The 288,358-nt window shown below is 44.6% G+C and overlaps 4 protein-coding genes and 1 long non-coding RNA gene across 8 annotated transcripts; 3 read left to right on the top strand and 2 right to left on the bottom strand.

Moving 5' to 3' along the window:
* Positions 1-50,881: 50,881 nt before the first annotated feature.
* Positions 50,882-70,094, top strand: RNF139 (ring finger protein 139). The gene is made up of 2 exons (XM_040431674.1): positions 50,882-51,243; positions 68,049-70,094. Exons 1-2 carry the CDS (start codon positions 51,078-51,080, stop codon positions 69,857-69,859), a joined length of 1,977 nt encoding a protein of 658 aa, XP_040287608.1. The 5' UTR covers positions 50,882-51,077; the 3' UTR covers positions 69,860-70,094.
* A 32,506-nt stretch (positions 70,095-102,600) lies between these two features.
* Positions 102,601-124,427, bottom strand: TATDN1 (TatD DNase domain containing 1). 2 transcript variants are annotated; one of them, XM_040431677.1, is made up of 12 exons: positions 124,211-124,427; positions 121,985-122,050; positions 119,984-120,033; positions 119,160-119,223; positions 118,922-119,065; positions 117,886-117,928; positions 117,247-117,332; positions 115,851-115,891; positions 113,945-114,021; positions 107,845-107,915; positions 104,160-104,286; positions 102,601-103,284 (listed from the first exon to the last, which is right to left on the bottom strand). In XM_040431677.1, exons 1-12 carry the CDS (start codon positions 124,284-124,286, stop codon positions 103,182-103,184), a joined length of 948 nt encoding a protein of 315 aa, XP_040287611.1. In that variant the 5' UTR covers positions 124,287-124,427; the 3' UTR covers positions 102,601-103,181. The 2 variants fall into 2 exon arrangements, with proteins under 2 accessions (XP_040287611.1, XP_040287612.1); XM_040431678.1 differs by lacking the exon at positions 124,211-124,427 and adding an exon at positions 123,819-123,982 and having other exon boundaries at positions 102,634-103,284.
* A 195-nt stretch (positions 124,428-124,622) lies between these two features.
* Positions 124,623-135,683, top strand: NDUFB9 (NADH:ubiquinone oxidoreductase subunit B9). Its single transcript, XM_040431684.1, has 4 exons — positions 124,623-124,770; positions 127,535-127,727; positions 133,627-133,740; positions 135,485-135,683. Exons 1-4 carry the CDS (start codon positions 124,685-124,687, stop codon positions 135,614-135,616), a joined length of 525 nt encoding a protein of 174 aa, XP_040287618.1. The 5' UTR covers positions 124,623-124,684; the 3' UTR covers positions 135,617-135,683.
* A 26,962-nt stretch (positions 135,684-162,645) lies between these two features.
* On the top strand, positions 162,646-165,739 carry LOC121000914. Its single transcript, XR_005778935.1, has 2 exons — positions 162,646-163,548; positions 163,787-165,739. It is a non-coding gene; the product is annotated as an uncharacterized LOC121000914 (long non-coding RNA).
* A 155-nt stretch (positions 165,740-165,894) lies between these two features.
* MTSS1 (MTSS I-BAR domain containing 1) lies at positions 165,895-287,169 on the bottom strand. Of its 3 annotated transcripts, none has more exons than XM_040431670.1 (15): positions 286,738-287,169; positions 264,504-264,565; positions 260,631-260,704; positions 191,281-191,365; positions 186,567-186,658; positions 185,743-185,817; positions 183,229-183,386; positions 182,248-182,355; positions 181,729-181,826; positions 177,216-177,426; positions 176,564-176,683; positions 173,526-173,699; positions 169,464-169,622; positions 169,017-169,179; positions 165,895-168,072 (listed from the first exon to the last, which is right to left on the bottom strand). In XM_040431670.1, exons 1-15 carry the CDS (start codon positions 286,807-286,809, stop codon positions 167,390-167,392), a joined length of 2,334 nt encoding a protein of 777 aa, XP_040287604.1. In that variant the 5' UTR covers positions 286,810-287,169; the 3' UTR covers positions 165,895-167,389. The 3 variants fall into 3 exon arrangements, with proteins under 3 accessions (XP_040287604.1, XP_040287605.1, XP_040287606.1); XM_040431671.1 differs by having other exon boundaries at positions 177,216-177,423; XM_040431672.1 differs by having other exon boundaries at positions 177,216-177,342.
* Between the last annotated feature and the right edge of the window lie 1,189 nt (positions 287,170-288,358).

Genomic DNA, 288,358 nt, shown 5'->3' with positions numbered 1-288,358 from the left:
CAGTCAGTTACGGTTTTGCGTTATTGATCATGTTCCCAAACAAAGAATGTGCCAGTATCAAGTGCCTCTCCCCCCCCCATGTGCCAGTATCATAGTGCCAAACCCCCCCCAATGTGCCAGTATCATAGTGCCATCCCCCCCAATGTGCTAGTATCATAGTGCCATCTCCCCCCCTCCCAATGTGCCATTATCAAGTGCCTCTCTCCGTTCCCACCCACCCCCCCATGTGCCAGTATCAGGTGCCAACCCCCCCATGTGCCAGTATTAAGTGCCTCCCGCTCCCCCCATGTGGCAGTAACAGTCCTGTATTTAAAAAAAAAAAAAAAACGTCTACTAACCTCCATGTCAGCGATGCGATGCAGCCTCTTCCTGTGTTCCGCGCTGTATGTCCATATATGGAGTCAGTGCTTGTGTATTTCAGAAAAGTTTCTGCTGGGACTCGAACCCACAACCTTCTGCATTAGAGGCAAGGCACCTAACCACACAGCTACAAGAGCTGCATAGCCACTGCCTAAAAAAATATGAGACTTCTACTGTAGACTCTGTTATAGCTTTGATAACCAGTGTACATCCATACACATGACATCTGCCCCAGCACACTCAGCCTCTGAAACAGAAGGTCGTGGGTTTGAGTCCCAGCATACACTCATCTCCCTCTCCTGCTGCAGCACAGGCAAGGCATCTGTCCTGAGGACAGTGATATAGATGACTATGCCCGGGATTCGTCTGATTCGAATTTTGAAAATGAGGTCGGGATTCGAGTCCACGAATCCTTCAAATCCAGCAAGATTCGAGGGATTCGTGGATTCGACGGATTCGTCGTCCCACTTCTAATATATATGTTTTTCTGCAAATACTTATTATGCATGCGCTAACTTCCGGCATCTTCTCTGTGGAATGCAAGTGCGTTCCACAAGCTACTCGTCACTTCCATTAAGTGACGAAGCGGCTCAGGTGGGATGCGGACGTCTTCTAGCTTCTCCCCGGAAATGACACATGGGAAGCATAGCGGTGGAACGCATATGCATTCCACTGCACTCTACTACAAGTATCTTGAATGCTTTGCTTTTTCTATTGACACGCCACAACAGCTGCTCATCAGGTATGTCGCTACACTGTATTTACAATATTTGAGTCCTTTTATGTATTTTCAATCTGCAGTACACCATAGTGGAAGAGGTGAACCGGAAGTAATTCCTGGGCACACAGCGTGTTCTGCCGATATTACCTCAAATAGTGTGGGTGATTATTTTTAAGTATATGTACATAACTGGCAGGTGTTGGCATCACAGGTAACCCTACCCTATGGTTTTATGTATTTGTTTATCTATATGCTATTTTTACTAAGATGTTGACATACACACCCCCTGACCCAGGGTTAATTGGTACACACCTTCACTTATGATATCACTATAAGGGTATTTAACCTCTTAAGGACCCATGATGTACCGATACGTCATGTATAGTTCCGATCACTGCCGCCCCGCGGGCGGTGATCGGAACCCAGTGCCTGCTTAAATCATTGAGCAGACACCTTGGCTAAATGCGCGGGGGGGGGGGTCCCGTGACCCCCCCCGTGTCGGCGATCGCCGCAAACCGCAGGTCAATTCAGACCTGCGGTTTGCGGCTTTTACCTGGTGCGGCGGCGGTGGTGGTGCCATCGGGTCCCCATGTGGCTGTAGGGGGGACCCGATGGCATGGAAGGCAGCGCGATGGCATGGAAGGCAGCGCGATGCCTTCCGGTGAGGAGCCTGTGAGATCCAGCCCCCTGGATCTCACAGGCCGGAAGCTGTATGAGTAATACACACAGTATTACTAATACAGCCAATGCATTCCAATACAGAAGTATTGGAATGCATTGTAAAGGATTAGACCCCCAAAAGTTCAAGTCCCAAAGTGGGACAAAAAATAAAGTGAAAAAAAAGTTTAAAAAATAAAGTTTTCCCCCCCAAAAAATTAAAAGTTTCAAGTAAAAATAAACAAAAACGTCATTTTCCCCAAATAAAGTTAAAAAAATTGGTAAAAAAAGGGAAAAAAAAATAAAAAAAGTATACATATTAGATATCGCCGCGTCCGTATCGACCGGCTCTATAAACATATCATATGACCTAACCCCTCAGATGAACACCGTAAAAAACAAAAAAAAACTGTGCTAAATAAACCATTTTTTGTCAACTTACATCACAAAAAGTACAACAGCAAGCGATCAAAAAGGCGTTTGCCCACCAAAATAGTACCAATCTAACCATCACCTCATCCCTGAGACAATCGCCCAAAAAAAAACAACTATGGCTCAGAATATGGAGACACTAAAACATTATTTTGTTTGTTTTAAAAAAGCTGTTATTGTGTAAAACTTACAAAAATAAAAAAAAGTATACATATTTGGTATCGCCGCGTTCGTATCGACCGGCTCTATAAAAATATCACATGACCTAACCCCTCAGATGAACACTGTAAAAAATGTAAAATAAAAACTGTGCTAAATAAACCATTTTTTGTCACCTTACATCACAAAAAGTGTAATAGCAAGCGATCAAAAAGTCATATGCACCCCTAAATAGTGCCCATAAAACCATCATCTCATCCCGCAAAAATCATACCCTACCCAAGGTAATCGCCCAAAAACTGATAAAATTATGGCTCTCAGAGTATGGAAACACTAAAACATGATTTTTTTTGCTTAAAAATAGAAATCATTGTGTAAAACTTACATTAAAAAAAGTATACATATTAGGTATCGCCGCATCCGTGACAACCTGGTCTATAAAAATATCACATGATCTAACCTGTCAGATGAATGTTGTAAATAACAAAAAATAAAAACTGTGCCAAAACAGCTATTTCTTGTTATCTTGCCTCACAAAAAGTGTAATATAGAGCAACCAAAAATCATATGTACCCTAAACTAGTACCAACAATACTGCCACCCTATCCCGTAGTTTCTAAAATGGGGCCACTTTTTTGGAGTTTCTACATCAGGGGGGCTTCAAATGGGACATGGTGTCAAAAAAACCAGTCCAGCAAAATCTGCCTTCCAAAAACCGTATGGCATTCCTTTCCTACTGCGCCCTGCCGTGTGCCCATACAGTAGTTTATGTCCACATATGGGGTGTTTCTGTAAACTACAGAATCAGGGCCATAAATATTGAGTTTTGTTTGGCTGTTAACCCTTGCTTTGTAAAAGTAAAAAAAATATTAAAATGGAAAATATGCCAAAAAAGTGAAATTTTGAAATTGTATCTCTATTTTCCATTAATTCTTGTGGAACACCTAAAGGGTTAATGACGTTTGTAAAATCAGTTTTAAATACCTTGAGGGGTGTAGTTTATAGAATGGGGTCATTTTTGGGTGGTTTCTATTATGTAAGCCTCGCAAAGTGACTTCAGACCTGAACTGGTCCCTAAAAACTGGGTTTTTGAAAATTTCTGAAAAATTTCAAGATTTGCTTCTAAACTTCTAAGCCTTGTAAGATCCCCAAAAAAATAAAATATCATTCCCAAAATGATCCAAACATGAAGTAGACATATGGGGAATGTAAAGTAATAACTATTTTTGGAGGCATTACTATGTATTATAGAAGTAGAGAAATTAAACCTTGGAAATTTGCAATTTTTTTAAAAGAAAATTGTAAATTTGGTATTTTTATAAATAAAAATGATTTTTTTTAACTTCATTTTACCAGTGTCATGAAGTACAATATGTGACGAAAAAACATTCTCAGAATGGCCTGGATAAGTCAAAGCGTTTTAAAGTTATCAGCACTTAAGATGACACTGGTCAGATTTGCAAAAAATGGCCAAGTCCTTAAACCCCCACTCTGGATGTATATGCATGCTTGACAAAGGCTTTACTGGCCAAAACGTTGCATCTGGATTAAAGATTCCACTTTGGACGTGCTATCTCCATCCTTTTTTATTTGTGTTGTGCTTTTTGGACTGCTGTATCTTTTAGGGGAACTTACCAATCTCCTGAAGACGTGCACCCGACTCTATACCTTTAAAGGCAGGGCTCGAGTCGAGGGGGAACGGGTGGGAACTGCGTTCCTGCACTTTTTTCATGGCAGGAACGCCGTTCCCAAAGTTTCAGGGCAAAAGGACTAGGAAGGAAGCGGTGAATGCTTTGTACTCACCGCTTCCTGGTCCTCGGCCGTCGGCTCTGCAGGCTGCGCAGTGCGCACAGGAGTGAGTCGCTCTGTGACGTCACGCTGTGCGCAGCCTTCACAGCACAGCCGACAGCAGGAGAAGAGGAACGTCTGCGTCCAGGAGAGGTAAGTGTTTTTTTTTTTTTTTCATGTATTATGGGCAGTGGGCTGATGAGAGGCACTGGGGGGGGGGGCTGATGGAGAGGCACTAAGGGGGGGCTGATGGAGAGGCACTGGGGGGGGGCTGATGGAGAGGCACTGGGGGGGCTGATGGAGAGGCACTGGGGGGGGCTGATGGAGAGGCACTGGGGGGGGCTGATGGAGAGGCACTGGGGGGGCTGATGGAGAGGCACTGGGGGGGGCTGATGGAGAGGCACTGGGGGGGGGCTGATGGAGAGGCACTGGGGGGGGCTGATGGAGAGGCAAGGGGCTATTATCTGAGGTCTGATTGTTGGTCATTCATATTGAGATCTGATCTGAGGTCTTATTGGGGATCTTATTGGGGCTGTTAGCTGAGGTCTGATTAACATTGGGGGTCTGATTGGTGGTCTGACCTGAGGTGTAATGAAATATATTTTTTTCTTATTGTCCCCCTCTAAAACCTAGGTGCGTCTTATGGGCCGGTGCGTCTAATAGGGCAAAAAATACAGTACTTGCTTGCTCCAGCCGACCTCCCCTGCCCTTTGCGAACGCCGTGACATCACGCGGAGGCACTTGGGTGAGTTCCCACACTTTTTTTCCAGGACTTGACCCCTGTTTAAAGGGGTGCTGTTCATCCACTACTTCTGGTGCCTGAGGAGGTGGTGATGGTGAGTTCACTAAAAGAGTTCAAGAGGGGCCTGGATGTACAGTACAGACCAAAAGTTTGGACACACCTTCTCATTCAAAGAGTTTTCTTTATTTTCATGACTATGAAAATTGTAGATTCACACTGAAGGCATCAAAACTATGAATTAACACATGTGGAATTATATACATAACAATTAAGGGTGAAACAACTGAAAATATGTCATATTCTAGGTTCTTCAAAGTAGCCATCTTTTGCTTTGATTACTGCTTTGCACACTCTTGGCATTCTCTTGATGAGCTTCAAGAGGTAGTCCCCTGAAATGGTTTTCACTTCACAGGTGTGCCCTGTCAGGTTTAACAAGTGGGATTTCTTGCCTTATAAATGGGGTTGGGACCATCAGTTGCGTTGAGGAGAAGTCAGGTGGATACACAGCTGATAGTCCTACTGAATAGACTGTTAGAATTTGTATTATGGCAAGAAAAAAGCAGCTAAGTAAAGAAAAACGAGTGGCCATCAGCCAGCCGAAAAATTGGGAAAACTTTGAAAGTAAGGGCTATTTGACCATGAAGGAGAGTGATGGGGTGCTGCGCCAGATGACCTGGCCTCCACAGTCACCGGACCTGAACCCAATTGAGATGGTTTGGGGTGAGCTGGACCGCAGAGTGACGGCAAAAGGGCCAACAAGTGCTAAGCATCTCTGGGAACTCCTTCAAGACTGTTGGAAGACCATTTCAGGGGACTACCTATTGAAGCTCATCAAGAGAATGCCAAGAGTGTGCAAAGCAGTAATCAAAGCAAAAGGTGGCTACTTTAAAGAACCTAGAATATGACATATTTTCAGCTGTTTCACACTTGTTTGTTATGTATATAATTCCACGTGTGTTAATTCATAGTTTTGATGCTTTCATAGTCATGAAAATAAAGAAAACTCTTTGAATGAGAAGGTGTGTCCAAACTTTTGGTCTGTACTGTATTTCTGGAGTGTAATAATATTATACTAATATTAAATATTAGATTTCTCTAGAGGTCGTTGAGTCAGGAAGGAATTTTTCCCCCTAAAATGAGGAAAATTTGCTTCTACCTCATGAGTTTTTTTTGCCTTCCTCTGGATCAAGTGTGAACACCCTCTTTATAATTGGGGAAGTGGTTGTGTTCAGAATTAGCTGATTACATTTAAACTCCTGTTAAATAGTAGTGATGAGCAGCATAGGCAATATTCGTTTTCACGATATTTTGTGAATTTTTCGCACAATTTTCGCAATAAATTCATGAATTCTAGAATTCGTGATCTCGTCATTTTTTTCGCTGTTGCGCAAATCGGCACTAATGATGCGCATATTTTTTGCGCAATACATGCAACATTTTATCAGGTCTGAGTAGATATTACTGATTGGTGCACTAAATATTGTTGAGACATCACAGCACTATGTCTGTAGCATGTATGTATGGACAGCAGAACCTATCACACTACCTAACACCCTGCACTTGAACCTATCAGCTCCACTATAATCGCTATCTAATCCATACTGACTATCTCCCACTAACTATCTGTATTATACACTCACCTAAAGAATTATTAGGAACACCATACTAATACGGTGTTGGACCCCCTTTTGCCTTCAGAACTGCCTTAATTCTACGTGGCATTGATTCAACAAGGTGCTGATAGCATTCTTTAGAAATGTTGACCCATATTGATAGGATAGCATCTTGCAGTTGATGGAGATTTGAGGGATGCACATCCAGGGCAACAAGCTCCCGTTCCACCACATCCCAAAGATGCTCTATTGGGTTGAGATCTGGTGACTGTGGGGGCCATTTTAGTACAGTGAACTCATTGTCATGTTCAAGAAACCAATTTGAAATGATTCGAGCTTTGTGACATGGTGCATTATCCTCCTGGAAGTAGCCATCAGAGGATGGATACATGTTCTCATTCTGTTTACGCCAAATTCGGACTCTACCATTTGAATGTCTCAACAGAAATCGAGACTCATCAGACCAGGCAACATTTTTCCGGTCTTCAACAGTCCAATTTTGGTGAGCTCGTGCAAATTGTAGCCTCTTTTTCCTATTTGTAGTGGAGATGAGTGGTACCCGGTGGGGTCTTCTGCTGTTGTGGCCCATCCGCCTCAAGGTTGTGCGCGTTGTGGCTTCACAAATGCTTTGCTGCATACCTCGGTTGTAACGAGTGGTTATTTCAGTCAACGTTGCTCTTCTATCAGCTTGAATCAGTCGGCCCATTCTCCTCTGACCTCTAGCATCCACAAGGCATTTTTGCCCACAGGACTGCCGCATACTGGATGTTTTTCCCTTTTCACACCATTCTTTGTAAACCCTAGAAATGGTTGTGCGTGAAAATCCCAGTAACTGAGCAGATTGTGAAATACACATCTGGCATCAACAACCATGCCACGCTCAAAATTGCTTAAATCCCCTTTCGTTCCCATTCTGACATTCAGTTTGGAGTTCAGGAGATTGTCTTGACCAGGACCACCCCCCTAAATGCATTGAAGCAACTGCCATGTGATTGGTTGACTAGATAATTGCATTAATGAGAAATAGAACAGGTGTTCCTAATAATTCTTTAGGTGAGTGTATATATGAGCTAACTACCTAATGTAATAGGATCCAGATGAAAGCACAGAGCACAGCAATGACACTGCTCTCTCTCTCTCTCAGAACTGCTAAAAACAGCAGAAAATGGCTGCTGGGGAGGTTCTTATATGGTAAGGGGTAGGCAACTTTCCTATTGGTTGCTAGGGATGTTGCTAAGCTCTGACAAAGATATTGGTGTCTTCTCATTGGCCCACAAGCAAGAAGGGAGGTTACTGATGGAAAAAAAACCTAGAATACCTAGATCAGGCATAGCCAACCTGAGGCTCTCCAGCTGTTGTAAAACTACAACTCCCACCATGCCCTTCTGTAAGCTAATAGCTGTAGGTAGCCTGGGCATGCTGGGAGTTGTAGTTTTGCAACAGCTGGAGAGCCTCAGGTTGGCCATCCTTGACCTAGAATCTTAAAAGGGGTATTCCCATCTTAGACAATGGGGGCATATCACTAGGATATGTACCCATTGTCTGATAGGTGCGGGTCCCACCGCTGGGACCTGCACCTATATCGAGAACGGAGCGGGAAGCGCTGTGGCTGGAGGACCCCAGATTTCCCGGGGTCCGTCCACCGACAAGCGCTAATCCCCGCCTCTCTCATAAAAGTGAATGGGAGCGTGCAGCGCATGCGCAGCCCATGCTCCCATTCATTTCTATGGGGCAGACGTCAATAGCCAAGCCAGCGCTCTGCTATTTTCGGCGGCCCCATAGAAATGAATGGAGGGCGGCTGCGCATGCGCAGTGCGCTCTCCTTCACTTTTGGGGCTCAGTTCTCGATATGGGTGCGGGTCCCAGCGGTTGGACCCGCACCTATAAGACAATGGGGGCATATCCTAGTGATATGCCCCCATTGTCTGAGATGAGAAAACCCCTTTAATATTGATTGGACCCTGGGCAAGAATTTACTTGGGCCCCATGAATGTGTGTGAGTATCGCAAGCTCTACAGCGATATAAGTCACAGGAATGTGCAGTGTCTGAGTATATCATAGCCAACTCACTGCTTTCCCATAGGGAAGCATTGGGAGGCTATTGCGCATGCGTGGCTTCATAGAGACGCTTTGAATCAATGCATTTCTATGAGGAGTGTTTAGCTTGAATGAATGCCAGTGTTGCACGTTGTACAACGCTAGACTAGGAAGCACCTCTAGTGGCCGTCTGATGAGTGGCCACTAGAGGTGTTCCTTGGCAGTAATGTAAATACTACCTTTTTTTCTGAAAAGGCAGTGTTTACATTAAAAAGCTTGCAGAGACATGCTATAGACACCAGAACTACTACGTTTAGCTGTTGTGGTTCTGGTCACTATAGTGTCCCTTAATATAGAGAAAAAAAATGAATCAGCACAAAAGTATCAAATAAAATGGCTGTATCATTATTTTAAAAATTAAAAAAGCACAACTGACACAAATATATAGTATTTTGCAGATTACTTTTTTTACAATGTGCAGATAGTACTGTACTACTAATCCACCCCCCCCCCCCCTTCTCTAACCACCCAGCACCCTTAGGCTACTTTCACACTTGCGGCAGGACGGATCCGACAGGCTGTTCACCCTGTCGGATCCGTCCTTCCGCTATTTCGCCGTGCCGCCGGACCGCCGCTCCGTCCCCATTGACTATAATGGGGACGGGGGCGGAGCTCCGGCGCAGCACGGCAGTGCACGGCGAGAGCCGCCGGACTAAAAAGTCGGACTTGCAGGACTTTTAGTCCGGCGGCCTTTCGCCGTGCACTGCCGTGCTGCGCCGGAGCTCCGCCCCCGTCCCCATTATAGTCAATGGGGACGGAGCGGCGGTCCGGCGGCACGGCGAAATAGCGGAAGGACGGATCCGACATGGTGAACAGCCTGTCGGATCCGTCCTGCCGCAAGTGTGAAAGTACCCTTACTCACATAAAACAAGTAATATTTATAATATAGCTTACAGTAAATTACTGTAAATACTTACAGTTCTGAAGACTCCAGCGGCTCAAGATCAGTGCACAGGGCTGGAAGTAGGCACCGCTCTGCAGTTCAGAAAGGAGACCAGGGCTCGGCTCACCCTAGCGTTGCAGTGCCTCCGCGTGACGTCACGGACCGCGGCGTACACAAAAGGCAGGGGAGGTCGGGAGGAGGAACAAGCAAGTACCGTATTTTTCACCCTATAAGACGCACCTAGGTTTTAGAGGGGGACAATAAGAAAAAAATGATTTTCATTGCACCTCAGGTCAGTCCACCAATCAGACCCCCAATGTTAATAAGACCCCAATAAGACCTCAGATCAGACCTCAATGTGAATGACCCCCAATCAGACCTCAGCTCAGACCCCAATGTAAATGACCCCCAATCAGACCTCAGATAAGAGCTCCATGCCTCTCATCAGCCCCCATATGCCTCATATTAGCCCCCATATGCCTCTCTTCAGCCCCCATATGCCTCTCTTCAGCCCCCATATGCCTCTCTTCATCCCACATATGCCTCTCTTCAGCCTCCATATGCCTCTCTTCAGCCTCCATATGCCTCATATCAGCCCCCATATGCCTCTCTTCAGCCCCCATATGCCTCTCTTCAGCCCCCATATGCCTCTCTTAAGCCCCCATATGCCTCTATTCAGCCCCCATATGCCTCTCATCAGCCCCCATATGCCTCTCTTCAGCCCCCATATACCTCTCTTCAGCCCCCAGTGCCTCCATCAGCATCATAAGTAAAATAAATAAAAAAACACTTACCTTTCCTGCTCTGGACGCTTCCGCTCCTCACCACCCACGCTCGGTCTTTCTCCTCTTCAGTCTGCTGTGCTGTGAACTGGCGCGCACAGCGTGAGGTCACAGCGCGACCTCACATGTGCACAGCCTTCATAGCGGAGAGCCGAGGACTGGGAAGAGGTGAGTATAGAGCTTCCACCGCTTCCCAGTCCTCCGGATCATAGATGTCATTGAATTTGTAGGCAGTGGCCAGCGGGGCTTAATAGGCAGCTACCTTGGGTCCCCCAGGAGAAACTGGGCCCGGGGAAGCTGCCCCTTTTGCCCCGCGTTAAAGATGGCCGTGCAAATATATAGCACTATATTCTAGATTTTTGCGAATTCTCGAAGTGTCAATATTCGCGATTAGAATATTGTCAATCAACACTATTAAATAGTAGCCAGTACACAGTGATTTTGATGAACCCCATACAAAGTTCACTTCATCTAGTAGGATTCTCCTGACATTTTTTTAGATGCATTTTACAGCAGAAGCCATGGTCCGTAAACAGCTTGGATTAGATTTACACTAACATTTAGAGTTCCTGTTCAAGCAGCAGTTTTATTCTGGCCGATTCTCTGCATATTTGCCGGGTTGCGTCTGGATCTACACTGATCCCCATTATAGTTAATGGGGCCAGTGGGCATCCAGGCAGCGTCCGGCAATGCCGGATCCAGAGACCTTCGGCAGGCTATGCCAGAAAAGCCTGCCAGAACTTTGAACACTAGTGTGAAACTAGCCTTACATCACGTCAAAGGGATCTCGTTGTTGAAAGGAATCAGGAGAAGGGTGCAAAATATTTCCAAAGCATTAGATATACCATGGAACACAGTGAAGATGGTCATCCATGCTCCCTCAAACGTTGCGACATTTGTGGCATTGTGCTGTGTGATCAAACTGCAGATTTCAGAGTGGTCTTATATTGTGGGAAGTCTAAGGCACACCTGTGCAATATTCATGCTGTCTAACCAGCACCTTGATATGCCACACCTGTGAGGTGGGATGGATTATCTCGGCAAAGAAGAAATGCTCACTAACACAGATTTAGACAGATTTGTGAACAATATTTGAGAGTAATGGGTCTTTTGTGTATGTAAAAAATGTTTCAGATCTTTGAGTTCAGCTCATGCAAAATGGGAGCAAAACCGAAAGTGTTGCGATTATATTTTTGTTCAGTGTAATTTGGCACAACAGTGACATTACCAAAAACTGGATGTCCCTCAAAAATTGATGAAAAGACAAGAAGAAAATTGGTCCAGACGGCTGCCATGAGGCCTACAGCAGCATTAAAGAAGCTGTAGGAATTTCTGGCAAGTACTGGTTGTGTACTGCATGTGACAATCTCCCCTATTCTTCACATGTCTCGGCTGTGTTTTGCCAATACCTACATCAAGTCTGCCAAAAACACTCCGGAAAACCTATTATGGTCTGATGAAACCAAGGTTGAACTTTTTCGCCATTATTCCAAAAAGTATATTTGGAGCAAGCCAACACTGTGCGTCACCAAGTGCATTATACCCAAAGTGAAGCATGGTGGAAGCGGCATTATGCTTTGGGGCTGTTATTCTACAGCTGGAACTGGGGCTTTAGTCAAGGTGGAGGGAGTTATGAACAGTTCCAAATATCCGTCTATTTTGGCACAAAAACCTCAGGCCTCTGCTAAAAGACTGAAGATGAAGAGGAAGATGAAGAGGAATTTCACCATTAAGCACAACAACCCCAAGCACATGAACAAAGGAATGGCTTAACCAGAAGAAGATCAAAGTATTGGAATGGCCCAGTCAGAGCCCAGACCTGAAACCAATTGAAAATCTGTGGGTTGACCTGAAGAGGGCTGCGCACAGGAGACGCCCTCGCGCAGGTTTGGAGTACTTTTACAAGAAAGGGCGGGTAAAGATTGCCAAGTCTAGATGTGCCATGCTGATAGACTCCCGAAAAGACTGAATGTTGTCATAAATTCAAAGGGTACTTCAACAAAGTATTAGTTTAAGGGTGTGCATATTTATGCAACCACATTATTTTATTGAATTACAGTGCAGAGTATAAGAAGTGAAATTAAAGGGCATCTGTTAGCATATTTGTACCTATGAAACTGGCTGACATGTTACATGTGCACTTGGTTTGAAGTTTTAATATATGCAAACCAGCCTCTAGCAGCAACGGGGGCATTGTCATTACACCTAGAGTCTCTGCTCTCTCTGCAACTGCTGCACCCTCTGCACTCTGATTGACAGAGCCAGGCAGCGTAAACGTCATCACCTAAAGTCTTGTGCTGCACCTTTTGCTTCAGTATCCGGTACAGGCGCAGTACAGAAGAGAACTGCACGCAAGCCAGAGCCTTGAATACACGTCCATTTGCCTACTGAGGTCAGGGACTCTGGTGCAAGCATCAGAAGCTCAGGGTACATAAAACGCACCAAAAAGACAGGAAAACCGCGGGCATAGTCTTAACAATCACAAAAACTAGAATGCTGTTTTTCTTTTTTTTTATATAGATCCAGACAGTGCACAATTAATGCAGACACAGGTGGAGGGGGGAGTTGTGATGAGGCAAACACCAGGCAGGATGGCTGGGGACTTGAGTACAGACAGGCAAGACAGACTGGGTTAATTTAAACACAAACTGAACTTGGACTTGAAGTGAAGAGGCGCACACTTAAAATACAGCAGAAATACAGGCGGGAGATAACGCAGGATGAACGCAGGTAAATAATACTATACAACATCTTTGCTGGTCACCAGGGAACCTAAAGTTCAGGCATTGTCCTGCTGGAGATGGTGCCTTAAATACCCAGGGACCACAACCATTTGCAAAGGGTGCATCAGACAAGAGCATGGAAAGGACGTTGGAGACCAGGATGCCGGGTGACATGGTACGTGGCACGGCATCCGCGCCGACAGGCAAAAGGAGAGTGGCGGGCATGGAGAGACACAGTAGAGAGCTCCTGAAATTACCGTGTATACAATGCATACTGTCTGCACATACTAGGTTAACCCTTTACTGGCATCTTTGTTATTTCATGACTGGTGCCCTAAAACCCCCCTACTCCAAAAAAATATATATATATATTTACAATTGTAGGATATTTTACGTTCTCGGTTTTGCGCTGATTCTTTTGCCCTTTAGTGACATCTATGAAGACTTCCTAATCCTTCCCTGTTACCTGACAGAGACGAGACATTTATTATTAGTTATGGAAAGGTCAGTCGTCTCGCCGTGTATCGATAATACTGGACGTGCCTCTGTCTATGATGTCCCATTCTACAGCAATTCCTGTCTGTCTCATGTATTACTACTAAGATTACATTTCCACTATTTTGAGCGACCTTCGTTCCTCCTGAAAACCCGGCGGTGACAATACAAGTGTGTACCAGGACCCGGGACATCTCACCTTACCTTGTAAGAGTCTGTCACTAGACTGGCTGCATCCTACGGTAGGTCACATAAGGATAAAGCATCCAGTACTCTCCACAATTCACATGCCTATGAAAAGTAATTACCCCCTTCTTTTATTCTTTTAACATGTTTAAATTGCTTTATTTTCAATGGCGCCATGTAATACTATATTTCCCCTCTAGTGACCACTGAAGGGCAAATGGTTAGCTGGCAGTGGTTTCCTCCAGAAAAATCAACTATTTCAAAAGCCTCAGGAAGTTAACGTGACCTAGTACATCAAGATGAGACTGTCACAGCCAGACAGCTGAGAAGCGCTCACAGGAGCTTCTCAGATCCTCCTCTTTGAATTTCTTTGTTTTGGTTTAGTTTCTCATCTCGTTAGTCTATCTCAGCTGTCATGCAATTGGACTGATTGCTACCCTTTAAGTTCCTCCCCATAATGCAGTAGTGTGCGGCTGATACAACTTCCTGGAGTGTGTGTGCATGCTGTTCCCAGTTCCCAGTCCTCAGTCGTCTGTCATCTGCAAGATAAGTGCTGTTTATGTATTTATGATTTAGTCTTTTCTGGATCCAGGTGACCCTGACTCCCTCCGTGTCAGTGTAGGGAGCCGGTGGTCGTGTCCCTTCACTATTGTAGGGTCTTCAGGTAATAGATAGCCGAGGAACGTGGATATGCGGCCATCCACCTTTGGGGTGTTCGCATAGGCTGAGCAGTGAGGGAGAGCGGCAGGTCTATTGCAGGGGTCTCCCTTTGTTCCTTAGTTGTGGATACAGAGAGACATTGTTTATATGGTATTGTCTTGTTTCCTGTACACCATCCGTGACATTATCAGCCGCCAAAACCGTCTCAAGCATGGATCCGGTTTCACTTTTGGCTAAACGCTTTCAGGGTCTTTCTTTGGAGGTAGCTGATCTCCGTAAGACTTTTTCTCAGTTTCAAGTGACCGGTTCAGCTTGCGTTCATGGAGTTTGTGCTGAGCCTAAGATCTCGCTCCCGGATACGTTCTCCGGGGGTAGTGAGAATTTTGTGCGTTTTAGAGAGGCTTGCAAACTCCATTTTCGCCTTCTTCCCCATTCTTCTGGTGATGAAGAACGGAGGGTGGGGATCATTATATCGCTGCTCAGGGGTAACGCTCAGTCCTGGGCCTTTTCGCTGCCGGAGGGGGCACGGCCCCTTCGTTCAGTGGATGAATTCTTTTTAGCCCTGGGTCAGATATATGATGATCCGGATCGTATTGCTCTGGCTGAGTCTAGACTACGTCTGTTATGCCAGGGTAAACAATCCGCAGAGATATACTGTTCAGAATTTCGGAGATGGGCAGCAGATACGGGTTGGAATGATGCTGCACTCCGAAGTCAATTTTGCTATGGTCTTTCAGAGGGATTGAAAGATGCATTTGCCTTTCATGAAAGACCTACCTCCTTGGATTCTGCTATGTCTCAGGCTGTTCGTATTGACAGGCGTCTTAGAGAGAGAGGAGAGATCTCTCCTTCCTGTCATACTCAGTCCCGGGACAGTGCAGCGGTCTCATTCTGTGCACAGGGGTCTCAGTCGCTGTCAGCCCCTTCTGAGCAGGAGTCCATGCAGCTGGGGTTGATTGCCTCTGACAATAGAAGATTCAGCCTGCACGGGAGGGTTTGTTTTTGTTGTGGAGGTATAAATCATCTGGCAAATGTTTGTCCCTCTAGGAGATTCAGGCAGTTTTCTGGGAGTAATAAAGAGACAAAAAGGAAAAAATCTTTTAAAAATGTTCCGTCTGTTACTATTGGCAGGGTTGAGGCGGAAATTGAAGGTTTTCCGTTTGCTTGTAGTTCCCGTTTTGTCCTGCCTGCTAGGGTGGCGCTAGAGAGCAAGAGCATTTTTTGTGAAATTTTTGTGGATAGTGGAGCAGCTGTCAACCTCATTGATAATCAATTTGCAATAACTCATGGTTTCCAGGTATGCACTTTGGGAAAGGATATTCCTGTTTTTGCTATTGATTCAGCTCCACTTTCTCAGAAATAATTAAAGGGCATAGTTCACAATATCCGTTTAATTGTGAGTGATGCTCATGTTGAGGATGTGTCATGTTTTGTCCTTAGCGGTTTGCCTACTCCTCTAGTGTTGGGGCTACCCTGGCTCACTAAACATAACCCCACCATTGATTGGCAAGCGAGGCAAATAAATGGTTGGAGTAACTTTTGCAGAGAGAATTGCCTCATAACATCTGTTTCTGAGGTTTCTACTAAGACTGTACCACCTTTCCTCTCTGAATTTTTGGATGTCTTCTCTGAGAGTGGAGTTCAGGGTTTACCTCCGCACAGGGAGTAATGATTGCCCTATTAATCTCATCCCAGGCGCCAAACTGCCTAAATCTCGTTTATACAATCTCTCCCAACCTGAGAGGGTCGCTATGCGGGCTTATATCTCTGAGAGTCTGAGAAAAGGACACATACGACCCTCGAAGTCACCTGTTTCCGCTGGTTTTTTCTTTGTTAAGAAAAAAGATGGTTCTTTAAGACCTTGTCTGGATTTCAGGGAGCTGAACAGTATCACTATTCATTATCCTTATCCGCTTCCTCTGATCCCGGACCTGTTTAACCAGGTTGTTGGGGCTAAAGTCTTTTCCAAATTAGACCTAAGAGGGGCATACAACCTGGTTAGGGTCAGAGAAGGAGACGAATGGAAGACGGCTTTCAATACCCCTGAGGGCCATTTTGAGAATTTGGTTATGCCTTTTGGTTTGATGAATGCCCCAGCCGTTTTTCAGCATTTCGTCAACAGCATTTTTTATCATTTAATGGGAAAATTTGTATTAGTGTATTTGGATGACATTTTGATTTTTTCTCCTGATTTCAAGACTCATAAGGAACACTTACGTCAGGTCTTGCTCATCCTGCAGGAGAATAAATTATACGCGAAACTGGAAAAATGTGTGTTTGCGGTTCCAGAAATCCAATTTCTGGGGTTTCTTGTCTCCACTTCTGGTTTTCGCATGGACCCCGAGAAGGTCCGCGCTGTGCTTGAGTGGGAGCTTCCTGAGAATCAGAAGGCGCTGATGCGTTTTTTGGGCTTTGCCAATTATTACAGGAAATTTATTTTGAATTATTCCTCTGTTGTTAAACCACTCACTGATATGACCAGAAAGGGGGTAGATTTTTCTTCCTGGTCGGTAGAGGCGCGTAAGGCCTTTTCTAATATCAAGGAGAGTTTTGCTTCCGCTCCCATCCTAGTACAACCTGATATTTCGTTACCCTTCATAGTTGAGGTTGATGCTTCTGAGGTAGGGGTGGGTGCGGTCTTGTCTCAGGGTTCCTCTCCTGCCAAATGGCAACCGTGTGCCTTTTTCTCAAAGAAACTCTCCTCCGCAGAGAGAAATTATGATGTGGGAGATAGGGAATTGTTGGCCATCAAGTTGGCTTTTGAGGAATGGCGCCATTGGCTAGAGGGAGCCAGACACCCTATTACCGTATTTACTGACCATAAAAATCTGGCGTACTTGGAGTCAGCCAAGCGTCTGAACCCGAGACAGGCCAGATGGTCTTTGTTCTTTTCAAGGTTTAATTTTGTTGTTACGTTCCGCCCTGGGGTTAAGAATGTGAAGGCAGATGCCCTGTCACGTTGTTTTCCGGGAAGTGGGAATTTTGAAGACCCGGGTCCCATTTTGGCTGAAGGTGTGGTGGTCTCTGCTCTTTTTCCTGAATTGGAGGCAGAGGTGCAGGCAGCCCAGTCAGAAGCTCCTGATCTTTGTCCTCCTGGGAGGTTGTTTGTGCCTCTCGCTTTGAGACACAAGATTTTTAAAGAACACCACGACACGGTCCTTGCTGGGCACCCGGGGGCAAGAGCCACACTGGATCTCATCGCTCGGAGATTCTGGTGGCCTGCGCTTCGTAAGTCGGTTGAGGGTTTTGTGGCAGCTTGCGAGACTTGCGCTCGTGCCAAGGTCCCTCATTCACGGCCATCAGGTCCTCTCCTTCCTTTGCCCATTCCTTCCCGTCCTTGGACACATCTGTCCATGGACTTCACAACGGACTTGCCTCGTTCCTCGGGGAAGTCTGTGATTCTGGTGGTGGTGAACCGTTTTAGCAAAATGGTGCATTTTATCCCTTTTCCTGGTTTGCCCAATGCTAAGACGCTGGCGCAGGCATTTATTGACCACATTGTCAAATTGCATGGGATTCCTTCAGACATAGTCTCTGATAGGGGCACGCAGTTTGTTTCCAGATTCTGTAAGGCTTTCTGTTCTCGCTTGGGGGTTCGGTTGTCATTCTCTTCTGCTTTCCATCCACAGTCGAATGGCCAGACAGAGCGCATCAATCAGAATCTGGAGACATATCTGCGCTGTTTTGTGGCGGAGAATCAGGAGGATTGGTGTTCTTTTTTTGTCCCTTGCTGAGTTTGCTTTAAATAACCGTCGTCAGGAGTCCTCTGATAAGTCACCATTTTTTGGTGCATATGGGTTCCATCTGCAGTTTGGGACTTTCTCGGGAGAGGGCTCTTCTGGTTTGCCTGATGAGGACAGATTCTCCTCGTCTTTTTCATCTATTTGGCAAAAGATTCAGGATAATCTAAAGAGCATGAGTGAGAGATATAAGCGTGTGGCGGATAAGAGACGTGTGCCTGGTCCGGACCTGAATGTTGGTGATCTGGTGTGGTTGTCTACCAAGAATATCAAATTGAAGGTTCCCTCCTGGAAGTTGGGTCCTAGGTTTATTGGGCCTTACAAGATCCTGTCTGTCATCAATCCTGTTGCCTACCGTCTTGATCTTCCTCAGACTTGGAAGATCCATAATGTTTTTCATAAGTCCTTATTGAAACCTTATGTTCAACCTATTGTACCCTCGCCTTTGCCTCCTCCTCCGATTATGGTTGATGGAAATCTTGAATTTCAGGTCTCTAGGATTGTGGATTCTCGTCTTGTCCGCGGTTCCCTCCAGTACCTCGTTCATTGGGAGGGTTATGGTCCTGAGGAGAGGATGTGGGTCCCAGTGACGGACATTAAGGCCTCTCGTCTCATCAGGGCTTTCCATAGGTCCCATCCTGAGAAGGTGGGCTCTGAGTGTCCGGAGTCCACTCCTAGAGGGAGGGGTACTGTCACAGCCAGACAGCTGAGAAGCGCTCACAGGAGCTTCTCAGATCCTCCTCCTTGAATTTCTTTGTTTTGGTTTAGTTTCTCATCTCGTTAGTCTATCTCAGCTGTCATGCAATTGGACTGATTGCTACCCTTTAAGTTCCTCCCCATAATGCAGTAGTGTGCGGCTGATACAACTTCCTGGAGTGTGTGTGCATGCTGTTCCCAGTTCCCAGTCCTCAGTCGTCTGTCATCTGCAAGATAAGTGCTGTTTATGTATTTATGATTTAGTCTTTTCTGGATCCAGGTGACCCTGACTCCCTCCGTGTCAGTGTAGGGAGCCGGTGGTCGTGTCTCTTCACTATTGTAGGGTCTTCAGGTAATAGATAGCCGAGGAATGTGGATATGCGGCCATCCACCTTTGGGGTGTTCGCATAGGCTGAGCAGTGAGGGAGAGCGGCAGGTCTATTGCAGGGGTCTCCCTTTGTTCCTTAGTTGTGGATCCAGAGAGACATTGTTTATATGGTATTGTCTTGTTTCCTGTACACCATCCGTGACAGAGACACGGCTGCACTCACGCCACAACTACCAGCATTGGAGAAACCCCCACCGTCACCTGTCCTTGTGCCTGCTGACCTCAGCTTCCATGATCATTGGGCTCAGTGGCATATTAGGTAAACCATATGCCCCAGGCAGTTCTTAAAACTTGCCTGACCCCCTCAACACCACTGTTCTGCAATGCCTTTCTGGGCTGGAATTGTCAACTGTTACCGTTCCCCTTATCAAAAGGCTGCATCCATACATAGTAACGGTGTCCTTGTGGAATGCAAGGATTTACTATATTTAGATACGACAGCTCCTCTATAAAGACATTTGGTCTGATTGTAGACATTCTCTTTCCTTCTCTTCTCCATCTGACCCACAAGGCCATGACATCTTCTCCAGGAGACTGCAGAGTTGACCCTGAGATCGCTTCTGCAGCCTCTATAGCAACATAAATTCATTCCCCAGACCCCAGGATAAATACAAACCACAGAACAGGCCACCTAAATAAATACAAACCAGACCCTCTGAATACAGACCCATACCACAAAAAGACTGTTGATACACATCCAGAGCAGACCCCCTAAATGTACCCCCTGGACCAGACTCCCTAGGCTAATACAGACTCCAGACCAGACTCCATACACTTAGACAGCAGCTCGTCCACTACCTCCATGGTGTTTTTCCCTCTGGCTTCAGGACCTGTACACATGTCCTTCAACAGAAAGAGGACCTACACACATATGCTCTTGTGACCATGTGCAGGTCCTTTCTGACCATTGCACAATGCACTTATATTGTGGTTATGCTTAATTTCACAGTAGAAACTGCATTAAAACCACAATGTGTATTAACTAATAAGCCTTTGGTGCTCAGGCCTCCGAGCGGCTTTATGGGACCCAAACTGAAAAATAATGTTGTATTTTTTGCTTTATAACATGCACTTTTTTCACCCAAAAATGGTGGAAAATGGCAGTGCATCTTATAAAGCAAATACTAATGAGCACTTCCATAATGGAAGCGCTATTTAGTATTAAGGAGGTGTAGGGAGCAGTGAGTGTAGCGCCGCTAGCGCTGGCTGTACTCACTGCTTCCTGGTCTTCTTCCAGGTGATGCACTTCACTGTCCTGACTGTCTATAGCGTCAGGACATATTGTACATAGGGTTGCACTATGACCTGACGCTGTGCAACTTCAGGTCACAGTGCAACGCGGCGCTGGCAGAAGACCAGGAAGCGGTGAGTGCAGGAAGAACGCGCTGTCTGGAGCAGGAGAGGTATGTTGTTTTACTTATTTTACTGTCTAATCTGGGGTCTAATGAAGATTGAGGGTCTGATCTGATGTGTGATAACGATTGGGGGTCCGATTTGAGGTCTGCTAAAAATTGGGAGTCTAATTGGAGGTTCTGATAAAGATTTGGGGGGACTGAACTGAAGTTTGATGAAGATTGCAGGTCTGATGAAGATTGAGGTCTGATCTGATGTCTGATAAAGATTGGAGTCTAATCTGAGGTCTGATGAAGATTGGGGTCTAATCTGAGGTCTGATGAAGATTGGGGTCTAATCTGAGGTCTGATGAAGATTGGGTGTCTGATCTGAGGTCTAATGAAAAATATTTTCCTTATTTCCCTCCTCTAAAACCTAGGTGCGTCTTATAAAGTGAAAAATTCGGTACTAAGTAGGTCTACATATGTAAAAAAAGGAAAAAATTGCAATTGATAATGAGAAAAGTTCATAGAGTCATCTTGGGCTCTATTATAGCATATGGATATCAAAGAGGGAAGTCACCAATCCAGACCCCACTCTATAATCCAGAACTGAGAGCCTCGCTGTTGGAGCAGCTCCTGTTCCGGAGAACTCAAGCCATCCTCTTATTATATGGATGACCGTTCATGTGAAGTGGCCTCCAAAGGGAAACATTACCTGGCTGGACATCACTTCCCTTGGCAAAATAATTTTTTTGCTATGGGTGCCTGCACTGGGACCCGGTCTGATAAGACAACCCCTTTAAGGTCAGTGAACTTTTCAGTAGTCGGCCCTCTGTGTTTTAGTGTGGAAGGTGCAGTTGGCTGATAAAATGATCAGAGGAGTAGGTGTAACCGTGTAGGTGCTGATAATCACTGGGTGTACATGGCACCATAATAACACCATATGCTTCTCTTATCTGAAAAAATAGTTCAAACATACTAGAGCGGTGAGCAACAACAGGTCCGCCTGGTCTGCACAATCACTGCTTCTAATCCTTTCATTATATTGCTGCGGTTTATCAAAGCCTTGACCTGATGGAAACTGGACTGTAAATGTTAGGAGCAATGTCAATATAAATTACCTGTGGCATAGCAAACAAGAGTGGTGGCTTCAACATTAGCATCGGGGTTCCACCATAAATTTTTAGGAGGTCATTTTTGGATTTTGTCCGCCAATTGGAAAATAACTATTGATTGCCCTCCAGCTATGCAGTACAATGGCAGGTTCCATATTGCACATGAAGTACCGTACTATGAAGCTCTGGTCTCATGGTAATACAAACCCACTGATGGAGGGGGATTGGGTGTATATGGGTGTGTCCCAACCCTCCCCCGATGTCGGAGAAAAAAAGGAAATGGCATTTTGGATTTCAGCATGTCCAATACTTTTGTGACTCCAGGAGATAATACAAAGTTGTATGTACCAGCCCGACAGATACCCAAAAGACCCTTTTTTGCCATTTGTTGGGGTCCTTATAGATCTGGACACTGCACACACAGTGTGTGTGAACAGATCCTAACATGTACAAAAATGTCCCATCTCATGGGTGTCCAAGGCATTTCAAGGGATCCTGTCATCTTGATGATGATGTCTGATCTAGGGGTAGCATGTTATAGAGCAGGAGGAACTGAGCAGATTGCTATATACAGGTGAAACTCGAAAAATTAGAATATCGTGCAAAGTTCATTTATTTCAGTAATGCAACTTAAAAAGTGAAACTCATATATGAGAGAGACTCATTACATACAAAGCGAGATATTTCAAGCCTTTATTTGTTCTAATTTGGATGATTATGGCTTACAGCTTATGAAACCCCAAATTCACATTTTTGAGGTCCCCTTTGCTCAGGGGATATGGATTAATTAGCTGACTAGAGGGTGACACTTTGAGCCTAGAATACTGAACCTTTTCACAAAATTCTAATTTTAAGCTGCATTAATGCAATTCCTTTTAATTTGCATTACTGAAATAAATGGACCTTTGCACGATATTCAAATTTTTCGAGTTTCACCTGTAAGTTGTAGTCCATTTATTTACATCCCTGATCTTTCTATGCTTAGGAGTCCAGTGGGCGGTCCTATCAGTGATTAACAGTCTTCCCATTCATCAGTCACATGGCCTATATGTAACTCAATCCTATTCAAGTAAATGGGCCTAGGCTGCAATACCGAGCACAGCCACTATACAATGTAGGGCGCTGTGCTTGGTAAGCTGTGAAGAGGCCGCAGCGCTCACTCAGCAAGTGTTGCTGCTTCTTCAAACAGTTGATCGGCGGGCTTGTCAGCAGTCGGACTATCACTGATGAGTGGATAGGCCATCAATATTTTACTCCCGGAAAACTTCTTTAATGCTTAGAGGACCTGCAATTTTTCATTTTCATTTTTCACTCCCCGCCTTTTCAGAGCCATAACTTTTTTATTTTTTTGTTCACGTAAACGTAAACTTTCTAATGGCATCATTTATTATTTCATATGATGTAGTGGGGAGCTAAAATTCTAAATGGGGTGGAATTGAAAAAAGGCAACAGTTTTAAGTTTTTTTTTACAGCATTCCCTATGCAGTAAAATTGACCTGTTACCTTCATTCTGCAGGCCAGTACGATTACAACAATATCACACTTGTACAGTTTTTCTTGTGTTTTAATACTGAAATTTTTTTATTTAATTTTTTTATTTTTATTGTCATATTCTAACCCCTATCAATGTATGTCTATGGAGCTGTGTGAAGGCTTTTTCGCGGGTACTTTTCAGTGGTCCAATTTTGAAGTGTGTGTGTGACTTTTTGATCACTTTTTGTTCAAATTATTGGGGTAGGTGAAGTGACAAAAAATGGCAAATTGGCCATTTGCCGTATTGGATAAAAATTGTTAGATTTTAATAGTATGGGTGTTTTCGGATGCGGCAATGTAATTTTTGGGAAAGGGGAGTGATTTTAACTTTTATATTTTTCATATTTTTAGAAACTTTTTTTTTATTTTCTTAAGCCACCCTAGGTGACTATAACTAGCAAACATCAGGTTGCCAGTTGTATTCAGTGATGGGTATCCATCACAGAACACACCATTCACTGTATTCCAATACATAGTGCTGCCACCTGCAGGCCTGTATTGGAATATACCAGTGATAAGTATTGAAGCCTGAGTGAGGCTCCAAGCCATCACCAGCACATAACAGCTTCCCTGATCTTCATCACTCAGATGCTGTTGTCACATTTGACCACGCCATCTGAGGGGTTAAATGTGTGCAATCAGCCTTATGGCTGATCGCAGGCATTAGCCTTGGGCCACTGCGGCTATGGGACGCCCACTGCATTTGCGAGTGGACACCATCTTTAAAGTGCCAACTTCTGTCGTATATGTATAGCAGAGGTTGCCAAGGGGTTAAGATCGCAATGGCCCATTGCTAAAATTGCAACTAATGATAATGAATGTGGCTGCAGTGAAACAACACAACTACATTCACTATCATTATTTGTGACGTTGCGATTAGCGTTGAGCGAATCTACAAATACTGTACAGAGATTTGTCTGCGTACAGTATTAGAATGTATGGGCTCCGATGAGCCAAAGTAAGTTATTCACGAAGTCGCGCGTCACTTCGTTGAATAACTTCGGTAGTTGGTTTTTAAAGTGGAAAAACACTTTAAAACTTGAAACCAAACTCGTCTTCGGTTCCGAGGTACCAGTCATACATTCTAATACTGTACGGAGACGGATCTCCGTACAGTATTATTACTCCGAAGTTTTGAACAAAGGAACTTCGGATTAAGCATCCAAAGCTCGCTTCACTCAACTCTAGTTGTGATCTTATGTCGCGCAGCCACAGGTCTCCGTGTAGCCCTCGCCTTATATGTTCAATTTCTCTTCATTTTAGTAAATGGAAAAGAAAAGTTCGGATGGATCTTGGCTCAGTGGCATCATTCAGTCTCGGTACTGGCCCACCGACGCCTCCATATATTATTTATATCTCCTCGCTAGCACTGCCGTATACTGTGCGATCATCCTTATGTTATAAGATCACTCCTACATCCCCTACCCAGCTGGAGTCTGGTAGTCTGCAGTAGTAGTGCACAGGCTCATACCGCCATCTAGTGTTCTTTTAGAAGTCTTACATGTGTATTACACACTGATCATTTTAAAGGGGTATTCATTCGGTTTCAGCCATTTTTAATGTGTAAAAGTCATGCAGTTTTCTGATGTACTTACGCTGAGTTCACTTCTGTGTTAGGAATTCAGTTTTTCTATTCAATCATAGGAGCGGAAAATGAAATTCTGACAGATCCATCACACAACAGACCCGAATAGCGCTTGATGGAGCCCACTGACATTTCAGTACATCTTAAAGGGGTTTTCCATTACTATAGTATTTATCAGATCTGCTCATGTAGTTTTCTTACACAGTATTAAACAGCATGTTAACCCTTTTCTGTCATCAGAAATAACGTTATGTAGCGGACTGACATTAGCGATGTGTTAATGTCAGCAGTACATAACCGTGTGCTTTATAACTCCCTGCCGCCGTTCTCTTAAAATAAAGACTTTTAAAATGTGCTAATGAGCCTCTAGGTGCTACTCGGGGCATTGCTTCAGCACCTAGAGGCTCGGTCTACGCACCCTTTGGCACGCCCAGGTCCAGTTGATTGACTTTCGAGTTCTCCTCAGTGTCCCGTAAATCCCGTGCCTGTGCTGTCTCGTGTAGTATTCGGCGCAGGCACAGTGAGTGAAGGACGCGCTCCTGCTGCCGGCTTCCTCACTGCGCCTGCGCTGAAGGAAGGAAGCTGGCAGCAGGAGCGCGTCCTTCACTCACTGCACCGAACGGGACAGCGAAGGCGCTGGATTTACGGGACACTGAGGAGAACTAGAAAGGGCGTGCCAAAGGTGTGCGTACACTGAGCCTCTAAGTGCTGAAGCAAATGTCAGTCCGCTACATAACGTTATTTCTCATGACAGAAACCCTTTAACCCCTTAAGGACTCAGCCTTATTTCACCTTAAGGACCAGGCCATTTTTTGCAAATCTGACCAGTGTCACTTTAAGTGGTGATAACTTTAAAACGTTTTGACTTATCCAGGCCATTCTGAGATTGTTTTTTCGTCACATATTGTACTTCATGACACTGGTAAAATTAAGTAAAAAAAATAAAATTTTTATTTATAAAAAAAAAAACAAATTTACAAAAAAAAAATTTTAATTGCAAATTTCCAAGTTTCAATTTCTCTACTTCTATAATACATAGTAATACCTACAAAATAGTTATTACTTTACATTCCCCATATGTCTATTTCATGTTTGGATCATTTCGGGAAGGATATTTTAATTTTTGGGGATGTTACAAGGCTCAGAAGTTTAGAAGCAAATCTTGAAATTTTTCCGAAATTTTCAAAAACTCAATTTTTAGGGACCAGTTCAGGTCTGAAGTCACTTTGTGAGGCTTATATAATAGAAACCACCCAAAAAATTTGAAGGCCCCCGATGCACCCCTAGAGTAGAAACTCCATAAAAGTGACCCCCATCTAAGAAACTACACCCCTCAAGGTATTCAAAACTGATTTTACAAACTTTGTTAACCCTTTAGGTGTTGCACAAGAGTTATTGGCAAATGTAGATGGAAAATTTGCCAAAAATTTTTTATTCTCAAATTTCATTTTAATAAATTTTTTCCAGTAACAAAGCAAGAGTTAACTAGCCAAACAAAATGCTATATTTATTGCCCCGATTCTGTAGTTTGCAGAAACACCCCATATGTGGCCGTAAACTACTGTACGGGCACACGGTAGGGTGTAGAGGGAAAGGTGCGCCGTATGGTTTTTGGAAGGCAGATTTTGCTGGACTGGTTTTTTTACACCATGTCCGATTTGAAGCTCCCCTGATGCACCCCTAGAGTAGAAACTCCATAAAAGTGACCCCATTTTGGAAACTACTGGATAAGGTGGCAGTTTTGTTGGGACTATTTTTAGGGTACATATGATTTTTGGTTTATCTATATTACATTTTTGTGAGGCAAGGTTACCAGAAATAGACATTTTTAAATTTCATCTCCATTTGCCAATAACTTATGTGGAACACCTAAAGGGTTAACGATGTTTGTAAAATCAGTTTTGGATACCTTGAGGGGTTAGTTTCTTAGATGGGGTCGCTTTTATGGAGTTTTTACTCTAGGGGTGCATCAGGGGGGCTTCAAATGGGACATGGTGCCAAAAAAAGGGCCATCAAAATCTGCCTTCCAGAAACCATACGGCGTTCCTATCCTTCTGCGCCCTGCCGTTTGGTTATACAGCAGTTTACGACCACATATGGGGTGTTTCTGTAAAATGCAGTATGAGGGTAATAAATATTAAGTTTTGTTTGGCTGTTAACCCTTTCTTTGTTATTGGGAAAAAAACTGATTAAAATGGAAAATTTGCCCAAAAATTGCTTTTTTGGCACCGTTTTTATTTTTTATTTTCTACCGTTTTCTTCTGAGGGGTTAGGGGGGGGTATTTTTATAGAGCAGATTCTTACGGACGCGGCAATACCTAATATGTCTACTTTTTTAAATTTATTTATGTTTTACACTATATTATCTTTTTATAAACAAAAAAAAAAACATTTTACTATCTCTATAGTCTGAGTCATTTTTTTTTTTTTAGCCGATTCTCTTAGGTAGGGGCTCATTTTTTGCGGGATGAGAGGACGGTTTTATTGGCACTATTTTGGGGGGCATATGACTTTTTGATCGCTTGCTATTACAATTTTTGAGATGTAAGGTGACAAAAAAAACACCTTTTTTTTGCACCGTTTTTATTTTATTTTTTTGACCGTGTTTATCTGAGGGGTCGCGGCGATACCTAATATGTCAACTTTTTTTTCGTTTTAGTGTCTCAAGTCTGAGAATTAGTTTATTATCCGATTGTCAGTGGCTAAATTGGGATATAAATTTAGTACTCCATGGAAGTGTGATACTCCCTGAAGCAACCAATAATGCAGAGGCCCGGATGATCGGGGCACGTGTCACATTGAGTAGTGGTGTCCTTCCGTATCCCCCTCCTGTGACACACTCTGCACTTTTTTTGGGTCCGTCCCTTCTTTCCAGTATGGGGGCCCACACCTGGAAAGTGTTGGCCAGGGACGATCCGGGCGCCTACAGTTCCCGAGGTACTCCGGCCTGCTCTTTCCCGGTCCGAAAAGATCAGGGCCTTGAGGACTCATAGAACTGAAGGAATGTCCCTGTGCTGCCAGCGCTCCGGGACAGCACAAAAGAGTTGTACAAGGCAACCTATACCAAGTAGACCGTAACTTTTTTGTACCATGCCTGGGTTTTGTGCATGGCGTTATATGGCTTGAGGACTTGATCAAAGAGATCAACTCCTCCCATATACCGATTGTAGTCGACGATACAATCGGGCTTGAGGACCGTTGCCGCGGTATCTCGCACAGGGACAGGGGTGATGCCGTTACCATGAATTGTGGACAATACAAAGACATCCCTCTTGTCCTTAGATCTGACCAGCAACAGGTTTCCAGTGGTAAGGGCACGGGTCTCACCCCTGGGGATAGGTACCTGGAGGGGGAGGGCAGGGAGGCCGCTTTGATTTTTCTGCACGGTCCCACAAGCGGACGTGGATCTGGCGGCAAGGGACTGGAACAAGGGGATACTAGTATAAAAGTTATACACGTACAGGTGGTAACCCTTATCCAGCAGTGGGTGCATAAGGTCCCACACAAGTTTCCCGCTAACACCGAGAGTGGGGGGACATTCTGGGGATTGAATACGGGAATCTCGCCCCTCGTACACATGAAACTTTTAAGTGTACCCTGAGGTACTCTCACAAAGTTTGTACAGCTTCACACCATACCTCGCACGCTTAGAGGGAACATACTGGCGGAAAAGGAGTCTCCCCTTGAACGCAATGAGAGACTCATCCACCGCAACCTCCCTTCCAGGTACATAGGCCTGTACAAATTTGGCCCCAAAGTGATCGATGACCGGCCTGATTTTGTACAGGCAGTCATAGGCAGGATCACCTTGAGGGGGGGGACATGCTGCATTATCTGAATAATGCAGGCATTTCCGGATGGCCTCAAACCGGGAGCGTGTCATGGCCGTACTGTAAAGTGGGGCCTGGTAGAGGATGTCCCCACTCCAGTAATGCCTGACACTAGGTTTCTTGACTAGGCCCATATGCAGCACGAGGCCCCAAAATGTCCTCATCTCAGCTGCACTGACCGGGGTCCAGCCACCGGGTCTAGCCAAAAAGGAGCTTGGGTGTTGAGCTCGTCTCCGCCGCCTTGGGGGCTCATCATCATTGCTAGATGATGAGGAGGATGCGGAGAACAAAAGGGAAGTGGGGTCATCCTCGTCCTCACTGGGACTCTCGGACTCGGAGGCAAGCTGGGCGTATGCCTCCTCGGCTGAGAACATCCGGCGGGCCGTAGGGGAGTGTGTGTCTGCGTGTGTGTAAATCTTTATTTGGTGTGCGTATGTGTGGGGGTACGGGTGTTCGCGAGCTCACCCTAAACCTAACAGAAAAAAAAAAAAAGACTAACTAAAAAAAAAAGGGGTAAAAATTATATAAAAATAAAAATTCAAAATCCCTGATCAACCATCCGAAGTTGATCAGCGGTGGGGTGTGTGATGCGCTAACAGTGGCCGGACGCTAAGAGTGCCGGCCACAGTCAGCTACGCACACACAAAAAAGAAAAACTGCCTGCACCCCAAAAAAATCGATCGCCTACACGGGGGGGGGGGTCACAGGACCCCCTCGCATTTAGCCAAGGTGCCTGCTCAATGATTTGAGCAGGCACCAGGTTCCGATCACCGCCCGCCGAGTGGCGGTGATCGGAAATACATAGGACGTACCGGTACGTCCTGTGTCCTTAAGTATCAGGAAATCAGGGCGTACCGGAACACCCTATGTCCGGAACAGGTTAAAGGGTTAACATGCTGTTTAATACTGTGTAACTGCATATTATATGTATGTTGTCATATATATCCTGCTCATTTGCACAGCACTGTGGAAAGAGTTAATGAATGCTGGGAGACTTTTGGGACTTTCTAGCTAATAATGAGAAGCTGGTAATTTTCCATAGTTACCATAAGATTTGAAGAAGAATGTGTTTTTAAGGGAAAAAGCCAAACTTGGTTATCACCAAAACCAGACAGACTGACCATTTGCTGCAAATTTCTTTTTATTGAGTTTATATTAGGACATAAGACATGTTTAGACATCACATGTGACAAAGGTCCACTGAATTTTTTGCAGACATAAAACAAACAGAACTAAATATTAAGGTATAGTGACGAATAATGAAAAGAATGCTCAGCCGCAACAGGCCAGAGGCAAACATGACCTCCGGGTGAGATGGCAGAATAACAGAATGACAAAGTCCTTATTCATTCCACATCAATGCAAAATTTAGCTCAAGTTTGACGAAGAGGACCAGAAGCCCAGACGAGCACCAATTGCGATTAAGTCGCCTGTAGTGCTTTTCTAGAGTCCCAGCCTGTGCCGCAGACACTGCAATCCACTATAAACATTTGCGTAAGGTCATGGCGAAAAGTCAACGGTTAGTGCAGACATGAACTCCCTCCAGGCATTCCAAAGTTTGTGAAACTTAGGGTGATTGCGTATTGCTATATAGCTGAGCTCTTCCATGCGGGAGATTTGGGCTACTTTGTGGATCCATTGGGAAAACGAGGGGGGAAGAAGCAGGGCCAGCTCTAGGTTCATGAGGGCCCTTGGGCAATAAATCTCAGTGGGCCCCCTTGTGGCATTTTTTTACATTTACATGTCCCCCTATGGCTCCCACACCATATAATGAACCCCAGTAACCCCCAGAAAGTATAGTGACCCCCAGTGGCTCCCATACAGTATTATGACCAATAGTGGCCATTCACACAGTATAATGACTCCCCCAATGCCCCACCACACAGTATAATGACCCCCTAATGCCCCCACACACAGTATAATGACCCCCCAGTGGTCCCCACACAGTTCAATGACCCCCAGTCGCCCCCTCACTGGGGGTCATACTGTATGGAGAGGGCACTGGGGGTCATTATACTGTATGGGGGCTCTTTGGTCATTATGCTGAATGGAGGGTCATTGGGGATCATTATACTAAATGGGGGGCCCTAGGGGTCATTAAACTGTGTGTGGGGGGGCCACTGGAGTTTATTATACTGTCTAAGGGGCCCTCACACAGTATAATGACCTCCCAGTGGCCCCTCACATACCTACGATTGCTGGAGCACAGGGGAGCTGGCAGTCCATTGATTTACTAACAGCAGCTGATCTCCCTGCGCTCCTTCTCTCCTCCGGCCCACTGCAGCAGTAAAACACACGTCATGACGTCACCGCTGGGCTGGGTCTGGAGGAGAGAAGGAGCTGTGGTTAGTGAATAGAAGGACCGTTGGCTCCCCTGCACTCCAGCAATGAGCGCTTCTATCTGTATTGATGGAAGCGCTCATAGCAGCCTGCCCAGCACCCCCCTAAGAGCTGGCACCCGGGGTGGACTGACCCCCCCTTTGGTACACCACTATGCAGTGGGCCCCGACACTTGCCCGGGTATGCTGGGTGCTGACGCCGGCCCTGGGTAGTAGTGTCTCTCCAGTGAAGTGGGATCAGTGTTTTTGCAGCTACCACCAGAGTGGCCCAGAGCTGTCTATTAAAGTGTGGCGGAAACAGAATTCTTGGGGTCAGGGATGGGGTACCCGGGCAGACTTTAGCTATTATCTCTCCAACCCTTTGCCAAAATGGTTTTATGAGGGCACAATCCCACCAGAGGTGGACATAAGTACCTACACAGGAGAGACAGCGCCGCCGCCAGCATAGATCAGGTATAGAGGCATTGATGCTATGCAAGACAACAGGTGTTTTGTAACAGTGACCAGCGTCAATTTATAGTTAGTCTCCTGTAGTGTAATGCACCGAGACTGGGGCGTAGCTAAAGGCTCATGGGCCCTGATGCAAGAGTTCAGCTTGCCCCCACCCCCCTCACTCAGCGCTGGTGCACCTAGCTTTTCTGCTGCCCAAGGCAAATATTGAAATGCCCCCCCCCCCCCCTTCCCTCCAGTCCTACTGTTAAAGAGGTTGTCCTCTTTTTACTACTGATGACCTATCCTCAGGATAGGTCATCAATATCAGATCAGCCAGGGTCCTCCGTCACCCCCGAAGATCAGCTATTTGAAGAGAGTGCAGCACTCATATGAGAGCTGCTTTCTCTGTTCTGCTCACCTGCTCGCCGTAGCATTTGCAGTTGCATTAGGAATGCCAGAGTGGTGTAATGGCCTATAATGTCTCTATAGCTTGATGTTAGTTGTGTTATGGTGTCTCCTACCTGGGTACGGCCGAACTCCTGGCTCACTTGCAATAAATTTGAGTGTAGTGATAGTAGGAGTAATAGAGGAAATTTGCTGAATAAATTATGTCCAGGCCTTCAGATGAAGGTTAAACGTTGCTTTACTTGAAATAACTTGCATCCAAGCGGTATACAGCTTTGATCTCTTGGTCCCAGCAGGTTTTGGCAATCATTGGCAGGTATGGGTACTTCTGCTATAAATGTGGAGCTTGCAGGATAAAACGTCTGCTTGGTAGCTCTGTAACTGTGGCAGGATTAGCTTCTGTATTTATCTGTTACTTCTGCTTTGTGGGCACAGACTAGCTGAGGAGGAATAGGCTTCTCCTAGGCACTGGACCTATCTCACAGATGGATTCTCAGGGGATGCTTTCTTCCTGGAACTCTGAAGGTGGTCTGTAGTTTCTGCATTTTTCATCCAGCTGAGCTGGCGGTGCTGAGACTGGGTATATGGCCAAGTCTCAGCCAAGACTAGGTCCTTGCTGTCTTTCCTATGCAGGGGAGCTCCACACACACACACACACACACACACACACACTACCACTATCAGGGGGTGGGCTGCACTCTCTCTAACTTCCTTCTCCACCCATGCTGAAGGGTGTGGAACCAGCCCACCTCTCCACAGAGGGGGAGCTAAGCTGGAATAATTCATTCCAGCTTAGATTCACTAAACTGTACTTGCCAATGAGTTGCTGCCACCTGCTGGTAACCAGGCAAATTACATGAACAATTGTTTTTAACATAGATTTTGTATGCACATTTGTGGAAGACATAATGTAAATCATATCTGATGAGAATATAAAGGCTCTTAGAAAATAGTAGCAGGGTAGAGCCGTGTAGTAACACAACTCTGGGGTGTTACACAGTGATGAGCAGGTAAACAGAGCAGAGAAGGCAGCTCTCATACAAAAAAAAACTGACAACCCCTTTAAAGACATACTTGGAAAACATTACATACAGCGCTACAGACATACAGGGTCATACAGCGCCACATATGTACCTCTTACATCCAGTGACTTCTTTTCTCTGATGTAGATATCCTCTTTCTTCTTCTTCTCCTGTTATACCAGATGGTGACTTCTTTGATCCGCGCCTCGTCTCTGCAGAGTTTAACAAACAGACATCTAACTTTCCTACTTTTCCATCCTCCTCCTCCTCACCTTCTCAACACCCTATAATGCCACCCCAATACTGTGCCCACTGTGCTTCCCAATACTTTCCTGCAGAAACAGTCCCCCTGAAAATACTGGTACCACACAGATCAGACCCCCATATAAAACCCTAAATGAGATCCCCCCCATCTCAGACCAAACCCCCTTTAGACCTCTATGTCAGACCCCATATAAGACCCCAGTTTTAGACCTCAGATCAGACCCCCATTAGAACTCCATGTAAGACCCCGACCCAATATCAGACCTCAGATAAGACCTCCAGACCCCCATTAGACCTCAAGACCCCCATATCAGACCTCCAGACCCAAATATCAGACCCCCATTAGACCCCCAGACCACCATATCTGACCATTAGACCTCCAGACCCTCAATCAGACGTCCCTAGACCCCTATTAGACCTCCAGACTCCCACTAGACCTCCAGACCCCCATTAGACCTCCAGACCACCATATCTGACCCCCATTAGACCTCCAGACCCTCAATCAGACGTCCCTAGACCCCTATTAGACCTCCAGACTCCCACTAGACCTCCAGACCCCCATTAGACCTCCAGACCACCATATCTGACCCCCATTAGACCTCCAGACCCTCAATCAGACGTCCCTAGACCCCTACTAGACCTCCAGACCGCCACACCTGACCCCCATAACACCATATCTGACCCCCATTAGACCTCCAGACCCTCAATCAGACGTCCAGACCGAAAATCAGACCCCCATTAGATCTCTAGACCCCCATTAGACCTCTAGACCCCCATTAGACCACCAGACCCCCAGTCAGACCTCTCCAGACCCCCCCCTGTCAGACCTCTCCAGACCCCCCAGTCAGACCTCCAGACTCCCCCATTAGACCTCTGGCTTAGTGGCCCGCTCGCAACCGCTGTGACCCCTATAGTTATGCCAGTGCACCGAGAGGGACCACAGCTTTATTTGTATACCTGGGAGATTTCCAAGGGGGCAAGGGTCTAGCCTAGTTCTTGTTCCCAGGCCCTGATACAATGTAGCCGGGAGTTCAGGGGAAGTATAATCAGTTCCTTATATAAAAGAAGTTTAGGAACAGGGGAACGTCGTGCAAATAGCCATTCCAGCCAAGTAAGTTCTTGTGGCAGTGGGCCTAGTTTCAGGAATGTCCTGAAGCCTAGGGCTATCTGATTATAAGTCAACTGCGTCATGGAGATAGAAGCACTGTGCAATGCCTGGAAATCTGGTAGTGTGCCATCGACAAGGATATCCCCTATTTTCTTGGTGTTTAACCCCTTCAGGACCCTGCCATTTTTCACCTTAAGGACCAGGCCATTTTTAGCAAATCTGAGATGTGGCACTTTATGTGGTGATAACTTTAAAACACTTTTACTTATCCAGGCCATTTTGAGATTGTTTTCTCGTCACATATTGTACTTCATGACTGTCACGATGCGCTCTGTGCGTGGTTCCAGGAGGCGGAGATAGCCGAGGCATGCTCGCGTCATCAGCGCGCCCGGCGTTGCCCATTCCCGTGGTAATCACACTGGGACTGAGTGCCGAGCTGATCACTCGGCGCTCGGCTGTATTGGAACTCAGGAGTCATGTGACGCTGGCCACGTCACATGACTCCACTAGTGCCCTTTTTAAACAGGCAATCTGCTGGCCACAGATTGCCTGTTATTGAGGTCCTTACTGCGATATTACTTACCTGGTTTGTTGGTCCTGCTTGTCTTCTGATTACCTGTCCATCTCATCCCTTGGTCTTGGCGTTTCCTCCTGGTTCTGACTTCGGCTTCTCCTGACGATCCTCTACTTGCTCCTCTGGTACCGTGCTGCTCTCTTGGTTTCTGACTCGGCTTGTTTGACTACTCTGTTGCATGTATTGTCTGTCTTCCCTGCACTTATCCTAGCTGAAGGTTTGTCGACCAGTTGTCCCTTGTCACTATGACTTGCGAGGCAAGTAGGCAGGGACAGGGGCGCGGGTTGAGCTCAGTGGTCACTTCCCCACCCCCTGGGTGTGTGACAGAATAACAGGGCCAAATTACCACTGTTACCATGAATCCTTTGGTTACCCTGATGGAGCATGTTTCTATTTTGACTCAGATGGTTCAGGAATTGGGGGAGAAACTTCATTTACATGAGTCAGGACAGAGTGCCTCCACTCCGCATTCATCTAGTCATCATATGGAGCCCCAGATTAAGCTTCCGGAACCATTTTCTGGTGAGCGTAAAAAGTTTCTTTCTTATCAAAGAAAACTGTAAGCTTTATTTCAGATTACGCCCCTTGTCATCTGGCCCTGAGAGCCAACGAGTGGGCATAGTTATCTCCCGATTACAGGGGGACCCCCAGGATTGGCTTTTTTCCTTGCCTTCCGACGCTAGTTGTCTCAGTTCCGTCAAGGGGTTCTTTCAGGCCCTGGGAACCTTGTATGATGACAGGGCCATAGTAGCTTAAACCGCTCATAAAGCTTTGGTACAGGGAGATCAACCTGCTGAAGAGTATTGCACCCAGTTCAGACGATGGTGTGTTCCCTCTTGCTGGAATGAACCAGCCCTTGAAAGCCAGTTCAGGTCCGGTTTGTCCGAGAATCTTAAAGACCTATTAGTTAACTATCAGCTTCCTGAGACATTGGAAGAGACTATGACACTCGCTGTTCGACTTGACAGACGTGTTAGGGAGAGACGGCAGGAACGTTTGCTTTTTCCCCAGGATGTGGTCCAGCCAGAGATCTGTCGTATGAGCAGAGCCGATTTCTCTTTTGAGGAACCCATGCAGGTCGGGTTGTAGAGATCAGCGTCGCCGACGAGGGGCTTGCTTTTATTGTGGAGACTCAGATCATTGGATCTGAGTGCTCCAAGAAACCTTCCTCCGGTAAATCTACCAAGACGGGAGAGCTTAAGAACCAGGTATTTCCTAACGTGGTCAAGAGTAAGTTATTAGTACCTATTACTGTCTCTATTAGAAATAACAAATGTTCTGGTAATGCTTTTATCGACGCTGGTTCTGCTGCCAACTTTATTGATCAGAAATTTGCATTAGGGTTGGGTATTCCGATTTTGACACTACCCACTCCCATCCACATCATGGCTATCGATTCCACCCCCCTGGTGGGTGGTACCATGAAGTATTCCACCCCTGAGATATCCTTGACTGTGGGGGGGGGGGGGGGGGTGTCACTCTGAAATATGCTCCCTGTTGGTTCTTAAAAACTTACCAGTAGAGGTAGTACTGGGAATGCCTTGGCTCCAGTTACATAATCCCATTATTGTATCAAAGTGAACGGGCACTCTTATATCTGGACCACAAATATAGTACACTGCTCAAAAAAATAAAGGGAACACAAAAATAACACATCCTAGATCTGAATTAATGAAATATTCTTCTGAAATACTTTGTTCTTTACATAGTTGAATGTGCTGACAACAAAATCACACAAAAATAAAAAAATGGAAATCAAATTTTTCAACATATGGAGGTCTGGATTTGGAGTCACACTCAAAATTAAAGTGGAAAAACACACTACAGGCTGATCCTACTTTGATGTAATGTGCTTAAAACAAGTCAAAATGAGGCTCAGTAGTGTGTGTGGCCTCCACGTGCCTGTATGACCTCCCTACAATGCCTGTGCATGCTCCTGATGAGGTGGCGGATGGTCTCCTGAGGTCTCCTCCCAGACCTGGACTAAAGCATCTGCCAACTCCTGGACAGTCTGTGGTGCGACGTGATGTTGGTGAATAGAGCGAGACATGATGTCCCAGATGTGCTCAATTGGATTCAGGTCTGGGGAACGGGCGGGCCAGTCCATAGCAACAATGCCTTCGTCTTGCAGGAACTGCTGACACACTCCAGCCACACGAGGTCTAGCATTGTCTTGCATTAGGAGGAACCCAGGGCCAACCGCACCAGCATATGGTCTCACAAGGGGTCTGAGGATCTTATCTCGGTACCTAATGGCAGTCAGGCTACCTCTGGCGAGCACATGGAGGGCTGTGCGGCCCTCCAAAGAAATGCCACCCCACACCATTACTGACCCAATGCCAAACCGGTCATGCTGGAGGATGTTGCAGGCAGCAGAACGTTCTCCACGGCGTCTCCAGACTCTGTCACATGTGCTCAGTGTGAACCTGCTTTCATCTGTAAAGAGTACAGGGCGCCAGTGGCAAATTTGCCAATCTTGGTGTTCTCTGGCAAATGCCAAACGTCCTGCACAGTGTTGGGCTGTAAGCACAACCCCCACCTGTGGACGTCGGGCCCTCATATCACCCTCATGGAGTCTGTTTCTGACCGTTTGAGCAGACACATGCACATTTGTGGCCTGCTGGAGGTCATTTTGCAGGGCTCTGGCAGTGCTCCTCCTGTTCCTCCTTGCACAAAGGCGGAGGTAGAGGTCCTGTTGCTGGGTTGTTGCCCTCCTACGGCCTCCTCCACGTCTCCTGATGTACTGGCCTGTCTCCTGGTAGCGCCTCCATGCTCTGGACACTACGCTGACAGACACAGCAAACCTTCTTGCCACAGCTCGCATTGATGTGCCATCCTGGATAAGCTGCACTACCTGAGCCACTTGTGTGGGTTGTAGACTCCGTCTCATGCTACCACTAGAGTGAAAGCACCGCCAGCATTCAAAAGTGACCAAAACATCAGCCAGGAAGCATAGGAACTGAGAAGTGGTCTGTGGTCACCACCTGCAGAACCACTCCTTTATTGGGGGTGTCTTGCTAATTGCCTATAATTTCCACCTGTTGTCTATCCCATTTGCACAACAGCATGTGAAATTGATTGTCACTCAGTGTTGCTTCCTAAGTGGACAGTTTGATTTCACAGAAGTGTGATTGACTTGGAGTTACATTGTGTTGTTTAAGTGTTCCCTTTATTTTTTTGAGCAGTGTATAATAACACTGTCTTTAATTATAAATTATAGAATATTAATACACAATAAAAAGGATAGAGTATTGATGCACAATAAAAATAGCATGTAAATCCGAATCAGAATTATATATGGATAGTCATGCTAGTATTTATTATTGACTTTTCAATGAAAAATACCCTAGGGCTCATGCACACGGCCGTGTTTTGCAGTTCGCAAATTGCAAATCCCATGCCGCAATTTTATTTAATTTTTTTATTCCTGCAGAAATGTCCTATCCTTATCTACAAAACAGACAAGAAGAGAACATGTCCTTTTTTTTTTCGGGGGTCGCGGAACGGACTTACTGATGCGGACAGCACACGGTGCGCTGTCCGTGTCTTTTGCAGCCTCATTGACATGTATAGGTCTGCATCCGATCTGTAAAAAAAACACGGATCGGATGCGGAACAAACATACGGTTGTGTGCATGAGCCCTTCTAAAGATGAATTCATTATTTTTTCAATCTTGTGCAGTAATTTGTAGTTTAAACCTCGACTTACGCTTCTGCAGGATATGGCTTTGCACATTAAAAGCATTATAGATACAGTAGGTCAATGCAAAGCAGCAGAGAAAAGATAAAAAAACAAAGATAAAAACATCCTGCACGATATGATAACTGAATATGCGGATGATCATGGCTACATTTATGAAAAAAAAAAAATATAAATCACAGAAAACACAATAGATGCAAGCATTATATATGGACTAAGTCCTCACTCTGATATGATGAAATCTAAAACATACAGCCAATATATTTTGATCAAAACACATCTGTGCCCGCCTACCCGCGCCAAGGTGGTCTCAGTCAGGCAGATCCTACTCTAAACCTACCTGGTAGAGTCGAGCGAACCTGCTATTTGGCAGGTTTCAGTTGGGATTCGGGGTGTAAGTGAATTACGTAATGGATTCAGTTCTCATGGAATCCATCATGTAATTCAATGCCAGCATGCCGCATAATACAAGTATATGGCCAGCTCCGAGGGTTCCGTTCTGCTGGCCATACACTTGTATTATGCGGCATGCCAGCATTGAATTACGTAATTAGCTGTTCCTCTGCCCATAATGGGCAGAGCAGTGCGGGCCAACCGTGGAGCGGCGCACGCGCGAGATCTGAGAGGCAAAGGAGGACGTGATAGTAGGAAAGAAGGGCGGGCTAGAGGGCTGAAAGAGGTATGGTTTTCTGGGCACTTGCGGCAGTAATGCCGCCCCTGGGTACTTGCTGAACCTAATTTGCATAAGTTTATAAAGTGTATTTTTCACAATCTGGACGAGGGGCACAGACAAGAGAGGTACCATTGTAATGGGGGCCAAACAGTCTATTACATGATCTGAGCGGTCTAAAATGCTCAGATTAGGTGACAGACTCCCTTTAAAAGGGGTGTATGACACCGAGGGCGTTGATGACTCTCTCCACCCATTTCTAGCTCTTAAACGCCAAAGATCCAAGAATTGTTAAAGTGAGAGCACCACATATGGCTATGGGTCAACGAATGGAGCCGCTGGTAACAAACAGCCTGTTCAATGACACACTGCACTGGCAGGTTTTTTATGTGTTTTTAATAAAATAAAAAAACTCTGCAATAATTGTCCCTTTTTGGGGTAGATGCATGTTGTGGTGCTTTTTGGGGAGTTGCAAATGCAACAGGTTTGGTGTTATTTCAAAGAAAAATTTGGTAGCGGTGTGCACGATTGTGGTTTAAAAATTAAGAATAAATGGCTTTTATTTTTTAAAACGCTATCCAAAAATGATCCCTTTGGGGCGGGCAGATGCCGGAATGATGTATACACAGAATTTTTTTTATTTTTTTTTATTAAGCCAACATTAGCAGTACAGAATGGATCAGGGCGGAGAAGACCGCAGGAGATGTCTGGAAGTAGCAGTGGAGAGGTGACATCAGTGGCAGTACAGTAAGGGTACATTCACACGTCTGCAAGTGTTTTGCGGTCTGCAAATTGCGAATCCGCAAAACACTGACACCGGCCATGTGCTTTCTGCATTTTGCGGACCGTACATGGCCGGCACTATGATAGAAATGCCTATTTTAGTCTGCGGAAGCGAACAGCACACAGTGTGCTGTCCGCATCTTTTGCGGCCCCACTGAAATGGATGTGTCCGCTACCGTTCCACAAAATTGCGCAATAGATGTGGATCCATTCATGCGGACGTGGGAATGGACCCTAAGGAACATGATGCAGGAAAGGCAGCAGGAGAGGTTGTCTGGCAGTATAATGGGATGGTAGAGGCACTGGTGGTAGTAGAATATGGACCATGACAGACCAGGTGCAGGAGATGATGTCTGGCTGTTTAGGGTTGGCAGCTGCAGCAGACACATGGGACGCGGGCACTGACGGCAGAGATGTTTGCAAACAGAAAACTCTGTGGGAAGAGGAGGAGAGGCAAGAAATCAGGGTGACGTCACTGTCAGGGGTAACGTCGTCCTGCTGGGAGATGAGGTCGTTGATAGCTCAGTCATCCTTTCCATAATTTCATCTGCTTTAGGGCTGCAGCTAACGATTATTTGAATAATCGATTAGTTGTCAATAATTTAATCGATTAATCAGGAAAAAACACCAAAATTACAAAACATTTTTCAGGTTTATATGATTTTACTTTAAAAATTATGTTCAAAGGCCAGATTAAAACAAATTGTGGATGGCACTGTTATGGGGGATCTGTGGATGGCACTGTTATTGGGGGGGGGATCTGTGGATGGCACTGTTATGGGGTGGGGGGGATCTGTGGATGGCACTGTTATTGGGGGGGGGATCTGTGGATGGCACTGTTATTGGGGGGGGGATCTGTGGATGGCACTGTTATTGGGGGGGGGGGATCTGTGGATGGCACTGTAATGGAGGGGATCTGTGGATGGCACTGTTATGGGGGGGGATCTGTGGATGGCACTGTTATGGGGGGGGGATCTGTGGATGGCACTGTTATGGGGGGGATCTGTGGATGGCACTGTTATGGGGGGGGATCTGTGGATGGCACTGTTATGGGGGGGGGATCTGTGGATGGCACTGTAATGAAGGGGATCTGTGGATGACACTGTTATGGAGGGGATCTGTGGATGGCACTGTTATGGAGGGGATCTGTGGATGGCACTGTTATGGAGGGGATCTGTGGATGGCACTGTTATGGGGGGGGGATCTGTGGATGGCACTGTTATGGAGGGGATCTGTGGATGGCACTGTTATGGAGGGGATCTGTGGATGGCACTGTTATGGAGGGGATCTGTGGATGGCACTGTTATGGAGGGGATCTGTGGATGGCACTGTTATGGAGGGGATCTGTGGATGGCACTGTTATGGAGAGGATCTGTGGATGGCACTGTTATGGAGGGGATCTGTGGATGGCACTGTTATGGAGGGGATCTGTGGATGGCACTGTTATGGAGGGGGATCTGTGCACTGTTATGGGTAGGGGGATCTTATGCTATATGTGTCATCCACAGATCCCCCTCCCCATAACAGTGCACAGATCCCCCTCCCCATAACAGTGCACAGATCCCCCTCCCCATAACAGTGCACAGATCCCCCTCCCCATAACAGTGCACAGATCCCCCTCCCCATAACAGTGCACAGATCTCCCTCCCCATAACAGTGCACAGATCCCCCTCCCCATAACAGTGCACAGATCCCCTTCCCGATAACAGTGCACAGATCCCCTTCCCAATAACAGTGCACAGATCCCCTTCCCCATAGCAGTGCCATACACAGATCCCCCTCCCCATAGCAGTGCCATACACAGATCCCCCTCCCCATAGCAGTGCCATACACAGATCCCCCTCCCCATAACAGTGCCATACACAGATCCCCCTCCCCATAACAGCCCCGGCCCCGCTTCCCACAGCAGACTATTCTGGCAGTAACTTTTACTCAGCGCATCTTTATTACCTTACAATAAAGCTCCAGTAACAGGCAGAGCGGGCGGCGGCGTAACGTCACTCACTCATGTGACGCACCTGCTCCGCCCACTTTATGAATGAAGGAGGCGGAGCAGGCGCGTCACGTGAGTGACGTTACGCCGCCGCCCGCTCTGCCCGTTACTGGAACTTCATTGTAAGGTAAAATAAAGATGCGCTGATTTAAAGTAAACCGCCCGCCCGCATAGCAATGAATCTGCGATTATTCGATAACTGGATTCGTCGACAACGAATCCAGTTATCGAATATTATCGATAGTCGATTAATCGTTGCAGCCCTAATCTGCTTCCTCCACAATAACAGCCGCCCTACAGCTACTGGGTAGAGGAAGAAGAGGATCGGCACTCACAGATTGATCTGCGAGTGTTGGTCTTCTTCTTCTATTTGTGGTCGGGACGCCAGCCCCGGACACACGCATCACAGACAGCGGAGTGACGACTGTGTTAGGCCTCTTGCACACGACCGTATGGCTTTTTCTGTATTTTGCGGTCCGCAAAAAATACGGATGACGTCCGTGTGCATTCAGTTTTTTTGCTGAACGGAACAGCTGGCCCCTGATAGAACATAACGAACAAGGATAGGACTGTTCCATCTTTGAACGGAACGGAAAAAACGGAAATGGGAGGCATATGGAGTAGCTGCCAATTTTTTTTTGCAGATCCATTGAAATGAATGGTTCCGCAAAAAAACGGAACGTAAACGGAAAAAAAAAAAAAAACTTTCGTGTTCAATAGGCCTTATAGTGAAACTACAGCTTCTGGAGTCACCAGAAGAACGCCAGCAAATAGTTAACAAAAAAAATATTGATAACTGAATAAAAATATACAGAAAACATTTTTTGTTCAACAATACGATTTTATTGAATTTTTTATGAATTACAAGACAGTAAAACAGGCAGATTTTAATTCTGTACTGTAGAAAATATCAAGGCCTGGATTATAATTTTAACATTTTTATTCAGTAAAAAAGCATAACATTAAGTTACCCCCACATATATAGATAACAGTCTGTAGGTTACAGGGAATATGGCAGCAGGATTAGGCCACGTTCACACAACTGTGGTGCGGCATGCCCATGTTATGGACTGCAAACCGCGGGTCCACAAAAACACGGGCACCAGCCGTGTAAACTCTGCATGGCGGTGCGGACCCACTGACTTCAACGGGTCTGTGATCTGCAAGATGCAGCAAAAGACAGGACAAGGCCTGTCTCTTGTAGAAGAAAGGCACGGACCCGGAAGTCCATGGAAACACAAGGTCGTGTGAATGTAGCCACAGTAAACTAACTACATAGCATTGTAGGGCGCGTCGGGGGGCATACTAAAAGGAATGACAGAGTGGAATGCCCATAGACTTTAACAGGAAAGTGGAACGCCCATAGAGAATAATGGAAATGTAATATTTGAATTGGAGACAAAACCATTTGACATATTTAATTATTTAGCTGACATACTCTCCAAATTCAGTGGGATTATTTAATGTTCAGATTAAGTGGAATTATCACTGTTTTCTGCAGAATGACGAGGGTGAATGACTCAATGGAATGCCCATAGACTATAATGGGAAGTAAACTATTAGTTTATTTGCAGGTAAATCTGTGTTATGTAGGAAATTAACCTTTACCGTAAGTGTTCCCTGGGTAGAGTAGCACATTGTAAAATGAAAATTACCTTGGATTATAACTGTTTCCTATAGAATGCTCATAGAATATAATGGAATGCCCATAGAATATAATGGGAGGCAAAATTTCATTTGGAGTCTGAACCATTTAACATATCAAGTAAATCTTTAGCAGGCTTACTCTTCAAGTTCAGTGGGATTATTTAAAATTGAGATTAAGTGGGATTATCATTGGTTTCTATGAAATGACAAGGGGAGTGACACAATGGAATGCCCATAGACTATAATGGGAAGTAAACTATGAGCTCATTTGCAGGTAAATCTGTGTTATGTAGGAAATTAACCTTTTACCGCAAGTGTTCCCTGGGTAGAGTAGCACATTGTAAATTTAAAACTATCTGGGATTAAAGCTGTTTTCTATAGAATGACTAAACACAACGTCAAATCTACAGCATCAAATATGTGCAGGATACAGTACGCTTGAATACACCCTTAGGGTAGGGTCACACTGAGCGCATACGCAGCATATTTGAGGCTGCGAGAAATGTGCCGGACAGCGGGAAATACACTGCGTATGCGCTAGGAGCAGACACACAGGGCTTTCCCTCCGCGGCCCTGTGTGTGCAGTAAGGTTCGGAGACGGGCCGAGCGCACCAACGTAACTGTGACGCGCGGGGCCACCTCCAAACCTCACTGCAGACACAGCGGAGAAAAGCCCTGTGTGTCTGCTCCTAGCGCATACACAGCGTATTTTCTGCTGCCCGGCACATTTCTTGCAGCGTCAAATATGCTGCGTATGCGCTCAGTGTGACCCTAACTTTAATTTGTAAAAAAAAAGCCTCTGAAAAATTAACGAAGCAATCTGTTTGGTTGCTATGGGCAACTGTCAGCTGTTCCTCTGTACAGACTTTGATAAATCTCCCCCTATGTTTTTAGGTTTATCAATTTGTTGTAACATTGCTCTTGGTTTGTTCACCCTTTTCTCTGACAATGTACGTTGCTACTCTATACACTCCCCTATGGCGCTGCCATTGTTTACCACTGCGTTTTTTTTTTTGTCTCGGAGTGTCAAGTTTTTCCTGCTGGGACAGAAATGTCAATGTTTATTTGCATACTTTTTATTTTGACCCCTCCCCACTTCCCATCCCTTCTTTGTTTTTGCCTCCCTCCTATTTTTGATAGAGCTGCAATACCACACACAACCTGAGAGGACAGGTGTGGTGCTGTTTTTTGGAAGAAAACTGTAGTTTTTCTAATCCTGGATTACCCCTTTAAATACGAAAAGTATTTACAGATTTTTTATAAACTTGTCAGTTTTCATTCTCAAAAATACCAACATGCTATCAGAGTTTCTTCAGTTCCCCCCTACATTTTACGAGTAAAATTCTGCTCAGGAATTACACTTGGAAATTTTGATGCAGCCGAGTCCCATTGCAATCAATGGGATTCCGCTGCACATGCACACTACAGAATTTCAGCGGTGAAACGTTCTACGGAAATTTCTCTGTCGAAAGAATAAACATGTTCATTCTTTCAGCGGAATACTGAGCGGAACGCACTGCCAGCTATTGGGAACGGCAATGACTGCGCTGCTCATGCACCGACTAAATCAGTCGGGGCGGGACGCATTTGGAACATCCGAACTGAATTTCTCCGCTTGGAAATTCCGTAGAGTGCATGGACCCGTAGTTGCCCCCATGTATCCTCCACCCCAAAATCAGAGCCCATTCCTAGTCCTGGGCCTATAGTTGGTGAGGGGGAGGAAAGCTGTTGTGTCTTTAGTTCAAAAATTCAATTTCCATTATTCTCTAGGGTTATTCCACTTCCCATTATACCCTTTGAATCCCCTTTCATCTCCACTTTATTATGTGCCACTGGACTTGGAGATTATGTCTGCTAAAGATTTATTTGATATGTTGAATGGTTCACACTCCAAATCACATTTTACTTCCCATTATACTGTATTGGCATGCCATTCTGTCATTCACATGTTATTCCATAGAAAACAGCTTTAATCCCAGATTGTAAATTTAAAACTATGTGCTACTCTACACAGGGAACACTTGCGGTAAAAGGTTAATTTCCTACATAACACAGATTTACCTGCGAATGAGCTCATAGTTTACTTCCCATTATAGTCTAGGGGCATTCCATTGTGTCACTCCTCTTGTCATTTCATAGAAACCAATGATAATCCCACTTAATCTCAATTTTAATAATCCCACTGAATTTGAAGAGTAAGCCTGCTAAAGATTTACTTGATATGTTAAATAGTTCAGACACCAAGTCACGTTTTACTACCCATTATAGTCTATGGGCATTCCATTATGTCACTCACCTTTGCTTTCATTAGAAAACAGTTATAATCCAAGGTAATTTTCATTTTACAATGTGCTACTCTACACAGGGAACACTTGCGGCAAAGGTTAATGCCCTACATAACACAGATTTACCTGCGAATGAGCTCATAGTTTACTTCCCATTATAGTCTAGGGGCATTCCATTGTGTCATTCCTCTTGTCATTTCATAGAAATTAATGATAATCCCACTTAATCTCAATTTTAAATAATCCCACTGAACTTGAAGGGTACAGTTGCAAGAAAAAGTATGTGAACCCTTTGGAATTATATGGATTTCTGCACAAATTGGTCATAAAATGTGATCTGATCTTCATCTAAGTCACAACAATAGACAATCACAGTCTGCTTAAACTAATAACACACAAAGAATTACATGTTACCATGTTTTTATTGAACACACCATGTAAACATTCACAGTGCAGGTGGAAAAAGTATGTGAACCCTATGATTTAATAACTGGTTGAACCTCCTTTGGCAGCAATAACTTCAACCAAACGTTTCCTGTAGTTGCAGATCAGACGTGCACAACGGTCAGGAGTAATTCTTGACCATTCCTCTTTACAGAACTGTTTCAGTTCAGCAATATTCTTGGGATGTCTGGTGTGAATCGCTTTCTTGAGGTCATGCCACAGCATCCCAATCGGGTTGAGGTCAGGACTCTGACTGGGCCACTCCAGAAGGAGTATTTTCTTATGTTTAAGCCATTCTGTTGTTTTTTTACTTCTATGCTTTGGGTCGTTGTCCTGTTGCAACACCCATCTTCTGTTGAGCTTCAGCTGGTGGACAGATGGCCTTAAGTTCTCCTGCAAAATGTCTTGATAAACTTGGGAATTCATTTTTCCTTCGATGATAGCAATCCGTCCAGGCCCTGACGCAGCAAAGCAGCCCCAAACCATGATGCCCCCACCACCATACTTCACAGTTGGCATGAGGTTTTGATGTTGGTGTGCTGTGCCTCTTTTTCTCCACACATAGTGTTGTGTGTTTCTTCCAAACAACTAGACTTTGGTTTCATCTGTCCACAGAATATTTTGCCAGTACTGCTGTGGAACATCCAGGTGCTCTTGTGCAAACTGTAAACGTGCAGCAATGGTTTTCTTGGACAGCAGTGGCTTCCTCTGTGGTATCCTCCCATGAAATCCATTCTTGTTTAGGGTTTTACGTATCGTAGATTCACTAACATGGATGTTAGCATATGCCAGAGACTTTTGTAAGTCTTTAGCTGACACTCTAGGATTCTTCTTCACCTCATTGAGCAGTCTGCGCTGTGCTCTTGCAGTCATCTTTACAGGACGGCCACTCCTAGGGAGAGCAGCAGCAGTGCTGAACTTTCTCCATTTATAGACAATTTGTCTTACCGTGGACTGATGAACAGCAAGGCTTTTGGAGATACTTTTATAACCCTTTCCAGCTTTATGCAAGTCAACAATTCTTAATCGTAGGTCTTCTGAGAGCTCTTTTGTGCGAGGCATCATTTACATGAGGCAATGCTTCTTGTGAAAAGCAAACACAGAACTGGTGTGTGTTTTTTATAGGGCAGGGCAGCTGTAACCAACACCTCCAATCTCATCTCATTGATTGGACTCCAGTTGGCTGACACCTCACTCCAATTAGCTCTTGGAGATGTCATTAGTATAGGGGTTCACATACTTTTTCCACCTGAACTGTGAATGTTTACATGGTGTGTTCAATAAAAACATGGTAACATTTAATTCTTTGTGTGTTATTAGTTTAAGCAGACCGTGATTGTCTATTGTGACTTAGATGAAGATCAGATCACATTTTATGACCAATTTGTGCAGAAATCCATATCATTCCAAAGGGTTCACATACAGTTGCAAGAAAAAGTATGTCTGCTAAAGATTTATTTGATATATTGAATGGTTCAGACACAAAGTCATGTTTTACTTCCCATTATAGTCTATGGGCATTCTTGGTGTCATTCACACTTGTCATTCCATAGAAAATAATGATAATCCCACCTAATCTTAATTTAGAGCAATGCTACTGTTTTCGGATAGTATGCCTGCTAAAGATTTATTTGATATGTCATATGGTTCTGGACTCCATGGTTCATCTTTCTTCCCATTATACTCTATGGGCATTCCATTGTACTATTCACCGGTCATTCCATAGAAAACAGGAAAAATCCAAAGTTCTTTCAATTGTAAAAGATGTTACTATACACGGGGAAGATCTGTGGTAAAGGATAAGTTGAGTTTTTTTTTTTGATTTGCCTACAAATTATCTGATACTTTGCTTCCCATTATACTCTATGGACATTCCGTTTGCCCATAGACTATAATGAAGCCAAACGGAATGTCCATAGAGTATAATGAAGCCATTCCATTCTGTCATTTCTTTTAGTATGCCCCCGCGTCACACTGATTCAAACTGTACCTTAGTCTGATCCTATGCGCCAATGAAGGCAAAGTCAGCTTTTATTAACATACAAATTAGTCTCAGCAATACACTCCTCCCCCATCAAGCAATCCTAGGATGATGAGGAAGGGGGGGCTGTGTAGGACTGTATGATGAGAAGAGGGGGGGGGGGGCTGTGTAGGACTGTATGATGAGAAGGGGGGGGGGCTGTGTTGGACTGTATGATGAGAAGGGGGGGCTGTGTAGGACTGTATAATGAGGGGGCTGTGTAGGACTATGTTGAGGGTGGGGCTGTGTGGGATTGTATGATGAGAAGAGGGGGCTGTGTAGGACTGTATGATGAGGGGGCTGTGTAGGACTGTATGATGAGGGGGGCTGTGTAGGACTGTATGATGAGGGGGGCTGTGTAGGACTGTATGTTGAGAGTGGGGCTGTGTGGGATTGTATGATGAGAAGAGGGGGCTGTGTAGGACTGTATGATGAGGGGGGCTGTGTAGGACTGTATGATGAGGGGGGCTGTGTAGGACTGTATGATGAGGGGGGCTGTGTAGGACTGTATGATGAGGGGGGCTGTGTAGGACTATGTTGAGAGTGGGGCTGTGTAGGACTGTATGATAAGAGGGGGGGGGCTGTGTAGGACTGTATGATAAGAGGGGGGGCTGTGTAGGACTGTATGATAAGAGGGGGGGCTGTGTAGGACTGTATGATGAGAAGGGGGGGCTGTGTAGGACTGTATAATGAGGGGGCTGTGTAGGACTATGTTGAGGGTGGGGCTGTGTGGGATTGTATGATGAGAAGAGGGGGCTGTGTAGGACTGTATGATGAGGGGGCTGTGTAGGACTGTATGATGAGAGTGGGGCTGTGTGGGATTGTATGATGAGAAGAGGGGGCTGTGTAGGACTGTATGATGAGGGGGGCTGTGTAGGACTGTATGATGAGGGGGGCTGTGTAGGACTGTATGATGAGGGGGGCTGTGTAGGACTGTATGATGAGGGGGGCTGTGTAGGACTGTATGATGAGGGGGGCTGTGTAGGACTGTATGATGAGGGGGGCGGTGTAGGACTGTATGATGAGGGGGGCGGTGTAGGACTGTATGATGAGGGGGGCGGTGTAGGACTATGTTGAGAGTGGGGCTGTGTAGGACTATGTTGAGAGTGGGGCTGTGTAGGACTGTATGATGAGAAGAGGGGGGCTGTGTAGGACTGTATGATGAGAAGAGGGGGGCTGTGTAGGATTGTATGATAGGGGGGGGGGCTGTGTAGGACTGTATGATAGGGGGGGGGCTGTGTAGGATTGTATGATGAGGGGGGCTGTGTAGGACTGTATGATGAGGGGGGCTGTGTAGGACTGTATGATGAGGGGGGCTGTGTAGGACTGTATGATGAGGGGGGCTGTGTAGGACTGTATGATGAGGGGGGCTGTGTAGGACTGTATGATGAGGGGGGCTGTGTAGGACTGTATGATGAGGGGGGCTGTGTAGGACTGTATGATGAGGGGGGCTGTGTAGGACTGTATGATGAGGGGGGCTGTGTAGGACTGTATGATGAGGGGGGCGGTGTAGGACTGTATGATGAGGGGGGCGGTGTAGGACTATGTTGAGAGTGGGGCTGTGTAGGACTATGTTGAGAGTGGGGCTGTGTAGGACTGTATGATGAGAAGAGGGGGGCTGTGTAGGACTGTATGATGAGAAGAGGGGGGCTGTGTAGGATTGTATGATAGGGGGGGGGGCTGTGTAGGACTGTATGATAGGGGGGGGGGTGTGTAGGATTGTATGATGAGGGGGGCTGTGTAGGACTGTATGATGAGGGGGGCTGTGTAGGACTGTATGATGAGGGGGGCTGTGTAGGACTGTATGATGAGGGGGGCTGTGTAGGACTGTATGATGAGGGGGGCTGTGTAGGACTGTATGATGAGGGGGGCTGTGTAGGACTGTATGATGAGGGGGGCTGTGTAGGACTGTATGATGAGGGGGGCTGTGTAGGACTGTATGATGAGGGGGGCGGTGTAGGACTGTATGATGAGGGGGGCGGTGTAGGACTGTATGATGAGGGGGGCGGTGTAGGACTATGTTGAGAGTGGGGCTGTGTAGGACTATGTTGAGAGTGGGGCTGTGTAGGACTGTATGATGAGAAGAGGGGGGATGTGTAGGACTGTATGATGAGAAGAGGGGGGCTGTGTAGGATTGTATGATAAGAGGGGGGGGGCTGTGTAGGACTGTATGATAGGGGGGGGGGGGTGTAGGATTGTATGATGAGAAGAGGGGGGCTGTGTAGGACTGTATGATGAGGGGGGCTGTGTAGGACTGTATGATGAGGGGGGCTGTGTAGGACTGTATGATGAGGGGGGCTGTGTAGGACTGTATGATGAGGGGGGCTGTGTAGGATTGTATGATGAGAAGAGGGGGGGGGGATACAATCCACAGACACCCCTCCCCTCAGCACTTCCATATTATACAAACCTATAGAAACTGCACACGTACCTCCTCTCCTGCACTGACAGACGTTTTCTCACCTTCTCTCTCCGCTCTGACACTGGTGAGTCTCAGTCCGTGACCCGACCTTCCCGCTCTTCTTGCAGTTGCAAACAGCCTTTGTTTACAATAAAGTTTTGTGTGTCTTCTGTACGCAAACGTGTTAATAAAGTTGTGAACGTCTGTCGTGCAGTAAGTACATAATGCGCATGCGTAGTCTTGTGACGCTTCCTCCCTCCCCCTTCGTGTCTGTTGCGTCACCGTGCGTCGCGGGCAGGCTGTGACGCTGCGGCTGCCGTTCGGCAGGTGTGAGGACTGGAGCATGGATTTGGAGCTGGAATACCCCGGCAACGGCGGCAAGTAGCCCCGGGGAAGCGGGGGTTCTTCACCCACCGAGGAGACCCCGCAGTCCCCCGCAACTTGCAGCAGGGGGCGGCAGACGGGTAGCCCATGGCGGCTCCTCAGTTCCTAATGGTGGGTCAACGGGTCAGGGCTGTGCTGGATGTGGCCTTGCGGGTTCCTCCTGTCTTCATCATTGATGCCATTTTGAACTCCTCGCACGATGTCTCCGCGGGCTACGCGTCCGTCCTGGGGCAGTTCATCCTCCGGCTGCTGGGTAAGAGCTCCGCATACTTCCGTGTAGCCTGTGTGTCTGCCTGTGGTGAGAAGCCTCTCTGCTCCTGTCTTAGTGACTACAATATGGCCGCTGTCACTGAGGCAGGTACCCAGCTTCCCCTGTGTCCTGAGAGGGGCACCCATTCCTCTACTTACTGTGGCTTTGATGCGATTATCACTTTCTGTTCTGTCAGTTTCTAAAACGTTAATTTCAAGGTGACAACCAATATGGCTGCACTTCCTGTTGTAACGTTTGCAAAACTGGCCACAACTTCAGCTGTTAGGAGCCATTATTACCCCTATTGCAAGGGCAACAGCTAATGGGGCGAGGGGCGACCTCTCTATGCAGGGGGTCTGCGGCCTTTGGCACTCCAGCTGCTGTAAAACTACAAATCCCAGCATGCACATTTGCTTGGCTGTTCCTGTAACCCCTATAGAACTGAACAGGGCATTCTGGGAGTTGTAGTTTGAGAACAGCTGGAGTGCCGGAGGTTGCTGATCTCTGGTGAGGGTCCAGCCCATGGGACCCCTACAGATCCCGAAAATCTGAATGGAGCAGCAGGTCGAGCATGCATGTTGACGAGCCATTCCTTGTGGATGGGGGAACTTAAACTCTAGGTACAAACCCCTTAAACGGGTTCTCCGACAGGTCACCGGTAAAAAAAAGCTATCATCAGTATCTGATCAGTGGGGGTTTGACACTCGGGACTCCCACCAATCAGTTTGAGAAGACACCGACGCTCACAGTAGCTCTGCAGTCTTCTCTCAGCTTAGGCTACTTTCACACTTGCGGCAGTGTGATCCGGCGGGCAGTTCAGTCTTCGGAACTATCCGCCGATCTGCCGCTGACTGAAAGCATTTGTGAGACGGATCCGGATCCGTCTTGTATTTTTTTTTTTTTACATTTTTACTGGTCTGTGCATGTGCAGGCCTGAAGGACGGATCCGGCACGAATACATTCCTATGGGGAAAAATGCCGGATCCGTCATTCAGGCAAGTCTTCAGTTTTTTTTCGCTGGAGATAAAACTGTAGCATGCTGCAGTTTTCTCTTTTGCCTGATCAGTCAAAACAACTGAACTGAAGACATCCTGATGCATCCTGAACGGATTACTCTCCATTCAGAATGCATGGGGATAAGGGCTCTTTCACACTTGCGTTGTTTTGTTCCGGCATAGAGTTCCGTCGTCGGGGTTCTATGCCGGAAGAATCCTGATCAGTTTTATCCCAATGCATTCTGAATGGAGAAAAATCCGTTCAGGATGTCTTCAGTTCCGGACCGGAACGTTTTTTGGCCGGAGAAAATACCGCAGCATGCTGCGCTTTTTGCTCCGGCCAAAAATCCTGAACACTTGCCGCAAGGCCGGATCCGGAATTAATGCCCATTGAAAGGCATTAACCCGGATCCGGCCTTAAGCTAAACGTCGTTCCGGTGCATTACCGGATCCGACGTTTAGCTTTTTCTGAATAGCGTCCTGGCAGCCATGGTAACCAAAGTCCTGTTTGCCATGGTAAAGTGTATCGGGGAGCAGTATACTTACCGTCCGTGCGGCTCCCCGGGCGCTCCAGAGTGACGTCAGGGCGCCCCACGCGCATGGATGACGTGATCGCGTGGATTCTGGAGCGCCCCGGGAGCCGCACGGACTGTAAGTATACTGCTCCCCCGCTCCCCACTACTACTACGGCAACCAGGACTTTAACCACCTCCGGACCGCTGTACGCACAGACGCGTCCTGGAGGTGGTTGATTCATTCCTCCTGGACGCGCCGGCGCGTCCTCTCGCGAGACGCGAGATTTCCTGTGAACGCGCGCACACAGGCGCGCGCGCTCACAGGAACGGAAGGTAAGAGAGTTGATCTCCAGCCTGCCAGCGGCGATCGTTCGCTGGCAGGCTGGAGATGTGTTTTTTTTAACCCCTAACAGGTATATTAGACGCTGTTTTGATAACAGCGTCTAATATACCTGCTACCTGGTCCTCTGGTGGTCCCATTTGTTTGGATCGACCACCAGAGGACACAGGTAGCTCAGTAAAGTAGCACCAAGCACCACTACACTACACTACACCCCCCCCCCCCGTCACTTATTAACCCCTTATTAGCCCCTGATCACCCCTAATCACCCCTGATCACCCCATATAGACTCCCTGATCACCCCCCTGTCATTGATTACCCCCCTGTCATTGATCAACCCCCTGTAAAGCTCCATTCAGATGTCCGCATGATTTTTACGGATCCACTGATAGATGGATCGGATCCGCAAAACGCATCCGGGTGTCTGAATGAAGCCTTACAGGGGCATGATCAATGACTGTGGTTATCACCCCATATAGACTCCCTGATCACCCCCCTGTCATTGATCACCCCCCTGTCATTGATTACCCCCCTGTAAAGCTCCATTCAGACGTCCGCATGATTTTTACGGATCCACTGATAGATGGATCGGATCCGCAAAACGCATCCGGACGTCTGAATGAAGCCTTACAGGGGCATGATCAATGACTGTGGTGATCACCCCATATAGACTCCCTGATCACCCCCCTGTAAAGCTCCATTCAGATGTCCGCATGATTTTTACGGATCCACTGATAGATGGATCGGATCCGCAAAACGCATCCGGACGTCTGAATGAAGCCTTACAGGGGCATGATCAATGACTGTGGTTATCACCCCATATAGACTCCCTGATCACCCCCCTGTCATTGATTACCCCCCTGTAAAGCTCCATTCAGACGTCCGCATGATTTTTACGGATCCACTGATAGATGGATCGGATCCGCAAAACGCATCCGGACGTCTGAATGAAGCCTTACAGGGGCATGATCAATGACTGTGGTGATCACCCCATATAGACTCCCTGATCACCCCCCTGTCATTGATTACCCCCCTGTCATTGATCACCCCCCTGTAAAGCTCCATTCAGACGTCCGCATGATTTTTACGGATCCACTGATGGATGGATCGGATCCGCAAAACGCATCCGGACGTCTGAATGAAGCCTTACAGGGGCATGATCAATGACTGTGGTGATCACCCCATATAGACTCCCTGATCACCCCCCTGTCATTGATCACCACCCCTGTCATTGATCACCACCCCTGTCATTGATCACCACCCCTGTCATTGATCACCACCCCTGTCATTGATCACCCCCCTGTCATTGATCACCCCCCTGTCATTGATCACCCCCCTGTCATTGATCACCCCCCTGTCATTGATCACCCCCCTGTCATTGATCAACCCCCTGTCATTGATCAACCCCCTGTCATTGATCAACCCCCTGTCATTGATCAACCCCCTGTCATTGATCAACCCCCTGTCATTGATCAACCCCCTGTCATTGATCAACCCCCTGTCATTGATCAACCCCCTGTCATTGATCAACCCCCCTGTCATTGATCACCCCCCTGTAAGGCTCCATTCAGACATTTTTTTGGCCCAAGTTAGCGGAATTATTATTTTTTTTTCTTACAAAGTCTCATATTCCACTAACTTGTGACAAAAAATAAAATCTCACATGAACTCACCATACCCCTCACGGAATCCAAATGCGTAAAATTTTTTAGACATTTATATTCCAGACTTCTTCTCACGCTTTAGGGCCCCTAGAATGCCAGGGCAGTATAAATACCCCACATGTGACCCCATTTCGGAAAGAAGACACCCCCAGGTATTCCGTGAGGGGCATATTGAGTCCATGAAAGATTGAAATTTTTGTCCCAAGTTAGCGGAACGGGAGACTTTGTGAGAAAAAAATAAAAAATATAAATTTCCGCTAACTTGTGCCAAAAAAAAAAAAATTCTATGAACTCGCCATGCCCCTCATTGAATACCTTGGGGTGTCTTCTTTCCAAAATGGGGTCACATGTGGGGTATTTATACTGCCCTGGCATTCTAGGGGCCCCAAAGCGTGAGAAGAAGTCTGGTATCCAAATGTCTAAAAATGCCCTCCTAAAAGGAATTTGGGCCCCTTTGCGCATCTAGGCTGCAAAAAAGTGTCACACATCTGGTATCGCCGTACTCAGGAGAAGTTGAGGAATGTGTTTTGGGGTGTCTTTTTACATATACCCATGCTGGGTGAGATAAATATCTTGGTCAAATGCCAACTTTGTATAAAAAAATGGGAAAAGTTGTCTTTTGCCAAGATATTTCTCTCACCCAGCATGGGTATATGTAAAAAGACACCCCAAAACACATTCCCCAACTTCTCCCGAGTACGGAGATACCAGATGTGTGACACTTTTTTGCAGCCTAGGTGGGCAAAGGGGCCCATATTCCAAAGAGCACCTTTCGGATTTCACTGGTCATTTACCTACTTACCACACATTAGGGCCCCTGGAAAATGCCAGGGCAGTATAACTACCCCACAAGTGACCCCATTTTGGAAAGAAGACACCCCAAGGTATTCCGTGAGGGGCATGGCGAGTTCCTAGAATTTTTTATTTTTTGTCACAAGTTAGTGGAAAATGATGATTTTTTTTTTTTTTTTTTTTTTCATACAAAGTCTCATATTCCACTAACTTGTGACAAAAAATAAAAACTTCCATGAACTTACTATGCCCATCAGCGAATACCTTGGGGTCTATTCTTTCCAAAATGGGGTCACTTGTGGGGTAGGTATAATGCCCTGGTATTTTAGGGGCCCAAATGTGTGGTAAGGAGTTTGAAATCAAATTCTGTAAAAAATGACCAGTGAAATCCGAAAGGTGCTCTTTGGAATATGGGCCCCTTTGCCCACCTAGGCTGCAAAAAAGTGTCACACATCTGGTATCTCCGTACTCAGGAGAAGGTGGGGAATGTGTTTTGGGGTGTCATTTTACATATACCCATGCTGGGTGAGATAAATATCTTGGTCAAATGCCAACTTTGTATAAAAAAATGGGAAAAGTTGTCTTTTGCCAAGATATTTCTCTCACCCAGCATGGGTATATGTAAAAAGACACCCCAAAACACATTCCCCAACTTCTCCTGAGTACGGAGATACCACATGTGTGGCACTTTTTTGCAGCCTAGGTGGGCAAAGGGGCCCATATTCCAAAGAGCACCTTTTGGATTTCACTGGTCATTTACCTACTTACCACACATTAGGGCCCCTGGAAAATGCCAGGGCAGTATAACTACCCCACAAGTGACCCCATTTTGGAAAGAAGACACCCCAAGGTATTCCGTGAGGGGCATGGCGAGTTCCTAGAATTTTTTATTTTTTGTCACAAGTTAGTGGAAAATGATGATTTTTTTTATATATTTTTTTTTTCATACAAAGTCTCATATTCCACTAACTTGTGACAAAAAATAAAAACTTCCATGAACTCACTATGCCCATCAGCGAATACCTTGGGGTCTCTTCTTTCCAAAATGGGGTCACTTGTGGGGTAGTTATACTGCCCTGGCATTCTAGGGGCCCAAATGTGTGGTAAGGAGTTTGAAATCAAATTCTGTAAAAAATGACGAGTGAAATCCGAAAGGTGCTCTTTGGAATATGGGCCCCTTTGCCCACCTAGGCTGCAAAAAAGTGTCACACATCTGGTATCTCCGTATTCAGGAGAAGTTGGGGAATGTGTTTTGGGGTGTCTTTTTACATATACCCATGCTGGGTGAGAGAAATATCTTGGCAAAAGACAACTTTTCCCATTTTTTTATACAAAGTTGGCATTTGACCAAGATATTTATCTCACCCAGCATGGGTATATGTAAAATGACACCCCAAAACACATTCCCCAACTTCTACTGAATACGGAGATACCAGATGTGTGACACTTTTTTGCAGCCTAGGTGGGCAAAGGGGCCCACATTCCAAAGAGCACCTTTCGGATTTCACTGGTCAGTTTTTACAGAATTTGATTTCAAACTCCTTACCACACATTTGGGCCCCTAGAATGCCAGGGCAGTATAACTACCCCACAAGTGACTCCATTTTGGAAAGAAGAGACCCCAAGGTATTTCGTGATGGGCATAGTGAGTTCATGGAAGTTTTTATTTTTTGTCACAAGTTAGTGGAATATGAGACTTTGTAAGAAAAAAAAAAAAAAAAAAAAAATCATCATTTTCCGCTAACTTGTGACAAAAAATAAAAAGTTCTATGAACTCACTATCCCCATCAGCGAATACCTTAGGGTGTGTACTTTCCGAAATGGGGTCATTTGTGGGGTGTTTGTACTGTCCGGCCATTGTAGAACCTCAGGAAACATGACAGGTGCTCAGAAAGTCAGAGCTGCTTCAAAAAGCGGAAATTCACATTTTTGTACCATAGTTTGTAAACGCTATAACTTTTACCCAAACCATTTTTTTTTTTACCCAAACATTTTTTTTTTTATCAAAGACATGTAGAACAATAAATTTAGAGCAAAATTTATATATGGATGTCATTTTTTTTGCAAAATTTTACAACTGAAAGTGAAAAATGTCATTTTTTTGCAAAAAAATCGTTAAATTTCGATTAATAACAAAAAAAGTAAAAATGTCAGCAGCAATGAAATACCACCAAATGAAAGCTCTATTAGTGAGAAGAAAAGGAGGTAAAATTCATTTGGGTGGTAAGTTGCATGACCGAGCAATAAACGGTGAAAGTAGTGTAGGTCAGAAGTGTAAAAAGTGGCCTGGTCTTTCAGGGTGTTTAAGCACTGGGGGCTGAGGTGGTTAATAGCGTCCTGGCTGCCATAGTAACACTGAACGCATTTTGAAGACGGATCCGTCTTAAAATGCTTTCAGTTCACTTGCGGTGTTACGGATCCGGCGGGCACCTCCGGCAAATGGAGTACACGACGGATCCGGACAACTCAAGTGTGAAAGAGGCCTAAAACTGATCAGTTCTTTTCCGGTATTGAGCCCCTAGGACGGAACTCTATGCCGGAAAAGAAAAACGCTAGTGTGAAAGTAGCCTTAGCCTAGGCTGTGTGATGTCACATTCATCAGTCACGTGACCTAGGCGCAGCTCCATCCCAAGTGAATGGGGCTGAGCGCGATACCAAGCATAGCCGCTATACAATGCTGTGCTTGATGAGCAGATAGGCCGCTGCTGCCTTCTCAAACATCTGATCGGTGGGGGTCCTACGTGTCGGAACCCCACCAATCAGATACTGTTGTGGATAGGTCATCAGTTTAAAACACTTGGAAAATCCCTTTAACCCCTTTGCTACATGTACGGCGCTGGAGCAATGTGTAAACATGGCACCCGCTCGCACGTACAGCGGGCACCATGGCCGGCAGGTCTCTGATGTTTCATACAGCAGAGACTTGCAGCTAATTACCATGACTGGCAATAATGCCAATCGCGGTAATTAAAGGCTTTGGATGCCGTGATCAAGCCAATGTGGGCATTGGTAGTTGCGCTGACGAGGCTAATGGTATTCATGCTGCAATTCTTATTTTGGCCACCAGATGGCAGGGATAAGAAATGAGCAACTTCTAGTTAAAGGGTTTCTGTCACCCCACAAAACTCATTTTTTTTTTTTTTGGATAGTTAGATTCCTCATAGCGCGATATAGGAGAATATAATAGTCTTACTTACTTTCATGCGGCCGATTCTTTATAAAACAAAGTTTTATAATATGTAAATGAGGGCTCTACCAGCAAGTAGGGCGTCTACTTGCTGGTAGCCGCAGCAGAAAACCGCCCCCTCGCCGTGTTGATTGACAGGGCCAGCCGTGATCTCCTCCTCCGGCCGGCCCTGTCAGTAATTCAAAAATCGCGCGCCTCTGGTCATTCGGCGCTGGCGCTCTGAGATGAGGAGGCTCGTCTCCTCAGCACTCCCTCAGTGCGCCTGCGCCGATGACATCACCGAAAGAGAAGACGTCATCGGCGCAGGCGCACTGAGGGAGTGCTGAGGAGACGAGCCTCCTCATCTCAGAGCGCCTGCGCCGAATGACCAGAGGCGCGGGATTTTGGAATTACTGACAGGGCCGGCCGGAGGAGGAGATCACGGCTGGCCCTGTCAATCAACACGGCGAGGGGGCGGATTTCTGCTGCGGCTACCAGCAAGTAGACGCCCTACTTGCTGGTAGAGCCCTGATTTGCATATTATAAAAGTTCGTTTTATAAAGAATCGGCCGCATGAAAGTAAGTAAGACTATTATATTCTCCTATATCGCGCTATGAGGAATCTAACTATCCAAAAAAAAAAAAAAGAGTTTTGTGGGGTGACAGAAACCCTTTAAAATGTCATTTTAAAAATCCCTGATAGAACAAAATCAAAAATTTAAAAAACATTATTTATAAGCTCATGAGCTTAAAAATCATCACAAAAAATAGTTAAATATATATAAAAAAAATATATAAAAGTTTAAATCACCCCCCTTTCCGCATAATTAAAAAAATAAATGCCTAAATAACGCTAAATATAAAAATCATGAATATCATCGCAACTGAAAACGGCCATACTATTAAAATATAAAACATTTCCAATATGAAGAATGGCGTAACGGAAAAGTGTCAAAATTACCAATTTGCCATTTTTTTCATTGCTTCTCTTACCCAAAAAAAGTAATAAAATGTGATAAAAAAGTCACGCACACTCCAAAATGGTATAAAAAAAAACCTACAGATTGTTCTGCAAAAAATGAGCCCCTAAACAGCTCTGTAGACAGAAGTATAAAAAAGTTATGGGGGTCAAAATATTGGGATGTAATTTTTTTTTTTTCAGTTTTAAATGTATTTTTACACTATTTAGACATCAAACGTACAGATATGGGGTATTGTTGTAATCATACTGACCCAGAGAATGGGCATGGGTCAGTTTTGCCGTAAACGAAACTCTGTGGGAACAAAACCCGTAAAACGGTGGAGCAATTGCGTTGTTTTTTTTTTCAATTCCTCCCCATTTGGAATTTTTTTTTACCGCTTCCCACTACATTTTAAGCCATAATTAATGGTGGCATTAGAAAGTACAACTTGTCCCGCAAAAAATTAATGCTCATACAGCTATGTGACCGGAAATATAAAAAAGTTATGGCTCAAATAAAATGGGGAAGAAAAATGAAACTGCAAAAATGAAGAAAAAAAAAACTCTGGTAGCCTAAGGGTTAAGTAGACGTATCCTTCGGTGAGGCAGAAAGTGAGCAGTCAGTTCTTGAAGTTGATTTATTGGAAGCAGGATACTGGGCAAGCATAAGGATCTGAGGGATCAGGGGTCATATTGAGGTAGATAGACGACCGGGTCCATACCAAAAGTGGTCCAAGGAAGTGACAACCGGTGGCCCAGCGACCAGGTCATGGGTGCCTTAGGTTCACTGATATGTCTAGGGAGTGAAGGTGAGCCATCAGGGCCGATACCACAGAAGAACTACTGTAGCATAAATTGCTGAAAAAGTTACTGCAGGACGCTCTTCGGAGGTCTTGTGGAGCCCATTAGTGTTGAGCAAAGCGCTCTACAGCAGGGATGCTCCAGCTGTTGTAAAACTACAACTCCCATCATTCCCGGCTGATAGCTGTAGTCTGTCCGGGCATACTGCGAGTTGTAGTTTTGAAACCTCAGGCGGGCCGCAGGTTGGGCATCCCTGCTCTACAGAGATCCATCTCCGTACAGCATTCAAATGTATGGGCTCCGACGAGGTGAACACCTTCAGACTTCGATTTCTAAACTTGAAAAACATTTTAAAACTTGAATCCGAAGTTGACTCGACTGAGTTTAATGGTTGTGCACACCATGGGCTTCACCCAATGTGATGCATCATCTCTAGTAACACAGCAAGTCGTCCTACGAGCCCTCCTGTGTGCTGACAGATATACGCAGACCCCAGCGAGCGTCCGCCCCGGGACAGGTCTTGTGGCCTGTGCAGATCACTAATCTCTGGAGCAGTTGGGACAGGCGCCATGATCCCGGCCTGTCAGGATTTATTATTAGGATGGTGGCTGCATGTTTTTCCTGTGACATCACAGATTATGTACTAAGTAAAGGGGTTGGGGGCAGCACGTTGTGATGTCTGTGTGAATACCCCCATCATAACCACATCACTCCCATCATAGCGACATCTAGTGTGACAACGCTGTGCTTATTATACAAGGGAATTGCCTTTTGAGCTGTTTTCTAATATAATGTCTCCATCTTAGGAGCAGAAGGCATTCAGGAGGGAATCCTGCAGGTTTGTGGTCAGATTCCCTGTGTGCAAAAGGAAAGAAGCGCTGTTGCTCGTAGCAGCCAATCAGATTCCAGCTTTTGCTTTCTGATGTCATTTTGAAAATGAATTGAGCAATCTGATTGGCTGCTAGTACGGGCAACTCCAGTTTGCCGGGCTTGGTTGTGATATTGGGCAGATCATTTGCCTTACATCTGACTACTAAAACAGTCAGTGCTTCTGCCCTCGTCTTCCGTCACCTCTCTATACTGCAGCCTCCATGGGACTGGTGGTGGCTTCCTCCCACAGCTTCTATTGGAAGATAATGCACTTTGTGCTATCATCTGCCCATTCACTGGTACGTGCGATCCATAGCCGTATCTCATCGACCTTTGCACCTTGACATAGGACATAGTAGAAGATTTCATCAGTTATCAGACAGACAAGATAAAACATCTACATGTACCTGAGCTCAGGTCAACCTGTACCCCCTGTACACTACGATCCCCTGTACCTGAGCTCAGGTCAACCTGTACCCCCTGTACACTACGATCCCCTGTACATGAGCTCAGGTCAACCTGTTCCCCCTGTACACTACGATCCCCTGTACCTGAGCTCAGGTCAACCTGTTCCCCCTGTACACTACGATCCCCTGTACCTGAGCTCAGGTCAACCTGTACACTACGATCCCCTGTACCTGAGCTCAGGTCAACCTGTACCCCCTGTACACTACGATCCCCTGTACCTGAGCTCAGGTCAACCTGTACACTACGATCCCCTGTACCTGAGCTCAGGTCAACCTGTACCCCCTGTACACTACGATCCCCTGTACCTGAGCTCAGGTCAACCTGTACCCCCTGTACACTACGATCCCCTGTACCTGAGCTCAGGTCAACCTGTTCCCCCTGTACACTACGATCCCCTGTACCTGAGCTCAGGTCAACCTGTACACTACGATCCCCTGTACCTGAGCTCAGGTCAACCTGTTCCCCCTGTACACTACGATCCCCTGTACCTGAGCTCAGGTCAACCTGTTTCCCCCCCCCCGTACACTACGATGCCCTGTACCTGAGCTCAGGTCAACCTGTACACTACGATCCCCTGTACCTGAGCTCAGGTCAACCTGTTCCCCCTGTACACTACGATCCCCTGTACCTGAGCTCAGGTCAACCTGTTCCCCCCCCCCCCCCCGTACACTACGATCCCCTGTACCTGAGCTCAGGTCAACCTGTACCCCCTGTACACTACGATTCTCTGTACCTAAGCTCAGGTCAACCTGTTTCTCCCCCCCCCCCCCCCCCCCCCGTACACTACGATGCCCTGTACCTGAGCTCAGGTCAACCTGTACACTACGATCCTCTGTACCTGAGCTCAGGTCAACCTGTTCCCCCTGTACACTACGATCCCCTGTAATTGTTGACTTTTCTCCTCATCACTTTTGAAAACCAGATTTATTTTCCATGAAGCCAGAAAATTTTTGCAGTTTGTAGCTTATCTCCGGTCTAGGTTTCACCTTGTTTCTTTAGGGCGGTCTGAAAGGCACGTGCTGCATTTGACTCCGTAGTTTAGTTTAAAGGGGTTGTCTCACCACAGACATTGGGGGCATATCGCTAAGATATGCCCCCAATATATATGCGTGGCTATGACCACCAGAGAGGCTGGGACCATGGGAGTGTTTTCCTATATTGTGCAAGCAAGACCACCGCTGCTGGATTACAGGGTGGTCATAGCCATGGAAACGAGCAGTGTATAATGTGATGGAAAAAATTAATCAATCCAGCAAAGGAAGCAATATGGAGAATTACAATACATTAGTAAGTGTCTCGTATTAACTTCCTCTACATGATAAATGACATTTGCTGAAGTGAGACAACCCCTTTAATGAATCTCCTCGAATCTGCCTAGTAGGGATGAGCGGACCTGTGGATGTTCGGTTTCAGGACCTGCAGCAGTTGGCACCTGTTTCGTCGTCATCATCATCAGAGACGTGCGGCGGTGGTCCTCCCATGTCCACATCCTGAAAGATAAGTGGTTGGTCATCGGTGCACTCAATCTCTTCCACTTCTGTGGCAGGGCTATGTGGATGGCCCACGGAAACCCTGCCAGCAGAGTCATCAAAAAGCAGAAGACTGCTGCATGACTTGGGGCTCAGACTGCTTGGCTGATTTGCAAGGGGGTGAGGTGAAAGACTGATGGACATCGGCTGCAGGTGCCAACTGTGGTCTTTCAGCAGGAGACTGGGTGGTAGACAATGTGAAGGAACTGGAGGCACTGTCAGCAACCCAATCTACTATATCGCCTGTACTTGTTCAGGCCTCACCATTCGTAGAGCAGCATTAGGCCCGACCAAATACTGCTGCAGGTTCTGTCGCCTACTCACACCTGAGGAAGGGGCTTCACTTGAGCGTGTAGATGGCACAGATCGACCACGTCCTCCGAGCAACAGGAGCTCCACCAACAGCACCACGACCTGGGCCACGTCCCTTATTTGACGCTCTCCTCATTCTTTGAAGTCACCCACTGAACTAACACAGATTAAGGCCTCCTGCACACGGCCGTTTTTTTTCCCCGTTTACTGGCCGTTTTTTGCATTCCGTATACGGAACCATTCATTTCAATGGTTCCGCAAAAAAAACTGAATGTACTCCGTATGCATTCCGTTTCCGTATTTCCGTTTTTCCGTTCCGTTCTAACATAGAACTTGTCCTATTATTGCCCGCAAATCACGTTCCGTGGCTCCATTCAAGTCAATGGGTCCGCAAAAAAAACGGAACACATACGGAAATGCATCCGTATGTCTTCCGTTTCCGTTCCGTTTTTTGCTGAACCATCTATTGAAAATGTTATGCCCAGCCCAATTTTATCTATGTAATTACTGTATATGCCATACGGAAAAACGGAACAGAAACGGAAACACAACAGAAACAAAAAAACGGAACAACGGATCCGTGAAAAACGGACCGCAAAACACTGAAAAAGCCATACGGTCGTGTGCAATAGGCCTAACTGTTAATTTTCCTGTCACGTATGCAGTGCAGGTGTACCTCGCACCAAAAATGGGTATATGTCACCCACCGAACTAACAGACGGATTAACTATTATATTTTTGTGTCAGGGGTACAATGATGTGCATTGCACCCACCAAAAAATCGCTATAGGTCACCCACAGAATCAACAGCAAGAATAATTATGACATTTCTGTGTCAGGGGTGCAAAGCTAGTGTATTGCACCCACAAAAAAATCACTATACAGCGCTCCAGATGGCGACCAAAATGATCGCCAATGCGCCTTAAAATTTGCAGATGGCGACAAGACTTTTTAGCCTTGTCGCCATTTGCGACAGGGCTGACGCAGTGTAGCTGAATGTTGCGGCGGGGCATGGGAAACAATAATTCCTTGCCCCGCCGCCCTAGCGCAGGCGTTCGCTCAGCAGCACAGGGGAGAAGGAAGCAGTCTCTGGCTTCTAAGTGCCCACAGCTTAAAAGCTTGTTTGCCTGCCCTGCAGCCTTTCAACAAGCTTTATTAAATGCCCGAACACCGACCTTGAACTTCTGTTGCAAAGTCCGGGTAACCCGAACTCGCAAAGTCAACACTAATGCCTAGCCATAAACTGCTAGTCATTTTCTTATTTCCTGTCTCCTAGACGAGTGAGTTTTCCTGTTCCCTGACCATGTATCACTCACTTCCTTCATGCAAATGTCTAAGTTTTTCTTCCTCTTTAAAGTAATTATGCTGCAGGCCGACCATTTGCATATTGCAGATATAAATTCAGATGCCATTCCTGCCAAGTCACCAGCCCAACCCCCCTGCAGTTACAGATGCAGGATCACTCCTGTTCTGTAATTACTCCTGTGTCTTGTTCATCTGGTTTTACGTTGACTTCTCTGACAGTGGCATTTGTCACCTTTTTAAAAGGGATGTCTGGTTTGAGAGGACAACACTGGGGGAGGGGGGCGGGGCGATAGGCTGTAATAAAAACAAGTACCTACCTTGCGGCAGGGCTGTGGAGTCGGTAGATAAATACTCCGACTCCTACGTTTTTGGTACCCTCGACTCCTCTGTATTTAATATGCGAAAGTATTTCATGCATTCCTTGAACCAAAGAAAGGCAACATACATGTCATTACCACAGAACTACTGGCCAGGAAGCCGACAGTTTACTGTATTGCACAGTTTAAGCGAAAGACAAACACAATGAAAACAACAAAGTTTTATTTTATTAAGTGGCTGGATGGTAGCGGCAGGCTTAAACATCGGGAACTTTACCACTTCAAAAATGGTGCTGCCGCTGCCTTCTCCTTTGTGTGCTGATCTTCTGCTGAAGATGGGGCAGTGGGGGGATCCAGGAAGGGGCAGTAGAATCCCATGGTCATGTTTTAAAGTTTAAGGGTCCATTCAGACGTCTGTAATGTGTTTTGTGGATCTGCAAAACACGGACAGCGGCAATGTGCGTTCCACATTTTGCAGACCGCACATTGTCGGCACTATTAGAATATGCCTATTCTTATCTGCAATTGCGGACAAGAATAGGACATGTTCTATATTTTTGGGGAACGGAATTGCGGACCCGGAAGCGCGGGTCCGCAATTCCGTATCCGAGCAGCACATCGTGCTGCCCCATAGAAATGAATGGGTCCGCAATTCCGTTCCGCAAAATGCAGAACGTAATTGCGGACGTGTGAATGGGGCCTAAGCTAATGATCTGAGTTGACAAGTTTTTATAGCCTTAGGCTACTTTCACACTGGTGTTTCTGGGTCCGCTTGTGAGATCCGTTTCAAGGCTCTCACAAGCGGCCCCAATGCATTCTGAATGGATAAGGATCCGCTCAGAATGCATCAGTTTGCCTCCGTTCAGCCTCCATTCCGCTCTGGTGGCGGACACCAAAATGCTGCTTGCAGCGTTTTGATGTCCGCCTGACGATGCGGAGCCAAACGGATCCGTCCTGACACACAATGTAAGTCAATGGGGAGGACGGATCCGTTTTCACTGACACACAATATGGTGCAATTGAAAACGGATCCGCCTCCCATTGACTTTCAGTGTAAGTCAAAACGGATCCGTTCATGGTAATGCAAATGGATCCGTTCTGAACGAATACCAGCGTTTGCATTTAAAGGTGCGGATCCGTCTGTGCAGATACCAGACGGATCCGCACCTAACGCAGGTGTGAAAGTATCCTTAGCTGAATGACAGCAGTTTTTCAAATGGTTTACAGCTTCAGTCTTGAGCTATTGACTATCCATTCCCTTCACTTATACAAGTGTCTAGTCCTGCAAAAAACATATTTACTTAATCCGTTATCAGTGAGAGGCTCGGTTAACCATGGGCGTTGCGTTCCCTGTAACAGCGGAACACAACACAATGGAAAGTATAGGTATTGCCGCTCCTTAACTGCGTTGCGTGCCATATAGTGAAGCATATGAAAAGCACGCTTCTTCATGGGCACTTAACGTGTTCGTTTTGCAGTAATGTGACGCACTGCATGCATTGGCCTTTATTCTTACAGTAGAGAATGAATTAATTATAACTTTTTGTGAATTGGGACATATAAACGTGCTTTTTTAAAAAAAAAAAAATTTATTTAAATTTAGTAGGAGTCGGTTCATTTTTTCCGACTCCAGGTACTCCGACTACAGCCCTGCCTTGCGCTTCCAGCTCTGCCTCTCCAGTTCTCCCATCTGGGTAACAGTCAGTTAGTAAAAGTAGGTGACGACAGGAGCGGCCACGCTAGAACGCAGGAGATTCCCCACAAGCGAGTGCTTGTGGCCTTGTTGTTTAGCACATATGCCACTGCCAGAATAAAAAAAAAAATTCTTGGCATTCTGGTCAACTACTTTTAAGACTCTGCTCACATCTGCGTAATGGTTTCTGTTTGATCCCATTGATTTGTAAGAGTCCGTCATGGTTTGAGTAGAAGGACATCGCTGCACGTAGCTATGTCTTTTCCGTCTTATGTACCGGAATCTGCTACTGAAGCTCTGGGTAGAGACACTGACGCCCATGTGAGCAGAGCCCTAAGCCAGATGTCATAAATGTGAATGGAGCATGCTAGGAGTTGTAGTTTCACTACAGCAGGAGATTGCTGACTCCTGATTTGATGTGTATAGACGGACAGAAAATGAATAGAGGTATCCGCTCCTGTGTGTGACACCTTTCAGTCTCTTCTGAGAGGTGTGGAAACAGCAGAACAAGCATGTTGTTTCTTCTAGATTTTTTTTTTTTTTTAAAGGCTGTGTACATCTTTTGGGGCAATATTTTAAATTATTGCATTGTATTATTTTGAGCTAAAAAACTTTCAATTGGTCTTAACAACATGGCATCCTTTTTGTGTACAGAGCTGAGATGCTCTAGAAGCACCCTTTTGGATTTTCTGTCTTTTCCGTCAGACCAGGAGCTGAGGGACTCCTCATCTCTGCTCTCTGACATTATAAACACTCATTATAGCTCAGTTCTTATCTTACTGATAAGAATGGGGCTTAAACAAGTGTTTGACTTCTTAGCTTAGAGTTGAGGGTTATTAGATGACCAGCACAAAGTGAAAGTACCATTCACACAGTTAGAAAAATGGTTAACCCTTTGTGGCAGAATGGCTCAATATTTTTAGCCAAAAATGAGTAAAATACAATCACAAACAAAAACTGCCTCCAAAGGTGTACATAGGCTTTAATAAAACTGTAAACCATTGTGTTAATTTGTGACTTTTTGTTTATTGGGGTTTTATATGACTGTTGTGTGCTAACCTTCTGCCATTTGTTTTTCAGGTGTCCTGGCATCCGCCATAGTGCTTGTGTTGTCCCGGAGAGCACTTTTCAAGTTTTACACCATCAGCATGGCCCTTGTAATTGCTGCAACTTCAGTGTTGATCAACTATTATACCACTTTGCACAGTAACTTGAATTCCCCATACAGACTGTTGGACCTCGCCCCCAGCAGATCTTCCCTCTGGGCGCCACTGATTGTCTTGCAGCTTGTCTTCGGCATTGGATTCATCACTTTGCTCGAGATCGATTCAGTGTACGCTCGCCTCATCATCGTGAACATGCTAGTCCCTGTCGTTGGCTTCATTGTTGAACTTCCGATTGAGGTGCAGGAGACGCTGGACATCATTTCTGGCCTCGTGCTTGCCATCTACACTACAGTATGCCTGTCCCTCCGCTTCAAATGGTTCTACTACTCCACAAAGTACACGTTCCTTCTGCTGAAGCACATGTACCAGGTTTACGGACTGCAGGTCATGTTGGAGGATGCCTGGAAAAAAATCCACTTCCCTGACGTATTAAGAGTGTTTTGGTTGACCAGACTAGCCACTCAAGCCGTGTTCTTGGTCTACGCGGTAAAGATTGCCAGTGCAGGCGAAGCCGCCTCCTTTTTGTCGTGGAGCGACTTCTGGGAACTGGTCTGCCACCTCATAATCAGCGGCTGCGACTCCACGTTGACTGTCTTGGGGATGAGCGCTGTTATCTCTTCCATAGCACATTACCTCGGACTTGGTATTCTTGCCTTCATCGGCTCCACCGAAGAAGAAGACAAACGCCTTGGCTTTGTAGCTCCTGTCCTGTTCTTTATTTTGGCCCTACAAACTGGCCTGAGCGGACTGAAGCCCGAAGAGAGACTTGTTCGCCTTTGTCGTAACATGTGCCTTCTGTTGACTGCAATTTTACATTTTATCCATGGAATGACTGACCCAGTGTTAATGTCACTCAGTGCCTCCCACGTGTCCTCATTTCGCAGGCATTTCCCGGTACTCTTGGTTTCAGTATTCCTCTTTGTGCTTCCAATTCTCCTCAGCTGTGTCTTGTGGCAATATTACGCCCTCAACACCTGGTTATTTGCCGTCACGGCTTTCTGTGTTGAACTTTGCCTCAAAGTCGTTGTTTCTCTGACCGTCTACACGTTGTTCATGATCGACGGCCACTACAGTGTAGTGTGGGAAAAACTGGACGACTACGTGTACTATGTCCGCTCCACCGGCAGCATCATAGAGTTTATCTTCGGCGTCGTCATGTTTGGCAACGGCGCCTACACAATGATGTTTGAGTCGGGAAGCAAGATTCGAGCTTGTATGATGTGTCTTCACGCCTACTTCAACATCTACCTGCAAGCCAAGAATGGGTGGAAGACGTTCATGAACCGCAGGACTGCCGTCAAGAAGATCAACTCTCTTCCAGAAGTGAAAGTCACAGAGGACGGTGAAATCGATGACGTATGTGCAATCTGTTATCAAGAGTTCCGCACGTCGGCCCGGGTGACGCCCTGCCATCATTACTTTCACGCGCTTTGCCTTCGGAAGTGGCTGTACATTCAAGATACGTGTCCAATGTGCCATCAGAAAGTCTACATGGAGGACGAGGTGAAAGAAAACACGTCCTTCTCCAACAACAACGGAGTGGCCGTGCCAAACGAAGAAGCGGGACAAGATCTCGTCGATGAGGATCCAGAAAGGGAGCTGGACGGCCATGACCTAAGCGAGGACGAGAGCACGGACGGTGACGAGGAAGAGTGGACGGCTGAGCAGCACCATTCCAACGCTGAAGAGGAGTTAATTCACGAGTTTGATAATCTGAGGGATTAAGCATTATTTATTGGTTTAAATTTTTTTTTCTCTTCTGCTGTTGTGTGTCTCTACTAATAAGACATGAAAAGTTGGACTTCTTTTGTTCTGTCATTCTGAAAGCACAATCAGAATCCTGAAGCAAGGTGTAAATGGATACGTGTCTTCTAAGTGCTACTGTAAATATCTCTTGGTCGCTTTTGTGACCTAATTAAAATGTGTACATTCTTGTACACAAACTAAATAAATGATTTTGCATCCATTGCTTCTTTCACAGCCACATTGAGGGAGATCCTATAGTATTGCACTCATCGAGGTTGTGAAATTCTGCAAGTATATAAGGGATTGTTTACATGGCAGATCCATAATACAGTACGGAGTTGGTACATTTTCCAACGTACATCAAGGGTTTCCTGATGTATAGGCATATACTACCTATAGGCTCCCATGTTAGAAGTACATATAGAGCAGAGTATAGGTATTTTTTACCAGATACCTCTATAGATTGCTGCCATTGACTGCATTAAAAAATACTGAATAAGTGGCTACACCACCTCCTGTTATGGTATAAATGTGCCAAGTGTGCTGACTAAACTCCAGTACCAATGAGTAAAAATCCAAATACTTATAGTTGGGGCTCAAAGCTAAAATTGGATAAGAAAAGAAAATCAGATTTTTCGAATTTTTAAAGTGTCGCTCATATTTTTTTCATTTGCTAGTTTATTAGAGCTAGGCATGTATACCTGAGTTAGTCTGTCAATGATTGCGAAAAGATCTGTAATTACCTTATAATAGCTTTCATGTCCACTGTCCCTTTCCACTGCTCCCTTAAAAGACCATTGCTAGGGCTTTTCTGTCTTCCCTTTAGTATAAACAGAAGACGGAGGGGCGGTCCTTCACACTGCATGCCTGCATTAGGCTTCAGAGTGAGGAGGCGTGTCTCTCAGTAATCCATTTTGATTGGCTGGCAGGAAGCTGCTGGCTACAGAAAGTGTGTATGAAGTGAGGGAAGACAGTTTTGGCCTCAGAGAACTGGCAGAGGAGCCATCTTGAGAAGATCCTCATATTGTAAAAGATTAAACAGCCGTAACTAAGGGAAAAGCTCAAGGAAAACAGTGGTATGTGAAGAAACTAAAGATTGCTTTATGCATAATGCTGCTGCAGCAGTAACATACTGTATGCTAAAATTTATTTTTAATGAAAACACGAGAGTTACTTTAATAAAATAATGGGTAATTTAAAGTAAAACAATCTTACCTTCATTCATAGGTGTATGAAATGGGTACTGTAGTGTCCAATAGATCTTAAGTGAATGGCCAATAACCTCAACTGCTAGTCTTGCCTGTATTAGCATGAACTGCAGCTCATCGGAGCCAATACATTATACAGAGCAGGAACTCTGTACAGTATTACTACAACAGTTTTTAGTGAATCGACTTCGGATGAAGCATCTGAAGTCTATTTGCTCCTCCCGAATTGGCATCTACGTGGTATAGTATATCAGTATGGTTCATATACACTTCATAGATTCCTTGCACTGAGACAAATTGCCCCTACAGTTGCTTATATCGTAATTGAGGCATGTGCTGTATACTGTAATGGAGGATTGTCTACATTACGATATACAGTGACTGCAGGAGCAGTTTTTCTCAGTACAAATATACGAGCTATAATATACTATATATGTTCTGATGTTATTGGCCATTCATTTAAGATCTGTTGGACACTGCAGTGCTTATATTATCTTTTGCCTATAAATGAAGTTTATTGTGCCGTACTATTACGGTGTTTGTCATGTGGAGGTGACCGGTGCTGAACGAGTCAGCACCTGTCTCCTCCTAGGTCAGGCAGGGGACACCAGTGTTTTGGGTCCCCTGCCAGCACTTCTATTGGCTGGAACAATGCTCCAGCCAATGGCAGCGCTATAGCTGCACAGGAAGAGGCTGACCTTTCCCCTTCCATTCTAGCTGGTGACTGCATACAGAGAGGTTCTATGCCTTTTTTGTGCTGCTTGTGGCTTGCTGGGATTTGTGGTGCACACCACTGCGATTTTTTTTTTTTTTTTTTTTTTTTTTTTTTTTTTTTTTTTTTTTTTTTTTTTTTCTCCTTTCTTGCTGAAAAGAACATCTGAAATAGCTGCACAGATTTTATTTTTTTAATTTGCAGCTGTTCCAGATCCCTAAAACACCCCCCATCCCTGTCCCTTCCCGCCTGTCCTTTTTTTTTTTTTTTACGGAAGCCATTTGGTCCGTGACCTTTTTTGGTTGGTTTATTTATTATTGTTACCATTTTCCAGCTTTGCACCACTTGTTCTGTGTGAGAGCTGTGACCGCCAAGTGCTGTTCAGTGTCTACCTGCCTGATCAGCACATGGGGATTATTTTTTGCGTTTATTTTATTTTATTTTTTGATTTATTTATGAATTTTTTCCATATCTTTGAAAAAAAAAATTGCCAATTTTTCATTATTTTGTGGTTAAAAAAAGAACTTGTAGTTAGGGTTTTATATAAATACTAGGCATTAAGCCCGTTACAATAACCGGCGCTAGAATGGTAGTGCATAAACATTAGTAGGAACGGTCTATATTAAATGGCAAGGGAACTTGACCACATTGTGTTTCTTGCCTCCGTCACAGATTTTGGTAAAAAGACTGGACAAAAAAATCCTTACCTGCAGGACTTTTTTGTCTGGTAAAAAGAGGATCCCAAACAGAAACTGAATGGATCCCATTATAGTCATTGGAGTTTGTTCAGCTCTGTTCCTGTCAGGCTGGGTTTACATTATGTTTCGTTTGTTGCATACGTTTAACGTACATGAAAAAACGTATACTATAAAACGGACGCCTTAGACAGATGCCATACTGTGGCATCTGTCACCATAGAGTTCCATTGTTCAAAACGTGTGTATGTATATATTACACATATACTGCTCAAAAAAATAAAGGGAACACTTAAACAACACAATGTAACTCCAAGTCAATCACACTTCTGTGAAATCAAACTGTCCACTTAGGAAGCAACACTGAGTGACAATCAATTTTACATGCTGTTGTGCAAATGGGATAGACAACAGGTGGAAATTATAGGCAATTAGCAAGACACCCCCCCCCCCCCCCCCCCAAATAAAGGAGTGGTTCTGCAGGTGGTGCCCACAGACCACTTCTCAGTTCCTATGCTTCCTGGCTGATGTTTTGGTCACTTTTGAATGCTGGCGGTGCTTTCACTCTAGTGGTAGCATGAGACGGAGTCTACAACCAACACAAGTGGCTCTGGTAGTGCAGCTTATCCTGGATGGCACATCAATGCGAGCTGTGGCAAGAAGGTTTGCTGTGTCTGTCAGCGTAGTGTCCAGAACATGGAGGCGCTACCAGGAGACAGGCCAGTACATCAGGAGACGTGGAGGAGGCCGTAGGAGGGCAACAACCCAGCAGCAGGACCGCTACCTCCGCCTTTGTGCAAGGAGGAACAGGAGGAGCACTGCCAGAGCCCTGCAAAATGACCTCGAGCAGGCCACAAATGTGCATGTGTCTGCTCAAACGGTCAGAAACACTCCATGAGGGTGATATGAGGGCCCGACGTCCACAGGTGGGGGTTGTGCTTACAGCCCAACACCGTGCAGGACGTTTGGCATTTGCTAGAGAACACCAAGATTGGCAAATTTGCCACTGGCGCCCTGTGCTCTTCACAGATGAAAGCAGGTTCACACTGAGCACATGTGACAGAGTCTGGAGACGTCGTGGAGAACGTTCTGCTGCCTGCAACATCCTCCAGCATGACCGGTTTGGCATTGGGTCAGTAATGGTGTGGAGTGGCATTTCTTTGGAGGGACGCACAGCCCTCCATGTGCTCGCCAGAGGTAGCCTGACTGCCATTAGGTACGAGATGAGATCCTCAGACCCCTTGTGAGACCATATGCTGGTGCGGTTGGCCCTGGGTTCCTCCTAATGCAAGACAATGCTAGACCTCATGTGGCTGGAGTGTGTCAGCAGTTCCTGCAAAACTAAGACATTGATGCTATGGACTGGCCCGCCCGTTCCCCAGACCTGAATACAATTGAGCACATCTGGGACATCATGTCTCGCTCTATCCACCAACGTTACGTTGCACCACAGACTGTCCAGGAGTAGGCAGATGCTTTAGTCCAGGTCTGGGAGGAGATCCCTCAGGAGACCGTCCGCCACCTCATCAGGAGCATGCACAGGCGTTGTAGGGAGGTCATACAGGCACGTGGAGGCCACACACACTACTGAGCCTCATTTTGACTTGTTTTAAGGACATTACATCAAAGTTGGATCACCCTGTAGTGTGTTTTTCCACTTTAATTTTGAGTGGGACTCCAAATCCAGACCTTCATGGGTTGAAAAATTTGATTTCCATTTTTTTATTTTTGTGTGATTTTGTTGTCAGCACATTCAACTATGTAAAGAACAAAGTATTTCAGAAGAATATTTAATTCAGATCTAGGATGTTATTTTTGTGTTCCCTTTATTTTTTTGAGCAGTGTGTATATGTATGTATGTATATATATTTTTTAATTTTTTATTTTACAATGGAATGATGATGGATGCCACAGTATGGCATCTGTCTGAGGTGTCCGTTAAAGGGGTTTGTCCGGGTTCAGAGCTGAACCCAGACATACCCTTATTTTCACCCAGACATACCCTTATTTTCACCCAGACAGCCCCCCTGAGGCTAGCATCGGAGCATCTCATGCTCCGATGCGCTCCCTTGCCCTGCGCTAAATCGCGCAGGGCACGGGCTCTTTTGTTTTTAATAACACACTGCCGGGCGGTAACTTCCGCCCGGCAGTGTGTTCAGTGACGTCACCTGCTCTGAGGGGTGGGCTTTAGCCCTAGCCATTTTACTGGCTAGGGCAGAGCTAAATCCCGCCCATCAGTGCTGGTGACGTCACCGGGGTTCCTTGCAGCCCCATGGAGAGCCCCGGTACGTCACCGGATCTCCAAAAAATGCCTTTGCCCTGCGCAATTTAGCGCAGGGCAAAGGAGAGCATTGGAGCATAAACTGCTCCGATGCTCATGTCAGGAGGGCTGCTGGGGTGAAAATGGAGGGATGTCCGGGTTCAGTTCTGAACCCGGACAACCCCTTTAACATACAAGTTTTTTAGTATACATTAAACATATTGCAAAAATCCAACACTTCCATTATTTTCATTGTTCTACTACTTATCTAACTGAGCAGAACAACATAAATAGTGGTGTATGGAGCTTTGCTATTGGTTATTTCAGGCCCAGGCAGCATCGCTGCGCTGCCTATGCCATTCCCTGTGCTACTAAATTAGGGGAAAAGTCTATTGGTCGGCGCGCTGGTGTGGGCGGCCTGTGGAGCGCCGTGTTGCGCATGCACAGTTTAATTATCGGCACGAACACGCAGCACAGGGCTTTTATTATGGATGTGCAGGGAGGACGAGTGTTGTACAGGGGCAGTGATGATGAGGGTCACTGTACATAATATATAGGGGCAGTGATGGTGAGGGTTGTTGTACGTTATATACACGGGCCACTGACAGACTCTTTATACTCTTCAGTCGGTGGAGGGGGTTGTTGATGGGTAACCATCTCCGGCCCCCGCAGATGACTCTCTCGGGCGGGGATTGGTCGGCCGCAGTGGGAGACTCCTGGTGGGAGTGTCTCAGGGACTGTGGCTTTGCCCTGGGGGAGGTTTCAGGCTACAGACCCTCCTTCCTCCGAGCCTCGGGCTCTCTCATCTTGTAACCAGGAGGACGGCGGAGATGAGTCGGTGAGGAGCTGCAGCATCCCAGACTCTGTGTCCTGCACGCTGGAAGCCAGTCTCAGGTGAGGGCTCAGCCCTGGGCACCCGTACAGGGCCTTCTGGGTAATAGAGAACAGATTGGCAGTACACCCGGCACAATGAGGATGGGTCCCCAGTGCCGGTCCTGCCTACACCAGCGGCGGTGATTGGGTGGTAGGTCGCCGCACATTTAACATCGGCACACACGCACGGACACCTCGCAGGCACAGAGGGATTTTATGTCCATGTTGGGGATTTAGCAGTCCGGGGTCTCTTTTATGTTGCTCTGTCGGTGACATCCTGTGACATATTGTGCAGCTATTCGCACCATCGGCTCCTCTTCTCCCAGCACAATGTGGAGTCTCCTCTTCTCTTCCATAGAGGTGAAGTCTGGGATGAGAGTGGAGAGTCTCTGGAAGTGAGTGTCCCTCAGCGCTGAGTACTTGGGGCATTGTAGCAGGAAGTGGCCCTCATCCTCCAGGGCCCCCTTGTCACACTGCTGGCACAGTCTACTCTCCTTGGGCTTGTAGGTCTGTCTGTGTTGCCCAGATTCCATTTCCAGGCTGTGGGTGCTCAGTCTGTACCGGCTCAGGACTTGTCTGTCTTTGGGCTCTTGTAGTATCTCCAGGTATGTGGTCAGTTTGTATTCTCTCTGCAGTGATTGGTAGACAGTGAGTTTCTTGGAGTTTGCTATGTCATTTCTCCATTCTCTGATATGGTTTTCTTTATAATTGTTCGTTACATCCTTTATTTGGTATTTTGTTAGGCCGTGTGTATGAGAGCTTTGGATGGACAGGGTGGAGATCAGTTGTTGCAGCCCACATGGTTTGGAGTGGTCCTTGTTGGCCAGTAGGGCTTTATGGTGGTATGAGTTGGGGCTGCTGTTCTGTAGGTGGTTCCAATATGATAGCGCCCTCTTCTGTACTGCAAGAAGTAAAAGAAATCTGCCCGGCAAGCATTGTTAGAAGTGCTCCGATGAACCTGGAGGAGGTGTTTGCAGAATTCCAGGTGGAATGTTTCTGTTAGGATTCCAGCCCATTTGGTTTGGTCTGGATAGGTGATGGGGCCGCATACTTCACTTCCATAGAGGAGGATTGGGGTGATGACGCTGTCAAAGATTTTAAGCCAGACTCTCACAGGTGGTTTTATTTTGTACAGTCGTCTCCTAATGGCATAGAAGGTTCTACATGCCTTGTCTCTCAGGGCCTCTATGGCTGGCTTGAAGCTTCCTATTTGGTTTATATCTAGGCCGAGGTATGTATAACAGTTGGACTCCTCAAGAGTGCAGCTGTTTAGTGTGAGGGAAGAACTCTTGATTTTAGTTTTTTTCCTTTGGAAAACCATGACCTTTTTGTTTTCTTTGCGTTGATGGGTAGTGCCGATGCTGCACTGTACTTCTCCAGCACTTCCAGGCTGTCTTGTAGGCCTCTCTCTGTTGGTGACAGTAATAGATCATCTGCATACAACAGGAACTTCACCTCTGTGTCATGTAGAGCCAGTCCTGGTGCTGAGGAGGATTCTAGGGCTGCAGCCAGTTCATTGATGTAAATGTTGAACAGAGTTGGACTTAAACTGCAGCCCTGTCTAACTCCACGAGCCTGCTGGAAGTACTGTTCTTTTCCCATTCATCTTTATGCTGCAGATGTTCTCAGTATAGGAGCTCTTGATGACCTCAAGTCTTCCCTCCTATTCCACTCTCCAATAGTTTGAGGAACAGACCTGGGTGCCACACGGAGTCAAAAGCCTTCTTAAAGTCCACAAAGCAGGCAAATATCTTCCTGTGCTTTGTATTGTGGACATGGTTCTTGATGAGACTGTTATGGTATAGATGTGATCAGTAGTTCGATGGTTTGGCATGAACCCGGCTTGGCTTCTGTGGAGGATATTATGCGGTGTCAAGAAGGTGAGGATCCTTCTGTTCAGAATACTATTGAACAGTTTTCCCAGCGTGCTGCTGACAGATTCCTCTGTAGTTGGCTCATACTGGTCTCCACTCTTATGGATGGGTGGTATGAGGCCTTGGTTCCATACGTCAGGGTAGTGCCCAACACTCAGGGCTAGGTTGAAGACCTTCCATATTGCAGCATGTACCTCTGGAGAACTGTGTTTTTATCATCTCTGGAAGGATTCCATCCATCCCACTTGATCTTTTACATCGCAGGTCTTGAATTTTCTCAGCTATTTCTTGGGGTGGCATGGGTGTGTCTAGGGGGTTTTGGTAATCTTTGATTGTTTCCTCCATTTCATTGAGTCTTTGGATGATGTGATTTTTGTTCCACACTCGGCTCCTCCTTTTTTTTTTTTTGTGTACAGGCTCTTGAAGTAGTTGAGCCAGATGTTGCCATTTTTGATGTGGAGATTGGGTTTTCTGGGATCCTGAGATGATTTGATTCCAGGTTTCCCAGAAAGTTTTCCTGAAGAGTGTCTTCCAGTTGTTGCAAGTTTCTGGAGATGAAGTCTTGTTTCTTCTTTCTCAGGATTTGTTTGTAGATTTTCTGTAGGGCCCCATAAGTGCTCCTCAGATCAATATTGTCAGGGTCTCGGGTTTTATTTTATTTTTTAAAGCTGTTCGCAGGGCGTTCCTTAGAGTTCGGCATTCTCTATCAAACCATTTATTGGGCTGTTTATTGGCTGATTTTCGGTGGGTGACTCTTGATGTTAGAGGTTTCTGTGATATGTAATATTCTTTGGAGGTCCTCTGCTGCTCGGTTCACGCCTTGGGGACTTAGTACATAGGTGGTGGTGTGAAAGTTTACAAACCGTTCTTTGATGTCGGGTCTGTTGGCTACCTCTCTGTAGGTTGTGGTAGACTGTCTGGACCATTTAAATTAGGGATCGACCGATATAGATTTTTTAGGGCCGATACCAATACCGATGATTTGTGAACTTTCAGGCCGATAGCCTATAATTTATACCGATATCCTGGGAATTTTCATTTTTGAAAAAAAAAAAAAATTTCCTACACATCTGCTGAAAATTATGTTTATTGTTAACGTTTTTTTTTAAAATCTTTCTTTTTCATTTATACTTAATATTTTTGTGTGTTGTGTTTTTTTTTTTTTTGTTTTTTTTAACTAACTTTTAGCCCCCTTAGGGACTAGAACCCTTGTCCTATTCACCCTGATAGATCTCTATCAGGGTGAATAGGAGCTCACACTGTCCCTGCTGCTCTGTGCATAAAGCACACAGCAGCATGGAGCTGAACATGGCAGCCAGGGCTTCAATAGCGTCCTGGCTGCCATGGTAACCGATCTGAGCCCCAGGATTACACAGCTGGGGCTCTGATCGGAGGAGCAGGGGAGAGGGGATCCTGTGGCCACTGCCACCAATGATTAATACTGGGGGGGGGGCTTGAGTGGGGGGGCACACTGCGCCACCAACGTTTTTAATACTGGGATGGGGGTGGGGGGCGCACTGCGCCACTAATGATTAATACTGGGGGGCTTGAGGGGGGGGGCGCACTGCGCCACCAATGAAGAGATCTCTCATTAATTCATATACAGGAGGCGGGAGCTGGCTGCAGAATCACATAGCCGGCTCCTGACCTCGGAGTGGTAGCTGCGATCCGCGGCACCTAAGGGGTTAACTACCGCAGATCGCAGCTATTGATCATAGAGGCCGGGAGCCGGCTATGTGATTCTGCAGCCAGCTCCCGCCTCCTGTATATGAATTAATGAAAGACTTAACTTCATTGGTGGAGCGGTGGCCACAGCCCCTCCCCTTATTTTGTCCTCTCTCCTCTCATTGGCAGCAGCACAGGGGGAGGAGACACTGCTTCCTTCTCCCCTGTGCTGCTGAGGGAACACCGAGCACTGAGAGCAGTGCGTTCTGTGTTCCCAATACGTTATCGGTATATCGTCAAAATAGATGACGATACCGATAACGGTCAAAATCCTGAATATCGGCCGATTAATATCGGTAAAACCGATAATCGGTCGATCGCTAATTTAAATGATGGTGGGAGGTTGTACAGACCGGTCTGATGGGGTTTTGAGGATGGTTTGTTTGAGTATTTGATATAGAGCAGTAGTTGGCTGTGGTCTGACAGGTGTGTTTGTGGGGCGATTGTGAAGGCGTTGATGTCTGTGATGGAAATAGTCTACCACACTATTCCCTACATGGGACCTTAGTGTGTATCTTCCCAGAGAGTCTCCCTTGGTGCGGCCATTCAGAATGTAGAGCCCTAGACTCCGACACAGATTCAGCAGTTTTCTTCCACTCTTGTTTATTATATTGTCATAGCTGTTTCTGTGTCTGTATTGACTCCTGGCAGTAGCTTTCAGATCCCAATATGTGTTCCCCTCTGCGGTGACATAGTCCTTTTCTCTTCCAGTTCTGGCATTGAGGTCTCCATAGATGAGCACATGTCTTAGAGACTGGAAGTGGTTGATCTCACTTTGTAGAGCCTCATAGATGTCTGGTCTGAAGTATGGGGATTCGGGTTGGGCGATATATGCTGCACACAGGTAGATGTCAGACTGAGAGGTGAGGATAGAGCTACTTATTTTCATCCAGATGTGGCTCTTTCCTTTTTTGATTGCTCTGTCATGTAGTTCTTCTTTATACCAGACTAAAATTCCTCCTGAGTAGCGACCCTGTTTGATGTTTTTATCTTTCTGGGCGGGCACGGAGAATTCTCTATAGCCGACAGGCGCTTGTGATTCATCCTGTCGCTATCCTGCAATCTTTATGAAGTCTGGATCTTTTACTTTGGATCCAAAGGCTGAAGCATTCAGACCTTGAATGTTCCAGCTGCTGATTATAAGTGATGTCATTTTGGGTTGTTATACCTTGTAATGAGTAAATTGTATGGGATAGTCCAGGTTGTAGATGGTCGTCACTGTGTCTGTTACATAATTGGTTCAGTCACATTAATTTGTTACATAACGTGCTGAGGAGGTCCAGTATCTCCTCCATGTCTCTGGTGGTCTTGATATCCATCTGCACGGTCTTGTTCTTGGGTTCATGTGTTGTGCTTGTATTGGTTTGATGATTGAGGTCTTCTTGCTGCTGTTGTGTTAGTTTGTGTTTGGTTTGTACCAGGTTCAGGGGTATGGGTTCTGTTCAGCACAATGTCTTTTAGCTCTCTGGCCAGGTGAATTGCCACTTGTTTGTTTTCATAGAGTTGATGTGTTATGGATGGATGTTGGGCCAGGTGAATGTTGGGCTTTGAGCGAGTTTTATCAGCCAGTTCTGTATTTATCTTATGGATGATCTGGTCCTGTATATCCATCCTTGGAAGTAGACAGGACAGTATGACTTTGAAGGGGGGAATTTTTGCTGTGCAGTCTTAGTTGTGGCAGTCTGTCTGCAATGGCTCCTTGTTGTTTCTGGATGTTTGTTCCTGTGTGTATGATAATGTGTTTGGGGTCGGTGAAATAGGGATCGTTGAGGACTTCTGTTGCATGTTCAATTGTAGCACAGAAGATTTTGGTGACTCTTTCCTGGGAAGAGCTGTTGTGTGTTGAGGTATTTCCCATTTGAGTCCATTATTATTTCAGAAGTGTGATGTCTGGGATTTGCTGGGTGTCTAGTGGTGGCTTCAAGATTATCTGAGTGGTTTTGGCTTTCACTGCTCTTTGTTGATTTTTGGACACTCATTAGTTGTCTTGGTGTCTTGTTCATTGTTGTATACTTTGTCAGCACATATCATCCTCTTTGATCATCTCTCCTGGTTGTTGGGCTGTGTTTGTGTTTTTTTTTGTTATCTCTTCTCTCAGTTGGGTATTTTCCTCTTGTAGATGTCAGATCTTCAATTGCACTTCCTGTAAGGCAGACCTATGTTCAGATTTCAGTTAGTTTATTTCTTCTGAGTTGGTCATTTGTATTGCTTTCAGCTAATTGTCTTTGAAGCTGTTCCTTGAATTGAACGAAGTCTCTTTCTAATGGAGATAAGCATACTCTGAGGACCTCGGGTGAGGGGCACGCTGGGCTGGGACATGATGCAGGCATGTCTCTGGAGGATGTCTCTGTTGGAATTTGTTCCTCACAGGTCTTGTTCGATGGACTTTGTATATCTTTATAGACTTTGGCCTGTTCTTTAATTTGGGGGAAGAGTTGTTCAAATTCTTCCAATTTGGCCTCTGTGCCTTGTGTCATGATTCTGTCTCTGTCTCTCGTTCACTGTAGTGAATTTTTATACTACAGGTTTTTGCACGGACGCAGAGCACCGATTAGGAGTGTGCTCAGTAGCATCTGCACATTTTTGAGGTTTTGTTTACATTTTTATTTGGTGTGAAAAAATACCTGCAGTTAGTCAGGTCCATAAATATTGGGACATCGACACAATTCTAACATTTTCTGGCTCTTCACCACCACAATGGATTTGAAATGAAACTAACAAGATGTGCTTTACCTGCAGACTGTCCGCTTTAATTTGAGGGTATTTACATCCAAATCAGGTGAACGGTGTAGGAATTACAACAGTTTGCATATGTGCCTCCCACTTGTTAAGGAACCAAAAGTAATGGGAAAATTGGCTTCGCAGCTGTTCCATGGCCAGGTGTGTGGTGTTCCCTCATTATCCCAATTACAATAAGCAGATAAAAGGTCGAGTTCATTTCAAGTGTGCTATTTGCATTTGGAATTGGTTGCTGTCAACTCTCAAGATGAGATCCAAAGAGCTGTCACTATCAGTGAAGCAAGCCATCATTAGGCTGAAAAAACAAAACAAACCCATCAGAGATGGCGAAAACATTAGGCGTGGCCAAAACAACTGTTTGGATCATTTTTAAAAAGAAGGAACGCATCGGTGAGCTCAGCAACACCAAAAGACCCGGAAGACCACGGAAAACTAATGTGGTGGATGACCAAAGAATTCTTTCCTTGGTGAAGAAAACACCCTTCACAACAGTTGGCCGGATCAAGAACACTCTCCAGGAGGTAGGTGTATGTGTGTCAAAGTCAACAATCAAGAGAAGACTTCACCAGAGTGAATACAGAGGGTTCACCACAAGATGTAAACCATTGGTTAGCCTCAAAAACATAAAGGCCAGATTAGAATTTGCCAAACGACATCTAAAAAAGCCTTCACAGTTCTGGAACAACATTCTATGGACAGATGAGACCAAGATCAACTTGTACCAGAATGATGGGAAGAGAAGAGTATGGAGAAGGAAAGGAACTGCTCATGATCCGAAGCATGGTGGTGGTAGTCTAATGGTGTGGGCATGTATGGCTGCCAATGGAACTGGTTCTCTTGTATTTATTCTGCTGACAAAAGCAGCAGGATGAATTCTGAAGTGTTTCGGGCAATATTATCTGCTCCTATTCAGCCAAATGCTTCAGAACTCATTGGACGGCGCTTCACAGTGCAGATGGACAATGACCCAAAGCATACTGCAAAAGCAACCAAAGAGGTTTTTAAGGGAAAGAAGTGGAATGTTATGCAATGGCTAAGTCAATCGCCTGACCTGAATCCGATTGAGCATGCATTTCACTTGCTGAAGACGAAACTGAAGGGAAAATGCCCCAAGAACAAGCAGGAACTGAAGACATTTGCAGTAGAGGCCTGGCAGAGCATCACCAGGGATGAAACCCAGCGTCTGGTGATGTCTATGCGTTCCAGACTTCAGCCTGTAATTGACTGCAAAGGATTTGCAACCAAGTATTAAAAAGTGAAAGTTTGATTTATGATTATTATTCTGTCCCATTACTTTTAGTGCCTTAACAAGTGGGAGGCACATATGCAAACTGTTGTAATTCCTACACCATTCACCTGATTTGGATGTAAATACCCTCAAATTAAAGCTGACAGTCTGCAGTTAAAGCACATCTTGTTCGTGCCATTTCAAATCCATTGTGGTGGTGTATAGAGCCAAAAATGTTAGAATTGTATCTGTCCCAATATTTATGGACCTGACTGTATATCTAAATTTCAGTGTCCGTTAAGGTTTTTGCACGAACGCACCATCTGCGTACGTGCATTTTGCAACCACTGAGTACCGATCAGTAGTGTCTGTTACTGATCGCGTCTGCTCAGTTTGCACTGCAAGTTTTTTTTTTGTTGTTGCAGAAAGTACTTTTTATTTATTACAAGCCCCTTCACGTGTGAAAACACTACATACACACCCCTCACACTAAAGGTTTCCACGTTTCACACTCCAATAAAATAAAAATGGCTCGTCCATCCCAATGACTATACTCAGCTGAAGAGGCATACATGCCTCCGATACTGAGACTGCTAGCGAGGGAGAAGAGGATGCCACTTTCCTCTACCCCCTGATCATCATCTGCTGATGAGGGACCCTCTAGAAGGCACCCCAGGGTAACAGCGGAGGAAGCCCCCAGAGTGTTCTCATATGGACCCCACCCCATGATGATTAAAAGCCCCAAATTCCAGAGTTTGTGGGAAAATTGGGAATCCAAATTGACTGCATGGGCTTCACAGAAATTGATCTTTTCAAAATCTTTTTCAGTGAAGCTTTTAGTAAATTTTATCATGGCCCAAACAAATTTATATGCCCAGCAGTTTATTACCCAGAACCCCACATTGCCATTCACAAGACCCCTTGGTTGGACCCCAGTTACAGCAGCAGAAATGAAAATCTGGGGGCTTCTGCTGCATATGGGGCTTGTTAAACCAGAAATGAGACAGTATTGGAGTGCGGATATCTTGTACCACACTCCAATATTCAGTAATTCCATGGTCTGGAATAGATTCAAGTCTATTCTGAAGTTTTTGCTTTACAACGATAATGCACAGTGTCCGCCCCAAAATGACCCACTTGACCAAAATGGCCCGTCCTTGACCACTTCAGCACCAAGTTTGCTGAATTATACACCCCAGAACAAAATATCTGTATAAATGAGTCCTGGTACATTTCAAGGGGAGGGTAAGATTCCGCCTGTACCTGCCCAGCAAATGAGAAAGGTATGGCATAAAAAATGTATAAACTCTGTGAGGATAACTCTGGGTACACCTATAGGTTTTGGGTTTATGAAGGGAAAGATTCCCGGATAGAACACCCAGAATCCCCCCCCCCCCCCCGTCCTAGGAGTTGGTGGGAAACTAGTGTGGGACTTACTGCACCAACTGCTGGATAAGGGTTACCACCTCCTATGTGGATAACTATTATACCAGCATACCCCTATTCATGTCCCTAGAAGCCAGAGGTACTGTGGCTTGTGGCACAGTGCGCAAAAATCAGAGAGGCCTCTAGATCCCTGGTAGGGCAACCACTGAGAATGGGTAAAAGCAGGGCTCTCCCCCATGATAACAATGCTGGCGGTTAAGGACAAGAGGGATGTCCTTGTACTGACCACCATTCACAGTAACACCAGCTCCCCTGCCCCTGTATGTGGTACCACTACCACTTGCCCCAAATCAGACTGCAGTCTAGACTACAACAAACACATGGGAGGGGTGGATCTTTCAGATCGAGTGCTGAAGCCCTACAGTGCCACAGGAAAAAGAAAAGTGTTGTACAAAAAGCTGGCCGTACACATTGTACAGACGGCAATGTACAATGCGTACATGCTATATAAGTCTAGCGGACACGGGAACATTTCTTCACTTTCAAGAAGTAGTGATCGAGGCCCTAATTCTTCCAAACCAAGCAGAAGAGGGCCCCAGTACTTCTGTAAGTCACGGTGGCTGTGTTGTACCAGGACAACATTTCCCTGGTAAAGTCCCCCAGACAGCAAGAAAGGGAAGGACCCAAAAAAGATGCAGGGTGTGTTCAAAAAGGGGTATTAGGAAGGACTCCATTTACCACTGCGAAACCTGCCCTGAAAAACCTGGCCTGTGCATGGAGTGTTTTAAAAGGTACCACATATTCATGGAGTATTAATTTAATTTCATGCTTTATGCTCCCTGTAATACTTCTACTTTATATCTGATTTAGTCCACCTCGCTTGCATATCCGCTTTCCAACAACCACTACATATTTTTTTCTGTGAGACAACCGTTAGGTCAAAAGTGCCCTTTCCACCCCTAAAATGTTCGTACAGGGGTGCACTTTCCAAAAAGGATCACTTCTTGGGGTTTTTTAATTTCTGGGAAGCTCAGGAATTTTTTAAATGCTACATAGCAGCTAAAATCCATGTCTGCTAATTCAGGCCAGCCAAATTCATATTTAGCTGTTTGCCTACTGTGCGCCCATTCAGCAGGCTGCAAACACATATCGGGTGTTTCCTGAATAGGGAGAAAATGGGGAACACATACTGGGGTGCATTTTCTCCTTTAACCCCTTGTGAAAGTGAAAAATTGCTTTGAAATCCTTTCTCTAGTATTTCTGCCTTCTGTTTGCTGAAAAATACCCTTTCCACCACTTAAAATGTTCGTACGGGGGTGCTCTTTTTGAAATGGGGTCACTTCTTGGGGTTTTTAATTTCTGGGGACCTCGGGAATCTTTCAAATGCGACATGGCAGCTAAAATGCATGTCTGCAAATTCAGGTCAGCAAAATCCATAATTTGCTGTTTCACTCTAGAGCCCTGCTGTGCATCCATACATCATTTTTTTGAGCACATATGGGGTGTTTGGCGTATTCGGGGAGAAGTGAAAAATGTGGGTGTAAAGCAACTTTTTCCCCAAATTTTTTTAAATGTTTCCTTTTCACAGCCAAGCGTTTTCTAATTCTGTGAAACGCCTGATGGGTCAAAGTGATCACTACACACCTTGAAATATTCCTTGAGGGGGGTGTAGTTTCCAGAATGGGGTCACTTTTTGGGGGTTTCCACTGTAGGGCCACCTCAGGGTGTCTTCATATGCGACATAGCTCCCAATTACCATTCCAGATAAATGGATGGTGCTCCTTCCACTGAAGCATGCTGTGCGCCCATACATCAGTTTTTGAGCACACATGGGTCGTTTCTGTAAACTCCAGATTCCGGGTAATAGATTTTGAGTTTTGTTTGGCTGTTAACCCTTGCTGTGTTGCAGAAAAAATGGATTCAAATTTAAAATCTGCTAAAAAAGTGAAATTTCGAAATTTCGTTCCCATTTTTCTTTAATTCTTGTGGGGCACCTAAAGGGTTAACAAAGTTTGTAAAAATCAGTTTTGAATAGCTTGAGGGGGTGTAGTTTCTAAAATGGGGTGATTTATGGGTGGTTTCTAATATGTAAGCCCCAGAAGATTTGCTTCTAAGGTTTCTAACGTCCCAAAAAAATAAAATGTAATTTTCAAAATGATCCCAACATGAAGTAGACATATGGGGAATGTAAAGTAATAACTTTTTGGAGGTATTACTAGCCATTTTAAAAGTAGAGAAATTTAAATTTGGTAAATTTGGTCTTCTTTTTTTTAAATAATTTTCATGAAGTACAATATGCGACGAGAAAACAATCTCAGAATGGCCTGGACAAGTAATGTCAGATTTGCAAAAATGGCCTGGGCTGGAAGGTGAAAACTGGCCCAGGGTTGAAAGGGTTAATTATCCTGGTGTGTGTATAGAATTTTTAAAATTCAAAAATCTATTTAAGTCTTGACTATAATTACTTGGATAAAAACAATATACAGTCGTGGCCTAAAGTTTTGAGAATGACACAAATATTAGTTTTCACAAAGCTTGCTGCTAAACTGCTTTTAGATCTTTGTTTCAGTTGTTTCTGTGATGTAGTGAAATATAATTACACGCACTTCATACGTTTCAAAGGCTTTTATCGAGAATTACATGACATTTATGCAAAGAGTCAGTATTTGCCGTGTTGGCCCTTCTTTTTCAGGACCTCTGCAATTCGACTGGGCATGCTCTCAATCAAGTTAGGGGATGTCCAGTTTCTGATATTGATGACCTATCCTAACAGCCGCAGAGAGGAATGAATTCCGACTGCGCTCCTTCTCACACTTAGGCCTCAAGCACATGGGCGCTGGCCGCGTGCTCCCCGCATCACAGATGCGGACCTATTCACTTGAATGGGTCTGCAATTCGGAGCAGCGGTGCAGAACGGAGGCACGGAAACACTAGGGAGTGTTTTTGTCCATGCATTCGCACTGCCAAAAAATAGAATATGTTCTATTTTTTTACGGTGCGGACGGATCACGGACCCATTCAAGTTGAATGGGTCTCGATCCGTCCCGGTCGCTGCACGGATGTTGCCTGTGCATTGGCGACTGCAAATTGTGCTCCCCAATGCACGGAACGGCCGCACAACACTCCTGCTCTGTACAGTATTAGAACAAAGTTTTATGCGAATCGACTTCGGATGTTTCATCTGAAGTCGATTCGCTCATCCCTAGTTATCAATATTAGATCTGATACCCAGAACCCACAACAAAATTATAGTGTACAGAGTGGAAGCAGACAGCTCCATACCCTGTGTAGTGGTCAGGCAGGGGTACTGCAGCTACACCAAAAACTTTACAGCAGGGTCTCTCAATTCTAGTCTTCAGGGCCCACCTGTCAGTCATGATTTGAGAATATCCCACAGAATGAATACCCGTGGTAAGTCCTGAGGCATTGTTACTAATTATGTCACCTGCTCAACACGAAGAAAATCCTGAAAACATGACCGGCAGGTGGGCCCTGAGGACTGGAGTTGAGGAAGCTTTTGCTCCGTACATTGTTCTAGTTTCTGGCGCCACAGATGCCTGAAACATCTGATCACAGGGGTGGCAGGGGTTGGATTCCCACCCCCCCATTTGATATTAATGACTTATGCTCAGGATAGGTCATCAATATCTGATGCCTGGAGAACCCATTTAACCTTTTTGGGGTCTTTAAACATGAGGCCCGCTTGCACATAAGGCAGGCGCCATAGCTGACGGGTCTCTGCTATTTCAGCTGATCACGGACATTACAGCCTTTTAGATGCTGTAGCATGCTTTCGGGTTAACACCGGCATCCCCATGTGCGGATTGGGGATGCCAGTTGTTATTTCTAATAGGCTGGGTCTCTCTGAAGAGACCCAGCGTACTACAGCTGCAGTTCCTATATTGGCCAGCAGGCCAACATAGGAGAACGGCAATTACTCCTTATGGGAGTATAGTAATATTCTCTAAAAAAAAACAAAGTAGTGGACATTATAGCCTCCTAAAGAAGCAAAAAAAATTTTTAGCACCCCCTTAGCGTTTAATAAAAGAAAATCTAAACATCATGGGCATCACCATGTCTGTACTATTAAACTATAAAAATACACTGCCTGTGTAGGGCTATGTTTAACCACCCCGCGACCGCCTAACGCAGGGATGCGTCCTGCGGGGTTATTCCTCCTTGACGCATCGGCGCGTCATCTCGCGTGAGACGAGACTTCCTGTGAACGCGCGCTCAAAGGATCACAAGGTAAACTAGTTGATCTACAGCCTGCCAGCGGTCATCATTTAGCTGGCAGGCTGTAGATGCGATTTATTTTTTATTTTTTTTTAACCCCAGAAAGGTATATTAGACGCTGTTTTGTTAACAGCATCTGATATACCTGCTACCTGGTCCTCTGGTGGTCCCTTTTGCTTGGATCGACCACCAGAGGACACAGGCAGCTCTGTAAGTAGCACCAATCACCACACTACACCCCCCCCCCCCCCCCCCCCCGTCACTTATTAACCCCTGATCACCCCATATAGACTCCCTGATCACCCCCCTGTCATTGATCACCCCCCTGTAAGGCTCCATTCAGACGTGTTTTGTGGACACCGGCAATGTGCTTTCCGCATCTTGCCAGAACTATATAGAAAATGCCTTTTGCGGACAAGAATAGGACATGTTCTATATTTTTGCGGAACGGAATTGCGGACCCGAAAGTGCAGATCCGCAATTCCGGATCCGAGCGGGACAAAGTCTGTCCCCATAGAAATGAATGGGTCCTCAATTCCATTCCGCAAAATGCGGAACAGAATTGCTGACGTGTGAATGGGGCCTAAGGGTCCCTTATCACCGCCAGTTAGCCACTTGTTAGGTAGTTAGCGCCCACCGCAGTCACCGATTAGTCGCTGATTAGCGTCATCGCTGTCGCTAATCAGCACTAGTACTATATAGTATCTGTAAGTGATCAAGACTGATCGCAATCAGATCTATATCAGTACATTAGGGTCACCTTAGGCTCTACAAAAAACACAGTGTTCGCCCGATCAGGCCTGATCTTGTGCGCACACTTGCGTTCAGTCCGCCCCACCGCAGTGACAATTTATTTTTTCTGATCACTGCAAAAACACCGCAAAATCGCTGCGGCGCTATAAAGATCACTTGAGCTTTTTGGATCTTTATTAGCGATCGCAGCTTTTTATTTTTTCTCTTACAAAGTCTCATATTTCACTAACTTGTGACAAAAAATAAAATTTTACATGAACTCGCCATACCCCTCACAGAATACCTTGGGGTGTCTTCTTTCCAAAATGGAGTCACATGTGGGGTATTTATACTGCCCTGGCATTTTAGGGGCCCTAAAGCGTGAGAAGTCTGGAATCCAAATGCCTAAAAATGTCCTCCTAAAAGGTACTCGTTGGACTTTCGGCCCTTTTGCGCATCTTGGCTGACGATATAAACGACCTATTGAAAGCGGTCAGGGATACCATGGAAATTAAAGAAGAAAAAATACATAGATCCGCCCAGGATAGAATGTTTTCAGTATTAGAAACCAAGAAAAAAAGGGTATTTCCTGTACACAAAAATCTATAGTCTCTTATTTTGAGAGAGTGGAAAAATCCAGACAGGAAAGTTTTCCTACCCCGAACAATTAGGAAAAGGCTTCCATTCGACTAAGAAGAATTATCCCCGTTCTTAAATTGTCCTAAAATTGATGTATCGCTCTCCAAACTGGTTAAGGGTTCTTCCTTACCATTTGAAGATACAGGATCATTACGTGATCCTATGGATAAAAAAGTGGATGCTAACCTTAAAAGAAGCTGGGATGCGGTCGCGGCTTTATTTAAACCTAATATCGCGGCCACACCCTTAGCTAAATCCCTAAAAAGTTGGCTGGAACAACTGGATATATTTATTAAAATCCAATACCCCATACGAAAACTTTGCAGACTCCTTCCCTCTCTTATTAAAAGCCGTAGATTTTTTGTCAGACACAACAGCGGATTCTGTTAGGCTGGCTGCAAGAGCTACGGCCCTAGCTAATAACTCTAGAAGGGCACTTTGGCTAAAAGCCTGGTCTGGAGACACAGGTTCCAAGGCAAAATTATGCAACATCCCGTTTTATGGTAACCTTCTCTTTGGTCAGGACTTAGATAAAATTCTAGAGAAAGCCTCTGATTCCAAAAAGAACTTCCCAGAGGATAAAAAGAAAAGGAAAACTACTTTTTTTCGTCCCCAAAAAAAGGTTAGTTTTCAAAATAAAAGGAGTAAAACAGAAAACTGGAGATCGGGAAAACAAAGGGAAGGGTTTTATGTTTTCTCCCCGTTCTGAGGAATCTTCCAAAAAATGACGCCAGAGCCCCAGTGGGGGGGGGGAAGACTGGGAAGATTTGTGGAGTGCTGGGAAAAATACTCATGCAGCCGCTGGTTATTAAATACCCTCCACAAGGGGTACAGTATTCCCTTTGTCAAGAGTCCCCCCTCTCTATTTGTTCAAACTCCAGTTCAGAGCTCGGAACATCTTCAGCTTTGCATGGAGCAAGAAATCGAACTGCTTGTTCAGATGAACGTTTTAGTTCTGGTACCAACGGATCAAGTCGGTCTGGGCTGTTATTCCAGGTTTTTTTTGGTAAAAAAAAAAAAACGGGAAAATGCGTCTCATCATAAATATGAAAGTCCTGAACAAGTCCATAAAGTACGAGAAATTTAAGATGGAATCTATAAAAACCATGGTCAAAGTTTTACAAGAAGGGGCGTTTCTAGCATCCATAGACTTTAAAAGATGCGTATTTTCACGGACCCATTCATCCAGTCACAACCTTTCTTGAGAGAAGTCTCACTTAGTTCCCAAACAAAAAATAGTTTTTGGGGAATTCTCAGACTCAGTGAGATCACAAAAATCCAATCCCAAGTAAAACAATTCAGACAACAAAAATCCCACACCATAAGACAAACTATGGCCCTGATAGGGTCTTTTACAGCTTGTATCCCGGCAGTGAAGTGGGCGCAAATACATTCCCATCCTCTTCAGACATTTATGTTAAAATATGGAACCGGAAACAGGATTCCCTGGACAGACTAATAACGATTCCGGATCACATTTTGTCCTCACTAAAATGGTGGGAATTAAAGTCAAACCTACAAAGGGGAGTACCGTGGATAGTGAGAGATCAGTCGATCCTCACCACGGATGCCAGTCTGTGGGGCTGGGGAGCACATCTCCAAACATTGTCGGCCCAAGGGGTGTGGTCCCAATCCCAGAAAAAATACTCATCAAATCACCGGGAACTTCTGGCGGTGTGGGGGGCTCTAAGTTACTTCTCAGAGGAGTTAAAGGGGTCCAATGTACAAATAAGATCCGACAACAAGACGGTGGTAGCATATATAAACCACCAGGGAGGAACAAAAAGCAAGCAACTACTAGCCCTAGCCAACAAAATTTTCTTGTGGGCAGAGGAGAATCTCCTCTCCCTATCAGCGGTTTTTCTAAAGGGGACGCAAAACATGCAAGCGGATTTCCTCAGCCGCAGGAAATTAGATCCGGGGGAGTGGAGTTTAAAAAAGGAAATTTTTCAAACCTTAACACAAAAATGGGGTCTTCCCCAGATAGACCTTTTTGCAAACAAGATAAATGCGAAATTACCAACTTACTTTTCCCTAGATCCAAGGGATCCGAGAAGTGCAGGAACAGATGCACTGGCTCTTCCTTGGAATTTCCAACTGGCATATTGTTTCCCACCTCTGCCTCTGATTCCAAGGGTTCTCAGGAAAATAAAAGAGAGGACCAAAGTAATCCTAATTGTTCCCAACTGGCCGAGGAGATCTTGGTTTCCTCTCCTGGCAAAAATGTCCAAGGAGGAACCATGGATTCTACCCTGGTCAGAAGACCTCCTATGTCAAGGGCCGGTTCTTCACCCAAAGACGCAAAGTCTGCACCTCTCGGCTTGGATCCTGAAAGGGCAGTCTTAAAATCTAAGGGTCTATCTGACAGAGTAATTAATACCATGCTAGCCAGCAAAAAAGAAGTCACTAATAGAATTTACCGTAAAATCTGGAACAGATATGTTTCCTGCTGCTCAGAAAATCCTTCTAATTCAGTGGGGAGTATTTTGTCTATTCTAGATTTTCTCCAAGAAGGTTTTAATAAGGGTTTAAAACCTAGCACTCTTAGAGTACAAAATTCAGCATTAAGCGCCTATTTAGATGAAAAAATAGCACTTAACCTGTGGATCATTCGCTTCATGAAGGGAACCGACAGGCTCAGACCCCGGAGTAGACCTCTGGTCGCTTCGTGGGATTTAAACACTGTTCTTTCCGGTCTCACTAAACCCTCCTTTGAACCCTTGGAATCAGCAAATATCTGACCCTTAAAACGGTATTCCTAGTGGCCATTACTTCTGCACATAGGGTTAATGAGATAAAGGCCTTCTCGGTTAAAAAAAAAACACCATGACGATCAGGGACGACAGAATAATTCTAAGATTCGACGATTCCTTTCTACCTAAGGTGGTCTCGGAGTTCCATAGGATGGAGGAGGTGGTTCTTCCCTCGTTCTGTGAAAATCCCAGATCTAAAAAAGAAGTCTTTCACACTTTGGATGTCAGAAGGTGTGTTCGAAATATCGGAAACTAAAGATTGGAGAAAATCTAATAACCTCTTTATCCAATTCTTAGGGGGTAGGAAAGGATTAAAAGCGTCAAAACCTTCTATTGTACGCTGGCTAAAATCGGCCATCTCAGAAGCCTACATAGCAATAGGAGAACGACCCCCGGTAAATATCAAGGCTCATTCTACAAGGGCAGTATCGACTTCATGGGCGGAGGAAGCATCAGCTTCCTTAGATCAAATCTGTAGGGCAGCAACCTGGTCGAGTCCTCATACCCTTGTAAAACACTATAGGATAGATATTGATTCTAAAAGAGACCTATCCTACGGTAGGAAAGTTTTACAAGCAGTTGTCCCTCCCTAATTGATTAATCTGTTAGTTCTCCAAGTAAGGTGCAGTCATGGAGGGGAGGGGAAAAGTTGAATTAGTCTTACCGGAAATTTCTTTTTTGCGAATCCTCCATGACGGCACCGCTTATATTCCCCCCCCCCCCCCCCAAGAAAAAGGGGACTAGTTATGAAATTAAATAACTAGTCTAGAGTTATATGTATGAGATTTAATATGTATAACAGAGAATAGTTAAGTAACTGGTGAAGGTTACGAATGAGTGTGTAAGTTTAGGGCCTGTCAAGTCCAGAAGACACTGAAGATGAGTGAGGAGGCGGGCCCTTTTGAACCTTCCTGTCCCTGCCTGGCTGGAGGAGGAGGATAATCTCCAAGTAAGATGCCGTCATGGAGGATTCGCGAAAAAGGAATTACCGGTAAGACTAATTCAACTTTTTGTCACAAGTTAGTGGAATATGAGACTTTGTAAGAGAAAAAAAATAAAAAAAATATAATTTTCCGCTAACTTGTGCCAAAAAAAAATATATTCTAGGAACTCGCCATGGAATACCTTGGGGTGTCTTCTTTCCAAAATGGGGTCACTTGTGGGGCATTTATAATGCCCTGGTATTTTAGGGGCCCTAAAGCGTGAGAAGTAGTTTGGAATCCAAATGCCCTGTGAAATCCTAAAGGTACTCATTGGAATTTGGGCCCCTTTGTGCACCTAGGCTGCAAAAAAGTGTCACACGTGGTATCGCCGTACTCAGGAGAAGTAGGGCAATGTGTTTTGGGGTGTATTTTTACATATACCCATACTGTGTGTGAGAAATATCTCTGTAAATGACAACTTTTTAAAAAAAAATTATACAAAGTTGTCAATTTACAGAGATATTTCTCTCACCCAGCATGGGTATATGTAAGAATACACCCCAAAACACATTGCCCTACTTCTCCTGAGTACTGCTATACCACATGTGTGGCACTTTTCTTTCAGCCTAGGTGCGTAAAGGGGCCGAAAGTCCAACGAGTACCTTTAGGCTTTACAGGGTTGCTCACAATTTAGCCCCGCCCAAAATGCCAGAACAGTAAACACACCCCAAAAATGACCCCATTTCGGAAAGTAGACACCCCAAGGTATTCACTGAGGGGCATAGTGAGTCCATGGGAGAGTTTTAATTTTTTTTTGCCAGAAGTTAGCAGAAATGGAAACTTTATTATTATTTATTTTTTTCTCAGTGTCATTTTCCGCTAACTTGTGAAAAAAAATTAAATCATACATGAACTCACTATGCCCCTCCGCGAATACTTTGGGGTGTCTTCTTTCTAAAATGGGGTCATTTGGGGGGTATTCATACTATCCTGGGATTCTAGCACCTCAAGAAACATGACAGGTGCTCAGAAAGTCAGAGCTGATTCAAAATGCTGAAATTCCCATTTTTGTACCATAGTTTGTAAATGCTATAACTTTTGCGCAAACCAATAAATATACACTTATTGGATTTTTTTTTAATCTAAAACATGTAGAACAATAAATTCTGACACAAACTTGTATAGAAATGTAATTATATTTGAACAATTTAACCAGAGAAAGTTAAAAATACACTTTTTTTTGAGAAAATTACGGCCTATTTTGATTAATATCGGAAAAATGAAAAATCTCAGCAGCAATCAAATACCACCAAAAGAAAGCTGTATTTGTGAGAAGAAATGGAGGTAAAATTCATTTGGGTGGTAAGTTGTATGACCGAGCAATAAACCGTGAAAGTAGTGTAGTGCAGAATTGTAAAAAGTGGTCTGGTCATTAAGGGGGTTTAAGCTAGGGGGGCTGAAGTGGTTAAAGGATAACTGTCACATTTAGACCCTGATTTCAATTTTCATATATGTAGTTACTAATAACATGATATTCCAGAATCAGTTACTATTAGACTGACTTACCCCATATTTAACCCTTTCATGACCAAGGGTCATTGATGCCCCAGTGTCCAGGTCAAATTTTATAAATCTGACATGCGTCACTTTATGTGGTAATAACTTTGGAACACTTTTATTTATCCAAGCCATTCTGAGATTGTTTTCTCGTGACACATTCTACTTCATGAAAGTCATAAATTTGAGTCAATATATTTCACCTTTATTTATGAAAAAATCCCAAATTTACCAAAAAGTTTGAAAAATTCGCAATTTTAAAAATTTCTATTTCTCTGCTTTTAAAACAGAAAGTGATTCCTCATAAAACATTTATTACTTAACATTTCCCATATGTCTACTTTATGTTGGCATTATTTTGGAAATGTCATTTAATTTTTTTAGGACGTTAGAAGGCTTAGAAGTTTAGAAGCAATTCTTAAATTTTAAGAAAATTTCTAAAACCCACTTTTTAAGGACCAGTTCAGCTCTGAAGTCACTTCGTGGGGCCTGCATAGTGGATACCCCCATAAACGACCCCATTGTAGAAACTACACCCCTCAAGTTTTTTTTTTTTTTTTTTTTTTTTTTTAGCGACTGTCTTATGTAGGGTCTCATTTTTTGCGGGATGAGGTGACTTTTATTGGTACCATTTTGTGGGACATACGCCTTTTTGATCGCTCGGTGTTGCACTTTTTGTGGTGTAAGGTGACAAAAATGGCTTTTGACACAGTTTTTATTTTTTATGGTGTTTATCGTATGGGGTCGATCATGTGATATATTTATAAAGACTGTCGTTACGGACGCGGTGATACCTAATATGTCTAGTTTTTTTTTTTCATTTTTTATAGGAAAAGGCAATTTATTTTTTTAAATTACATTTTTATTTCAACTTTTATTATTTTCACATTTTTTTTTTATCAAGTCCCACTTGGATCTTGAAGATCCAGTGGGGCTGATGGCTGTACTATACTTTGCAATGCTTTTGCATTGCAAAGTACAATACTATCAAATGTCCTGTAGGTGGCAACACCGGGCGCTTTTGCAAAGCGTCCGGTTACCATGGCAATCATCGGGCGCTGCCATCACAGCGCGGCAGCCCCGATGGTTGAGAGAGGGAGCCCCCTCCCTATATTAACCCCATGGATGCCGCTACTGCGGCATCTAAGGGGTTACAGCAGAGTGTCAGCATACAGCTGACACTCGCTGCTGATGTCGGCGGCTCAGGAACAGGGCCGGTGCAAGGATTTTTGCGCACACAAGCGAAGCTACATTTTGGCGCCCCCCCACAACTCGGTGGGGGTGATGTAAAAAGGAGGGCGTGATGTGACATGGAGGGGGTTGAAATGTGACATGGAGGGGGGAGAAATGTGACATAGGGGGGTGATGTGACATTTCTCCCCCTCCCATGTCACATCACCCCCTTTGTGTCACATTTCTCTCCCCCATATGTCACATTTCAACCCCCTCCATGGCACATTTTCCCCCCTCTATTAATGTTGTGTAAAAAATTATGCTCCTCATCTGGGCCTGTTCCCGTCTGCAGCAGCTCCCCTTCTCCTCTGTGTCCTGGTATCTTCTCTCTTTGCTCCCGACAAGACTGAGGACCTTTCCCACTCAGCCAATCAGTGGCTGCAGCTGTGTCATGTGTCAGAACAGTGATTGGCTCAGCGGGAAATCACTGCCCTGACACGTGACACAGCTGCGGCCACTGATTTGCAGAGTGGGAAAGGTCCTCAAACAACTTGTCAGGACTCGGGAGCCCAGAGAGAAGATATGAGGACCACCACACAGAGGAGAACAGCCGCAGGAGGCCGGCGGCATGCAAGTGATTAATGAAAAAAAAAGTTTAATTTTCCCGCCCCCCCCCTTCTCAGCGCCCTAAGGTGGCCGCTTAGTCTGCCTTATTATAGCACCGGGCCTGCTCAGGAATGGAGCTGCCGACATCAAATAAAGCAGGGGGACCGCATCGGGCGCAGGAGGCACAGATAGGGGGCAGCGCTGTAAAGGGGGGGGCATGGCCAGCAGGAGGGGGCACATTTGGGGGTCTGATGCATGCATGGGGGGGAGGGGGCGGACCGCACCAGGAGTACAAAAAAATGGATGGGGGGGGGGCGGCGATTGCATCGGAGGTCGGGCTCACAGGAGGGGTGTGGGGCACTATGGAGGCGCACAGGAAGGGGGCACAGATGGGGGGGGCTTCATTACACATTACCTGATTTCAGGCTCAGATCTGCAGAGAGCAGATCAGAGCCTGAAACCGGCATTTTAAACACTGCCGCGATCCGATTGGTTAGTCTGTGCAGACTAACAAATCGTATCGATTGCTGGCAAGGGACCACTCTGGTCCCTTGCTGGCATTACTAGACTGTATGCTGTCTGTGACAGCAGCAGGACAGGGGCAGAAGCTTTAATCCAAGCGCTTTGCAGCGCTTGGATTAAAGAATTGCCTGACGTCTATACACGTGGTAGCAGCTCGGGGCATGTGCAGCTATCACGTATACAGACTGATTGCAGTCGTGAAGGGGTTAATAAGATTCAGCCCTTAGCAACCAGTCTGCAATTTCACTATTCAGTTAAGATGGCCGCCACTGCCCTCACCCTGAGGCTAATCCCGCCTGCCCTCACTAGCCAGTAACAATAGCCCCCCAAAAGTGTCAGTAACCAGAGCCCTCCCCCCTAAAGGGTTAATCTCCTGCAGCACAAAGGGGTCCTCTTACCACATGTTGCTTTCATTTATACACTGAGCAGATGGCAGATCTCCCTTCCCTGGTCTGCGCTGCTCCAACTCTGCATTCTCCAGCTCTGCTGAGTGAGGGAGCGTCTGCCAAGCGCAGGGAGAAGCGCACACAGCCCAGTCACTGTTATCAGCTGCTGGGGAGGACCTGGCCTTAATCATTTACTTACAGTCCCTGGCTGTCAGTAATGTGACCCTGCACGCTGCGGATAGACGGACCATGCCTAGCAACCCTATGTTAAGCACAGGTAAAAGTAGGCAGAACAGGGAACAAAAATGTGGAATTAAGGGGTAATTGAATACACAGTGAAAAGTTGAAATAGGGCCACCAAGGTGATATTAATCACCACAATCCAATACGCCAAAAATAAATAAATACGACAGTTATCCTTTAATAGTGAAAGTAAGAACATTTCCACATGCACAATACAAAGGGAACTCAGGGGATTGGGACTGAACAGCTGTGTAGTCGTAAGAAAACCACTAATCAGTGAGGCAAACCAGAAAGAAAGGCTTCAATTTGCTAGGGAGCATAAAGATTGGACTCTGGGGCAATGGAAGAAGGTCATGTGGTCTGATGAGTCCAGATTTACCCTGTTCCAGAGTGTTGGGCGCATTAGGGTAAGAAGAGAGGCAGATGAAGTGATGCCCCCATCATGCCTAGTGCCTACTGTACCAGCCTGTGGGGGCAGTGCTATGATCTGGGGTTGCTGCAGTTGGTCAGGTCTAGGTTCAGCAACAGTATGTGCTCCAAGAATGAGGTCAGCGACTACCTGAACATACGGAATGACCAGGTTATTCCATCAATAGATTTTTTCTTCTCTGATGGCACGGGCATATTCCAAGATGACAATGCCGGGATTCATCGGGCTCAAATTGTGAAAGAGTGGTTCAGGGAGCAGGAGACATCATTGTCACACATGGATTGGCCACCACAGAGTCCAGACCTTAACCCCATTCAGAATCTTTTTTTTTTTGGACAGGCAGTGTATTTTTCCTGCTTCCCAAAAAACAAGCCCTCATATGGATATGTGACAGAAAAATAAAAAAAGGCCCCTTTCACACAGGTGAGTATTCCGCGTGAGGTGAACGCATTGCACCCGCACTGAATCCGGACCCATTCTTTTCTATGGGGCTGTTCAGATGAGTGGTGATTTTCACGCATCACTTGTGTGTTACGTGAAAATCGCAGCATGCTCCTCTTTGTGCGTTTTTCACGTAACGCAGGCCCCATAGAAGTGAATGGGGTTGTGTGAAAATCGGAAGCATCCGCGGATGCGGTGCGATTTTCACGCACGGTTGCTAGGTGACGATCGGGATGGGGACCCGATCATTATTATTTTCCCTTATAACATGGTTATAAGGGAAAATAATAGCATTCTGAATACAGAATGCATAGTACAATAGGGCTGGAGGGGTTAAAAAATTTTTTAACTCACCTTGATCCACTTGTTCGCGCAGCCGGCATCTCTTCTGTCTTCTTTTGTGAAGAATAGGACCTTTGATGACGTCACTACGTTGATCATGTGATGAGCGCAGTGACGTCATCAAAGGTCCTATTCCTCACAGAACAAGACAGAAGAGATGCCGGCTGCGCGAACAAGTTGATTAAGGTGAGTTAAAAAAAAAAAAATTAACCCCTCCAGCGCTATTGTACTATGCATTCTGTATTCAGAATGTATTATTTCCCCTTATAACATGGTTATAAGGGAAAATAATACAATCTACACTACAACTAACCCAAACCTGAACTTCTGTGAAGAAGTTCGGGTCTGGGTACCACAGTCAGTTTTTTATCACGCGCGTGCAAAACACATTGCACCCGTGTGATAAAATCGGAACGCAATCACAGTCAAAACTGACTGCAATTGCGTACCTACTCGCGCGGGTTTGCCGCAATGCACCGGGACGCATCCGGACACGCTTGTCTGCAAGGGGCCTTATGGTTCCAGGAAGACAGGGAAGAAAAATTAAAATGCAAACTGTTCCCATCAGCACTGGAGGGCGGTGTTCAACGTGTGGTTGCAGAACCCAGCTGACCCCACTTCAAGTCTTGGGGGTCAGGTACTGGTAAATCTAGCAGACCATTGTGGCTTCAGTTTCACACTACTAATGTGAACGTAGGCCAGTGAATGGGTGAGGGGCAGTAGAGAACAGGGGGCAGTGACTGATGCAGGGTCATTATAAGGCTACCTGCAAGCAGGGCAAGGGCTCGTGCACACGTCCGTTGCCCGGCTGTGCCCGTATTGCAGCCTACAAAGAGCGGGTCTGCAATATTCGGGCACTGGTCACGTGCTCACCGCATTATGGATGCGGACTCATTCACTTGAGTTCTTCTCTCAGCACTGCACAACAAATAGAACATGTTCTATTTTTTTGAGGTGCGGACAGATCACGGACCCATTAAAGTTGATTGGCTCTGGATCCGTCTGTACGGACGTCAACCGTGCAAGTTGCGGTCCCCAATGCACGGAACGGCCGTGTACTTGAGTCCCAATAGAGTACCAGCAAAGTGAATGAGATTGGACAAATCTACGCTATGTACACTTTGCTTGTTCTTTCCATGCGGATATTGACCTGCCGTGCAGATTTCTGAAATCCACAGCATCTCACCCTTTGCCATGAAAATGGTTAGATCGGCGGCAAATCTGCAACAAAAACTGCAGGTACCACATGCGGATTTTGGTGCAGAAACGCAAATCTATCTGCATGGAAATTCATGCTGAATTTCTGCTTGTCAACCTGCACCCATGTGCTGGTACCCTTTAGGCCGCTTTCACACGAGCGAGTTTTCTGCGCGGGTGCAATGCGTGAAGTGAACGCATTGCACCCGCACTGAATCCTGACCCATTCATTTCAATGGGGCTGTGCACATGAGCAATATTTTTCACGCATCACTTGTGCGTTGTGTGAAAATCGCAGCATGTTCTATATTCTCGTTTTTCGCGCAACGCAGGCCCCATAGAAGTGAATGGGGCTCCGTGAAAATCGTATTGCATCTGCAAGCAAGTGCGGATGCAATGCGATTTTCAGGGATGGCTGCTAAGGGGATGATGTGAATAAAAAGGGATGAGCCCCGGGACCCCATTAAAGTCCATTTACTTTATTATTTTCCATTATAACATGGTTATAATGGAAAATAATAGCATTCTTTAATACAGAATGCTAAGTATAATGGCCATTGAGGGTTAAAAAATAAAAAAATGACCTCATCCACTTGATCGCGCAGCCGTTATCGTCTTCTTCTTGCAGGACCTGCGCTGACGTCATCGCAGGTCCTGCTGAATGAACATAGAAGAACCTTCTATCTTCATTCAGCAGGACCTGCGCTGACGTCACCGCGCTCACCGCCAGCGCAGGTCCTGCAAGTAGAAGAAATAAGACGATATGGCTACGCGATCAAGTGGATGAGCTGAGTAATTTTTTAATTATTTTGTAACCCTCACTGGTCATTTTACTTAGCATTCTGTATTAAAGAATGTTATTATTTTCCCTTATAACCATGTTATAATGGAAAATAATAAAATCTACAGAACACCGATCCCAAACCCGAACTTCAGTAAAGAAGTCCGGGTTCGGGTCTGGGTACCAACATTCAGTTTTTGATCATGCGTGTGCAAAACGCATTAAAACGCTTTGCACTCGCGCGGAAAAAACTGAACAACACAATTGCAGACAAAACTGACTGAAATGCGCACTCGCGCAGGTTTCCCGCAACGCATCCGGAGCTCTTCCGTGACACCGTGTGAAAGGAGCCTAAAGGGTCTGTAACAGTGTCTGTTACAGTTAACAGCCTCCAGCGTCTTCACCACCCTCACATGTTGAGCACGCTGCTAGTCTCCAGGATCCTCACCACCCTCACATGTTGAGCACGCTGCGAGCCTCCAGGGTCCTTACCACCCTCACATGTTGAGCACGCTGCTAGTCTCCAGGATCTTCACCACCCTCACATGTTGAGCACGCTGCGAGCCTCCAGGGTCCTCACCACCCTCACATGTTGAGCACGCTGCAAGCCTTCAGGGTTCTCACCACCTTCACATGTTGCGAAGCCTGCCAACCTCCAGGATCCTCATCACCCTCACGCATCGAGCAGCCTGCCAAACTCCTCACCACCCGAACTTTTAGCATGCTGCAAGTCTCCAGGATCCTCCCCACCCTCACAAGTTGAGCACGCTGCGAGCCTCCAGGGTCCTCCCCACCCTCACAAGTTGAGCACGCTGCGAGCCTCCAGGGTCCTCCCCACCATCACATGTTGAGCACGCTGCGAGCCTCCAGGATCCTCCCCACCCTCACATGTTGAGCACGCTGCGAGCCTCCAGGATCCTCCCCACCCTCACATGTTGAGCACGCTGCGAGCCTCCAGGATCCTCCCCACCCTCACATGTTGAGCACCCTGCGAGCCTCTAGGGTCCTCCCCACCATCACATGTTGAGCACGCTGTGGAATGGGTCCACATTCTGGTTCCTTTGCACGTCTGGAAGCAAGTCAGGACCATAAGAAAGGGATTGAGCAGGATCAATTAATAGTGGCTCACACTTTATAATATTAGCTTTTATATTTGCATATGATGAAGGTAAACCATTTAAAAAAAGCAGAACTTCTAACATAAATATTACATTGGGATTGATTAATCCAACACCACCTTTTCCCAGGCTACAGATATTGATGACTGATCCTCGAGATGGGTCATCAATATCGGTTCTGTGAGGGTCCGGCGCCCCACTGACTAACACGGAGGACGGAGCTGGGAGCACAGCTCTATTCTCTGCGTAGTGGCTGTGCTGGGTTACTGAAGCTTAAATTCCATTCAATTGATTGGTGGGTGTTGGATTCCTGCAGATCTGATATTGATGACCTATTCAAAGGATGATAGGTGATCAATATCTATAGCTTGGAAACCCCCTTTAAGATGGCGCAAAGGGTAAATGATGCACTGAAGCCGCTACTGGCAGCCACCATACTGACTGCTCCCCATTATACGGTGCTGATCCTCTGCACAGAACGGTCACTTGCTTAGTAGTAGGTAGTGCACAATGGCTATTACTCTACACGTCTGGGAAAAACACTTTGGTTGTGTTGTTGTACAGGGTTTTCGCCAGCTCCTCGGGTTCCTCTTCTCGAACCGCTGCCATTATCTCCAGCACTTGTCTGAAATATAAAACAGACAGTGGAAGGGTTCAGCTGTAATGAGACCAAGACCACCCAAATTCTACTGAATGCAACTTAAAGGGGCTGTCCGGTTTAATTCAACCCTCTGGATCAAGCTGTAATGTAGAATGGTTATGTACTTACCTGCCAGATCTAGCACCGCCGCTCTGGTGATGTCACGTTAATGACACGTGACTGCTGCAGCCAATCACTGGCCTCAGTGGTGCACTTGAAGAGGCCAATGATTGGCTACAGTGGTCACGTTATCGACGTATTGTAACCACTACAGCCAGGTATATAGAGCCTGGCTGGTAAAACTGGAGCACCAACACAGTATCTGGTAGGTAAGTACATATCCATTCTTTATTGCAGCATGTTCTGAAAGGCTGTGCAGTTTAATCGTGAAAACAGACAACCCCTTTAAGGGCTTATTCACACATCCATATCGGTTTTGCATTCAGAAAGGTCTGATTTCTGAGTTCAAAATGGACCAAAGTACTTCACCTAGCAGTCCATTGGTTGTGGACCAATGGTCTGCAGAGTCATCCGGTAATGCAAGCAGCCGATAAGTATGGGGTATTTCCATCTAAGCCATTCATGTCTAAGATCAAATACCCAGTCAAGTGGGCTCTGCCACGCAGTTTCCATCGCTTCTTTTCACTTCCATGGAAATTATGGAAACCACGTAGAACAAGTAGCTTACCTGTTTCCATAACCCTGACAGACGCCACATACGACAGGTATTCTGATCCCTGCCATGGCTGAGATGAGATTACCATGGCTAGGATGTAACTATAACATGAATGGTGAAACCCTGGGACCTGAAGAACAAAGGATCAGAGGTCTCTTGCTCAGGGGCAGGTGATGATACTCACACTATGTGGCAGGGCTCGTTCCTGTCTTTCAGACAATGTCCTGACTCCCACTTCTTTTTCGTTGGGAATGTGGTTTTTACGTACTTTGAGCCGGCGTGAGTATTTTTCACCCCGCACCAGGGGGCATCTACCATAAAAACAGAACAGCAGCATCAGACATCTGCGAGAATAATCCAAGACCAGTCCCATTCCCATAGGAAACACTGGTGGCTGTTACTAGTGTATTGAGATCATGGCAGATGGTCTGGTTGCTGAGACCCCCACTAGCCGGTAAAAAGAAAGGTCTGCAGTCATTTGCGGATTGGCCATAGAGGGAAATTTCTTGGTGGGCCAATGCCCAGGGGGACCACTTAATCCCTCCCCTTGGCCGTCAGCAAGGTGCATAAAAGATCTGATGCTTTCAGCATTAATAAATGTAGAAGCATCAGGCACAGCTTCATACTGTGGGGCGGGCAGCAGTATACTGTGCTCCACTCTGGTATCTGGTTCTGCTGAGGCAGTATACTGTGCTCCACTGTGGTATTTGGTTCTGCTGGGGCGACATTTTGTGCTGCACTACAGTATTGCTGGCCTATGCCTACTTCTGTTGTCCTACCTTCTGTCAATTTGGACTTGCCTACAACAAGGGGCCACTTTAAGTTCCCAGTCCACCCCTGTCTGCACTACTCACAAAAAGTTGGGGATACTTGGCTTGTGTTTGAAATTTCAGGATGAACCTAAAATGCCCTCTAACCTTTACAGGTGAACTTAATGTGACCTTCTCTAAACTTTTGAATGCACATGTCCAACTGTTCAATGTTCCAGTACTTTTTGCACAACTTGCTGTTCTCTAACAAGGAGCTTAACGGAAAAATTCACAACAGGTGTTTGGTCCATAAATCGCCCAATAAATTTCCTGGTTTAAATTAGAATTGGAATTTAAAAACAGTCCTCCTCATCATGCTGTTCACATTTTGATATCATGAGACCAAGACGGCACTTAACAATTGATCAACAGTACCTCATCATTGCGAGGCTTCAAGCAGGATGTTCTCAGACGAAAGTGGCCACTGAGCTTAGAGCGTCACAGAGTGTCATCAGCAGGTTGTATCAGAGATACAGAGAGACTGGAAGAGCCACAGAAAGGCAGAGAAGTGGACGTCCTTTGGCTACACTGATGATCGCTTCATTGTGAACAATGCCCTGTAGAATCGGATGATGAATGCCACACAACTCCAGGCACATTTAAGGGAGGTGAGAGGCACTCAAATGTCACGTCAGACCATTTGAAATTGTTTACATCAGCGTGGTCTGTGTGCTAGTTGACCTGCAAGGGGACCTGACCACAGGCGTCATTATTTTCCATGGGTCACGGAGAATCTACGCTGGACTATGGACCAGTAGGCCTCAGTGCTGTTCACTGATGAAAGTCGATTCACGCTGAGCAGAAATGATGGCCACCAACGATGTCTGAGATGTCAAGGTGAGCGCTATGCATCAGCCACTGTTGCCACCAGACGAGCCTGTGGTGGTGGTGGTGTTACAGGGTGGGCAGGTGTGTCTAGTCAATACAGAACTGCCCTTCACTGTGTGAATGGTCCAGTGACAAGCCCATACTATTTGAAGAACATCATTAATCCAGTCATTGTGCCTCTGCATGAACAACACAGGCCTAATTTCATTTTCATAGAGGACAGTGCACCAGCTCATCGAGGTCGCATCATTAGGGACTGGGGGACCTCAAATGGAAGTGGCCTGCGCTTTCTCCAGACCTAAATCCCATTGAAAACCTATGGGACAGTCCGAGTCTGCTCATAACTCTGTACCCCAGAACCTCAATAACCTGAGGGCTGCCCTTCAAGAAGAGTGGGATGCCATGCCTCAGCAGACAATAAGTCGACTTGTGAACATCATGAGACATCGTTGTCAAGCTGTAATTGATGCTTAGGTTCTTGAGACACTAACATTTTTTGTGGAGGTATACCCAGCACTGGGGTTGGCTTTTGTTTCAATAAATTGTTTGAGATGAGGAAATCACCATTGCTGCTTCTACTTAAATGCCCGACTTTCATGATATGATATAATATCACTGTAGAGTGAACTTTTTACTTTTTCCATAAATTTCACTTGAAAGCCAAATATCTCTACCCTTTTGTGAGTAGCGTACATCAAGACATCATTGTCTATGGCCTGTGTCCCCCACAAGAGATAAAGAAGGGGTGACTATAATCAGCAAAAAAAATAAAAAATGAAAGTACTTTCCTACTAAAATTACAGGAGTGAACATGGACCATAGATTAGGCCATATAACCATACCCTTATCCCTTTTGCCAATTAGACATAGTCATGGTATTTGTACCGCTGTATGCGCGGTCTCTGTGCCTTTTTTACATCTCAATGGTCCACTGTGGACTCTGTACGAACTATGCTGTATCACTTTGTTTTTCTTCTTTATTTCTGTATTATTGAAAAATTTGCACGTAATGTGCTAATAAAAATCTACAGTTTAATTTTTTTTTTATAATAATTGAGATTGCCATATCTGTGATGACACAATCTATAAAATGATAACATTATGTAACTCACCTGTTTATCCCACCTCTCAAAAAATGTAAAAAAATAAAAAGTATAAAAAAAAGTTGTATGTGCCAAAAAGGGCAACTAATCCTTAAAGAAAAAAAAAAGAGACGGCACAAAGTGTTATAAACCATTTCTGCCTTTTTCTATGAATTGTACACAGTACTCAACAAGCTCCTTGTATGAAGGGGAGGGAGTGGCACTCCCAGTTCCTCTACTGGTCCCAGTAATTCTATGACAGATCAGGAAATTATCGGGATGCTGGACGGGTGTCAGAGCTGCTAGATCTAATAAGCCATACTTAGGTTTTTGAGAGTTCACCTGGTCTGGAAAGAAGCTGAAGTGCGGCCCCCATCATTTTCCAGCACCACCAACGTAACTGGTCGCCAGCCTGTGGAAAACTGCAACTCCCAGCATGTCCTGACAGTCTATAGCCTAATACAGACCACATCCTGATCATGCCACCATTTGTGGAGGAGCATCCATCTTATAGAATAGGGCCTGATATATAGAGGAGAGCATTGCTCACAACTGGTGCAGAAACAGGATGGGTTCTTTCCAGTACTAATTCCAGTATTATTAAAGCATTGGGCCTCTTTAAAGATTTGTACCTATGACACTGGCTGACCTGTTACATGTGCGCTCGGCAGCTGAAGGAATCTATGTTGGTCCCATGTTCATATGTGCCCGCATTGCTGAGAAAGATGATATTTTATTATATGCAAATGAGCCTCTAGGAGCAATGGGGGCGTTACCATTACACCTAGAGGCTCGGCTCTCTCTACAACTGCCGCGCCCTCTGTACTTTCAATGACAGGACCAGGTGTGATCACGTTTTCACTGCCGGGTCCTGTCAATTATAGTGCAGAGCCCCTAGGTGTAATGACAACGCCCCCGTTGCTCCTAGAGGCTCATTTGCATATAATAAAACATCATTTATCTCAGCAATGCGGGCACATATAAACATGGGACCAACACAGATGCCTTCAGCTGCCGAGCGCACATGTAACAGGTCAGCCGGTGTCATAGGTACAAAACTGCTGACAGATGCCCTTTAAAGTCACCCAGTATACTGAACCAGTAGATAATGGTGGACTCCTCCAGGACTGGACGCTGTCATGGTACCTACCCGTCTCTATCATCAGCCTCTCGCTGGGTATGGACTTCAGCACTTCCAGGTTGGACTCGGTTTTTAAGGAACTAGTAGAGAAAGAGAAGAGATGGGAATGATGGCTCTCTGTGGGCACATTACTAATGGCTGAGCCGTGTCAGCGACACAAGTTATTCATGGAGAAGACATACTGAGGGCGATTTCACACAATGCAGATTTGTGGAGCTCATTTCGCACTGCAAATCCGCAGAAAATGACACTACAAGTCAGGGGTTTTTAGAAAGCCCAATTCACAAGTAGAAGAAAAATTCTGCGCAAAAAATTGATTGCACTGCAGATTTCTGCAATCTCCAGCACGCTCATTTGGATAAACGCATATGGCAGATTTTTCAGCCGGCCATTGGATTTCTGCACTGTTGTACATGCTGCAGAGCCGAGCTTGGATTTGGCCTCATTTTGTGAGGTTCATCCATGTTGCGTTTTTTTCCCTATGATGCCATTTTTTAAGCAGATGCCAAAATCTGCCACGTGACTATGCCCTTATGCTGTGGAAATGCTGCAGGTTTTCATCACGCACTTCAATGTATAGGGTGAGATCTGATGGGAATCCGCATGGAACACACTGGAGTTTCAGATGCCTGATGCCACCCATGGGCGACGGAGGCAGCCGCCAGTGAGGGAGCGCTCTTCTCATCAATACAGCGGACATTTAAGTAGGAGTGCTGTGTTTCTCCTAATATATTTAAAAAAAAAACTTTAGGGTCCGGCCACAGGGAGTTTTTTGGAGGATGTTTTGAGGCAGATGCAGGATTTTTTTTGCCAAAGTCAGAAGTGGATTGGAAAGGAATTATATATATATATACAGTCTTGTGAAAAAATTAGGACACCCTTTGAAAGCATGTGGTTTTTTGTAACATTTTTAATAAATGGCTATTTCATCTCCGTTTCAACAATACAGAGAGATTAAAGTAATCCGACTAAACAAAGAAAACTGAAGAAAAGTCTTTTCAAGATCTTCTGTAAATGTCATTCTACAAAAATGCCTATTCTAACTGAGGAAAAAGATAGGACACCCTTGCCCCTAATAGCGAGTGTTACCTCCTTTGGCTGAAATAACTGCAGTGAGACGGTTCTTGTAGCCATCTACCAGTCTTCGACATCGGTCTGAGGAAATTTTACCCCACTCCTCAATGCAGAACTTTTTCAGCTGTGAGATGTTTGAGGGGTTTCTTGCACGTACAGCCCTTTTCAAGTCACCCCACAGCATCTCAATGGGATTCAAATCTGGACTTTGACTTGGCCATTCCAGGACTCTCCATTTCTTCTTTTTCAGCCAATCTTTGGTTGATTTACTAGTATGTTTTGGGTCATTGTCATGTTGCATGGTCCAGTTCCGCTTCAGCTTTAATTTTCTAACTGATGGTCTCACATGTTCTTCAAGCACCTTCTGATACACAGTAGAATTCATCGTGGATTCTATGATGGTGAGCTGACCAGGTCCTGCTGCAGCAAAGCAGCCCCAAACCATGACACTTCCACCTCCATGCTTCACAGTTGGTATGAGGTTCTTTTCTTGGAATGCTGTGTTTGGTTTACGCCAAACATGTCCTCTGCTGTTGTGTCCAAATAATTCAATTTTGGACTCATCTGTCCAAAGAACATTATTCCAGAAGTCCTGGTCTTTGTCAACTTTATCGCTGGCAAATGTCAGTCTGGCCTCGATGTTTCTCTTGGAAAGCAAAGGTTTCCTCCTTGCACACCTCCCATGCAAGTTAAACTTGTACAGTCTCTTTCTGATTGTAGAGGCATGTACTTCTACATCAACAGTAGCCAGAGCCTGCTGTAGTTCTCGAGATGACACTTGAGGGTTTTTGGATACCTCTTTTAGCATCTTGCGGTCTGCTCTTGGGGTGAACTTGCTGGGGCGACCAGTCCTGGGCATGTTGGCAGTTGTTTTGAAAGCCCTCCACTTGTAGACTATCTTCCGGACAGTGGAATGGCTGATTTCAAAATCTTTTGAGATCTTTTTAAATCCCTTCCCAGACTCATAGGCTGCTACAATCTTTTTTCTGAAGTCCTCTGACAGCTCTTTTGCTCTCACCATGGTGCTCACTCTCACTTCAACAGTCAGGAGCACACCAAACTAAATGTCTGAGGTTTAAATAGGGCAAGCCTCATTCAACATGCAGAGTAACGATCTACTAATTATGTGCACCTGGTGTGATATACCTGTGTGAGATCTGAGCCAATTTAAGAGGGAATACATGTGAGGGTGTCCTATCTTTTTCCTCAGTTAGAATAGGCATTTTTGTAGAATGACATTTACAGAAGATCTTGAAAAGACTTTTCTTCAGTTTTCTTTGTTTAGTTGGATTACTTTAATCTCTCTGTATTGTTGAAACGGAGATGAAATAACCATTTATTAAAAATGTTACAAAAAACCACATGCTTTCAAAGGGTGTCCTAATTTTTTCACATGACTGTATATATATATATATATATATATACACAGTACAGACCAAAAGTTTGGACACACCTTCTCATTCAAAGAGTTTTCTTTGTTTTCATGACTATGAAGGCATCAAAACTATGAATTAACACATGTGGAATTATATACATAACAAACAAGTGTGAAACAACTGAAAATATGTCATATTCTAGGTTCTTCAAAGTAGCCACCTTTTGCTTTGATTACTGCTTTGCACACTCTTGGCATTCTCTTGATGAGCTTCAAGAGGTAGTCCCCTGAAATGGTCTTCCAACAGTCTTGAAGGAGTTCCCAGAGATGCTTAGCACTTGTTGGCCCTTTTGCCTTCACTCTGCGGTCCAGCTCACCCCAAACCATCTCGATTGGGCTCAGGTCCGGTGACTGTGGAGGCCAGGTCATCTGGCGCAGCACCCCATCACTCTCCTTTATGGTCAAATAGCCCTTACTTTCAAAGTTTTTCCAATTTTTCGGCTGACTGACTGACCTTCATTTCTTAAAGTAATGATGGCCACTAGTTTTTCTTTACTTAGCTGCTTTTTTCTTGCCATAATACAAATTCTAACAGTCTATTCAGTAGGACTATCAGCTGTGTATCCACCTGACTTCTCCTCAACGCAACTGATGGTCCCAACCCCATTTATAAGGCAAGAAATCCCACTTATTAAACCTGACAGGGCACACCTGTGAAGTGAAAACCATTTCAGGGGACTACCTCTTGAAGCTCATCAAGAGAATGCCAAGAGTGTGCAAAGCAGTAATCAAAGCAAAAGGTGGCTACTTTGAAGAACCTAGAATATGACATATTTTCAGTTGTTTCACACTTGTTTGTTATGTATATAATTCCACATGTGTTAATTCATAGTTTTGATGCCTTCAGTGTGAATCTACAATTTTCATAGTCATGAAAATAAAGAAAACTCTTTGAATGAGAAGGTGTGTCCAAACTTTGTCTGTACTGTATATATATATATATATATATATATATGTGTGTGTATGTTCCGCGATCACTCAAAAACGCAACCATCGATTTCAATGAAACTTGGTATACACATTGCTTGCTACCTGGAAAGAACTCTTTGGGGGTCACAGCTCTCTAGCACATACCATTCCTGAGATATTCCCAAAAAATGACCTGCATTAGCCAATACAAGCCTGCAAGTCTTTCTCTTCATATCCCAACTGCCATACACACAGTCACATGTCCCCTATCAGCCAATAGAAGCTCGCAGGCCCTTAGTCTCCACATACACACAGTTTTACTCCAGGTTTCCATAACAACCCAGCTATTTTCCTTCACTGCTGTAGGTCAGCTTTCGGCTAGGGCTACACGACACATAGGGCACAACTACACTGTGACATTGATGTCGCACGACAATTTTTATAATAGTCTATGGTGTTGAACTGCGACCTGTGGCAACTGCGAGGTGACAGTCACAGAAAAATCCACTGTCATGTCACAGTGCAACACCACAGCCTATCATTATAAAAATTGTTGAGAAAAAATGTTGCGCGACACATGATAGTTGAGGTCACTGTTAAAGGGGCAAGCCACTGTGGAGGTCACTATTAAAAGGGGCAAGCCACTGTGGAGGTCACTATTAAAAGGGGCAAGCCACTGTGGAGGTCACTATTAAAAGGGACGGACACTGTGGAGGTCACTATTAAAAGGGACGGACACTGTGGAGGTCACTATTAAAAGGGACGGACACTGTGGAGGTCACTATTAAAAGGGACGGACACTGTGGAGGTCACTATTAAAAGGGACGGACACTGTGGAGGTCACTATTAAAAGGGACGGACACTGTGGAGGTCACTATTAAAAGGGACGGACACTGTGGAGGTCACTATTAAAAGGGACGGACACTGTGGAGGTCACTATTAAAAGGGACGGACACTGTGGAGGTCACTATTAAAAGGGACGGACACTGTGGAGGTCACTATTAAAAGGGACGGACACTGTGGAGGTCACTATTAAAAGGGACGGACACTGTGGAGGTCACTATTAAAAGGGACGGACACTGTGGAGGTCACTATTAAAAGGGACGGACACTGTGGAGGTCACTATTAAAAGGGACGGACACTGTGGAGGTCACTATTAAAAGGGACGGACACTGTGGAGGTCACTATTAAAAGGGACGGACACTGTGGAGGTCACTATTAAAAGGGACGGACACTGTGGAGGTCACTATTAAAAGGGACGGACACTGTGGAGGTCACTATTAAAAGGGACGGACACTGTGGAGGTCACTATTAAAAGGGACGGACACTGTGGAGGTCACTATTAAAAGGGACGGACACTGTGGAGGTCACTATTAAAAGGGACGGACACTGTGGAGGTCACTATTAAAAGGGACGGACACTGTGGAGGTCACTATTAAAAGGGACGGACACTGTGGAGGTCACTATTAAAAGGGACGGACACTGTGGAGGTCACTATTAAAAGGGACGGACACTGTGGAGGTCACTATTAAAAGGGACGGACACTGTGGAGGTCACTATTAAAAGGGACGGACACTGTGGAGGTCACTATTAAAAGGGACGGACACTGTGGAGGTCACTATTAAAGGGACGGAGACTGTGGAGGTCACTATTAAAGGGACGGACACTGTGGAGGTCACTATTAAAGGGACGGACACTGTGGAGGTCACTATTAAAGGGACGGACACTGTGGAGGTCACTGTTAAGGCAGCAGGGTACTGTGGAGGTCACTTAAGGGGGCGGGCCCCTAAGGAGGTCACTGTCAAGGGAGTAGGGTGCTGTGAAACTCAGTGTTAAAGGGGCGGGCTGTTATGGAGGTCCCATTTTAAAGTGGCGGGGCACTGTGGGGGGGAGTCAGTGTTAAGGGGCGGGGTGCTGTAGAGGTCACTGTTATGGGGGATACTGTCTATATCTTTTAACGACACACACAAACATTAAATGAAATAGATTAAATATACCCGAGCGAAGCCGGGTCCTTCTGCTAGTCAGAAATACAAAAGAAGGATTTGTACTTCGCTTCTGGCTTTGGCTGAAAATCCTGCAGACAGATCTGCCTTAAAACCTCATCCAAAAAACTGTGTGGCCGCATACTTATGGTCTTGGCACAGGGATATCCTAGACCTGTACTTATAATAAACTGCCCTTAAAGGGGTTGCCCAGCATTAGAGAACCATGGCTGATTTAGTCCACAAACAGCACCACACCTGCCTATGGGTTGTGTCTGGTATAGCATCTCAGCTCTGTTCTAGTCAATAGGACTGAGCTGCAATACCAAACATGACCTGTAGACAGGAGTGGTGTTCCTTTTGGGTGTAAAAGCAACCATATTTTCTAATCCTGGACAACCCCCTCACATCATATTATCATGCCTTACAGACGTTTTCTAGGACTCTAGATCTCTATGTAAGCCTCTGCTCATTCTGGCTTAGGAGTCCAGTGGGCGGTCCTATCATTGATTGGCAGCTGTCTCTGTACGTCCACTTATACAATAGCTCCGCCTACCGGACGCGACAGAATGAGAGAGAGATGAATAAAAGTAATACGGAATACGTTCCTATAAGATCATATACTAATCTTATCAGCTCCTCCTGCTCTATAACCGGCTGCCTGCAGACCAGACTGCATCCCTTTAATTATAACCTTCCTCCTTACCAGCCATTGATGCCAATATACAGATCTAGGCCAACGATTGCTTCTGCGTCTTCTTTTGTGCCATCGAATGAATGAACCTAAATGAATTGATACATATGACAAGTTCAGCCCGACCCATGGAATAGATTACGTAATTAAAAGGCTTTTTCCGAGATTTTAATACTGATGACTAGAGTTGAGCGAACCTGTTTTTTTGGCAGGTTCCTGTTCGGGGTTTAAGTGAATTACCTGATGGATTCCGTTTTGCATGCCGTCATAATTAGAGTTGAGCGAATGTATGGTCTCCGATGAGCCGAAGTAAGTTATTCACGAAGTCGCGCGTGACTTTGTTGAATAACTTCGGTAATTGATTTTTAAAGTGGAAAACCACTTTAAAACTTAAAAACCAAACTCTACTTCGGATCTGACTGCTACCTCTGAACCAAAGCGGAGTTCGGTTTCAAGTTTTAAAGTGGTTTTCCACTTTAAAAATCAACTATCGAAGTTATTTAACACGCGCGACTTTGTGAATAACTAACTTCGGCTCATCGGAGCCCATACATTCTAATACTGTACAGAGAGACGGATCTCCGTACAGTATTATTCCGAAGTTTTGAACGAATCGACTTCAGATTAACAACTCTAGTCACAATACAAGTGTATGGCCAGCAGAGCGGAACCCTCGGAGCTGGCCATACACTTGTATTACGCGGCATGCCGGCATTGAATTACGTGATGGATTCCGTGAGAACAGAATCCGTTACGTAATTCACTTAAACCCCGAACTGGAACCTGCAAAAAGGCAGGTTCGTTCAACTCTACTGATGACCTATTCTCAGGATAGGTCATCAGTATCTAATTAGTGGGGGGGGTCCAACACCCGGGACCCCCGCCAATAAGCTGTGAGGCAGCAGCGCTCCTGTGAGCGCCGCGGCCTTCTCTGTGCTCACCAAGCACAGCTCTGTACATTACATAGCGGCTGTGCTTGGTATCGCGCTCAGCCCCATTCACTTCTATGGGGCTGAGCTGCGCCTAGGCCATGTGACCGATGAACGTGACATCACATGGCCTAGGAAAACCGCGGGGCTCAGAGGAGCGCCGGTGACTTCTCAAACAGCTGATCGGTGGGGGTCCCGGGTTGCCGGACCCCCACCGATCAGATACTGAGGATAGGTCATCAGTATTAAAATCTTGGAAAACCCCTTTAACCTATCCACTGTGTATACAGTCCCTTTACTGCATGGGTGCACGATATTAGTGGGTGCGGTCACATCTGATAATATTCTAGCACCTTACATTCATGGAAAATAGGCTTTGATAAATAATTTCATTTAATAATTGTGTAATTCCCATCATGCCTCAGGATGCAGAACAGATTTCATATTCTTCTGCTGGAACGAGCTTTCACTTGTGCTCATTGTTGCCCTCTGCTGGCTGAAACATGCATGGCAGTGGGGAAAGGGAAGCGACAACTGCTCTGAACACTCGGGGTCACCACAGTGGTTGTCATTCAGCTGTCGCCATGGAAAGCTACGCTGACCATCTTTATGACATTGGTACTCCACTTCTGATGGATTGGGAGTCATGCCAGTCGCCTTATGCATATAACCTACAGCACAGCAGCACCATCAAGTGACATGCAGCCTCTAGATGGCCACGCTGCAGCAGATAAAGATTAACTACTGTAAAATGTAATATACTTAGTGCTTCAATTCCTTTGCTTCTTGTCAGTGAATGGAAACAGATTTGTGTAACCGATGTGTCATTAACTGACAAATAAGACAAAGATATTTCTGTTCAGCGACAGCAAGCTGAGTTTTTGAAAGTGTTGAAGATCTGAGATGGTTGCTAGAAAGTTGGAGAACTTGTTGTACTGATGGTAGAATTTGATAGTAAGGCCTCAGCTGCGGTCACATCACATACTCACCACTCCTCCGGCACAGCGCTCTCGATTTCTCTGCATTATATCTGAAAAAGATCAAGGAGAATTTAAAGGGGTATTCTTCCCATCTTAGACAATGGGGGCATATCGCTAGGATATGCCCCCATTGTCTGATAGGTGCGGGTCCCACCGCCGGGACCCGCACCTACAAGGAGAACGGAGCCGTGGGGAGTTGTGGCTGGAGGACCCTGGGTTTCCCGGGGTCCGTCCACCAGCAGGCGCAGCTCCCCGCCTCTCCCATTGAAGTGAATGGGAGAGCACCGCGCATGTGCGGCCACCGCTCCCATTCATTTTTATGGGGCCGACGGAAATAGCCGAGCCAGCGCTCGGCTATTTTCAGCGGCTCCATAGAAATGAATGGAGGGCAGCTGCGCATGCGCAGTGTGCCCTCCTCAACTTTCTCCTTGTAGGTGTAGGTCCCAGAGGTGGGACCCGCACCTATCAGACAATGGGGGCATATCCTAGCGATAAGCCCCCATTGTCTAAGATGGGATAACCCCCTTTAAGAACTTCAACACTGAAATGAGTTGGTGCATACAGGCAGAATCACTGGACATGTACAGAACCAGGGCCCATATGGTCATGAGAACTGGGCACCAGAAGTATCACCAGGGGAGACCACGCCAGATCTTTACTCAGCACACCAGTGTGATCGACACTGTGCTGGTGCTATGTGCTGCTGACCAAATCTGCTGCTCTTCTCACATTCACCACTAAGGGGAGCTCACTGCAATTTTTATGACTGAGTTCAACGCAGCTGTACAGGTCTGCATTCAGTGAGCTCCCTCTAGTGGTGGCTGCTGGAAGCCAGAATTATTTCAACTCTGAAGAGAAGCATTTGGAGTTTGCCATCACAAAATGGAGCTCCGACCCCTATGAAGATTACTATTAATAGCAGTAGTAGTAATAAATTAATCTGAATAGGATTTTGGACCGAAGAATTTAATGAAGCGATGAAAGACAGACATTTTAAGTCGTAAGAAGAAAACCTCAGAATGGACAAAAAGATTCTGAGGATAATATATCCCCTACTATGTCTAATAGTTTTGTCATGGAGACCTTGTGATTGACAGCGATCCAGACAGACACACAGCCAGGAAGAGATGGTAACTTCAGGTACACTAAAGGGCCCTCTTTTCATTTTCTTCTAGTAGGTCTTCGATATTGATGGCTTATCCTCAGGATCGGTCATAAATAGATAAATGGGGCTCTGGCACTCCCACCAATCCGGGCAGCCTTCTGGTTCTGTCCACTGTATAGCTGCCCGAAACGGGTGATCGGTGGGGGTGCTTGGAGACCGACCCTCACCGATCTGATAATCTATCTTCAGGATAGGTCATCAGTAAGTACCGGACAACCCCCGTAAGACTCTCAGACGTACCTAGAAACTCCTTGTGTGCATTCCTACAGTGCAGGAACATGGGGAGCTTAGACTTCTCAGCCAGGGCAAACTGCTTCTCAAAATACCTTTATAGAAAGATAGTAAAGATAAAAATTATTAGAATAACACAATGTGTAGTAAGGCACTCAACACAAGCCAGAGGTGGTCCAGCAGAATTATTTGGAGGTCTAGGTAATGTAATCCCATTTCACCAGCCTCATCATAACCCTGGAGATGGAAGCTGTGGCCAAATAACTGGCTTTCCCCCTTGCCTATGGGCAGCGCATAAGGGCCACACGCCACTGGTGGGCTGCCAGCTGAGTATCACCGTTTTGGTAATTGGTGGTCTGACCACAAACAGTGCTGCCATCCAATATGAAGCTACCGCCATGAGGTTTTGTCTGCAGTGACTTTTTTGCTGCCCCCCGGCCTATGAGCGCCAGTCACCTATGGGTTTCTACTGTGGATGTTAAGCATGGAGGGACAGTGCAAGCTGTGGCGGATTCAGGACCGGGGGGTGGAGGGATTAGAGAGGATTTGATAAGCTAAATTTATTGCTAAATTTGCTCATTTTCAGTTTTGAGGCCAAATTTTAATCATGCAAAATACTGAACCGAATTACAGAGAAATGTTTCTTACTTCAGTTGTGTTTCCTTTGGGCAAAACTCCAGTCTATCAAAGTCTGTAAGGAAAAAAAACGGATTTATTTCAGCATATGAATAATAAAGGTGCAGCAGAGCCGATTGTGTTGTCTTACTGCTGCAAATCGTTTTTTTCTGTAGACAAAGTTAATACAAGGCTCTTACTAATGTGTTGTGATTGTCCATATATCCTGGACTCATGTTTCCATCACGTTACACACTGCCACCATGTAATCCAGCAGCGGTGGCCGTGCTTCCATAATATAGGAAAAAGTGCCAGCCTGGGCCAGCAGGAATGCTTGTAGGATGGCACCTTTTCCTATATTGTGGAAACCTGGCATACCCTAGTGATATGCCGTCACTTCATAAAATGGGGATACCCCTTTAAAGGGGTTGCCCAGGATTTTGACATTGATGACCTATCCGCAGGATCAATGCGAGTCAGACACCGCGCACCAGAACCACAGAGCTCTGTCCACTGCGTGGTGGATGCAGCCGGTTACCGCGCCGCAGTTACCAGTTCCGTCCACTACACAATGGATGGGGCTGCGTAATTTTGTAGCCAGGGCTGCAGGGTAATGGCCGATCGGCGGGGTGAGGGGTGTCATCTTATGTTTATGGCCTATCCAAAACCATGGAATACCCCTTTAAAGGGGTACTCCTATTTTATGAAACGATGGCACATCACTTTATGACTGGTGAGGGTCCGACCTCTGGGGCCAGGGAATGATAGGCCCATGGCACTGATTCAGCCCTGCAGCCCATTAATACCACTGGTGGTGCAGGGAGCAGTGGGACAGAAGGCTGAAGGGGCCGCAGGGCTGAATCACTGCTGTGGCCCCTTCATTCTCAGAGGTCAGACCCCCACCACTCATAAAGTAATGTCATAGCCTAGTAATGTGAAGACTCTTTTAAAGGGGAGGTCATAGAGAGAAGCCAGGAGTAGGGATCTGGGCAGTAGGGCCCTTACTGACCACTAGGGTCACTCTAGGTAGAGAAGCTGAATTAGCAGCTGAGATCGGCATCACACTCACCCAGGCCACACTCCCCGACAGCCACGACCCTCCCTTTATTGTCCTCTATCAGCTTCTGTAGATCTGATAAGTACTGGTCTGGATCTCCAGCCTCAAACTCCCCACACCTGGTAGGATGGCAGCCGACGGTGCCGAAGAAGCGACCTGTCAAAGGTATTTACAAAAACACATATATTTGTATCAGAGCTCCACCTGTCTCCATCCTCCATTGTAGTCTACTCATTTTCTTGATGAATACCATTGCTCCGGGCCATCTCTATCGCTTCTTTGCTCTCGTGTAGGTTTCCTCCTGTGATCATAAACTGAGGAAGAAAAAAAAAAATTGAAGTTTGGCTAGTTTTGGGTGACAACTGAGGGACGTGCTAACTGGACAACAAAAAGGACTTCTTAAAGAGACACAACCCCCCCCCCCCCCCCCCCCCACAAAAAAAAAAGAGGGCATCTGTCAGCAGTTCTGTACCTATGACACTGGCTGACCTGTTCCATGTGCGCTTGGCAGCTGAAGGCATCTGTGTTGATCCCATGTTCATATGTGAAATATGATGTTTTAATATATGTAAATGAGACTCTAGGAGCAATGGGGGCGTTACCGTTACACCTAGAGGCTCTGCTCTCTCTGCAACTGCCGCTCCCTTTCCACTTTGATTGACAGGGCCAGGTGTGATCACTTTTTCACTGCCTTGCTCAGTCAAAGTGCAGTTGTAGACAGAGCAGAGCCTCTAGGTGTAATGGTAACACCCCTGTTGCTCCTAGAGGTTCATTTGCATATACTAAAACTTCATTTTTTTCTTAGCAATGCGGGCACATATGAACATGGGACCAACACAGACGTCTTCAGCTGCCAAGCGCACATGTAACAGGTCAGCCAGTGTCATAGGTACAAAACTGCTGACAGATGCCCTTTAAAGGGATTGTCTACTTGGGCTGTATTCCCATTCTGTAATAAACCCACACTACATAATCGATCACTTGACTTATTAGCGACTCTGCTAGGAATAATTTCATGGACATCTACTGCGGCCATTGTGAGGCGGTACGGTGTGTATGGGGCGCTCCTCTTACCTTCTCCACGCCGATCTTCACGGCACGTTCGATAATATCTGCAAAGTCATCTGTGAACATAAAACATTACTGTTGTGCAAGGCAGTGTTGTATATTGCAGGAGGGGCCACATGTGGCCCACTGTCTTGTTTCCTGCAGCTCCTGACTCTCCAACCCCATGACAAACAAGCGTCCAGTGTTGTGTTATATGGCAACTGAGTATTAAAGGGGCTCTCCGGTTTCATAATAAAATTTTTATCTGCCCAAAGTACTCCAAACACAGCATCGTGTTGGCTCATATACCTGCTTTTCATGTCAGCGCTTTCCTTCCCCTGTTCTCGGCATCACTGCATCCTGGCAGAATGTTTACTTGCAGAACTTCCTGTTTTCATCAGCTTCCTGCTAGGATTTCTAACCAATCCCAGCATTCTAGGTTCTGTAAATTTTCTCAGGGCTTGAAAACATGGAGAGGGGAGCCATAGGAGGTGTGACAACTGCAGAGCAAACCCTGCGAAACATTACAGAGCAAAACATGATGGGATTGGTTAGAAAACCTAGCAGGAAGCTGATGAAAACAGGAAGTTCTGCTTGTAAACTTCCTGTCAGGATGCAGTGATGCTGACCCGGCAGGGGGTGCTACTAAAGTGGACATCCACGATGAAGACCACCTGCTGCAGGATAAAACCTGCTGTACAACCTGTAAGGCCTCTTTCACACTACCGTATGGCTATTTCAGTGTTTTGCGGTCCATTTTTCACAGATTCGTTGTTGCGTTTTTTTGTTTCCGTTGTGTTTCCATTTCGGTTCCATTTTTCCGTATGACATATACAGTATAAAGTAATTACATAGAACAAATTGGGCTGGGCATAACATTTTCAATAGATGGTTCCGCCAAAAACGGAACGGATATGGAAGACATACGGATGCATTTCCGTATGCACTCCGTTTTTTTTGCGGACCCATTGACTTTAATGGAGCCACAGAACGTGATTTGCGGCCAAATATAGGACATGTTCTATCTTTTAACGGGACGGAAATACGGAAACGGAATGCATACGGAGTACATTCCATTTTTTTGCGGACCTATTGAAATTAATGGTTCCGTATATGGACCGTATACGGAACGCAAAAAACGGCCCGCAAAACGGAAACAAAAAACGGTAGTGTGAAAGAGGCTTAAAGTGTAGGGGGAGCAAAAAAATAGCAGCAAGACCTTCAGGAGAAAATCAGGTCGTGTCTGCCTCCTACGGACACTAGACTAAAACTGATTAGCCCAGTGACTGTGGAGAGGGTATAGACCACCTGGGTGGAACCAACCTTTTTTTTTTTTATATATCTATTGTCGCCTCCTAGTGGTAGCTGGCAGCATACCCATGGTGCTGTGTGCTCCAATGACATTAATTAGAAGCAGGAAGTTCTGCTGGTAAACTTCCTGCCAGGATGCAGTGATGCTGCGATAAGGGGAAGGAAAGCGAGGAGCAGATAAAACATGATGAAGCCAGGGAACTCCTTAAAAGGGGTTTCCCGCTAACAACACTACTTAAAACAGCAGATTTGTGATCACAGAAGGGGGCCACAGCGCCCAATCAGATTATTTCTTCTATTATCAGACCTGCATTGGTGAAATAAAAGCTAAAATCTGTATGGTCCATTTCCTGTTGGTGCTAATTTTCATACATGAGGCCAATTGTGGGGGTGAACCACAGCTGGTGCAGGTTGGTGGTATCCATGCAAAATCCTATTACATAATAAACCCACAATATGCAATTCATCACCTGATTATCTAGCATGACTATTGGCTAGCCTTTCCATGGGCGTATGTCAGAATGTGATGGGGGGTTGTTTGTGATCTCTCTTCAGTGGGAGCTGTATAATTCTGTAGGCAGTGAGCTCCACCTAGTGGTGGTGACGTGTTGCTTATGTGCAGCAACGCAGTATTATTTATAAGTACTGTATGGTATGTATTTACATGCATATGTATTTTTATTTCTGTATGGTTTGGTTATATACAATCACACTCACCTTGATGTTTCTTTGTGCCTCTGTATATCCCTCTAAACATAGGATCAGTCAGATTTATCCCAATATCTGCAAACAAAGCAGTAAAAATGCCTTAAAGGGGTTGTCCCATAAAAAATATTCCACAGTTTTCAAAACCAGCACCTGGGTCTGAACACTTTTGTAATTGCATGTACTTAAAAATGTAGTATAGCCAGTGAGTTATTTAATAAAATGCATCTGTATAGCTCCACCTGCTGTTTGTTCTTTTCCTTATTTCTTTGTCCACCTTAGGCTACTTTCACACTTGCGTTCGGGGCTCCGCTTGTGAGCTCCGTTTGAAGGCTCTCACAAGCGGCCCCGAACGGATCCGTCCAGCCCCAATGCATTCTGAGTGGATGCGGATCCGCTCAGAATGCATCAGTCTGGCACCGCTTGGCCTCCGTTCCGCTCAGCAGGCGGACACCCGAACGCAGCTTGCAGCATTTTCGTGTCCGCCTGGCCGTGCAGAGCCAAATGGATCCGTCCAGACTTACAATGTAAGTCAATGGGGACGGATCAGTTTGAAGTTGACACAATATGGTGCAATTTCAAATGGATCCGTCCCCCATTGACTTTCAATGTAAAGTCTGGACGGATCCGTCTGACTAACTTTTACACTTAGATTTTTTTCTGAAATATAATGCAGACGGATCCGTTCTGAACGGATACCATCGTTTGCATTATAGGAGCGGATCCATCTGTACAGACACCAGATGGATCCGCTCCGAACGCAAGTGTGAAAGTAGCCTAAGACCACTTTCACACTTGGGGCAGAGGATTCCGGCAATCCAGACACAAACGGATGCATTTGTGAGACAGATCCGGATGAGGATCCGTCTCACAAACACATTGCAATACCGGATCCGTCTTTCCGGTTGTCATCCAGAAAAACGGATCCAGTATTTATTCTTTTCTCATTTTTAAAGGTCTGCGCATGCGCAGACCGCAAAACCAGATCCGTTTTGCTGGAACACTTGGAGTCGGATCCGGCATTAATGCATTTCAATGGAAGTGTTCAGGATTTTTGGCCGGAGAGAAAACTGCAGCATGCTGCGGTATTTTCTCCGGCCAAAAAACGTAAGAGGAACTGAACTGATGCATCCTGAACGGATTGCTCTCCATTCAGAATGCATTAGGATAAAACTGATCATTTTTTTTCCGGTATAGAGCCCCGAGGACGGAACTCAATACCGGAAAACTTTAACGCAAGTGTGAAAGTACCCTAAGTACTAAGTTCTGTTTGTGAGATCCGTTCAGGGCTCTCACAAGCGGTCCAAAACGGATCAGTTTGCGTTCTGAATGGAAAAGGATCTGCTCAGAATGCATCAGTTTGCATCGGTTCAGTCTCCATTCTGCTTTGGAGACGGACACCAAAACGCTGCTTGCGTCTGATGAAACTGAGCCAAACGGATCCGTCCTGGCACACAATGTAAGTCAATAGGGACGGATCCATTTTCACTGACACAATCTGGCACAATAGAAAACGGATCCGTCCTCCATTGACTTTCAGTGGTGTTCAAGACGGATCCGTCTTGGCTATGTTACAGATAGTACAAACGGATCCGTTCTGAACAGATGCAGAAGGCTCCATCCAATGAGTCATTTCCAGTGCTGCCAGCACAGCCACTTCTTACTGGACGGCGCCTTCCCCTTCATACACTGTACAGTTTCTGGAGCCATCACCGATCTGATATTGGTCACCTGAGGATAGGTCAGCAATATCTGTAGCCCGGACAACCCCTTTAAGGCCCAAACCAGACCACACCCTCAAGGGGTTCAGAAGTAGCACCCCTCTATTCCCTGTATCCAGACTCACATGGAGAAGGTGGTAGTGGCATCTGGATCACTAGTACACATCCGTCCTCTATTTCGTATCCGCTAGGTCATGTGACACAGAAAGGCGCACACTTTGATCTGCCCCTTAGGTATACACTGACTAGGACTGGTCTTGAAGTCTTCATGTTGTCCTTATGGCCCCATTTTTTTTTATTCAGTACCAATATACAGGACCTAGTTATACCTTTAGTACCTACATTAGTGCTCTGCAAACTGAGACTCTCCTGCCTTGGTCTAACTACAACTCCCAGGATGCACTGACCGCAGCAGACTGTCAGGAGATCCTGGGGGTTGTAGTTTCACCCCTATAGGACAGCCACAGTTTGCAGAGTATGAGGGGTATAATACATGGAGATGCAATGATCCTCTTACCAATGAATCTGAAGACTGACATATTGAATCCAGCGTGGCTGAGCCTCTCTCTCTCTCTCCTTTTCCCAGCATGCATTAGGAGCTACCAACCATCTTGGTACACCCTTCAAAAGATTCTTGCTACACCCAAATCCCCATAGTAACACTCATCCCTGGTACACCCAACATAGACGAAATAAGGAGCACGTCCATCAAGCAAAACACCACAATGTAACAGTTTCCCCCTCTCGGGACAGTTATTGTAAATATGTCTTTATTATGGAGAACATTTAGCTGAATACCTATAGTATTTGGTCTCCTTAAAAATGGCCGAAACACTGTCTCTAGCGAAGCGGCTATTCTACAGCGCTACGTGAGGTGCGTCGGCTGACCACGTGGTGTTCAGACGACCAATGGCTGAAGAGAACGGCGGAACGCCCCGTCTGCGCTTCTCAGTAGTGTCGCCTGGGCTAGGCTGGAGGAGGCGGTGGCAAGATGGCGGGGCTGCTAAGCCACCAGCAGAAGGTGCTGCGGCTGTATAAGAGGTCCATGCGACACCTGGAGTCGTGGTCTGTCTTCAGGTAATAGGAGGACGTGTCCGGGTAGGGAATCCTGCAGGCGCCGTCCGTGAGGGCTCCGTGTTTGGCCCGAGCCGGCTCCTGTCCTGTGGAGAGGACACTCAATGACAGCCGGGGGAGGAGGGGACACTTACTTACTTTATGTCCTGTCAGCCTCTCTCCACACTATGTGCCCGTTATATCTATAGATTCCACTATATTTTCTGGATGAAAGGAGTTTTCCGGTGACTTTTGCGACATTTTTGTGACCATACAAAGTTTATTAAGTCAGGTGTGACAGATTTTGCACTATTTGGGCAGTTTTTGCCACCGCCGTATCTTATAAAAATCGCTCATTTCGACTACGAGGCCAGTGCTCTATTAATATTACGCTTTTAAATTTTCTTAAAGGAATTCCCCACATAAAGCACTTAAATCTCAGTGTGCCGCCATTGGCCGTGACGTATTGTCACATGATGGGTCGCCGTGGTCATGTGACATCACGTCAGTCCAGAGGAGCGCCAGCAGCAACTTTATTTTTCCGTTCCTATAAAAACTAGCCCTTTTTTACATTTTTTTTTTTTCTTTGCTGTTCACTATGCGTTATTTTGTGCAATTTAGCGCGGTTTTCAGTATCCCTGATTTCAGCCATTGAATGGAAACATCCGTGTTTCAGGAGTGATGATGGAGATATGCCAGGATTTTCATTTTTCAGAAGTAACCGCTGAATGGTTTCATTCCCTTGCAGCAAGCGGAGATCTTGAAAACCATCAAGTTTGGCTGCGCAAAGTAATTTGGAAAGTTTCAAAACTTCGTTGTGCTGCGAACGAGCTTTGGGGCGATCGCGATTCCCACAGGGAGAGCCAAACAGGTCTGAGAGGCGACCGGGTCGGTCTACAGAACAGGGGTCGGAGGTGACGCCGATCCTGGGTGTTAACCCCTTACGTGCTTACCAACCCTGGCATACAGACGAAGGGGGCACTTCCTGTAGCTTGAACCTGGGGGGGGGGGGGGTTTGATGGGCTGCTGTGGCAGCGGGGGTGGGATTTAACAATGGCCGCCATCTTAGTTTGCTTTTTATAAAACTGAATAAGTAGCGATCAGAAAGTCATGTGACCCAGAACGATGCTGATGAAAATGACAGCGCGTCCTGCAGAAAACGAGCCCTTTCACAACTGGGTCAGCGAGAAAAGGAACAAAAAGTTGCCGGTCTCTGAATGTCAGCGCACAAAAACTAAAAACAATAATAAATCCTATAAAATGACCAGATATAAATGTTCTACCGCCACAATTGTAGCGACCCTCAGAATAAAGTTATCGTGTTTATGCCGCAGGCTGAACAGCGTGAAAACTGTCCCAGGATTCTGTTGATGCCGCTTTCTAAAAAATAAAGTAAAAAGTGATGGATGGAAGAATAAGTTATAGCGCTCAGAATACGGCGCCCCAAATATCTAATTATTATTATTTTCGCTCTTTTGTTTTTGTGTGAAAATAGTAGTTGTCAAAGTATACAAATCTGGTATCGCCGGAATCGCATCCAACTGCAGCATAAAGTTAGCTTGTTGTTTTTTACCACGGCATAAAAAAAAAATATGCAGAAAAGTTTTTTTGGTTTTTTTTTTTGTTTTTTTTTTTACTAGTAAAAATAAATTGGAAAATACAATAAAGCAAAAAATACAAGTCGCCCACAAAAAACAGGCGATATAGTTACATCGGTATAGGGAGTAAGGGCTCATACACACAAACGTATTTTCCTTCCATGTCCTCCCTTTTTTTTTTTTTGCGGACCGTCTGCGGAACCATTCATTTCAATGTGTGTGCATTCCGTTTCCGTCCCCCCCGCATTACGGACAACGATAGGACTGTTCTATTAGGGGCCAGCTGTTCCGTTACAGAATGCACACGGACGTCATCCGTATTTTTTGCAGACCGCAAAATACATACGGTCGTGTGCATGAGGCCTAACTGTTAGATGATCGACGTTGCCCCCACTGATCATGAGAACAGGAACCTTGTACCCCATGAATGGAGCGGCCAGTCAGGCATGTGGCAGCCATTTTGTTCATTTCTGTGGGAGTTCCGCAGGCCGCGTGCATTGCGCATTTTGCTGGCACTATATAGAAAACGCCTTTTCTTGTCTGCAATTGCAGACACTCTATATTTTTTTGCGGGGCCGCGGACCTGAACAACGGATGTGGACAGTACACCGTGTGCTGTCCGCATCTTTTGAATTGGTCCTGCACCTGGATGCGGACGCATTCATGCGGTCGTGTGAATGAGCCCTAAAGCAGTATGTAGGGGCTGGGGAGCGCAGTGCAAACAAAGCTTTTGTGGAGCTTTTATTATCAGGAGTAGTGCGACTATGAAGTTTTATTCTGCCAGGTTCTGCTCCTGAAAGTATTCAGGAGGTGGATTTTCTCCTGTACGACTCCTGAGCTGACGCGTTTCCACCCCATGACTATCTTACTCATGGTCGACCATCAGTAACATTGCCATGCGGTGGAGACGCGTCAGTCCAGGAGTCGTACAGAAGAAAATTTTTCAATCTTCAATAAATTAGATTTTACTTCCCGCAGGATCAGTTCTATTATTCCTCAGCTGAATGCAGCGAGCGCTGTATGGTGGTGCACAACCCCTGGGACCCCACTGATCGGCAGAGTGAAGGGGCCACAGCCTGCTTCTCCAGGCAGCAGCACCATTCCTAGAGCTGTAATCACTCGGCAGCCGATATGTGGGACACCTGCAGACACTGGTGATGTTAATCCTGCGTGTGACTCTCCCTCTACAGAGACCAGTTCCGCTATGAGGCCTGCCTGCTGCGAGCGCGCTTCGATGAGCATAAAAATGAGAAGGATTTGGTAAAAGCCACTTTACAGCTGAAAGCAGGTGAAGAAGAGTTCTTCCGGCGCCAACACCCCCAGCCGTACATCTTCCCAGACTCCCCGGGGGGAACGTCATACGAGAGATACGATTGCTATAAGGTCAGTATGGACAGAAGCCTCCGCCTTACTACTAGTTTCTGGTACACTGAAATTTATAGGGTTCGTCACACAAGGATTGGACTGTGTTCTGGCCTCACATCCTGACAGATGTATGTCTCTTTATACACTGTAGTCTAATCACGGAAAACTGCAGGATTTGCTGTCGGGAACCTTAAAGGGGTTTTCCGAGACTTCTATTCTGATGACCTATCCTCTGGATCAGTGGGGGTCTGACACGAGGACCCCCCCGTCGATTAGCTGTGTGAGAAGGCACTGACTCTAACAGTAGCTCCGTGGCCTTCTCTCGGGGTTCTCTACGCCATGATGGGAGGTCACATTCATTAATCACCTGACCTGGCTCAGCCGCATAGAAGTGAAAGGGCCTGAGCTGCAATACCAAGCACAGCCACTATACAATGTACGGCGCTGTGCTTGGTGAGAAGACCACGATTCTCAGTCATATGATCAATCAGGTTTCTGACTGTCAGAAAATCCTTTTAAGTATTCAAGCACCTTAAATGTAATGATAAAAAATTTCCCCAAAGGTACCCATAACCTTTAATGTATGTGCAGAACAGTGAGTTCAGCTCTGGAGTATAATACAGGATGTAACTCTCAGGATCAGTACAGGATAAGTACTGTATGTACACAGTGACTGCACCAGCAGAATAGTGAGTGCAGCTGTGGAGTATAATACAGCAGTGTTTCCCAACCAGCGTGCCTCCAGCTGTTGCAAAACTACAACTCCCAGCATGCCCGGACAGCCTTTGGCTGTGCGGGCATGCTGGGAGTTGTAGTTTTGCAACAGCTGGAGGCACGCTGGTTGGGGAAACACTAATACAGGATGTAACTCAGGATCAGTACAGGATAATGTAAAGTTTGGACACACCTTCTCATTCAAAGAGTTTTCTTTATTTTCATGACTATGAAAATTGTAGATTCACACTGAAGGCATCAAAACTATGAATTAACACGTGGAATTATATACATAACAAACAAGTAGGGATGTCCCGTTACCATTTTTTTTAAGACTGAGTACGAGTACCGATACTTTTATTTAAGTACTCACCGATACCAATTACCGATACTAATTTTAACAATAAAATACACACACATGTATTTTCTGACCACTGACCAACCAAAAGGCCCAAAACAGAACTATAACATTCAAGGAGACGTTATACTGTATGGGGGCAGCCACAAGGAGACGTTATACTGTATGGGGGGGGCCACAAGGGGACGTTATACTGTATGGGGGGGGCCACAAGGAGACGTTATACTGTATGGGAGCAGCCACAAGGAGACGTTATACTGTATGGGGGGCAGCCACAAGGAGACGTTATACTGTATGGGGGCAGCCACAAGGAGACGTTATACTGTATGGGGGCAGCCACAAGGAGACGTTATACTGTATGGGGGCAGCCACAAGAAGACGTTATACTGTATGGGGGCAGCCACAAGGAGACGTTATACTGTATGGGGGCAGCCACAAGGAGACGTTATACTGTATGAGGGCGGCCACAAGGAGACGTTACACTGTATGGGGCAGCCACAAGAAGACGTTACACTGTATGGGGGCGGCCACAAGGAGACGTTACACTGTATGGGGCAGCCACAAGAAGACGTTATACTGTATGGGGGCAGCCACAAGGAGACGTTATACTGTATGGGGGGGGCCACAAGGGGACGTTATACTGTATGGGGGGGGCCACAAGGAGACGTTATACTGTATGGGAGCAGCCACAAGGAGACGTTATACTGTATGGGGGGCAGCCACAAGGAGACATTACACTGTATGGGGGCAGCCACAAGGAGACGTTACACTGTATGGGGGCAGCCACAAGGAGACGTTATACTGTATGGGGGCAGCCACAAGGAGACGTTATACTGTATGGGGCAGCCACAAGGAGACGTTATACTGTATGGGGGCTGCCACAAGGAGACGTTATACTGTATGGGGGCTGCCACAAGGAGACGTTATACTGTATGGGGGGCATCCACAAGGAGACGTTATACTGTATGGGGGGCAGCCACAAGGAGACGTTATACTGTATGGGGGCAGCCACAAGGAGACATTATACTGTATGGGGGCAGCCACAAGGAGACGTATACTGTATGGGGGCTGCCACAAGGAGACGTTATACTGTATGGGGGCTGCCACAAGGAGACGTTATACTGTATGGGGGCTGCCACTAGGAGACGTTATACTGTATGGGGGCAGCCACAAGGAGACGTTATACTGTATGGGGGCTGCCACAAGGAGACGTTATACTGTATGGGGGCAGCCACTAGGAGATGTTATACTGTATGGGGGCAGCCACAAGGAGACGTTATACTGTATGGGGGCAGCCACAAGGAGACGTTACACTGTAAGGGGGCAGCCACAGGGAGACGTTATACTGTATGGGGGCAGCCACAAGGAGACGTTACACTGTATGGGGGCAGCCACAAGGAGACGTTACACTGTATGGGGGCAGCCACAAGGAGACGTTACACTGTATGGGGGCAGCCACAAGGAGACGATACACTGTATGGGGGCAGCCACAAGGAGACGTTACACTGTATGGGGGCAGCCACAAGGAGACGTTACACTGTATGGGGGCAGCCACAAGGAGACGTTATACTGTATGGGGGCAGCCACAAGGAGACGTTACACTGTATGGGGGCAGCCACAAGGAGACGTTTCACTGTATGGGGGCAGCCACAGGAGACGTTACACTGTATGGGGGCAGCCACAAGGAGACGTTACACTGTATGGGGAGGCAGCCACAAAGGAGACGTTACACTGTATGGGGGCAGCCCACAAGGAGACGTTTCACCTGTATGGGGGCAGCCACAAGGAGACGTTATACTGTATGGGGGCAGCCACAAGGAGACGTTATACTGTATGGGGGCAGCCACAAGGAGACGTTATACTGTATGGGGGCAGCCACAAGGAGACGTTATACTGTATGGGGGCAGCCACTAGGAGACGTTATACTGTATGGGGGGGGCCACAAGGAGACGTTATACTGTATGGGGGCAGGACAACAATTTTTGAAGCCCCTCCCTCCTCAGTATAATAGTGTTGTGGCCATCATACAGTAATGTATATTTCTTCTTGCCCTAATGACTGCTTTTAGAGATCAATGTGCAGCTTGCAGGCAGGAAAGGAAGGACCAGGGCCATAGAAGACAGACACAACACCTTTAGAGGGACTCGCTCCTGGCAAACACAGCTCTGCTGCAGTGAATGCAGTGGAGCAGACTGTGATGTAATTACAATGTATAGTTATTGCAGGGACTCAGAGAATCGTCTGAGAGTTTATTAGTTAAAAGAATCGAATGAGTCAGAGACTGTGTCACCGAGTCCCTGCTGGGCTTCCTGCTCTGCTACACGCACCCTGTACACACACAGCTCCACTACATGCTATGCTAATAATGCCCCCCCTTCCCCCCGGACGGACTTACAGGGAGCCGCAGAGCAGGAAGCCTGGCAGGGACTCGGTGACACTGTCTGTGACTCATTGGATTCTTTTAACTATAAACTCTCAGACGATTCTCTGAGTCCCTGCGACTCCCCCTGTGCTGTGAGTCAGTGCTGGCTAGCTCTGATTGGTTGGAGGGAGGGGCGTGGCTAGCTTTCACTGTAGGCTCCTATTACACTGCCTGCTGCTGCCTCTGAAGCCGTATCAGCTGTGCGAGATGCAGGGGCCGCGGACAGACACATTTAGAAGCGGCGCACAGGTATCGGCAGTGGTATCGGGGACATTTGCACGAGTACATGTACTCGTGCAAATGTCCGGTATCGGTACCGATACTGGTATCGGTATCGGGACATCCCTACAAACAAGTGTGAAACAACTGAAAGTCATATTCTAGGTTCTTCAAAGTAGCCACCTTTTGCTTTGATTACTGCTTTGCACACTCTTGGCATTCTCTTGATGAGCTTCAAGAGGTAGTCCCCTGAAATGGTTTTCACTTCACAGGTGTGCCCTGTCAGGTTTAATAAGTGGGATTTCTTGCCTTATAAATGGGGTTGGGACCATCAGTGGCGTTGAGGAGAAGTCAGGTGGATACACAGCTGATTGTCCTACTGAATAGACTGTTAGAATTTGTATTATGGCAAGAAAAAAGCAGCTAAGTAAAGAAAAACGAGTGGCCATCATTACTTTAAGAAATGAAGGTCAGTCAGTCAGCCGAAAAATTGGGAAAACTTTGAAAGTAAGGGCTATTTGACCATGAAGGAGAGTGATGGGGTGCTGCGCCAGATGACCTGGCCTCCACAGTCACCGGACCTGAACCCAATCGAGATGGTTTGAGGTGAGCTGGACCGCAGAGTGAAGGCAAAAGGGCCAACAAGTGCTAAGCATCTCTGGGAACTCCTTCAAGACTGTTGGAAGACCATTTCAGGGGACTACCTCTTGAAGCTCATCAAGAGAATGCCAAGAGTGTGCAAAGCAGTAATCAAAGCAAAAGGTGGCTACTTTGAAGAACCTAGAATATGACATATTTTCAGTTGTTTCACACTTGTTTGTTATGTATATAATTCCACATGTGTTAATTCATAGTTTTGATGCCTTCATAGTCATGAAAATAAAGAAAACTCTTTGAATGAGAAGGTGTGTCCAAACTTTTGGTCTGTACTGTATGTACACAGTGACTGCACCAGCAGAATAGTGAGTGCAGCTCTGGAATAAAAGTACGGCGTCGTACTTTTTTTATTCCGGCCGCCTCTCGGCGTGTTTACCGTGCTGCCGCCCGAACTCCGGACCGCCCCCATTATAGTCAAGGGGCCAGAGCGGTAGTCCGGGGGCACGCGTGCACTAGCGGCATCACTGATCCGACAGGCTGTTCATCCACTGGGACAGCCTGGCGGAGTTCCTTGCCGCTAGTGTGAAACTAGCCTAATACATAGCTTAGGATTAAGTACATGATGACCTTTACAAAGTTGTTCAACTTTCTATTAAGATTCCGCAGAGATATTCTTAAATGGTGAAGACACCATTTCTGGATGTAGCTCTGGATCAGTTCAGGATAAAAAAGTTACTGATCTTTGCTGTGCAGTTAGGCCCCTTTCAGACGAGCAAGTTTTCTGTGCGGGTGCAATGCGTGATGCGAACGCATTGCACTCGCACTGAATTTGGCCCCATTCATTTCAATGGGGTTGTGCACATGAGCGTTGATTTTCACGCATCACTTGTGCGTTGCGTGAAAATCGCAGCATGTTCTATATTCTGCGATTTTTCACGCAAAGCTGGCCCCATAGAAGTGAATGGGGCTGCTTGATAATCGCGTCCGCAAGCAAGTGCGGATGCAATGCGTTTTTCACTGATGGTTGCTAAGAGATGTTTGTAAACCTTCAGTTTTTTTTTTTTTATCACCCGAATGAAAAACGCAACACAATTGCAGACAAAACTGACTGACCTTGCTTGCGAAATCGCGCAAGTTTTTCTAAACGCATCCGGACCAAATCTGTATCGTTCATGTGTAAGAGGACTTCTGTATATTCCTCTACCTGTATCTTTTAATATTTTTGATATATAGATATAGTTATATCAACGTGACTCCATAATGTCTACAAACAGTGTCTTGGAGCCTCGTGTCCACCCTCAGTCCCCACATTGCCTATAGTTGGCCACAAAACCTAAAATCCTGCAGTTTTCGCCCTCCCCACTAAGCCTAATACTAAGTCCCTTCTTGCTTTGTACAGATCACATTCAGAATTAGAATGACAGATGTCCCTTCTATATATAGATAAGCTGTGGTATCGCCTATGGTGAATGGTGGATCCTGTGTTATCTCCTCCTTCCTGACCTCTGCACAGGTCACAGGGCATGCCTCGAAAACTCTCCCATAGAGATTAGGACTAATATGTAACAACCCGTTGATTAATCGTTTTTTCTGAATGTCGTGCTCAGGTACCAGAGTGGTGTCTGGATCACTGGCATCCCTCCGAGAAGGCCATGTACCCTGACTACTTTGCTAAGAGAGAAGAATGGAAGAAGCTTCGTGAAGCGAGCTGGGACCGTGAGGTCAGTGCACTGTGAGGTCCATATACAGGTGTAACTCGAAAAATTAGAATATCGCACAAAGTTCATTTATTTCAGTAATGCAACTTAAAAGGTGAAACTAACATGAGATATTTCAAGCCTTTATTTGTTATAATTTGGATGATTATGGCTTACAGCTTATGAAACCCCAGTCACAATTTTGAGGTACCCTTTGCTCAGGGGGTATGAATTAATTAGCTGACTAGAGTCTGACACTTTGAGCCTAGAATACTGAACCTTTCCACAAAATTCTAATTTTAAGCTGCATTAATGCAATTCCTTTTAAGTTGCATTACTGAAATAAATGGACTTTTGCACGATATTAAAATTTTTCGAGTTTCACCTGTATATACGCCGCTGTATACTGCAGTGATCAGATACATTGTGCAGCCTCTGATATTATGTATAATTATTGAATCTTAACCCTTTTCCAACATGCGGCTTACATGTATGGTAGAATTTGGGACTAAAGAGGGCGTTCGCTCAGGAGATGAGCGGGCTCTGTAGTTGGCAGGGGCCTGCTGTTTTACACAGCAGATATCCGGAGGCAGAGTCTATAATTGGCGATAACGATATTCACTGACATCGTTATCCGTTTTGGTCCGGATTGCCGGATCGGGCAGGCAGTGTCGTGACGGCAGTGCCTGCCGGAATCCTCTGCCGCAAGTGTGAAAGTAGCCTTAGAGGTCATAGTCAGTTGTGACCACTGCATCTATTCTCAGAAGAAGGCCAAACAGCTCCCCTGCATCAAGATCGCGGTAGCCATTCGGTTGCTAGGCCAGCCTCGGACCTTCTGAAGGCTCCAAGGCCTGCGCTAGTAAAGTTCTTGTGAAGCCCTTCCACAGTCAGTGCTTGATAGAAAAGGAGTGATTCTTCCATAGACTGCAGTGGTAAATCACTGCAGTCTGTGGGAGAAGCGATCAGACAATTACATGTTAGTCCCATGGGGGAGGGGGGGCTAAAAATAAATGTAAAAAAAAGTTCAAAAAAATTAAAACGATCTAAAAATTCAGTTCATCCCCTTTCACTGTATTACATTTTTGTAAAAATAACCATTATAATCATTAACCCTGCCGCTTCCCAAACTATTAAAATATAAAAGCCTTTATTCTTCTGTACATTGAACCACAGAAAAAAAAATCAACATGACCATAGACCTAAAGATAAAAAAAAGTTATAAGGTCACAATATGGTGAAGCAAAGCAATGTAATAATTATATATTTTTTTTTGTATTAAAACAAAAGAAAAACTATAATTTTGTTATCGCTGTAATTGCACTGATTCAGAAAATTGAAGGGAACAGTCAGTTTTACTGCATAGAAAATGCTGTAAAAACAAAACCCATAAAATAATTGTGCATTTTTGTATGTTTTTCTCCCAATTCCACCCCATTTGAATTTTTTTTTCCAGCTTCCCACTACACTGTATGCAACATTAAATGGTGCCATTAGTAAGTACAAAAAAAAGCCCTCATATGGCTTTGTGAATAGAAAAATAAAGTTATGGCTCTGGAAAGGCAAGGAGTGAAAAATTAAAAAGAATAAAACGGGAAATTGCGTCGTCAGGAAGGGGTAACAAGGGGTTTTCTTCAAGAACCTCAAGGAAAGGATAATGTATGAGGAAATCCAGGCGTTAGAACAATTTGCCTAGAGCCAAGCTGCATCTTAGGAGGTATGTGTTTGCACCGTGCTTGGTCCTGTGTAACCGATATACTGTTCTTCTCAGGTTCAACAACTTATGGAGGAGACATCAGCCGAAGGTCAAAAGAGTGAACCATTACCCCCAGCACGCAGAGAGGGTGACCAGCCCCCACTGTGGTGGGATTATGTGACAAGACCACGTGAAAGACCCACCTAAGAACAATTAGCTCTAGTCACTGTGTATGTGATGTGAACAGTGTATATTAAATGTCTGTAGACAACTCGGACCATGGGTTTTGTCTGATTTCTGATAAATGTAGAAAACTTCAATGGGACGGCTCCCTCTTCACTTGAATAGCTGCAGTTACACAAATGGCAAAAGCAGAGGACCACTTTAATATCCCATTGATATCAATGTAATGCATGGCGGTAACCAATGATGGAGTAGTTAGAAGTAATGGGATATTGGTTTTTCCGGGCACCTTCTGTCCTCTCTAGAGACAGGAAACTAAAGAGCAGAGAATTAAAGCCCCTTCCTCTTTACCTGGCTCACTAGTATCACTGGCATGGGAGGGGCTAAGCTACATTCACATGATCGGGGCTTAGCCATTGATACTAATCGTGACATCACTGGGCCTCAAACAGCTGATATGCGGAGGTCCCGGGTGTCGGACCCCCGCCAATCAGATGATCATGATCTATCCAGAGGATAGATTATCAGTTTAAAAGAACTGAAGAACCCTTTTAAGGATGCCCATCCCCCTTATCTCTAAGGTATTCCACCTCATTTTCTATGGTTCAGGGACCAGGCACTGTAGACTGAGTGACAAAGATGTGTAATCGCCTATGACAGCACCCCTGGAGAGACCTCCTCAGGACCCAGAACTGCCTTTTAAAAGAGGGATCATGCCCTCTACCTCCAGTTCTGTTTCCTGTCCCTAAGGGGCAGGAGGGAATCTGATCTGCTGGAATAAGACTAAGATGGAGCTGCGGGGAACCCCGGCTATTGTTATAGTGTGAGGAGGGTAACCCCGTGTGGCATAAGACTCCTTTAGGAGCCGCTGCAGAAGTCTGCTCCCTTCTCTTTACCCCTTTCGTTCTCCTTCCCGGGTCCTGGCGAGGTTTTGGCCTTTCTGGGCTCCTGCGGCCATGCTGGATTCCCTTACTTCCTGTTTGCGGCGGTGGGAGGAAGCTGAAGCTGTGGAACGGAAGGGGAGGGAGCCGGCTTGGGTGCGCTGAGGAGGAAAGCCCAGCCAGCCCACTGCCATGCCAAGTGGAGTAGGTTGGCAGTTTTTCTCCATTATGGCATGGTTTGCTGTGAGATGTGTAGCAGGCTCAGCGCACTGAAACCTCCAATGAGACATCGGTACGTGTTTTTTTTTAATTATAATAGTGCTGATGGGGTCATGTTTTGTGCTTAGGTGTCTAAGGAGTTTTCAAGGAAGACCTCCAGAGCAAAAGAAAGGGGATGTGCTGTGTGTAAAAAGAAGCTACCTTCTGCCTGGGGAAAACCCCTATGTCAAGTGTGTATCAGCAAGTTAATCCAGGAGGAAGCTCTGTCTTTAATGGGCAGCATTAAGCAGATGATCCGTGAAGAGGTCAGAGAGTCGGTTAGCGGTTTGATTAAAAGCCGCCCCAGTATTGCTGCAGCTAAGGATTCCCCCTCCAGTGACAGTGATATACTTTCTGGTCTGGAAGAGGAAGGAGAATGGGTGTCATCAAATGCAGGCTGCAGGGAAACCACTGTTTTATGTTGAGAACACTAACTCCCTAGTCAAGGCAGTTATAGCTACCATGGGGTTGGATGATCAGAAGCCACAGCAATCAGTCCAGGACTCTGTTTGAAGGTTTAGGAACCAAGAAAAGAGGTGTTTGACGTGCATAAAAACATTCAAGCAGTAATTGTCAGAGAGTGGAAAAAACCTGATAGGAAGTTTTTTGTTCCTTCTTCTGTGAAGCGGAAGTATCCGTTTGATGAAGAGATCTCCGCTCCTCGGGATAGGACCCCAAAGCTTGAGGCTCCGTTGGCGAAAATGTCCAGAAAAGCCGCACTCCCCTTTGAAGATATGGGTTTACTTAAGGACCCGATGGACAAGAGAGCAGAGGTTTATTTAAAAAAGAACTGGCAAGTCTCTGCGGCAGCTTTTAAACCTGCTTTTCCCCACACCTCCACAACGGCACTTCCTGAAGGGTACCCGCCTCTTCGGTGACAGGAAAACAACAAAGATCAACGCATAAAAGCCCCCTCCCCTTTACCTTCACCAGTTGTTTTCTTGTCCCTCAAGTGGCAGGTGGAGATCGACGGCGCGTAGGGCCTTTGGTAAGTTATCCTGGAATTTTTTCGGGAGGGCTCCTGCAGGGGGAAGGTTCCCAGAGCTTCGGTGTACTGCTCCTCCTCCCCTATGGCGTTTGTCTGGCGTATGCTGGCTGACCCGGGCTCCCCGCTAGATGAGAAGGCTATATTCGGGCATTTCGGTGGCTGGGGGTGTTCCTGGCCTGGAAGCGCTCCGATCCTGCTTCCGGCTGCGGCACGCTGCGTTCCACTGTTAAAACTCAGCGCAGGAAGTGACGTCATCACTCCTACCCGGAAGTCTTCAGACGGCAGATTCAAAAGCAGATCGGCGTTCTCCAGGTGAGCGGCTTGCTACAGAAAGGAATAGTGGTGTTTTCATTTGCACCACTATGTCTGCCCCTGGAGAGATTGATGCAGCAAAAAAGACCACTGATGCCCCTAGGCCTTCAAGCCCGGTAACACTCCTCCCTGAGGACATTTATATTGTCTAGTCACCCTATATGTGCACAGGGTGTTACATCTTATTTTCTGGGTGACTGCTCTCTGATCTGAAGTTTTTCCTTAAATGCCCAATTCTGACACTCCACCCTCCTATTTTAATTTTAGGGGAGGGAAAGTCAAAGATCATCTGGAGAACAGTCACAGAAGAAAAGATGTCACATGTCCAAGAAGACATTATCCTAAACACTAAAAAAAATCGCTTTGTCAAAAGTTATAAATATAGTGGTATCCGAGGAATCATCTATTGTATATAGCCTGAGAATCTGTAATTAAAGAAGAGATTGGAGAGCGATGAACGCAAGACTACCGGTAGTCTCTCCAAAACCATCCACCTCCCAGAACAGTGACTTCTGTGACCGAGGAACAGATTTCTGAGCCGGATGAAGCAAGGACTCTTCTTCTGATTCAGAGTCTAGTGGGGTGTGAGGACTCCTCAGGCCGCCCGGTAATGTTCTATTGAGGTAATTGAAAAGCTTACTTAAGAACATCAGGGCAACAATAAGTTTGGATGAGTCAAAAGAACCTTTGACCGTCCAGGATCAGATGTTCTTAGGACTAGGGGTAGAAAAAGAAACAAGTCTTCCCGGTTCATTCTAACATTACAAGGTTAATCTTGAACGAATGGAAGGACCAAGAAAAGAGACAGCATCCTAAAATATTCAAGAGGAAGTATCCTTTGCTGAGGAAGATTCCAGCTCTTGGGATAAAGCCCCAAGAGTAGATGCGCCAGTGGGTAAATTTCTAAAAGATCTGCATTACTCGGCTCGGGAGTCCTTAAGGATCCTATGACAAGAAGTGAGAGTCCCTTCTCAAGAAGTCCTGGGAATCTTCTATGGCTTCATTACGTCCAGGAATTATCAGCTACTTATACAGCAAGGAGCTCTGTCATTATGGCTGACTCAATTGGAAGATCATATTTAGTCGGCACTCCAAGGGAGGACATTCTGGCCTCCATCCCCGATCGAAACAAGCTTCCAACTTTCTGGCTGGACTGCTACCGCAGATGTCGTGACATTATCAGCGAAATCCGCAGCTTTCTCAAACGGCCTACTGTAGGAGATTTGGTTAAGATTGTGAAGTGAGACGCGGCATCAAAACATAGACTTTCCCCACGCCTCCACAATGGCACTACGTGGAGGTTATCCCCACCGTCTTCAGGACAGGAAATAGTTTATAGACCAGCCAATAAAAGGCCCCCTCCCTCTTACCTCTCCAGTTGTTTTTCCTGTCCCTCAGAAGGTCGGCAACTTGTGGACCAGCTAGACATTCGCGCGGCCTTCAGGTTTGTTATCCCGGCGTTGCCGGAGGGCCGCCGCAGGGGAGAGGATCGTGGGACACGGCAATGTGTCCCTCCTTCCCTAAGGTGTAATCTCAGCATGGGCTTGTCACCCCAGGCATTATCCCGTGTTCCAGGTGAACCGGCATCTCTGTGTGGCATGGGGGGGGAGCGTTCCTGGCCTGGAACGCTCCTATCGTCGTCCTATAGCAGTGATGCTAACCTTGGCACTCCAGCTGTGGTGAAACTACGACTCCAGCATGCTCCATTTATTTCTATAGAGTTCTGAGAGCAGCCAACCAAGGGGGCATCTTGGAGTTGTAGTTTTACCACAGCTGGAGTGCCAAGGTTAGCCATCACTGTCCTATAGCTTCCCCGCGCGCCTCTAAAGGGAACTGTCCATCAAAAGATGATGTGCCATATGCAAGGAAAACGCTCTCCTGGCTCATATAAAAAACCTTTGTCAGAAATGTTGTGACAAAGTGGTCTCAGAGGAAACCCCTACTGGGAGGTACTGTGTGGTACTTGGACGGGAGGACTTATCCGAGAAGAGGAATTCTCTATTTTTGTTTTTCACCGATTGCCATGAGGATCCCTGATTTTTCTTTTTCTGATCAAATGCAGGACGTCTTTGGGCACGGTGTTGGAAATTAAGGTGTCCTGTTTTTGTTCTGGAAGAAAGGAGGTCATCAGTATCGAGTCCAGCAGAACTCTCAAAAATATCCTTCTTCGTGAGGGAAGCAGACATGATTTTTCCCTGTTGACTATCCATCCTAGGCCGGTCAGGGTTTTCAGTATAATCTGAAGGTGACGAAGCAGCAGGTCTTCCGATGGGGCAGCGATCAAGAAGTCGTCCAGGTATGGGATGAATAAAATCTCTGCCAAATAAAAATATTTTGCCACTTCTGTCATGATTTTTGTGAACAGCCTCGGAGCGGAACAGGCCAAATGGAAGAACCTGGAACTGGTGGTGGCATAGAGATCCTTGGAACCATACCGCCATCCTCAAAAACTTCTGGTCTTTTTTTCGGATTGGAACATGGTAATAGGCATCTGCCAGGTCTAATGTTACCATGTAACAATCTAATGGAAGGAGGTTAGTCACAGATCTTGTCGTCTCCATTTGAACTTTTTTGTACACTATGTACTTGTTTAAGGTTTTCAAATTTATTATCGCTCTGAAGGAGCCGTTCGGTTCCTTACTAGAAAGATCGGGAATAGAATCCTTCCTTCTGTTCTTCCATGGTACAGGAACGATGGCCCTCTTTTCCAACAGAGCGATATTTGTAGGTCCATTGCTTTCTGGTTTTTCCGCTTTCAATTTTGTGTTCTCTATATACCGGTCTGGTGGATAATGACTGAACTCCAGACTGTATCCTTTTTCTATCACCTCTAGTACACAGGGGCAGGCTTGGATATTTTCCCAGGCGAGTGACAAAAACTGAGCCTTCCCCTACGGCCCTTCGGGAGGATGTGCGGGTGGACTTGTTGGGGTTAAACAAGAACCCCTTTCCTTTTCCTCTGGTAGATTGCCATGGCGGTCCTGAATCCTTCTTCTTTTGGTCAAATCTACCACGTCTCTGGGGCCAAAAGGAACGCCTCTTGTAAAAAAAAAAATTTTTTATCCAATGCCTTTTCTAGGATATCATCAAGAGCCGTGCCAAAAACTCTATCCCCTTCACATGGTAAAGAACAGAGCTGATTTTTTGATGCCGTATACCCTGACCAGGTACATAACCATATTGCTCTTTGTGAAGCGTTGGACAGGGCGGCTGTTGTGGGTGATAGTCTTACCATGTCCGCCGAAGCATCGGCAATAAAATTGGCAGCCTGCTTCAGCATAGGGATTGAGGCAACGAAGTCTTCTCTAGGGGTGCCCGACTCAATAAGTTCCTCTAGCTGTCCCAACCACAGAGACAGGGTTCTGGCGGTGTAGGTTGCTGAGATACCTGGTCTCAACATAGCAGTGGAGGATTCCCATGTCTTTTTTAGAAGACTTTCACATTTTTTTTTATCCATGGGATCCTTAACCCCTTAAGGACACATGACGTACCGGTACGGCATGTTTCCCGAGTCCTTAAGGACACATGACGTACCGGTACGTCATGGCTTTAAATAGCGATGCCGGCGCCGCGGGGGTTAATCGGAACGGGATGCCGGCTGAAATCATTCAGCCGGCATCCTGTAACAATGCAGGGGGGGGTCATTTGACCCCCCCGCATCGACGATCGCAGAAAACCGCAGGTCAATTCAGACCTGCGGTTTTCTGCGTTTCCGGTCCATTCGGGTGTCCTGTGACCCGATGAACCGGAAAAAGACTGCGATCGGTGGCGTAATTATACACCACCTATCGCAGTCGAGATTTGGAGAGGCGGTGCTGGCCCTGGTGCTGAACGCTGCTGTCCAGGGTGCTGATTGGTGCAGGGGAGAGAGGCGCGAGATTCAAACTTCCTGCGCTCCTCTCTCCCCTCCTCTTCTTGTCCAGCACCCTGACCGTGCAGCACCGTCCAGCGTCCAGCTCCTGAGTCCCCTAATCGTAGTCCATCACCCTCCTGCACCCATCGCCACCCAGGTAGGTTAGGGTCAGTGAGGGAGAGGCACCGTTAGGAAGGGAAAGAAGGGAAAAGTTAGGAAAAAAAAAAAACTTTTACTAAACTTTCTTTTCTTTCTTTCTGATCCATCTATCAGACCCCAGACCCCCCCCTGCCACTTGCCGCCCCCCACCACCACCAGCCCCCCCACCCCCCACCAGCCCCCCCCAATCCACCCACCAACCCCCCCCCCCCCCCCCCACCAGACCCTTCCCCCACCACCACTTTTTTTTTTTTCTGCGTGCGCTGACTGTCCGGCACTCTTAGCGTCCGGCCACTGTTAGCGCATCGCCCGCCCCACCACCCCACCGACCGCTGATCAGCGTTGAACCGCTGATCAGCAAGTTTGAACTTTTTTTTTTTTTTTCTAACATTTGCCCATTTTTTTTGCCTGGACTTTTTAGTACGTGAACACCCGTGCCCCCACACACACGCACATAGAATAAAGGTTTACACGCACGCACATACACACGCACACACACACACCCATGGCCCGCCGATGTTCTCGGTGGAGGAGGCATACGCCCAGATTGCCTCCGGACTCCGAGAGCCCCAGTGAGGATGAGGATGACCCCACGTCCTTTGTCATCCGCATCCTCCTCATCATCATCGGATGACGATGAGTCACCAAGGGCAGCGGAGACGCCACCAGGCGGAGCCAGGGGCCCCACATGCTAGGGATCCTGTGGCCCACCCTAGTACGAGCCGCCCTGGGGTTCGTACTGGTTTCTTCTCCTGGCCCACCAAATAAGCCCATCGAGCCCCCTGCCGATGAACTTAGCTGGTGTCCCCCAGTGGACTTTGAGCCCGAGATCCGGATTTTGCTGGCAATCCAGGAATCCAGATTCCCACAGTGGGGGTTTACTGAAATGGACTTTTTTAGTTTTTTTTTCAGTAACCCACTGGTGAATCTGATGGTGGAGCAGACGAATCTGTACGCCCAACAGTTCGTCGCTCAAAACCCGGGCTCATTTTTGGCTAGACCCGGTGGCTGGACGCCGGTCAGTGCAGCCGAGATGAGGACATTTTGGGGCCTCGTGCTGCATATGGGTCTAGCCAAAAACCCAGTGTCAGGCAATACTGGAGTGGGGACGTCCTCTACCAGACCCCACTGTACAGTATGGCCATGACACGCTCCCCGGTTTGAGGCCATCCGGAAATGTCTGCATTATTCCGATAATGCAGCATGTCCCCCCCGAGGTGATCCTGCCTATGACCGGCTGTATAAGATACGGCCGGTCATCAATCACTTTGGGGCCACATTTCAGCAGGCCTACGTACCTGGAAGGGAGGTCGCGGTTGATGAGTCTCTCGTTGCGTTCAAGGGGAGACTCAGTTTCCGCCAATACATTCCCACAAAGCGGGCGAGGTATGGCGTGAAGCTATACAAAATTGTGAGGGAGTACCTCAGGGTACAACTTAAAATTTCGTTGTGTACGAGGGGCGAGATTCCCGGATTCAACCCCAGAATGTCCCCCCACTCTGGGTTGTTACCGGGAAACTCGTTGTGGGGACCTTATGTACCCACTGCTGGATAAGGGTTACCACTTGTACGTGGACACAACTTTTATACCAGCAATTCCCTTGTTCAGGTCCTTGGCCGCCAGATCACGGTCGCTTGTGGGATGCCGTGCGGAAAAATCACGCGGCCTCCCTGCCCACCCCCCTCCAGGTGGTACCAATCCCCAGGGGTGAGGGACCCGTGCCCAGTACCAGTGGAAGCTGTTGCTGGTCAGGTATATAGGGACACGAGGGATGTCCTTATGCTGTCCACAATCCACGGTTATGATATGACCCACCCCCGTCGCTGTGCGAAGGTACCGCGGCATCGGTCCTCAAGCCCGATTGTATCGTCGCCTACAATCGGTATATGGGAGGAGTTGATCTCTCTGATCAAGTCCTCAAGCCATATAATGCCATGCGCAAAACCCGGCATGTTACAAAAAAGTTGCGGTCTACTTGGTACAGGTTGCCATGTACAAATCTTTTGTTACTATCCCGAAGCGCTGGCAGCACAGGGACATTCCTCCAGTTCTATGAGGCAGTCCTCAAAGACCTGATCTTTTCGGACCGGGAAGAGCAGGCCGGAGTACCTCGGGAGAATGGAGGCGCCCGGTTCGTCCCTGGCCAACACTTTCCAGGTGTGGTCCCCCATACTGAAAGATGGGACGAACCCAAAAAAGATGCAGAGATGTGTCACAAGAGGGGATACGGAAAGGACACCACCACTCAGTGTGACACGTGCCCCGATCATCCGGGCCTCTGCATTATCGATTGCCTTCAGGAGTATCACACTTCCATGGAGTACTAAATTTTTATAATCCCCAACAGTCCACTAGAGAACATAAAAAACTATGTCTCTCAGACTTTGGAGACACAGAAACAATTTTTCTTTCCCCAAAAAAATATTAGTTTTAGTGCAGGCATCCTCAAACTGCGGCCCTCCAGATGTTGTAAAACTATAACTCCCAGCATGCCCAGACAACCTACAGCCATCAGCAGGGCATGGTGGGAATTGTAGTTTTACAACATCTGGAGGGCCGCAGTTTTAGAATGCCTGCTTAGTGTCTCCAAAGTCTGAGAGCCATACATATTGGGCATCGTCGCGTGCGTAAAAGTCGTCGCTATAAAAAATTACTTTTGACCAAAACGCCTCGGATGAACGTGTTAAAAATATAAAATAAAAACGGTGCCAAAACACCTATTTTTGGGCAAAATTTTCAATTTGAATCCATTTGCCGGTAATAAAAGCAACGGTTAACAGCCAAACAAAACTAAATATTTATTGCCCCGATTCTGTAGTTTGCAGAAACACCCCATAATGTGGTCGTAAATGGCTATATAGCCGCACGGCAGGGCATAGAACGAAGGGAACTCCATATGGTTTCTGGAAGGCAGATTTTGATGGACAGTTTTTTTTTGACACCATGTCCCATTAGAAGCCCCCCCCTGATGTAGCCTAGACTAGAAACTCCAAAAAAGTGACCCCATCTAAGAAACTACACCCCTCAAGGTATTCAAAAGTTACTTTACAAACTATGTTAAACCCTTTAGGTGTTCCACAAAACTAAATAGCGAATGTAGAAACAATTTTAGAATTTAATTTTTTGTTACATTGCCTCAAAAAGAGTAATATAGAGCAACCAAAAATCAAATTTACCCCTAAAATAGTCCCCAAAACAACAACCACCTTATCCCGTAGTTTCCTAGATGGGGTCACTTTTATGGAGTTTCTACTCTAGGGGTGCATCAGGGGGCTTGAAAAGGGTACATGGTGTAAATAAACCAGTCCAGCAAAATCTGCCTTCCAAAAACCATATGGCGTTCCCCTTCTTCTATGTCCTGCCGTTTAGCCAAATAGTAGTTTACGACCACATATGGGGTGTTTCTGCAAACTACAGAATCAGGGCAACCCATTTTGAGTGTTGTTTGGCAGTTAACCCTTGTTTTTACTCCTGGAAAAAATTGATTATATTGGAAAATTTCCAAAAAATAGAAATTTCAAAATTGTTTCTCCATCTTGCCATTAACTCTTGTGGAACACCTAAAGGGGTTAACAAAGTTGTAAACCCAGTTTTGAATACCTTGAGGGGTGTACTTCTTAGATGGAGTCACTTTTTGAAATTTCTATTCTAGGGGTGCAACAGGGGGCTTCAATGGGACATGGTATAAACAAAACCAGTCCTGCCAATCTGCCTTCCAAAACCCATATGGTGTTCCCCTCCTTCTATGTGCTACCGTTCGGCCCAAACAGTAGGTTTACGACCACATATGGGGTGTTTTTGCAAACTACAGAATCAGGGCAACCATTTTGAGTGTTGTTTGGCAGTTAACCCTTGTTTTACTCCTGGAAAAATTGATTATATTGGAAAATTTTCCAAAAATAGAAATTCAAAATTGTTTCTCCATCTGCCATTAACTCTTGTGGAACACCTAAAGGGTTAACAAAGTTTGTAAACCCAGTTTTGAATACCTTGAGGGGTGTACTTTCTTAGATGGAGTCACTTTTTGAAATTTCTATTCTAGGGGTGCAACAGGGGGCTTCAAATGGGACATGGTATAAACAAAACCAGTCCTGCCAAATCTGCCTTCCAAAACCCATATGGTGTTCCCCTCCTTCTATGTGCTACCGTTCGGCCAAACAGTAGTTTACGACCACATATGGGGTGTTTTTGCAAACTACAGAATCAGGGCAACCCATTTTGAGTGTTGTTTGGCAGTTAACCCTTGTTTTACTCCTGGAAAAAATTGATTATATTGGAAAATTTTCCAAAAATAGAAATTTCAAATTGTTTCTCCATCTGCCATTAACTCTTGTGGAACACCTAAAGGGTTAACAAAGTTTGTAAACCCAGTTTTGAATACCTTGAGGGGTGTACTTTCTTAGATGGAGTCACTTTTTTGAAATTTCTATTCTAGGGGTGCAACAGGGGGCTTCAAATGGGACATGGTATAAACAAAACCAGTCCTGCCAAATCTGCCTTCCAAAACCCATATGGTGTTCCCCTCCTCCTATGTGCTACCGTTCGGCCAAACAGTAGTTTACGACCACATATGGGGTGTTTTTGCAAACTACAGAATCAGGGCAACCCATTTTGAGTGTTGTTTGGCAGTTAACCCTTGTTTTACCTCCTGGAAAAAATTGATTATATTGGAAAATTTTCCAAAAAATAGAAATTTCAATATTGTTTCTCCATCTGCCATTAACTCTTGTGAACACCTAAGGGTTAACAAAGTTTGTAAACCCAGTTTTGAATACCTTGAGGGGTGTACTTTCTTAGATGGAGTCACTTTTTTGAAATTTCTATTCTAGGGGTGCAACAGGGGGCTTCAAATGGGACATGGTATAAACAAAACCAGTCCTGCCAAATCTGCCTCCAAAACCCATATGGTGTTCCCCTCCTTCTATGTGCTACCGTTCGGCCAAACAGTAGTTTACGACCACATATGGGGTGTTTTTGCAAACTACAGAATCAGGGCAACCCATTTTGAGTGTTGTTTGGCAGTTAACCCTTGTTTTACTCCTGGAAAAAATTGATTATATTGGAAAATTTTCCAAAAAAAAAGAAATTTCAAAATTGTTTCTCCATCTGCCATGAAGTCTTGTGGAAGACCTAAAGGGTTAATAAAGTTTGAAAAAACAGTTTTGAATACCTTGAGGGGTGTAGTTTCTAGAATGGGGTCATTTTTGGGAGGTTTCTATTATCTAAGCCTCACAAAGTGACTTCAAAACCTGAACTGGTCCATATAAAGTGGGATTTTGAAGATTTCTGAAAATTTCAAAATTTGCTTCTAAACTTCTAAGCCTTGTAACATCCCCAAAAAATAAAATATCATTCCCAAAATGCTACAAACATGAAGTAGACATATGGGGAATGTAAAGTCATCACAATTTTTGGGGGTATTACTATGTATTACAGAAGTAGAGAAACTGAAAGTTTGAAATTTGCTAATTTTTCAAAATTTTTGGTAAAAATTGTATTTTTTTATGCAAAAAAATTAACTTTTTTGACCCAATTTTAGCAGTGACATGAAGTACAATATGTGACGAAAAAACAATCTCAGAACGGCCTGGGTAAGTCAAAGCGTTTAAAAGTTATGAGCACTTAAAGTGACACTGGTCAGATTTGCAAAAAATGGCCTGGTCCTTAAGGTGAAATAGGGCTGTGTCCTTAAGGGGTTAAGAAGTCCCAGATCTTCAAAGGTTAAGGCAGATTTTTTTGAAATCCTTGCCACGGGGGCATTCACTCTAGGAGTCTTATTCCAGGTGGCCGAGTCCTCTTGTGCAAAGGGATATTTCCTCTTAAATATCTTAGAGGCGGATTGTCTTTTTTCAGGCTCTTTCCACTCAGCTTGGATTAAAGACTTGATATTAACATGGACAGGAAAAACTCATTTTTTCTTGTCCCCCAGAGCTGCGAACATTTTATCCTGTAGAGATAGTGGCTCTTTTGCTTCTTCTAGATTAATGGTGGCTCTGATAGTTTTTAACAAGGATTTGGTCTCTTCAACTGAACACAGAGGTCGGCCATAAGCGTCTTCCAAAATATCAGAGTCTGAACCGGATGAAATTTCTCCTTCATCTAGGTCAGAATCTTGCTCCATAATAGGGGCACTAGAAGTGGAAGGTCTGGGCGGTATGGATGATAGCTTTGCTTCTACAGCTGGCCCCACTTCTTTAATCATGGTTCTCAGACTTTCCACCAGGAAGAACAGAAGGAAGGATTCTGTGTACCATTGGAAGAACAGAAGGAAGGATTCTATTCCCCGATCTTTCTAGTAAGGAAACCGAACGGCTCCTTCAGAGCAATAATACATTTTGAAAACCTTTAAACAAGTACATAGTGTACAAAAAGTTCAAAATGGAGACGATAAAATCTGTGACTAACCTCCTTCCATTAGATTGTTACATGGTAACATTAGACCTGGCAGATGCCTATTACCATGTTCCAATCCGAAAAAAAGACCAGAAGTTTTTGAGGATGGCGGTATGGTTCCAAGGATCTCTATGCCACTACCAGTTCCAGGTTCTTCCATTTGGCCTCAGTTCCGCTCTGAGGCTGTTCACAAAAATCATGACAGAAGTGGCAAAATATTTTTATTTGGCAGAGATTTTATTCATCCCATACCTGGACGACTTCTTGATCGCTGCCCCATCGGAAGACCTGCTGCTTCGTCACCTTCAGATTATACTGAAAACCCTGACCGGCCTAGGATGGATAGTCAACAGGGAAAAATCATGTCTGCTTCCCTCACGAAGAAGGATATTTTTGGGAGTTCTGCTGGACTCTATGCTGATGACCTCCTTTCTTCCAGAACAAAAACAGGACACCTTAATTTCCAACACCGTGCCCAAAGACGTCCTGCATTTGATCAGAAAAAGAAAAATCAGGGATCCTCATGGCAATCGGTGAAAAACAAAAATAGAGAATTCCTCTTCTCGGATAAGTCCTCCCGTCCAAGTACCACACAATGACGCCAGAGGTCCAGTCAGGGGAGATTAAAAAAAATTCGACCAAGCCTGGGTGCAGATTCATGCATCACCTTGGGTACTATATGTAATAGCATCGGGATACAGGCTGGAGCTATCAAGTATTCCCCCAGACAGATACATGGAGAATTCAAGATTAAAAAAGGAGAGACAAGAAGCTCTAGAATCACAGATTGCGCTTCTACTTCAGAAAAAAGCAATAGTCCAAGTTCCTCCAGAGGAGGAGTCTTTTTGGTGAAGAAACCAGACCAGTAATTCAGGTTGATAATAAATCTGAAAAATCTAAACAAATTTATAACATACAAGAAGTTCAAAATGGAGACAGGTCCACAATCAACCTAATATACAAGGACTGGGTAATGGTAACAATAGATCTATCCGATGCTTACTACCACGTCCCAATCCATCAACATTACCAGAAATTTACAAACCGGATTCCAAAAAAGTTGGGACACTAAACAAATTGTGAATAAAAACTGAATGCAATGATGTGGAGATGGCAAATGTCAATATTTTATTTGTAATAGAACGTAGATGACAGATCAAACGTTTAATCCGAGTAAATGTATCATTTTAAAGGAAAAATACGTTGATTCAAAATTTCACGGTGTCAACAAATCCCAAAAAAGTTGGGACAAGTAGCAAAAAGAGGCTGGAAAAAGTAAATTTGAGCATAACGAAGAGCTGGAAGACCAATTAACACTAATTAGGTCAATTGGCAACATGATTGGGTATAAAAAGAGCTTCTCAGAGTGGCAGTGTCTCTCAGAAGCCAAGATGGGTAGAGGATCACCAATTCCCACAATGTTGCGCAGAAAGATAGTGGAGCAATATCAGAAAGGTGTTACCCAGCGAAAAATTGCAAAGACTTTGCATCTATCATCATCAACTGTGCATAACATCATCCGAAGATTCAGAGAATCTGGAACAATCTGTGCGTAAGGGTCAAGGCCGTAAAACCATACTGGATGCCCGTGATCTCCGGGCCCTTAAACGACACTGCACCACAAACAGGAATGCTACTGTAAAGGAAATCACAGAATGGGCTCAGGAATACTTCCAGAAACCATTGTCAGTGAACACAATCCACCGTGCCATCCGCCATTGCCAGCTGAAACTCTGCAGTGCAAAGAAGAAGCCATTTCTAAGCAAGATCCACAAGCTCAGGCGTTTTCACTGGGCCAGGGATCATTTAAAATGGAGTGTGGCAAAATGGAAGACTGTTCTGTGGTCAGACGAGTCACGATTCGAAGTTCTTTTTGGAAGTCTGGGACGCCATGTCATCCGGACCAAAGAGGACAAGGACAACCCAAGTTGTTATCAACGCTCAGTTCAGAAGCCTGCATCTCTGATGGTATGGGGTTGCATGAGTGCGTGTGGCATGGGCAGCTTGCATGTCTGGAAAGGCACCATCAATGCAGAAAAATATATTCAGGTTCTAGAACAACATATGCTCCCATCCAGACGTCATCTCTTTCAGGGAAGACCCTGCATTTTTCAACAAGATAATGCCAGACCACATTCTGCATCAATAACAACATCATGGCTGCGTAGGAGAAGGATCCGGGTACTGAAATGGCCAGTCTGCAGTCCAGATCTTTCACCTATAGAGAGCATTTGGTGCATCATAAAGAGGAAGGTGCAACAAAGGCCCAAGACGATTGAACAGTTAGAGGCCTGTATTAGACAAGAATGGGAGAGCATTCCTATTTCTAAACTTTAGAAACTGGACTCCTCGGTCCCCAGACGTCTGTTGAGTGTTGTAAGATGCCACACAGTGGTGAAAATGGCCTTGTCCCAACTTTTTGGGGATTTGTTGACACCATGAAATTCTGACTCAACATATTTTTCCCTTAAAATGGTACATTTTCTCAGTTTAAACTTTTGTTCCGTGATTTATGTTCTATTCTGAATAAAATATTAGAAGTTGGCACCTCCACATCATTGCATTCAGTTTTTATTCACGATTTGTATAGTGTCCCAACTTTTTTGGAATCCGGTTTGTATAAGAATGGCAGTCTGGATTCGTGGGAGAATCGGTCATTTCCAGTTCCAGGTTCTTCCCTTCGGTCTATCCTCTGCCCCAAGGGTATTTACAAAAATTATGCCAGAGATTTCAAGCTTCTTCCATCGGTCAGAAATAGTCTTGATTCCGTACCTGGATGACTTGTTAATAACAGCCCCAACAACATAGTCCCTTCTCTTGCAGTTACACACTGTAGTCAAAACCTTATCACAATTAGGTTGGATCATCAATATGAAGAAGTCAGACCTAGTTCCACATTATCAGAAAGTATTTCTAGGGGCTCTCCTAGATTCTCATCTAATGTCCTCCTTTCTTCCGGGGAACAAAAGGAAAGACCTGGTTCAAATAGTAGCAAAATTTCAAAAATTACGCAAGACATCCATAAGAGAAATCATGACCATTCTCGGGGTAATGACTTCCACAATATCATCAATGAAATGGGCCCAGGCTCACTCAAGAGTACTTCAGTCCTTCATGTTCTGGGATCAAAGACATATCTTTTAAACCAGAAGCTTGAAATTCCTTTCCATGTAAAGCGCTCTCAACTGGTGGTTCAAAGAAGAGAACCTTTCAAGAGGTGTAGAATGGAGGCAGACGGAGCAAGTAGTAGTGACGACGAATGCAAGCAGTCAAGGTTGGGGTCTTTACCTGAACGGCAGGACATGTCAGGGTCTATGGCAGAAAAGACTTATCCGGCCATCCTTTCAACATGTGAGAGCTTCAGGCAGTCTGGCAGGCATTAAAATATTTTGCTCCATACCTGGTCCAGAATCATGTAAAAATATTTTCCGACAACTCGACCACGGTTGCTTACGTGAACAAACAAGAGGGGACAAAAAGTGGTCTCCTCTCCAAGGTGGCAGAAAGAATATTTGTCTGGGCCGAAGCAAACCTAAAATCTCTGACGGCGGTCCATATAAAGAGGAAACAAAATCATCTAGCGGACTTCTTGAGCAGAGAAAAACTGAGACCGGGAGAAGGGAGCTTAAACCAGACAGTATTCGACCAGATCTCAGCAAGATGGGGAACACTGTTAATCAACTTGTTTGCTTCAAAGAAAAACAAGAAAGTCAGCCAGTTTTATTACCTTTCTTACAAAGACAGACCGCTGCAAGTGGATGCTTTAGCACACAAATGGCTGAAGGGTCTCCTGTACGCCTTCCCTTCCTTCTCTCTAATACAAAAAGTCCTGACAAAAGTGGTAGAAGAAAGATCCCAATTGATATTAATAGCCCCGTATTGGCCCAAAAGGACTTGGCTTCTGATACTCAAGTCTCTAGCAGGGGAGAATTACTGGAGCCTTCTCCTTCTTCCAGATCTCCTACTCCAGGGTCCAGTTCCTCATCCCAACAGTCCGCAACTCAACCTCACAGCCTGGAGATTGAATGGAACATCTTGAGAAGGAAGGGGCTATCTAAAAAGGTAATAGATACTTTACTGCATAGCAGAAAATCTCTTATTTCAAAAATATATTTAAGATTCTGGAAAGCTTTCCTGGCCTTTTCTAAAAATTCCTGGGACCCGTTCAGACCCCCAGACCTAGGACTAGTACTAGATTTTCTCCAATCAGGACTAGACCGAGGTCTTAGAATAAGCACTTTAAAGGTACAGGTATCAGCACAAATTGCTTTTATGGGTGAGAAGCTGGCTGAATCAGATCTAATTAGAAGGTTTTTTAAGGGAGCTAGTAGATTACACCCAAGATTCAGATCCTCAGTCCCATCTTGGGATTTAAATCTAGTTATTTCTGTCCTCTCGGTTTTTCCCATTGAGCCCATTCGAGATATATCTATGAGACTGTTAACCTTTAAAACTGTTTTTTCTTTTTGCTCGCAATTACGACAGCTGGAAGAGTTGGAGAGATTTAGGCTTTTTCAATTCAGCCCCCATACCTTTACAATACTGGAAGATAGAATTGTTTTAAGACATTCTCCTGAATTTCTTCCCAAAGTGGTATGTAAATTTTATTGCAGTTAAGAAATTTCTCTTCCTTCATTCTGTCCTCAGACTGCTTCTGAAGAAAAGAGGTTCAGTTACCTTAATGTGAGAAGATGTGTTCTTCAATACCTGGACATTACAAATGACTTCAGAATGATTAATCAGTTATTGGTCCAGTACCTGGGCACTAACCGGGGTAGAGCAGCTAGCAAGGCTTCCATAACACGTTGGATTAAGTCCTGTAATCTTCTGTTACACTGAAAAAGAGATGTCTCCCCCGTCTGGACTAAAGGCCCATTCTACACGAGCTATGGCTGCCACTTGAGCAGCGACTTGGGCGACCCCTTCTACTTTTTACAAACATTACAAACTTGATGTGCTATCCAATAGAGACCTATCCGTTGGCAGAAAAGTTTTATCTGTTGTGGTCCCCCCCGAGTGGATTCTTTGTTATTCCTCCAGGAAGTGCCGTTGTCGAGGTGTGGGGAAAAGATGAAAATTACTCTTACCGGTGTAACAGATGGACCCTTTTATATTATTTTATGTTCGGCTGTCTGTACAACCCCCCCCTTCCCCTTTTTCCTGTCCCATTGTTTCCCAAGACCAGGGCGGTGTCCCAGGGACACTGCCAGACCTGTTTAAACTAGCTGCTGTGTCCCCCCTCAACCTCCCATCAGCCCTTGCTATTGTCTGACCCCAACTTTCCTTGTATTATAGTAATCTATGTACTCTATTGTATGTAAATGAGGCTGTGGGGGGTGTTTGAAACCATGTGTGCCATGCCTAGTAAAGTCAGTTGACTCCCAAAACTATGTCGTCCAGTTACTGGGGAAATTGTCTCTTGGACATTGACCTGCTTTTTCAGCTACAAGGGGATTTAAGTGGAGATATTGATGGTATGTCTTGGAGCTCCGCAACAACCGGTAATTGGATTTTCCCTTAACCTCCACAACGGCACAGGGAATTCCCACCCAAATTTTTTCTTTCTTTTTTTACATTTATTTTGAGATTAGGGGCAGTTGACCCTTTCTTTCATTTGTATCATTATATGTCTTAACCTTATTAAATGATGCATCTATTTGAAGCTATTAACTGGTGAAGGTAAAGGGGAGGGGGCTTTTAAGCGTTGATCTTCGTTGTTTTCCTGTCCCTGAAGAGGCGGGTACCCTCCAGGAAGTGCCGTTGTGGAGGCTAAGGGAAAATCCAATTACCGGTAAGAGTAATTTTCATCTATTGCAGCTACGTCTGTTGCTTGTCCCTAAAAGTGTGGATGGGGCAGTTAGAGGCTCACTTTAAGGGGGGTACCCCTAGGGAACAGTTACTTTCCTCCTTCCCTACTATAAATAATGCTTTAGATTTCTTAGCCAACGTTTCTGCGGACTCCTTAAGATTTTCTGCTAGGGCTTCCGCCTTATCTAACTCTGCCCGTAGGGCAATTTGGTTAAAAGGCTGGCATGTGGATGCTAGTTCCAATGCTAAACTTTGTTCTATTCCCTGTCAGGGTCAGTTTTTGTTTGGGCCGGGCCTTGACGATTTACTAGAAAAGGCCTCGGACAAGAAAAAAGGCTTTCCCTCTGTTAGTCAGCCCCCCAGGAGGTCTTTCCATCCCAGATTTAAAGGGAACCTGTGAGGAATATGGATTGTTGTTCAATGTCAACCATGTTCCCACACAAGCAATCTGTTGTCAGATAGCAGAGGTAGTGAACTCCACAGGAAGGGAGGGGGGGGGGGGGGCCTGCCAAATGGCAGAGAACTTCTTGCAGGCCACCTTTGTTTACAATTTTTCACCTCCATTCAGCCAGCCAGGAACCCAGCTAATGGAACAGGAAAAACTTCCCTGCAGCGGGTCTAGGCCATTCCCCAGTTCAATGAACATTATCAGACATCATGGAACCGGTGATTCATAAGGAATTATGAATCACCCGGCCATCATAGGCATAAACCGGATACAGATTTGTGTCCCTGTGGCCACAATAAACAGGCCTGTGGTCATAGTTTGGTGGTGGGATGCCCGGGAGGGGAGATATACATATCTCCCAACAGAAACCTAATAACGGTACCATCTTTGGACTCTACGGGTAGCCGGGCGTGTTTTTTCTCTGAAGGGGGGTCACATTGTGCCATGTGTTTAGAGGGACCTGCAACTTGCTGACATCACTGCCTCCCACGTAACTCCAGCTAAGAACTCATCACAACCCACAGGACTCATATACCTGGTAAACTGACTTATTGTTCTGCTTAACCCTGTTGTACCCCATAATCTGTATTTGTCACCTTAGACCACTGTATATATTTCTGTGTGTATAGTGTTATTTCTAGGGAGCCCTTAAGGTGATTAAATACATAATTTAATCTTGTGCTGTCTTGCATCTCGATCACTAATCCCCACGTCTGTGTTTCGGCCTAGTTATACGCTACTGTGGGTTGGTTTCTCACCCTATATAATCCCGTTAGCGGACCGGGCTTATATCAAACGAGAAACTGGTGGCAGTCTTCCCGGGCTGAGAACGCGCTGTTTCACTGGGGCAGTGAAAAGGCTCTCTCAGCTTGTTGCCACTCTGTGCCCGCGTGGACAGGAGGTGTCTGTGTAAACTGTATCAAGCTGACCTTACCTGCTCCTCCAGGAGGGCGTAACATCACGCCTTGGTAACCTGTGACCATACCATATCTCGCTGGCTTACGTATTAGACGTCCGACGTCAGTCGGAGTACGGTATTCGTCACAGAACCTGTCATCAACTTTGTGCTGCCCATACTAACGGCAGCAGAAAGTCGAGACAGGTGAGTTGATTTAAGTAGTCTGTCATTTAAAAGTTAAAAGAAAGTGGTTGCCGAGAACCAACATCACTATCATTGCAGACTGGGCCTGGAAAAGAGTCACGGCCACCTGAGAAGAGTCATGGTTATTCATAAATTCCTGCTCTACCTAGTTTTCTCCATTTCTCTCTAGGAGAGAACTGCCAATCATCAGCAGATGGGTGAGAGTCAGGGCCGGCTCCAGGTTCATGTGGGCCCTTCGGTGATTAAAGCCTCAGTGGGCCCCCTTGTGGCATTTTGCACAACACACGTCATTACCAACAAAAAGTCAGCAAAAACAGTAGAAAAAAAGCTGTGTTTTATAGGAGGTCTTAGGCTACATGCACATGAAAAAAAAAGTCCATAAAAAAAACGGATAAACTCCATTTTAGCTGGCTGTTTTTCACTGATGCCATTCTACGAAACAGACGTTAAAAACGGACTAATTCATTTGTATGGGGGCAGTCGGTCAGTGAAAACCGGACACGATAGAACATGTTTTTATTTTTTGACGTCCGTTATTCACTGGCTGTCAAAAAAATTGCAGTGTGAATAGCCTCATAGACTGCCATTGGTCTTAAAACGAACATGTGATGGCCGTTAAAAAGAGTCCATCATGTCCGTTTTCACCGACATGTGCATGTAGTATTAGAATTTCGTATCACCCAGCGTGGCATTTTGTAAAAAATGATGTGTGAAGCCTCAGTGAGGGAGTAGGCTTATCCGTCAAGGCTGTGCTGACAATTGCGCATGGCGTCTGTGACTGCAGCCCTCCTCCCCTGAGTCTGTCCTACCCAAGACAAACTCAGCACCAAAAACAAAGGCTGTGAGGGGACTGAGGACTGCTTCTCCAGGGCATGTAGGAAAGGGGCTGCTCTCCACAGAGCCAGGTGAAGCCATGGATGAGGAGAAGGAGCAGCTCTCCTCGTGCTGACGGAAGGCTCCACTTCACCGACATCGCCTCCTCTGCTTCCTTTCCTATAATCACCAGTGAACTCTGCTGTGGATTTTGGGGCTCCCTGTCCATGCTGATTGACAGGATCTGTGGGGTTCACATGACTGGAAGGATGAAGAGCTTTTGGGGCTGATTTGACTTGGATGCTGGACATATCTTTGCTAATGGTGACAGGCTATGTTGGAGGAGGTGAAGCTATGAATGGTGCCTGTTGTGTGCTAGCTGCTGCAGGAGAATTGTGCTTTACACATATCGCGACTGGCCATATCATTAATACCACCACACCCTAAGTCACTAGCCCTTCTCCTGTCCCATACACTGTCAGCTCTCTGTGGCACTGAACCCTCCTGATGCGATAAGCGGCAGCCATGTTACTGGTCACACTCACACACACCTGTCTAAACTCCCGATTTCTTCCAGCTCAGCTGCTATGCTGTGCGCTGTCTTCTGCCGTTGCGCTGCTGATCAGCTCCGCCCCTGCTGTCCTCCAATCTGTCTCGCAGGCCTGCAGATCCTGCGAGATAGCAGCAGCGCAGCAACAGTAAATGTTTTTAAAGGGACCGGCGCGGAAACAAGTGGGCCCCCTAAGGGACAGTGGGCCCCGGCACTTGCCCGGGTATGCCGGGTGCTGACGCCAGCCCTGGTGAGAGTGCAGGTGATTATGAATAACCATGACTCTTCTCAAGTAGATTTGACTGTTTTTCAAGGCCTGGGCTGCAATGATTATGATGCTAGTTCTTGGCAGCCACTTACTATTAGGCCATGAGTGACACACTGCTGAAATCAGCATTTCTGTCACTATTTTATGCTGCCCTCAGTGAGATCAGGATTAAATTGATGACAGGTTCCCTTTAATAAAGAGAGCTTTAAAGGGAAGAAAAAAGCAAAGCAGTTTACAGGTGCTGGTAGGAAAAATAAGGGATTTCTTTTTTCCAGGTCAGATGCCTCAAAAAAGCAGTCCCAATGACGCCAGGGCCCCTGTCGAAGGTCGTCTGTCTCTTTCTTTTTTTCTCTTCAATGGCAGAAGATCTCCAACTACCTGTGGATAAATTCTGTGATAGTGGAGGGCCTAAAACTAAAATTTCAGAGCATTCCAGAAGGGAGATTTGTAATTACAGATTACCGTTCAGATCCCACAAAGCAGTCGGCCATCATCTCAGAGATTTTTTCCCTAATAGAGAAAAAGGTGTTGTTAAGAGTTCCAGAGCAGGAAGTGACAAAGGGGTTTTATTTGACCCTTTTTCTTGTCAAAAAACCAAATGGCTCGTTTTGGACAATAATAAACTTGAAAAGTGTTTGAACCGGTATCTGCTGTACATGAGATTTCGTATGGAGTCCATCAGGTCAGCTGTGGACAATCTTTTCCCGGACTGCTTTATGGCCACAGTAGGGTATCCCTATCCCTATCCATACCAGCCACCAGATGATTCTGAGGGTAGCAGTCCAGTTAGAGAAAGATGTTCTGCATCTTCAGTTCCAGGCCTTACCTTTTGGCTCTCACGGGCTTTGAGGGTTTCAGAGATGATGGCCCACGTGAGGGAGAAGGAGATTGTCATTATACCATACCTGAACGATTATCTTCTAGTGGCCTGGTCAAGTCAGATTCTTCAGGGACAGATTGCCTGGTTGAGGGAGGTTCTAGAGCAACTGGGATGGGAGAAAAATCCAGTTTATGTCCGAGCCAGAGATGCAGCTTCCTAGGAATGATTTTGGACTCCAGTTCCCAGAGGTGCCTGTTACCCCTTCAAAAAGCTTTACTTATTAGATCAAGGGTTCAGCTACTAGACTCGTGTCCGTCAGTCACCCTAAGAGAGGCCATGTCGGTGCTGGGTGTCATGACAGCCGCTATTTTGGGAGTAGAATGGGCCCAGTATCATTCAAGGCTTCTTCAGATTCTGCGGTATTGGGACAGATTTCTCCTCTCTCTAGACACAGCGATCTCTGTATCACCCTAGACTCTGAGTTCCTTGGGGTGGTGGATGAATCTGCAATTTTTAAAAAAAGGGGTTCCTTGGATCAGGGAGGCGGTTCTCCCCTTGACCACGGATGCGAGCCCATCCGGTTGAGGAGCCCATGTGGGGTCCGTGCTGTTGCAGGGGAACTGGGACAGCAATTCTCTATCCCAGTCTCACAATTTCAAGGATTTGAATGCAATCAAGATAGCCAGGAGACTCTGTACTAAGGCTATCAGGGGCAGAAACGTGAGAGTCTACTTGGACAACACGACAGCAGTGGCCTACATCAATTGGCAGGGAGGTACAAGGGCTCAGGGCCTCATGTATCTCACTCATCAGATTTTCAATCTAGCAGAAGCTTCTCTATTATCTCTTTCTGCAGTACATCTAAGTGGTTCAGACAATGTGAAATCGGACTTCCTCAGTCGTCATAATCTATACCAGGGAGAGTGGTCCCTAGATCAGGGGGTATTTAATCAGGTTGCAGCGTTCCAGGGATAGATCTCTTTGCCACCAGGTCAAACAGAAAGGTAGAGGTCTTTTCCCCATTTCCAGGGGAGCAACCGAGAACAGTGGACGCATTGGCCCAATTATGGAAGCAGGGCTTTCTTTATGCCCCCCCAAAGTTGTTACCAAGGGTTCTCAGGAAAATCAGAGAGGAGGGAGCCATGATGATAGTTATAGCTCCTTTTTGCCCGAGACGGGTGTGGTTTTCCTGGCTCCACAAGATGTCAATAGAGACCCCATGGGTGCTTCCAGAGTCTCAGGAGCTTCTGTCTCAGGGGCCAATCTTTCACCCAGAGGTGAAAAATCTGCACTTGACTGCCTGGTTGTTGAGAGGGAGATTTTAAAGAAAAGAGGTCTCTCTGGGGATGTAGTTAACACTCTGTTGGCCAGTCGGAAGAAGGTCACTTCTAATATCTATCTGAGAGTTTGGAGGGCCTTTTTCAGATTTGCCTAAAAACCTGTGGATGTGCTAAAAGTGCGACATCCCGCTCGTATTAAATTTCCTACAAGAGGGATGGAAGAAAAAACTTAGGCCTAGCACTTTAAAGGTCCAAATTTCAGCTTTAAACGCTTTGTTTGAGTTTAAGTTAGCGGAACATCCTTGGGTTAAGAGGTTTGTGACAGCAGTGTCCAAGTTATCTCTGGTCTGTAAAAATAGAGCTCCTCTCTGGGATTAAAATTTGGTCCTCTCTACTCTTACTTCAGACCCCTTTCGAGCCTATTGATAAGATCTCCCCAAAGATGCTCTCCCTTAAACTTGCGTTCCTTCTGGCCATTACTTCGGCTACAAGGGTTAGTGAGATCTCTGCTCTCCCGATTGACCCTCCCTACTTGGTAATCTTGGAAGATCGGTTGGTGATTTCTCCTAATCCTTCTTTTTTACCAAAAGTCTCTTCACTTTTTCACCGTTCTCAGGAGATTAGAGGTTCTCCTCACGTCTGCTGCTTTTATTTCAGCGAGCTAAGAAGGGATCTGCAGCTTCTTCTCAGACTATTGCTAGGTGGATTAGACAAGCCATTTCCTTAGCCTACTCTTCTAAAGGAGTTGTTCTGCCCTCCGGGTTTGGGGCTCACTCTATGAGATCAGTCTTCCACTTCATGGGAAGAGAGAGCTTCAGCTTCTATAGAGCAGATTTGTAAGGCGGCTACCTGGAGCTCTCCACATACTTTTTTTTTAGGCACTATAGACTTCAGATACCTTTTAATGAAGGTCTTACCTTTGGCCGTAAGGTGCTTCAGGCTGTGGTCCGACCTAAAAAAAAGATCTTGATGATACGATATTTGGATGACTTCCAAATCTGAGCTAGAATCATCTTCATTCAGAAACTATTAGATGTGGGGTGGTTGATAAATCCAGAGAAATTAGGACTTAAGTGCACTAAGGGTAGGCCCTAATGATTCAGTGCACCTTAGTTCCCATGCTGTGCTTCCCAAGACATATTTCCCCCTACTTGACTGAAAGGGCCTGGTGTTTGATATGTTGTCTCACCTGGACCTGTATTCCTGTGCCGCTCAATTCTTTAGTGGCGCAAGCGCAGTAGTTTTTAATGCTGGGGAGCCAGGAACATAGGGAATACTGCGTTTGTAACTAAAATTAACTCAATAGTACAGGAATGGGATTACAGGGCCAGGTCAGGGTATACATCAGAAGCCTGGCCTTTCAATCGAGCAGAGTGGAGGAGCCTGGTTTAAAGGCGTTGACTCATCTTAGATATTGGTGGCATATCTCTAGGATATGGCACCTATGGCAGATAGGTGCGGGTCCCACCTCTGGGACCTGCACCTATGTCTAGAACAGGACCCCCGAAAATAGGCGAGTGCTGGTTTGGCTTTCTCCGGCAGTCTCATAGAAGTGAATGGAGTTGTGGCCATGCCAGTACTCCGCTCATGTGCGGTACGCTCCTTCACTTTCGGGGGCCCATTCTTGAGATGGTGGGAGCTGCATGTATCTGATTTTGATGGCATATACTAGCAATATGCCATCAAAACCCAAGATGAAACAACCCCTTTAATATGCTTAATCCTGATGACAGATGCCCTTTAAAACTAGTGACCGCTAAATTGAATAGCATTGATTATCTTGTTACAATGGTGCCTGTCAGTTCTTGAAGTTGATGTGTTTGAAGCAGGAAAAATGAGCAAGCGCAAGGATCTGACAAACTTTGACAGGGGCCAAATTTTGATATGTGGATGACTGGGTCACAGCATCTCTAAAACATTAGGTTATGTGGGGGTGTTCTCGGTATGCAGCGGTTAGAAGTGACCCGAAATGGGACATGGAAGGACAACTGGTGAACGAGCAACAGGGTCATGGCTGCCAAGGGTCATTGATGCACATGGGGAAGGTGGCTAGCCAATCTGGTCCTATCCCACAGAAGAGCCACTGCAGAGCAAATTGCTGAAAAAATGTATGGGGTTGTACAGAGTTACTTCTGCACTGGTGGTCCAAACAAGATCAGTGGGGGACCACTGGAGCAGCAGGTATTCAATAGGTGAGTAATTTTTTTATTATATCATATTCCTTTCTGTTAGATGAATTTGTATAAATTCCTAGACACTACCTTTATTGCTGGCTATCATAGATTGGGTGCACAGCAAACTGCATCGCTCTGCCTGTGCTGACACCTACCTGTTTTCCACCACTGAGATGGTCTACCATGGCCATATGAGCATCAGAACTGGACCATGGTGCAATGGAAAAAAAGCGGTCTGGTCTGATGCATCAGGTCACATCAAGTGGAGGGCCGGGAGCATGTACATCACTTACTTGGAGAAGAGATGGCACCAGTATGTACCATGGGAAGAAGACAAGCCGGCTAAGGCAATGTTCTGCTGAGAAACCTTGGCTCCTTGCATCACACAGATGTTACACGTACCACCTACCTAATCACTGTGTAGACAAATACCTCCCCCTTTCATGGTAGTGGTCTTTTTCAGAAGGATAATGGCCAGGAATGAGGAACATGACAAACAGATCTGAATATCATCTGTGGGATGTGCTGGAGAAACAAGTCCATGGAGGTCACACCGCAATGCTTACACAACTTAAACAATCTGCTGCTAATGTCTTGTGCCCAGTGACCTACCTCTAATAGAGGCAGACCATGTAGCTGCTATGGGCCCTTTCCCCAATTACACTTACATAGCTAGCTGTGAAAACCTGGCTAGCTGAGCAGAAGGACCAGTGATGATGTCATCAGCATGTGATCAGGGCAGCCATACAGAGTCAGTAGTTTTACAGTTGAAGGACCTGTGTTGATGTCATCGTCATGGGACCAGGGCAGGGAGATGAAGCTCAGCCGTGGAGAGGAAAATGTACAAATGAAGATACACAGATGTTGCATTTCACACCTTATTCTAGGCTAGTGAGGTGGAGGTTCTTGAGAAATGACTTTATACCAGACACATGCACATGCCTTTATCCAGTTTTTCTTTTTATTCTTTTTTTTTATGTAGGCTGAAGCAATTGTTACAATGTACAGGGAGGCACAGTTACAGCAAAAAGTCATTTAAACAATGTAAAACAACCTGCACAGGGAGAGGTCAACTCTCAGTACAAACTAGCAACTAAACACAAGAGCAGAAGAGTCACGGATTCCCAATGACTCGTTTCTTCTGCCATGACACTGCCATACAATATGCAAAAGAAACACAAAACAGAACAACAAAAAAATAGGGCATAATCCTATGGTGAACGTGGGCGAGAGTCTCATACTAAAACGTTTAAGGGCAATGACAACCACATATTTCATACTAGCCACTTAGTTCATTTCAGACATGGATAACTGTTTCCTTATATTAAAAAAAAGGTGGACCCGTCAGCTCTACACGCGGAGGGGGCGGCCATTTTGTGGGCTACATCAACACTCCCGAGTAGGCAGCCAATTGATTCACTAGAAGCTAGGGATATCGCTTGGTACAAAATTTCTACTATGATTTCGCCTAGCTCGCCGTGTACCTAAAGGTTTTCATATGAATCTTGTTCAAAGTGGACGTGCAGTGGGGGCAGCCATTTTGTGGTCTGTACCTACAGTCACAAGTACGTAGTCAATCAACATACTATTTAGAGACAACCCCTTTCAGTTGAGAGCCGCCGAGGCAATCAGTTGATTACCGTGGGGCTGACTCCCGTCAAGCAAGTTGATTTTGGCAGGAGAAACGGCCTGTCATGCATTTTACAGTGCGGCAGCTACTGCACAAAACATGAAGTATTACGTGGATCGCTGAGGTCCACAAGAGCTTGGGGACCATCATCTACAATGGTCTGACAAGGTTTTGCATTTATTACAAAACCCCTTTAAGCATTAGTGGTATTCTTAAGGGTCCATTCACACGTCCGTTGTTTCTTTCCTGATCTGTTCCGTTTTTTGCGGAACAGATCTGGACCAGTTCTGTACCCATTCATTTTCAATGGGTCCTGAAAAAAATCGGACAGCTCAATGTCTGATTTTTTTTCAGGACCCATTGAAAATGAATGGGTACAGAACTGGTCCAGATCTGTTCCGCAAAAAACGGAACAGATCAGGAAAGAAACAACGGACGTGTGAATGGACCCTAAAGGAACATTTCTTCAGACAAAATGGCTGCCTACTGTGATTTTATCAACTTCATCACTTCCTGTGAGAGTGAACAAAATGGCATCCTTTGATTTCAGTTAGCTTGTTATGTACTCACAGGGTGGATTATTTCTAGAGCCAAATGCACAGGGGGCAGCCATTTTGTAGCCTGTACCAATATCCACGGGCAGGCAACCAATTCGCTAGAGACCATAACATGTTTGAGCCAAAGTGGTAATTCTTAGGTCGCTTGCATACGTCTCCAATTAAAGGTGCATTTTAGGGTCTGTATTATAGTTGCAATATCTGCCCCTAATGAGGTTCTACTGAAGCGGACTTAGTGCTCCTGTGGTTCTACTGAACAAGACTCATATGTTGATGTGAGTATAAAGCCCATACTACAGCCATGTAAAAAAAGGCCTTTGGCCAAGACAAAATGACTGTCCTCTCTAATTTTAGGTAGCTTGCCATGTACACTTAGTACGCTTACTACAAAATGGCTGCCATATCGGTGTTCATCATGCTTGCTATGAACTCAAACAGTGGATGGCTGGTCAGGCTTTTCTGGATTTGGAAAGAAAAACCTCATGGGATTGATATAAAAAAACTGACTTTTTTCCCTATTATCATGTCATTTAAGTATGCTGTACTGCGACATAACATCTTGAAAGGAATCACAGCAGCGTACGTCTTCATACATGAAACACAACAACTTCACATGTTACTTCACATCGATAGCCAACAAGGAATTTTGCAGAGTTGGTTTTCTGAGACTAGCACCGTTGACAATATTGCATTTTGGCATCATTTATCCAATGAGCCTGGGGGGCTCGGGCGTTGGTAACGTGCTGTGTACTTCCCCTCTAAATCCCGTCTGCCAGTCCTTACCCTGAAATGCGTTTCTACAAGTGATATTGATGTAGAAAAAATATTTATCAATATCGATGCCATTTATAGATAGAAAAGGGGACCTTGTGTTGGGGAGGGCTTTTTAAAAAAAGGTCCTTGGGAGGCGAGGGAAGGGACTTAAGCGCTATACATGGCGGCCTGGCATCTGCAACATCTCTGTTTATAATGAGGTCTGCAATCTAATTGAATGTGATTCTAGGTACCCGAGGGATCAATTAGCATTTTTTTTATTTTAAAAGAAATTGATGCCAAATGCTATGGACCTCATCTATTAAAAGAAAAATACAAAACATAAAAACCCTTCATTTCTAAAAATTTCTAAAATGAAAGAAACATTAAACATAGACACTTTTCCCCCTCTTCGAGATGGTATGAGGTCCGGTAAGTGGTCATTTTGATGGTGCAACCCTTTGAGTGTTATTTTCCCCTCACTTTATAGATATATAATTTCTTATATATTACTTTGCCAACATGGAGAACCATCAATCCAGTGCCAAACATCTCAGGTACCCAAATAGTGGCCCTCAGACCATTGACTGATCACTTTTTTATACACAGGGCAGAATTTACTCTGGAGCTGTAGAGTTCATCCTGATTTTCTGGCACCATCTTCTCACATCCAGCTGACCATAGCTGTCTCAGTGAATATCTCAAAAAGATTCTACATTTTTGGAATCCCATCAGGGCAGAAGTTCAAGAATTGTTAAAACTCTACATTTGTAAAATTGGCTCCATTTTATGATATTGATTCGAGAGTCACTGTATGTCCAAATGGCCTAAAACCATTTCACTGGTTTCTCTACCCGGATCTTCCATTTTCCAAAAACTTCTATAGATTTCATTTGACCTATTAAAGTAGGGGGGGAGGGATCAGTGTAATTAGTATTATTCTATATACATAAAAAAAAATTGTGCTACAGTGCTATTTCCTACCATTAAACAAGTCATAAAATACATAACATATAACCCAGAGAATGTCCTCGAAACTGAATTTTCCTTCGTTCCATTTAAGTCCTGTGCCAAATTAGTGTAAAAAAATGTGAAAAAATTTACAAAAAAAATGTATTTTTATTTTGTAAAACCATTTGCCTCCACAATACTGAACAGCGACGTGTGCGTGTAAAGTGTCATTTGGATGCGATCAAAGGTTGCAAACTCGACCCAGCCAGCTGGGTCTTAAATGTGAATAAGCAAATTTTTTTTTTACATTTTATTAATTTTTTACTCTATTTTACATCTGTGAACTTCCAACTACCTTAAAACGTTTAATACCTTTATAATTGCCTTAGCCTTTTTTTTTTTTTTTCTGTTTTTTAGATTTAACATTATACTTAACCCCTTATGTTAGTACTTGGTGAGATAGTGTGAGCGCACATATCTATAAAAAAAACAAAAAACTGAGTGCTTTACGATACAGTAAAACCCAGCAGGGACATATCACCAACCTTCAGATATGGCAACCATTTCATGTGCTAGTTCCCGATGTCCGTATTCTAGATGTGATATCTCATTAAATAGCTATTGCTTTAGCCCACAAAATGGCTGCCAACTATGGGGTTGTACAGGATTAGATAAAAAAAAAAAAAATAGCAAATTTCTTCCAGAAACAGCATCAAAGCAGTTTACAGGTTGTGTGTGGTATTGCAGCTCTGCCCCATTCACTTGACTAGAGCTGAGCTGTAATACCGATCATGACCTATGTGCAAGGGTGGTGCTGATTTGACAAGAAAAAAAATAAAATCCTGTACAAATCCTTTAAATTCCTGCCTACTAAGACATTACACACAGTACTAAAAGTGACATGACGGGTCTGATATATTACATATGACGTGTATACTGACGTAGGTGGAAAGCACTCTATGGATTAGTGGTCTGGACTGGCTTGAATCTTCTATCATGGAGCTACAGGCGATGACTAGATTACAGGTGACGTGTATGACAGCCTATGTTATATCATAACGTTCTTAACCCTTTATTCCCCCTGGTTACATGCTACGTTTTTTTTTACTATATTGCTTTTAATTGTTAATAATTTATAACAGTTTAAAAAAAAATTGAAAAAAAATATTTAAAAATAATAATCATTAAAAAGTAAAACCTAAGCTTGTAGTTGTGTATAGGAAAAAACTAAGCTGCGGTGATTCGGAGGTGGTCTACACCTTATCATCCTCTGACTGCAACGGTTGTTGAACTACATCTCCCATCATGCCAAAAAAGGTATGCTCATGCTTGATCTATACAAAGTTATTTTTTTTTCTTTTCGATGGTGGGGTGGGGGGAGGGGGTTCACAAAAACAGTCCTTCTTCTATTACGATACACACTTGTTCCTTATCCCATTTAAAGCAGTTTGAAAATTTACAAAGACGTCTAGATACAAAATGGAAAAAAAAAAGATTTTGGCACTTTATGGAAAAAACGGGAACAAAAAAAATTGGGAGGGGCCAAAAATAACCAGAAAAAAAACAGAGAGGGGAATAACTATGTGCAGAAGTCAGAAGACTTTTTACAGCATGAGGACACGGACAGATAGTAACTCTTCTACTCTGCTTAACTGTGAGAATATATAGATTTATCTTCTTTTATTAAGAGTCAACCCTGTGTACGCTCCTAGACAATCCGCCGGTCACGGACTGGAATGGGTTAAAGGGAGTCACCAGGGTGAAAGTTCTGTAGTCCCGGCCATAGTGTCCCAATTCTCTAGGAGAGACGTGGGGCCGAGCGATCATTTGTGCTGGTTTTCTTAAGTTTAACTCCACGGCGGATAGCATAAAGCATGTCATCTCCTTGAGGTGCCTCTTCTGGAGCAGACTCTGTTGGCTCTGGATGGGCTTGAACCGGGGCATCGGGGATGAAAGATCCATCCTGATCATCATCATCTTCATCATTTTCTGACCTTCCTTGCCTCTGTTCCTCCACAATCATGCCTTGTGGTCCCGGGACTGGGGGGTTTACAGAAGCCTGTCCGCTCCACAGTGAAGTTGGCATTTCTCCGGTGGAAGCTTCTACGAGGGAAGGGGTGTCGGGGCTTTGCTCAGGGTATTCTTCACTTGTGCTGGTGGGGAACCCACCTGGCATATCTGGCACTGTGGGGGTCTTAACGGGTATAACCGGTGTCTTTATCGGTATGGGACCTCCACCAATAGTGCCACGTCTCACTGATGGCTTGGTGGATGGTGTCCTACGAATGGTGGCCACACCAGGTGTGATCACAGGTCCGAAAGCGGCTGGTAGCCCAGCGGTGGAGGCAGGACGTTTGGCTTGGAACATCCTCCTGTAGGACTGGCTGATATCACTGTTTCGAGGGATGGTGGAAGATTTATCAAAATCCTGTTGGTCAGGTTCTTGGTCTCCACTCACCGAGAAGTAATCGTAATCTGAAACTGAAGATAAGAATGAGGTTAAAAAAATGTGGTTTAGGGAAAAAGATTTTGCAGGTTTTGTTCCCGGCATAAAATTAGGTACATCGGCTGTACAGGAGCCTAAGAAAGCTCATGACAACCACTATGAGAGCCGTAATAGTGGTCGTATTGGTTGACATGGTTGTATACAATTGTTAGTAACTTTGTCGAATAGCACAAGTCACGTTATTTTTAGGTGGAAAGGCACTTTAAAGGGGATTTCCAACATCAGGATCGCCTACTCTCAGATCATGATTGCACATGTAAGTGGATGAGTCCTGGGGGGCACTAATGGGGACATTCGTTCTACTCGGGGCATTAATATTTGTTGGGGAGCACTGAAGGCATTCTTTATACTGGGGGCAGTATGGGGGCCATATGATGTCCAAGGGGCACTATGAGGGGCATTAGGTATACTGTGAGGGCACTGCAGGGGTTGGGGTGTTAAAAAAATAAAATCATCAAGCCATTACAAATGGATGCAAAATAGCCATAAAAGACAGATGGCCAGAAAATGGTTGCACACACGGATGCAAAATGGTATCTAGGTACTGCCCTGATAGGGCCATCCTCCTCAATATCACCACAGTGCCTTGCAGTCCTCGCTTTCTCATCCAGCACAGTATGGGCTCTGCTGTTCAAGTAGTACCAATAGGGCACAAAAAATGTGTGATAGGAACAGGAAGAGGTTTATTTAAAGGACAATATAATAATCACTTCCAATAAATGGAAGAGTTTTGGAAAGGCTACCTGAGATCCTCATGTTCATGAACTTTGCTCTAGTCTTACCCCTCATTTTTCTCTATGGTGGTTCATAGTCTGGGTGGCAGTACTAGGTTATGAATGTCCAGCGACTATGAGACGGGTCTACAAATTATAGTTATTACAAGGTGTAACTAGGACAGGTCTTGGTGCACATATCGTACCTTGGGAAGGGATGGTATCTTCTGAACAGCAAGGGGTTGTGGTCTGTGTGCTGTATCCACTAGAACATTGCAAGGAATCTCTGCTACTCCTCTGCGTGTCAAGCTGCAATCCTCTGCTCAATGCCAGAGCCAACTCGTCGCAGTTCTCTGTTTCTTCACCTTGCTGATGATTATAAGAGAGGAAGAAAATGAACACAATGCACCCAGTATGACTACAACCCACCACCAACAGTAGACCTATCAGAGTCCAAAGTAATCTCATTGTGCAACAAACATATCATCCAATGTAAGATTTTCTGGATTTACAGCTGAAATACATGCAAATTATTTCTACAGAATGGTCAAAAGAGCCAACACTAAACAATTCAACCATGTGTTAGAAGCAGAAGAAGACACTCTACAGAAGATTGGTTAAAGGCAGAGACGAGCCATGGCATCACTCTTTACCCTAAATGCTGCAGATACACCGGCATTCCTGTGCAATCGGGCATCGCTGGTCAGTCCTAGAGTTGAGATATAGGCTCCTCCGCTGGAATCGGCTTCACGTTTACGCCTCTGAAGAGTGTTCACCATAGGTTGGTCGTATGGACCTGGCTTAGCCCAGTCCTGGATGAAAGGTTACATGCTGTATGTATACATGTTCAAAGCACTTTGTTCACTCAAGGAAAGATGGTTTATCTCCTTACATAACTGAAGTAGTGGTGGTTGTCCATAGGTATTACTTCTATGGACTCACTGACCCATCACAGTGCTCTAACCTTGGGTGAGAGCATTGCAGACCATGACCATACAATCATGGACCAGCAAAAAAAATGTTAGGTCCATATATATTTGGACAGAGAACGTTTTTCTAATCTTTGTTCTGAACATTACCACAATGGATTTTGAACAAAACAATTCAGATGCAGTTGAAGTTCAGACTTTCAGCTTTAATTCAGTGGGTGAACAAAATGATTGCATAAAAATGTGAGGAACTAAAGCATTTTTTAACTCAATCCTGTCATTTCATGGGCTCAAAAGTAATTGGACAACTTAAATAATTGTAAATAAAAAGTTAATTTCTAACATTTGGTTGAAAACCCTTTGTTGGCAATGACTGCCTGACGTCTTGAACTCATGACATCACCAGACGCTGTGTTTACTCCTTTTTAATGCGCGGCCCGGCTTTTACTGCAGCGGTTTTCAGTTGCTATTTGTTTGTGGCCTTTCTGTCTGAAGTTTAGTCTTTAACAAGTAAAATGCTCTATTGGGTTCAGATCCGATGACTGACTCGGCCATTCAAGAATATTCCACTTCTTTGCTTTAATAAACTCCTGGGTTGCTTTGGCTTTATGTTTTGGGTCATTGTCCATCTATATTATGAAACACCGACCAGTTTGGCTGGATTTGAGCGCACAGTATGGCTCTGAAAACCCCAGAATTCACCCGGCCGCTTCTGTCCTGTTTCACATCATCAAAAAACACTAGGGCCCCAGTGCCACTGGCAGCCATGCATGCCCAAGCCATCACACTACCTCTGCCGTGTTTTACAGATGATGTGGTATGCTTTGGGTCAGGAGCTGTACCATGCCTTCGCCATACTTTTTTCTTTACATCATTCTGGTAGAGGTTGATATTGGTTTCATCTGAATGTTCTTCCAGAAGTGTGCTGTTTTTTAAGATTTTTTTTTAGCAAAGTCCAATCTAGCCTTCTTATTCTTGAGGTGAGGAGTGGCTTGCACCGTGCAGTGAACCCTCTGTATTTACTTCTATTCAGTCTTCGCTTTATGGTAGATTTGGATATTGATACGCCTATATCCTGGAGAGTGTTGGTCACTTGATTAGCTGTTGTGAAGGGGTTTCTCTTCACCATGGTAATTATTCTGAGATCATCCACCACTGTTGTCTTCCGTGGGCGTCCAGGTCTTTTTGCATTGTTGAGGTCACCAGTGCTTTCTTTCTTTCTCAGGATTAACCAAACTGTAGATTTTGCCACTCCTAATAGTGTAGCAATTTCTTGGATGGGTTTTTTCTGTTTTCTCAGATGAAGGATGGCTTGTTTCACCTGCATGGAGAGCTCCTTTGACCGCATGTTTACTTCTCAGCAAAATCTTCAAAATGCAAGCACCGCACCTCAAATCAACTCCAGGCCTTTTATGTGCTTAATTGAGAATTAAATAATGAAGGAATTGCCCACACCTGACCATAAACCAGCCTTTGAGTCAGTTGTCCAATTACTTTTGGTCCCTTTAAAAACAGGGTGCCACATGTAAAGGAGCTAAAACTCCTAAACCCTTCATCCAATTTTAATGTGGATACCCTCAAATGAAAGCTAAAAGTCTGGACTGTCCATATCTATTATATAACTATAACTTAAATATGTTTTAGTAAACAGGTAATAAAACCAGAATTTGTGTCAGTGTCCAAATATATATATGGCCCTAACTGTATATACCAGCTTCAACTTGAGACTTCTGGATAGTATCTAGAATAAAACTTCCAACGCTGATCATCATTGGAGCTCCGAATCCCTTACTTCACTCCACATAGACAATGATTAAAAGGGGTTTTGAGTAGTCCAAAAATACAAAACTACTTGACCACTGCAGCTCCTCACTCTTCCCCCTGATGTCTCATCCATGCCATCAACATAATATGTGATGAATGGACCAAAATGGCACCACGGGCAGCAGTCCACCACCAGAATCGTGTAATAGCGTGTCAGGAGGGGTGAAACATCACCGTGCTCTTGTATAGATCGGTGAGTACCCAGACAGGAAAGGCGTGTGAATGGTGAGGAATTACCAAGATAATTATATATTAATGTGAGGTATTCTTGTATTTTAGGACATATTTTTACCCCCCAGATAGCTTTTACCACAAAAAATGGCACAAAAAATACAAAGTTTATACTCCGCTCACCAATCCTCTGCCACTTCTACTCCGTTTGACAGGTCCTGCTGGTTTGTACTTCCTGGTTCCTCTTGACACACAGGAAATGACCCCTCAGCCAATCACAGACTGAGGAAGGTCACTGTTACAGCCACTGATTGGCTAAGTGGTTATATTCTGTGTGTTGATAGGGACCAGGAAGTGGAGATCATCATGGACCTGGGAAGTGCAGGAACAAGAGCGAAGAGGGGAGTATTTCTTATGCCATTTTTATTTAAAATAAGAAATTAAAAAAATACTTGCTAGACAACCCCTTAAATAAATCTGTACATAGGGACTTAAAAAAGTTGGATTTACACTACTTCTGTTAGAGGCCTGAAGGGCAGGGATGATAAATACCTTTCTGCACCTGCTATATATTACTAAATGGATCTCAAATTTTCCATCACACTTATTTGAACATTTCAATAGTCTAAGAGGACAAATTCCCCTATTTTGAGGTTAGGAGAACAGAAAATGTTGTAGAAGTTAAAAGAGAGGAAGTCAGGTACAGCATAGAGCTATAAAAGAAGAGTTCACCCTGAAGGTGCACAGCCCCCACTATTATGGTATAAGAGTACTATAACTGGTCAGTGTAAACCTGTAGAGGTCTCAAATAGGATCACCACCAAACCTAGTCAGTAATCTGTGTGATGCACTATCCCATAGAACTGTACTGAGCTGGACAATGGGCAGCCAAGGAGGATGCATCAGGGGTAAGAACCTATCCAGCACAGATATAAGTGGTAGTTGGATGTCCAAATGCCAAACACAATTTCCATTCTCGTGGGACCACAAAAGCCACATCATAAGGCTGTAGCTCTGCTCTGGACATCAAGAAAATGTTCACCATGGAGGGTCAATGGTGTAAAGGGTACTCAAACGAAAACATCATGTTGGATATTTTCAGTGATGGATATCTTTGGACATTGTCACAGATTTTTCAGAAATATACGGTAAAATTTATCCAAATGATCAGATCTTTAAGAAAACCACCCTTTTATCAAGACCAGATTTCCGTTCATCATATTCCATATGTACTTGCCATCTTCTTTGATAGGATACCAACTGGGAGACCATTTTTCAATGCACTTTTGGCCAGTTGTCTCAAACGGACAATGTGAACATAAGCTTTAGGTGGGACTCCCATTAAGACTTTCAACGAACATGACCATAGAAGTTGGATGTTCAAACCATTGCCTGGATGACCCAAGCTTTCATGAGGCAAGCTCTTTCGATACTGCTCATGTAAAGTCAAGTAGGTCAATAACAATCATCTACAAAAAAAATCCAATTCCACCAACCATTATATCCCATGAAGGTTTGGAAACTGGTAACAGTCACCTAATGGTAGTCTATGGATAATATTAAGAGCCAAACACCGGTCAACAGTGATTTTGAAGGCCCAAAAGAAGTGTTTCCCATTAGTGTGGATGAATGTACACATGATGTTTTTTAGAAGGGGGTTGTGCAAAACTAAGGCTTACAGAACAGACAGAATAGGTTTTCAAAAACGGTGAAACAGAAAACACCTAAAATATTAGTTGGTGACAGAAGACGGGAGAAAAGTGTGAAGAGGTAGGGCTATATCACACGAACCTTCCAGCTGGGGATCTTAGACGATGGTAACACGCCCGGCCCAATGGTGTAATAGTGTTGACAATCTGAGCTAGACCGGGTCCAAGGACGTGAGGCTGGGAGTGGGAAATGGGTGAAATGACCTGTGGTGGACAGGTCACTGGACAAACTATAGTGATAATACCCATTAGACAACTGAGGACAGACAACATAGAGGAAAAGAAACAAAACAGGGAAAAAACAAATCAATATAATGGTCAAATGAGGGGGAATGTGAGCAAAAGCAATCAGAAGTTAAAGAGCATGTTCCACCCATCAGATTCCAAGCTCACCCAAAGAGCTTGGGTGACCACTAATACAACAGCCATTACAGCTCCAACAAGGGTGGTTACCATGCTTTATGGAAAACCTTTTTAGGGTTTTTGGTAAAACTAGGCCGTGAAAAGTTTCAAAGGAATTTGGCGACAACTCTTGTGGAAGCCGTCATGGTGGCCATATTGGTAGTCACTTACTTTTTGTAGTTATACTAGGGAGAAATGCTGTCTAAAGAGTACCTGACTCCCACACTCCGTAGAGGAAGCCATTTTGTACACTGAGACAACTGGCCTCATTTATCAAAACTGTCCTTGTCGCCCATTGCAACCAATCAGAGCTCAACTTTCACTGATGGAAAAAAGAAAGCTGCACACTGATTGGTTGCCATGGGCAACAAGGACTGTCCTAAGACTGAGAAATAAGGCCCGATGATTCCAACGCTAATTAACTAGGTCCTAGTGACATCACTTAAAAGGGGTGTACAGGAATAGAAAAACATGGCGGCTTTCTTGCAGACACAACTCCACTCCAAAGGTTGTTTCTGATATTGCAGCAACGATGTCAGTGGGCTGAGCTGAAATACCACACAGAACCCACAGACAGAAGGGGCGCTGTTTCTACAAAGAAATTAACCATGTCTTTCTAATCCCCAAAAATCTCTTTAAAGAGTACAGCCATCTTCACAACCAATTTTGTTTGTTGTCCAGATGCATCTAAAATAAAAAGTAAAGCAACTTTGCAAATCAAAGGGCAACAGTTTCTATGCAGATCTGTGTCTCCATGGTAACAGACCACAAACCCTGTGTAGTCTGATCTTGCAGCCAACTGTTACATTTACTGCTTAGCAATATACAATCAGATGGTTAGGGGACAGGTGGATGGCAATATGACTGCAGGATAAGATAAAATGGGGTCAGTAGTCCTTACAGAGACCTTGAGCCGCCTAAAAGCTGTAAACACAAAACTGTGATTCGTCCTTTTACAAAGCTGCTTCATTTTGCATGGACCGGGACAATAGTAAAAGGTCAGCTTTGAAGCACTGGCAGTATTTGTATTTATTCTAGTTCAGTCTCAAAATGGTTGCACCCACTTAAAATAAATCAAAAGAAGCACGGAAATGGTTCATATGATCAAAAAGTAAGATGGAAAGATGGAATGAAGTCACATGTGAACGTACACATCAGGAAATGTACAGTAATCTAATGCAGGAAAATCTGACTGCCCGCATTATAGAAGGTCAGCTAAACTGTGCATCTGCAACAAGCTTGTGGACAGTTTCCAATTATAAACTGTAAAATAGTGAGTGCAGCTCTGAAGTATTATACAGAATATAACTCAGGACCAGTACAGGATAAGTAATGTAATGTATGTACACAGTGACTCCACAAGCAGAATAGTGAGTGCAGCTCTGGAGTATAATACAGGATGTAACACAGGATCAGTACAGGATAAGTAATGTAATGTATGTACACAGTGACTGCACCAGCAGAATAGTGAGTGCAGCTCTGGAGTATAATACAGGATGTAACTCAGGATCAGTACAGGATAAGTAATGAAATGTATGTACACAGTGACTCCACCAGCAGAATAGTGAGTGCAGCTCTGGAGTATAATACAGGATATAACTCAGGATCTGTACAGGATAAGTAATGTAATGTATGTACACAGTGACTCCACCAGCAGAATAGTGAGTGCAGCTCTGGAGTATAATACAGGATGTAACTCAGGATCAGTACAGGATAAGTAATGTATGTACACAGTGACCCCACCAGCAGAATAGTGAGTGCTGCTCTGGAGTTTAATACAGGATGTAACTCAGGATCAGTACAGGATAAGTAATGTAGTATTTATATACAGTAACTCCACCAGCAGAATAGTGAGTGCTGCTCTGGAGTTTAATACAAGATGTAACTCCGGATCAGTACAGGATAAGTAATGTATGTACACAGTGACTGCACCAGCAGAATAGTGAGTGCAGCTCTGGAGTATAACACAGGATGTAACTCAGGATCAGTGCAGGATAAGTAATGTAATGTATGTACACAGTGACTCCACCAGCAGAATAGTGAGTGCAGCTCTGGAGTATAATACAGGATATAACTCATGATCAGTATGAAGACAGGGACTACATTTTTTTATGTAGAATATATGTAAACTGTAAAATGATGGTCATATACTTCAGTATCTGTAAATGTATATAGTCAATATCATAATTTCAGACATTTTCAACATTCAGCAAAATGTAACCTATTAACCTGAATCTGCTTTCAAATATAGTAAAATATAGCATCAAACAGTATACAGAATATAAAGCACGGTTCTCACAGTATTAGATGCGGTAATTTCAGTCACATCTATAGATTAGCACAGTGCATGACAAATAACACCAATAGCCGGACGTGCAGCACTGCGGATCAGCCCCATTCACTTCAATGGAACAGAGTTGTAATACCAGATATATCCCTGGACAGACGTGGCGTTGTTCCTGGCAGCCGTCTTTTTTTAATCCATACAACTGAATGTCTGGTTTTGTTTTATCAGCACTGGGACGCCCTGTGACTATCTTATCATCAAGGGGCATCACCTAACAAAACGAAAATCCCTAAAATTTTATGATGATAAATTTTCTTTATTATATCCTTTATAATATTGTTTTCCTGATGCAGAGCTCTAAATGTCCTACCTGCAGCCACCATTGTTGGCTATTATTGTGTTCAATGTGTAAACAATATGCAATATATCACCTTATCAGTGGAGGCCCACGCTCCCATGGTGGATCCAGAACTCACAGAAGTCGGAGAGCTGCACTCGCTCACGGACTGGCAGGTCTCAGAGGCTTCGGATGAAGCTGAACTGGACGAATTCTGCATAGAGCAAAGGGGAACGGACGGGATAAGATGGGCGATCGTAATAATACAACAGAAAATTAGAAAGAGTCACAGCCTGTAGCCTATAAGGCAGACTATACATGAATAACTTCTTACAAAGCTATGAAAACCGTCAACAAGCAGGTCAGTTGCTTTTCGACTGATCTTGCTATGATTTTGCAGCGATCTCTAAGGCCTCTTGATTTTGTCATATGTAAAAAAACAACATGAAAATCTAATGGGCGAAAATCTAAATATCTAAAGAAGGATCTAGGCACACAAAAAAAAAAGCCTCAGGTCTGCATTGGTTATATGGTCGGCGGATGTAAAATCCAGCGTCTTAGTACTACCTTTTCATTACTTTTGATGTTGCTAGTTAATTTTTTCCTGCAGGGGTTGAAAAAATAAGCAGTAACTACCTGGAAACCATCAACAAGCAGGTTGGCTGCTGTAAAACCAAACCTATTTTGGCACTGAGGACTTACTGAACAGTTTACTAGATATATTCGATATAAGGGATGAAGCTCACCTGGTTGACAGCTTCCGGCGGCATGGGGGACGGAGACTTTGATTGAAAAGCATCCTGGGAGATGAAGCCGGAATCATGGGAGGAGACGCTGGACAGTCTCATTGGGGCCTGCTGGGGCAGATTGGAGCTGCGATAGCGATAGTGCAAAGTGGGTGAGTGTGAGTGGGAACCACTGGATCTGGAGTCACTACTGTTAACGCTGTTCAGACTGCTGTGTGAGACAAAGGAGGGGGGAGGCAAGGAGGAGACGAGAGGGGAGGGACAAAAGTTAGGGAGAAGTGGTGGGGGGTGATTGAGGGGTATAAAGAAAAAATAAAATGCAGGGTAAAGAAGAGGGGAGGGGAAAAAAAAGCAGGAACCAAATTAAAACTCCACAAAACCCCAGGCAGCATGAGCACCGCAACACACGCAACATGGGAAGGCAGTATCCGCAGTCTGGTTAACATACTGTGAAAGAGGTGGATTCTGGGAGTTCAGAGTCCTTGAAATGACAAGTGAAGGGCCCGAGGAGGCGGCAAGCTCCGCCCCCTCAGGCCCTGCACTAGGCATAAGAAAGTCATTTTAAAGGAGCCCTGTCCTGAGAATGTAAGTGTCTGGGATAATGTAGTAATCCTAATGGATCGGGTGATACCACACCGCCTGAAGCAGCCAAAATCGTGTGGCCATTGGCTGCCGTGGGCGGGCATGGCTAGGCTATGCGCTGCTAGCCGCACCTTTCGGCCTCACCTGTACAGCATCAAAAGTCTATATATTGGGCTGTATTTCTATGGCAACACGTGACGGGACGCCGTGTCATCATATAATGACATCACAGTTTGACGAGAGCGTCGTCTTGGGCCCATCTATAGGGTAGGTGGTATGGCGTGACTACCGCTAAGATGCTCTTCTCCTGGTCTTCTGTCACAAGATAGGGCATAGCTATTAGATTGTGAGGGTCCTACTGCTGGAACCTCCACCGATCACGAGAACGGGGCCCCGTAAATGAACGGTGCAGCTGGTCGGCATGTGAGTAGACGCGCCATTCATTTCTATGGGAGCGCCGGAGGTAGCTGAGCGCTGAACTCGGCTATCCCTGGACCTCCCATACAAATGAATGATAGCAGCAGCATAAATGCCTGACAGGTTCTTTTTGAGGGTTCCACGGAGTATGGGGCCCACTTTCTTGTGATCAGTGGGAGTCCCAGTGATAGAACCTCCACCGATCTAATAGTTATCCCCTATCCTGTGGATTGGGGGTAACTATAACCGGAATACTCCTTTAAAAGGGGACTTGTCAGCAGGATTGACCCCCAAAAAACGCTCCCATCACCATTAGTCAACTGTACAGCCCCATGCCTCATAAACTCTTCACAAAACTCCTGTGTCATGCACAAATGAAGGCTCAATTGTCCGCTGATGGTATCCGTACCTTCTAAGTGTCCCGGTCATTATCCGTTAAGCCCGTCCCTGGTCCACCGATGGATGTAGAGGATGTCTACGATGTAAATGCAATCTAGTGCTGGTGCGGTACAGCTGCAACGCATGCGCAGAGTGTTTGCCTTGGGCAAAGTAATCAATTTTGGTCTGCGCGTGCCATGCCCCCCGATGATCCGAAAGGGAGCTCAGTGCCAAAATGAATTACTCTGTCCGCACAAAGGCAAACGTTGCATGCATGGTTTTCAGCTCTTCGGCAATCAATGGACCAGGGGGAGGCTCATCAATGACGGACCATGACACTTAGAGAGTCTGGATACGCCCAGTGGACTCTTGGGCATTCATTTGTAGGGAATGATCCTTTTTATAAGGTATGCAGCGTTACAATGCACTAATGTAAATAATGGATATATCGTTAGAAAGGCCTTTTCAGGTTACAAATGGTGATGGAAAAGGCTTGTAGGAGCCAATCCTGCTGATAGGTTTCCTTTAAAGAGTAGCAGAAGGATCAACCCTATTAAACCAGGCATACTTCCATGTAGTATTGATCCTGCGGTTTAAAATCCGTGACTCTGTTCAAGAGAAATCAGCCGTTTATTAAATATGCAAATAAGGGCTTGAGTGCAACGAGGGGCTGGCCCTAGCACTCATAGCACCTCAGCTCCTCCGCTTTCTACCTTTAGCCACTCTCCCTCCCCTTGACTGACAGCGCCAGCCATCCTGACTATTCTCTTATCTGGCCCTGTAATACCATATATGTGCCACTGAATCTCTAATTGGCGCAGGCGCGGCAAGCATCTCAGCACCAGGAAAAGCTGACATTGCTGCACATATGCTGACTGAAGATTGAATGGCACATGCCACAGGGTTACAGAGCCAGGAAGGATGCCTGGCCCAATCAGTCAAGCGGAGGGCGGAGTGGCTAAGGGCGGAAAGTGGAGGAGCTGAGGTGCTCCGAGGAGCTAGGGCCCGTCCCTTGGCGCACTGAGGCCTTCATCCACATAACATAAACAGCTGATCTCTCATAGAAGGTGGCACAGATTTTAGAGGTATTGTTTGAATCAGCAAGATCCTGCTGATACATGCTCTCAAAATGAGAAAACTGTGTCTGCTTGAGGTTACCACTAGGGGGGGCTTAATGCATACTACGTATACATTAAAGTCAATAACACGTATGCTGTAAGCTCCCCCTAATGGTGGCTGTAGGCAACAAGAATGTTTGTGAGAAGCAAAGCAGAGGATCTGGAACTCCGGATCATGAAAACAGACCTCTGACCTCTCTGAATACTGGAATAATGACAGAATAAATATTGGAGGGTACCACAGTCCTAACCAGACAGTGTTTCGGATATTGCACATGACGGGCTTGCATGCATTACTGGATATATATCGTCCCTCTACATACCCAGCTATAGACACAGTATATACTGCAGGTTTGTGCACACAGTCATGTAAAACACACACAGGTTGCTGCCTTGGGCATGCTTGTGTGATTCTTGAGGGACCAGCACATGGGGGGAGGCCATATCGCAGCGTGCCGGATAGACAACGGGGGATATAAAGACTCCAGGGTGAGACATCATGCACATTGAACTGGTTTACATTGCACAAAACAGTTTCTCCGGGGTGAATGACATCACTCAACGCATCATACGGGGAGGTCTGTGTGACACAAGGACACCTCCCCAGCTTATGTAATGGCCACAGGTGAGCCAGGAATTAAAAGGTTAATTTGCACTATAACATTTATCATCGTAAACCAACATAGTCCAAAAACACCTCCAAATGAAGCCCCCCCATAAAGTCTGGCGTACAGTAATTTATAGAACTCAACACCATATCTAGTGGTAGAGCTGGCCAGAGCAATCAAGAAGGTCAATGCTCATGAGCTTTGGTTACTACAGGCAAACCTTGAGGTAAGGAGAAAGAAGGTCCCGGAGACAAATAGAGTTCCTCTATCAGCTTTCCTTTAATATTCACATGAAGTTGACAGACGTCACCACCCTCCACATGACATAATATTGACGCGTTTCGGGTAAGCACCCTTAGTCGTAACACCATGCCAAGTGTGGCCCTTCTATTTAAAGGGAGTCAGAGATTCCTCCACCCACCACGGGGAAGGAGTCAGTCACTCTATAGGTTGCCACACACCTTGACACACCCTTTCGTTTCTTACATCAATTACTGGTATAATTGGCAAACCTTGACTCTTGTTGAGATCACCAACATTGCAGGTCTGCCCCCCCCCCCAACCCTCAGTGGTGTACCCAGATATTGCCAGCTTTATCCAGTAACCAACCAAAATATTGAAAGGATATAGAAAACTGCAGGGGCTGGATAAAATATCAAGTTAAAGGGGTTGCTCCACGAGGACGACCCCTTCTCTAAATGAGGGCGTGTCAGTGGTCTTCATTTCACCACAGGTCCAAGGCCAAAATATTAAATATTTGGCAATCAGCTTTAATTCCAGGAGAATTAAAATTTCTCTTGCAGGCGAAGTGAGGTATTGCATGCCGCCCATTCATTTGAATTGGAATCGTCCCTACATGGTCCTCCAGCAGCTTTACACTCTGACTAACTGAGGCAGGACCATATGGACAGGGGTTGTCCCAACCTGACAATCCCTTTAACCATCACTATCAAAATTTCATGAAAAAATGTGTTTATTTTTCCTCCATCATGGACATTTCATAGTCGGAGGTTCTCTGCAAATTTTTTGTAAAAGGCATTAAAGGTTCATGTAAAGGGGATATGTAGAATTAGAAACATGGCTGCTTTCTCCATAAACAGGGCCACCATGGGTTTTGCAGCTCCACTGACGTGAAAGGGGCACAACCTGTGCACATGCGCGAAGAAAGCAGCCCTAATTCTCTAATTTGGGAATCCCCTTTAAGTCTTTCAGTTTTTCTCTGTCCTCTGAAGATCTCAGTGATTTAGGACAGACTGGTTGCTATAGAATGAAATGTCTGTGGTTGCTAGGTAGTTTACCCCCTAGCAACCAGACTGTCAGAAAAGACTCGGCTTAGCTGTATTTGTCATAATACATTTTTGGTAGAAAACCACAATGTCACAATGGGCAGAAGAGACGCCCGTCACTTACCTGCAGACACTGGATTTGCGAGACATGGTGGTACTCGGAGACGAGGGTGGAGTCTGGTAAGACCAATTATAGTCTGAGCCTTTTAAATCATGAATCACCTATGGAGACATCAAGAAATCTGATTATCTATCCCATCTATACTGAAGTGTCCACGTGATGCTGGACAATACGTGACAATTAGGTATCTGCAAAAAAATGTAAGATATGCAAGACATCCAGCTTCTCCTCTGCCTGAAACGGATGATAACAACGAGCAATAGAATGCATTTAATTGCACAACCAAATAGGTAAGAATAAAGAATAAAAAAATAAAATTAAAAAAAAGGTGCTCTCTTCCAACAACAGCGCCACCCCTGTCCATAGGGTGTATGTGGTAATGCAACCCAGCTCTGTTCACATCACTCAGTGAGCTGCATTACCAGACACAACCCGGTGGTGGCGCTGCTATTGCCAGTAATTGCATACAACCTGTTGTATCCCGTAACTATTAACGTCTTGCTGAGTTATGTGGTCGGTCACCTGTTCACTGGCAGAAGGAAGTTTATGTGGATCCATGGTTAGGGTCTTCAGGTCTTCAGATATGGTCTGTAAGTGTGTGATCTCCCCCAACATTGAAATCTCTTCCTCCTGTTCAAAAGATGACAGCAGTGTCAGGCAAAGGACAGACAAAATGAAGGGCAGAGCCAAGAGAATTCATCAATCCACGAGTGTCGGACCCATAAATCCCAAGAACGCAGAAGTTCTTTCCCAGTAAGGCTCCATTCAAACGTCCTCAAATGGGTCCGCATCCGTTCCGCAATTTTGCGGAACGGGTGCCGACCCATTCATTTTCTATGGGGACGGAATGGATGCGGACAGCACACAGTGGGCTGTCAGCATTTGCGGAGCGCGGCCCCGATCTTCAGGTCCGCAGCTCCGCAAAAGATAGAACATGTCCTATTCTTGTCCGCAGCTTGCGGACAAGAATAGGCATTTCTATAGGGGCGCCGGGCAGGTGTGTTGCGAATCCGCAATTTGCGGGTTCGCAACACACCACGGACGTGTGAATGGAGCCTAAAGAAGTGGTCACCACTTAATCATGACTCTCCGGCCACTGGGAATCTCTGTGGTCGGACCACCACCTATATCACATACATATAGGCTGTGTAAGCTATCTTTTGGGGTTCTCCGGTTTTATATAAATAAGGCCTCATGCACGGATCCACAAAATGCAGTCTATGTGCAATCCGCATTTTTCTCACTCCCATCACTAGGAATGACTAGTGGTTCTTTAATTTGAAGAACCAAAAAACAGATGCGGATAGCACATGGATGACATCCGTGTGCTGTTTTTTTTTTTTTTTTTGCGTGTGCAATCCATTCATGTATACATTACATGCTGGCTATTATTAAAATATAAAACGACCTACAAACACATAAAAAAAATAAAAATAAAAACGAGAAAGACACAGGGTGGCGGCAACATAAAGCAAGTCAACGAAGGATGGAGCAAGGACTCACTATGACAGGCCGCAGCATGGAGCTGAAGGAGCAGAAGCGGCTGCGCTCCTCGATAAGGGCTTTCCTGACCGCTTGTTTCTCAGTTTCCTCCAGGAGAAGGTACTTGTCATTGACATCTTGTAGAGCGCTGTCCAGCTGGGGCTGTATATCTCCTCTCCCTGCAAACACAACCAAGAACAGCTAGTCAGTCTTACACGGGGTGCAGCTATAGGGCGTGTAGGGGTATTAGTCACATCGGCCCCTGGTGTCTGAAAGGTGCCCAAAAACACTGCCACATAAGACGACACCAGTATTATAAACGGCTCATGGTAGGTGGGGCCTGGTCACAGATTTTGAATTGGGGTCTCATACTACAAGGCCAGAAGTTATCTTTACTGGAAGGCGCCATTGGAAGGTATCAGACAACGGCGGCCCGTTAGTTTCACTGCAGGGAACATGTTGGTTGTGTGTCAGTGGTGCAGCCGTTTGAAGCAGCGGTTCCAAACTGGAAGGGTTGTCTCTGGACATTTTCAGTACCCCCTCCTCTTATTAATCTGCATTGACCATGGATATGGGCTGGGTTTTGGTCATCCTTGGTAGATGTAATGTGACATTGAGCAGCATAACCCCTTCAAAGAGATGATCGGCAGGGGTGCTGGAAGTCAGACCCCCGCCGATCTGATGACCTATCCTGAGGAGCCACTGCACAAACCTTTTAATAGCATAACTGCTGTTAATAGATACAGTAAGGAACAGAAGTATTTGAACACCCTGCAATTTTGCAAGTTCTCCCACTTAGAATTCATGGAAGGGTCTGAAATTCACATTGTAGGTGCATTCCCACTCTGAGAGACAGAATAAAAATTCAGGAAATAACATTGTATGATTTTTTAAGAATTTATTTGTCTTGCACTGCTGAACATACGTATTTGAACACCTGAGAAACAGCAAGAATTCTGGCTCTCAAAGACCTGTTACTGTGCCTTTAAAAAGTCCACCTCTACTCCACTCATTACTCTAACTTAGTAGCACCTGTCTGAGCTCTTTAAAGACACCTGTCCACCCCACAGTCAGTCAAACGCCAACTACTACCATGGGCAAGACCAAAGAGTTGTCAAAAGACACCAGAGATAAAATTGTGGACCTCCACAAGGCTGGAAAGGGCTACGGGGCAATTGCCAAGCAGCTTGGTGAAAATAGATCAACTGTTGGAGCAATTGTTAGAAAATGGAAGAGGCTAAGGCGACTGTCAGTCTCCCTCGGACTGGGGCTTATCACTGATGATAAGAAAGTTAAGGAATCAGCCCAGAACTACAAGGGAGGAGCTGGTCAATGACATGAAGAGAGCTGGGACCACAGTTTCAAAGGTCACTGTCGGTAGAACACTACGCCGTCATGGTTTCAAATCATGCATTGCACGGAAGGTTCCCCTGCTCAAGTCATCACATGTCCAGGCCCGTCTGAAGTTTGCCAATGACCATCTGGATGATCTAGAGGAGGCATGGGAGAAAGTCATGTGGTCAGATGAGACCAAAGTAGAACTTTTTGGTCTAAACTTCACTCGTCGTGTTTGGAGGAAAAATAAGGATGAGTTGCATCCCAAGAACACCATCCCTACTGTGAAGCATGGCGGTGGTAACATCATGCTTTGAGGGTGGTTTTCTGCGTAGGGGACAGGACGACTGCACTGTATGAAGGAGAGGATGAATGGGGCCCTTTATTGTGAGATTTTGAGCAACAACCTCCTTCCCTCAGTCAGAGCATTGAAGATGGGTCGTGGCTGGGTCTTCCAAAATGACAACGACCCAAAGCACACAGCCAGGATAACCAAGGAGTGGCTCCGTAAGAAGCATATCTAGGTTCTGGAGTGGCCTAGCCAGTCTCCAGACCTAAATCCAATAGAACATCTTTGGAGGGAGCTGAAACTCTGTGTTGCTCAGAGACAGCCCCGAAACCTGACAGATCTAGAGGAGATCTGTGTGGAGGAGTGGGCCAAAATCCCTGCTGCAGTGTGTGCAAACCTGGTCAAGAACTACAGGAAACGTTTGACCTCTAATTGCAAACAAAGGCGTCTGTACCAAATATTAACACTGATTTTCTCAGGTGTTCAAATACTTATGTTCAGCAGTGCAAGACAAATAAATTCTTTAAAAATCATACAATGTGATTTCCTAAATTTTTTATTTTTTTTCATTCTGTCTCTCAGAGTGGGAATGCACCTACAATGTGAATTTCAAACCCCTCCATGAAGTGGGAGAACTTGCAAAATCGCAGGGTGTTCAAATACTTCTGTTTCTCACTGTAGGTACAAGATAGATAGAAAGATAGACAGATATCAGATAGATAGACCGATAAGAGATAGATAAGACATGAGAGAGAGAGAGAGAAAGAGAGAGATAGACAGATAGATGATAGACATATAGATGGACAGATATGACATAAATGGGAAGAATAATGACATCAGCTTCTTCTGAATTCCTATCATATCTTTTCAATAACACCTCCTCCCGACATATGAAAGAAATCCAGATTTACCTTTCTTAGCTTTTTTCTGCAGTTTAAGGGTGTCTGATGACTTCTTCTTGATTTCTTGACGAGCCTTTTTGTATTCTGGAAGATGATAATGAAGATGATAGATTAGGACTTGTCTGATCTGTTTCTACAGGGGATTATTTCATAGAATACGTTTTTTTTACAGAACATGACCACCGGTCCCCACGAATACTCTGACACCACAACATTAACAAAGAATATGTATTATTTGTTTAATAGTTGTCGGGACTGGACAATCAGCCAATCATCCAGGAGTTGGACCTTCTAAATCAGCAGGCAAGTCAGGGAGCCTATAGTATGAAATACTATAGGCTCCCTGACTGGACTGCTGATCTAGAAGGTCCAACTCCTGGGTGATTGGCTGTTATTTCCGAGAGAACCATGCCTGAAGCACTACATCTACTTTGCTCCCTTTCTTGTTTGGACAATACCTCTTCTAAGGATCTGGAGTCCTGTGGATTAAATCTGAAGAAGGGCAACACTCAGGACAGCACCAGATGCCCCATCAGGGACGAGCTAAGGGACCATCACTCTTGTAAACTTTTGACATCTCTCTAAAACAAATCAAAGGCCTTTAATGATTGAAGGTTGTTTAACCCCACATGACCCCTCTCATATGGGAGCCACCAAGACGTAGCCAGTCAGTCACTGCAGTATTGTACGGCAGCCATTCAGATGAATCCACCTGAGCGAAAGCCACCGTTGATCAGCGGTTCTCTCCACTGGCTTGTTGCCAAGAACTAATAACCCTGCTATGATGTCCATATATCTAAGTAAACCCCTTAAGTAAAACACACAGCTCTTACCTTTTGCATGATCCTTGTCAAGTTGATTCGCAACCTTCTTCCATTCCTCCACCTGCTCTTGTAATGGATTGATCAGGCAGTCAATCAGAGCACTGTTATGCACATTAAAGAAAAAAAGTTGGTCTGGTAAGAAAGTTTAATGGACGATCAGTGAGAACAAGAAGAGGCAAGTGATGAAGAGTAGAGCAGAAAATGAGTGGAGGTGAAGGATAGTGAGAGCGAGGAGCAGATGTGGAGGATGGAAGATAGGGGGGTAGAATGGATGATGAGTGGAGATAGGACATAGAATAGAAGAGGAAAGAGAGGAAGAGCAGAGTAGTCAATGAGAAGGAGTGTAAAATAGTGTGAACTATGAGTAGATTGTGAGTACAGTGAAGGACAGAAGACCTTGAGAGGAGAACAGAGAAGAAAAGAACTCTAGAGTAGAGTGAGTGATGAAATGGGCAGGAAAGTACCATGGCAGGAAAATCAAAGAATTAGAAAGTAAACGTAGAAAACCATGAAGAGTAGAGGGGAAAAGGAGTAGAGGTGGAGGATACTGTGAATGATGAGTAGGGTAGGAGAGGATGGAAGAGTCTGAATATGATGGAGAAGACAACAGGTGGAGAGTAGAATAGACGATGAGTAGAGACAGAACATGGAATGGACGAGGAAAGAGATGAAAGGCAGGGTAGTCAATGTGCAGAGGTGTAGAATAGTGTGAACTATGAGCAGATTGTGAGTAGAGTGAAGGACAGAAGACTTGGAGAGGAGAAAAGAAAAAAAAATGTGGAAAGTAAAGCAATTGATGAAACGGAGAGCAAAGTACAATGGAAGACGAGTGGAAATACCAAGGAACTAGAAAGTAGAAGACTAAAACTATGAATAGTAGAGGAGAACATAAGTAGAGTTGGAAGACCGTGTGGATGAAGAGTACATTAGAGGATAGATGAGTCATAGAGAAGAATGGAAGATAAAAAAAAAAAAGAGAGATTCCTCAGTGGTTGATATCTTTTCATAGCTAATTGATGAAGATGAAGCCATTAAAAGGTATCAACCACTGAGGAATCTCAATCTTTTTTATCTCCTTACTGGCTAACACGGTACAAATATATTTTTAGAGTAGAATGGAGAAGAAAACAGGTGGAGAGTAAAATGGATGAGGAGTGCAGATAGAACATAGCATTGAAGAGGAAAGATGAAGAGCAGAAAGTCAATACAAAGAGTGGAGAACTATAAGTAGATTGTGAGTACAATACATGGCGAAAGACCTGAAGAGTAAAGTCAATGATAAAATGAAGACAAAAATACAATGGAATACAAGTGTAAATACTGAGGAATTAGAAAAAAAAAGATGGAAATGGTGGAGGATACTGTGAATTTTAGTAGAGTGGAGGATGTAAGAGTCAGAATATAATGGAGAAGAAAACAGGTAGAGAGTCGAATGGATGATGAGTAGAGATATAGAATGGAAGAGGAAAGAGATGAAGGGCAGGGTAGTCAATGTGAAGAGAAGTTGAATAGTGTGAACTATGAGTAGATTGTGAGTAGAGTGGAGGACAGAAGAACTGGAGAGGAGAACAGAGAAGAAATGGAGCAGAGAGAAGAGTGAATGATGAAAAGTAGGAGTAGGAGTAAGAAATACTAAGCCATTAAAAAGTGGAAGAGGGAAACAATGAAGAGTAGAGGAGAAAATAGGTAGAGGTGGTGGATACTGTGAATGAGTAAACTGGAGGATGGAAGAATCAATGATGAGTAGAAATTGGGCATAAAATGGAAGAGGAAAGAGATGCACAGTAGACAATGAGTAGAGCAGAAGAAAAAGTGAATTATGAGTAAGGTGGATATTTGAGTTGACAACAAACGCAGAGGAGAGGAGAAAATACTGAGACTAGGGGTGGTAAGTAGAGTGTCAGGGCAAAAAGGATGATAAGAACGATATGAGGTCTAGACTGCAGGACTGAAGAAGGCAAGTGGTCATGAGGAGGAAAGAGCAGATATTTATAGGAGCAAATAAGGTCTTCAAAGTAAAAGATACAAGAATAAGGAGATCAATAAAATGCCCTTATAGAAGAGCACATCTGAATCTACAAAATCACCCACTATGTACTGAGAGCACTCAAGAGATCCCCATTAGATTCCTTCTAGGCACTTATAACTTGGGGTGGGGAAGCTGACGTATTAGCACTCGGCATGTCTGATGGACCAAATTAGGCTACTTTCACATTAGCGTTTTTTGAGGATCCGTCATGGATCTACAAAAACACTTCCGTTACAATAATACAACCGCGTGCATCAGTCATGAATCGATCCGGTTGTATTATGTCTTCTATAGTCATGACGGATCCGTCATGACCACCATTGAAAGTCAATGGGGGACGGATCAGTTTTCTATTGTGTCAACGGATCAGTTTTCGTCTTGCTCTGCACCACATCGCGGACAGAAAAACGCTTGCAGCGTTTTTCTGTCTGCGATGGGGACGCAACCAAAGGTAATGGACTGCATTTTGGTGCACTCCATTTCGTTCAGTTTAGTCCCCATTCGGAAGCGATTTCTTCTGCTATTGAGATCCTATGACGGATCTCAACAGCGGAATTGAAAACGCTAATGTGAAAGTAGCCTAAGCTGTAAATTATCATGTCCTGCTGGGAGTTGTATTACTTCAGAGCCACACACTGGAGGCCAATGCTATACGGCATTCTCTGCATTTTCCCTTCTTCGTGAGATATCTACAGGGTTTACACCATAGGTGCTACAAATTATAGCAATTCATTCTTCTTTAGAAGGATCCCACAATGTCTTGGTGTTGAATTTCCCTGCAGTACCACCACAGGTGGACAGGCTAAGCTGTGGTCACGTGCCCTATTCTCCCGGTGTTATTTCAGGACGCCACGTGTACACAGCACATGTCGCCTTAACCACCTGAACGCAATCACGCAGAGACGGTGAGAAGTGCACAGCTGATGAGTAGGAGTTTGTTTGGAAACTACGAGGTAATTTCCATAATTTATGTTTAGATATCGAGGGCGGAAAATGTAATGAATCCAAAGATCTGTAAGCACAGAGGATCGAGCCAAAGAGGCGCTGCGGGTTCCAGCATCTAACATGTGAGGCCTGGCACACGTCACCAGACATGAACACAGACCAGACAGGGTGAAGAATGTGTTCATCTGGGCTGAACCCATCCACGTCTGCCGGGTGACTATTCTGGACTTTCATGCTACTGTGGAGATCCGGGTAGTCACCCACCAGCCTGTAGAAGTAATAGTGGTGCTATCGGTGTCTATCATTTTTTTTATTCCATAGCATAAAAAATTACTTTTACTATTTGATGGAGTTTTACAGGTGAAACATGCCAAAAGCAGGTATTTAAAGGGAATCTGTCCTCGGCGACCTCCCTGCATAGACACCTAGCTTTGGTTCACCTGATTAAAACGCTGTTTTTCTTTTGTGGATCTGAGGCTCCATTCCTGAGTTACGATCCTTTTTATTAATATGCAAATTAGGCCTTTGGTGCAATGAGGGCGTCACCACTGCTCTTGTTGCACCCAAGCTCCACATCTTTCTGTGGCCTGCCCCTCTCTGGCTGCTTTGCCAGTGCCTGGTCCGGTCAATCAAAGCAGCCAGGGAGGTGCTGGCCTTAGAAAGGAGCGGAGCTTGGGTGCGATAAGAGCAATGGTGACGCCCTCATTGCACCAAAAGCTTAATTTGCATATTAAGAAAAAGGATCATAACTCGGGAACAGGGGATCCAATCAACAAAAGAAGAGCAGCGTTTTAATGAGGTGAACCACAGCTAGGTGTCTATGCTGACAGTTGGATAGGGAGGTCACTGGCGACAGATTCCCTTTAAGGGGGGGAATTACCATTTCAAAGCCGTGGCATTTTACTAGGATTACAAGAGAGGGTTGGACCTCCTGACACAGATTATGAAAGGAAAGGGGCCAACCTGCTGTGGCCCGTCCACAGTCTCTCCCTGCACGGTGGCGCCCCACCTGCGCAGAGAACAGAAGCGGGCCCCAATAACTTAAATGGAGCTGTTCTTCAGTTCCCTGCACCCTGTGGGTGGCCAAGGAGCTGCCGAGTCTGTGAAAGGGCCGCAGCAAGGTGACCCCTTCAGTCTCAGGGTTGGTGGGGAGGTCCACTGATTATAAACTAGTACCATATTCTAGCAATATGCCATCACCTTATGAGATTGGAATAGCCTTTAAACCGGAAAAAAAAATTAATATCATAAAACTATCTCACCAGAACAAACTGGTGCCAGTGGCAGAAGAGCGCTGTGCCACCATGTCTCCTGCTGCCTCCGCTCACTGGCAGATTGCAGACTGCTGCTGATTGGATATAAGCCTCTAGGAGCAACGGGGGCGTTACTGCTACACCTAGAGGCTCTGCTCTCTCTGCAACTGCCGTGCCCTTTGCACCTTGAAGGGCCAGGCAGTGTAAACGTGATCACCCCTGCCTGGCCCTGTCAAAGTGCAGAGGGCGTGACACTTGCAGAGAGAGCAGAGCCTTTAGGTGTAACGACAACGCCCCCGTTGCTCCTAGAGGCTCATTTGCATATTTAAAACATCATTTTTCTCAGCAATGCGGGCACATAGGAACATGGGACCAACACGGATGTCTTCAGCTGCCAAGCGCACATGTAAGAGGTCAGCCAGTGTCATAGGTACAAAACTGCTGACAGATGCCCTTTAAGTCGACATGTTTAGGATTGACATAGATAAGCGCTGACCTGGAAAACTGTCTGAGTTTGGACTCGATGCTGCGATGTCTCATACACATTCTGGTCAAAGCAGAACCAACTTCTCGGGTCGCCCCTGAAAAATATAAGAAAAATGTAAGATCATTAATCATTAGTTTCTAGCAAATAATATGGACGTTATCCATCACATATACAGGACATCTGATATCTATATCTTCACACACAGCATGCAGTTTATAAGAGAGCGGGTATCTATCTATCTATCTATCTATCTCATATCTATCTATCTATCTCATATCTATCTATCTATCTATCTATCTATCTCATATCTATCTATCTATCTATCTATCTCATATCTATCTATCTATCTATCTCATATCTATCTATCTATCTATCTATCTATCTATCTAATATCTATCTATCTATCTATCTATCTCATATCTATCTATCTATCTCATATCTATCTATCTATCTATCTATCTATCTCATATCTATCCATCTAATATCTCATATCTATCTATCTATCTAATATCTATCTCATATCTATCTCTCTATCTATTATCTATCTCTCTATCTATTTATCTAATGTTCTCATAATTACTCCTAGGTATAAAGAGCACCTGTCACCTGTGCTTAGACCCAGGACTGATGTGGCTGCCAGCTAGACCATATCGCCATCTAAGATCTTTCCCTTTAACCACAACACCTTATTAGGGAGCACTTCTAACCCAAAAGAAGTTGTTCTACATTCCTGGAATTTCTCCTGAAGAACAATAAATGAGTTGGATAGAGTTTGGCTGCAGTACCACCACCCCCCACACCGAGGCGCTGTTGTACTGAGGCAGCATGGCTGTATATTGCATGTCTTCTTCGTGTTGCTCTGAAGGTGTGATTTTAAGTCAAAACACATCCATTGTGTAAATCTATTTGAAATGCGGTGAAGAGGCCGATATTCCGTCTCTTATGAATAAAGATCTGTGGAGGCCCCTATGATGGAAGTGCAGGACATGTATGATGGTTTGAACAATCAGATCTGCCAATCCAGGTCACCCCCAACTAATATGGTCCCCGATATATTTTATCGACATATCACACATCCTCTAAGTACTGGTTATGCTCTTTTTGCTTTCTAATCTGAAATTATGTCATTCTTATACTCCAATCACAAACAAAGCTGCCTTCAAACACCTGCTAAAATGTCTATATGCTTCAACCTGCAGGACTCCGCATCTCTTTGCTGCCCTATAATGTTTTAATGTCAAAACAGAATAAAGTGTGCTATGGGGCAGAGAGTGCAAATTTTCTCTAGTCACATCCAAAGCTGCACTTATTATTCCATTGGATTCCTTAGCTCCATTACACTTTTCCTTGCTGTTTATTGCCAACACAATACTCTCAGCTGTTATGCAGTATGGAATACGATGCTCCAGTCACATCCAAAGCTGCATTCAAACACCGGCTGTATTTCTATTTACACCAGACTGCAGCACCTAGCATCTTTTGGCTGTTCTATAATGTTTACAGCCAATACAGAATAAACTCTGTTGGAGTGGAGAATGATAATTTTCACTAGTCACATCCAAAGCTGCACTTAGAATTCTCCTGGATCTTTAGCGCAAGTCTAAAAGACCTTATACTTCCCCACTCCTCCTCGCCGTTTTACAATATAATCTGCTGTGATTCAGTACTGGTGATGATACTCCAGTTACATCCAAAGCTGCATTCAAACACCGTCTGTATTTCTATTTGCCCCCAAGCTGCAAAACCTAGCATCTCTTTGCTGCCATACAATGTTTCAGTGTCATTTCAAAATTAACTCTGTTGTGGCAGAGAGTGAGAACTTTCTCTAGTTACATCCAAAGCTGCATTCAAACATCGGCTGTGCTTCTATTTGCCTCCAAACTGCAGAACCTATCATCTCTCTGCTACCCTAAAGTGCTTTAGTGTCAATACAGAATAAACTCTGTTGTAGTGGATAGTGAGAATTTTCTCTAGTCACATCCAAAGCTGCATTTAGAATTCCGCTGGATCCTTAGCTCCAGGCGAAAGCACCTTTACCTTACACTTCCCCACTCCTCCTTGCTGTTTAAGTGCCAACACAGTATTCTCTGCTGTGATGCAGTGCTGGTGGTGACACTCCAGTCACACCCAAAGCTGCATATAGAACTCTGATGTTTTTTAGGCTGCAGATTATGACCTGTCCATGCTCTCTGGGCATCTAGAAGGGCACACAACCAGTTAAGGCTGCGAGAAGAGCTTCCAATTGCCTCCATATGCTGATGATTACAGGGCTCCCCGTATAAAGGAGCGCCCAGACCACAAGACAGTGCATCCTCTGCAATCCTCTGGTTTTGCTAAATGACAGGTGGACATAAGACGCCTATAAATGGACAGGAAACGGACGGCATCGTATAATTACAGTACCTGCGGTGGCGGCAACGCGCTCATCGTGGCGGAGCGGTCTGCGCACCCTCTGCCAAAGGAGGCCCGGGTCAATCTAGGGCTGCGCAAAAGAATGTGCAGAGATTATGAAATTAACGAGGACGGAATGTTTTATAAACTCCAGGGCGGTATTATGACAGGACCCGTCATGCTCCAGCTGCTGCCGCTACCAGACGGGGGTAAGAAACACACGGGGCCTACTTTATATCAACACCGGCACAAAGCCGGGCAGCGTAGGTGGTCCGATGACTAAATACCGCACACTAGATAAATTAGGAAAGATAAAACTAAAAAACTAAAATAAAAAAAAATCCTCTCCCTATTTCTTTAATGGTTTGGACATTGACTTATACAGGGTAACTACCTATAGGTGGCGCCAGACAGACAGTTCTGGAAGACAGCTAATTTGCATACTATTTCCCAGGGTGCATTGCAAGACTCCCCATACCAGCAGGATCTCCATAAGTAGAACCAGTACCGCCTGAGAACACAGGCTTATGGGAGAGCTAGGTAAAAACCAATACACCGTATTGCACTGTTTGGATTACAAATCAATTCCTATATGTAAACCCAGCCTTTGCAAAGAACTATCGCGTCGCCATGACAACAGGTAAAGCAATGGACGACAAGACGTAATGCTTATGGGTTCCCCAAAACTACAATAAGTAAGTCCAGCTTAGCTGCACTGTCTGGAGCCAGTAGTGGTATGAATGATGTCTATCCACCATGCTTTACCCCACCGCTCTGCTTGTTCTTGGTATGTATGTATTGGCCGGTATACAGGCACATGTCTATAAAACAAGCTTAGCAGACATCCAGCGTATAAGGAGCATTAGTGGGGCGTGCGTTAGCTCCGACTACATACAATTTCCAAATTAAAACTTGATCCCGTAACAAAAGGTTTGAATTTCTGTAATAGGAAAATCACAGAGAACATTTTAGCACATGTTTGTTATTAGGGTGGAGTTCCCCTTTAAATCTGACCAGTGAGCACCTGCGCTGTGCACGGCACTGGCATCAGAGGGGAACTCCAACATAAAACAGAGCCTCCCATGGAAATTTGAGGATTCTGTCTAATGAATAATTTCACTTGAATGGGCAGTGTGCTGCAGGAATCCGCTACAGCCACCGCACAGTGTACATAGCTGTGTAGTTCTGGCTCTGCGGGTCCTGAAAGCAGCTGATAGATGGCGGTGTCGCCCCCAGGCCAATCTGATCTAGAGGAACTGTTCTATAGATACTGTAAGTGACAAATAGTAAAGTCCCAAAAAAAACAACAACTTTAAAGCATGTATTACACTCTAGAGCAGCATTCAAAGTTCAGCTTGTTATTGGAAACAGTCAACAAGCTGACCTCTTAAAAAATAGTAGGAGAGATGTTTTTCTCTGATTATTATCCTACACACAAAAGGCTGGGAAAATTCAGCTTGTAATGTAATGTATGTTCTCAGTGACTTCTCCAGCAGAATAGTGAGTGCAGCTCTGGAGTATAATACAGGATGTAACTCAGGATCAGTACAGGATAAGTAATGTATGTACACAGTGACTGCACCAGCAGAATAGTGAGTGCAGCTCTGAAGTATAATACAGGATGTAACTCAGGATCAGTACAGGATAAGTAATATATGTACACAGTGACTCCACCAGCAGAATAGTGAGTGCAGCTCTGGAGTATAATACAGGATGTAACTTAGGATCTGTACAGGATAAGTAATATATGTATGTACACAGTGACTGCACCAGCAGAATAGTGAGTGCAGCTCTGGAGTATAATACAGGATGTAACTCAGGATCAGTACAGGATAAGTAATGTAATGTATGTACACAGTGACTGCACCAGCAGAATAGTGAGTGCAGCTCTGGAGTATAATACAGGATGTAACTTAGGATCAGTCGATGAGCAAGGCCCCTTTCACACGGGCGAGATTTCCGCGCGGGTGCGATGCGTGAGGTGAACGCATTGCACCCGCACTGAATCCGGATCCATTCATTTCTATGGGGCTGTTTACAGGAGCAGTGATTTTCACACATCACTTGTGCGTTGCGTGAAAATCGCAACATGCTCCTCTTTGTGAGTTTTTCACGTAACGCAGGCCCCATAGAAATGAATAGGGTTGCGTGAAAATCGCGCCGCATCCGCAAGCAAGTGCGGATGCGGTGCGATTTTCACGCACGGTTGCTAGGTGACGATCGGGATGGGGACCCGATCATTATTATTTTCCCTTATAACATGGTTATAAGGGAAAATAATAGCATTCTGAATACAGAATTCATAGTACAATAGCGCTGGAGGGGTTAAAAAAATAAAAATTATAATTTTACTCACCTTAGGCTACTTTCACACTAGCGTTCGGGGCTCCGCTTGTGAGTTCCGTTTGAAGGGGCTCACAAGCGGCCCCGAACGGATCCGTCCAGCCCTAATGCATTCTGAATGGATGCGGATCCGCTCAGAATGCATCAGTCTGGCTCCGTTTGTCCTCTGCTCCGCTCAGCAGGTGGACACCTGAACGCAGCTTGCAGCGTTCAGGTGTCCGCCTGGCCGTGCGGAGGCAAACGGATCCGTCCAGACTTACAATGTAAGTCAATGGGGACGGATCCGTTTGAAGTTGACACAGTATGGCTCAATTTTCAAACGGATCCGTCCCCCATTGACTTTCAATGTAAAGTCAAAACGGATCCGTTTGCATTATGTACTAAACGGCACTGTTCATGGTAATGCAAACGGATCCGTTCTGAACGGATCTAAACGTTTGCATTATAGGTGCGGATCCGTCTGGGCACATACCAGACGGATCCGACCTAAACGCAGGTGTGAAAGTAGCCTTAATCCACTTGTTCGCGCAGCCGGCATCTCTTCTGTCTTCATCTGTGAGGAAAAGGACCTTTGATGACATCACTGCGCTCATCACATGGTCCGTCACCATGGTGGATTAAGGGGAGTTAAAATTATTTATTATTATTTTTTAACCCCTCCAGCCCTATTGTACTATGCAGTCTGTATTCAGAATGCTATTATTTTCCCTTACACCATGTTATAAGGGAAAATAATAATGATCGGGTTTTCATCCCGATCGTCTCCTAGCAACCGTGCGTGAAAATCGCATCGCATCCGCACTTGCTTGCGATTTTCACACAGCCCCATTCATTTCTATGGGGCCTGCGTTGCTTGAAAAACGCACAAAATAGAGCATGCTGCGATTTTCACGCAACGCAAAAGTGAAGCGTGAAAATCACCGCTCATGTGCACAGCCCCATAGAAATGAATGGGTCCGGATTCAGTGCGGGTGCAATACGTTCACCTCACGCATCGCACCCGCGTGGAAAGCTCGCCCGTGTGAAAGGGGCCTTAGTGTGTATGTGGGCAGCTCTGGGCCCAGGGTTCACCAGCAGGCAGGTAGCAGTTTGCTGCTGTTTTCAGCCATTGTTTTAGTGCAGGTAACAGCAAACAGAAGTAGTGTTTAGAATGTGGCCCCGGCTGTCTGCGACCATCCTGTGTACACAGCTGGGGCCAAGAAACCAGAAATTTATGGGACGAGGTGGAAGCGATCGCCAAGTCAGCTGCTGCAAGTACAAGGACACATGACTGAGGGTTATCGGATATTGTGCTTCGTCTGCAGGACCTTGTCAGGTATCCACAGAATAGGCAGCAAGTACTTGATTACTGTGATCCCACCAGACACTGAGATTGAGGGGGTCCTTGATCCCTATGTAAATGGGGAGCCATTCATGGTCTATGGGAGTGACGGTAGCACCTGGAGGTTGTAGCCCTATGTACTAAACGGCACTGTACCCACAATGCACTGGTCTCTAGTATAATGTAAAATTATAATGTATAAAATATAAACAAAGTATCCGCAACCTCAACAGTTTATGTATCCTAATAGAGAATCCTGTCATCTGGGGAGAAAAGTAATATAAAAAGAGACACTGCCATCAGCCGCGCACCTCTCTGTAATCCCGCTATGGCGGGCGGATCGCGCAGGCCTTCCAGCTGTTTACACTGTAAGTTTAAATAAACCTTCTAAGAAGAAAGAAAGAAATTCCACACTGCCCAAAATTTCAAGATAAGCTTCATATAAACACGTACCAGAGCAGCCGGCAACGGGACAGGGGGTACTATAGGGGTCATAAGAGGGAGCGATGGAAAACTCCAGGACAAGAAAACTGCACCACCTGTTACTCTACCGTACTGTACATTCCCACTGTCATCGTCATGGAAACAGCATGTGCAAATTTACAATGAGTTCTTCTGTATAGTGGGCAGTATTATAGCAGCTATATTCTTGTACATAGAAGCAGTATTATAGTAGTTATATTCTTGTACATAGGAGCAGTATTATAGTAGTTATATTCTTGTACATAGGAGGCAGTATTATAGTAGCTATATTCCTGTACATAGGAGCAGTATTATAGTAGTTATATTCTTGTACATAGGAGGCAGTATTATAGTAGTTATATTCTTGTACATAGGAGCAGTATTATAGTAGTTATATTCTTGTACATAGGAGCAGTATTATAGCAGCTATATTCTTGTACATAGAAGCAGTATTATAGTAGTTATATTCTTGTACATAGGAGCAGTATTATAGTAGTTATATTCTTGTACACAGGAGCAGTATTATAGTAGTTATATTCTTGTACACAGGAGCAGTATTATAGTAGTTATATTCTTGTACACAGGAGGCAGTATTATAGTAGTTATATTCTTGTATATAGGAGGCAGTAATATAGTAGTTATATTCTTGTACATAGGAAGCAGTATTATGGTAGTTATATTCTTGCATATAGGAGCAGTATTATAGTAGTTATATTCTTGCACATAGGGGCAGTATTATAGTAGTTATATTCTTGTACATAGGAGAAGTATTATAGTAGTTATATTCTTGTATACATAGGGGCAGTATTATAGTAGTTATATTCTTGTACATAGGAGCAGTATTATAGTAGTTATATTCTTGTACATAGAGGGCAGTATTATAGTAGTTATATTCTTGTACATAGGAGCAGTATTATAGTAGTTATATTCTTGTACATAGGAGCAGTATTATAGTAGTTATATTCTTGTACATAGGAGCAGTATTATAGTAGTTATATTCTTGTACATAGGAGCAGTATTATAGTAGTTATATTCTTGTACATAGGAGCAGTATTATAGTAGTTATATTCTTGTACATAGGAGCAGTATTATAGTAGTTATATTCTTGTACATAGGGGGGCAGTATTATAGTAGTTATATTCTTGTACGTAGGAGGCAGTATTATAGTAGTTATATTATTGTACATAGGGGGGCAGTATTATAGTAGTTATATTCTTGTACATAGGATCAGTATTATAGTAGTTATATTCTTGTACATAGGAGCAGTATTATAGTAGTTATATTCTTGTACATAGAAGCAGTATTATAGTAGTTATATTCTTGTACATAGGAGCAGTATTATAGTAGTTATATTCTTGTACACAGGAGCAGTATTATAGTAGTTATATTCTTGTACACAGGAGGCAGTATTATAGTAGTTATATTCTTGTATATAGGAGGCAGTAATATAGTAGTTATATTCTTGTACATAGGAGGCAGTATTATGGTAGTTATATTCTTGCATATAGGAGCAGTATTATAGTAGTTATATTCTTGCACATAGGGGCAGTATTATAGTAGTTATATTCTTGTACATAGGAGAAGTATTATAGTAGTTATATTCTTGTATACATAGGGGCAGTATTATAGTAGTTATATTCTTGTACATAGGAGCAGTATTATAGTAGTTATATTCTTGTACATAGAGGGCAGTATTATAGTAGTTATATTCTTGTACATAGGAGCAGTATTATAGTAGTTATATTCTTGTATATAGGAGCAGTATTATAGTAGTTATATTCTTGTACATAGGAGCAGTATTATAGTAGTTACATTCTTGTACATAGGGGGGCAGTATTATAGTAGTTATATTCTTGTACGTAGGAGGCAGTATTATAGTAGTTATATTATTGTACATAGGGGGGCAGTATTATAGTAGTTATATTCTTGTACGTAGGAGGCAGTATTATAGTAGTTATATTATTGTACATAGGGGGGCAGTATTATAGTAGTTATATTCTTGTACGTAGGAGGCAGTATTATAGTAGTTATATTCTTGTACGTAGGAGGCAGTATTTTTGTCCATAGGGGCTGTATTAGCACAAATAGTCCTATAAGGTGTTGACACTTGTCGGCATGCTCAGGTTACTTACTGAGCCACAGAACAAGACCAGACAAGATCTCTCAAGTCTGTCTGTAAATTCAGCAAGATTATTAAGGATCTGCGACTGATACAATCACATGACTGCAATATTGTAAAGGACACAGAAAATACTTTGCTATGGAAGCAAATGTCAAATCCACTTCTGACAAAATCCAAGGCCAGGAGTTAATGTGAGCAAATAATGTGCCTCTAACTGCAAAATGTAAGTCCCAGTAATGCGCCAGGACCTTGTTTTCAAGGAGAAACCTTAATGGTTGCCTTAGGCAGCAAAATACAGTTTAAGGGTCAAGCAGACAAGAGATCTGACATAGTCAGGCACATGAGGCTGCCCGCACACTTTGTGTAGTATGCGGATGTTGCTACAGATTTCACACCTTCCACTGAAAGGGGTCAAAAATCTGCTGAATAAAGTGACATGCTGCAGACCCACAAACTGTCCACTTGTATCTGCCTGCATCCACCAATAGGTGGAGCTTGCGAGCTTACCGCATGCTGCTTTATTATTAAGGTCAATGTGTCAATGGTATGCAGTTACCTCTCAAGCTCCCTCTAGTGGTGACTGCAGGCAGTAAGAATTATACCATTTACCTCTATGGGAAAGAGATTTGGAGCTCCATATCAGTAAGATGGAGCTCTAATCTTGAGTGTTAATAATAGCGCTAATATTACAATTTTTTTTTTTTTTTTTTTCTGGTGCTTTCTATTCACTTGTAAATTAATTCAGAGATATTCCAGCACATTCCCAAGATTTAGATTTTTTTATTTCTTCATCAAACCTGGTCTACTTTTTTTTCCGCATGAATCAGTAAATGTGAATATATGTCATGTAAGGGGACAGTGCAATCTCCATCACCTTCCCCTCTCGTCACCTGTAGGATCTGTGTAAATGTTCCGAAACCTCCTCAGCCACTAAAAAAAAATCCATCTAGTGTAAAATATAACATAGAAGACGGAGATGGGGCAGCAAGAGGAAGATATCCGATTGTCTCAGAGCACAAAGTATGGATCGGACATCACACTAGGCGGGGCCCCGATTGACAAACTTGGCATGTCCATGCAGTACTTTTGACCTAGATGAAAATGTTCTCGAAAAAGTGACACCATTAGATCTCCAAAAACAGCATGGAGTCACCCACTGGCAACAGTGCCACCTACTGGCCACCAGCTGCTAACCTATTATTCACTGTCGGACTGTGAATGGAGTTCCTCTGTAAGTGCAACCAATTGCTAGAGGTGGGGGCTATAAAATATAAACTTTATTCAACATGTTTTTGGAGAAACAATAGAAGAAGAATGATAAGGATCCAGAGTGTGCCAAGCTACAGGCCGTGTAAACCCTCCTGCAACTTTAACACACATCACGCTAAACTTGTACAAAGTTCCATGTAAATGTTGTGCAGCCGTCGTCCATTTGTTGATACTGGATGAGGTTTACGAGGGCATTACTGAAGAAGGAGGTCACTACTGGTGGCTGCACTGGGTCACACATCGTGCGACTCAATGGACGTGATACCAATGAGGTATAGATAACCCGTATCTTCCATGTGCCTCATATACATCCCCTAATCTATAAATAATAATAATTATTACTATGATAGAAATACTAGTAATATAAATACAATTTGTATAATAATTATTAATTTGTAACAATTATTCATTATCAAGGATATTATTAATGATTTCATTATTCTTAATATCAATATTTATATAATAATAATATTATAGTATTATTATGATAATTATTATTACTAATACTATTAAATCATTATTATTAGTAATAATCTTTTATTACTAGGGGCAAATGTGGCATTTCATGGAGGCACCAATCGCCTATGTGTCTGTAATACAGCCCTTTAGTGCTGTGTACCCCTTTATCAGCCATATGCATGTTATTCCCCCCACACTACTACACTGTGTGTCAGTCTTTACTGTAGTGCTAAAATTGTATTCATGTACTCGGACAATCCGGTTGAACACAACCATAGGCCCTGTGCAATTATGTCAGGCTGGATATCAGCGTGCTAGTCGACAGCAGGTAGGGAACAAGTAATGTACTTATCTAGCCGCAGCCTAGAACACACGTGTCACAGTGCGCGGACCCGTCCTACCATGTACAGTGCTATCAGGGGACCTCAATCCGCCATGGACTTTAAGCTGCCATAATTGACACGTAATCAGATTAATTTCGAAAGCTCATAATAATCTAGAAGCGTTAATTTAAAGAGCAGAACAAGCGCGGTGTCCTGAGGTCCAGGCGAAAATATCCGAGACGTGATCTCTGAGGAATGAGGTGCCGAGGGCCTCCAGGTACTTCTGCTCCTTTCTCATCTGTATTTTCCCGTATAGTAACGCGCAGTCTGTATACAGTAGGCCACCACAGAAAATGAACACATACCGTGTGGTATATGAGGGTTTTTTAACATGAACTGAGCGCGTGCGACCACCTCAGTAAAGTGGACAACAAATAAGGAAAAGAACAAACAGCAGGTGGCGCTATACAGATACATTTAATTGAATAGCTCAGTGACTGTACTAGACTTTTATTTACATGCAAATACAAAAGTGTTCAGATCCAGGGGCGGGTTTGAACAAAGGTGAATATTTTCCGTGGTCACAACCCCTTTAAAGAACATTGGAAAGCTGCAGAGCATTTCTTATTACAAGTACAAGCTTTATTACAATAAAAGGTTTCAGGGGGAAAACACGGGGGTCATTTATCAAAGACCCCCGTTTTACTATAGCCCCTGATATGTCAGAGGTTGTGCCTCGTCACTTTGTGTGCCTATATTGATATATACCTTAGTGCCTGACCGGATTAGAAGCCTCATTCATGCCCGGAGTCCAGCGTAAATGTGAGAGAACTTGGGAATCTAGGGATGGCAGATTTTTGTCGCTTTTTGTTTTTCTATAGGTTTATACGACACACATTGTTTTAAATAAGGCTACTTTCACACTTGCGGCAGAGGATTCCGACAGGCAGTTCTGTCGCCGGCAATCCGGACGCAAACTGATGGCATTTGTCAGCCGGATCCGGATCCGTCTGACAAATGTATTGAAATACCGGATCCGTCTCTCCGGTGTCATCCGCAAAAACGGATCTGGTATTATATTTTTTTTTTGCATTTTTAAAGGTCTGCGCATACGCTGACCGGAAAGCCGGATCCGTTTTGCCGGAACACTTAATGCCAGATCCGGCACTAATACACTTCAATAATGCCGGATCTGACATTCCGGCAAGTGATCAGTATTTTTGGCCGGAGAGAAAACTGCAGCATGCTGCGGTATTTTCTCCATTCAAAAAACGTAAGAGGGACTGAACGGATGCATCCTGATGCGTACTGAACGGATTGCTCTCCATTCAGAATGCATTAGGATAAAACTGATCCGTTTTTTTCCCCCGGTATTGAGCTCCTGTGACGGAACTCAATACCGGAAAACAAAAACGCTAGTGTGAAAGTAACCTAAAAAGGAAGAAGTATACGTGAAGGAGGCCTCAGGAGACAGTGATCCATTCTGCCTATTAGGCTAGGTCTACACGCGACAGATAGGGCACAACTACACTGCAACATTTTGTCACACCAATGTCGCGCAGCAATTTTTTATAACGATAGTCTATGGTGTCGCACTGCGACGGCGATGCAACAGTTGCAGAAAAATCCATCTCGAATGGATTTTTTGCAACTGTCGCGTCGCAGTATGTCGCAGTGCGACACCATAGTCTACCGTTATAAAAATTGTCACACGACATTGGTGCCACAAATGTCATCGTGTAGACCTAGCCTTAAACATCACGCCCTCTTCTGTCTACTTATTAACTGCTTTTCACATCAAACTTTCCTGACATTTTCCTGGTGATAATTCCAAGGTGACAACCCCATGGTGGCCATCAACAAGTATGACTATAAAGCTGTTGACTAGAATTTTAAAAAAGGTAGAAAAGAAACGGTTCAAGTCCAGCACTGGTGGTCGAGTTGCAGGAGGGAGCAGCATTTTGTATTTGTGAAGGTTTTGTCTTCCACTTTCCTCAACAAGCCGGTTATATAAAGACCTTTTCAGAGCGTGTGGCGTCAGCAGTGTGAGGATGAACGTCTGTCGATCAATATGGAGCCTCAGCAGGAAGCTTCATACAAAGATCTCCTCCAGCCCTGAACGAGACCATATCCACCGCACAAGACCGCCCACACATTGGTCTACGTGCAGCCACCTATCAATGGAGGAGACGAGATAGTCTGCTGGTGAGGTTTCCATCTGTACTGATGTATAAATCTTAAAAAAAAAAAAAATCCATCTTACGTCAATGGACACATCTCCACCAAAATACGGGGGAGACTGGATGTCAACCCTTCCGATCCTATTGCTTTCCCCTAAGATAAGCTTCTACAGATGACCCTGACAGAGGCTCATGTCCTAGACGAAGAAGACAGGCACTCGCTGTATTGGATGCAGCTTTTATCCTTTTAATTCGCACACGGAACAAAATTGACGCGTTTCGACTCAAACACGAGTCTTTGCTTGACCAAGACTCGTGTTTGAGTCCAAACGCGTCAATTTTGTTCCTCCATGTGCAAATTAAAAGGATAAAAGCTGCATCCAATATAGCGAGTGCCTGTCTTCTTTGTTCTTGGATTGATGGGACGCCGACCCTGGACGCGCGCACCGCTCACTATACATACGGCGTGCCGGCTGATTTTTCTTCTGTGTTGTCAGAGGCTTATGTCCTGTCACACTGGTTAATGAAAACAGGTATCGGCATTCTGCTGACAACCATGGAAAACGTAGGCCTCTGTTGGTGCAATTTGGTCCCTCAGATTGGTCCCCTTATACCTTGGAAGTGGACCAGGGGCGTAGCTACATGGATGGGGCCCATTCAAAAATTTGCTGTGGGGACCATTCAATTCTAGTTACGCCACTGACGTGTCAGCCTTTTCAACCAAAAGGGATGGAGAAGTGTGTGTGTGTGTGTGTGGTCAATTTAATTTAACAGGGTTGTCCAAGATTTTGATATTGGTGACCTCTCCTCTGGAAAGGTCATCAATATCCAATCATTGGGGGTCTGACTCTTGGCACCCCTGCCGATCAGAGATTTGATGAGGACGTGCGCTCTTCCTAGGCCAGTGAAGTAACATTCCTCATTCACAAGGCTTAGGCACAGCTCAGTCCCATTCACGTCCCCCATTACCTTTCATGGCGAGTCTTTTTTTAAGGGGTAAATAGAGGGAGGTCCTCTTTTCAAGATCCTCATCTTTTGGCCAGAATGGAGAGCGGTTACAAAGAGGGTCTCTCGCTCTGGAGGATCTGTCCTGTCCTGTATTACACCCAGACAACCCACTGATGTGAATGGACACAGTGTAATGCTTCATCTCCCCTGTGGTTGGCGCTGCAGGGAAACTGAACGCTTCCTGCCAGGTTTCTCTATGTATTGCGGCTGATCGCTGGGGTTTCGAAGCATGGGGACACTTTGTGATCTGCTCATTTTCAAGTACTCCTTCTAAGAAGTAGGGATTGTCCAAAGCCTTTAGCAGGCATGTTAAGCTCTAAACTTAAGAAGGTGTCTGCAACGAGGAGGTTAAGAAAGACACGGAGGAGTCCGCCGTTCTACAAGAAGACATTCTCTGACAGCTGGCTCTAGAGATTTCATTCGCCTGAAAGCATTCGACAACAATTACTTCGGGTAGGGGAAGCGGCGTCCTTAAAGCGCGCTCATTCAGCCGTCCTCTCTTCCATCCAAATGCGGGTCAGCAGTATCATCCATTAGGACGCCCCATGTCCTCCAGGAACCTACACGCAAATGAAGCGGCCTCAATTCTGCTGTAATACAGGGGTTAACCCGTTCATGCACCTATCCCCACCTTTCCTCTCACGCCCTTCTCCCTATTGTTCAACCACACAGGGGGTTGAGCGCCAAAAGTGTCTGAAGTACAGAGGATTAGCCCAGAATCATTTCACAAAAACAGGTTGGTCCACTCATAAACATCCGACAGAGAGGCGAGAAGTTCCGGTGTAGGAACCTAACCGCAAGAACGCACGCGAATATATCGTCAGCCGACCGGACAGCTTCATATCTGAAGGGGGTGTATGGAATTAGACAACAACGTAGTTGCTTTCTTCTAAAAACAGCGCCACGCCTGTGCACAGGTCGTGTGTGATATTGCAGATCTGCTCCATTGGAGGGGTGAGGCGCCATTTCTGGAAGAAAAAGGTCATTTTTTTCTAATACTGTACAACCCCTCGTTAAATGTTGCCATAGGTGAAAATGTAGATTCACTTACAGGGTAGACCGGCAGAGTTTTTATTTTTTTCCAGTTCGGCACAACTATTACGGTATATTGTATAATGAAAATCTGAGCCAGTTTGAAATCAATCACCTGTCTGAGAAGACTTGCTTATGTTATAGACTTATTATGTTTTAATATATGCAAATGAGCCACTAGGAGCAATGAGGGCGTTGCCGTTACACCTAGAGGCTCTGCTCTCTTTGCAACTGCCGTGCCCTCTGCACTTTGATTGACAGGACCAAGTGTGATGATGTTTTCACTGCCTGGTCCTGTCAATCAAAGTGCAGAAGGTATAACAGTTGCAGAGAGAGCAGAGCCTCTAGGTGTAATGGAAACGCCCCCAATGCTCCTAAAGGCTCATTTGCATATATGAAAACATAATTTTTCTCAGCAAGGTGGGCTTATATGAACATGGGACCGGACCAACACAGATGCCTTCAGCGCACATGTAACAGGTCAGCCAGTTTCATAGGTACAAAACTGCTGACAGATGCCCTTTAACCGTTCCAGTTATAATCCATGTTCAGCGTTCACCCCTTATAGGCAACTGACAATTTCTTCCGCCTTCTGACGATCTTTCCATGTGAAAGGCCCCGAGCATGATGGAAATGTATGTCAGCGCAGATGAGCTGAGTGCACGCTACGGCCAATGCCGCAGAAGACAATTAGACTGCTAGGGAGTTTTTGGAGCAAAATGCATTGCTTGAAGGAAACTTATGGATACATTACAAGCTCAGAGTCTTCACAGATGGTACCCAAGGTGGGAACAAAGCCCGAGATGGTGGTGCTGCAAGGCAGCAAAGTAGTCACGGTGCCCCTGAGTGGAATGGGACTGTCACAGAGAGACTAGCACCGGAGGACAAAATATAAGCTAGACCTTCATTCAATAGGGCAACGATTCAGCTTGTTCCCACAGCCCCTGGATAAAGCAGGAGTATTATTTGGCATCACCCCGATACCCTGCCCTACCTTCACTTACGATCATCAATTAGCATATAGAGACACGAGAAATATTAGTGAACCCATAATTGCCAACAGTCCTGAATTTGCAGGGACTGTCCCTTATTTTCAGAGACAGTCCTTGCAAATTTGGTCTGCCCTGGGCAGAAAATGAGTGTGGCTTATGTAAACCCTGCCCATTAATGGACCATCCTGCGCGGTTTGGGGGAGTTCCCAAGGGTGCGGCCTGAATTTAACAACTGCAACTATCTACAATATCTATATTATAATTCAAAATCCAAGAAATTCCATTTAGAGGGAACCTATCATGTTTTAAATGCAGTGCCATCTGCGGGCAGCATGTTATAGAGCAGGAGGAGCTGAGCAGATTGATATACATATTTGTGGGTAAAGATTGAGTAGAACTTGGCATTTGTCGCTCTAAACCTCTGCTCTTTCTATTCTCGGGAGTCCAGTGGGCGGTCCTGCTCAGTGGTAGTCTATAAATCTCTGATAGGACCGCCCACTAGAGTCAGAATGAGCAGAGATTTAGAGCAATAAATCACAAGTTCTACTGAATATTTTCCCATAAAACTATATATCAATCTACTCAGCTCCTCCTGCTCTATAAGATGCTGCCTGCAGATTGGACTGCCGTTTCAACATGGTAGGTCCCCTTGAAAGGAAACCTACCGCCTGGTTAGTTAAGGGTATCTGAGGGAGGTCTTATCAGAACTAAAAACTGGAAATGGCAAAAGAGGGGCCAAAAGAGGCCAAGATGCCCCCTGACCGAGCTCTCTCCTGATTTTTAGCAGAGAGGATTTATATGGTGGTGGGCTTCGATAGGTCATCGTAACGACAGGTTCCCTTTAAGAAACAATCAAATGATGGGCCCAGCAGCAGTGCTAACCGGCCAGCTCATCTTTGTAATTCAGTTTCCACCATGGAGCAGGACTCGCATTGGATAATTACGAGTTTCTACCCAGGACGCAGCTGTTGGTGACGGTTTTGGAGGACACACTCCAACATGCAGAATACTAAATGATGGCTCTAAAAATAACAATGTCATGCAGAAAATACAGGACTTCAGATTCCCACACAGCTGCTCCTCCAACCCACAGAGACAGGTGCCCAGGCGGCCGGCCGGCATTCCTGGGGCCCTCACTAGATGATGGACGACTCTACTCAACGTAAGAGCTGCATTCCGAGCCCATAGCTCACTATAGATACAGTAGGTGGGAAGTGTATTTTAGGTAGGTATCGGGAGATAAACAAGGTCTCCGCATGTGTTTGCCCTCAAAGCTTACAGATGTAGCAGAGCTGAATTGGTCATTTGGCACAACACTTACTGGATTATTTAGACTCATGTTGAATGATTACCCGGTACTCCACTATATCTGACGCCTCATTGTGTTCCACTAATCACATAGAGACGGGATGTTGAGAGTAGAAGCCGTTTCGGTTACCTGGCAACCATTGATGTAATTGAATTTGCAAGAACGGACGATGGGAATAGATTCCATTTTGGCTTGTAATGATTAGTAGGTACAGCGAGTACAGGCATTACAGACAAGGGGACACCCGGAGTGGGCTAACAGGCCGCACGTCCAATTACACCAGCCAGAGCGCGAAAACCTCCGACAATGTAATCGATTTGGGACATTATCATGCTCATTACCATGCTTGGTGCAGGAAAATATTTCTGCCCATGAATATAAGCAGAGAGCATCTGCTCCGTCCGGAAACACTGCATAATTCCTGTAATATATGCATTGCTTGTGTATGAATGCACCCTTGTATACCCATCTACATCACATGGGTTGTACAGAATTGGAAACGCACGGCTTTCTTCCAGAAACAGCGCCACCCCTGTCTACAGGTTGTGTGTGGTATTGCAGCTCAACCCCACAGGAAATGAGCAGCAATACCAAACACAACCTGTGGACAAGTGTCTGGGACAGCTGGGGATAGCCTCATCCTGCCACATAACCCTGACTCTCTATCCAGCTTCTTGTTGGACATTTCCCATCTCCTTCATTTGACTATTCGACTTTAATTTTATAATAAATTTGGACGTCTGGACCCCCGACCTGAGCTCCTGGAAACAAACAATAACCCGACTCCATTAGGGCCTGACCCCGAGTTGTGCTGCAAAAACAAACAGGAGGCAGCGCTGCAAAGAGGCTCTGCCATCCCAGAAACTGCTGACTGTTCAGGTCTTTTCTGTCTTGTTAACCCCTCGTTGTCATCAGGACTATAAATTATATGGTACGGGGAGGGGAGATGTACAGACCGACCACAGGTAACATCAAAATACTCCTTTAGTAGTATTTTTGGTCTGCGCCTGATCCGCATTTTTTGCAGAGCCATTAATTTTGCAAAAAGTGCGGACAGCATACGGACGTCATCCGTGTGCTGTACGCATCCTTGCAGCCCTTCTTCAAACTACAGAACATGTCCTATTCTTGACAGAGGAAAGTGCGGGATGCACGCGGCCGGTAACCATATTTAGTGAATACGCAGCGTGCAGACCGTGAAACACATACAGTCGTGTGCATGAGGCCTTAATAAGACATTCAATGGATCAAACTCATCCCTTGTCACAGACGTTCCCACGACAGGTGGCAGGAGATCGGTGACACTGGCAACACGTGGTTTGATCTGACATGTTTTCCGTTTGGATCAAATGACGTCTGTGTTGTTTCTGGTGCTTGTCACACCTTCTTTCCGCAGGTGTGGATATTAGGGTCATTTAACCTTTTCTATTTAGTGCTGTTTCTCCCACTATGCTGTGCGGTTTATAGCTTCTGTTGGAGTTGTGAATAGCTGGTGTGTGGATCTCAGCTAAGTTCCTGGTGCTGCCATAGCCACTTGAAGTTAAGTGTTTTCTTTCCCTTTTGTATTTTGTGTTGCATTTCCCTGTCATTTGTATTAAGAGCTGAGGGAGACTCCTGTTCGTCCTTCCTTTTGTCTCAGTCCTGACATTAGTACCAGGGTCCGATAGGGCGAGTTAGGACACCAGGTATTCCGGTGTATGAACTCACCTACCTCTGGGGTCTGTTCATACTGGCAGTTAGTCAGGACTTTGACTAGGGTTTTAATAGGAGGTGTTCATCTTCTTTCCATAGTTTCCAGGCCTTATTCCCTCACCCCTTTCCCTCCTATGTTCGGGGTGGTGTTTCCCTCCCACACCCGCCTGTTTCCAGGCGGACATGTTAGTAAATTTGCTGTGGCTGGAGTCCTGGCCCCGAGACGCCCCTGTCCCACCAACTGTTAAAAACAGGTAAAAAAGGGGACTATTTTTAAGTCTAAATAAACCGTTGTCTTTTTGATCTTCACTGGTTGCTATAAAACTATACACAGAGATGTTTAATGTCTTACCGGACTTTTGCAGCATGTCCCTCACAGGCCGCCATAGATCAGAGCAGGAGGAGCCACACAGGGTCTATGTGTTTCTATGACTAAATCATAAGTCTACAGCAGCTAAAAAATGAAGACAAATGCAGCTTATGTACAAGTAATAGGCAGCGGTCTGGCCTCTTTAAGAGTCGTTGTGCCGCCCGGAAGCAATGGCCTTATTTTTTTATTTCTTGGGCGAAGGATCCACAGGAGGGGAGAGACGCCTTGTGTTGGTCCTGGGGACAAGGCATCTGCCTATTTACTGCTCTAGAAAATATAAATATATATATATTCGAAAAACTGCAGAAACAGGTTGTCTGAATGAACGCTGCATAATGTGTACAGCGGCCAGCGTGCTTTTTTAAAATTTATTAAAAATGCTAATTTCCAATATGTGCACTCTGGTTATTTAGTGCGAAAATGTCTGCGTAGGACAAACCTGACACCCGGAGGCATCTACTCGATGCTATCTGCCAAAGTCTGTCTCTCTGATACTACTAGAATAAATCTATGCTACAACCTAAAAAAAAAAATATCATAAAAAATAAATAAAAAAATTGCAGTTTTAGGGGAGAAGGTTGGAGGGGTGCTCCTTGTTAGGGGATACGGCTTTTAGCCTTATGATATACCTGTTCCCGGATACATCAGTATTCGTAAATCTGCTGTTTACTCATATGGCTTCATAGACTATGGTGCAGCAAGTTTTTTTTTGGTATTACAGGGGTTGTCTGAAAACTGAAAAAAATACACTGCCCTGTCTCCTAATAAAGAACATGTGTCTAAGGACACCTGAAAAAGAGGATGTATGAAGGCACAGTCCAGTACAGCTGCGCGCGGCCAGATAAACTGTGAGCCGCCGCAGAATGCTACGTCAGCTGCCCTATGTGCAGAACTATTCTCCACTAGAAGCAATAAAGAGCTTTGAAAGATGGCATCCGATGAAGCATGCCATGTGTGAAATTGGAAGCATACGACAGTACTGTAAAGGCACTGGGCACATCTCTGGGTGCCCAAGCACGGCTTTGTACAAAATACTGCATTGTGCGTGATCTGGTTGCAGGGCTCAACTGGCATTTAGTAAGGTATTGTTTGTCCGGACACATTTATTTCTGATGGAGAATCCTACATATATTGAAATCTAAAAGGTATGAGGAGCTCCCTTTAAAGGGCATCTGTCATCAGGATCAATCCTATCAAACCAAGCATACTGTCGGGCGGGGTTGATCCTGCGGATTAAAATGATACCCGAGATAAAAGTCTTTTATTCTTTATACCAGGGATGCCCAACCTGTGGCCCTCCAAGCTGTTGCAAAACAACAACTCCCAGTATGCCCGGACAGCCTACAGCAGGGCATGATGGGAGTTGTAGTTTTACAACAGCTGGAGGGCCGCAGGTTGAGCATCCCTGGCCAAAGGGATAAAAGTATTTTTTTTTTTCTCAGGAACACTGCATCCGATTTCCACAAGACAGGTGTCATTTTAAATCGGCAGGATCAACCCCATCAGGCAGTCCACATGGTTTGATAGGGCTGATTCTGCTGAAAGGCGTTCTTTAAATTCAGATCTAAGCTTGCCAAGCCCTTTGCTGCTGATCTAACTAGCACTTCAATATTTTTGAGGAATATGGTTGCTGTACAGACACATTAGACCTATGGCACCTTTAAGAAAAAGTCGTCTAGCAAATATAGGTCTAGAAAGCAGAAGAGGCCGTATATTATAAGCGCTCAGATCTCCGGTTACTATCATCTGCTTAGCAGTGAATCATGGAGTGGCTTCTATTCATAGCAGCACAGGTCTATTCTTTGCTAGGGCTGATTAATGACACCGCCACACACTGTACATATGTGCAGGAGAAAACATCAGCGTGTGATCACACTATGATGAATGCTGCTCTGACCACATCCACACCCGTCAGCCTAAACTAAAACCCCTAACTGCTCTGACCACAATCAGGACGTATAGCGGGGTGCCATTTGTCACCCTTAACATTTGGCACAAATCACTGTGACACCAATATGTGTCAGATGACAAATTCAGCTCTGCTACATCTATATGTATTGCCAATAAATCCATTAACAGGTTGAGTTCGAACATTGTAATCTCAGGGGTTCAGGAGACTGAATTTGATCAGATTTTCACAATTTATAATCACTTTTGAACATAATTTTGTCAAGAATTTGTCATACGCAGCTCGCACTACACATAACGTGGTTTTTAGCTGCACAAATCAGTCAGAAATTTTAAGGTAAAGGGATTGTAAGGACGATGATTTGGCGTCCACCCGTCTCAGTCACCGCTCTAGCTGCCAGTCTAGTGGATCCAGTCGCTGTGATATTAATAGATGAAATGAGGCAAGGGAAGCCGTACGCGCTTTAATGGAAGCCGTGCTTCGGGGATTTGCTGGCAGTTGGCTGTGATTGCAGATTTTCGACTTGCAAAGCATTAAGAAGGATAAAGACTTGGAAAGGAAAAATACAGGAGGGTATGACAGATTGCTGCCTGGATCCTGGCAGGATTATATAAAATAACATTTTTGGTGTAAATTCTACATTTGCCAGGCTTCATGAAGCGCGAGTTCATGCCAAGCCTCCGTATCCCCATTCAGGTTCATCCATCCCTATGTAATCGAAAGTAAGAATCTACAGTGTGAAGGCAGCGAGGTAATTCTTTATTTTGAGATAATATACTAAACAATATGACTAACTAAACATTATAGACTCCTACATACAAGCAAATCACTACTAGAATACTGCTCCTATGTACAAGAATATAACTACTATAATACTGCCTCCTATGTACAAGAATATAACTACTATAATACTGCTCCTATGTACAAGAATATAACTACTATAATACTGCTCCTATGTACAAGAATATAACTACTATAATACTGCTCCTATGTACAAGAATATAACTACTATAATACTGCTCCTATGTACAAGAATATAACTACTATAATACTGCTCCTATGTACAAGAATATAACTACTATAATACTGCTCCTATGTACAAGAATATAACTACTATAATACTGCCTCCTATGTACAAGAATATAACTACTATAATACTGCCTCCTATGTACAAGAATATATCTACTATAGTACTGCTCCTATGTACAAGAATATAACTACTATAATACTGCCTCCTATGTACAAGAATATAACTACTATAATACTGCCTCCTATGTACAAGACTATAACTACTATAATACTGCCTCCCATGTACAAGAATATAACTACTATAATACTGCCTCCCATGTACAAGAATATAACTACTATAATTCTGCTCCTATGTACAAGACTATAACTACTATAATACTGTTCCTATGTACAAGAATATAACTACTATAATACTGCTCCTATGTACAAGAATATAACTACTATAATACTGCCCCCTATGTACAAGAATATAACTACTATAATACTGCTCCTATGTACAAGAATATAACTACTACAATACTGCTCCTATGTACAAGAATATAACTACTATAATACTGCTCCTATGTACAAGAATATAATTACTATAATACTGCCTCCTATGTACAAGAATATAACTACTATAATACTGCCTCCTATGTACAAGACTATAACTACTATAATACTGCTTCCCATGTACAAGAATATAACTACTATAATACTGCCTCCCATGTACAAGAATATAACTACTATAATTCTGCTCCTATGTACAAGACTATAACTACTATAATACTGTTCCTATGTACAAGAATATAACTACTATAATACTGCTCCTATGTACAAGAATATAACTACTATAATACTGCCCCCTATGTACAAGAATATAACTACTATAATACTGCTCCTATGTACAAGAATATAACTACTACAATACTGCTCCCATGTACAAGAATATAACTACTATAATACTGCCTCCCATGTACAAGAATATAACTACTATAATTCTGCTCCTATGTACAAGACTATAACTACTATAATACTGTTCCTATGTACAAGAATATAACTACTATAATACTGCTCCTATGTACAAGAATATAACTACTATAATACTGCCCCCTATGTACAAGAATATAACTACTATAATACTGCTCCTATGTACAAGAATATAACTACTACAATACTGCTCCTATGTACAAGACTATAACTACTATAATACTGTTCCTATGTACAAGAATATAACTACTATAATACTGCCCCCTATGTACAAGAATATAACTACTATAATACTGCTCCTATGTACAAGAATATAACTACTACAATACTGCTCCTATGTACAAGAATATAACTACTATAATACTGCTCCTATGTACAAGAATATAATTACTATAATACTGCCTCCTATATACAAGACTATAACTACTATAATACTGCTCCTATGTACAAGAATATAACTACTATAATACTGCTCCTATGTACAAGAATATAACTACTATAATACTGCTCCGATGTATTAGAATATAACTACTATAATACTGCTCCTATGTACAAGAATATAACTACTATAATACTGCACCTATGTACAAGACTATAACTACTATAATACTGCCTCCTATGTACAAGAATATAACTACTATAATACTGCTCCTATGTACAAGAATATAACTACTATAATACTGCCCCCTATGTACAAGAATATAACTACTACAATACTGCTCCTATGTACAAGAATATAACTACTATAATACTGCTCCTATGTACAAGAATATAACTACTACAATACTGCTCCTATGTACAAGAATATAACTATTATAATACTGCTCCTATGTACAAGAATATAACTACTATAATACTGCACCTATGTACAAGAATATAACCACTATAATACTGCTCCTATGTACAAGAATATAACTACTATAATACTGCCCCCTATGTACAAGAATATAACTACTACAATACTGCTCCTATGTACAAGAATATAACTACTACAATACTGCTCCTATGTACAAGAATATAACTACTATAATACTGCACCTATGTACAAGAATATAACTACTATAATACTGCCTCCTATGTACAAGAATATAACTACTATAATACTGCCTCCTATATACAAGAATATAACTACTATAATACTGCCCCTATGTACAAGAATATAACTACTATAATACTGCTCCTATGTACAAGAATATAACTACTATAATACTGCTCCTATGTACAAGAATATAACTACTATAATACTGCTCCTATGTACAAGAATATAACTACTATAATACTGCTCCTATGTGCAAGAATATAACTACTATAATACTGCCTCCTATGTACAAGAATAAAACTACTATAATACTGATCATATGTACAAGAATATAACTACTATAATACTGCTCCTATGTACAAGAATATAACTACTATAATACTGCTCCTATGTACAAGAATATAACTACTATAATACTGCTCCTATGTACAAGAATATAACTACTATAATACTTCCTCCTATGTACAAGAATATAACTACTATAATACTGCTCCTATGTACAAGAATATAAATACTATAATACGGCTCCGATGTACAAGAATATAACTACTATAGTACTGCTCCTATGTACAAGAATATAACTACTATAATACTGCTCCTATGTACAAGAATATAACGACTATAATACTGCTTCTATGTACATGAATATAACTACTATAATACTGCATCCTACGTACAGTACAAGAAAATACTATAATACTGCCTCCTATGTAAAAGAATATAACTACTATATATGTACAAGAATTAAAAAAAAATAGCAGAAGTTCAGTGCCGCAGAGATCTGAGAAATAAAAGCATACTAATATTTTGTCACACACAACTTATTTCCCTCTTCCTGCACTAAAGATGCTCCAGATGTATCATTTGGCTTCAGCCACTGTGATGTATCTGGCGAATCTTTATACTGTGTAGCGTAAGTTTAGGATGTTTAATTATTAGAAAAGTTTAGTAAAGATGCCCCAAAGGATTTTATTTTCAGAAATTCCCATGTGTGAATTAACCCTAAGGGTAACTATGTGGTTTATATGAGACATAATCTCTCTACTAACCAGCCATTCAGATGAGTTTATGAGTTTCTATAATGAAACAATGCTGCAATTCAACGTGATGGAACCTTGTCTGTAGAATTAACATAAACAAGGTTTATGTTAAGGTTTGAAGTTGGGAAAAGTTCACACGTGGTTATCGCATAAATATGCAAGGCACCGATGAAAAGGGTTTACAGTATGTTCTGTGTAAAGGTATGGAAAACCCTGTGCTGGATCTTAGACCAAAATTGGTGATGGCCAAAGACCTTATCCTACACCACAAGTGGTGGTGGGTGAAAATCTTATCCTAGATTGAAAGTGATGGGGACTGAAGAACTTACCCTAGACCAGTGATGGCTAACCTCCGGCACTTCAGCTGTGGTGAAACTACGACTCCCAGCATGATCCATTCATTTCTATGGAGTTACAGCCATGAGAACAGCCAAGCAAGTGTACATCTTGGGAGTCATAGTTTTACTACAGCTGGAGTGCCGGAGGTTAGCCATCACTGCCCTAGACTGAAAGTGGTGGTGGTCGAACACCTTATCGTAGAGCGAAAGTAGTGGTGACCGAAGACTTTATCCTAGACCGAAAGTGGTGGCCAGAGTGCTGTGCAGGACTCCAAGTATCCATCAGGAGGAGTTCTGAGATCGAAAGTGGTGGTGGCCAAAGACCTTATCCTAGACTGAAAGTGATGGTGGCCGAAGACATAATCCTAGACCGAAAGTGGTGGTGGTCAAAGACCTTATCCTAGACTGAAAGTAGTGGTGGCCTAAGAACTTATACTAGACTACAATTGGTAATGGCCGAAGACCTTATACTAGACCGAAAGTGGTGGTGGCCAAAGACCTTATCCTAGAATGAAAGAGATAGTGGCCAAAGGTATACATGTTGTAATTTATCTTCTGACCTGTCATAGTCATTAGTGGGCCAAGATAACAAAAATACTAAAAACAAAGGGCCATACTGCTCTGCAGTGTTCTGAGTTGTCAACTGCAGGTCTATGCCTTTTGGCTTTGAGAATCAAGAGTTCAAACTATTGACGTGTCTATTTGAAGATACATTTAGTTAGAACATCCTTTTATTGAGACCAGACATCAACTGATTCATAGAACCACCCATGCAATGCCAATTTGCTATGAGAAAAGAGAAGGGTCGCTGAACATTTTCCATTACATTAGGAATACACACGGCCAGTCCATCTGATTGGGCAATATTAGTACTTGGGGGTCAAGCATTCAATGCATTTAGTCAGAATACAGACAAATCATTCCCAGTAGGCTCATCTATAACTAGTTAATTCACAACGAAGCCCACTGAGCCTGACTATGAACAATGGCATCCTGTAGCAAGCCTGCGGAATCTACACCCCCATCATCCCACGGACAGCTACTGTGCTACAAGCCAGCTCATGGTCTGCATGAACCAGAGAGCTGACAACTACCAGCTGTAGGTGATAATATTGTTTATTGTTATGGTTTTGATGGTCTACTACCCAGATCCTCTTTCGTTCAGATACCCCCCTCCCCGAACAGATCTAAAACTGTATTTACGAAAGGCAGGTGCTGAAATTCAATCTGCAAGCATGTTGCATGGGTCCTGGAAGGAAACTCCAGCTTCTTCCCCAAAACTCAAAAACATTCATTGGCTTTCTAGGAAAATGGCCCTAGAGAGTGAGATGTTTTTGGAAATGTTGAACAAAAGTGGAAGACCTCGAGGGAATCCACAAAAGAGAAGATACAGACTCCGATCAGAATTGTTCACCTGGTTGGATTTGAACTCAAAACCACTAAACCATTCTGGAATTTATAGCATAACCACAACATATGTCATAAATGTCCCCAGTGATGCGGGTTACACCTCTAGGAACAGGAGATCCCTGACCATGGAGAGGTGGCCACATGTGCATGGCTCTCTCCATTCATTTCTATGGCAGAGAGCTGATCATGTGCAGTCACCTCTCCACACCAGCTGCAAGATGGGGGCCACCAGTCTCAAAACAGGTGTGGGTCCCAGAGGTGGAATCTGCACCTATTGGATGAGAAGCGAATGGGGCTGAGCTGCAATACAGGTGTGGCACTGTTTTTGGAACAATGCAGCCATATTTTTCTTGTCATGTTCAATGTCTTTAACTTCATATGGCTATAACCAGAAAACGGGGGGCCCTGTACAAATTCTGCATTCTGGGACCCAGGAGCTTCAGTTTAAGTGACTACTCTGGCAAACAACGTGCCCCAGACAAGAAGATCTTTCCACAGACATGCCTTGTCCATGAGTGCGCTGGCAACTTCTTGTGAGAGATCTTACTCTTTTCGATTGGCAGGGAGAGCCCAGCGGAAATCTTTACGTATCCAACCCTACAATGGACACTTGGATACACCCATGATCTTAAAAATGGAGTGTCCCTTTAAATAAACTGGCAATTACTAAGCTAGAACGGCTGCCTGTAAGCAAAAAATAAAAATAAAAAATCCACCATTTTTATAAAAAAAATCCCCCATTTTGTTTATTTCTATTCTTTAAGCCCAAGAATCGTTCTTATCTGACAAATGCACACCCAGCCTGCATCAGACCGCCCGTTACGGCAGCGGCGAAAGCTCTTATCAATCTGGCTTAGAATATTGGATCTATCCATCAATAATAACGATCCTGTCACATACAGATCCTCCTCTATATCCCGGTACAGAAAAAGATCATGCCGTTAAACGTGAGGGTGAAATCACCGCATGAAATCCAATTAACAATAAGACAATTATCGATCTCGGGAGAGTCAGGCACAGAAACAAAATAATTTACAGAATAGGCGCAGAGAACCCTCACCAGGCACCGATCAAAAGGTAAATCCTCATCATCCATCACTCACAAATCAAACAGCAGCAAAGGAAGCCGATGAAGCCCCCACCCTGTATAAGGGTAGTACATCTCCTCTAATTATTTCCATTTTTCTTCTACATTTCATACTAAAACATCAGGATTTCTACAGTATAGTACAGTACAATCTTACCTGCTGTAGAGAGAGCTAAAACAATACTGTGCCGCATGGAGATGCAGTCTATTGTTTAGCACAGAAAACTTCCTGTAAGGTGGGCAGCTTAATAAGTGGATGCCAGGACACCAACACAACAGGAAAACTACCTTAAAGGGGTTGTCCCATGAAAAATATTCAACGTTTTTCAATGCAGCACCTGGATCTGAATACTGTTGTAACTGCATGCAATTAAAAATTCAGTATAGCCAGTGAACTATTCAATAAAATGTATCTGTATAGCGCCACCTGCTGTTTTCTCTTTTCCTTATTTCTCTGTCCACTGGTCCGGAGTCGGACGGACATGCTCAATTCTATCCTTCAACTGTCATCGGCCTTATCTACTGTTAGACGTTGTGACAGTTAGGCCTCATGCACACGGCCGTTGTTTTGGTCCGCATCCGAGCCGCCGTTTTGGCGGCTCAGATGCGGATCCATTCACTTCAAATGGGCCGCAAAAGATGCGGACAGCACTCCGTGTGCTGTCCGCATCTGTTGCTCCGTTCCGTGGTCCGCAAAAAAAATATAACCTGTCCTATTCGTGTCCGCGTTTTGCGGACAAGAATAGGCAGCTCTATTAATGACTGTCCGTGCCGGTCTGCAAATTGCGGAAAAAACAACGGACGCCATCTGTGTTTTGCTGATCCGCGGTTTGTGGACCGCAAAACACACAACGGTCGTGTGCATGAGGCCTTACAAGGAGACAGTAAGGACACAACCCCTGAGAAAGGACATGTCCCCTGAACTGCTAGCTTGAGTATTGGGGCAATGAATGGGGGGCTCTCTGGATCCATGTGAGATACAGGGTTAGAAAAGAGATCGTCACGTACTATACGATGTCTGATTTTCATCTTTTTACATTATTCATGGCTAACCCCTTTAAAGGCGTGCTGTGGATTCTAGATATTGATGACCGATCCTCATGATGCAGTACCTTACATGACCACTACACAACGTATGAAGCTTTCTACTTCTGGCTCCATCCACTATTTCGAAAGCTGATCAGAGGAGGTTCTGGGTGTCAGGCCCCCATCAATCTGATATCAATAACCTATACAGAGTACAAGTCATCAATATCTGGAACCTGGACAACCCCTTAAAAGGGATAGTCCCATGACGGACTCTTTTTTACTTTAATGATTAGTCATACAAATAGTGGGCAGATATCTGATAAACGGAGACCTAAATACCTGTCCTTAGCCATAGAACATGGTAAGTGTGCACCATCCCCAACACACTCATATGACGGTTCCTGACAACTGCATTCATCTCTATGAACGGGGCCAGCCCACGCCTCTTAGGGATTTGTGGGTTCCTTGCTTTTGGCAACAGTGGAACTCAAAGAAGCCAAACTAATAAACTTTTCTGAACTGTCTGACTGGTGATCCCAAGAAAGGGAACCCCTTTAAGAGGAGGGGTCTACAAAAAGAAAGCTAATCTACAGTACAATTCTGTAAATACCCTTGTGTACCAATGATACCAGGAATGTAAGGGCAAGGGTCAGAACCAACACACCTTGCAGACTACACCTCCCTCTCATGAATTTTGGGTTAGGGTCCTAAAATAAGCACCGAGCACCACCGCTAATCATCCCTGCCACCTCGTGCCTTCCTCTGTATTATCAATAATAACATGTTAATAAATCAAAAAATTATTTCAATTCAGTCATTTTTTTTATTGCCTTTGTGTTCTTTTAAGTCAAACGTGACTTGAAGCTCTATTTGAATGTGGTCTAATTACAGAGGCCTCATCTTATGTTGTATGGTGTCCTGTGTGGTACCTTCTGCTGGTGCCCCTATGATGTACAGTCATAAAATATAGAAATAACTGCACCTAATGCCCAATTATAAGCGCCCAAATAACACCACCATACGTTGATCAGTTAATACAACTGCCTAAATAACAATGGCATATAGTGCCGCTGCAAACTATACTATAGCATACCATATAGTGCATAAGTAGCAGTGTCACATAATGCCAAGATATATACCGCCAAACATGCTCAAATAACACCGACATGCAATGAGCAGCTAACAACACAATAAATAAACTAACCAAATAGCAGTGCTATACTAGGTGTAAATAATACTGCAATACGACGAATATTAAAATTCCTAGCGGTCACAGGCCTCAGATACTTCTGTGGTGCCCCCTTCAGAAACAGATGGCTGATACACCCCAAAAGCCAGCCCTGCACGGATATAACCAGGCTTCAAAGGCAACGAACTAAAACTAAACCAAAAGACAAAAAAAAAAAATACATCCACATAATACAGAGCATTCGGGCTAAAGATGATTTACCTCCTGGCAGATGGAACGTCTTCATTGATAAAATCCGGCAAAGTGCCCATACGTGACCTGGATTTGTAGTCTAATGCCCGGAAACAGATCTGGAAGCAGAAACATCTGGATTCAGCTACTGAATGGGAGCGATGGTGGCCAGATGTTCTGCTGGAGAGAAGCATCAACGGAAAGAAGAATTTTTCTAAATGAAAACTGTCTATATTTTGAGTTTCCACAGGTATCATCGATGGTGTGTAACATCAAGGGTCTAGTAACACTACATCTGCACCGTTAATTAGACCCGTAAAACGGATATGGCATTCGCCGCCCATTTAAAAAACAATGTATACAACAAGAAACCCTGACCACTGGATGGAGGACCAAAGAACACTTGGCATGACAGAAGCCTATGGGTCTGTGTAACGCATCAACATGAAAGATTTTGGCGTGGAAAGCTAATTAAAATCCATGTGAGAATATACCCTAAAATGTGGAGCTGTAATACTATACTATAATATGGTCACAATGTAATACTTAATTTCCCCTGCAGAGGCGCTGCAGAAGAACTGAACTCTTGATACTGGGCTCCTACACAAGTGATCACCATTGCTTCAGGATTCAGAAGCTACATCCGGATGTTACTACTTCCAGATCAGGTACCAGTGTGGTCCAGCTGGGCACTGCAGCGGAGACGGATGCAAAGCAGCTAGATGGGCGCTGCTGAAGATGAGGAAGCGTCTAGAACATGCGCAGACATTTCATGCATCACTGCAGCCGTTGTCCTTCTGTGTCAGGACAAGGCTTCTTTTTCAAGAATCTAAATTTAGCTTCGCCGCCTCCTCCATCACTACTGTACAGCGGTAAACATGGCGGCGGCTCAGCTCCAGGACGGACGGCGCTGCTTACATTACAGAGGAATCATGAGGCTGTAAAGTGGCTTACTGTAAATGTCACACCGCCGACCGTCAACACTAAAGAGAGAGACTATGACAGACTGATAGATATGAGATAGATACATTGATCAATAGATACAGCAGATAGATCAATCAAATCGATAGATACAGTAGATAGATATGCGATAGATAGATAGATAGAAGATATGAGATAGATATTAGATAGATAGAATAGATACATCAATCGATAGATACAGTATATAGGTGCAGTAGATAGACAGAATAATGATAGATAGATAGATAGATAGATAGATAGATATGAGACAAAGGCTCCGTTGAGCAGAGCCGAAACATTGCAGATGCATGGGTGAATAAAGACATTCACTTTTCCACGGCATAATCTTGGTCTCCGATCCTTGGAGGGATCGCACCCAGCCATTATTTGTGTGCTGCTTTTTGTTTTCTAGATAGATAGATATGAGATAGATAGATAGATAGATAGATGGATATTAGAGATAGATAGAAAGATAGATAATAGATAGATAGATAGATAATAGATAGATAGATAGATAGATAGATAGATAGATAGAAAGATAGATATAACGAATAATAGATAGATAGATGGATGATAGATAATTCTATGAAGGCTCAGTTTGCCATTAATACATTTTATGACACAAGTCCTTGTCCGGCTGCTGAATGCAGCGCTGTGTCTGGTGCGGGGCAGGCCAGAGAGCAGAGCGCTGACAGTACGGCGCTGAATGAGGCGTTTCAATCCAGGGGTGATGTGTCAGGGGACAGTTCGGCTCAATAAACACCCTCATTCTGCGGGACAAAAGGCTTCATTGAAAATAATCAGCAGCGTCCATTTAATGCACTCCACCATGTACAGAGGCTCCTGTGTGCAGGGCTCAATTACAGCACTTCCAGTCTGTTTGCTGGAAAATGGGACATTATATTCTATTGGAGCACTGCAGCGGGTGCTAGGGGCGTTACTACTGGGTAATGTGTGGGAGACTGCTTAATTCATATTATTGATGACAGATAGATAAATATGAGATAGATAGATAGATAGATAGATAATAGATAGATAGATAATAGATAGATAGATATGAGGGTTATATGGGTGAAAATCCAACCAAGGACAACATCTGCATGGTGTTTGTATGTTCTCCCCGTGTTTGCCTGGGTTTCCTCCGGGTTCTCCAGTTTCATCCCAGACTCCAAAGACAGACTGATAGGGAACTTAGACTGTGAGCCCTATTGGGGACAGCGAGTGATGATAATGTCTGTAAAGCACTGAGGAAAATAGTAGCGCTATATAAGTGAGTAAAGAGATGATAGATAAATTAGATAGATAGATAGATAGACAGATAAATTAGATAGATAGATAGATAGATAGATAGATAGATAGATAGATAGATAGATAGATAGATAGATAGATAGATAGACAGACAGCGGTATTTTCATCTTCATCCACTGGCACTACTTATACTTGCTGATTTACAGTGGTGCTTGAAATATGGACTTGTAGATAGATAGATATGAGATAGATAGATAGATAGATATTAGAGATAGATAATAGATAGATATGAGATAGATAGATATGAGATAGATAGATAGATAGATAATAGATAGATAATAGATAGATAGATAGATAGATAGATAGATAGATGATAGATGGATAGATAGATAGATAGATAGATAGATATGAGATAGATAGATAGATAGATAGATAGATAGATATGAGATAGATAGATAGATAGATGATAGATAGATGGATAGATAGGAGGTAGATGATGATGACAGATAAATAGATTAGATAGATACTGAAAGGAGAAAGAAAGAAAAGAGAGAGAACGAACGGACGGAGGGTATCCAGACAGATATAGTATACACACACTCAGCATCAGTTCACGAGCACTGGCTGCAAATAAAGACAATAATCCAGCAGTTAATGTGGTCATAAAGCAGTAAGGAGAGGCTCCACCATTTTATGGTCCCTGTTGCCCTGACAACCACATCACTGAGATCCTGATGAAGGTCCATGGTCCCTATAGGCCATTTATAACGCCAGGAGACTCCCTACAGCTGGCATTGGATTTAACCCTGAATCATCAGGCTATGGGGCGACCTGGAGATAGAGGAGTCACCATCAGGATAGGACATGACGCTGTGTCACAAACAGTGTGGGGAGAACTATTCAGGACCTCTAGCCTGCACAGTCCCCGCATCCTCATTGGCACTGTGTCCCCTTCAAACAGCTGATTAACAGGGGGAAAGGACCCCGATGACCTGTCTTGAGGTCCTGGAAAACACCTTTAAGAGAATGAATCAAGCAAAAGACATCTCTTGATCTAGTACTGCAGTGCGGCCATGTTTGTTGTCACTCCGATTTTCTAGAAACAGATACTGCTAAGAATTCAGACAGTAATGAGGGGGGGGGGGGGGGGGTCAAGGACTTCTATTTATTGGGTATTTTATACTGTTAAGGGGATATCAGATTACGATATTGCACTTTGGGGAACAATAGACCTGTAGGGTAGCCCGCCGCTGGTCTCCACCTTAGAAACAAATCCAAAACCAGGACTCCGCCAGTAGGTACCACAGAAAGTTCAACACTTAAATGACTCTTCAAACAATCCTGAGCTCCCTGTACAACATAACCCTGTCAGACGCAGTGTAAACAGATGTCTTCCCTCCAGAGACAAGTAACAGATGAGGAGCAGGAGTCTTGGCACTTCCAGTCATCTCAGAAGGAGGTTGAGGACTTGGTATAAGGCCAGGCTTGCACGTACCAGCTTTGTTGTGCTTGCTGTGGTGGTAAAGTACTGGGTGTATATATGGTGATGACCAAATCAGACCCAAAACCCATTCACAGCAGGGTAATAATATGCACTTAGTGATAGGGGCACATAACAAGACTAACAGATCCATTAAAGGCAGCTTGCTGACGGTTTCCAAAATCAATAGATTTAAAGGAAAATACTGAAAAGACAAATTCAAGACTGTCCACCTTCCCCAACATCCCCCCAAAAAATAATCGAAAATGAAAAATGAAGCTTTGTAATAGGTCTTAAAAGCTTCCTAACCCTTTTAAGGGTACTTTCACACTAGCGTTTTTGTTTTCCGGTGTTGAGTTCTGTCCTGGGAGCTCAATACCGTGGAAAAGAACTGATCAGTTTATCCTAATGCATTATGAATGTAGAGCAATCCGTTCAGGATGCATCAGTTCAGTCCCTCTTACGTTTTTTTGGACGGAGAAAATACCGCAGCATGCTGCAGTGTTCTCTCCGGCCAGAAATACCGATCACTTGCCGGAATGCCGGATCCGGCATTAATTTACATTGCAGTGTTTTAGTGCTGGATCCAGCATTAAGTGTCCCGGCAAAACGGATCCGACTTTCCGGTCTTCACATGCGCAGACCTTTAAAAATGCAAACAAAATTAATACCGGACACGTTTTTCCAGATGACACCGCAGAGACGGATCCGGTATTTCAATGAATTTGTCAGACGGATCCGCATCTGGATCCATCTGACATATGCCATCAGTTTGCGTCCGGATTGCCGGATCCGGCGACGGAACTGCCTGCCGGAATTCTCTGCCGCAAGTGTGAAAGTACCCTAACTCTACAGTTTGGAATCTCCATGGTAACAGACAAACACAATTTTGTGTAGTCCAATCCTGCACACTCATACTTTCTTTTATTTTTCCTTTACTTTTGGTAACATATACTTGGCAGGTTAGCAGATACAAGAGAAAGTGATGACAGGATCAGACTACACAGGATTTGTTTGTTGTCTGTTACCATGGAGACACATAGTCTGCAACAGAGCTGTAGAATTAAAGCGATAGGACATTTTTAATGAAGACCTATTACAAAGTTGCTTCATTTTTCATTTCATACACGCTCGGACAAAAAATAAATAAAAAATGCAAACATGGACATAACTTTTAAAATAGAAACAAGAGGATAGATTCCTAACTTGCTATCTGATGGCTAAATAGGTAATATTAATTGAAGGTGGAGTTTCCCTTTAATAATACAAATGTATTGTAATGCTAAGTGCATACTTGCGTGTAGTACAGGTTGCAAAATCTGCTCCTTTCATCTTATGGAGGGCAACCAACAGGCAAGAAATGCTTGTATCCACAAGGTCACTGATCCCTATGGAGAATGGGTCCTTTTATGTGACCCCTATAGCTTTGCCCTAGGGCCCAGGAGAGCTCTGCGTTGACTATGATGTAATGTCTGCACTTTATTAGCTGCCCATGTGACAACCCCTGGCACGTTCCTAAGCTGCGTCCTACCTGCATAAAGGACTGGCAGATGTTATGCAAAGCAGTCCCCGGACTATTCCAAGTCTTTGCAGTCTTTTTAACCTGATCTGAACTGTTCCCGGGTACAAGCGCCTGTCTCCGCAGTCCTGGCAGGACACCAGTGCCTGTTTTCTTCCCAGTATCGTTTATGATTATTAATTACCACACTAATAAATTATATGCCGACTTGTCATGTAATATGTGGACTATTCATCCACAGAAGATAAGCTGTATACTGTTAACAGGCGAGAAAGAGGTTTATCAAGGAAGAGTCATAACCCAGCAGAGACACATCAAGGTCCTAATCTGACACTAAACAATGCCCTTCGGGGCGCGCACTGTTCGAATACACCCCCATGCCAGATCTGCCCCTTCACACTGGTGCAGGCACCCAGAATTTGTCTTTATACAAAAGACACATCAAAGACGTTCAGAGCAGAAGTACAAAAATTGGGATGGCATGTGCATTAAAAAGGTGCACCCTGTCCAGATCTCTAGGGCACCAATCTTCGTGAAATACAGAATCTCTAAAAATGCAATAACTTTGATTTTATATTGTCCCGTAAAAAAATTACTTAAATGGGTTGTTAGGAGAATATATTTTAAGAATTAAAGGGGCAAAATAGGATTAAAAAAAAAAAAAAAAAAAAAAAGTTACGGCACTCTCCTCACCAATTTCCCGCTGCTCTCTACTTCCTGGTACAGGAAATGGCTCGCACTGTTGTGGCCAGTGATTGGCTGAGAGGGAAGCCCAACCCATTTCCTGTGTGTTGAGCCTGGTATTAGAAAGTGCAGAGCAGCGGGGATCGGAGCAGCGTTGGAACGGCAGAAGCAGGATCGGTAAGTAAGGTAATGATTAATTTTTTTTATTTACAATCCATACCATCTCTTTAAAAAAGAAAAACTTTAAAAATGCACCCGATAAAGGAGGTATTAAAGAGTCACATGAAAAACAAACTGGAAAATTCCAGGAGGATGGTGCTCATTTCCAATGACCTGCTGATGAGCAGTTTGGGGACAATTTAGTGCTCGCTGGTTCAGATTTTATAAGGCATTATACTGATTCTCTATATTAAAGAGTTCAGTACTGATATAGACCAGGAAATCAATGGTGATGGTGTCATCCACACTGGAAGTGGAAACCCCCTCTAAATTTAAAAAGCGCTATGGCTATGCTTTAAAAGGGTTTTCCGTTTTGCATGGACATCCTTCACAATAATCACTGCTGAAGGCGGCTGTAATTTTGTAACATATTTCTTTTACTTTTATTGCTCCTATTTTCCCATACTAGGCTGGGGTCACATGATCATGTCCATACAGCTCTTTCTTATTTCCTGTTATGTCCATGGGCGGGGCAGTGTTAGGGGAGTGTCTATGTAACTAGCTGGGTGGGAGGAGCTACAAACTAGCTGGGCATTGTCAGGGGAGGTGCTGGAGCTGTGGCAAAGGAAGGAGAAGTGCATCATGGGTATGGTTGGATACAGCAGCAAGAAGTGCTACAGACCGGATAGAAACAAACCAGAGCACATCTGTTAAGCTTCATAGTAATCCTGGAAAACCCCTTTAAGCACTATACTTTTTCTTTTTGTAAAAATATTTAGGGATTACTGGTAGCCAATCTAAGAATACTGTAATATATAATGATGATTCTTATACATCTACCCTGATCAGTTCCGACCTAGTGCAATATTTTTTGTCTCAGTCCTTTAAAAAAAAAAAAAGCAGCAGCTGAAAAGAATTTAACATTTTTTTGAAGTGGAAATCCCCTTTGGGATCCTACTGTACAGTACAGGGTAAAAAGCAACACGTCCTATTTAAATACATGGTAACAACCCACAGCTCATATGTTCATTTCTGCCAACATGAAATTATAATATATCGGACACGGCTTCTTTTTTTTAGCTTCTTCCGGTCGCAGGTTCTATAAAAGCGCCAGGTTATTTTATATTCACATGCCGAGCCAAGAATCCACAATCTTTTTTTTTTTCCTCAAGACAGCCCGGAGAAGATTACATTCATCAGCCTTTCAAAGAACGCTGCCCTCAGCATTTCCTTCCTATGCTGGTTATAACGCACCTTTTCTTACATTTGGTCAGCACGGATAGGGGCCATGAACTCCAATTACAAAAAATAAAAAAAAATAATAATAAAATAAAAATATAAATAAGAATTATAATTTTGTATAGCATATAATTTTTTGGAATTTACCACTAATATATATATATATATATATATATATATATATATATATATATTTTATCAGAAAAAAGCAGCACTAGAGCCTTTCTCGCTTGAGAAAGGCTCTAGTGCTGAGCCGAAACGTTGCGCTGCCCACATGGGTAAATAAAAGGTGACTGTTTTTTCATTTATCCTTGGAGTGCTGCCTTTTTCTGATATTTTGTATACAAGGACTGCTTATCCTCTGGGCCGTGACTGAACCCTTTGTGCTGCACATTTTTTTAACCCCTTAGTGACCACGCACATTTACCACCATATACATTTATGAGGCCTTATTTTTTGCAGGACAAGTTATAGTTTTTAATGCACCATTTTCGGTACATATAATCATTGATTAACACCAGCTATCTGTCTTAAAACCCCTTTGTTTACGTCAGTAAAAAGGCGTATTGGTGGTCACTAAGGGGTTAATATGCAAATTTCCAGAACTCATCTGGTAGTTTTATAAATGAGGCTCATGTGCTACTTCCGCTAAGTCATGTCAAAATTGGGGTAAATGGGAATGAGGCCTAGAAGATCCAGGAGTTCAGGGGCTTAATACCTACCTCCACCAAACAATGAAACAGTTAGGTCATAAGGGTTTCACAGAACCAATGACCTACCTGTTATAGGGCAAATAGGCCAACAGTCCTGAATTTGTAGGGACTGTCCCTAATTTTCAGAAACAGTCTCAGCAAATTCTGGCCGTCCATAGCTAAAAATGGTTGGCGCTTAGATAAGCCCCACCCATAAGTGGGAGTTCCCAGTGGTTTGGGGGTGTTCTCAGGGTGGGGCTTAAATGCATTTAATTTTCTTGCAAGTATGCAAATACCCTAATCCTCCCCCAGCAACTAGGTCATATGAGGTTTCATCCATCATCTGACGCTGCTACTTTATCCCTAATCTGCCCTATTTTAGATGGGAAAATACCATAGTTTTTGCTAAGAGTTTCCCCGCAAAAAACCTAACTACCAAGAAAATAGATCCACCTGGTTGGGGCTTAAAAGGTTCTGAACAGTTAGGGCACGACCCTACGGTGCGGCTAACCACATGCAACCAGGCCACGCCCACCTGGGCAACCTATGGCTGCATGTGCTTGCTGTGGGGGGAGTGGCTTGACATGCATCAAGCCACACCCTTAGTAGGCTCTTCAAAGATGCCAACAGTCTTAAACTGGAGCACAAAAGGGGTGTGGTATATGCTAGTTGGCTCTGGGTGTTTTCCAGGGCAGTGCTTAAAATATGGCGCAATTTGATTTTTAAATGTTGGTATTTATAAAGATCTAAATGTCTTCTGGCCTCGGTCACTACCGTGTTAGCCACAGCGCAGCGCTGGAAGCTACGGCAAGAGCCAAAAAGGAACCCATATATCAGAGGGCTCCGATACAATCCGTCAGAACCAGGACTGTAACATACTTCTGTAATGGCAAAAAACGAAAATGTTTGTTAGTCGCCAAGCTTCGTTAAACGCTTAATTATCTGAGGGCTTTAAGTGCGTCTCCGATTCAATCCATTATCATGCCCTCGATGTATTCCACAGATATATATTTCAAGCTGTTCCATTGCTGGCAGACAGACGTTTGCAACGTTCACAGCGCATCTATCCGTGAGGAGAGGAGCGAGCCAAGGAAAAGAAGCATCTAAGGGCAATTCATTAAGAACTGATAGCATTAATGAGCAAAATTCCTTTTAATTCAGCATTAGGCTGCTTTCATAATATTTTTTTTTTTTTATGTAATAAAAAAAATAAAAAAAGGCGCCACAACTATTCAGAGGCGGTGTGTGGTATTGCAACTCAGTCCCATTCACTTCAATGGAACTGGGATGCAATACCAGACACAACCCATTTTCAGGTGTGGCCCTGTAGGCACAAAAGGTAAAAGGGTCACATTTTCTGTAGGCATATACACTCACCTAAAGAATTATTAGGAACACCTGTTCTATTTCTCATTAATGCAATTATCTAGTCAACCAATCACATGGCAGTTGCTTCAATGCATTTAGGGGGGTGCTCCTGGTCAAGACAATCTCCTGAACTCCAAACTGAATGTCAGAATGGGAAGAAAGGTGATTTAAGCAATTTTGAGCGTGGCATGGTTGTTGGTGCCAGACGGGCCGGTCTAAGTATTTCCCAATCTGCTCAGTTACTGGGATTTTCACGCACAACCATTTCTAGGGTTTACAAAGAATGGTGTGAAAAGGGAAAAACATCCAGTATGCGGCAGTCCTGTGAACAAAAATGCCTTGTGGATGCTAGAGGTCAGAGGAGAATGGGCCGACTGATTCAAGCTGATAGAAGAGCAACGTTGACTGAAATAACCACTCGTTACAACCGAGGTATGCAGCAAAGCATTTGTGAAGCCACAACACGCACAACCTTGAGGCGGATGGGCTACAACAGCAGAAGACCCCACCGGGTACCACTCATCTCCACTACAAATAGGAAAAAGAGGCTACAATTTGCACGAGCTCACCAAAATTGGACTGTTGAAGACTGGAAAAATGTTGCCTGGTCTGATGAGTCTTGATTTCCGTTGAGACATTCAAATGGTAGAGTCCGAATTTGGCGTAAACAGAATGAGAACATGTATCCATCCTCTGATGGCTACTTCCAGCAGGATAATGCACCATGTCACAAAGCTCGAATCATTTCAAATTGGTTTCTTGAACATGACAATGAGTTCACTGTACTAAAATGGCCCCCACAGTCACCAGATCTCAACCCAATAGAGCATCTTTGGGATGTGGTAGAACGGGAGCTTCGTGCCCTGGATGTGCATCCCTCAAATCTCCATCAACTGCAAGATGCTATCCTATCAATATGGGCCAACATTTCTAAAGAATGCTATCAGCACCTTGTGGAATCAATGCCACGTAGAATTAAGGCAGTTCTGAAGGCAAAAGGGGGTCCAACACCGTATTAGTATGGTGGCACTAATAATTCTTTAGGTGAGTGTGTATATATATATATATATATATATATATATACACACACACACACACACACACACACACACACACTGACTTGTAAAGGTAGGAGGACCTAATGATTACACCTACCATTTTGAGGTCCTATTAGGCCAAGGCCAAAAGTGGTGAGGAGGGGCACCGGATGTAATACTGACCACAAGAAGCAGGTGCTTTACAACCATGTAAAATTCAGACCCTAAAGTAAGAGATCATGGGGTTACACAAGTGACAACAGCTTTTATCAGCTATATATTGGCAGCTGATGAGGTTTATTACCCACCAGGGGGCAGCAAAGAGCACGATACAAAGCTCCACCCAGAGAACAAGTGATACAAAATCTGGCTTCTCCCTTGAGGCATGATGGGAGTGATATTCAGACTAAAATAATAAGGCATTTAGGGAATTTATTGTGATCATTTTTATGCCATGTACCTAAGGAAAGTCTGCTGTTCTGTTTAGGTTAATAACTATTGTTATTGGATACGCTCCTTAAAGCAATTTTTTTGACTCGGGATCCTCGTAAGATTGAATATCTTACCACCAATATCTATAAACAAACATTCCTGCCGCCCGATCACCATTTCTCAGCTCTATTGTCAGCCCATCGCTAGTTATTCAAGCTCAGCATGCCGTCACAAAGCGACACTGTGTCAAGTCTCGCATTCCCACAAGCGCCACCTAACACCTGTCGCTATCGAGTTGCAACGTTCAAGATACCAAACCCGTTCTTTTATCCGAGGAACAAAACAACATGAAGAAAAGCTACTGTATTTCAAAGGGATGTGCCAAGAAATAATGTCAGCCTTGAGACTAACCGCAACCACAAATATCCTCCTTTCCAACTGATGAAAAACCATTGTCTTCGTAAGATCACTGGTTTGAAGACATGGTTATAATCAAGGCGGGAGAAGATGGTGTTTACCGTCAGACTGTGTCAGCGATGGTTATCCCTCAGATAAAACTAAAAAGACTGTTTTAGAAAAACACATCCTATGGAACAGTCATCTGGCGCCAACCTGAGCAGGAGACGACCTTTGAATTCTAAGTACATAAACCGAGTCAGGTATGAAAGGGACGGTGGGATAATTGGTAGCTATTGGACGCGGATTAGCGGTAGAATTACCAAGCAAATCTGACAACGTGTTATCAGACGAGATATACGGATCGAAAAGTCAAAACTGAAAAAATCTGTCTGTTCTTTCTTCTTCTTGCCGTTGAAATGCCCTAACTGTGGGCCACTCAATTGCTTTCCTTGGAGATCATAGCAAAAGTTACACAAGACTAAATTACTACACTGCAATAAAACACCATCTAAGCCACCTGAAAAATCCAAGCCCATGGATACCTAGGCGCTCTTCACTGTTTTATGGTCCAGAATCTGGAGTGGAGGATCTGAGGTGGCCTGCACAGAGTCCAGACCTCAACCCCATCAAACATCTTGGGATGAACAGGCATGTGCACCTCATGGACCTTCTCGTTGGACATCAGTGTCTGACCTCACAAACGCTCTTCTGGATGAATGGGCACAAACTTGATTAGAGATACTCCAAAATCTTGTGGAACGTCTTCTGAGAAGAAAGGTTGTTATTGCCAACCACCACATTAGCTCCAATGGTTTTGGAATAGCATGTCCATCAAGCTCATATAGTTTTGGTGATCTTTGAATCATATAACATACTATACCATTTTTGCTCTTATTTGGGTATTGTTATTATCCTGTGAGATGCAGAAGTGGTGAAAGGACATTGTGAACATAATTTCACTACTTGATTCCTATCAAAGACAATATGTTCCTTACATCTTCATTATATATATATATATATATATATATACACACACACACACACACACACACATCTAAAGTTTTTGTGCTTTTTGAGGTTTCCTGTTTACTAGCTATTGTGTGAATTTCAAACGTAGTCATTTGTGGGATGGACAGCTGGAACGCGTGTCATCTTCTGCCAGTGAAGCCTTAAAAGTCTAAAATTAGCAGCTTTTCTCATTTTACTCAAGACAAAACATCCAGTCCCCGTCGATTTTCTCTCTTTATATGGTAGAACAGAATGCCGTAGCACCATCAGTTAATTCCGGATATCAAACATTTTTCTGCTCTGACCATGGGCATACATACGGGAAAGGAAACCCTACAGTTAGAAGAATGGGGCCCCTATAGGGTATTGAATGATACCACCAAACCACTTAGGCTAGTTTCACACTTACGGCAGGGAAACCCGACACTGCTAGATACTACAACCTTCCGTCCGGAACCCTCTGACTATAATGGGTGCCCAGCAGAGATCTGGACACTACCCGGGAAATATGTTAAGAATTGGATGGACAAATAACGCTTTGCGTCTGCCAAACTTGGCGGCCGGAACACCTGGCTGCAGGTCTTAAAAAAGCCGTACCACCTTCAACGGCAAGAATTGGTAATTGTTTGCCCCCATTGTCTTCTATGATCCTTTGACTGGTTCCCAACCCATACTTCACAATGCTGTAAAAAATGTGGAGAAGACATCTCTGCCATGGATGGAGACCAGTGACCTGTAAGAACACAGGTGGACCCCCAGCACACACTATTTTCCATACAGTTTTTGTTTCCTCCTCCACAACCCTTCCATGACCGTTGGGTCCGTTCCACATCTGAACCAGTAAGCTCAGCTCCTCCTGCGCTATAACGGGACCACCTCCAGTTTCTCTAGAACAAGGAGCCTTTTCACAGGTTCTTGTCATCTACCAGCAAAAGAGATTGAATCAATGAAGCCCCTCTTCTCGAAGGCCCCACTGACAGTCGAATGGGCTGCCTCGATGGGTAAGTATGCCCTTGCCTTCGATCTCAATCTTTCAGTTTTAGGATTTAAACACTCTCTGTTAGTTTCAAACACGGACACAAAACATGGACAACCCTTTAAAGAGGGTTGTACATGCAACTCTGATCTTTGGGCAGCAGGTTATTGGGCGGGAGGAGCTGATATATAGTGTTATGGGCAAAGATTCAATATAATATGTATTTTTTCATTTTTTTTCTTCCTGATAGCACTGCCCCCTGGACTCCTAAGCCCAGAATGAGTAGGAATTAAAAACTAATAAAATGCAAGTTATACTGAACCTTTTCCTATAATGCTATATATCAGCCCACTCAGCTCCTCGTGCTCTGGAACTTGGACCCCACAGATTGGACTGCATGAGTAATGTGATAAGTTCCCTTTAAGAGCCAAAACATATAAAAAAGAACCAATGTACCTACTACAATATAAGTACTGTATAAGAGTCACAGCAGTGCAGAGGCGGACTGGTTAATGCTTACATCCACGTCCATAAATGACCTGTAAACAACTGATGGCCATAGTATATCTATAGGTAAAGGTGTTGAGATGAAGTGATCCGTATGGTATAAACATCTGAGCCATTACACACTCCCTTCCCGAAAACAGTGCCCATCTGGGGGGCAGCCTGAATAATCTACTTGCCATCCCAGAATAAACAGTCCACACGATGTATGGATGACACGCGCCGTGCAGGCCTCTTCAGATTCCATATAGGGGTTTATGTTCAGCCAGGGTTTACGCAAATGTCAACAAAGGAGCCGCAGGCACTTTAAACAGGACCAATTCTAATGCCGAGGTTTTATATTACAGGCCCCGTAAAACTCTCCTTCTGACACACGACCACCTTGCATCGGGAACGCACACATTGTAGGACTATCCACTCAGGGAGATATGGTATACATTCAGGAGGGATGAGCGGACCAACATTAAAGGGTAATCTCAAAAACCATCAATACTGACATCAACGGCACAATAAACATTCAGAAGTGACATGGTGAACGTTTTGTATATATTTTTTCATATACTGAATTTTTTGCTTTGTGAGATGCACCCCCCCCCCCCCCCCAAAAGTGGGGGAAAAATGGCAGTGTGCTTTATAAAGCAAATACTAGTAAGAATTTCATTATGAAAGCGCTCACTAGTATGCAGGCACGGGGAGCAATGACTGTAGGGCTGCTAGTGCTGACTATACTGACCGCTCCCTGGTCTTCCTCTGGAAGTCGCGCTGCACTTGTCCTGACTGCGTACAGCGGCGGTAAGTAGTGCGCGCACCATCACCTGATGCTGTGTAATGGCAGGTCACAGTGCAGCACAGGCCTGGAGAAGACCAGGGAGCGGCGAGTACAGCAGAGACTGCCGGACCTGTAGAGAGGTGGCGGAGTTAAGTTAATTTACTTATCTCTGATGGGGGCCTGATCTGAGCTCTGATGGGGGCCTGATCTGAGCTCTGATGTGGGCCTGATCTGTACTCTGATGTGGGCCTGATCTGTACTCTGATGTGGGCCTGATCTGTACTCTGATGTGGGCCTGATCTGTACTCTGATGTGGGCCTGATCTGTACTCTGATGTGGGCCTGATCTGTACTCTGATGTGGGCCTGATCTGTACTCTGATGTGGGCCTGATCTGAGCTCTGATGGGGGCCTGATCTGAGCTCTGATGGGGGCCTGATCTGAGCTCTGATGGGGGCCTGATCTGTACTCTGATGTGGGCCTGATCTGTACTCTGATGTGGGACTGATCTGAGCTCTGATGGGGGACTGATCTGAGCTCTGATGGGGGCCTGATCTGAGCTCTGATGGGGGCCTGATCTGAGCTCTGATGGGGGCCTGATCTGTACTCTGATGTGGGCCTGATCTGTACTCTGATGGGGGCCTGATCTGAGCTCTGATGGGGGCCTGATCTGTGCTCTGATGTGGGCCTGATCTGAGCTCTGATGTGGGCCTGATCTGAGCTCTGATGTGGGCCTGATCTGTACTCTGATGTGGGCCTGATCTGAGCTCTGATGGGGGCTTGATCTGAGCTCTGATGGGGGCCTGATCTGAAGTATGATGAAGAATGGGGGTCAGATCTGAGGAGTAAATAAAAAAATAAAAAAAAGTTTTTCCTACACCAAAAAAACCTAGGTGTGTCTTCTCATCAGGTGCATCTTATGAACCAAAAAAGAAGGGTACATTTTTTTTATATTTTATTTTAATTCCCATCAGGCTTAAACCTGGAGGACAAACTTCACATGCTCCTCACACTGGGTGGAGTTTACTTCTGTGCTCAATGTTGCCCTCTGCTGGGAAATGTATTTAGTGGCCAAGAGAAGTGGGAGAAAACGGGTGTCAAAAGCCACCATGATTTTAACATTGTTGCGTAATTCAGAATATGAATAAAACATTTAGTTTCATCAAGTTTCTGGGGCAGGATGAGAAAAACATGGCTAGTTTTTCTTCCCTAAAACAGCGCCATAGTATTGTGTCTAGTACTGCAGCTCATCTCCATTGAAGTGAACATAACTAAGCTGTAATACCACAAACAACCTGTAAGACAGGTGTGGCACTGTTTCTGGAAGAAAGTAATGAGACACACCGCACACACAATAAAAACAAATGGCAGCCTAGCCTGTCCGTCCCACATCTGGGATACATGGCTGGAGTTGGAGGGTAACCTTGGCCTAACTGTTCAAAGCTAGTCAACCCGCTGAGTTGGCATCAAAACCTCACGCAGAGCTTTGTTCTTTATTGTGGAGGTTGATACCTTCTTAAAAGTTTTTTTTTCAGGACTTCAAATAACGTCTGTGAAGGCGGGGAGTGTAATAAAATAACAAGAGAAGGCTTCTTCTACCGGCCTTTCCCGCATCCAGACTCCAGTCCGATCTAGGATTTCAGCGATGATGTCTCTGACTATCCTACAAGGTCACTGCAACCAATCAATGGCTTCAGCAGTCATGTAAGGTAGTTGAGGAGGTCACTGATGCACAGAGATTAGCAGTGTCCAACTACTGCATGTGACCACTGAGACCAGTAGTTGGCTGCAGCAGCCATATGGGGCAATCCGGGACATCACTGCTGCAACGGCAGAAACAAAGACCGTTTGGGAGCACCGGAGCGGTGATGCTGGAAAGACGGGATCTGACAGAGGAGTAAGACTTCTATTTTATAACACCCCCAGACTGTAATTAACTTTTTGGGGGTCTCGGAAAACCCCCTCATAAAAGTATTGGATTATTTCATATTTTTTGCCGCGAAGTGTAATAACATTACAGGTTACAGTTATTAGGTTTCTGGAGATGTCGTTGATCCAGGGAGTTATTCTGATGCCTGATTGGAGTCGGGAAGGAAGTTTTTCCCCTACTTTCACACCAGCCTTTTTGATGGATCCGGCAGGGTTCAGCACAAACGCTTCCGTTACTGATGATACAACCGTCTGCATCCGTTATGAACGGATCTGGTTGTATTATCTTCAACATAGCCAAGACGGATCTGTCATGACCTCCATTGAAAGTCAATGGGGGACGGATCCGTTTTCTGTTGTGCCAGAGAAAACGGATCCGTCTCCATTGACTTGCATTGTGGGTAATGCCGGATCCATCCTGCTCTGCATCCCACGATGGAAAGCAAACTACAACATGTTGCGCTTTGCTCTCCGGTATAGGAACGCAACTAAACGGAATGGAATGCATTTTGGAGCTCTCTGTTCCGTTCTGTTCAGTTCAGTTTTGTCCCCATTAACAATGAATGGGGACAAAACTGAAGCGCTTTTTCCGGTATTGAGCCCCTGTGACGGAACTCAATACCGGAAAACTAAAACACTGGTGTGAAAGTAGCCTTAAATTAGGAAAATTGTCTTCTACCTCACAGGTATTTTTTTCCTTCCTCTAGATCATTTTTCAGCATAACAAGCTGAACCGGATCGACAGATGTCTTTTTTCAGCCTTAGGCCTCTTGCACACGAACGTTGTGTGCCCGTGGCCGTATTGTGTCCTGCATACGGCGGGTCCGCAATACACGGGCACCGGCCTGTGTGCACTCCGAATTACAGATGCGGACCCATTCACTTGAATGGGTCCGCAATCACGGAGATGCAGAACGGAAACATGGATCATAACCCCACGGAAGCACTATGGAACTTTTTTTATTTTTTAGCGGTGCGGACGGATCATGGACCCATTCAAGTTGAATGGGTCTCGATCCGTCCTGGCTGCAGCACAGCCGTTGCCCGTGCATTGGGGACAGAAAATTGCGGTCCCCAATGCACGGAACGGACCCACGACGGCCGTGTGCAAGAGGCCTTATAAACTATGTTACTGTGTAAAAAAAATATATGGCGCCTCTTGTCAAGACGCCTCGGTAATATTAGATTCTGAGACTCGGCCTAATTATCAGCTTTTCCCACTAATAAATTATATTACACAACAGTCACATTAATGGTGCGGTTTAATTAGGTAGCGGTAAGGCGCCTCAGAGACTCCACAGCACCGCTGCCTTCTCACAGTTGCAGCAGAAAGGACAGACCCCTGAGCTGTGATAGGTAGAGAGCTGCAGCAGAAAGGACACATCCTCTGAGCTGTGATAGGTAGAGAGCTGCAGCAGAAAGGACACATCCTCTGAGCTGTGATAGGTAGAGAGCTGCAGCAGAAAGGACACATCCTCTGAGCTGTGATAGGTAGAGAGCTGCAGCAGAAAGGACACATCCTCTGAGCTGTGATAGGTAGAGAGCTGCAGCAGAAAGGACACATCCTCTGAGCTGTGATAGGTAGAGAGCTGCAGCAGAAAGGACACATCCTCTGAGCTGTGATAGGTAGAGAGCTGCAGCAGAAAGGACACATCCTCTGAGCTGTGATAGGTAGAGAGCTGCAGCAGAAAGGACACATCCTGAGCTCTGATAGGTAGAGAGCTGCAGCAGAAAGGACACATCCCCTGAGCTGTGATAGGCAGCGAGCTGCAGCAGAAAGGACACGCTTCTTGAGCTACCAGTTTGAATCTAGAAGAGTAGTTGTAACAATGCATGTGGAGATCTCTGGATCCATGTGAGGTACAGGGCTGCTTCTAGCTTTGTTAGAAACAGGTTGTCATGTCCTATATGATGTCTGTTTTAGATTTTTACATTAATCAAGGGATAACCCCGTTAATAAAGTTAGGAAGAAAAGACACCAAAATGTTTGGTGCTGGCAAAGACCCCAAAATCTATCAATCGATGTCTAAAAAAGGTTAACGACTCGGCAGAAAAGGCTTTACAATCCCTTAAATAGTTAATCTCCCCTTCCAGACTTTCAGTAGGCTTCCTAGAAGGTCATTCAGCAGTGATGAGGAGCTCCGCGGGCGCCCACCACCGAGCGCCTGAGTCCTGTATAAAATGCACAAGCTCCTTGTGACTTTATCCCATGCAAATGCTGAAAGGGGGGATGGGGCCATTCTGCAAACTGACTCTTAAAAGCTCATTTTCAGCAGTGTCCTTCATGGACAGCCGAGTGGGTGGAGAGCGGCCGGCCCTGTGTAAATGGATTACCTTTCAAGTCCTTGTGCGATAGCCACTAACAGCTCGGGCCTACTCGAAAACCAGCGTTCCATAAAACCCCTATTCTGGTGCAACAATACCCACACACAATGGAGAGAGGAGGACGGAGGCTAGAAAGTGGGACATCCCAGGGGGGGTTAGAGTTAACAAACCTTGCCTAAATTGGCCTTTAAGAGCATGTTTTGTTAGAAGAGGTGGGGTACCGTAATCAGGCCCCCCTCTTAACGCTCCAATCAACAGCATGGGGATCGACTGATTTTTACTGGTGTCATACTGGAAACACAAACCTATATATTACGATTCCTTACCAGCATCTCATCTTGCCATTGGAAATGTTTGTTTTTGATTATTTTTAGGGGTCATCCCACCAGAACTTATCCGATCGAAGGGGATCCGGGCCGGCCAATGGGACCCCACCGATCAAGAATACAGGGATCCCCAAGTCAACCAAGTGAATGGAGTGACAGTTACGCACATACGCTAAGGCTCCAGTCCTCTCTGTAGGTCCTAGCAGTCCTGTAGAGATGAACCAAGGAGCATGACCACTGTTCTCATGATTGGTGGGTGTCCTAGCAGTCACCCCCCCCCCCATCCTGATCAGCTCGTGGATAAACCTCTTAAAGGGGCCGAGGCCCAATGGTCAAATCAGGTAAATCACCAAGTGAAAAGCCGAACCAGCCAATGTATCAATCGTTCAGGTAAAGCGATCAGTTCCCCAGCATGTTGAGAGTTGTAGTTTTGCAACAGGTGGACAGTCATATGTGGATTTACCCTTAGAAATATTCCAAAATTTAATATTAACCACGGGCATGATTAAAAATGTAGCATTCAACATACCCACAGCCAAGAGGAAGCGTAAAACATGTATGGATCACATGACATTTACAATGGCGCATAAAAAGACAGCAGAACCTGAATTCTATAAACAGTAGAATAACTTTACAAAGTTGAAGACAAATGTCACCAGCCGTCTCACTGTGTGCAAAGCTCGCTCCTACTAAAACCACCTACACGAGAAAAGCAGACGTGTCTATGAGGATCCAACCAAAGATCATAGCTGAAGGTTCTCCCCGATCAGAATGTAGCTACCATAAAAATTATACAAAAGACCAAAAACCATTTTATTTCGATATATAGCACTGAATTTACAGGCCTGATACCTACAGCTCCTCCAACATTTGTTCTGTGACTTGCTGGTGTCATAAGGTGGATCTGAATGAACACCCACCTCAAAGTCCATCATCTAACTAGCTTTAAAAGAGGGGGCTGTGCCACCATAATGAGGTACCACCTATCAACAGGCATCTGATTAGTGGAGATCTGTGCGATAGGCCCTCCTCCGATCATGAGAACAGGGTCAAGGAGTCCGCCGACTGAATGAAGGGACTCCAACACATGCTTTCTCTGCTCCTATCACCTCTATGGGACTGCTGGAGATAGGTGAGCGCTGTACTTGGCTTCATTTTGGCAGTCCCGTAGAGCTCACTAGAGCTCTACAGGACTGAGTAGAGCTCCATTCATTCTGGGACCCCCATTAGGATGGTAGGAGTCTCAGCAATAGGACCCCCATGATCAGATACCTGCCACCTATCCCGATCCTAATTAGAAGGACATCACCAACAACCCCTTAGAACCACTATAGGTCCAAGTTCCACACCCCCTTTGGGCGATGGAGCATCCAGTTGCAGATGTATAACATGGTAAAGTATTCATATGTACGGGCATTCGAGGAGCTAATGACCTCATCTATGATGTCCATGTGCCCTAACAGGCCAGGAGGTACCGTCATGGTGACACTAGAGTTGAGGATCTAAAAGATCTAGGCTTGTAACCTCAACTGAAAGGTCTTTTTACATGTGCGTTAGGGGGTGGTAGGACACATCAGTGAGTATATAAACAAGAGCACTTGATAAATAAAGCTATTGTCATTCAATAGAAGAAGCAGGAAAAGGATGTGACCACGGCAGAACAAAGAGTGGAAACCCCAGAATGTTCCTACCGGCCCTCTGGACCTCTCTGCAATTAGGAAAAAATAATGGGATCCTACTTGGGTCTCGTCCTTTGAGTAATGAATGAAAAGGACCGGGACCTCCCTTGGGGCGGCAGAGCTCATTGTGTTACAGTTCATCAGGGGCATACAGTGAATAAGCCATCTCACTTTCTGTCCTGGATCCCTGACAACAGGATGATAACTGTCCACCACAAGAATACAAGTCCTTACATCAGCAACATATATTCAGCTTTTTCCTAGTTATAAATGTTACTGGGAAAACTGGGTAATTACTGCTCCTGCTTCGGTTGTCACCAAACTTTCTCAGGTATTTTTTCTGCACTTACACATTGCAGCAAATTAATCAGACCAAAAGAGAGACAATGGTCTAATTTCTAGATTCCCCTAGTCCATGTTCATCTGGGGGTACATGCCTTGTCTCCGGGGTTACTTGCGCTGGGCTCATCCCGGCGGTACTTGCGCTGGGCTCATCCCGGCGGTACTTGCGCTGGGCTCATCCCGGCGGTACTTGCGCTGGGCTCATCCCGGCGGTACATGCACAAGGCTTACGTAAGCGGTACTTGCACTGGGCTCATCTTGGTTTTACTTACACAACAGTGTAAGATCATAAACTTGGGGGGGGGGGTACTTTGATTTCAGTTGCTTAAGTGGGAGATACTGGGCTAAGGTAAGTTCAGAAACCTTGGCCTACACCAGCACCTCTATTCTGTGCCTCTCTAGCCACTGCAAAACTACAACTACCAGCATGTTTAAAGTCCAATCTAGCCAGTGCAACAGTAGTGACCACACAAGAAGCCGATTTTATTTGTATTGATAAGGAATTATCGTAGTCACCTTGTCTTTCCTTCCATTTTATCTGAAGCGCTTCCATATTTATAATGAAATCTGCTGCTCCGTTACACAGTGAGCAGCGCTCTGCCTAATCCCAGGATCATAAATACTTCACGGTCAATTTCTCACAAGCAATTGCTTGATGAGAGGAATGAAAATTGCTGAATGAGTACCAGCTCTTATAAGACCGGGCTCTTAAAACACAACACCCTCCGTCATGCATTCCTAACCCAACTAATACTTAACCCTAACCTTATACCACCCACAGACTGGAGCTGCACTGTCACCCTATAGACCAATTACAGTATTACACGAAGGACGTTTTATGACCATATTCTTCTCCAGAGGGAGCAGGATTACAGTAGATATAATCTTGCACATAGGGGGCAGTATTAAAGTACTTATATTCTTGCACATAGGAGGCAGTATTATAGCAGTTATATTCTTGTACATAGGAGCAGTATTATAGTAGTTATATTCTTGTACATAGGAGTCAGTATTATAGTAGTTATATTCTTGTACATAGGGGCAGTATTATAGTAGTTATATTCTTGTACATAGGAGGCAGTATTATAGTAGTTATATTCTTGTACATAGGAGCAGTATTATAGTAGTTATATTCTTGTACATAGGAGCAGTATTATAGTAGTTATATTCTTGTACATAGGAGGCAGTATTATAGTAGTTATATTCTTGTACATAGGAGGCAGTATTATAGTAGTTATATTCTTGTACATAGGAGCAGTATTATAGTAGTTATATTCTTGTACATAGGGGCAGTATTATAGTAGTTATATTCTTGTACATAGGAGCAGTATTATAGTAGTTGTATTCTTGTACATAGGGGCAGTATTATAGTAGTTATATTCTTGTACATAGGAGCAGTATTATAGTAGTTATATTCTTGTACATAGGGGCAGTATTATAGTAGTTATATTCTTGTACATAGGAGCAGTATTATAGTAGTTATATTCTTATACATAGGAGGCGGTATTATAGTAGTTATATTCTTGTACATAGGAGGCAGTATTATAGTAGTTATACACTGCGTGCAGAATTATTAGGCAAATGAGTATTTTGACCACATCATCCTCTTTATGCATGTTGTCTTACTCCAAGCTGTATAGGCTCGAAAGCCTACTACCAATTAAGCATATTAGGTGATGTGCATCTCTGTAATGAGAAGGGGTGTGGTCTAATGACATCAACACCCTATATCAGGTGTGCATAATTATTAGGCAACTTCCTTTCCTTTGGCAAAATGGGTCAAAAGAAGGACTTGACAGGCTCAGAAAAGTAAAAAATAGTGAGATATCTTGCAGAGGGATGCAGCACTCTTAAAATTGCAAAGCTTCTGAAGCGTGATCATCGAACAATCAAGCGTTTCATTCAAAATAGTCAACAGGGTCGCAAGAAGCGTGTGGAAAAACCAAGGTGCAAAATAACTGCCCATGAACTGAGAAAAGTCAAGCGTGCAGCTGCCAAGATGCCACTTGCCACCAGTTTGGCCATATTTCAGAGCTGCAACATCACTGGAGTGCCCAAAAGCACAAGGTGTGCAATACTCAGAGACATGGCCAAGGTAAGAAAGGCTGAAAGACGACCACCACTGAACAAGACACACAAGCTGAAACGTCAAGACTGGGCCAAGAAATATCTCAAGACTGATTTTTCTAAGGTTTTATGGACTGATGAAATGAGAGTAAGTCTTGATGGGCCAGATGGATGGGCCCGTGGCTGGATTGGTAAAGGGCAGAGAGCTCCAGTCCGACTCAGACGCCAGCAAGGTGGAGGTGGAGTACTGGTTTGGGCTGGTATCATCAAAGATGAGCTTGTGGGACCTTTTCGGGTTGAGGATGGAGTCAAGCTCAACTCCCAGTCCTACTGCCAGTTTCTGGAAGACACCTTCTTCAAGCAGTGGTACAGGAAGAAGTCTGCATCCTTCAAGAAAAACATGATTTTCATGCAGGACAATGCTCCATCACACGATTCCAAGTACTCCACAGCGTGGCTGGCAAGAAAGGGTATAAAAGAAGAAAATCTAATGACATGGCCTCCTTGTTCACCTGATCTGAACCCCATTGAGAACCTGTGGTCCATCATCAAATGTGAGATTTACAAGGAGGGAAAACAGTACACCTCTCTGAACAGTGTCTGGGAGGCTGTGGTTGCTGCTGCACGCAATGTTGATGGTGAACAGATCAAAACACTGACAGAATCCATGGATGGCAGGCTTTTGAGTGTCCTTGCAAAGAAAGGTGGCTATATTGGTCACTGATTTGTTTTTGTTTTGTTTTTGAATGTCAGAAATGTATATTTGTGAATGTTGAGATGTTATATTGGTTTCACTAGTAAAAATAAATAATTGAAACGGGTATATATTTGTTTTTTGTTAAGTTGCCTAATAATTATGCACAGTAATAGTCACCTGCACAGACAGATATCCCCCTAAAATAGCTAAAACTAAAAACAAACTAAAAACTACTTCCAAAAATATTCAGCTTTGATATTAATGAGTTTTTTGGGTTCATTGAGAACATGGTTGTTGTTCAATAATAAAATTAATCCTCAAAAATACAACTTGCCTAATAATTCTGCACTCCCTGTATTCTTGTACATAGGAGCAGTATTATAGTAGTTATATTCTTGTACATAGGAGGCAGTATTATAGTAGTTATATTCTTGTACATAGGAGGCAGTATTATAGTAGTTATATTCTTGTACATGGGGGCAGTATTATAGCAGTTATATTCTTGTACATAGGAGGCAGTATTATAGTAGTTATATTCTTGTACATAGGAGCAGTGTTATAGTAGTTATATTCTTGTACATAGGAGGCAGTATTATAGAAGTTATATTCTTGTACATAGGAGGCAGTATTATAGTAGTTATATTCTTGTACATAGGAGGCAGTATTATAGTAGTTATATTCTTGTACATGGGAGCAGTATTATAGCAGTTATATTCTTGTACATAGGAGCAGTATTATAGTAGTTATATTCTTGTACATAGAGCAGTATTATAGTAGTTATATTCTTGTACATAGGAACAGTATTATAATAGTTATATTCTTGTACATAGGAGCAGTATTATAGTAGGTATAATCTTGCACATAGGAGCCTATATCTTAAGCAGAAATATGCTCAGTGCATTTCTCACATTACTTCCCTCAATTTTCTTGGTAAGTAATTTAAAGTGCATCGCTTCCTCCCAATGCTGTAGTGACCCGCCCGCTCTCTGTCCTCCATGTCTGAGAGGCAGTGAATCGGAGGTAAGTTGACCTGACTCTTCTGGGTTCATTTTCATGCAACATAAAACCCGCGTTTTAATCTTTCATGTTTACTCCAGTAGTAACTGGATGAGGATAACACAGTAAAGCTCTTCACAGAAAAGTTCAGTTCTTTCCGGGGAAAAGAGTCCACTCTGTTCTCTGGGTGTTTATCTAATCTGGTTCTGGTTAACTCTTAGGGTGCCCGAGTCCATAATGGAAAGTCGTCTTCTCACATTTAAGTGCACTGAAATGCTCCGTTTCAGCTTTTTCATTCTGCGCCTCCAGAATCATGTATAACTTCTGCGCTAGTTACACCGACAGAGCGGTAAGAGAAAGGGCAGTAACTTTGCAAAAGTAAATCAGATTCATGCTACACAGAATATTAAAAAGCTTGACAAGAAACCAGTCACCCATCAGCTCCACTACAGACTAGGTTAAGTGAGATAAGAGCAGCACTGACATATCTGGCGCCACTTATCTCACCGTGGGAAATGAGAATGAATGAGTTAAATTTCAACCTGCCAAGCCTTTGACCCCATCCCCCACCACGTTACCTGAGCTGCCCCAATTATATATTTATTATCATATTTTTACCACATTCCAGTAAAATTGGTAGGATCTACCAACATTCAGCTAGTTTGTGGAGTAGAGGGGTTTGTCAGGGGAGTTACACAAAACCTAACCACCCCAAAAAAAAACAATGGTCAGCTTAAAGGGACAGGATTTAAAAATGGCAACTACTTTCACGAGGCAGGAATATGGCCAGAGCAATTGTCAACACCCTGCCCTACCAGCAAATGGATATTGATGACCCATCATGAGGACATTGGACAATGTCTAGGTCTCAGAAAGGCACCTTGGCAGTGATCAGCTGTGATCTGTGGAGGAACCTGGTAGGAAGTGTTCAATTTCTATGCAGCGCCATCACAGGCGAGATGAAGTATTACACATACAAATCAATGGTCTGTTTGTATAAGACGGGACAGGTCCTCCAGAAAGAGACGCTCTTGCTAACCGCTCTCTGCTCTGGCCAAGAGATGATCCTGAACAGAGGACCTCCCTCTATTAACTCAGAATTTACTAACAGGGTGTATGAAATTGGGTTTTATAAAGTAGACAACCACTTGGCGTTATAATAACCCTGATGACTATCTACGGTTTGCTGAATAGTAATGTCTGCGGAGCAAGGATTTGCTGTGACACCTTCCTACAGGGAGGGTATAGACGGGCGCACAGGCTGTCTATATACAGTACACACACCAATGTTGACAAGGAGAAAAGCTGTTTTCAGCAAAGGCAATTCTATACAGTGAGACAAAGACGACTTATCCATCCACACAATGCACCAGCTGTGGTCCCGAAACCAAAGCACAAAAGATAAAGCTTCCAGTGCGAGAGACATCCCAAACTTCCGTCCACGGGGTATACAAAGCTGCTGTCTCTTTTCTGCTTGGTCTATTGTTGTCCGGTACATGCAAACAGTCGGAAAAAATATATATATATATATAATCCTGTGTCTACAAGGTAACTCCAGGGGCGAACCCTGTGCTCGGGGCTAAAATCCTTCCTATTTACCCATTTTATTTTTACGGTTACATCTGTCAAAGAGACCGAGAATTTCAGTTCTCGTCAGTAGTGTTGAGCGATCTTCTGTTTTAAGTTCGGCGTCTAAAGTTCAGCTTCCGGTTAGCGAAGAATCCAGATATGGATTCCAAATTCCGTTGTGGTCCGTGGTAGCGGAATCAATAATCGGCCATTATTGATTCCGCTACCACGGACCACAACGGAATTCGGAATCCATATCGGGATTCTCCGCTAACCGGAAGCCGAACTTTAGACGCCGAACTTAAAACAGAAGTTCGCTCAACACTACTCGTCAGTCAACCCCAGGAACTCTCACTGAATTGTGTACCACTGACGCCGCCATTTTTTAGACCAAATCGAGATGTAATGAGCAATTCTGGTGCTACTTTCAAACATGCGTTCTTATTCCGGTATTGAGATCCAGCAGAGGATCTCAATACCGGAAGTAAACGGATCCGTTTGGATTTTGCACATCAGGAGGCATCCGTTACGTTAGGAAGCGGTTGTGTGAAATCAAAACGGAAAAAAAAAACGAGCAGTCACTAAATACATTGAAAGTCAATGGTTGACTGATCCGGATTTTTAGGCTCCAAAAAAAAAAACAAAAAAAAAAACGGATCAGTCACCATTGACACATTGATTTCAGTGCCGGTGTTCCGTTACATTTCCATACCTCGTGAGATTTCCCTACCCTCGTCACTTCCGGCCGCACCAGACATGACGTGAGGAGGTGTGCCGCGCCGCGCAGGCGCACAACGACAGGGTAGGGAAATTTCACAGTAGAGTGCGCATGCACCGGGAGCCTCACCAGCGGTTAGGGTAGGGAAAAATTACGGGCCTGTGCGCAGACGCGGTGATCGGATGGATGTTCTCAGCTGGACACCGGCCAACACTGCGTATGCGCTGGGAGCCTCACCAGCGGTTAGGGAAGGGAAAAATTACGGGCCAGTGCTTTGTCCCTACTCTACCCGCTGGTGAGGCTGCCAGCGCATGCGCAGTGTCGGTCGGTGTCCAGCTGAGAACATCCATCGGATCACTGCGTCTGCGCACTGGCCCGTAATTTTTCCCTACCCTAACCGCTGGTGAGGCTCCCGGCGCATGCGTACTCTACTGTGAAATTTCCCTACCCTGTCGTTGTGTGCCTGCGCGGCACGGCACACCTCCTCACGTCATGTCCGGTGCGGCCGGAAGTGACGAGGGTAGGGAAATCTCACGAGGTATGGAAATGTAACGGAACACCGGATCTGTATTTTTTTTTTTTTTTTCGTTTTGATGACCGGACATAAACTGTAGCTTGCAGCTGTTTTGTGTCCAGTCACAAAACGGAATGCTGACGGAACGGAAGACATCCTGATGCATCCCGGACGGATCTCTTTCCATTCAGAATGCATGAGGACTAAACGGAAAAAAATATTTCAGTATTGAGATCTTCTGCCGGATCTCAATACCGGAAAACAACAATGCAAGTGGGAACGAGGCCTAATAAGAAAGTTTTGTTTTTAATTCTGTGTGGTCTTCCCATCATGCATCTGTGCTCAGTGTCGCCCCCTGCCGGTAAAGCATTATGTATGGTCTGGGAAAAGAAGTGTAGGAATGGATGTGACAACTATTTGGAGTTTATTTCTGTAACAGGAAAGTGGTTGTCGCTCTTCAAACTGAGCAGAATATATTTTCTACACCAAATAATATAAAAGTGTCCCCATGGGCAAAGATATCACACTGAGTAAGCCATATATACGAAATATTACCCAAATAGTAAAAAGGGCATATTGAAAATGACTGAACCCTTTTTGCTATTTTTTTACCGTAGAGTTTTTTTTATTTTTTTTTCTCTAATACACGGACATCAAAAGCCCTCTAAGGAAGTTCTCCCTTCTAGCTCATAGTGGGATGGGGGGGGCCTTCTCATGTTTCTATGACCTCGATGTCCATATACTCTTAAAGGGCATATAGACAGAGGATGTCTTGCCATCAAAATCCTTGAAAACCTCAGTGGAACAGCACCCAGCATCTTATTCACAACAGTCTCCGGCCCCACTGGGGCTCCTAATTTCCCAATTTTCGTGTACCAGAGGTAAATCCTCATAAATACAGGGAGGATGAACAAACCTCATATCAATGTTCCTGTAATTGACATGTTTTCTGCTTTGAATTAGAATTTATGAGCCTATAGAATGGAGCGTAAAAAAGCTTAAAAGGCATATAAACAGAAAAGTAACAACACTGTATACTCTCTGGTCGCCTACATCCTTTCCCTATATAATGCCATTCACTGTCACATACCATAGTTGTGGGAGCAAGGACACAAAAGCTCTGGAGATAGCAGAACAGAACATCCTGTGCCCCTATTTAAACATTCCTGCTCGATCCTTAGAAGTAAGCTCACACAGGAAGACTCAAGCTCGAAGAGAGGAAACAACACAGGCTCACTTGACACACTCCGTCATGTTAGTGGCATATACCTGGAGATGGGTCTATTAGAGATCACAGCATGAAGACCATCTATTCATGGAAGTGCTTCTTCCTGTTGTTGGGAAAACTTAGCCTTTCATTGAAGAACAAGGGTCCTCCAAAACCAGGAATGTGCAACACCCATTAAGAATTCAGTGAAATTCATTTGAAGGACATGAGAAAGTCATTTCGTAGTGAAACTGACTTCTGTGAACCTGCAAGAAGAAGTCACAACAGAGCATGGACTTGTTGTACATGGCCAAACTCAACAGTTCAGGAGATGTGCAGTTTAGAAACCCCAATCCAGAGTTAACAGAAGGGTCCTCATGCCTTGGAGAGAAGTGGTTGAGCAGCTCTCACTCTGGGAGGACTCGTCCTGTCCCGGCAACCCACCATTTTAAATCTAAAATGTGTAATGCTTCATTTCTCCTGAGGTGGAGCTGCAGAGAAATTAAGCACCTACGTTGGTATATGCCCAATAATCGGACATCTCTCATTTGATGAAAGATGCCCATCCGCGTATGCTCGATCATCCGCCGATCGATTATATGAGCCAATTATTGAAAGCGAGCATGCTTTCCCGATGCTTTTTCCCGATTATTTCGCAGTCTAATAGTTTAATTACAGCTGATCACTGGAAGTTAACTTGGTGATCAACTCATTGTCAAGGGTCCCTTGTAACAAGTACGAATTGTCCACAACAGTCTCATTTTACGAGCTTGATACAGATGCAAACTGTGCAGAGACCGGCCCAAGGATGGTGGTTCTGTAGGGCAGAGACCTTAAGTGCTTCAGCCACGATTGGACACATTCAATAGTTCTCCAAAAGATTTTCCAAAAGGCTAAAAAACATCTCCTTGCAGAAAGGATAGGATTCTCCCAAAGGCGCACAATGGTGGGTAGTCAAATATAACTTGCCAGTGTCATCAAGATGCTGTGTAGCAAGGTATTTTATTGGTTCTTTCCCTTCAATTCCTTGTTATGTAGTTGGTTAGTGGTACCAGACTCCAGGCCATGTACACTGAAGATCTTTAATAAGGGCCACAAAGCTAGAGAACAGCTAGGCATATAACAAACAAGGTATCTCCACTGAGGACACCATCAGGATCAAATCTGTTTTGCTACTACCACCTCTTTTTGTATCATATGGGCATCGGCCAGATGCCATGTTTGGAACTGGTTGATGGGGAGTTCGCTCATTGGTTCATGTCCCAGGAGAACAGTAGTTAGATTTATCTGTATTTTATTATATATATACACACACAATGGATATAAAAGTCTACACGCCCCTGTTAAAATGTCAGTTTTCTGTGCTGTAAAAAATGAGACAAAGATAAATAATTTCAGAACTGTGTCCACCTTTAATGTGACCTATAAACTGTACAACTCCATTGAAAAACAAACTGAAATCTTTTAGGTGGAGGGAAGAAAAAATATAAAAATAAAATAATGTGGTTGCATAAGTGTGCATTTATAAATGGGGATGTACCTGTGTTCAGAATTAAGCAATCACATTCACAATCCTGTTAAATAGGAGTCAGCATACACCGGCCATCATTTAAAGTGCCTCTGATAAACCCCAAATAAAGTTCAGCTGCTCTAGTTGGTCTTTCCTGAAATTTTCTTAGTCGCATCCAACAGCAAAAGCCATGGTCCACAGAGAGCTTCCAAAGCATCAGAGGGATCTCATTGTTAAAAGGTATCAGTCAGGAGAAGGGTACAAAAGAATTTTCAAGGCATTAGATATACCATGGAACACAGTTTAGTTTAGTAATAGTAAATCTACCTAAGCCTATCTGTTTCCGGATCTCAGAATTCACGGTAATACAGATGGATTAGACCTTAGTTATTCAAAACTGATGGTCAATGGCTAATAGATGCTCCTATGCACATTAAATCATGTAAACCAGATCCGCTCTAGTGAATAGAAATAAGGTACAATGTTATATTCAGATAGTTGCTACTGTTCCAGGCGAAGCCAAAAAAAAAAAAAAACCTTGTGATGCGGCTTGATGCTTATGTTTTTGGAAGTCAGAACATCAGATCTTAAAAATACAATCAATCATTCTGATGAGAACAGCTTTAGGGAAAAGTTATTAAAAGGGCTCTCCAATTTCCCAGTATAGCCTTATATAAGGATAAAGTCCTTTACATTTTTTCAGTAGGATCATGTGCGAAAGGCCAGCCACTCTCTATGGCATAGTCCTGAAGGATTACTGCCTACACAGAGCAGATATGGACCTTGATCTCAACGGGGTATACAATAGTAAGACACAAGACTTGATGCACCTGATTCTATTCTTGTACATCTATCTGGGGGTTCTTAAAAAAAAATAAAACCGCCTGGCGACTTTGCTGTCAAAGTCCAACCCAAGGACATGATGACTGTAACTGTATACTGTAATCATGTAGTCTGTATAGTATGCAAACTGAGCAGCATATACCATTGTGTATGTCCGGGACTCAGCATTTGCAACCTTCAGCTTGAAAAGAAAACTAAATAGGACAAGGCAAATGAAGGAGCTATTTTTGGGAACATTCATTACCGCAGCAGTAGGACGTAGCAGTTAAGATAAATCTGCAGCTTAGTGAGTACTGCTGTGTATGTGTGTAGACAGTGTCGGTGGGAGATTGAGAATCATGCTCAGTCATGTAGACATTAACCATGTCATGGTGAGAGCCATTTCACACCTTAATGGCAACATCAAAGTAGACCTACAAGTCTAGATGAATTGGATATGGCTCTTATGAGACCATGTATCCTTAACCAACCAACAAGACCATATACTGTGCAAATGATAGATTTAGACCCATCAACTAATGTAGAAGATGAGCAATAAAGTGCCATGAGATGGACCACATGCTGTACACTTCACAAGTTGTTTAGACCACTCGATGAGTCAATCTGATTTACTTAAGGTGTCCATACATATTAGTCTAAAGTTGATCAAAACAGACCATTTCAACCCAAACAAATGATCGTCTGATGAAATTTAACAAATTGTTAACGCTTCTTTTAGCTGACCAATGACAGACCATTTTCATCTGAAAAGAAGTCGGCCATATTTAATATTTTGGCCCGATAGTCGGGTGAAAGATCTTTCGTCCATCGCCTGCTTTCATTTAACATGTATGGGCAGTGTGATCAACTGTAATGGCCAATATGGACCAAAATGTGTATGGCCCTGTCTGCGAAACGAAAGAACGGCCAGCTTTAGGGTCCTGACAAGAACATTTAACAATAGAAAATGTTTGTTCTATAAAACAAAAAAGGATATGTATGGCCAGGTCACATACATTTATAATGAGTAGAAATGAGCAGGAAGGGAGGGACGAAAATTTGAAAATTCAACATAAATTTTGGAAATTTGGTAAAATTTGAAAATTCAACATAGATTTTTCAAAAAGATCTGATTCTACCAAAACCCAAATTTTATGTAACTCAATTTAGGAGAATCAAGGACTTCCAGGTATACAGTGAACTTCCTAAGTAAATTCACCTCGAATCAAACTGTCAATTCGGACAAATCTGACCCAAAATAAATATATTAAGAAATTTGCTCATCTGGAATGAGGAGGTAGCCAGGAGCAAATCAAAAAGGTCCAGAGATGTCTCATATCCATCTCAGCCATGACCGATCACTCATTTATATGGAAAGCCACAAGTTACTCAATGGGGAGAGGGGAATAAGCGGCCGCCAATCACCTCTAGCAGCAGGTTATTTCCTGTGAGAACAAAGAATCCCACATGATGAACATCTCTGATATCTGCTGTCAGGGGCCCCATACACATACAGCAAGACCGCAATACAACGGGGCCCCAATCACATACAGTAAGACAATCTGACATAAATCAACAAACATATCTAACGTGTATGGAGTTGGACATTTTTAAAAGTCAGGCGGCGGCTCTCACGGATGGATCGACTAAAGGGGAGAAAGGTATGCGTCCATGTCGGACACCTAAAGGTGGTCATGCATCTTCAATGGCTATGGGCCAAATGCCCCATTGGCTGACAGACATTACACACTCAGTTCAGCCAAGAGTCCATGTGTTCTAATTGGGGAGTGTGGAGTATGCCGAATCAAGCTCCTCTGGTGGCAACTTATCTCCGGTGAAATTCAACATGCTAGAAGGCCGGTGCCGGTTGGTTTGGCTGACTTTACTATGTGTATGGGCAGGTTAAGGCACTGGTTTAGCTCCAGGGGGAACAGATGGATTGACCGTACTGCTTTCCAACATGTCAACCCTTTGTCGTTCTGACGGCAGAAGTTGGGGGGGCGGGGGGGCTATCGTTCTGCTCCCCATACACATTGAACTTCCAAATGCGATTGCTGAAACGGCAGACGTATCCACAGAGCAATCTGGTGTGAGTGCCAATACCTAAACCTGTGCATGATTTTTACCAAATTTACAAATATCTATATGAATAAAATGGATATCTGCTCTTTAAATTTTGAGAACATATCAAACCCTTTGAAAAGGCAGACATTTTAAGGTCAGAGACGTACGATGCACGGAATGTGTGTTGCACTTTGGCTCCTTCCCCTATAGGTAGCAGAAATCATGTAACGTTCTCCGATGCGGGATGACTGCTTGCCTACATACGGGCCCCGCGGGCCTGGGACACAGTGCGGCTGGGCATCGGCTCTGTCACAAAGTGTTAATTTCATGCGAGATGCAGAGAAGATCCGCTCCCGTCCTATCGCCTGGCAGCTACTGCGCCTGGACGGCGAACCCCACATGGTTGCTATGGCAACTGCTTCATCCCTCGCCCCGGTGAAACCCTCGGCGAGGAGCATCAAAGCAGCACTAATTTAGGCCTGACACGAATACGAAAAAAAAAAAAAAGCTTTAATGTCCGACCTTCAGAGCCGAGAGGGAAAAGGAGGACATGTAAAAGCTCCGGCGAAGGCTCCGACACCACAAGACACCCGTCACATAAGTCATCTCTTCCACAAGGACAGGAAATGAGCAAATTAAAGGAGTACTAAACCATAAGAAAATATAGAATATAAAAAACCTCACAATTTTCAAGATCTTTGCTTGCTGTCCTTCAATAGGGGAGATTTACTAAACTGTTTAACAGAAATTATGGACGCCGTAGGCCAGTATTACATGGACGCCGTATGCCAGTATTACATGGACGCCGTATGCCAGTATTACAGGGACGCCTTATGCCAGTATTACAGGGACGCCGTATGCCAGTATTACAGGGACGCCGTATGCCAGTATTACAGGGACGCCGTATGCCAGTATTACAGGGACGCCGTATGCCAGTATTACAGGGACGCCGTATGCCAGTATTACAGGGACGCCGTATGCCAGTATTACAGGGACGCCGTATGCCAGTATTACATGGACACCGTATGCCAGTATTACATAGACGCCTTTATGCCAGTAATACATAGACGCCTTTATGCCAGCATTACATGGATTGGACACCGTATGCCAGTATTAAATTGACACAGTATGTCAGTATTACATGGACACAGTATGTCAGTATTACATGGACATAGTATGCCAGTATTACATGGACACCGTATGCCAGTATTACATGGACACAGTATGCCAGTATTACATGGACACAGTATGTCAGTATTACATGGACACCGTATGTAAGTATTACATGGACACCGTATGTCAGTATTACATGGACACCGTATGTCAGTATTACATGGACACCGTATGCCATTACATGGACACCGTATGCCAGTATTACATGGACACCGTATGCCAGTATTACATGGACACCGTATGCCAGTATTACATGGACACCGTATGCCAGTATTACATGGACACCGTATGCCAGTATTACATGGACACTGTAAGCTAGTAAGCACCAAGTGTCTTCTTGGTAATAAATGGCACTACAGTGTGTGCAAAACACTCTATAATACAGTATTTTTGCTTATTGTATAGAGGTATTATTTATGCACTTTTTGACTAAAGTATTTTTTCTATGCAGCTTTTTTAAATCAGTGAAAAACTGTCTGTAACAAGCAGTGAAGCCCAATTTTGATTGTTGCCCCCATTTTCTTCAAAACTTGTCCCATATGCAGTTTTTTTTTAAATTAATAAGCTTTAGCTACATAAAACTGGAAAAGTCTAAGCTTTGCAGCATAAAAACTCTTCCTCGACATAAACCAGAATTATTGAAATAACCAACGTGAACTGCATGACACAGGCTGTAAGCTGTACTGTACACGCTGACAACATATGAAACACGTGTGAATCCCAGATCTCTCTGGAAACACAGGAACAATGAGTGTTACCGCTCTGTCATTCCCCCGCTGACACTCTCCCCCAATGCCCGCTGCTGATATAAGCACATTAAACGCAACGGGGCCCTGTGCTGACAGCAGGTCACGGCTCTTATAAAATGGACTGTTACACCGGAGGAGCACATACAGCCGCCCGCCGCAGCCACGTGGTGTGAAGCTTAGGAGGGTTAAGCTCTTAGGATAGAAAAAAAAAGTGGTTATTGAACGGATAATCCAGCTGCTAAAACTGATAATGTACTGCAGTCAGGTCTAAGCCCCGGTTATTATTTGGCTAATGAACAGAACTCGTTATCCGTGCACTAATTAAAAAAAATTATATTAATGCGTGACATCATCACCTGAATCATGTGGAGGAAGCTATTAAAGGGGTTGTCTCACTTCAGCAAGTGGCATTTATCATGTAGAGAAAGTTATACAAGGCACTTACTAATTTATTGTGATTGTCCATATTGCCTCCTTTGCTGATTGGATTCATTTTTCATTGCATTATAAACTTCTCATTTCCATGGTTACGACCACCCTGCAATCCAGCAGTGGGGGCCCTGCTTGTACAATATAGGAAAAAGTGCTGGCCTCCATGGTGGCCGGAACTGTGGGAGTTCACATAGGCTGGTGCTTTTTTCTATAGTGTGCAAGCACGACCACTGCTGCTGGATTGCAGGGTGGTCGTAACCATGGAAATGAGCAGTGTATAATGTGATGTAAAAATGAAGCGAGCCAGCAAAGGAGGAAATATGCACAATCACAATACATTAGTAAGTGACTTGCATTAACTTTGTCTACATGATCAATGCCATTTGCTGAAGTGGCAAACCTTCTTTAGATCCATTTTCTGGTTTTATCTCCACATTGCCAAAAAATACTTTGTGTAATTTAACTATTAGGCCCCTTTTCACACAGGCGAGAATTCCGTGCGGGTGCAATGCGTGAGGTGAACACATTGCACCCGCACTGAATCTGGCACACCCATTCACTTTAATGGGGCTGTGTACATGAGCAGTGATTTTAACGCATCACTGGTGCGTTGCATGAAAATCGCAGCAAGCTCTATATTGTGTGTTTTTAACGCAACGCAGGCCCCATAGAAGTGAATGGGGCTGCGTGAAAATCGCAAGCGTCCGCAAGCAAGTGGGGATGCGTTGCGATTTTCACGCATGGTTGCTAGGAGACAATCGGGATGGGGATCCGATCTTTATTATTTTCCCTTAACATGGTTATAAGGGAAAATAATAGCATTCTGAATACAGAATGCTAAGTAAATTAGGGGTGGACCATGTGATGAGCGCAGTGACGTCATCAAAGGTCCTTTAGCCAGGTCCTGAAATAACTAGAAAGAAGAGGAGATCCGCTACGCGATCAAGTGGATGGAGGAGTTAAATTTGTTTATTATTTTTAACCCCTCAATGGGCATTTAAGCAAGCATTCTGTATTAAGAATGCTATTATTTTCCCTTATAACCATGTTATAAGGGAAAATAATAAAATCTACATAACACCTAACCCGAACCCGAACTTCTGTGAAGAAGTCCGGGTTCGGGTCTGGGTACCAAACATGCCGATTTTTCTCACACGCATGCAAAACGCATTAAAACGCTTTGCACTAGCGGGGAAAAATCACGCATTTTCCCGCAACGCCCCCGCATCTTGTCCGGCCCTCACACATGACGCCTGTATGAAAGAGGCCTTAGCCCTGAGACCCAGTGAGCAGACCCCATCTCCTCCCTAGATATTTCCTTATATCTTGAATCATGTCCTTACTTGTACTGAACAGGAGGGCACTAGAGAAGAAGCCGAGAAGACCAAATGTTGCATAAAGGTTTTTTACGAGACATATAACCTCTGGAAAAGTCATCAGTATCTGAATGGTAGGGGGTCCGACACCCGGGACCCCATCCGATCAGCTGTTTGAGAAGGCACCGTCGCTTGCAGTAGCACCACGACCTTCTCTCAGCTTAGCCTACGCCAGGGGTAGGCAACCTGCTGTACTCTAGCTGTTGTTACACTACAACTCCCAGCATGCAAACTTGCTTTGCTTTTCTCAGAACTCTCATTGAAATAAATGGAGCATGCCGGGAATTGTAGTTTCACAACAGGTTGCAGGTTGCCCACTCCTGGCCTAGGCCATGTGATGTCACATTCATCGGTCAAATGGCCTAGGAGCAGCTCAGCCCCAGTGAATGGGACTGAGCGCAATATCAAGCACAGCCACTATACAATGTACGACGCTGGGCTTGGTGTGCAGGGAGAAGGCTGCGGTGCTTGCAGGAGCGCCAGTGGCTTCTCAAACAGCTGATCGCCAGGGATCCCGGGTGTCAGAACCCCCACTGATCAGATACTGATGACCAATTCAGAGGATAGGTCATCAATATTTAAGTCTCAGAAAACCCTTTTAATGCATCACTGAACTTTCAACAAACTTTGCATTAATCAAGTACAGTGTGTATATTATATGACTTGTATCTGGCAATTATTAGCAGTTTATCTAGTTTGCAGTTCTCCCAGACATGGTGGTTGGAGACTAACTGCCATCCACTGCACACAGAAAGTAGAGGAAAATCTCCTTCCCAATTGTCTCACAGTCACTCAGAAGCAACCCAAGGATAATGGAGGACATTACACAGCTATAACCTCCCTATGTAGCTGTGCTGTTTCTCTTTGTCTGTGCCTGTCCCCTCAGCTCCTGCTCACTCCTCCACCCTCCCATCTCCATAGACTTGCATTGACATGTGTAATATGATCCTCTTGCAGAGATTATCTGTCCTGGATGGGAAAAAGACATTCTTCAAAGTGAAAACCAATTTGGGGAGGGGGTGGGGGCTGATAAACGGCTGATAACAGGAGAACTAGACAGTTCTTCCTGACAAAACTTATTACAAAGTGTTTTGTGGTCGCCTGTACTACTGATTTATGCAAAGTTGTGTGAAAAGTTAGTGTCCATTTAAAGAGGTTGGACAGCCATATGGGGATTTTAAACTAGCCCCAGGAGTCTGTTATTCCTAATCAAAAAATGCTCACCTGCTCCTCACCGCTCCGTTCTGGCGCTTTCTCTCTGGTCTGTGATATTCCGGTCCCTATCCTGGGGACATCGTGATGTGTCCCCAAACGATCACAAAACGGAGCCAGGGCGTCGGAGCGGCAAGGAGCAGGAGAGTATGATTTTTTGTTATTAGGTACAACACACTCCTGTGATTAGTTAATGCCCATAAGCCTGGACAACCCCTTTAAGCAACGCTTGCATGAGCGAGCAAGATAGAGAGCAAGCGAGAGAGAGCTGTAAAAACTCCAGTTACATTATGGTTGCTATACTGTAGAAGATTTTATTCTCAGACCTCGTGACATTATTTTTCCCACAACAGGACCCATGTCACCTTTAGATGGGTATCAGTTCGTAGGTGCACACTATCATGTGACAACTAAACCCCACCCATGGAGGGAAAGATTTAAAAAAAATTAAAAAAACAGAACTGAAGCACCATGAGAGATAACTAATGCAAAAAATTAGTTTTTTTACCATTTCCATTTATCAGTTTTCCAGAGCGATTACCACTGGTGTCCCACAGGGGGACATCTTTATTCAATTATGCAATTAATGGAGTCTCTATTTAACAGCAAAATCCAATTAACGGACTTGGCCACTTACCCCGGGTGTTGGTTGCCATGTCAGCTACCTTTTGGAAGGCGTCCAGGAACGCTGCAGCCGCCACCACGGTGGTCCTATAGAGAAATGATGAGAGTTATCAGTTCACCATCCAGACCTGGGTGACAACCTAGGTGGAAGCAGAAAAGGAGGCCGCATGGGTTGTCACCAAATTTTCTCAAAGTCAGACATTTTTTTTGTATTTTCATTGTAAATTCTCTCTAATCTACCAGAGCGAAACCAGATATGAATATTTTCTGTGCGGTCAGATTAGCAGGAGCTCATAATGGAGGACGCCAGGCCGGGCTTTCATGGCGTTCCTATATAACAATATGTCTAATTAAATGACAACGGCTTCCACTCAGCTGGAAACACAGCGGGAGACAATTCCAATGAATTTACAAGATGGAGCTTTAGCCGTCAGCAAAGAAATAGAGGTCACTGCGAATCTATTCATCTACGCGGCGCAGCATTTACTACACGGGGTTAATAATGTTTCCTTATGGAGCCAAAATGTGCAAATCCGTCAAATAATCGCTCATAATGCACAATCTGTACACACGGAGATGTAGCAGAGCCGACAGCCATTACTAGAAGCGCTGAAGCACAGTGTGGGCTTTTAGTCTAATATAAATGTATAGACTGTAATGTCAGGATGAGTTATGGCGAGAAACTCAGCGCTACCACACGCACATGGAAATGACGTTTATGGATACGCCAAAACGTATATGTTAAACAAATGCCATACAGTAGCATCCGTCATCCATAGCGTCCGATGATAACAAAAAAGTATGCGGGTAGATTTATCAAAAGTGGTGTAAAGTAGAACTGGCTTTTAGTCACCCATAGCAACCAATCAGATTCCACCTTTCATTTTTCAGAGCTCCTTTGGAAAATGAAAGGTGGAATCTGATTGGTTGCTAGGGGCAACTAAGCCAGTTTTCCTTGACACCATTTTGATCAATTTCCCCCTATATGTTTAAAGGGGATACGATGTGCCATAAATGTCCAGCAGGTGTGGGTGCCATATGGGAATATCCATTTGACGTACATCTACAGTATATATTTATTTTCGGATACGGTTGTATGGAATAGTGTAGTGTAGTGTATGCTTATGCTATTTCATATCAATACTGAAGTGGATCGACCAGATGGAGGTAACAAGGACGCTCTTATGGCCCCGTGTGGCTAATGTATCCTGTATAGATAGATGTGTGTAGCGTGTACGTCAGGAGCGTTCCAGCGTACACATGAAACAGACATCATGAATGTAATGTGAACCTAGCCTAAAAGGTTATGTACGACAAATTGCAAATACATGTAGAGAGTCATACACTCAGCTCTGCTACATATGTGCAAATCGCAGGAGATTTTCTAATGGTAATGTGGAGCAGTTGTCTATAGTGACCAATCGGGTGAGAGCTTACATTTGAAAATGGGCCTCTGAAATATAGGATCTGGAATCTGATTGGTTGTCGTGGGCAACTGCTCCACTCTTCCTTTGTATATAGACAGACATGAGATAGACAGACATGAGATAGACAGACATGAGATAGACAGACATGAGATAGACAGACATGAGATAGACAGACATGAGATAGACAGACATGAGAGAGACAGACATGAGATAGACAGACAGATATTACAGTCTTATATGAATCTAGCCAATGGCAGTCGTTATGCCATATTGCCAGGCGACCTCCAGGTATTTTCCTTCTTCCCTGGTCCGCGCCGCCTGCTCTGGTGTTACCATGGAGACAGATCTCTCTTTTGTGGTGCCGGCGGAGTTGCTGTGCAGAGAGGAGTGTGCGCACAGACGTCAGCGGCCGCCCCCTCTCAGCGACCCAGTTTCAGAAAGCAGAGAGCAGCATTTTCATTGACAAATTGTCACGTCTCCTGGAGCGTGATGCAGCGCCGCCATCCTCCGTCCACCATACACCGCCGCTGCCTCACTTCTGGTCTGACAGTGAGGACACGTAGGTGGGTAATAGGCTTCAATAGGACAATACACCATGATGGATAGGGTGAAATGTATGTGTTAGGGTGGGTTCACATCACGTTTTCCCCATCCGCTTAACTTATACAAAAAACGTATACATTAAACGGATGTCTCAGACTGATGTCATACAGTGGCATCCATTCACTGTAGAGTTCTATTGTAAAAAAAAAAACTATACATTTTTTTTTTACAGAATACAAGAACGTGGTGTGCTGAGTTTTTGCAAGTATCCTTTTTTTTCTAAGGTATACATCAAATGGAGCCATAAAACATGATGTGAACCCAGCCTAAAGCCTCATTCACACGTCCGTGCTCAAATCCGTGAGAAGGTGGTCAGTGATGCATCTGTGAAGCTGTCCGCGAAGGAGCCGTGTTTGGTCCGTGTGTCTGTTTTTTGCTGTTCATGTGCCAACCGTGTTTCACTGACCCTGCACAGCTGAAAAATAATTTTCAAAGCATCTCTTCCTAATAATCTGTGAAACACGGATGGCATCCGTGGCTTTCACGGACCCTTGGACTATAATGGGCGTGATAGATCCATGAAGAGGGACAAAATAGAGCGTGCGTCATAAAAACACTGACCCACGGACCGTGCTAAAACACTGATGTCTGAATACACACATTAAAATGAGTGGGGACGTGTGCTGTCCGTGAAACACTGACGTGTGAATGAGGCTTTACTGACACACTGAACATACCATATTCATTCAACGAAACGCAGTATGTGCAAAATCACTGAACCCGCTCTAGAGACACAACATAACGTGGCCACGTGGCTGTGGTTAACATGAAAAAGGAGTGCCCTGAACCGACTGCCACTGTCATATAGTACCAAATCACTAACGCCACAGTGTTGAAATTGCACTGCCTATAGTGAACACATTAAACCGTTATACAATGTGCAAATAATAGCATCCTAAATAGTACCGTCATACAATGATTAAATACTGTTACCATACAATGGTTAAAGACCCAAGATTTAGACTTGCCCTATCAATAATAAAGGGGATAAGTGTCTGATCAGTGGAAGTCCAATGGTCGGGACCCCTACAGATCAGAAGAATGGGGGTCCCTAAGTCTCCCCTGTTTGAATGCAGCTATAGTGGAGCATACACGCTGCCACTCCAGTCATCTCATTGGGACTATCTCCAAGTGCGACCACCACTACATTCAAGCAGCGAGACACGAATCTCCCATTCTTATGATCAGAGGGGGTCTAAGCATTCTGACCCCAAAGTTCAAAAACGTATCCCCCTATCCCATGTTTAAGGGTGCATTCACCGTATGTATTTTGTGACGGACGCTCAAAATACAGATGACTTCCGTGTTGCCTCCGTTTTTTGAAATTGCAGACCCATTGACTTCATTTTGATATTTTGCGGCCAAGTATAGGACACGTTCTACCTTTGGCGAAATAGACACATGGATGCGGAAAGAACACAGATGTCTTCCATGTGCTTTCTGGATCTGTATGTCCGTTCCACTAAAGACCACAGACCCATTAAAGTCAATGGGTCCGCAAAAAAAAAAACGGATGTTACACAGACGTCATTTATATTTTGCGTACCACTAAATGCATACGGTGGGGTGAATGCATCCTAAATCTTGTGATAACGCCGTCACAGAATGCCCAAATAATATCGCCATATAGTGCACCAATAGAAGTGCTGCCCACTTTTACCCACTCTATCATGCTGATTCAGAGAACCCATAGGGGTCTTTCACCAGGCTCCTATTACAGCCGTCGAGGGTTGTCAGGTCCTACGTAGTAGTTGTCAGGGCACCTGTATAGATTTCCTCTGGGACTGGACACTTCCAAGCATGGGTCTGAATGTCACTTGAATGCACATTTCTGTAGCTTTTTCCAGACTACTCACCTGAGCTGTGACTGCAGTTTTCCAGCTTTGTTAATAAAATCTTCCCAAACTGGGTAACTTCCCTAAAAAATAAAAAGAAAAAAGAAAAATATTACTCATCACTATCAGGCAGTGCACATCATAAATGACTCGCATGTTTCCTCCCCTGTCCACATCGTGAATTCTGAACGTAGCCTTAGGCCCCTTTCACACGAGCGAGATTTCCGCGCGGGTGCAATGCGTGAAGTGAACGCATTGCGCCCGCACTGAATCCGGACCCATTCATTTCAATGGGTCTGTGTACATGAGGCATTGGTTTTCACTCATCACTTGTGTGTTGCGTGAAAAACGCAGCATGTTCTATATTCCGTGTTTTTCACGCAGCCCTGGCCCTATAGAAGTGTATGGGGCTTCGGTGAAAAACGCAACGCATAGGGGGGGTTCTAAATATGAAGAGACTATTTCAGAGTCGATGGTGAATCGTGTACGATGGTAGTCAGTCACCAAGAGTTATAGGCAAGTTAAAGGATTACTCATGACAACACATTTTCTCCCATGCAGTCAACTAAGCATTGCCCTGCGCGTGAAATATTTAAAAGGGCATCTGTCAGCAGTTTTGTACCTATGAAACTGGCTGACCTGTTACATGTACGCTTGGCAGCTGAAGGCATCTGTGTTCGTCCCATGTTCATATGTGCCCACATTTCTGAGAAGAATTAAGTTTTATTATATGCAGATGAGCCTCTAGGAGCAACAGGGGCGTTACCGTTACTCCTAGAGGCTCTGCTCTCTCTGCAACTGCCATGCCCTCTGCACTTTGACAGGGCCAGGCAGTGAAAACGTGATTACACCTGGCCCTGTCAATCAAAGTGGAGTTGGCTTTTGAAGTTGGAGGCGATAAGGATTGGGCAAGTTGGACTTGAGCATGCTCGATCCTTCTGTTCTCGAGGAGATAGGTGTCTGGCAGTCCAATTCACAACACATGCATGCTCGACCGAGCCGAGCAACAATGTGCCTAGGAGGATCAGAAGAAAAAGCTAACAGCCGAGGAAGCACTCAGCTGACAATTATCTCATGTACATGGCCGCCTTTAAGATCCACACCTATAGGCAGGTCCCACTCATGGAGGATCTTCCAAAAGCCCAGCTTCTGCAGCAAAAAGGTCTGGTCTGAGGAAACCTCCCCCACCAATAATGGCAAATTCAGTTGCTGAATGCGAGAGTGACAACCAGTTTCGGTGGAGTCCTTTAAGTACAAACCAAACACAATGCACACACTACCGATGAAATTTAAGACACCAGAAAAGTAGGATCAGACCACTGAGCCCTTGATCACTCTTACTTATTTTTCGTGGTCCCTGTTTGGGGATGCCTGACAATGGTGAAATCCCGTAGTCTGGCATCTTCAGTTTCCGGGATTTTTACATACACGCCTGTGAGCAGTCGTTTTATACAAGCAAATTTAGATTTACGGGTTCCTTTAAAAATGGAGCCCTCAGCAGACAGGTCCCAGAGAGTCAAAGACCTGGGAGAAAAGTAGTGATAGGGAGAATCATCAGCCGCCAAAACCCTTCCCACTCTACGGCCTTTTAAAAGAAATTTAATCCATCTCATCATCGGAGTAATTCACCTCGCCTCTTTGTGAAGCCCCGGGCTTCTTTCATTACAGAGGGAAAAATTACCAGGATTAATTCAAAGGTCGGAGCAAGAATCTCTCCTCGATAACAGATTGTTCTGTGAACTTGGGACAATGACCGCTTTCTGTCCTACAGTAACCGGCAGTCCCTGAATGACAGTTCACTCATGGATTATACATTTCACCCTGACATTTTCACAAAGATAAACTGAACTCTCTGCTGGAAAAAAAAATAAAAATATGCCTTCTTAGCCACCAAAATTAATTTTTGCTAAAGATGGCAAACTTATGTTCTCAGAGCTCCTACTTGACATTGAGAAATGCTAAAAAGAGCAAGTTCAGTCAAAATATAGTCATAAATTAAAATGTTGTCAATTCAGCACCACACTGGCACCTGACTGAGGAAGGTCCTGCTTGTCTGGAAATGTACTCTTTTTACAACTCCAGGTCCACAACAACTCACGTTCAAGATATCTCTTGGTTTTCTGGTGGGTCCACACAAGGTTAAAGCCTAGATGTTTAAGTGTCAAAAGCATTCTCAATGGTATTTCATCATCACCAACACTGGTGGACAAGAGTAGGTGCTTCAGCATCAGCTGTGGAGCAGGTAAGTATATCTAATATATGCCCAATTTGTCCATATTTCTGATATTCTGGCACCTTGGTGACCCCAAAGAAACCAGATTATTGAGGGTTTTATTGAACGTGGCCCATAAGAAACACATCATAAGAGCCCCAAATTGTTTTTTAGGCTGGGTCAAAACTCAAAACCATGAAGCAATTCGGCACAATTCCTTACACAAATACCTCCTAGCCTGAGAGAGTTGACCTTAAAGGCTGAGAGCTAAAAACGTCCTGCATGTGTGATGGGAAAGGCTACCAACAAACATTGCCAATTTTTGCCTCACATTGTGACTTGCAAAACTTTTCAAATCTTGTGGAACCAGTCAACGTTATGGCTACTTTGACAAGGTCTACTTCAGTGGTCTTCAAGCAGATACTTGGGGGGGGGGGCGATACAGGCACTTCCAAATCGTAGACTATGGCCATACCGCCATAAATACACTTTTTGACTACTTTATTGTATCTGGTGATAACAAATTGTCCACCTGTTTCTATGGAAAAATAATTGCATACGGTCTAAAGAAGGAACCATTAAAAAATGAATCTTCTCCAGAAGAAGGCGACCGGTGGCAGCAAACTAACCGCTGGGGGTCATTTACAGTGTTAAATAAAGCAAAGAAAAACACTTTGACATTTCACGCTAGGAAAGAGAAACACACCCTAGCTGGTGGCTACAGACTCAGCATCTCCAGGTGAGACACACTCACATAGAAGCCTAGTACACCATCTATGAATCATAGATTAATCTAAAAAAAGTATCCAAAAGATATTTTTGGTCATGCTCTAGTTGGATGTGACGTAAGAGATGCAGCGAAGCCACAAATAAATAGCATACTGTAGAATTCAGGAGCTAATAACAAGACGTCAAAAAGTTCCTTGACATTTCAGCAAGCTATCAATAAGTTCGTTCATAGAGGTTAATAGAAAACAACTCAAAAATGTAAAACACCATTAACAACAAGCAAAAAGTTCTTAGAATCTGACTGGCTTCAAATAAAGCAAAAAGGTAAACACCTTACATGGGTAATGCATAGTGCATGGGAAAATCCGGGCTCGAAATCCTCAGACCACAAGCTTTAACCACAGCAAAAGCCGGAGCTAAGCCATAGTGCTACACAGTTAATAAAAAAAAATGGCTCTACTATGATATATAATACTGCCAAACCGTCTCAGTCTACCACATTTATAATTGATTCTACATTCTGAGAGATCTGCCACCTGAGATAACAGATCAAATGATCAGAACTCCATCCTGATCACTCATCTGGGTCTGTACTGTGTTTCAAAAAGTTATACGTTAAAACCCAGTCGAGACGACCACCCAAAACTGCACTGAAAAATGGTCTTCTGGAGGAGCTGTTCTCTCCTGATTATCTGGAGGACCTACTGAGGTAAGCAGATATCTGGTCTACAGGGTGTTACCTAAATGGCTCATATGCCACCAAAAAGCTTATCGTTCCGGTCAACAGATTACCCGAGAATGCCTATTAGAGGCTTACAGCCAGCATTTCGGTGTGTTGGGTACCTGGCTCCAAGAACTTGTCCAACCCTGGGACAATGTTGTCCTATGAAAATGACTATTACACAACATATTCAGAATACATGTGTTCATAACATCAATATTAAAAGGCAGACCCAGAGAGAAATTCTAATGACTGTCTGTCCGTAAACATTTGCTCAGTGTGCACCATGCCCTGCTGCACACAATTCTCCGCACAGTCGATTTAGCATAGTAAACATGGCAGTCATGGGACAGTGAAGCTCTGAGAGAAACAGGCAGAAGACTCAAATGAAACCCCTTTCCTCATTAAGACATACACTAATGTTATTTATGATAAATTGAAAAATACTAAAAAAATCAGAGTTACAGAGAAATCTTCTACAGACAAACGCCAAATGGAGGAGAGAGACCTCCAGAGCAGATGAGGAAGCTTGACAAATATTTAACTCGACTTGAACATGAACAGACCCCTCCTTACAGAGAGAAGCGGATTGTAGGTCATAATTTCTTATACAATTTTCTTTGCATTATCTCATGCAGAAACTAGCAACAAATGCTAAAATGGATAATATGGAAATAGGGGCACTTAATAAAATATTCCAGAATATTATTACTATTACTGCCTCCTATGTACAAGAATATAACTACTATAATACTGCTACCATGTACGAGAATATGACTACTATAATACTGCTCCCATGTACAAGAATATAACTACTGTAATACTGCTCCTATGTACAGGAATATAACTACTATAATACTGCCTCCTATGTACAAGAATATAACTACTATAATACTGCCTCCTATGTACAGGAATATAACTACTATAATACTGCTCCTATGTACAAGAATATAACTACTATAATACTGCCTCCTATGTACATGAATATAACTACTATAATACTGTTCCTATGTACAAGAATATAACTACTATAATACTGCCTCCTATGTACTAGAATATAACTACTATAATACTGCTCCTATGTACAAGAATATAACTACTATAATTCTGCTCCTAGGTACAAGAATATAACTACTATAATACTGCCTCCTATGTACAAGAATAAAACTACTATAATACTGCTTCTATGTACAAGAATATAACTACCATAATACCGCTCCCATGTACAATAATATAACTACTATTATACTGCCCCTATGAGTATATAACTACTATAATAGTGCACCTATATACAAGAATATAACTACAATAATACTGCTCCCATGTACAATAATATAACTACTATAATACTGCTCCTATGTACAAGAATACACATACTATAATACTGCTCCTATGTACAAGAATATAACTGCTATAATACTGCTCCTATGTACAAGAATATAACTACTATAATACTGCTCCTATGTACAAGAATATAACTACTATAATACTGCTCCTATGTGCACAAATATAACTACTATAATACTGCTCCCATGTACAGGAATATAACTACTATAATACTGCTCCTATGTACAAGAATATAACTACTATAATACTGCTCCCATGTACAGGAATATAACTACTATACGGCTACTCTCGCAGGACAGAAATTAAATAAAGAGGTCTCAAAGTAAATTACAAGAATGATATAGAGTGACAGTCGGTGCGGAGAAAAATCCTAGGTCAAAAGAATAATTGTTTAGATGACATTTCGTGCCCATAAAACCAAATTCTAATAGTACGGTAGATCTAGCACCAGCTCTCACCTGAGACAGAGCATGCAAGACAGCAAGTTACTGCACAGCTAAAATGTATATGCTGTATGCCAAAATTCACACCAGCCCTTAAACAGCCATTCAGAACACAGCAGTTTGGCAAGAAACGATAAGTACAAACACAGCCAGTTGTTGCGATGTCTCCAGTTTGCTCATTTTTAGCCTAGGGTTACAGACATCAGAACATCTCCAGGTACTGAATGCCTCGCCCTACATGGTATGAGTCTTCTGACAGTTCTTGGCCCCATTATGCTGAATTATCACACCATATATAGCTGGGTAAGTCTCGGAACAGTCAGATTCTGAGAAAATAGTCACTTAAGTACAACTACCTACCTAATAGGACTGATTTTACATAAGACTAAAAGGTCAATGGGTTGTCCAGGATTTTGATATTTATGGCCTATCCTCAGGATTGGACATGAATATCTGATCGATAGGGGTCCGACACCCAACTGTATCAGTGTAGCTCTGGCACCGGGAGTCACCACCAGAAATACTCAGCTCTGCCATTTGTGAAGTGCTGAAGTCAACAGGAGAAGTGCTGTAGTATCCAGCACCATCCACTACACAATGGATGGTACTGGGTATTTCCGACCCTGAAGCTACACTTAAACAGCTGACCGTTAGGGGTGCGGGGTGTCAGACTCCCACCAATCACATACTTATGGCCTATCCCAAGGATAAGTTTTCAATAACAAAATCCTGGACAACCCTATGGACTGGTTGAAGCATTTTCCCTTAGTTTTCCTAAAGGTGGACATAGATCGTAGAAACCTGTCGGTCAAGCGCTTGTTTTCTGACAGCTGTTCCTCCCGACTCCCTCATACACATGCACGGTCGGCTAAGCATGCATATGTTTTTAGGGTGGGGGGAATAATATTGAGGTGAGCAACCAAGCATTGGGCATGCTAAAATCCAACCTGTTCGATCCAACTTCTTGAGACACCCACCTAGAGAACCATTCCTACCAAAATGAGACGTTCAGACAACTTATGGTACATCTAACGTGACTGGACACATTAAGTCACACTCCTTTCAAATAGATTAGATCTAAGTACCCTCCAAATTTATGGTCATACACTGGACCCATTAATGGGATTGCCCCTCTTCTAGTTAAGAGACCAAAGTGCAGTCAGATGTCCACCGCAGGTCCAGCTATCTGCAGTGTTTTTCTGGCTGCCTTTGGAATAGGACAGCTGTACTCAAGAGCTGCTTTTACAGCAGCACTCCAAGTCCATTCTGACCCAAGTTGAGGACCTTCTACATGATGTCTACATGCCTCATTTGGGTATTTAGACAGAGGTGGTCTTCATGGGACAAGTACTTTAAAATCAGAGCATGAGGGCTTACCAAGTACCCCTAGAGCGATGTGCCACCTGTTGAGAACCTGAGGGTTACGTTAGGTATCTCTTCAAAGCTACAGCTGGCGGACTACTCATCATCTACAATGCAGACAAGAATGGGAAATGTTTCCTTGGTGATACTATGAGCTTTCCATTGATTATTACTTTAGAGCAGGGGTGCACAACGTTTCCTGGTTGGGGGCCACATTGCCAGACTGAACCTATGACGAGGGCCGAAATAAAAATTTAAAGGTGTATTAACAACTGAAATATTGTACTTATGGCATATTAAACACACATTATATACCAATAATGTCTAGTTACACTTCCAGGACTCCATCTAATGGGAGAAATACATGAAAAATACATGTGAGCAGCCACAAGACATAGGCATACATGTCTGTTACCAGATGATTTGGGGCCGCACAGAATGGCATCAAGGGCCGCATGTGGCCCCCGGGCCGCAGGTTGTGCACCCCTGCTTTAGAGGAATCCAGGTTCGAACTTCCATGGCCGTCTAGTTGGGAGCTTTTTGATTGGTACCTATACTGCCAATCAGTGCCATTGGAAGTTGTATCGGTAGCCACCTAACAAACCTAGCCCAACTAAAATTGGACTTGACGGTCTCGAAAGCCTTAACAAGACTTGTCAGTGAATCTTCCCCAGTTGGAACAAAAACGTGCAGATCAGCCAGCCCGACTCCCTCCCTTTTTAGAGTCATAATTAAATCCGTCACAATTAATAGACATGGAGGAGGGGGGCTAAGTAAACAATCCAGCAGATGTAAGAAAAGGCCTGACGTGACCCTCGTCTTACCCTCCCACTATCAGACTTGTGTTGGCATACACTCTGTGTGCTGCCTGAGACAGGAGGCTGTTGTTTGCCGGCTGTATTTAATCAGTCCATCTTTTAGGTTTATTATTAAGCCGACAAAAGAAGAAGAAACTAGAAATGAAAACAGAACGGCGCCTGAGCCGCGAATGCACTGGCCCTTTAATAGACGGTATTTGCTTAAACCTATCCAAAGCTCTATGAAGCAGTATGTAAACAGTGTGCAGAGTATTAGGTGATACCAGCATGGAGCTCCAAGATATAGGAAAAACTGCTGGGTTCGGAGAAGGGTTGGTTGAATTTCAAGGAAGGGGCCACACGGTGACTCAGTGGTAAGCACTGTTGTCTTGGAAAATTCGGGTCCTAGGTACAAATCTGATCAAGGACAACACCTGGTTGAAGGTTGGGAGAATGGCCACATAGTGGCTCAGTGATTAGCACTTGTAGAACTGGGGTCCTAGGGTAGGATTCCAACCGAAGACAAGGTCTGCATGGAGTTTGTATGTTCTTCCCGGGTCTCCCACACTCCAAAATACACACAGACAGTTCAGTTGCCCTCCCGAGAATCTGGCCCAAGTTGGAGGCCACCAAACCACAAGCAGGTCCTTATGCATCTGGGTTTGAGTGTTCATAAACTGTCTAGAAAAAAGCCAGCCACTGCTGTACTGTTAAAAGGGGTTTTCCGGTTACAAAAACAAAAAATCACACCAGCATTCAACCTTACTGCATTATATAAATCAGATGAAGTTCTGAGTGCATTTTGACTCCGCATAATTGCGATCTGTAACCTGCAACCTGTCTGTAGCATCAGGTCTCTGCTTCTCCTTCCCGTCGCAGCTCGAACATCACAGATCCAAGCCTGCTTGAAGCCCTACTGGGAAAACCTTGCCTCAAGGCCTCATTCACACAACCGTACTTTGCATCCGCATCTGAAACCCATTTATTTGTATGGGTTCGCAAATGGATGTCATCTCTGTGCTGTCCGCATCCATATGTCCGTCCTGCAAATTAGAGAAGCAAAGGACAGTGCACCCTGTCTGATATGCAGTGCATGTGCAGTGAAGCAGTGGGGGAATTTCATCAGTGGGGGAATTTCTTCTTATCTTGCCCTGTGCTCGACCTAAAAAGCCCCCGAGCGCTGTGGTCATACGCCACAATTATCATACATTAGCATTGAAAAGGTCAATAATCCAGCTGATTGCTGACCTGCACGACATAATAACCTGTCAAAACTTATTAATGCAACAACGTAAGAAAATATCATTAATAAAATAGGTGGTAAGGGGCAAAATGGGACCATCAGGACCAGCATCAACAAAAGACAAATTGGAGGTGCTGGCTGTAAGGCAACTGGCGGTAGCAGGAGCCCTCCCCCACAGCTCTGTCTGCGATAGGAGACTAGGCCCACAAACCACATAAGGCACCCGTCCATGTCTTATTTTTTATTTTTATAAATTTGTATGCAAATTCACTTTAAAAAAAATCAATGAAAATAAAGCTGTGCCTCTGGTGCTACCAGGTTGAAGTTTGCAGTCCTCTACGGCTCCATTCACATGTCCGCAAGTATTGTCCGCATCCGTTACGCAATTGTGCGGAACCATTCATTCTCCAAGGGGACTGAATGGATGCGGAGAGCATACTATGTGCTCTCCGCATCAGCATTTCCGGAGTGCGGCCCCGATCTTCCGGTCCGCAGCTCCGGAAAAAAATAAAGCATGCCCTATTCTTGTCCGCAATTGCGGACAAGAATAGTCATTTCTACGGGGGGTGCCGGCCGGGTGTATTTCAGATCCGCAATGCACCAGGGACATCTGAATGGAGCCTAAGGCCTCTTGCACACAAACATTTTTTTTTCCTTTTACGTTCAGTTTTTTGCGTTCCGTATACGGAATCATTCATTTCAATGGATCCGCAAAAAAAAAAACGGAAGGTACTCCGTATGCCTTCCGTTTCCGTATTTCCGTTCAAAGATAGAACATGTCCTGTTACTGTCTGCATAATGGACAGGGATAGTACTGTTCTATCAGGGAGCTGTTCCGTTCCTCAAAAAACGGAATGCACAGGGGCGTCATCCGTATTTTTTGCGGATCGCAAAATACTGAAAAAGCCATGCGGTCGTGTGCAAGAGGCCTAAGTCAATGTTCGACCCTTTAAACAGGCCTTGAGACTTGACTTGGGATTAGAGCCCCAAGCCAGCACCTCATCTGAAGACGCCCGTTTCATGGCGATTGCCCCTCATCAGTGCAGAGGAGAGACAACTGGCTTAGATGGGCGAGAGGCCTTCATTGGGGATTTTGTTTTATTTGGGGGTCAGGCTTTAAATGTCTCATGAACAGGAACTGAAATGTTGGTGGGCTCGGGTGCAGAGCGCGTCTGGGGATCAATTTTAGCCAAGTTTCTTACGGGCCAAACGTTCCAATTCGACTGCAACAATGACAATGTCATAGGGATCTCTGTATCTTTCGTTAGGGTAGTAAGATCCATGGGCAGCAATAAGGAGCACAAAAAGCAGCCGGTAGTGCGCTGGTACTGGCCCGGTCCACATACTGAAGCCATTGTGGAAAATACCTAGTACAAATAAGGTGCAGGATCGCACAAGTCTAAGGAGAAGGGACCCAATGAAGCATACGGTAAAGGGCAGTCCCAGCAACCCCTATGTGCTTAATGTAAACTGCAGCACCTGCAACCATGACAAACATGTGGGTCATCAGGAATGCCAGGGGCTGGCTAGGACACGTATGTGTGGTTTGCACACGTAATGGGGGAGGCATGTCATGTGTCTGTTATCTGCTGCTCCATATTTACTCTGCTTAACCATACAGATATTAGACCAGAAAGTAAACGACAAGGAACGGCAGGAAAGCTGCTATTAAAGAAAGGTTGGACATGTTGGATTTTAAAAAGCCCAGTCTGTTATAAACCACTTCCAGGGCCTCTACCCACACAATCGTGCCTGTGATGAGTCGGGACATTGCTGCCTTAGGCCTCTTTCACACCGGCGTTGCGGGAAAATGCACGATTTTTCAGCAGGAGTGCAAAGCGTTTTAATGCGTTTTGCACGCGCGGGAGAAACATCGGCATGTTTGGTACCCGAACCCGGACTTCTTCACAGAAGTTCTGGTTTGGGTTCGGTGTTGTGTAGATTTTATTATTTTCCCTTATAACATAGTTATAAGAGAAAATAATAGCATTCTGAATACAGAATACTAAGTAAATTAGGGATGGAGGGGTTAAAAAAATAAATAAAATTAAACTCACCTCATCTGGCTCGTCTTCTTTCTTCTTCTTTGAGGACCTGGGAGGAAAATGACCTTTCGTGACGTCACATGGTGATGGACCATGTGATGAGCGCAGTGACGTCACCAAAGGTCCTTTTCCTCCCAGGTCCTCAAAGAAGAAGAAAGAAGACAAGCCGGGCTGCGCGAACAAGTGGATGAGGTGAGTTTAATTTAAAAAAAAATAATAAATTAACCCCTCCATCCCTAATTTATTTAGTATTCTGTATTAAGAATGCTATTATCTTCCCTTATAACCTCATTCAGATGGTCCCAGTAAGGCCATGTTTTAAGGGAAAATAATAAAATCTACACAACTCCGATCCCAATCCCGAACTTCCATGAAGAAGTCCGGGTTCGGGTCTGCGTACCAAACATGCCGATTTTTCTCACGCGCGTGCAAAACACATTAAAACGCTTTTCACTTGAGTGGAAAAATCGTGCATTTTCCCGCAACGCCCGTATGAAAGAAGACTTAGTCTTGCAAAGTAGAGAAGGAAAGTATGCTAGAGCTGGCCGAATTACCCAACACAACTGGGATCCGTCATGTAATGCAGGTCTGTACTATAAAGGCATAGGAAATGTCGCATTTCAATATGGATGATCCATACTTGTGCCGTTATATCCCTGATGAAATAAAAATGCATGTTCAGCTGAGCCAAGTGTGCAAGTTTACAAAACAGTCAGAGGCAAACAGCATGATCTGGACATAGGTCTGATATCAGTGGATCAGTCAACAGCTGTTTTGGGGCCTCCTGACTTTCCTCCACCAGCACTGGTCGGGAGGGAGAAAGATCAGACCGTTGGATTGTAACATGGCGGACCCTTACTTGTGCTCAGCTGAGCCAAGTGTGCATCTAGACTTCTATCAGCCCCCGCGATATCAGAGGATCAGTCAACCGCCATTTGGGGCCTCCTGACACCAATTTTTGGTTAAGGCTAGGTCTAGGTCTACATGACGACATTTGTCGCACCAATGTCGCGCGATAATTTTTATAATGATAGTCTATGGTGTCGCACTGCGACATGCTGTGACTGCAACGCGACAGTCGCAAAAAAAATCCATTCCAGATGGAGTTTTCTGCGACTGTCGCAGTATGTAGCATGTCACATAGACTACCATTATAAAAAATGTCGCGCGACACATGTTGCAGTGTAGTTGCGACTTACTGTCCTCGACCTAAGGGACAAACAGCCTAATCTAGGCAATTTTCAGCCACTGATTTCAGCTGGACCACCCAACCACCTGATGTGTTTGGGGGTCTCCTGATGCTTCCCTGACTGCAGCTGATGGGATAGAGAAAGAACAGGCTGCTGGATTTCAACATGTCTGATCCTTCTGACAAAGGTGTCTGTCGGCAGTCTACTCTCCCCACCCCATTCAGAACACACGCACACTTAGCCAAGAACTCATGTCTTCTGTGAGGTTAGTGGTGGGAAAAAATCTGGATAAATCCCAAATCTTGGCCACATCTCAGCTACTCAAACTAGGGCGCAGTCTCCACGTGTTCTCCTGTGCCGCACCTATACACGGTTGTCCTAGGCCAGTGATGGTGAACCATTTGGAGGCCGAGTGCCCAAACTGCAACCCAAAACCCACTTATTTATCACAAAGTGCCAACACGGCAGTTTACCCTAAATACTACAGTCCAATATAGTAGATCTTCCATGTACTTTATCATTTAGCTATAATATCCTGCCTACATTCAGTGCGCTGCCCGTGCTGTTTACAGTGCGCCCTGCGCTGATGAAGGGCAGGAAAAGGCTAAGGCATATTGGTACACCATAGACTTTTTCCAGGGTGCGGGTGCCCACAGAGAGGGCTCTGAGTGCCGCCTCTGGCACCCGTGCCATAGGTTCGCCACCACTGTCCTAGGCCATCTCTTATGTCCTATAATATTGCGTGACCTTCATAAAACTGACCTGGTTGCCCCCATCTCTTCATCCTGGCCCCCCCCCCCAAAAGGGTACTTTTACTTTTTACTTGTTAATTCTGCCAAAACAGATCCATTTTGATTTTGCACATCGGGATTCATCCGTTCCGTTAGGATGCAATTGTGTGAAATCAAAACGGGAAAAAAACGGATCCATCGCTAAATACTTTGAAAGTCAATGGGTGACGGATCCGTTTTTTTAGGCTCCCCAAAAAACGGATCCGTTACCATTGACAAACATTGTTTTCAGTGCCAGATCAGTTTTTATGACCGGGCGCAAATCCGCAGATTGCAGCGGTTTTCTGTCCAGTCCCAAACGTAATGCTGCCGGAAAGGAAGACATCCTGAACCTATCTCTTTCCGTTGCATGGGGACAAAACAGAAACAATTTTTTCCGGTATTCAGATCCTCTGCCAGATCTTAAAGGGATCCTGTCACCCCACAAAACTCCTTTTTTTTTTTTTTGGATAGTTAGATTCCTTATAGGGCGATATAGGAGAATATAATAGTCTTACTTACTTTCATGCGGCCGATTCTTTATAAAACGAAGTTTTATAATATGTAAATGAGGGCTCTACCAGCAAGTAGGGTGTCTACTTGCTGGTAGCCGCAGCAGCAATCCGCCCCCTCCTCTTGTTGATTGACAGGGCCAGCCGTGATCTCCTCCTCCGGCCGGCCCTGTCAGTATTTCAAAAATCGCGCCTCTGGTCATTCGGCGCAGGCGCTCTGAGATGAGGAGGCTCGTCTCCTCAGTGCGCCTGCGCCGATGACATCACCGAAAGAGAAGACGTCATCGGTGCAGGCGCACTGAGGGAGTGCTGAGGAGACAAGCCTCCTCATCTCAGAGCGCCTGCGCCGAATGACCAGAGGCGCGCGATTTTTGAAATACTGACAGGGCCGGCCGGAGGAGATCACGGCTGGCCCTGTCAATCAACAAGAGGAGGGGGCGGATTGCTGCTGCGGCTACCAGCAAGTAGACGCCCTACTTGCTGGTAGAGCCCTCATTTACATATTATAAAACTTCGTTTTATAAAGAATCGGCCGCATGAAAGTAAGTAAGACTATTATATTCTCCTATATCGCCCTATAAGGAATCTAACTATCCAAAAAAAAAAAAATGAGTTTTGTGGGCTGACAGAAACCCTTTAATACCGGAAAACAACAACGCAAGTGTGAAAGTAGCCTAAGTCGCATTTCACCTTTCGGACGACCGCTCCAGCATTATTTAAAATCGGCACTTTGACTGGTACTTTCACACTTGCGTTGTTGGATTCCGGCAGGCAGATCCGGCAAACTGTATGCAAATGGATACCATTTGTAGATGGATCCGGATGCGGATCCGTCTCACAAATGCATTGGAATACCGGATCCGTCTCTCCGGTTGTCATCTGGAAAAAACGGATCCGGTATTTATCTTTTTCACATTTTTAAAGGTCTGCGCAGACCGCAAAACCGGATCCGTTTTTCCGGAACACCCTAAGGCCTCATTCAGATGGTTGCAGTAAGGCCTCAAGACCATGACCATGCAGATCGCAATAGGGTGGTGGGATCCCTTTCTATACTCTAAACCTCCACGATTTGGGGGGCGTAGGTAGGCGTATTATAAATATCGAATATGCAAGATCGCAAAAGCCGCCCTCCAGAACGCATACCGGTTCACGCACCTAAATTCCTGCACGTATGAAAAAAATAAAAAAGGGAAGGAAGAGAGAATGGACCATTGTGGGAAATAAACCTAAAATAACACGGAGAGGTCCAGGTCTCCCAACACAAGTGGCTTGGATTTCAGCAGATCCCTAACAAGGGACCTTAGAATAACAAGGGCGACCTTTTCTGACCCACAAACAATAACTGTGCCCTTTAATTGCCTTCCTCGCTTTGACACAGGACACAGGCTCTTCTGCCGTGGTGTCGAATTCAAAGGCTCCCTCACCAGCGGTACGCGGCCCCTGTTTATATTAAAACCGGGCGCCGCCCCTACGCGGTAGATCTGCTCACACCTTTTATTGACTTATTAGTTTAAGAATATAATCCATCGCGAGCGCCCCCACCTTGTATATGGGACCAGTCGTCAGAAATAATCAGTCATTTTCAGCATTTTTAGCGTCAGTCGGCAGCAGTGAAAGCTAGCACAAATTTGTAATGAGCAAATTTTTTATTTTTTTAGTTTTTTTTAATGAATCTACAGACTGGAGCGTAAACCAGGTTAGTATTTCAAACCTGATGGACCTGGTGAAAACCGTCCACCATCAAGTCAATACAAAGGTATGCGACTTTACGGGGTAGGAAGTTATAAAAGTCACACTCGTTGACGTAGCTGGTCATCCCCTGAAGGGGTCACATTTTGTAACGATGCCCCCGAGAGCGGGAGTGTCCATAAGAGGACCTACGCGGTGAATCTTCCACTGACGCTGTATATACACGTGGCCAAAAGCAAATACAGATGGGCGCGCAGATCACAGACGTAAACATCTCGTGGAAAGCAAAAGTTGCATCTCGTGCGGAAAAACACTCAAGAATTTTCTAGCAGCGGAACATTACACTGAAAACAAGGGCTCGTTCACACGAACGTGTGATGCCCGTTGCCATATTGCAGACCGCATTTGCGGATCTGCAATACACGGGCACCGTTCCATGGCCATTCCGCATCTCCCGATTTGCAGAACCACTGAAATGAAATGGGTCCGCATCCGCGATGCGGAATGGCCACGGAACGGTGCCCGTGTTTTGCGGATCCGCAAATGAGGTCTGCAATATGGCAACGGGCATCACACGTTCCTGTGAACGAACCCTAATGTGCATGGAGGCCTCCTAGTCTCCCTTGACGTCAGGTTTCATGGGAGAGAACGATCGATTTCAACATGCCTGATCCTTTTGATCAACGGAACACTAAGGAAGCACTACGGAGTGCTTTCTGGGGTTCCATTCCGTGATTCCGCGCCGCAAAAAGATAGAACTTGCTCTATCTTTTTGCAGGAACGGAAGGATCGCCACCCGCTGTTTGTTCTTTTCCTCATCTCAATGAGATGTTCGCACGTACTCAGTTTAAGGGTCCATTCACACGTCCGCAAAAAATGGGTCCGCATCCGTTCCGCAATTTTGCGGAAACAGGTGCGGACCCATTCATTTTCAATGGGAACGGAATGTGCTGTCCGCATCCGCACTTCCGTTCCGCCAAAAAATAAAACATGTCCTATTCTTGTCTGCAGCTGCGGACAAGAATAGGAATACTCTATTAAGTGCCGGCGATGTGCGGCGTCAGTGTTTTGCGGTCCGCAATTTGCAGACCGCAAAACACTACGGACGTCTGAATGGACCCTAAGTCTACAACTGCCACCAGCCATATCTTCTGTTAGAAGCTGCGGCAGTCACAGGGGGAGAGCACCCCACCATTCTTGGCCTCCTTGACAGATTTCTTCTATCACCCCCCCCCCCCCCCCCTCCCCCAAAAAAATTGCTCATCTTGGTTGTCGCTTCCCTTCCCCCCCACACAGGGATTCCTAAAATTTTGTTTGATTCTCCTGTTATTATCCAAAAAGAACGTCGAAAGCTGAAACCGGCTGAGTAGACGACGCTTTCTGTGTAACGAATATAATTCGAGATCACTTAGATTTTTATTACCCTCCGCTCACCATCAACAAAATGACAACCCCTGCCGCCGCGTTAACGACGCCAATGTGCGGGCGAAGCACAGGAACCCCAGCGCTCGCTTAACGGAGATTAACTGGGCATTAACCATTGAAGCCTTCTGATCACGTAGCTGAGGGAGAACATCGACTACTGCAAGGGATTGTGGGTAATGGGACATGCAAATCAGCTGGAAACAACACCGATACAGGGCAGCAATACACACACAGCCGGTGTACGTCTTGTCATAGGTGTACACAGACCAAAATGTAGTTACCCAAAGGGTTTGTCCCATGAAAAATATTCTACAGTTTTCAAACCAGCCCCTGGATCTGAATGGTTTTGCAATTGCATGTAATTAAAAAAAATTGTATAGCCAGTGAGCCATGCAATAAAATGTATCTGTATAGCGCCACCTGCTGATTATTTCTTTTCATGTTTCTTTGTCCAGTTCAACGAGAAGGTCGCACATGCTCAGTTTCATCCTTCAACTGCCTCCTGAGCTGTGATAGGGAGAGCAAGGACACGCCTCCTGAGCTGTTATAGGGAGAGCATGGACACGCCTCCTGAGCTGTTATAGGGAGAGCATGGGCACGCCTCCTGAGCTGTTATAGGGAGAGCATGGGCACGCCTCCTGAGCTGTTATAGGGAGAGCATGGGCACGCCTCCTGAGCTGTTATAGGGAGAGCATGGGCACGCCTCCTGAGCTGTTATAGGGAGAGCATGGGCACGCCTCCTGAGCTGTTATAGGGAGAGCATGGGCACGCCTCCTGAGCTGTTATAGGGAGAGCATGGACACGCCTCCTGAGCTGTTATAGGGAGAGCATGGACACGCCTCCGGAGCTGTTATAGGGAGAGCATGGGCACGCCTCCGGAGCTGTTATAGGGAGAGCATGGGCACGACTCCTGAGCTGTTATAGGGAGAGCATGGGCACGCCTCCTGAGCTGTTATAGGGAGAGCATGGGTACGCCTCCTGAGCTGTTATAGGGAGAGCATGGGCACGCCTCCTGAGCTGTTATAGGGAGAGCATGGACACGCCCCCTGAGCTGTTATAGGGAGAGAGCTGCAGCAGAATGAACACGCAATTGGATCAATGAATGAGGAGATCTCTCGATCCATGTGAGGTACAGGGCTGGTTCTAGTTTTGTTAGAAAAAGATTGTCATGTCCTATATGATGTCTGATTTTCATTTTTTACATTAGTCAAGGGATAGCCTGTTCAGACCGACATTTTTCTGCAGCCAAAAATTGCCACGGAGGTTTACAGAATTTGAAAAAACATGGCCGCTTCCAGAAACAGTGCCACAGCTGTCCATAGGTGGAATCTGCTACTGCAACTAAGCTCCACTTAAGTAACTGGGGCTGAGCCACAATACCACATGCAGCCTGTGGACAGGGGTGGCGCTGTACTCCAGAAGCAGACACATTTTTCTTATTCTGGACAACTCCGGTGAAAATTGAGAAAAAAACAAAAACTATTCTCTCAAGACAAATGAGCCATAGAGGATGAAGCAACGTAATGTCCACTCCAGTGATGGACAGGCATCTCTCGTTGCTCATGTAGACAGTCATATTACGGTTCTGTACAAGCTGAAGCTGTAGTGTGCCGCAATATGGCACCCAGGTATCTACCTCCATATGCCTACAAAAATCCTGTCTCATTCCACTGGATGCCATATTGTAAAGTAACTCCCCTGGCGGGATTACTTATAGGGGAGAATATGCCCATAGTGCAGTTGTATATGTGTGCACCTTATGGCGGCACACAGATTGCCTACAGCTCTACAGTACACAGCCGGTTCTGCCATGTTCACACATTTTGAATCATTCTGCTTATAAATGACCACAGACATCACCGATAACAGGAGACAGAGGACGTCATTAATAATGAGTAAATGTCATTATCCTGTGGCCTTCAGGAAGATGCGCCGCCTTAAAGGAGAACCCCTACAGCTCAAGACCTTCTGGACTCTTCAAGGTCCAATATGTTGAAGTAAACAGGAAAAAAGACATTGCACCGAGAATTTCAGAGGCTTTGTCTTGAAAGCTTCACCTAAGATACCGCCACAGCCACAGGTGGGTCATTTATCAAACTGGTGTAAAGTAGCACTGGCTTAGCTGCCCATAGCAACCAATCAAATTCCACCTTTCATTTTCCAAAAGAGCTGTGAAAAATGAAAGGTGGAATCTGATTGGTTGCTATGGGCAACTAAGCCAGTGCTACTTTACACCGGTTTGATAAATCTCCCCCACGATTCTTCATTACAGAAATGTCCATATTTAAAAGGGGGATTCCATATATATTCAATTTGCATAAAAATATAAGGCTTATTTCTCCACATTGGTAGACGGTATGGAGATCAGACCGAAAGCATTAGAATGTACATCTAACAGAAGATATGGATGGTGGCAGATGAATATTTTAAACGGAGCTCGTGCGACCACCTCAGTGAGACGGATAAAGAAATAAGGAAAAGAGCAAACAGCAGGTGGCGCTATACAGATGCATTTTGTTGAATAACTCAGTGGCTATACTAAATTTTTTATTACATGCAATTACAAAAGTATTCAGATCCTGGTGCTGGTTTGAAAAATGTAGAATATTTTTTGTGGCACAACCCCTTTAAGGAGAGCCAGTACCTCCAATGCATCTCACTAAACCAGCCAGAAACCTACTCCCTACTCATGAGGGGCAAACACCCCGAAACACCCGTCCTCTACTGGGTCAGAGAAAGTGAAGCTCGCAGACCCAACCAACACCAGGAGGGGTGCGCCAAACATAATGTCTCCCCCTCAGCCTACAAGCCTGTGTGGCGGATATCACCATGTTCCTGGTCCTCCCTCCTCCCCTCATGTCGCTCAGTCTCCTGAGAGTCTTCTCATGTCTAAAAAGGACCTAAAATACTAATAAATGTGCTGTGAATATGAGGCAATAATCAATCAGGGACCAATTAGGAACAAGGAGACCATGTTTTTTTGATTTAGGAATCTCCCAAATATTAAAGATGCTGATACCGAATATAACGTCACACGGAGGTCACAGCGTCCCCGCTGATTATTAGCCACTAATCCAATTTTTGACAGAGTGATGTAAAATCCTCACTAATCCAAGTCCTTACAGTGCACCGGAGAAAGAGAAACCGGTACAGGGAGATAGATATGAGAGAGAGATATGAGATATGAGAGAGAGAGAGAGATATGAGAGAGAGAGAGAGAGAGAGAGAGAGAGAGAGAGAGAGAGAGAGAGATATGAGATAGATAGATAGATATGAGATAGATAGATATGAGATAGATAGATATGAGATAGATAGATATGAGATAGATAGATATGAGATAGATAGATATGAGATAGATAGATATGAGATAGATAGATATGAGATAGATAGATATGAGATAGATAGATATGAGATAGATAGATAGATATGAGATAGATAGATAGATATGAGATAGATAGATAGATAGATATGAGATAGATAGATAGATATGAGATAGATAGATAGATAGATAGATAGATAGATAGATAGATAGATAGATAGATAGATAGATAGATATGAGATAGAAAAAGAAAGTCCGCAGCACTCCTTCAAGTAAAAAATGTGCAATTTATTCACACATGTCAACAAAGACAACGTTTCGGTCCTCTCACAGGGCCCTTCTCAAGTCAAGGGCCCTGTGAGAGGACCGAAACGTTGTCTTTGTTGACATGTGTGAATAAATTGCACATTTTTTACTTGAAGGAGTGCTGCGGACTTTCTTTTTCTACTGATTCCGTCCTGCATCGAGGGACCACCGCGGGCACCCACACAACTACAGCTGTGTTTGAAGGAGTGCTGCCTGACCTTTTCCATGTAGATATGAGATAGATAGATAGATAGATAGATATGAGATAGATAGATATGAGATAGATAGATATGAGATAGATAGATATGAGATAGATAGATATGAGATAGATAGATATGAGATAGATAGATATGAGATAGATAGATATGAGATAGATAGATATGAGATAGATAGATATGAGATAGATAGATAGATAGATAGATAGATAGATAGATATGAGATAGATAGATAGATAGATAGATAGATAGATAGATAGATAGATAGATAGATAGATAGATAGATATGAGATAGATAGATAGATATGAGATAGATAGATAGATAGACTTTTACTGGCTCATGAAGGATATGATGCAGCCACTTTGACATGGGTCTGTACTGGGTCTGTACGGTTTCTCGGGTGTCTTTTCCCCTTCATGTAATACCGCACCCTAACTCACAATTCTGACAGAAACCGGACCCAACAACCTAGATGTGAGCAGAGTCTGAGGTTATATTCACACACGTCAGGTTTGTGCACATTCCTCTGTATCCTGCAGACAATACAGCCCCGTTCAGATCTATAGCGCTGAAGTCCAGATATTGGCCTCTTTCAGTATTTGGTCAGTGTTCGGTCAGAATTCTTCATCAGTATTTTGAAGCCAAAACCAGGAGCGGGTCGTAAAACACAGAACAGCACCATTACGCTGAAGCGTCCATTACTGGTTTTGGCTCACAGATACCGACCGTGTGAAAGAGACCGAAATCTGCCGTGTGTAAATTCTTCCTTATTACAGGAGATGAAAGGAAGAAGGACGGCGATGCTGCGGTGGAATCGTTATCAGCCGAGCAGCCCGCCTGGTGACAAGTGTGACCTATGGCAGTGCATACAAAGAGCGTGTGCGCGGTGTATACGGGGATTATCTATATACTGGCCGAGGGTCCGACCAGCAATGCAGCAACAAAAGGAACCACACAATACATTCCTATAGAGATCCGCTATATGGCGGCGTGCACGGGGCCCTTTATTAACACTGCTGCAAATTCCTCACACCATAGCAACATGAATTCAGTCCTGCCCCATATACATGAAATCGCAGGGGATGGGGGGGCTGACAAACAGACTACTGGTTCCAAAATAAACAGCGATGGACTCTCATGTGTCAGCCCTTTACCTAGATACAGGGGAAAGGGTTAACCATGGAATACTGTAAGGGGATATGATAGACAAATGGGGGTCAAAATCAGCACCAAATAATATGTTATAGGTGGTCCCAATGATGAGGGTGACCCCCCACCCCCCTGTCCAGACCTCCAGTATTGACACCTGTTCTCTCTACCCCCCCACCCCCCCCAGGGGAAGAATTTGATCAGCTGTTTGGATATCGCTCGCGGCACAGACACAATGAGAACCCCCCCCCCCCCCATAATAGAAGATTGACAGCGGAAAAAGTAACGAGGACACAAATGCCGGGATGCCCCTGCCCATGGGACTGGACATTGATAATTGCTACCCAGCTGGCGAGGGAGCACCCAGTATTACCAATAATTTATTAAGTGCCAATCAGATGTCGTAACCGGTCACAGATGTCAAAATTTACCCCCAACGTTGCAATCGCTGCCAAGATTTACCCCCAACGTTGCAATCGCTGCCCAGATGCCAAGATTTACCCCCAACGTTGCAATCGCTGCCCAGATGCCAAGATTTACCCCCAACGTTGCAATCGCTGCCCAGAATGTTGCAATCGCTGCCCCGATTTACCCACAATGCTGCGATCGCTGCCCAGATCGATTCCAAGACGTACCCCCCAACATTGCGATCACTGCCCGGATTCACCCCCCAATGTTTATGGTCGATGCCCCAGATGCCAAAATTTACCCCCAACGATCAATATTAATGATTTTCTAGCGGCACTGAAGGGGTTAAACCCCCCCTGCTGATCCTCCTACCTTCATGTCGCTGATGATGGTCTGGAACAGACCCCCCAGGGCACTGCACTCCTTCTCTATCACAGCCTCCATCTTCACTGTGGGATCAAACCAGAGGAAGCAAGGGCAAATCCAGCCGGACGAGCAGCAGTCAGGATCCCCTGTAGATAGGCAGCAGACCCCCCCTTGGAGGATGAGATTCTCCTGTCTGCAGATCCTTGTAGTCAGAGGAGAAGAGGAGCCAAGCAGAGGGATGGGCTGTGCAGATCCCCCCTCACAGCTACAAACCCTTCTTCAGGCAGCTCACAGGCTCGGGATCACCCCCCAGTGCAGGATCCATTGCAGGACATAGCGGAGAGATCCAGTGGATTACTCAGGGACTGAAGCAGAGGAGCAGGAGCCGGGATCTGGGGCTGGAGACCTGCAGCTGCAGCACAAAACCTCCTCTGTCAAGCTCTGCACTGCCTGCCTCTTCCCCTTCCGTCTGGATAATGGGAGGCGGCGCCGGCGCCCCCTGCTGGACGTCCCGGGGAACTGTCCCCGTATCCCGCACTATTGTGTCTAAGACGCATACACACTGTTTACAACCTGTCACCTGCGTTATCCATGCGGGTATTTTCACCTAATATTCTGTATCTATATAATATTATATGTTATTATATTTACCAGGGAGAGCTGGGTCACCAACATCATGGCGGCCTCTACTGCTCAGGTGGGTCACTCAGCTTTTTCCAGAATGGTGATAAATGTTAGGTCTCTTAGGGGTTAAAGAATTGGATTGTCACAGATTGCCAAAATGATGGAGCCTTGCCCATTACCCATCAGCGTGGGGGGGGGGGGGGGGGGAGGCGGTGGTCTACACAACTTGGCGTTTTCCATACCTGCCATAGAGTTGTATGGAGCAGCGTTTTTCCGTTCCGTTTAAAGATAGAACATGTCCTATTATTGCCCGCAAATCACGTTCCGTGGCTCCATTCAAGTCAATGGGTCCGCAAAAAAACGGAACACATACGGAAATGCATCCGTATGTCTTCCGTTTCCGTTTTTTGCGGAACCATCTATTGAAAATGTTATGCCCAGCCCAATTTTATCTATGCAATCTATGTAAAAATTGGCTGAGCAGCCGATTTTATTGGGAGCGGCAGACCATCTATATGGACGGTGATGTCCCGACTATCCCTCAGGACTCATGCACACGACCGTATTTTGTTTCCGTGTCCGATCCGTTTTTTTGGCGGATAGGATGCGGACCCATTCATTTCAACACACCGTGTGCTGTCCGCATCAGTATGTCCGTTCCGTTGCTCCGCAAAAAAAATAGCGCTTGTCCTATTTTTTTCTAGTTTGCGGACAGGGATAGGCATTATTTCAATGGATCCGCAAAAAAAACGGATCCGCAAAAAACCATACGGAACTTCATCCGTTTTTTTTGCGGATCCGCAATTTGCGGACCGCAAAACACATACGGTGGTGTGCATGTAGCCTCAATGGGCAGTGTTTGAGAGAGAAGGATCAGGTAGTTGGATAAAATATGTCCAATCCTTTTGTTCCGGGGAAATAAGCCCTTGCCAGATGTGTCCCCCCTCCCCGCTGAGAACACATGCACACTCGGCCAGTGCGTATTTGTATAGGGGGGTTTGGA

Source organism: Bufo bufo, chromosome 5, assembly GCF_905171765.1.
Source record: "Bufo bufo chromosome 5, aBufBuf1.1, whole genome shotgun sequence".
Lineage (NCBI taxonomy): Eukaryota > Metazoa > Chordata > Amphibia > Anura > Bufonidae > Bufo > Bufo bufo.
This window is presented reverse-complemented; position numbering and strand designations above follow the sequence as displayed.

What these genes read in the sequence shown, in the direction of transcription:
- MTSS1 (XM_040431670.1), bottom strand. Translation starts at nt 286,809, where the DNA reads ATGGAGGCTGTGATAGAGAAGGAGTGCAGTGCCCTGGGGGGTCTGTTC. An exon ending in TGACAAGGATCATGCAAAAG is followed by an intron (nt 185,818 to 186,566) that starts GTAAGAGCTGTG and finishes ATCATCTTCCAG; the next exon opens with AATACAAAAAGGCTCGTCAA. An exon ending in CCATGCTGCGGCCTGTCATA is followed by an intron (nt 182,356 to 183,228) that starts GTGAGTCCTTGC and finishes TCTTTTGAACAG; the next exon opens with GAGGAAGAGATTTCAATGTT.
- NDUFB9 (XM_040431684.1), top strand. Translation starts at nt 124,685, where the DNA reads ATGGCGGGGCTGCTAAGCCACCAGCAGAAGGTGCTGCGGCTGTATAAG. An exon ending in GAGTCGTGGTCTGTCTTCAG is followed by an intron (nt 124,771 to 127,534) that starts GTAATAGGAGGA and finishes CTCCCTCTACAG; the next exon opens with AGACCAGTTCCGCTATGAGG. An exon ending in AAGCGAGCTGGGACCGTGAG is followed by an intron (nt 133,741 to 135,484) that starts GTCAGTGCACTG and finishes TGTTCTTCTCAG; the next exon opens with GTTCAACAACTTATGGAGGA.
- RNF139 (XM_040431674.1), top strand. Translation starts at nt 51,078, where the DNA reads ATGGCGGCTCCTCAGTTCCTAATGGTGGGTCAACGGGTCAGGGCTGTG. An exon ending in GTTCATCCTCCGGCTGCTGG is followed by an intron (nt 51,244 to 68,048) that starts GTAAGAGCTCCG and finishes TTTGTTTTTCAG; the next exon opens with GTGTCCTGGCATCCGCCATA.
- TATDN1 (XM_040431677.1), bottom strand. Translation starts at nt 124,286, where the DNA reads ATGCATGCTGGGAAAAGGAGAGAGAGAGAGAGGCTCAGCCACGCTGGA. An exon ending in AGGCACAAAGAAACATCAAG is followed by an intron (nt 120,034 to 121,984) that starts GTGAGTGTGATT and finishes TTATGTTCACAG; the next exon opens with ATGACTTTGCAGATATTATC. An exon ending in AGAGATGGCCCGGAGCAATG is followed by an intron (nt 119,066 to 119,159) that starts GTATTCATCAAG and finishes TACCTTTGACAG; the next exon opens with GTCGCTTCTTCGGCACCGTC.